The sequence below is a fragment of the Pseudochaenichthys georgianus genome, chromosome 5 (assembly GCF_902827115.2).
Source record: "Pseudochaenichthys georgianus chromosome 5, fPseGeo1.2, whole genome shotgun sequence".
NCBI classification, from domain to species: Eukaryota; Metazoa; Chordata; class Actinopteri; order Perciformes; family Channichthyidae; genus Pseudochaenichthys; species Pseudochaenichthys georgianus.
In genome coordinates, this window is record NC_047507.1 from 40095521 (window position 1) to 40383878 (window position 288358).

The 288358-nt window shown below is 42.6% G+C and overlaps 1 protein-coding gene and 1 long non-coding RNA gene across 2 annotated transcripts; both read right to left on the reverse strand.

The window, feature by feature from the left end:
* Window positions 1–36842: 36842 nt before the first annotated feature.
* On the reverse strand, window positions 36843–37705 carry LOC117447341 (uncharacterized). The gene is made up of 3 exons (XR_004552217.1): window positions 37619–37705; window positions 37323–37476; window positions 36843–36910 (listed from the first exon to the last, which is right to left on the reverse strand). It is a non-coding gene; the product is annotated as an uncharacterized lncRNA (long non-coding RNA).
* A 42152-nt stretch (window positions 37706–79857) lies between these two features.
* Window positions 79858–221299, reverse strand: raly (RALY heterogeneous nuclear ribonucleoprotein). Its single transcript, XM_034082245.2, has 8 exons — window positions 221044–221299; window positions 195841–195913; window positions 194201–194248; window positions 176880–177043; window positions 159711–159830; window positions 145405–145574; window positions 103203–103247; window positions 79858–80018 (listed from the first exon to the last, which is right to left on the reverse strand). The coding sequence occupies exons 1-7, from the start codon at window positions 221297–221299 to the stop codon at window positions 103206–103208; spliced, it is 873 nt and encodes a 290-aa protein (XP_033938136.2). The 3' UTR covers window positions 79858–80018; window positions 103203–103205.
* Between the last annotated feature and the right edge of the window lie 67059 nt (window positions 221300–288358).

A 288358-nucleotide genomic window follows, 5' to 3' on the forward strand; every position in this document is an offset into this window, starting at 1 on the left:
TATTTTGTTCACATTATATATGCTTCCGTTAGGCAATATTATAAGGAATCATTCTGTAAACTTTCATTGTTATGCGGATGATACTCAACTATATTTATCAATCAAGCCTGATGAAATTAATCATCTAAATAAAATGCAAGACTGCCTTAACCCTCTGAGACCCACATAGGACATTTCTGTTTTTGTATATTTTTGTGTTTTGCCTAATAAATTGTCATTTCTTTGCAGTAAAATCAAGTTTTACACATCCCAGAAATCAACACAACCTCAGCTAATGATATGTGTCACTCATTAGAGACTTATATACACTATAATAGGGGATATTTGCCCATAAATAAAAAATAAATAAAAAACGGAGCTTGAATGTTTTACTTATTTCATTAAAAATAACTGCTAACCATAACATTGAAAGAAACATTCAACACAGAAAATTGCACACATTTATTATCATTGTATCATAACTGATTAGAAGATTCTAACGTATTCTGTTCAATAGTTATGCCCATTCTTTTGGGCAGTGTCCATGGGCGTTTTTTTGCGAAGAATTGTCATTTTCTGTCCTGCCAATTTTGAATAGTACACATGATATATCATGTCCTCAATCACACATGGCATGCTGAGCAGATTCGTCTGAATTTTCATCAACATTGTCCCCTTGAAAAATCTGCTCCAAAGCCTCAGCTGTAGTAAACGTCTTTGCCGTCCTTGTTTACTTTCAAAACACTAAAAGAACGTATTCCAACTTTTATTTTGTTTTCGCGCGTGGAATTATACCGGCTCTCATTTCAGTAAACATAACATCAGAACAGACAGGCAACCCTCTGAATCAGACTCCGATTGGCTGTGACTGCATCCACTCAGAGTGTCCGATTCAGAAACGTGACTCTTTCACTCTTTACGTCAGAAACAAAGATGGTGGATGAGAATAGATCTATAAATGATGAGCGATGCGCCAGAATCAAGGTGAGACCATCCGCAGCATATACAACTTTATGCATTCATTTCACCGAAATAAGTAAACGCCTCTCAATGAAAAACCGAATAGAGTTGTTTAGTGCCGTTTCTGTAGTTGAAGAGGAAAAACACGGCATGTCTCTGGCTGAAACAGCTGAGAAGTTATGACGCTTTGAACACAACGTGATCTTTGGGATCGTATACGGCCCCGTGGGTCTCAGAGGGTTAAGGACTTAAAAACGTGGATAACCTTAAACTTTTTGATGTTAAACACGACCAAAACTGAAGTTATTGTACTTGGCCCGAAGAATCTACGAAACAAATTATCTAAAGATATACTAACTATGGATGGCATTAATTTGGCCTCCAGTGAGACTGTAAGGAATCTTGGTGTTATATTTGATCAGGATTTATCCTTTAACGCCCACATAAAATCAATTTCAAGGACCGCCTACTTCCATCTACGTAACATTGCAAAAATCAGGCATATCTTGCCTCAAAACGATGCAGAGAAACTAGTCCATGCATTTGTTACTTCTAGACTGGATTATTGTAACTCTTTATTATCAGGGAGTACCAAGAAGTCAGTCAAGTCGCTTCAGCTGATTCAAAATGCTGCGGCTCGTGTACTAACCAGAGTTAGGAAAAGGGACCACATTACTCCTGTTCTGGCTGCCTTACACTGGCTCCCTATAGAACACAGGATAGAATTTAAAATTCTTCTTCTCGCCTACAAAGCCCTTAATGGGCAGGCGCCATCTTACCTTAAAGAACTCATTATACCCTACTGTCCTACTAGGGCATTGCGTTCCAAGAATGCAGGGTTGTTGGTTGTTCCTAGAATCTCTAAAAGTACAATGGGAGCCAGAGCCTTTTCTTATCAAGCTCCACATTTGTGGAATCAGCTTCCAGTTTGTGTTCGGGCGGCAGACACCCTATCCATTTTTAAGAGTGCGCTTAAGACCTTCCTTTTTGATAAAGCTTATAGTTAGGGCTGATTAGATTCAGCCCCTAGTTTTGCTGATATAGGCTTAGTTTGTCGGGGGACATCTTACTTCTTCCTTCTCTCTGTCTATACCTGTGTACTCTCATGTTCCGATTAACCCAGCTTCCCCACATTTCTTTCTTTTTGGTGTCTATATACGCTGGGATCCGGAGTCATGGATGATCCTGCGGTCCTGTGTCCTGGATCGCGAGCGCTGGATCTTGAGTCGTGGCTGTGGTCCTGGATCATCGGTCCTGGATGGATATCCTCGTGGATTCATCTTCCTATTATACACACATGCATTTCCAAACATTTGGACTACCTATGTTGCAAATGTATTATCTTTTCAATTTACACACGGCATCTATTGCACGTCTGTCCGTCCTGGAAGAGGGATCCCTCCTCTGTTGCTCTCCCTGAGGTTTCTCCCCTTTTTCCCTTTAAACTGGGTTTTTTTCGGAAGTTTTTCCTTGTACGATGTGAGGGTCTAAGGACAGAGGGTGTCGTATTGTCATACTGATATTCTGTACACACTGTGAAGACCACTGAGACAAATGTAACATTTGTGATATTGGGCTATATAAATAAACATTGATTGATTGATTGATTAGCTGGAGTACAGTAATGCATGAATATCATAACCTGGATTGATGCGAGCCAAGTGAGCAAACCCGAGAATATGAATGAAGTGCAGAATGCACGCAGAAAAGACGTACACTTAGTTAAATGCTGAGACATGACCCACGATATAGTATAGCTTAATAGCAGTTAAGTGCGCCAAGATGAGTCATAGATGCTGATAAACTGATTGAGTAATTGTCTTCCATCATCTGAGTGAGGAGGAAGGGGAGAGCAGATTTAAAGGGGTTAGCAGGTGCGATGATTGGCTAGCCGGGGCGTAATGCCCCTGATCACTTATTGAGATAACGTGTGACACCCGATGATGTTGTCTTCCTGATTGAACTTACGCTGAGCTACATTTCAATCAGGAGAGACGTGATGTATGAGTACATGTTTAGTACCGGGACACATGATATGCGGGAATAGTGATTGACGTATTACGACAAGTAACTGTAATGTTGTTTTGGCGATTAGGCCCCGGGTTTGCAGGATGATCATTCAGGAGGGAAATAACCGCTCTGATGAACCCCCAAAAGAAGTGAAGTATGAAGTACGGAGCTGTGAGCAATCCTTACCTTGCGGCTGGCTGCGGAGATCTATGGATGAAAAGAGAGATTAACATGGGGACATGATGAGCGCCGGAATCGCTTCCGGGCTGCGGGGTTAGACATGCGCCCCCGCAGTGTTAAACCTAAGCGCGGACCTGTGTCCGCAACCTGCACCCGCAGGGTTAAACCTAAGCGCGGACCTGTGTCCGCAACCTGCGCCCGCAGGGTTAAACCTAAGCGCGGACCTGTGTCCGCAACCTGCACCCGCAGGGTTAAACCTAAGCGCGGACCTGTGTCCGCAACCTGCACCCGCAGGGTTAAACCTAAGCGCGGACCTGTGTCCGCAACCTGCACCCGCAGGGTTAAACCTAAGCGCGGACCTGAGTCCGCAACCTGCACCCGCAGGGTTAAACCTAAGCGCGGACCTGTGTCCGCAATAGTGTTAATTTCGTCAGCTATTTTTTTATTTAGTTTTAGTCTTAGTCGTGTGTTAAATTTCCTTTTTAGTTTTAGTCATATTTAGTCACCTTCATCCTGTTTTTATTTAGTCAAGTTTTAGTCGACTAAAAGTCTGAGCATTTTAGTCTTATTTTAGTCGACTAAAACAGTAAACATTTTAGTCAAGATTTAGTCGACTAAAAGTCTGAGCATTTTAGTCTTATTTTAGTCAAAGAAAACTGTTGAGTCTTTTTTAGTCATCAGATTATATAGAACATTTCAGTCAAACTAGTCTAGCCAAAACCAATAATTTGCCATTTTAGTATATAAATAAATAAGATTATCTTGTCCTTATTTGATGAAAAACACAGGTTGAATGATTAAGAAATAAGCTTTGCAGAGAGTATCTGCTCAGGTTTGTGGTGTTTTTACCAGCTGTGTTATGGCCACATTGCTTCCCTTCTGATAAAAGCATTCGCTTTTTTTATCCGCCTCATTGTAGCGAAAATGGGCCCAAATATCACATTTTTTCTTTCTCCCAAGCAGTGGTGGCTTTAGACTTTTTCGTTGTCAGTCATTTTGACGGACAGGATTGTAACATTTCCGTCATAATCCATTATTACCCATCGAGTGCACAATTTATCACTCACTCGCGCTGACGGGGGGGTATTCGTTTAACGCGACCACTGCTCCCTTCCCTGTTGTTGCCATTTTATTTTCTGTTAAATAAGGTTAGTTACACCATGAGTTAGACCCGAGTCTTCCTGACAGTTCATATTGTGCCGCTGCCCGGTGTAATTCAAATGTACCACCGCGCGCAGCACAGAAACAGCTGCTGCTCTGCCGCAGCACCGGAAATGGAACTGCTGGGAGAAAAACTGACTATCAGAGATTTAACGTTATCTTTGATAATATTTCGTCTCCTCATTTTTCGTCAACGAAATTAAAGAGAGATTTTGTCATAGTTTTTATTTAGTAAACTACATTTTCGTCTCGTCACTTTTCGTCAACGGCATGATGATTTCGTTAGTTATTGTTTACTGCCGTCGGTGCCGTCTCGTCATCGTCTCGTTTTCGTCATGGAAAAAAAGGTTGTTGACGAACATATTTCGTCATAGTTTTAGTCAACGAAATTAACACTAGTCCGCAACCTGCGCCCGCAGGGTTAAACCTAAGCGCGGATCTGTGTCCGCAACCTCTACCCGCAGGGTTAAACCTAAGCGCGGACCTGTGTCCGCAACCTGCACCCGCAGGATTAAACCTAAGCGCGGACCTGTGTCCGCAACCTGCACCCGCAGGGTTAAACGTGACGCGGACCCACATCCGCAACCTGCACTTGCAGGATTAGCATACGCAGAACCGGAGTCACAGCCTGACAGATACGGAACCGTAGACACGTATACATGCTGACGTGTTACCACACCAGTTATAGGTATATTTACCATATTTATTGTTTGAGGGACCTTTGGATAGCCAGCACGGCACTGATGTCCGGGCGGATGTAGGATGTGAAGGCAGAGGAGGACCATCGTCCGAGTTGTTGCAGGGATGAGGATGAGACGCCTTGATTAGCAGCGGAGGTAGCTGCGCCTATCCTGAACGAATGCCCCGAGAATAATTGGGGCGATAAGCCGGATCTAATGAGAACTTGCTTTAAGTAATGATTGAACTGGCGTTGAGTTAAGGGAATATCCCCTGAAATAAGAAATAGTGGTGAGAGAGGATTAATGAAAGGTCTAAGATGCAGAATTTGATCATGGATTTATAAGGGCAGAACGGGGAATCGTTGCGAGCTGCGATGACGGAGCAAGCGCCTCCGCATTTGGAGTGCTTAATGCTTAAACTAAAATGCTAGCGTGGAAGGATAGGTCGTGTTTTTTTTAGCAATATACATGACATATAGCCTATTATAGATGTCTCCGGTACCGATAAAAGACCAATATGTTGGAGCTTAACGGCGCGTAAAACACACGTGATGACATCACCAATGAATCGACGACTGAATACGTTGGCAACTAATTTGGTAATCAATTTTGATCGATTAAGTCGATTAGTTGTTGCACCCCTACTGCCGAGGAGATGTTGTTGTAGCAGATTCAGCCGTTGGTGCACCGAGAAACGGAACTTTTTTTTTGGGGAAGAAAAAAGAGAACAATACGATCATTTAGTCAATAATCATTAAATTAATATTGGGAGTGAATTCCTAATTTATTTAGTATATGGTCGTGTCATAACCAGGATAATGTGCAGCGACTTGTCATTGAGGAGAAGAAGCCCTACGAAACACCATTCATTTCAGGTAATATTGTGTTGAAGCTTGAAACTGCGTTAGTTACTGAGCATTGTAATGGGTAGTAATTACCCGAACTGCATTAGTAATGCATTACGTTCTTCGTACGCAAGTAATACGTTACTGAAACTCCATACTGTAACACGTTACACCCAACACTGCCTGGAACTCACCTTAACCCTGAACTAAAGGTAGAAATGCATAGTGTTGAATTTCCTGTCGGCTCCCAGACCGTAGTCGTGGAAACGGGGGGGGGGGGGGTTGACTCTCTGTCGTCTCCCAGCAGAAGCAACACGCTTCGGGTTCAATAACCCATTTTATCGGAAAGACTGGAGAGAGGCGAGCTCTTCTTGGGAGGTCGTTGCATTTATTTAGCTCTGTTTCGCGAGATAGATTCGCAAGATCACAGACCTTCCTTTTTCTGCTGCCTTGTTTACTTCTAGAAAACATGTATCCCGCTCGCTCGCTCTACCATACCCACGCACACATGCACGCCTCACGCCTCACGCCCCTCTCTTAAAAGGTAGTGATCTCGTTCTTCATGACCCAAATGTCATAACAATATAACGAAACATCTCGTGAATTTGTTGCAACTGCCTTTTGCCAGCGCTACCCTGACGCCTGTTTTAGAGGTGAGGCGCGGGAGGAAGTAACTTCAATGGGATGTAGCTTAACCCCTGCCTGCCTGCAGGAGGGGTTGTGGTTGAAGCCAGAACGGGTAAAGCTTCGCCTGCGATGAGGACCGTTCCGCGTGAAGCCGCAAGCGCCACATTTGAGCCAGTGATGCCCTCTCGAGAGACTGAAGGCGTGCGTCAATTGTTTGCGTGAAGAAGCCCATTTCCATTAAGCCCGGAGGAACTTCCGTGGAGCCCGATTTCCTTGTCTTTTCCTCCCGCGTCCAGGTTTGCGGGGCGGCCGGCTGGACCCGCTAGCCGACTGGGGAACGCCGTCTGTAGCTTAATCCGCAAGACTGCGGAGCTGATGAATAATGCCTGGAGCTGGGACGAATCCCTGCTGCTGCTTGCGCGTTGACACCTGGAAGACAGCTGATAGAAAAGGGGAGAGCATATATAGAGGGATTAACAGGTGCGATAATTAGGCTTGTAAATGGAGGGAAGTGATATGTTGGCTAAGGAGTGCCGCTCCCTGTCAATCAGTGGAGGGAGCGAGTATTGCCATGACGAGTGATAGGTCTTCCTGCCTGAACTTGCGCTGAGCTTCATTTCTCACTAGAGGTTTCTCAATACTCTAATTTCCCCTCCTCAACTCCTCGGTCCTCCGGCAGTGACGCGGAAATGAATTTCAGCGCGACCATGTTGAAGGACATCTAATTTCTCTAAATGCACATCGAGGATCGAGTGTCGAGCGTCGAGGAGGCTCTCTGGTGGAGCTCTAACCGAGGAGACACTGATGGTTCCTCCACGGCTCCTCCGCGGACGCATTTCCGGGAACGGTGGAGGCCTTACGCACGGCCGGACTTATCTCAGCCAATGACAGCTCTGCATGCATCCCCTGGATATTATTTTATTAACTGCTTTCATCGCGACGCGATGTTTCCAGAGAGAACAGCTGTGAGGTCCGTGCAGAAAGCAGAGCAGTGTGTGAAATATATATCACTCAGTATAACAGGCCTACATTACTTTCTGTATTTGTATGCTGTAGTTTAGTAGATATCTACAAACAAAGAGTCGATATTTTTCTAAGACCATTTAGTGCTTCACATAATAAAATACAGCAACAACGGCTGTAGCCTGATTATGCTTTGGAGCTGTAGGTGTGTGTGGTAGAGTGTGTAGGTGTGTGTGTGGTACAGTTAGGGCTGGGCGATTTGGCCTAAAAATAAAATCTCGATTTTTTTTTTTCTAACTAATGGACAATTTTCGATTTAAACCTCGATTTTTTCTGTTTTTTTCTAAACAAACCAGACCAAGGCAACATTTAAATACATATTTTCTTTATTAACAAAATACAAATAAATGAGATTACCAAGTAGTCTAGGCCTATGTGAACAAATCAGTTGTTCAAGAATAAAAACAATAAAATAAAAACAGCACCACGGCACTTGGCTGTCATTAATGTGCAAAGATTTTTTTTAAATCAAACTGAAAAAAAAATCTCTTGTAGGCCATCCCTGAAAAAACTTGTAAAATGAAATACAACAAATAATAAATAATGATAATGAAATGAATAATACAAAAATACCCTCAAACAAAATAACATCCCTTTAACTTTCTAGGAAGTTGTCTTTCTACAGACCTTACACAGAACAGTTGTTTGTTCTATGTATGACGCTTGTACCCGAACCACTTCCATACAACTGAAGTAGCACCTTTTTTAGGAATGAGTTCTTCATCTGTGTTCATGGACATTTTTATGGTACATCTGTCGGTGAAGCGGTGAATGTGATTGTAGTAGGCTATGTGACTACCCGCTCTGCACATGCGCACAGTGTTATAAATTAAAATCAATGTTTTTGATGGCATAAAGTACCTTAAACATACCGTCAGTTTAAATGCTGTTTTATACTGAAAAACCAGAAGTTCTCGTGCGCAGTTGTTAAGCTTTTATTCTGAAAATCCTTCATCTCCGGTTAGCATTTAGCATGTGGCTAACATACTATAGAGGTGAATTTAGTAGCGATATGACACGGAGTGTTGCACACCGAAACCTACTGATTTCAACACGACAACTACTGTATAGACGTCGAGATATTATTATTGCTGAATATTAAATGGAGGTACAGTTTATTTGAATACGTTTGTTTACAGATGTGGGTAGCATGAGACAACAACCGGAACTACCAGAAATGAAACCAGCCGTGAAGTTGTTCCTGTCTTGAGTATTGATTTCAGCTTTCAAAACCATATTAAATGAAAAGTCATGAAAGACATAAGGAGGAGAAAAGGCGTGTTTATTTATATATGTAATGTACAATGTCTGAGTCCTCTGTTATGCTCAACAACGAACAACGAACACAGCATAACAACAGCAGATCGGGCAGAGTTGCAGATCGAGTAGTCACAGGCAATGTGGCTGAGTTTTGTGCGCATTCTGGAAAGTGAGAGAGTAAGCTACTACGGAGTCCCTTAAAGCAAAACAAATCTGCGGAGTCTAGAAATGTTTTAAAATCGCGATCTTTTGGTTCAGCCATTTCACAAACCGTAGGAAAGTAAAAATGCAAATTAATCGTGAAAACCGAAAAAATTGCCCAGCCCTAGGTACAGTGTGTAGGTGGTACAGTGTGTAGGTGTGTGTGTGTGGTACAGTGTGTAGGAGTGTGTGTTGTACAGTGCGTGGATGCGGCGGACAGACGGGGTCTCCGTTGGTTTGGTGTCCTCTGCTTACTTGTAAATACAACTTTTGGCCCATAATTTAAAGTCCGGCCGTGCATCACGACTCTTTGAAACATCTCTGTTCCCGGAAATGAATCCACGAAGGAGCCGTGGAGGACCGTGGAGGACCCATCAGTGTATCCTCGGTTAGAGCTCCTCCAGAGAGCCTCCTCGACGCTCGATCCTCGGTCCTCGATGTGCATTTAGAGAAATGAGATGTCCTTCAACATGGCGCGCTGAAATTCATTTCCGGGTCACTACCGGATTTACAGATTTGTTTAGGAGACATGGTGGTAACTACTACCTCATATTTTACCTGATTGACCCTAATTACGGACTCATCTGGCGGGGGAGTGGAGTCTGGGTGGTCAATGGAATCACATAAGATTAAAATAATGGCAACAGTCACAGTATTAAAACCCAAGTTATCAAGAATGCTGTGGACCAAGGGGTCATTCAATGTACATACAGTAGGGGGACAAATGGACTACTATTCCCCATAGTAGTAGCGACCAACAGGTTATCAGGAAATTCAGGGCTCCTTCAGACCTTTTTTATTCTCTGAAATGTTCTGTTCTCTGTGTCAGCCTTACATGAGGTCATCAAAATGTAAAAAAAAAATCCCTTAAATATGGGTTAATAAAAGGTCCCTCAAAAAATGGGTTAATAAAAGGTCCCTCAAAAAATGGGATATAAGAACAAACTCCACACCGGCTATATCCACCTGTTTCAGCGGAGAGTGGAGTCCCCTGTGCCGTCCTGGCTTGCCGTGTCTTTGTCCCCCCGATCCGCTGACGGCGGCTTCTGGGCTGCCTGCTAGAGAGATGTCTTCCTTCTCCTCCGGCTCGCTGATGGCGGCTTCCGGGTCGATGCTGGATAGATGTCTTCCCGATCCTCCTTCTCCGGCCCGATGATGATGCCTCCCGGGTCGACTGCTGGATGGATGTCCTCCCGATCCTCCTTCTCCGGCCCGATGATAATGCCTCCCGGGTCGACTGCTGGATGGATGTCCTCCCGATCCTCCTTCTCCGGCCCGCTGATGATGCCTCCCGGGTCGACTGCCTTGACGAGAGCCAGGTCTGTCCTGATGTCGTCTAGGGTCCTCGCAGGTGTTTTACCGACCGCACACTGGCTCCAGTGGTACCAGTTGTCCCCCTTTCCTTCTAGGCGGACGGCATGGGATGTCCTCTGGGTCACTCGGTAGGGGCCGGAAAACCTGGGGTTGAGCCACTTAGGCCTGATGACTTTCAGCCAGACGAACTCTGCTGTGTTGGCCTCGTGCTTCTCGGGTCCCCCTTTGGCGTCCGTAACCTGTGTGGAGAAACCTGATACCAAGCCCCTAAGTTGCCGGTAGTATGATTTTGAACACATGACCTCTACTTCCTTTCCTACGCTCAAGGCTCCTGGGCCCGGGAATTGGTGGCCATGTGTCAGCTCAAATGGGGAGAAACCTGTCCCTCTGTTAATGGAGCTTCTGATTGACATGAGGGCTAGAGGCAAGGCCTCCAGCCAGTTCATGCCTGTCTCCTCACATGCTTTGCTGAGTTTCTGTTTGATGTTCTGGTTCATTCTTTCTACCTTTCCCTGTGACTGTGGATGGTAGACTGCTCCAAAACTGTGTCTTAGTCCTAAGGACTGTTCTACTGTGCGTAGGTCATGGTTCTTGAAATGGCTGCCATTGTCTGACCTCACTTTCCTAGGAAACCCATGTAGTGGAATGTAATGTGTGACTAGGAATTTTATCACTGAGTCTGCATCCTCTCTCCTGCATGGCACAGCTTCTGGCCAACCTGTGTATGCATCTACCACAACTAGTAAGTACCTGAAACCTCTTACTTTGTCAATCATGTCAGTGTAGTCAATGATGATTTCTTCTCCTGCCATCTTAGGTAAAGGGAACTTTCCCTGGTGTGGTTTTACTGTGGCTCTGATGTTATGGGTTAGGCAAATTACACATTATTCTAGGTAATTAGCTATCATGTCAGGTAGGTAAGGGTGCCACCAGTGAGTCAGGTGTCTGCTCATCTGAGTTTTACTGCAATGTGTTGGGCCGTGTGCTTCTTTAAGCATTGATCTTATCCATCCTGGGGGTATCACTGGTCTCCCATCTGGGGAGTACCATGTCCCATCTTTGTTGGTAGCTCCTCTGTCTAACCATACTGTTTTATCCTGAGGAGACCCTGCTGCTTGAGCTTCTTTGAGAGTATCATCTGTTACTGCAGGCAGTAAGTCAGCAGATTTTGAGACCAGCATTTGAAACTGGGGTGTATACCCTGCTTTGGCTTTAGCTGCTTTGTCTGCTGCATTGTTACCCCAAGACAAATAGTTGTCTGCCGTGCTGTGACCTTTACACTTGAGTAAAGCTAGCTTGTTTGGCAACATTACTGCTTCTGCAAGCCTTTTGATGTCTTTCTCATGTTTGATGGGGGTATTAGTGGATGTTACAAATCCTGCTCCCATCCACTGGCGCATTTCCACATGTATGACACCATGAACATATGCTGAGTCAGTATAGATGTTTACATCTTTTCCTTTTGATAGCTCTAATGCTGCAATGACTCCCACCACTTCTGCCAACTGTGCTGAGAATTTCCCTGTTACTTTTCCTGCTGCTCTTTCCTCAAACTGTCCCTCCGCTGTTTGACCCACCACTGCGTAGGCTGCTTGGAGCCCGTTGGTGGGGTGTCTGAAACAACAGCCGTCTGTGAACAGGTTTTCTGCATGTGGCATAGGCTCGTCTCTGAGATATATTCTTATCTTCACATCCTGGATGATTCTTTCCTCACACCTATGGGGTTCTCCGCTGCCAATGGTGTCTGCGCTGTTAACTCCTTCATGTGTGTAGGTGATGTGTGCTTGTGTCAGAGTTTTCTCTAACCTGGTCTGTCTTGTGGAAGTCATTGTGAATGCACTTGAGTTCACAAAAGAGACAATGATATGTGTTGTCAGTACTGTCAATGGGTGTCTCATCACAATGTGTGAAATCTTGTTTAAGATACGTGCTGTACCTGCTGCATGTCTCGTGCATGGAGGTTCTCTGTTCTCCACTCTGTCCAGGGTGATACTAATGTACATCAGTATTGACCTACATCCCCCCTTTTTCTGAAACAAAATACCATTTACTGTGTTTTCTCTTTCAGAAACATCAAGGAAAAATGGTAATGCATAGGATGCAGAGGTGAGAGCCGTGACCTGGGACATGGATTGTTTGAGAGAAATGAACGCAGCTTCTGCAGCTTGTGTCCAGTTCAGTGTGGCAGTGAGATTGCACATGCCTTTCTCATTGATCAGTGTTCTGAGTTCAGCTGTTCTTGGGTTATACTCTGGGATGTAGTGTCTGCTGTAGCCTGTGAGACCCAGAAAAGATAGCATGTTTTTGACTGTCTTGGGTTTGGGGTGATGTAATATGCTTTCTTGATGTGCTGCTGACATGCCTGTACCTGCTGGAGAGATAACTCTGCCCAAAAATGTCACCTCTTTACGGGTGAATTGTAGCTTTTTCTTTGAGACCTTGAACCCTGTTGCGTGGAGGCGAACCAGTAGGTTCCTGGTGGCCTCCAGACAGGAGACTGCGGAGGGTGCAGCAATGAGAAGGTCATCTACATACTGGATCAACACCACCCCCTCTGGCAATGGAACGCCATCTAGCTGTTCCCTGAGTATTTTGTTAAATATTCCTGGAGACAAACTGAAGCCTTGGGGTAGTCTTGTGTACTGTAGTTTCCCCCCCCCCCCCATTGTAAATGAAAAAATAGGTCTCATACTCTCTGCTAGAGGTATGCAGAAGAAAGCGTTGGCCAGGTCAACACAAGTGAACTATGTATGTTCAGGTGAGATATTACAGATAGCTGTGTATGGGTTAGGCACTGGTACCAGCGCTGTAGTGGTGATAGCATTAATGGTCCTCAGATCATGAGCCATTCTGTACTCCCCGCTAGGTTTTGCTACCGGGAGTATTGGAGTGTTCCACTCGCTTTGTGAGGGTTCCAACACCCCCGCTCTCTTTAGTCCCTCAACTGCCTTGCTGATACCCCCTTTGGCCTGTGGTTTAACAGGATACTGTGATAGATTTATAGGTATAGAGCTGCTCACCTCAAATGTTATTGGTGCAGCCTTTGAGCAGAAACCTACGTCATGAGAGTCAGGTGACCACAGGTCAGGCGGGAGGTCACGCAACATGTCATCAGTGAATGAATGGTCAGTCTTCTCTCTACCATGATGTCTATCCACTTCGTGTCTCTCCATGAAGATGCATTCTTGAGTGCACATTTTTAGAGCATAAGCTTTGTGTGAAGGAGAGTATGTGAGTGCTGCTATTTGTGTTGGTTCCCAATCCTCTACTTCTAGCAGTGTTTTGACCATAGGACCAAGTTCCTTAGCTTCATAGCCCTTCCTGATAGCTAATGCAATGTGTGGTGTAGCTTCAGCTGACATACGGTACCAATAGAGTTGTTCATCAGTGAGTTCAACAGATGCAGCAACCCCCGCTTGTGCCGCAAATAAATTGGTTGTGGTTACGTCCCAAATGGACAGAGCCACCTCTTTGTCATATGCATATGCATAACTTTGGTCGTATTTTCTATCATAATTTAGCGTCAGATGGGGAGGGTCTGGAGGGGAACCATAAGGCCTGAGGAGTTTAATCCACGGCTTCCATTGTTGAAAAATGGAAAATAGTCTTGGTGTGTTGTCTTGGGGCCGGTCGAGCAACCCCCAGTATATAGTGGCATACTGAGTTGCATCTGCTTCTGTGGATTGGCCCAACAACATCTGAGAACCTGACTTTATGGTGGATATTGAACAATTGAGGCGAGTGCCGTCTGGAAACGATATTATCAGTCCATCGGGGGAACAGAGCATGGAGGCATTAGCTTTGATAAGAACATCCCGTCCCATGTGGTTAGCCGGACTTTGGGGTGCCAGAATGTACTGATGGAAAAATATCTGGCCTGCTATTTTGGTGGTTAATGGCGTAGAGAGCGGTACTTGCTCTATTTCTCCCGAAAACCCTATGACTGAGACTGTATTCCTTGAAATGGACGTGTTGAACACGGGGGAGTTGATAGTTGAATATCTAGCTCCTGAATCAACAAGGAATGGTAGCTTCGAGTTTTTTACAGTCATGTCCATGTAAGGATCCGCCAGGCCCATACATTCTGGGTTCCCTGGGCGACCTCATTGTGGTGGGTAATAGTCTTGTTCGTACTGCACAAACTGGCCATAGGGGGCGGCCATCGCATTGGGTGCAACGTGACCCTGGACTTGGTGTTGGGCCTGTGGGGCTGCCTCATGGGGTTTCTGGAAATACTGCATGTCTGCTGTGTACCCTTGTCCATGCCCTCTCTGTCCCCCTTGTCCCCGCCCTCTCTGTGGTGGGGGCCCCTGTGGGCATCGCCTGTACCAGTGGTCGGCCTGTCCACAGGTGAAGCACACCTGCTGTTGATATTGGTTCTCTCCTGGAGCTGTTCCAAACCCTCCTCTACCTCTAGCTCTGCCTCTGAACCCACCCCTCTGTTGCTGAAAACCATTATTGTAGCCATATTGGGGCTGGTTATAGGACGGACCTTGGTTGGGAAAACCCCCTTTTGGGTTTTGCGGCCCCGGTGCCTGCTCTGCTGGCGCCACGGGATGAACAATCAGCTGTTTGGCACTCTTTTTCTCATTTTGAACTGTTTTACGGGCTATTTCTAGCTGAGTACGGAGTAGTTGCACTCTCAACTCTTCCTCCTCGGTTTTATTCTTCGTGAGTTGTTTGTTAAATTTGCCTAAATGATGGGCCAAGTGACGCTCCCATGTCTGCGTGTTTAGGTGATCTGCCTCTGGGTTGTCCTCCATGAGAGCTTTAATCTCGGCAGGTACAGCTGCCAGTATCGCTTTACGGAACATCTGCACATTTTGGTCATTATTGTCTGGACTATAGTCAGTAGCTACTGTGTATTGTTGGCGTGACCTGAGCAACATGGTTGCTGCGGCCTCTCCAGGTATGAATGTGAAGGACAGTGAACCGTAACCTCCTCCTGTCTGTGGGAAATGTTCTCTCATTGCCTTGCTAAGCAAGCTGTGGATGTTGTTGGAAGAGATGGGCTTGTCATCGCTCATTCTTCCTGTACCTGATCTTCCCTCAACTCTCTCTACCTCATAGCTGGAAGTCTGTTGTGCTAATATCCTCCTGAAATCTCCAAGGCAGATTGTTTGTCCTACTGACATATCCGCAAACTTTCTCATCCACTGTCTCCCTCCCTCAGTAGGTAGCGGCATTTTGTCAACTAGTGCATGTATGTCTCCTAGTTTGAATGGGTGATAAGTGATATTCCCGCTGGGGAGAACCACTAAAGGGGCTTGTAATACTGGGGCCAAAAAGGCATGAGATGTGGGGTTGTCCGAGGTGTGATGGGATCTTAACCTCCCCCGGGGGAGTCCAATAACCTGTACATCAGTCAATTCAGTGATTGTTCCTTCCAGAGATATGCTCTTAATATTTGTCCTCTTTTTTCTGCAGTTGTCCTATTTCTGTTCTGCTCGCCCTTGCTGAGCAGTGTCCTGATAGCTATCTCCATACCCTGTGTGCTCTGCTTCAGAGTAAAACTTATCACTATCATCTCCAGATGCTCCTCCCCTTCTTTTTGGTTTATAGCGGGTATGGGCTTCTCTACTTCTAAAAGGATCGTCACCTGATTTTTCTCCCTCCGAGGAGCTGTCCTCTGCTCTGTCTTGACTGTCTCCCTCTACTTGTCTTCTACCTCCATTTCCCTTCTGACTCTGTCGTTCCTTTTCAAGTTCCAGTAATTCTTCCGCCCCCTGGTGATAGCCCCTCTCTCTCTCTTGACTGCCCCCACTCCCCTCGTCTCTCTTATCACTTCTTCTCCCCTCTTCCTTTCTTATCTTCTCATACTGCCTTCTGTCATAGTCTAATCGTACTCTATCCTCTCTCTCCCTCTCCTCTTGGCGTTCTACAATGGCGAGTAATTCTGCCTCTGTGGGGCTGCCTTCGCTTCTTTTAATAGAGCTACTCCTTAAAGGGGTCAGTGAAACATTTCCCATGCTTGTAAAGTTACCCCCCTTATCACTTGCTTGTTCTTGGTCTGATCCATAGCACCCTTTTGTTAGTGGCATCTGTAGATTAGACATGGGGGGTGTGTCTGGGACAGGGGGAGAGTAAGGGGGAGGTTGTTTAAGTGGATTAAATAAATCCGGGTAAATGAGGGGGGAACTGAAGGGGAGAACTGGATCCTCTATAGGTCCTGTCTGAGACCTCTCTTCTGAGCCAGCCTTTTGTACAGTGCACATGTCATTTACAGCACTGCTGAGAGTTTGCCTCCCCATGTCTTCCCTGTTTGAGGCAGAGGTTTCCTCTTTATTCATACTCCCATAAGCCCTGACACCTTCTGCAATAAAGTGAAGTATGTCTTCCTGTGTAGGTGGTTGTGCTGGCACGTGCGTCCCTATACTGTCATGAGGGAACAGGAGAGGTCTAAGGTTACTAGAGCGTTGAAACTCCTCTCTCTGGGTCGGGGTTTGGACCGCGACCAGGACTGGGGGAGTTTTGGCTGTGAAGGGGATAACAGCTACTCCGTTCATGGCGAGTGCTGCATTATGACAAAGCCTCCGTATTTTATCTACCTCCTCCTTCTCTTTGTTTAGTTTCACCCGGCCTAATAATCCGTGCTTTTGTTGGTTTAGGTCACCAAGTTTTTTTACAAGCTGTCGTTCATAAACATTTAGAGCTGAGCTTAAATTTCCTAGAGCGTCATCTCCTCCCACTCTGTCTTCTTCTATCATTTTTTTATGGAGGAAACCAAGGTCGGCACAAGGCTTCTTCTTGTCTCCCTGTTTGAGTCCACTGAGAATCAATCTCTCAGTCTGTCCCCATTGCTCTCGGAAACTTCCGGGAATTGGGACGTGTAAATCATTTTTTTTAAACTGTCCCTCCATGGTGATTGTATCTTATTTATCTGACTAGGTTGCTATGTGTTCAGTGGTATTTATTAATATAATGGACAATACTTGTTGTTACTCCTAACGTAGTTAATGTATTTATTTAACTGCCCTGCCCTTAATCCAAATGTGTAACTATTTTGAGTGTAAAAACTGAAGTATTACACCTCCATTTCGAATGATATATATTAATATATATATATTATATTAACCAAGAAGTACTAACAGAAGCACTTATGATACTAACAACGGACTGGCTTATCGAAAGGCAGTTGAGTAGCACTTGAAATGTTTTGGCTCTATTAACCCAGATATATTTTAATGATCCTGTTTTGTTTTTTTTGATTGTATTTTCCTAGTCTAACGCACTTATTGTGAGTCGCTTCGGATAAAGGCGCCAGTCAAATGTAATGTAATAATGCAAGAAATACTACAAAACACGTCCACCAGATGGCGGCACCTCACCAGTTCCACCTCACTTGAGGGGAAAGATGCTTCTGAGAGCAACCAGCTTAAACTTTGCGTATTTATCTGACTTTTCTCCCTTATCTATTAGTAATTATTCACAGAAAATTATTCCCCATACAGTCTATCCAGCTTTTTTTGGTGCGATGTTTATTTCAACAGATAATGCGACCTTAGAACGTGCTTCGACACGGCTTTTCAGCGATGTGGCATTCTCATGGAGCCGAAACCCAGGTCAACAGAATCCTTTATCGTCACGTTTAGCCTTCTAGATTAACCCCACAGAACAAGAGAACGAGATTCCGTTTGTTTCAAAATGGGTTTTTGAAATTTGCGTATCTCCTCTTGGATTTTGTACTTATAATGCACTTGCAGCTTCCTATGAGACTGGACAGCATTATTCTGTTTTGTCCTGGATGGAATCTTTCTTAGGAAACCACTGAACTTCCCCGATGGGTTAGCCGTTTTGGTTTCTGAGAAAACCCACGGGGCCTTTCACCTTCGTCTTACACTCCTCATCGCTTCACGTGTAGCTAACGAGTCAGTCGTAGGATTCTGAAAAATCCACGAGGTTCCTAACCGTTGCTTTATTAATTTTATTAGTTAGTTACCTATCTATGCTAAAATATTCATTGCATTATTTTAGCGTGAAGACTATGACACTGAGAAATATTCCTGACAACTCTAAAAATTGGAATATATCCAAATCACAGATTTTGAGTGTAACGGGTATCCGTGCTTACCTGGTATTTTGTATAGAGCTCTGTTTTTAGTTGTCAGAAAGTATTTCGAGGTGTCAACCTGGACAGCTTCGTCCGCTGGCTGCTGATGTGACTCCCTCTGAACTCCCACTCGCTCACGTCGGGATCACCACTTGTTGTGAGAAAGAGGTTTTTACAACCCAACTCGTCTCCGCGTGTCGTTTTGGCGAGTCCTGCTTAAAATCATAACAGGGAGGAAATCAGAAGACACCAGGATACCAGTTAAACAATAATCTGTTTTAATTATACAAGGTAATAATGCAATACAATATAATACATTACCATACAATATAAAGATCATATAAGTAACGTAAGGAGTACTCCTGCCCTGATTCACGCGCTGTGATCCTTCTGTCTGGGCAGCGCGAGAAGAGAGAGAGAACAAAAGGATGAACAGGCTCTCATACCAACACAAACAGGAAGGGGTGGAGTTAAATTGTCGTTTTTTCCGGTCATCTCATTGGGAGATACCAAAGACGCTGTCTCACAGTGAATCGGCGCGTGCCAGCAGAGAACCAAACAGTTTCAGTTTGAAGCAAAACACATTCTTATTATGTAGCTTATCACACAATAGTCCATATGTTTTTCCTTTATGAAAGCCATATTTGTTGGGAATTTATCAGTCATCATCTCATGACCCCCTCAGGACCAGCTAACCAACAGAGCTTAAGTGTCCTCATACCCCCCCAGGCCCTCTCTGAACTTCCATCCACCCGAAGTCAGCTTACTCAGAATCAGAAGGACCATTGTCTCTCTTAACTGTGTGACTCAATTCTCAAAGCCTGCAGGATGCGCATCATTAATTTAAGAAGAATTTAACCATTATATCTGGGGAAAATGTCCCTTGCAATTTGCAAAGCCTATCAATGGTTTAACCAAGAAAAACACTCAAAACAGAACTCACAAGTAATTCTGCATCTTCCCTCTTCAAAAATAGCCTAAAAACACCCTTTTGATAAAAGGGTAAAAGTGAAAGAAAAAGACTATTGCGCTAATCTACTTTTAAGAAAAAGGGAACATTGTTTCAGGAATCTATAAAAAAAAAACCTCTATATTTAAGAGGAAAAATGTACTTTTTGTTCCTTCAACTATTAACACACAGGAATGTATAAACCCACACATATATTAGGGAATCATGATGCAATATATCTCCTATATGTGGGTGACATTAAAATGAATATACCAAAAATATGCTGCATCACTTCTTCTGCATAATACCTTACATCAATTTCCACACTTCTTAAATTGTTTGTTTATGTCCCTCACTTCCGTTTCGCTTCTCATGCACTGATTCGCTAGCTGAACAGCCAATCAGAGTGATTGCTTGGTCCGACTGTTCGGCCATGCATCGGGTCAGGCAGTCCAAATAAGGCTTGTCACGGCCGACGGTGTGGGACACACCAAATTGAGTTTGGGCGACAGGACACGCTTTGTCTTCCGACTAACGGAAACGGAAGAACTGTGTGCAGTGTTTTGCAAAAAGTGCCAAGTTGAATTGCAGATTGGGTGCAGAGCTGAAAATGTGTTTAGAGTTTTGGAGATTTGAGCTGAGGTTTTTCTCTTTGAGTGTGAGTTTAAATAATTATGCTTGATGTGAGATTTTTGTGTGTTTAGCAACTGAAAAAGATAATATCTACAAACCCCTCACACAACAGGATCATTTGGGTAGATTATCTGTTCAGATTCAATTAGACGGGCAGAATGTTTTAATAAAAAGGACATTCACCATATGAAAAAGGTGAATATCCTGAAAAAGAGAGTTCATGAGGAGCTAATTGTTGCACCCCAAAGTTTATTCTTTCCAGATATACCATCAAGTTTCAAGCCACCACAAGATCAGATATGTACCTTTTAATCCATCAAAGTTTGAATTTGTATCAAACAGTTTTGAACATAATGTACAACACAGCTTGCAATAGTCAGACCATGACTGGGACATCTCTGTCATGTTTAGGTTATCCGTTATGAGCTGTCATGAAGGTGGAATGAGCCGCACAATGGCTGTGAAGGTGCAAACAGTTACAAAGGCTGAGTGGGCAACAGATGTTCTCAAGTTCAAAAGCATAACTGTGGCTTGAGAAAATAGAGCTGTAAAGGTATTATCACAAATACAAAAGGCTTTTTTATTCTATAGGCAAGGCAAGGCAAGTTTATTTATATAGCACTTTTCAACGCAAGGCAATTCAAAGTGCTTTACAAAAAATGAAAGACATTAAGCATTAAAAAAGAAAAGCTAATAAAATAAACATTAAAAGGAAAAATACATGGATAAAAGTTACAGTGCAGTCTAAGATATGAATAGTTCAATTAAAAGCAGCGACAAAGAGAAAAGTCTTCAGTCTGGATTTAAAAGTAGTCAGAGTTGCAGCGGACCTGCAGGTTTCTGGGAGTTTGTTCCAGATATTTGGAGCATAATAACTGAACGCTGCTTTACCATGTTTAGTTCTGACTCTGGGGACAGAAAGCTGACCAGTCCCTGAAGACCTGAGAGATCTGGATGCTTCATCATTTAGCAGGAGGTCAGTAATGTATTTTGGGCCTAAACCATTCAGTGCTTTATAAACCAGCAGCAGTATTTTGAAATCTATTCTTTGACACACAGGAAGCCAGTGTAAAGACTTCAGAACAGGAGTGATGTGATCCACTTTCTTAGTGTTAGTGAGGACTCGAGCAGCGGCGTTCTGAATCAGCTGCAGCTTTCTAATAGATTTTGTAGTGTGACCTGTGAAGACACCATTGCAGTAGTCCAGTCTACTGAAGATAAAGGCATGGGCAAGTTTTTCCAAATCCTGCTGTGACATTAGTCTTTTAATCCTAGATATGTTCTTTAGGTGATAGTAGGCTGATTTAGTAACTGTTTTAATGTGACTGTTGAAACTCAGGTCAGAGTCCATGACTACACCTAGATTTCTGACTTTATCTGTTGGTTTGAACATTGCAGACTGAAGCTCAGCGCTAACATTTAAACGTTCTGCCTTGGCTATACTATATTGTATAGAGATCCAGAGAGGGACACGTGAAGTCAAGGGCAAAACCAACCACCCAAATGACTAAAATACCATTTTAACCCCAACACTGCCTGTGAGGCTCCTCAGCACTGCCCTCCTTTGCGAACCACCACAATTACATGACTCTTCTTCAGAAACCTCAGCTTTACATGCAATACACTGTTCTATACATTTGATTTGTGCATTTTACAAATAACTATCATTTTGTGTCGATTTTCGAAGGACAGTTTCCTTTGAACTACCCTCATTAACACTACTACCGAAAGTTTTTTTATCTTATCTGCATTTTACACTTATATTGTACATATTGTACATATATTTTTTGTTATTATAATTTAGTTATAGTTTAGTTTTCCTATAGAGCTACTTTTTATATACCTTGGTCTATCGTAGAGTCTATTCTATTTTATTCTAGTGCGCATGTGCTCTCCACAGATATAAAAATGAATATTCAAAAAAGTATTCCCTGGTGTTTTCCTATGGAGTAAGGGCAACAAAGTGTTTTTCTGGCCACAACTGATATAACATGTACCGGATTTCTTTCCACGGATTGATATGACTGCATGTAGTCCTCTGGTCAAAGCATCCTTAGCAACTGTCTTCTGTATAGACGTAACAGACAGCAGCAATTTACCAAATTGACCATCGGAATCGAGTTTGGAACAAAGCAGTCTTACAACCCGGTTTAAGATTCAATCGAATCGTTGTCTTTAAAGATCTCCTATCATGCTATTTTTAGGCATATATTATGGGAATCAGATATATGAACAATATATAAAAGAAACATGTCTATGATGTTTTTTGCTAAAAATACCAAACAGATCATGCATTTTAGACATCCCTCATATCCTTCTATTTCAGGCCTGTTAGAGAAGTGGTGATTCTGTGACTGTAGCTTCTGGCCCCGCCCCCTTTTGAGCACCAGGCACACTGTGAGTTCTGTGACGAGCTGTCTGCACTGCTCAGATACAGCTAAAAAATGACTGATGTGATTAAACACCATATCATGTTCCAAAGCACTTCAAGGTTTATTTCTGAAACAGTATGGAGTTCAAATACTTTTTCTCTTGCGGGTTTAATACAAGGTGAGTTCCTTTTTTTATTTCCTGCTTTTTTACACATACTCTCTCCAGTACAGCAATAGCTCTGAGTGTTAGCGATGCTTGCTAATGTAAACAAAGACCATATTAGGTCCAAAACACGTCGCATATTGTTTCTGATAGCAACGTTTCTGATAGGGCCGTGGGTGTAAAGTCAGCCCACATTTCCGATATTACGTCATATCGGACGCAAATCTGGATCAGCTCCATTGTACCCCAGTTTTTAGAGATTTGGGTACGGAGGAAAAGAGAGAGGGTTTTAATTTCTGACACTTTGTGAGTTCCCTGACACATATTTATGTATAAAAGACATCAAAAAGGGAATTTTGCATTATAGGACACTTTAAGTTGAGCCAATAAATGTCCTAGAAATTAAACAAAAAAAACAAAGTTTTTTGGCAATATCCAGTATAATTTATGGAACAAACCAAGACTATCCATGAGAATATATGATAAACTGTGACAAGAACGGTATCTTTCTCTCCAAGCTTATCTTGATTGAACCGCTGGATTAAAACATGTTTTTCTTTTAGCCTATTTACCTCGTTAACGTAAATAATACTCATTACATTGACACATGCATTATTTATGATTACAATAATGGTTGTTGCTAATGTATTAGCGACCCCCACAGATGTATGATTTCACTGCTTTCATAGGAGCTCAGACCCCTCCTTATGGGAGCTCAGCTCCCATTGGCTCCCACATAACTTGAACCTTGGTGTTAAGGTTACGATCTAATTACAAGTGCTTCACATTTTCAAAATCAGCTAAGGAATGTCTAAAAAGCTCAGAGAAAGCAACATTTGAGTCGATACATTAAGTACTTCAAAAGCCTGAATGTTTGCTGGTGTTAAGGTTGATTGCCAAAAGGCAGTGTGTTTAAAAGCTCTCACATGAATAAACACTTTTTATTCTCATGTGGCCCTGAGATTTTTATGGAAACGTTACAAAAGTAGATGGTATCCAGCAGTAGTCCCACAGGAGCATATCAGAGATTTATATTGTCTGCTGCTGCTGATGGAAAGCAACATGTGTCCTCATGATGATGATGAATCTCACTCATACAACGTTTCAGATACAACATTGCTGTCATCTAAACAATAAAAGTTGTGCTGTAATGTTTTGTCTGCTGAAATGAATTGGAGGAGGATCTGCCCAGCGCCTACCTGCCAGAAAACAATGCCACACATAACATAACATAACTTAGGTTGCATATTTGCTCTCAAATGAACACCTTCCAGCAGTTGCATGTGAAAGCAGACATTAAATATCAGAATCTGCTCATACATTATTCAGCACACAAAAGGTCAAACATTCAGATGGAGTAAACACATTTTTGAGGGGAGTAGGGCTTTAAGTATGGCAAGCAAAACATCTGCAAGCAAACTTCAGCATTGCGCAGAGTGATCTGTTGATGACGGACTAGTACTCCATCCAATACATCCACCCCAGCAGCTCTCTCCACAGCATATTCCTTCTCCCATACACCCAGACCCACTGGCAGAGGAGGTGGCACTGGTCTCCTGCTCTCTCCCAAATGGAGCTTTTCCCTCTTCGAGCTACCTAACTTCACTCCTTCCACCTTTGAATTCCATGCCGTCACAGTAACCCATCCTATACAATTAACCATTGTTGTTCTCTACCGTCCACCAGGCGCCTTGGGGGACTTCTTAGAGGAATTGGATAATCTCCTATCACACATCCCTGAAACTGGCCCTCCCGCTGTACTTCTCGGAGACTTCAACCTCCAGACGGGGAAGATAGACGAATTAACATCTCTGTTAACCGCCTTTGCTTTCTCACTGTCTCCGTCCCCACCAACTCATAAAGCTGGCAATGTCCTTGATCTCATATTCTCAAGGAACTGCACTACTTCTAACCTCTCTGTAAACCCGCTCCACACATCCGATCACTTCTTCATTTCATTCTCTCTACCCCTTTCCAAACATAAAAAACTAATCTCTTCTCATCCTGCACCTGTCCGCCGTAACCTCCGTTCCCTCTCCCCCTCTACCTTTGCCTCATCGGTGCTCTCAGCCCTCCCTTCCTCTGACTCGTTCCAACTCCTGCCTCCAAACTCTGCTGCGGAAACTCTCCTCTCTACTCTCTCATCCTCTCTGGACTCTCTCCGTCCTCTCACATCTCGGCAGGCTCTCAGTCCCCTCCTGCTCCCTGGCTAAATTATGCACTGCGTGCTAATCCCCTCCCAAAGCCCCTTCCCCCTCCTCCCTTCTGCCAAGCGACTTTGTTAACCACTTTGAAAAAAAGGTTGATGATATTCGCTCTTCTTTTTCTGACTCACCTCTACTCACCGCTGGGTCACCAGACCTCCTTCTCCCCTCTCTCTCCAAGTGAGGTTCTTACCCTCATTACCTCTGCCCGCCCTACCACCTGTCCTCTGGACCCTATCCCCTCAAACCTCCTTCAGACTATTGCTCCTGATATTCTACCATTTCTCACCCATTTCATCAACACTTCTCTAACTTCTGGTCACTTTCCAAACTGTCTCAAGGAGGCAAGAGTAAACCCTCTCCTAAAGAAACCCATTCTCAACCCGTCAGATGTTATAAACTACAGGCCTGTCTCTCTCCTCCCGTTCCTGTCTAAAACACTTGAACGCGCTGTCTTTAGACAACTCTCCTGTTATCTCCATCAGAACAACCTTCTGGATCCGCACCAGTCTGGTTTCAAGGCAGGTCACTCCACAGAAACTGCCCTCCTTGCTGTCATTGAGGAACTGCACACTGCTAAAGCAGACTCCCTATCCCCTGTCATCATCCTTTTGGACCTGTCTGCTGCATTCGACACAGTGAATCATCAGATCCTCCTTCGCACTATCCAAGAACTTGGAGTTTCAGGCTCTGCACTTTCCCTCCTCACCTCATACCTCAAAGACCGTACCTACAGGGTAACTTGGAGAGGGTCGGAGTCCGACCCTTGTCAATTAACTACAGGGGTCCTTCAGGGCTCAGTTCTTGGTCCCCTCCTCTTCTCCCTGTACACAAACTCGCTCGGATCAGTCATTAGCCCGCATGGTTTTTCATACCACTGCTACGCTGACGACACCCAATTAATTATGTCCTTTCCCCGCTCAGAGACCCAGGTCGTCGCACGCATCTCTGCTTGTCTAGCTGACATCTCTCAGTGGATGTCTGATCATCACCTCAAATTCAACCTTGACAAGACTGAACTGCTTTTCCTTCTCTTGACCTAACAATCAACATTGGCACCTCTGTTGTTTCCCCGACTCAGACTGCAAGGAATCTGGGTGTGATCCTAGATAACAACCTGTCCTTCACTGCAAACATCGCTGCTACAACCCGCTGCTGCAGTTACACGCTTTACAACATCAGGAGGGTGCGTCCCCAGCTGACCCAGAAAGCCACGCAGGTTCTGGTCCAGGCTCTCGTCATCTCACGCCTAGACTACTGCAACTCCCTCCTGGCTGGTCTACCTGCATGTGCCATCCGACCTCTGCAGCTCATCCAGAATGCAGCGGCTCGCCTGGTCTTCAACATTCCTAAATTCTCCCACACCACGCCGCTCCTCCGCTGCCTTCACTGGCTTCCGATAACTGCTAGAATCCACTTCAAGACAATGGTACTTGCGTACCATGCTGTGAATGGATCTGGCCCTTCCTACATCCAGGACATGGTTAAACCGTACACCCCAGCACGTGCACTCCGCTCTGCATCAACCAAACGGCTCGCTGCACCATCGCTGCGAAGGGGACCCAAGTTCCCATCAGCAAAAACACGCGGGTTTGCTATCCTGGCTCCAAAATGGTGGAATGAGCTCCCCATTGACATCAGGACAGCAGATAGCTTACACATCTTCCGGCGCAGACTGAAAACTCATCTCTTTCGACTCCACTTCAAGCAATAGAACTATTAACAAAGCACTTATATACTAATAAAGGGCTGGCTTATCTAAAGCCAGTTGAGTCGCACTTGAAATGTTTTTGCTCTATGAAGCCTGATGTACTTATATGATTCTGTTTTCTTCAAGTTTGTATTTTGTTGGTCGAACGCACTTATTGTAAGTCGCTTTGGATAAAAGCGTCAGCTAAATGCAATGTAATGTAGTACTTTATAACTCACTTTGTGGGGATTAAGGTCAGAGCCAAGCTAACCTTTCTCAGTCAACTCCAGCTGCATTACAGTCTCTTCTTGTCTCTCCCACCACCACCTAATCCACTTTACTTACTTCAATCAGGAGAGACATGATGTATGGAATACATATTTATTATCGGTCACATTATATCAATGAAACATAATGATGACAGTTCATCACAAGTGAATGAAATGTTGTTTTGGCGATTAGGCCCAGGTTTTTGTAGGATATCAATCGGGAAGGGAAGAACCGTTTCCGATGAACCCCCCTGGGTCTAGACACTGGTGGTGGTGATAAGTGGTTAGGTCCGGTTGGAAGGGAGAAGGTTAAGCTTGGTCCTGAGTTCAATCAATCGATCAATCAATGTTTAGTCATATAGCCCAATATCACGAATGTTACATTTGTCTCAGTGGTCTTCACAGTGTGTACAGAATATCAGTATGACAATACGACACCCTCTGTCCTTAGACCCTCACATCGTACAAGGAAAAACTTCCGAAGAAAACCCAGTTTAAGGGAAAAATGGGAGAAACCTCAGGGAGAGCAACAGAGGAGGGATCCCTCTCCCGGGACGGACAGACGTGCAATATATGCCGTGTGTAAATTGAAAAGATAATACATTTGCAACATAGGTAGTCCGAATGTTTGGAAATGCATGTGTGTGCATGCATGGAGTTGAAAGCAGGAGGCGAAGGGGTGGAGGAGGGTTGCGCGTTGACACCTGGAAGACAGCTGATAGAACAGGGGAGAGCATATATCGAGGGATTAACAGGTGCGATCATTAGGCTTGTAAATGGAGGGGCGTGATAGGTTAGCTGAGGAGTGGCGCTCCCTGTCATTTAAATGCAGGGAGCAAGTATTGCCATGACGAGCAATACGGAGTGTTAGGTCTTCCTGTCTGAACTTGCGCTAAGCTTCATTTAAATCAGGAGAGACATGATGTATGGAATACATATTTATTATCGGTCACATTATATCAATGAAACATAATGATGACAGTTCATCACAAATGAATGAAATGTTGTTTTGGCGATTAGGCCCAGGTTTTTGTAGGATATCAATCGGGAAGGGAAGAACCGTTTCCGATTAACCCCCAAAAGAATGAAGTATGAAGTACTGAATGTGAATAATCTTACCTTGTGGGATGCAGCGGAAATCTATGGATGGAAAGGAGAGGTTAATACATGTGAGGATTTAAGCGACTGATGCCTCCCGGGCATCCTTCCTGGACGTACAGGGCTTCCTGGACGTACGGGGCATCCTGGACGTACAGGGCGTCCCGGACGTACGGGGCGTCCCGGACGTACGGGGCGTCCCGGACGTACGGGGCATCCCGGAGGGGGCATCCTGGCCGTACAGGGCGTCCCGGACGTACGGGGCATCCCGGGTGAGCGGGGACTACCCGGACGCACCGAGCGACCCGACCAGCACCCCGGGGCGCCCGGAACGTGCGAGGCTTCCCGAACCTTTTCTCTTGCGGGGCAACCTGCTTTAGCAGGGACACGTTATACAGACCCGAAGGTTTTACAGCCTGGACACACAGGTTTAGATATGCAGAAATAAACATGAGCCGCGGGGCGACATACGTGCTGACATGCTAAGAACCACCACCAGTTATATGCATACGTACCAATTTGTTAAGGTTTGGAGAGACCTTTGGATAGCCAGCACGGCATTGAGGTCGGGGCGAATGTAGGATGAGAAAGCGGAGGAGGACCACCGTCCGAGTTGTTGCAGGGATGAGGATGAGACACCTTGATTAGCAGCGGAAGTAGCTGCGCCTATTCTAAAGGAGTGCCCCGTGTATAGAAGAGGTGATAACCCGGATTTAATGAGGACTTGTTTTAAATAGACATTGAACTGTCGTTGCGTTAAAGGAACATTTCCTGAGATAAGGAATAATGGTGAGAGAGGATTAGAGGTAGGTCTAAGCCGTAGGAACTTGATCATGGCCTTATAAGGGCAGAACTGGGAGTCGATGCGGGCGGCGATGACGGAGCAGGCGCCGCCGCATTTGGAGTGTTAAAGATATAAACTAAAGTGGCTAGCGTGAAAGGATATGTCAGAAAGCTGACGTCTCGATTGGAATCGAAAGTAAGGGAAGCTGTGGTAAATTCGCCTGGTCTGAGAAAGGCATAAAAAGCTAGGAGAAATAGAGCATCGAGTAGTGCATCGATATAAGGGGAGAATAACCCACTTCTAAGTTTGGAGAGCATGAGGCGTAAAGTGGAGAGTGTAATAGGGCGTCTCCGGTCTAAGACGGGGGAAAAGTTTTAATGAGACCTTTTGAGGATGAGTTTGACTGACTGGTTTGCGAACAGGCTGGGAAAGCCGGGATCGGAACGCGAACGTTAAACTGAACTCCTGCTAAGAGGCCCCGGATGTATTGGGGTTTGAGGTGGCGATTAGTGGCGCAGTAGCACATGAAGGCACACACGGTGGAGATGAGAACAGGTTTAAGTGTGATGCCTACGGAAAAGCAAAACGTCGCAAACGTTCTCCAAGCGAATCATAAGTTTTGAGGGTGGACGCGCTAAGCCCTTCCTCATAAACCTGCTGATTCGAGGTGCCTTTCTAGGGGGCTTCTATTTAAGAGAGAGAGAGGAGATGCAGGGGAGGAATCCTGACGGGTTGAGAGCTGGCTCCTGGGCAGAGGTTCCGGAACGTCTTGTGGGCTGACTGCGGTGATCTATGGATGAAATGAGAGATTAACATGTGGATTAAACAATCGGCCGGAATCACTGCCGGGCTTACTGTACATCATAAGATGCTGACCCGAAGGTCGACGGCCGGAATCAGCGCCGGACTTATGAGAACACTACCATTAAACAACGGCCGGAATCGCTGCCGGGCTTACTGTTCTCTGCTGGGCTTACTGTACATCATAAGATGCTTGACCCGAGAGCCACCGGCCGGAATCAGGCCGGGCTTACGTACTACCACTAAACAACGGCCGGAATCGCTGCCGGGCTTACTGTACATCATAGGATGCTGACTCGGAGGTCGACGGCCGGAATCAGCGCCGGGTTTACGTGAACACTACCACTAAACCTTGCCGACACGATGGTCGATGACCTGCGATGCAGGGTTAAACATGCACAGATGAACACTACCACTAAATGTATAGATACCAGGAAAGAGAGATCTTGGATGGCCGTCTGGTTGTTGTAGGGATGAGGAATAATTACCTTGATTGCGGCAGGGTTGCTGCACCTATCCTGGACGAAGCCCTGAAATGCTATTAAGACACCACCACCAGTTATATGCATGTTTACCATAGGTAAACTGAGGGATCTAGGATTGCCGGCACGAGTCGATGTCCGGGGGAAGAGGGAGATGTAGACAATGTAATGCAGCTGTTAGCTTGAGTACAATGATACATGAATGTTATACCCTGGCTTATCGTAAGCCATGTGAGCATGAACCAATATAAATGAGACAATATGTGCAGCATGAAATGATGTATGCTTAGTGAACACTGAAACATGACCCATGATATGGGACTAGCTTAATTAGCAGTTTAATTACGCCACGGTGAGACATAGATGCACTTGATTGGGTGATTAGACTGTCTTCTATCATCTTACGTGAACTTCTCTTTCTCCCTGAAGAAACTCCCCAAAAACCCCACGGATGGGCAGCATCCGTGAATAAAAACGAAGACTCATTGAGTGTCTGAGTGAGTAGATATGGCCGCTGCTAATGTGTGGCGTTAATGGGGGTAGGGGGGGGTTTGAAAGATTATTTTCCATGTGGTTCCTGGCGCGAGGTACTGGCAAAGCTGCGGTTGCGCCTGGGGCATACAGACCTCGGATGAGCGTCCTTGCAGGACTGCAGATGTGGAGGAATGTACGATATGGGTGGTAGCAGACGTTTTCGTTAAAGTTATGACAAATCTTCTCGTCTTGCCTATGGTGCACCTGACGGCTTTGACTATTATTCCCGGAAAACAGCATGGGAAAGACTCTAGCCCAACAAAATAAAACACTCAGTTACCTCTATCGTTAACCCATGTTTGTATAATTTAGTGAACTCTGTGTGTTGCTGCCAGCATACATGACACCTGACGTGGAAATGTTACTCGTGGAAGGGGCTACAGAGCTGCTAGACAGTCGAAAACGGTGCATTCCTCTGTCTGAATGTGCTGCACTTTGATAAATGTTTAGACAAAAGCTAAACTCTTATTGCACTTTTGGCAACGAGCATTCTCCACGTCGAGACGGGTAAAGTTTAACCACACCTCGGAGCACGTTCTCTCCGCCACCTCCGCAGAGTGCTCCGCTGCATGTAGCAGCTGCGTGTGTGTAAACTGCCCCGCCCCCTCGCACGCAGACCGGGAGAGAGATCTCGTCTGATCGAAAATACATCATAGACGTATTTGTTTGTCTTTTGCATATTAGAAATGAGTTGGCGCCATTCATTTCAGGTAACGCTGTGTTGAAGCTTGAAACTGCGTTAGTTACTGAGCATTGTAATGGGTAGTAATTACCCGACTGCATTAGTAATGCAAGTAATACGTTACTGAAACTCCATACTGTAACATGTTACACCCAACACTGCCTGGAACTCAACTTACCCCTCTTGCCAGCGCTACTCTGACGCCTATTTTAGAGTGAGGCGCAGGAGGAAGTAGCTTCAATGGGATGTAGCTTGAGCCCTGCCTGCCTGCAGGAAGGGTTGTGGTTTGAAGCCAGAATGGGTAAAGCTTCGCATGCGATGAGGACCCGTTTCGCGTGAAGCCGGAAGCGCCGCATTTGAGCGGCCCTGAAGCCAGTGATACCCTCTTGAGAGACTGAAGGCGTACGTCAATTGTTTGGGTGAAGTAGCCCGTTTCCATTAAGCCGGAGGAACTTCCGTGGAGCCCGATTTCCTTGTCTTTTCCTCCCGCGTCCGGGTTTGCGGGGCGGCCGGCTGGAACCACTAGCCGACTGGGGAACGCCGCCTGTAGCTTAATCCGCCAGACTGCGGAGCTGATGAATAATGCCTGGAGCTGGGACGAAGCCCTGCTGCTGCTTGCGCGTTGACACCTGGAAGACAGCTGATATAACAGGGGAGAGCATATATAGAAGGATTAACAGGTGCGATCATTAGGCTTGTAAATGGAGGGGCGTGATAGGTTAGCTGAGGAGTGGCGCTCCCTGTCATTTAGATGCAGGGAGCAAGTATTGCCATGACGAGCAATACGGAGTGTTAGGTCTTCCTGTCTGAACTTGCGCTAAGCTTCATTTCTCCCCTCAACTTATTCCTTATTCATAAATATGACTTATTCCAGTCATAAAACCCCACATGTTATTCATTCAAAACTCAATATAAATTCTACAATTTTAAAATGACTGGGTTAAAAACAACCCAATCTGGGTAGTTTCCCAACCCAGCGCTGGTTAAATATTGGACAGAACACACGCTGGGTTAATTTAACCCAACAAATTGGGTTTGGTTATATAAGTTATATTACCAACCTAATTTGTTGGGTTATATAATATTACCCAACAAATTGGGTTGGTTATATAACCCAATGAAGGGTTCACATTGACTACACTGCTGGGTTTAGTTGTTAATGTATAATTAATTATGAATTATTACCAATTATAATGGGTTGTTCCCTTTTATAATTGACATGTCATTGGCACAACTGATAGTCATCAATTTAACTAAATTATCACATTATCACAATTGTGTGATACATCTTGTTGGCATTTACTCACCTCTGATCCTTCGGTTGTTTTCTTGATCAAATATATTCTCACACCAATGTAACAATAATGATTTATTAAAATTCAAATCACAGAATCAAAACACATAAAAAAATAAAATTCCCAGTTCCTCACACAAGGGTTATTGATACTAGGAGAGATGTGGAACAAGAGGGAGAGGAGAGAGAAAGGAAGAGATGGGTGGGGGGGGTGCAGGCCAGTCTAGTTGCAAGCATGTATTTGCGTTTTCAGGAACTTCACTGCTGGGGAAACAGTTCCCTCGAGTTCATAAACAACATCCTGGAAAAATTGCCAAGTAGGCAAACACTGATTTGTATAGTTTATGTCAAAGACATAAAAACTCTTGAAACAGGTATCCACAGCTGCGAGAGCCGTCTCAGTCTCAATAGCCTTGCCTGAGATCACAACAAAGGCTTGAGAGCACAGCATCCCATCCTGAAGCAGTAGCACGAACGGGCACGACCTGGACGATTTGGTTTGCTCCAAATACTCCACCATGTTAGTTCCGACCTATGATGAGAAAGAAAAGAAAAAAGATAGGTATTTCTACCGGTGCAGAGAAATTGTCATCAGCTCTCTACTGAAGCTCTTTCAACCCCCTCCCACCCCATCAGCTGATTGAAGAAAGAAGCGTGACAGCCCTAAATTCAATGGCGTGGTCTTAAACAATTTATTCTGGGTGCGTGGCCAGTCTACTTATGTGTGGTCTGTGGTTTATACATCCCACGTCGATATGGAGTAACAACTTACACCGAGTTACAACTTGTAAGAATAGTGCTTCATGAAATGAGTATTCTGACAAATGTTAAGCTGTGTCACTCATTCCACGAATACAATCTTTACAAGTTGCCCCTTGTTGTAAAGAGGAATCAGGCTTTCCAACAGTGTAAAAGAATAATTGGAGTCATTTCACTATGAATTTATATTTGAATTTCTGTTAAAAGGTAAATAACTTACAGGCTTAACATCAATGAAGAATCTCTTTGATTCTTCCACACTGGCGCGGACCAATTTTCTGCCCTGTTTATAAACAGGCTGAGGGAGCATGACAGGCAGCAGCATCAGGGCTACTTCTCCCCTGGCATCTGTAGGAGGACAATTATGGGTGTCAATATTAAGTTAAAGTTAAAGCCTTTTATTGTCACTATACACAAAGTATAACGAGATGCAGAGTGCAACTCTGTCCCGGTGTGCAAAAAATATACAAACAAATACATAACACCAAAAAACACAGCAATAGGACATACAATCATACGGGGGAATAAATAGTTAAAAATATTGACATAAAAAAAAATAGTATATAAAGTGCATTAAAAGTGTGTGTATGTGTGAGAATGGTTACAGTTATTATTATGTGTGGTGGTTGAGCAGCCTGACGGCCCAGGGGTAGAAACTGTTTTTGAGTCTGTTTGTCCGTGACTTGAAGCTCCTGTATCTCCTCCCAGAAGGCAGGAGAGAGAACAGTCTGTGACCTGGGTGAGAGCTGTCCTTTATCATTGTGTTAGCTCTGCTGAGGCAGCGGGAGGTGGAGATGTGTTCCAGAGAGGGCAGGGGGCAGCCGATGGTTTTCTCTGCCATCCTGATCACTCTCTGCAGGGCTTTCTTGTCCGCAGCTGAGCATCCTGCATACCACCCCGAGATGGAGTATGACAGCACGCTCTCGATGGTCGCCCGGTAGAAGGACACCAGCAGCTTCTTGTTAAGTCGGTTTCTCCGAAGCACCCTCAGGAAGTGTAGTCGCTGCTGGGCCTTCTTAACTGCTGCAGTGGTGTGTGCTGTCCAGCTGAGGCTCTCCGAGATGTGAACCCCCAGGAACTTAAAGGTGGAGACCCTCTCCACTCTCTCTCCATTGAGGTGAAGGGGGGGCGTGTTCTGGACGGTGCTTTCTGAAGTCTATGATGATTTCTTTTGTTTTACTTGTGTTCAGATACAGATTGTTTGCTGAACACCACACAGACAGCTTCAGGATCTCGTCTCTGTATGTCGACTCGTCGTCTCCCTTATGTATTTGGCGGACCACAGTGGTGTCATCTGCAAATTTGATAATGGAGTTGGAGGGGTGAATGGGAGAGCAGTCGTGTGTGTAGAGAGTGTAGAGTAGAGGGCTCAGCACGCAGCCCTGCGGGGAGCCAGTGCTGAGGGTGCGGGTGGAGGAGCAAAAAGGGCCTATTTTCACTGTCTGAGGACGGTCTGTAAGGAAATTATAAATCCAAGCGCATAAAATGGAGGGGAAACCTAGGCTTGACAGTTTTTCCACTAGTATGTCAGGTATGATGGTAGTATGTCAGGTATGATGGTGTTAAAAGCTGAGCTAAAATCGACAAACAGCATCCTAATATAGTTGCCTGGGCCTTCTAGGTGGCTCACAGCTGTGTGAAGGACCGTGGCGATGGCATCATCCGTGGATCTGTTGGCTCTATAGGCGAACTGATGAGGGTCGAGGTAGGGTGGGAGGCTGGCTTTGATGTAGTCGGCTATTAGTCTTTCGAAACATTTCATCACCGCCGATGTTAGGGCTATGGGCCTGTAGTCGTTGAGCTCTCTGACTGGTGTCTTTTTGGGGACAGGAATGATGGTAGCCGTCTTCAGACAGGATGGAATGCAAGCTTGTGACAGGGACAGGTTGAATATCCTGGTCAGGACCCCTGAAAGCTGGTCAGCACAAGCTTTGAGTACTTTTCCGAGTACTCCATCGGGTCCTGCGGCTTTTCCAGGATTCACAGACTTCAGCGTCTGCTTCACCTGATGTTCTTTGAGAGTGAGAGGTGGTATGGAGCTGGTAGTTTGCAGGGACAGAGGCAGAATAGAAAAGTGGGGGGGTCTGCTAGCCTCAAAGCGGGCAAAGAAGTGGTTTAGTTCCTCTGCAAGGTGGGCGTCAGCTCTAGTAGTGCCAGATGTTTTGCCCTTGTAGTTGGTTAGCTGTTGAAGGCCCTGCCAAACACACCGTGTGTTGTTATGAGCGAGATTCTCCTCCACTTTTCCCTTGTAGTCCTCCTTTGCAGCCTTGATGCCTCTCCTCAGATTCGCCCTTGCCAAGCTGTACTGGGCTGCATCCCCCGACGTGAAGGCTGTGTCACGGGAACTCAGGAGAGACCGCACCGCTCTTGTCATCCATGGTTTTTGGTTAGGGTAGCCCCGAATGCGTTTTTCCACAGTTACAATGTCTGTGCAGAACTTGATGTAGGATAAGACAGCCTCTGTGTGTTCCTCCAAGTCTGTCTGTTCAAATATGTCCCATGCTGTGTGTTCGAAGCAGTCTTGCAGTTGTGAGAGTGCCCCCTCGGGCCAGGTTCTGATATATTTGACCACCGGCTTGGACAATATAGACTTGAATAGTCGTATAATACAATAAAATAAAGTTCCACATCAATCAAATCACCAAAAAAAATGTCTTTCTTGTTTGAGTGTTTTGTTAGTTAAGTTCTTATGTATAGTGCATTTGAGTATCCAGAAAAGCATGATATAAAAACAAACTCCTTATTATTATTAGTAAGGGATTCTTTACATTTGCTAAGTTTGTTATAAAATAACTATCTTACCCAGATTGATCTGTTCCTCTGGCAATGCGAGTTTCCCTTCGCGTTTCGCCAGACGAATGATCTTGTCAGCGTAAAGAGGAACCCACGTTTCGAAGAGTTTAGGTGCAGGCTCTGCGAAGCGGATCGAAAAATCTTGTGCAATCTAAAAGATGGAAACAAATTGAGAAACATGGTCATTTAGACAATATGACAATACACTCACTATTCCTAGTGCATAGTAAAAAAGTACATTTTCCTGACCATAAAGTGATGACGTTTTAAAGACAGGACAAATAAAGATATTGACATAATTCTGGCAAGTTGACAAGACCTATGATGGCTGAGCTCCAATACTTAAAGAAGCAAGGTTAATAAAAGCATGACCAAGATTTAGCCTGTAGGAATCCAAACTCACGAGTAGTGACAATGCATAACAGAATGTGCACACACTACTGTATGTGCACAAGAATTATATGCACCAACTCTACTACTTCTGAAAAGAAGTGGGCTTTATACAGCATGTCCTGTGTATACTATTGGATTAACCCATTTAGACCTGAGGCCGATTCTAAAAATGCCTTCTAAATCCTGACCTAAGTTTTCTGAAAAACTTCAAATATTTATTCAAAAATTACAAGAAATGTATGTTGCTATATACTGTACATAGCAACAGGAACGCCAAAAGCGGTTCCTGTCCTGAAAGGTATAGTCATTCCTCAGGTCCCCAAAAACATGGTCCAGGTGATTTTCTTTCAAAATAAGCAATATATTTCATTTTGTGTCGCTCTGTCCTAATTCTCCAATAAGCAATGAGTAGTTTCCATTCTCACAAAATGGCTAAACGCGTCTCCTCCTGGAGGAGAGCCTGGCTTCTATTTACCAAACTGCTCTAGCAAACAGGCGCCAGGCTACATATATTTGAGTTTTGACATACCATGCCTGGAGTAGTAAGACGAGGGAACATGGCCAGGACTTCGGGAATGGACTTCGAGTGCTCGGCCCGTATCCATCCTGCCCTGTACTGGCAGCTGTCCCGCATATATGCCTCCACCTGGGAGAGGGGCTGCGAGTTATTCTTCAACCATTCTGCAAACTGCACAGCTCGCTCTTCGGATATGGTGGCTGCTGTAAAATACAAAAGATCACATTGTTGTCAAATATAAATATTACACCAAACCATGCGACCCCGGTGATCTCTCAATGTGCTATACACTATTTTCTTATGTCACTGATATGACAGGGTTCCATAGGTTTGAAGTGATGCCTACGTGTGCCAACTTCCTGGTATATAAAAGTAGCGAAATCCTCTGAGACAACATTGATGCAGCAATTGAGGCAGTTTCACAGAAAAACTAAATTAATGGAATAACAGCTCTAAAGCCAGAGCAGAATTCTGCACTGAGATTTAAGATGCAGCATTACAGGCTGCATAACAAATATGACGCCATAGAGAATACTTTGTTGCAGAGCTGTCTGTCAGATTACAAATACCACTCTAAACCAGAGGCAAATCTGGTACAGATTTTCATTGCATTACCTGGTATGACTATCCTGCTGGGCACAGTGTCTTGTTCCCTCTGTGGCCTGGGCCCGCGCGAGCTCCTCCTCAACTGCTTCCTGATATTACGGAGTCTTTCTTCTAGGAACCCGGTTGCTGGGTGGTGGGATCGCCCCTTGGCATACCATGTTCCCTGACAAGATATTAAAATAATCCCCATATAAACCCATGAGCATAAAATGTCGACTTGACCCTGTGCATATACATTCAATTTAAAAAAAGAATCAATCTTTTTTTTAGATAGTATTTAGTTTTACTTCACAAAAAGTACTCACAAAACCACTGCCACTGTCATCGTTTAAGCAGGGGAATGCATGAATCAAGGCGGAAGCCAGGGCAATTTTCATCACCGCGGTAGGTCTGAAAATGGCCAACATGTACAGATACAATCATTAGACAATAAAACAGTCGTCATACTGTAAAAACACTCTAAATGTCAACAAGACAAGTAATAGTATTTGAGAACATTGTGGTCTTAGGCCAGGAGCCAATCTCCTGTATCGACCTATATAAAGTATATAAATATAGTTTTTTTATATAAAAAAATATAGAAGACTATATAGACCAAAAAGATCCTGCATTTTAGCAATGCCTCATTTCGCTCTATTTGCTCTTTCCAGTGCTGTTTTTGCAGGGGGCTGATTCTGTGAGCTGCAGCTGACCACGCCCCCCTGCAGGAGAGGGGAGCATGCTTTGAGATCAGCTGCCTCCGTGTTTTATTCTTATAGAAGTAAGAAGAGAAGTAACGGGGCAGAAACCCTCCTTTTTACGCAGCGGTCCAGACATAGTTCCTTTGACATTAGGGCAGGGATATCTAGATACTTTCCAAGCTTTGACATAATGAATTGTGCTACTTTTAAAGCAAGCAACGATGTTTTCAAATCTGTAATCAAAGAGGTCCTCAAAAACACTAAAGAAGCAGTTCCTGCCGTTGCTACGTTAGTTCAAACAGTAACAACGGACTACTTTTCTTAGCGGAATTTAAATATAAAACTATTTTTTAAATCAATAAAATCATTTTCTAAATCCATAAAAGCATTTCAATTAATATTGGGAGTCATGTCGTTACTTTGTTGAGAATGTGGCCATGTGTGATAAGAGGGATAATGTGCACATTGCATAATGTGCCTTCAAGCCGATCTAGATCCCTCCGCAAAAAAAACTAAAAACCGGCTCGTTTGTCCCGTGCAGTTATTATTATCCCTCAATCGAGTTCGCTATTCAGCTCGCAAACGTTAGCTTAAACAAACGTAACATACAACGTTAGCCTAATCTAAAATGCTCTACTACGGCGTACCTTTCATGTGGCTCGTCAGCGCAGACTCTCGCATCGTTATGTTTGCAAACTTTGCAGGAGGCGACTCGTGGGCTTGACCCTCGTCTTAGCCATGGCTTTGTCTCCTGCTAGCCAACGCTCGTTGAAACTGAACCTCCTGGCACACAGTCATCTATCTCTCATCAGAATGCCCAGGTCACACGTAACACAAAGACCTGCAGGTCGCGCGCATAGCGCGGGAAGGTGCAGCGAGCTGTTTTATGTAGAAGCGAAGCAATTCTTTTCTTTTAATCTAAAAAGCGAACTATTCAGTCAGACAGCAATTTATTGTAAAAGTAAAGCATTTATATTTTCAAGCACTTTATCTCAATTTCAAGCACCATTCCCAAAATTCAAGCACTTTCCCAACCTTGAAAACACCACGTCAAATTTCAAGCATTTTCAAGGATTTCAAGCACCTGTACGAACCCTGCATAACACAGTACCCATAAAATGAAGGCATGGAGATGACTTATAAATTAGCTTACCTCTGAACCTTTCTATCTGCCCTGGAAGCTGCCACTCAATCAACTTTGAGGTCACAAAATCGTCCATCTATTGTTCGTATCAACCTGAAACACAAACAGAGCCCATTAAGAAAAACACATACAATAACATGAAATAAGATTCAGTAGTCCAAACGTCTTTTCACTGTTTTAACATAACGGTTAGGCCTAACGTTAACGTTACCAAAGTTTTAGTCGGCGGTTAAACGGGTGCTGTGGAAAGCCTGGTGAGCTAGCTAAGTGAGGCCTGCTAGCATGCAGAGGCTAGCTGATTCACCACCGCGCTTTCCTCTCCATAACACTCACTTGTGTGATATTGCATTAAAAGCCACATTGACGAGATAACTAACGTTGTCCTCCTAGCTACAATACATGACACATTTCTCGAGTCATTTCGAGTAACAACAACATAGTGTGTTTGCTACATAGCTAGCCAGCTAACGTGTTAGCTTGCTACTTTGATGCAATGTACACAACAGTGCTCCACGAACTTACATCTTAACAACAATATGACGCTTTATATAATAATATCAAGTCAACTACATGGTAAAACAATGTATATGTAATGTATGTAACAAACCTTGCTTTGAGTCTCCTCTCTTCACTTCAGTGGGACCGTCCGACCTAAACTGTCGTGTTGGAGCGGGAGAGTAGTGGGAGGTGCTTGGTTTCGCGGGTTGTGCAATGCGCATGCGCATGCCCGCACGTCAACCCAATGTGTTGGGTATTCCAAAACAAACCAACACAACTTCATAGAAATTGCAACCCAACAGCTAATAACTCCATACCCAACAGAAATAACCTAGCGAATTGGGTTCTCAGAATACCCATTTCCTTCAAAATAACCCAATTAAATTAACCAACAGGCTCAACCTAGTGGTTGGGTTGACAAAACAACCCAACATTTTTAAGAGTGTAGAGCAGGTGTCGGCAACAGGCGGACCGGATCCGGACACCGACCTATACGGACCCTGACCTATAATCAATACATTAATAGGAGATTTCAATTTTGACGGGGCGATTCTATTTTAACCGCTGCCGACAGGGTGAGTGAGTGAGATGATACAGGGAGAGAAACACAGAAGAGACGAGAGCGAGGCAGAGAGAAGCGGAGAGGAAAGTGAGTGAAGAGAATAATTAGCGATACAGGGAGAGAAGCGGAGAGGAGAGTGAACAGGTGTGTTAGCGGCAGACAGGGAGAGACAAATAATTACACATGGCGCTCTCCAAGAAGAGGAAAGTGGACAGTGAGAACAGAGCTTTTAACCCTGAGTGGACTCATTCATGTTCATCCTGCCCACTGGGAGCACAGAGCCAGTGTGTCTCATTTGCCACTATGAGACAAAACACAAAGTGTTTGACCAAACATTCCCTCACAAGTCAGAACTGAGGTCACTAAAAATAAGCACTCTCAGAGCCCAATATGATCAGTCCACCAAGATCAAAATTAATACTAAATATCGTTCCAGCGCAGGCTAACCGAGGCTAACCAATGAGCACCTGCATGTGTATGAGAATGGCCCTGACACCATTTCAGCCCAGATTTACAAACTCCTGGCAGGACAAGCTCAAGCTCAATTATCACACTGAATTATTTCACTAGCAGGAACCACGCCACAACAGTGTGATGTTTGTAAGTTTATTGAAGTAACATGTGAATGATATGAGGGGGGTGAAGAGATGATCTGGGAGGACGAGCTGTGGTCCGTGCAGTGGGAGACTCAGAGTGGGGGTTCCGTCTCCGGCATGATCTGCGTGGGCTGATTACGGGCCCCCAAAAGAGTCGGATTAAAGCAGCTGACTTAAGCGTGTGCGTGTCTGAGATCATTAAGATTGTTGCGGATGTAAGCGTGATGACGAGCGGCCGAGGGCCTAGATGGTTGGATAAGAGATGCCCGGTCTAGCTGCTGTGGACGCTGCGCCAATGCGGAAGGAATGGCTCGAATAATATTCTGAGCATATCCCCAAAGTAAGCAACGCGTTGTGGAAGTGTTTCTGGAACCAGAAACGTGTGGCCGTTTTCCCTGTTTCGGTGAGAAAGAGTGGGTGTTGAGGCGTTGCGTATGCATCGTACCTTGCGCTGAGGTATTTGGTTAGTGGCTCGTATGGCTGGGATACGAGTTCAGGCGGAAGATGTGGATGGGGAAAGAAATTCCCAGCTGATCCGTTTTATTCCGGAGTGTGAATATGAGAGTTGTTTGCCGTGGAGGGCAGCTGCCGTTTCGTGCATCTGTCTGCCTGTAAGTAGTTTGACAAGAGGAGAGTGATGCGCTGTACTTTCTCTGAGGATAGAGAAGCCCGGAAAGACAGGGTGATGCCTAGAAACTCAATGGAGGTTGTAGGCCCTGAGGTTTTCTCCTCAGACAGAGGAATGCCAAGGTCTGCAAAATATTTGTATGAGTGTGCTCAGCCCGTGGCAGGGGGGTGAGGATGTTGGAGTGACCGTGAGAAAGAAGTCGAGAAGATGAGCACATGGGGGAGTCTGTGGTTGTTTGGGGACTATCGAATGGCCTATCATGAATCCTTCTTTGACTTCTTTGGCCAGTAAGGTGTCAAAGGTGTGAGGTTCTGTTAAAGCGGACTGAAGGTTGTGGCAGATGTGAGATGTGTCGGGCAGTATTGCTATGCCTGGGTGGAAACCATGGGTGAAGCCATTGGTGAGAAAGTAAACAGACTATCTGGATGATTCGCTGAGGCGGTAGCTAAGTTGCTTATCTTGACGGGTGTGCTGAGTTGCCGTGCTAGTCAATCTGCTGATGTAGTTGGGTTGTGGGGGCAGGTGCTCCTAGCATGAGCGCCGCCGCAGAAAGAGCAGATGTGCATGAGGCGGCAGCTAGAAAAAGAGCAGCCTAGGTCATTGAAATTGTTGCACACCATCCTGCCTCCCTGCGGGTGATAGACGGTTAAAGTCTGAGGTGTTGCGTGATGGAGAGGAAAGTGAGTGAGGTGTTTGAGATGGTGGAGAACTGACTAAGCATGCTCAGGCCGGGTGGGGGGGGGCTCCGCATAATTGGCAAGGGAGGGATGCGCGTGCTGCGAAGATGCGGCAGTAACGCTCGGAGTCAGGAGCACCCCGGTATGTTCCCTGGTTGAACGGCTTGATGCGGCCGGCGGCTTGGCTAGCAAAGTTTATTTTATTATTTGTATTAGAGAGAGACCGGAGCGTCTACTCGCGGCGAGGGTCAGAGAGAGAGAGAGATCGGAGCGTCTGCTCACTGTAAGGGTCGGAGAGCGAGAGACCGGAGCATCTGCTCACTGCGAGGGTCAGAGAGCGAGAGACCGGAGCATCTGCTCACTGTAAGGGTCGGAGAGCGAGAGACCGGAGCATCTGCTCACTACGAGGGTCAGAGAGAGAGAGACCGGAGCGTCTGCTCACTGCGAGGGTCAGAGAGAGAGAGACTGGAGCGTCTGCTCACTGCGAGGGTCGAGAGAGGGAGACCGGAGCATCTGCTCACTGCAAAGTTCAGAGAGAGAGAGACCGGAGCGTCTGCTCACTGCGAGGGTCGAGAGAGGGAGACCGGAGCGTCTGCTCACTGCGAGGGTCAGAGAGGGAGAGACCAGAGCGTCTGCTCACTGCGAGGGTCAGAGAGGGAGAGACCAGAGCGTCTGCTCGCTGTGGGGGTCAAAGAGAGAGACCGGGGCGTCTGCTCACGGTGAGGGTCAGAGAGAGAGACCGGGGCGTCTGCTCGCTGCGAGGGTCAGAGAGAGAGAGACCGGAGCGTCTGCTCGCTGCGAGGGTCAGAGAGAGAGAGACCGGGGCGTCTGCTCGCTGCGAGGGTCAGAGAGAGAGAGACCGGAGCGTCTGCTCGCTGTGGGGGTCAGAGAGAGAGAGACCGGGGCGTCTGCTCGCTGCGGGGGTCAGAGAGAGAGACCGGGGCGTCTGCTCGCTGCGAGGGTCAGAGAGAGGGAGACCGGAGCGTCTGCTCGCTGCGAGGGTCAGAGAGAGAGAGACCGGAGCGTCTGCTCACTGCGAGGGTCAGAGAGAGAGAGAGACCGGAGCGTCTGCTCACTGCGAGGGTCAGAGAGAGAGAGGCCGGAGCGTCTGCTCACTGCAAGGGTCAGAGAGAGAGAGAGAGAGAGAGACCGGAGCGTCTGCTCACTGCAAAGTTCAGAGAGAGAGAGAGACCGGAGCGTCTGCTCACTGCGAGGGTCAGAGAGGGAGAGACCAGAGTGTCTGCTCGCTGTGGGGGTCAGAGAGAGAGACCGGAGCGTCTGCTCACTGCGAGGGTCAGAGAGAGAGACCGGAGCGTCTGCTCGCTGTGGGGGTCGAGAGAGAGAGAGAGACCGGAGCGTCTGCTCGCTGCGAGGGTCAGAGAGAGAGAGACCGGAGCGTCTGCTCGCTGTGGGGGTCGAGAGAGAGAGAGACCGGAGCGTCTGCTCGCTGCAAGGGTCAGAGAGAGGGAGACCGGAGCGTCTGCTCGCTGTGGGGGTCAGAGAGAGAGAGACCGGAGCGTCTGCTCGCTGCGAGGGTCAGAGAGAGGGAGACCGGAGCGTCTGCTCACTGGGTGAGGCGCTGTTGCTACGGGGTTAGCTGCTAGAGAAGGAAGGTAAGCAGAAGCTGCGTTGCTGTGGACTGCTGAAGGTAGGAAAGAAGAAGAAGAAGGGATGGAGGGATGAAGGGATGTATGTGCAAGGGGATTTTCGTGAAGCCTGTGAGTAGACACAGAGGGCAATACGACCTGGCCCCCACCATGGGGTGCTGGTGAGTCGGGCTGTGTCCGAGGAGGAGGACGGAGGCCTGTGACGTCACGACCCGTGGTACTCGCGTGCCGCGCGGTGGTTGGCTCTGGAGCAGGAAGAGCTGTGTGTGTCGTTGTTCTTGCTGTTGTGCTGCTGTAGGCTTTGTAGAGGTTGAACAGTCTAGCCTTGTTGTCATTTCGGTGAAAGTGGATGCCACTGCTAATGAGGCAGGCTGCCGTTGGTGGGGAGATTGGAGCTGGCTGTGCCTGTTGTGGCCCCGGTTGTTTGCCCTCGCTGGCGGAGTAGACGAAGCCTGGGACCTGTCTGGAGTTGGAGGTGTCTCGTTGGGGGAGCTTGAGTGGGAGCGGTGGCGGCTGGTGTGTGGGACACTGATTGCAGAGCGCACGCGGCTCCGTTCGGATGCTTGGCTTAGATCCAACTGCTGAAACGTGGATGGCGGGTAGCCGATGTCGAAGAGATCTTCGTCTGACTCCGGTGAGTTGATCAGCAGTTCGGAATCCATGGTAAGTTGAATGTTCTCGTGGTAGCGTTTAGCTTGTTTGAACCGTGACGACGCGCGGCGTGAATCACGGTCTGGCTGTCAGTCGTTGAAAGGATGGAGACAAGCAGTGGTCGGAAGTTTTGCCGGATATAAATAGGGGTGGCCGTGGTTCGAGGCGGAGTTTTAGGCGTGGCCATGCTCCTGAACCTATGTTAACAATTTAACTTTATTATTGATTATTGTAACTCTTTATTATCAGGGAATACCAAGAAGTCAGTCAAGTCGCTTCAGCTGATTCAAAATGCTGCGGCTCGTGTACTAACCAGAGTTAGGAAAAGGGACCACATTACTCCTGTTCTGGCTGCCTTACACTGGCTCCCTATAGAACACAGGATAGAATTTAAAATTCTTCTTCTCGCCTACAAAGCCCTTAATGGGCAGGCGCCATCTTACCTTAAAGAACTCATTATACCCTACTGTCCTACTAGGGCATTGCGTTCCAAGAATGCAGGGTTGTTGGTTGTTCCTAGAGTCTCTAAAGGTACAATGGGAGCCAGAGCCTTTTCTTATCAAGCTCCACATTTGTGGAATCAGCTTCCAGTTTGTGTTCAGGCGGCAGACACTCTATCCGTTTTTAAGAGTGCGCTTAAGACCTTCCTTTTTGATAAAGCTTATAGTTAGGGCTGATTAGATTCAGCCCCTAGTTTTGCTGATATAGGCTTAGTTTGTCCAACCCGGTATCACGGCAAGACATGAACATGTGACGATGTACCATGCTGGGAGACGTGAAGATGTCACGATTTCAAACGTGACAGTTACACGGTATTGTTAACCCATGTTAACCAGTGGAGAAATAACCGGAAATACCAACCAAATGCTACTCCGACGTAATGATTTATTTTGTAATAGTCACACTCGATTACGCCGATTTTCTTGTTGCCCCAGCTGGTCGACACCTCTTTTAGCAGAAACAAAGGCTACATTAATGTATTAAATCGATGTTAATCCGTGTGTGTGAATGTGGAATTAACGGGCGTGACGTTGTGCGATTGAGTTGCCAGGCAACAGCTTCGGTTCATGTTAATTTACAAACTCTTCAACTACAACCGTAGTTATATTTAAAAACATGTTAGAAGGCCTCACGAAATACTTTAATGCAAATTAAAATGTAAATGTGAAGGAATGTGTGAGTATAACAAAATACATCGGTCATAAACGAAACCGGAAACAGACGTAGGCAAGATCCTCAGCTCGATGATTGGATGGTTTAGCCGCAATGCATGCTGGGATTTGGTGTTTATGTGATGTGAAATCTGAAAACGTTTTTTAAAAATACAATAATACTTTATTCCGAGTGTGCTTGCTTTTCTCTTTGAAAGTCATCACATAACGGCATTGTAATACACGGTTCGGCTGCATTAAATATTACATATCTGCCGTAATTCTCTATTTATAGAGCCCTGCTGAGAAGACTTCTAGACAAACAGGAGAACTGCCGCCAAAACTGAAGATGTGACGTGGATCATAAATATATAAGCAATTAAACAACATCTTACATTTCTTTTCACACAATACCTCTCCTTGCAGTATCAACACTAATTCGGCTGACTTTTATATTTGATCCAATTGGTAGATAGGCTGTATTTACACCATAAAGGTGCACAGCTGATATAAAGGGACACCTAGTGGTTAAAGCATGTTATTATTTTATTATTAGATATTAATAGGATCCCTATAAAGTATATTCATTATTCGTTATTCTCTACTAATAGTTCATTAAAGACTGTATATAATGACTAGTTTGCACATCCCTTTCAAGATTTTCTAAGCTAAGGTTTATTGACATATCATATTATACACAACTACTGTATGCAATGAATGAAGAACTTGGGTCGCAGGTTCCTCAACAGTGCATTACAAGACATCTATCAATATGTGTGTGTTCTCCACCATTAAACTGTCATTCTGCACATTTCTTATACTTTCTACATACATCTTATAAGAGTATAATACATATGTATAATATCAGTTTAATAATAAACAAATAAGTGCTGAAACATAGTTAACATTGCAGGAAAGCAATATATTAGACGTTAAGTACTTTGTCAGGCTTAATATTAATCTGTAGATACAAATGCCACTGTGTGTGCTGTGTGCTCTGCATGTGTGACCATTAAAGAATCAGAATACCTTTATTAGTTCCACAGAGGGGAAATGTGCAGCGTTACAGCAGGAAAGAGCCACAGACAGCTTGGTGTTGCATATCTTACATGCGTTAAAAAAGTACTAAGTTATAATATAATAAACAATATGCTAAAAAAAAGATAAAAAGTTACATAATTTTCAAAAATACAGATAAAAAACAAAACGGCATATTTATATTGATTTAGTGGCCAGGTATAAATGACACAGTTATTAATGGCATATATATATTGCACATATAGCACATATTGCACAAAGTTGGTTTGTATTTAGCAGCAAGGGGTGTTATAGTCTGTGTTGTTGTGTGTGTAGGAGGGTCTACTAGGGGCAGTGCTGGTTGTAAAGTCTGACCGCTGCAGGAAGGAAGGACCTGCGGTTTCAAGAGGGTTTCATCCCTCCATATTCTTCTTGAAGCTTTTTTCTTATTCAAAAGAAGACCTTAACCTAAAGTACTCTTTAATGTTTAAATTAAGCCTTATTAGTTTGTCTGTTTTGCACATCCTCCTATTAATATCTAATAATAAAATAAGACAATTCAATAACGTGCTTTAACCACCAGGTGTCCCTTTTTATCAGCTGTGCACCTTTATGCTGTAAATACAGCCTATCTACCAATTGGATCAAATATAAAAGTCAGCCGAATTAGTGTTGATACTGCATGGAGACGTATTGTGTGAAAAGAAATGTAAGATGTTGTTTAATTGCTTATATATTTATGATCCACGTCACATCTTCAGTTTTGGCGGCAGTTCTCCTGTTTGTCTAGAAGTCTTCTCAGCAGGGCTCTATAAATAGAGAATTACGGCAGATATGTAATATTTAATGCAGCCGAACTGTGTATTACAATGCCGTTATGTGATGACTTTCAAAGAGAAAAGCAAGCACACTCGGAATAAAGTATTATTGTATTTTTAAAAAACGTTTTCAGATTTCACATCACATAAACACCAAATCCCAGCATGCATTAATTTGCGGCTAAACCATCCAATCATCGAGCTGAGGATCTTGCCTACGTCTGTTTCCGGTTTCGTTTATGACCGATGTATTTTGTTATACACACACATTCCTTCACATTTACATTTTAATTTGCATTAAAGTATTTCGTGAGGCCTTCTAACATGTTTTTAAATATAACTACGGTTGTAGTTGAAGAGTTTGTAAATTAACATGAACCGAAGCTGTTGCCTGGCAACTCAATCGCACAACGTCACGTCCGTTAATTCCACATTCACACACACACGGATTAACATCGATTTAATACATTAATGTAGCCTTTGTTTCTGCTAAAAGAGGTGTCGACCAGCTGGGGCAACAATAAAATCGGCGTAATCGAGTGTGACTATTACAAAAATAAATCATTACGTCGGAGTAGCATTTGGTTGGTATTTCCGGTTATTTCTCCACTGGTTAACATGGGTTAACAATACTGTGTAACTGTCACATTTGAAATCGTGACATCTTCACGTCTCCCAGCATGGTACATCGTCACATGTTCACGTCTTGCCGTGATACCGGGTTGAGTTTGTCGGGGGACATCTTACTTCTTCCTTCTCTCGGGCCAAACCTGTATACTCTCATGTTCCGATTAACCCAGCTTCCCCACATTTCTTTCTTTTTGGTGTCTATATACGCCGGGATCCGGAGTCATGGATGATCCTGCGGTCCTGTGTCCTGGATCGCGAGTCGTGGCTGTGGTCCTGGATCATCGGTCCTGGATGGATATCCTCGTGGATTCATCTTCCTATTATACACACATGCATTTCCAAACATTTGGACTACCTATGTTGCAAATGTATTATCTTTTCAATTTACACACGGCATCTATTGCACGTCTGTCCGTCCTGGGAGAGGGATCCCTCCTCTGTTGCTCTCCCTGAGGTTTCTCCCATTTTTCCCTTTAAACTGTGGGTTTTCTCCGGAAGTGTTTCCTTGTACGATGTGAGGGTCTAAGGACAGAGGGTGTCGTATTGTCATACTGATATTCTGTACACACTGTGAAGACCACTGAGACAAATGTAACATTTGTGATATTGGGCTATATAAATAAACATTGATTGATTGATTGAACCTCATAAAAAAGTGAGTGAGGGACTGCAATATAAGAGGGAAAGAGAAAGAGAAACTTTCAACTTTCAAACTGTTCAATTGTTATGATGTGTAAAGACTGATATTGTTCTATAATCGGCTGAAACTGTTAAGTCATGATGTGAAACGGTTAACAAAGAAAAAGGGAAACTCACTTTATTTTATTTATCTAAAATTAAGAACTTTTAAGATGCACATATTTTCAAAAGCTATTTTATTTATTTTCTCTATTTTATTTTAATGCAGCCCGAGATATACAGTATTTACTGTATATCTGTATAGTTCAATGTTCATTGACAATACATATTGTTGTTTATGAATTGTACTTTCTTTATTTGATTGGCAGTCAGTTGTTGATTACATGCAGATGTTGATAAAGCTCCAGGCTACTTCACTATATATCACACTAATTCATAAAGCAAGTTAGACATTTTGAAGTTCCGGACCTTTGCATGGGGAGATTTTCTCTAACTGGACCTCGTTGAATTTTAGTTCAATACCCCTGCTCTAGTGTATAGGTGATCGTTTAAAAGACAATCAACGCTGCAGTGATAACACAGCCTTAAAGATAATGAGCATGTTCTTAATTGTAAATAAAACCTGTTTATGTCCCTACATTTTTCTCTGCTTTCCCCATCTTCTCACTCCATGTTGGGTTTCCAAATGTATGATGAGAGAAATTAAGTAAGAATAAGAATCTAACATAGCAAATAACTTATGATGTGATTATCAGCCGAGATTACATCACGTGAACCATGTTAAAACCAATAAAAAGGAGTTTTTTAAGTTCTTTACTTTTGTGAAGACATGTCAACGATGTACAGATGTAGCGCTTCGTTTCAGACGCCTACCCGGGCGGGTCCGTGATCGGCACGGGGTGGGCCCCTGCTGAAAAGGAAAACCCCCCCGCAGGACTTGAAACGCCCCCTTGATAAATACATTTAATTATAATGAAACCAGCAGCAATGGATCATGGATCCACCAGGGGGAGCCGTGAAAAGCTGCCACACTGGAACTCATGTGAAATAAACAGCTGATCTACAGGGATCTGATATAGCGGATATTTGTTAAGATCCATATATGTCACGGATAGGATCACATTCTGTGCTTAAGTAAGAGACATGTAATCATTTACTAAACATCACCATGTTTTTATTTAACAAAATAATGTTTAATTCACGTTGGCGTAATTTACGCCGCGTAAATTTGTTCGCTATGTTTTTAGATCAGGAAATGCATCCAGGGTCAAACAAACGATGTTCGATCGTGATCCTCGCGATCATTTAATGTATCATATTTCGCGAGTTGAAATGAATGCACTACATTTAATCCACGTGAGTTTACAACAACGACAATAATCGCTTTGTTTTTATATCACATCCGACGCAGCGGCTCTCTACCGATCATCCTAATCCCACGGGCAAACAATAATATGTACAGTGTTCATAGTTTACTGTATTATTAGTGTCTAATATTACTGCTATAATAATCACACATTGAGTTGTTGAAATCAGACCGTCGTTTTTTTTAAACGCTCTGAATGAAACGGCAGCTCTCAGGTGATCAGCTGTGTGTTTACACAATAAAATATGCATAGTAATTTAATACCTTCCAACACACATTGTAAGAACAGTTCTGTTTCATATGAGTGTTGAGAGCCGTATCCACAAATCTACTAATTGTGCCCTCAGTGCACCAGATTGATGCATTTAACTTCAATTTAAATAAAAACATCTTCTGTTGTAACAACAATAACATTATAAATAGTAACATAGCATGGTATTGCACATTTACTGTAGCTTTGAGTGTTACTGGCCTGAGATTTTTTTATTACATGAATGAAGGTGACTGAGGCTTTTTAATATAGACTTTTCAGTGTCCCACATTTTGCACAGAACTGTCCCACATTAGGAAAACAGATTGTCTGAGACAACTTGTTTAATATCTGCATGTTCTCTTTTGGTTTGATTAGGACACATCCTGGGGATTTCAGAATGTTACTGGATTTTGATTTATTGTATCGGCTTCATGTCGCAATATATTCCCGAAGTCTGAAATGCAAAAATGTTCCACATTAGGGCAATTCACCCTGCATTTAATCATTTTGTTTATTTTTAACGAAATAAATGTGGTTTAATCCATCATGAAATTAATGTAGGCTATTTACTTAGTACATATCTGACATTAACGATTAACACACTGTTCATACTGCTCACAGGCTGATATCTAGTGTATTCATACCCCTCACTGTTTATTCATCATTCAATTCATTATATATTTTATTCTGTAGATTGTGAACATTACTTTTCACTTTACTGCTTGTTGCTCCTGGTTAGAAGCTAAACTGCATTTCGTTGTCTCAGTACCTGTAATCTGTGCAATAACAATAAAGTTGAATCTAATCTTGAGCAGGAACTAATGTAGGCTATTTACTTAGTACATATCTGACATTAACGATTAAACACGTTTGTGCATTCTTTATGAATGCAAACCGAGTCATTTCGTTTATTTTTAACGAAATAAATGTGATTTAATCCACATAATTTACTGTGTTAATTGTTTAATTAGTATTGTTTAACTTGAATGTTCTTCACTTTTTAAATGCCTCTGTGATGTGCTGCTACCCATTTCCCCTCGGGGACTAATAAACGAATACTATGACATTAACGATTAAACACATTTGTGCATTCTTTATGAATGCAAACCGAGTCAAGCCGACTCTAATAAACGAATACTATATATTGAACGTCTATTGAATGGCCTTTGTATGTATACAGTACAGTATAGCCCAACCATTTACACCTTCCTTTTTTCCCGTCAAGAGTTTGAATTGGAGAAAGGTAATCGGTGGTGCTTTTATAGCCTATTGCATAATAACTGTGTGATTTATATTGCTTTTCAAATGCATATGACCACCCATTTACACGGCTCTTCCCGTCAAGAATATGAATAGAACTTAGTTAGATCACTTTACATTTCTGCGAATGAATTTTTAATCACACACGTCTCCCCATCCCGAAAATAAAAAGAGGAAACAATTTTCAAGTTCAGTTTTCACCATTTTATTTAAAATAACTGACATACAGTAACAGACACATGCTGTAGGCCTATCTGCTGCGGAAACCAGGACGAGCGATTTCGGGATCTGTTTTTCTGGGGCTCCTCAGTCTCTCATTTACCCGGCTCCTGATCTTATGCCACTGGTCAATGTTCAGATTTGGGAACCGATTGGAAACATAAGACTCAATCTGTTGCTTCACATTGAGGGGAAGAGGCATTTTCCCATTGGTCCCAGTCCAGTTGGTTATTTTCACCATTCTCCTATATGTTACAAATGGCGTTATGGCCATGAACATATTAGCAGCATAGATCTCAGGGCGATGCTGTCCCTTAAAAAAGCTGTCCTGGTAAAAACTTTCCTCTCGTTCTGAGGAAACAGCCCTGGTGGGTTCATCAGGAGTGACCGCCGATACTGAGACAACGAAATGCAGTTTAGCTTCTAACCAGGAGCAACAAGCAGTAAAGTGAAAAGTAATGTTCACAATCTACAGAATAAAATATATAATTAATTGAATGATGAATAAACAGTGAGGGGTATGAATACACTAGATATCAGCCTGTGAGCAGTATGAACAGTGTGTATGAATATGCTAAGATATATAAAGTATGAAAACGGTAGGACCATACCGTTCTCCAGCCCCAACCCCCCCATGTTTCATATGTATGTTGGGGACCCTTTGTTTAAAACTAATTGGCCATCGGAATGTGTGGAGTCACATTCCACAGCTCTCCCCCCTCCTGTGATCCCCCGCACACAGAGAGAGAAATATCAAACATTTAATAAAAGTGAAAAACAATGAACAAGACTTAACGTATTCATCATAATTAATTATATTTATTTCGTTTGGATGTAGGTGATCTTCTACTATATGAACATTTTGGACCCAAAATCACAACATATATGTAAAAACAGATTTTGAAAATGATTTTATTTTTCACAACACAAACATACACAACGAAACCATTTAAAAGCTGGAAATATATACATGGGATGTGACTATGATAATGTGAAAGTTTGATTGAGGTAGCATGGGATTTCATTCTGATAAGGCAAAAGTGTTATTATAAATATAATACAAATATATATATATATATATATATATATATATATATATATATATACACATTATGTACAAAAATCTGTTTTTTCTGTCTTTAGTCAAAAAACAAGCTTAAAGCTTGACTCACGTTCAGAGTTATCTTCATCATAGTTGAGTCTTCAAAACTCTAAATATATCTAACTATATCTACATTTTCAATGTTTGTTTGTCACTTTACTTCAATCGCAGTCTCCCGCAGCCTCTCTTCGTCTCCCGCAGCCTGTCTTCGTATATCTTCGTCTCTCTCCATTTCCCGCCGTCTCTCTTCGGTTCCCGCCGTCCCTCTTCGTCTCTTTTCGTCTCGTTTCGTATCACTCCGTTTACCTGATTACCTCACCCCTTCCTGGTAAATACATCCTGTTGAGCAGAATCTACAGTTTCCAGTATTTTCCGTTTCGTAAAATGATAAAATACGGCGAAAATATTAAAATATGTGCTTCCATTATTCATACTTCTGAAATATATCTGTATTAACTTTATATCATCGTATGTCCGTGTTTATTGGGTATTTTTGCATGAAACAAAGACTGGCATATAGTTTCGAGCCAGTACTTTCGACAGAAATACACATATACATCCTGTTGAGCAGGATCTACAGTTTCCAGTATTTTCCGTTTCGTAAAATGATCAAATATGGCGAAGATATTCAAATATGTGCTTCCATATTTCATACTTTTGAAATGTATTAACTTTATATCACCGTATCTCCGTGTTTACTGGGTCTTTTTGCATGAATCAAAGACTGGGATATACAGTAGTTTCAAGCCAGCACTTTCGACAGAAACACACGGCAATGTTGTCCGGACTGTTGTTTTATGCGGCACCGGCTTGAACAGGTCATGTGATCTGATCACGCCGGCGTGACGGTCGACTCCAAAGGGTTAATATTAAATACATATAAGTATTTTTACAACTTGTATTTAGAAATACTCTGTTGTAATTATTGATGCATACATGTGTTCATCCATTTAATGTGGCATCTGCTATAATGGGGTTAATGTATGATATTACTTAATAATACAATACATTATAATATATGATATGATAATTACATTTTAGTTTTATTCATTTCTTATTTCATAGTTTCTCATTATTATTATTATTATTATTTTGTATCGCTCATCTTATTTTTGATTTTATTAATCTGTGTGAATCTGTGCTGTCCTGTTTTTCACTCTCACCCTGTTGCTGTTTGAACTACTGAATTTCCCCACGGGATTAATAAAGGTCCATCTTATCTTATCTTAATGTATAAGTTGATTTACTTCAATCTACTGTACAATATTACAGGAAATATACTGCATAAAGCAAACTATATACTTTATTTGATCTAAAATATTGATGTTTCTACAACACCCATTGTGTATTTTGTGAATGAAGCGCCATCTCACGGTTAAATCCTGTAATTGAACAAATGGGGAAATTGGGCAATGCCCTCTAGCAATTTGGCAACACCCCCAGCCCCTGGCATCCGCTGGGCTTTTGACTGGGACACACCCTTTTGAGTCTGATCTGGAGTGCTACATCTGTACTGCATTACTACAATACAGTTCATAGCACTCAAAGCAAGCACTTGTTGTTGTGTCCAGAACGTCTGAAATGTTTCTTATAAAGCTTCTATTTACTTTAAGCCTTTCTGTATGGCTTCATATAACCTGTCAACAGCAATCTGAACCATTTTGCAAAGAGAAGACAACCACTTTTCTTTGTTTGTTTGTTTACCTGAACTTAACTACTTGAGAGGGGAAATTCTCTGTAGACACTGGTTTATATGTTTTCACATCTATGTTCATCTGAGCTGCTGTGCATTTAATTATAGACTTTGGTTGTGCTATTAAATAGAGCTAATTGGAAATGTAGTAGAAAAATGGTCTAGGTCCTCTACAATTTCTACCAAATGACGTACTTATGGGCTAATTGCACAAGATGGCGTCTATCAACTTCCGGCGGCTGGGTGTGCGGTTGCAAACTTCCGGTCTACAGTAGAGTGGTAGAGCGATAGATAGCGTATAGAAATTATATAGGCACTATTTTACACTCGATGTCTCCAAGACCTACCGAAGGTTAACATCAGTGATGTACATCATCTGGTACAAGCGGCAGGCTCAGCCCCGAGGAGCAAAAGAGAAAAGGGGTTAAAGATGTAGCTACATATCCAGCTACGTCGACAATTATGAAGGTAAGTGACCAACAAAGCTGTTTGGCTAACTTTGACAACTTGACAGTCTTGATACAGTGTAAAGTGTTTTAATGATGTACTATTACGTTTTTTTGGATAACATGAATGATATCCAATTCCCCACAGTTTCAAACAAAGATCTACCTTCAGGGAGAGTGAGCGTCAGGGCTAGCTGTTACAGGTCCATGAGAAAGCATGAAAAGCCTCACGATCTCAGAGTAGGGAGGAAAATAAAAAGTGTTAGTTGGTTCAAAGCCTCAATCAGGTTCATGTTCTGGGGTTTTGATGTGGCTCGAGTAGGTAACCTGTGATTTAGGATTCAAATAAGCCCAGCTAGCTGACGTGTTGCAACAGATTATCAATCAATCAATCAATGTTTATTTATATAGCCCAATATCACAAATGTTACATTTGTCTCAGTGGTCTTCACAGTGTGTACAGAATATCAGTATGACAATACGACACCCTCTGTCCTTAGACCCTCACATCGTACAAGGAAAAACTTCCGGAGAAAACCCACAGTTTAAAGGGAAAAATGGGAGAAACCTCAGGGAGAGCAACAGAGGAGGGATCCCTCTCCCAGGACGGACAGACGTGCAATAGATGCCGTGTGTAAATTGAAAAGATAATATATTTGCAACATAGGTAGTCCAAATGTTTGGAAATGCATGTGTGTATAATAGGAAGATGAATCCACGAGGATATCCATCCAGGACCTATGATCCAGGACCACAGCCACGACTCAAGATCCAGCGCTCGCGATCCAGGACACAGGACCGCAGGATCATCCATGACTCCGGATCCCAGCGTATATAGACACCAAAAAGAAAGACATTTGGGGAAGCTGGGTTAATCGGAACATGAGTGTACACGGGTATAGACAGAGAGAAGGAAGAAGTAAGATGTCCCCCGACAAACTAAGCCTATATCAGCAAAACTAGGGGCTGAATCTAATCAGCCCTAACTATAAGCTTTATCAAAAAGGAAGGTCTTAAGCGCACTCTTAAAAACGGATAGGGTGTCTGCCGCCCGAACACAAACTGGAAGCTGATTCCACAAATGTGGAGCTTGATAAGAAAAGGCTCTGGCTCCCATTGTACTTTTAAAGATTCTAGGAACAACCAACAACCCTGCATTCTTGGAACGCAATGCCCTAGTAGGACAGTAGGGTATAATGAGTTCTTTAAGGTAAGATGGCGCCTGCCCATTAAGGGCTTTGTAGGCGAGAAGAAGAATTTTAAATTCTATCCTGTGTTCTATAGGGAGCCAGTGTAAGGCAGCCAGAACAGGAGTAATGTGGTCCCTTTTCCTAACTCTGGTTAGTACACGAGCCGCAGCATTTTGAATCAGCTGAAGCGACTTGATTGACTTCTTAGTACTCCCTGATAATAGAGAGTTACAATAATCCAGCCTAGAAGTAACAAATGCATGGACTAGTTTCTCTGCATCGTTTTGAGGCAAGATATGCCTGATTTTTGCAATGTTACGTAGATGGAAGTAGGCGGTCCTTGAAATTGATTTTATGTGGGCGTTAAAGGATAAATCCTGATCAAATATAACACCAAGATTCCTTACAGTCTCACTGGAGGCCAAATTAATGCCATCCATAGTTAGTATGTCTTTAGATAATTTGTTTCGTAGATTCTTCGGGCCAAGTACAATAACTTCAGTTTTGGTCGTGTTTAACATCAAAAAGTTTAAGGTCATCCACGTTTTTAAGTCCTTAAGGCAGTCTTGAATTTTATTTAGATGATTAATTTCATCAGGCTTGATTGATAAATATAGTTGAGTATCATCCGCATAACAATGAAAGTTTACAGAATGATTCCTTATAATATTGCCTAACGGAAGCATATATAATGTGAACAAAATAGGTCCGAGCACTGAGCCCTGTGGCACTCCATGGCTAACTTTGGTTTGCGTGGAAGATTCATCGTTAACACGTACAAACTGAGAGCGTTCAGATAGATAGGACCTAAACCAGCCTAAAGCAGTTCCCTGTATGCCAACTAAGTGCTCTAGTCTTTGCAATAGGATATCATGGTCGATAGTATCAAATGCAGCACTAAGATCGAGCAAAACAAGAATAGAGACAAGTCCCTTGTCTGAGGCTATTAGAATATCATTTGTGACTTTAACCAGAGCTGTCTCTGTGCTATGATGTGTTCTAAAGCCAGACTGAAAATCTTCAAATAAATCATTGTTTTTTAAGTAATCACACAACTGTTTTGCGACCGCTTTCTCAAGAATTTTTGAGAGGATCGGAAGATTAGAAATAGGTCTATAGTTGGCTAAAACCTCTGGATCGAGGTTGTGCTTTTTAAGAAGCGGTTGTATCACTGCTACTTTGAATGATTGTGGAACATAGCCTGATAATAAAGACATATTCATAATATTTAATAAAGAAGTGCTAATTAATGGAAAAACTTCCTTCAACAGCTTAGTTGGAATTGGGTCTAACATGCACGTGGATGGTTTAGAAGAGAGAATCATTGAATGTAATTGTTCAAGGTTAATGGCTGAAAAGCATTCTAGTTTACAATCTAGTGTAATATTAGAACTTACGATTCCGGGAGCTGTTGATAACACTATACTGGTCGAAGGCAAGAGGTCATTAATTTTGTTTCTAAGAGTAACAATTTTATCGTTAACAAAACACATAAAATCATTACTACTGAGTGCTATGGGAATAGAAGGCTCAATCGAGCTGTGGCTCTCTGTCAGCCTGGCTACAGTGCTGAAAAGAAATCTTGCATTATTCTTATTCTCATCTATTAATGAAGAGTAGTAGGCTGCTCTCGCTTTACGCAGTGCTTTCTTATATTCATTGAGAGTAATATGCCAAATTAAACGAGATTCTTCAAGTTTAGTGGAACGCCATATCCTTTCAAGTTGTCTAGACTTTTGCTTTATTTTGCGGGTTTCGGCATTATGCCATGGAGCTAATCTATGTTGTTTTATTTTCTTCTTTTTCAAAGGAGCAACAGAGTCTAATTTTATTCGCAGCGCATCTATAGCACTATCAACAACATGATCAATTTGGGGTGGTGTACATTTTGTATAAGTTTCCTCCCCTACATGCAGACATGCTATCGAGTTAAGTATTGGTTGAATCTCTTCCTTAAATGTGGCTATAGCACTAACAGATAGGTTTCTGCTGCAAGAGCTTTTGACTAATGCTTTGTAGTCTAGTAACAGTACTTCAAAAGTTACTAAGAAATGGTCGGATAAAGCAGGATTATGCGGTTCGACTAATAGTTGCTCAATTTCAATACCATAAGTCAGAACAAGGTCGAGAGTGTGATTATAACAGTGGGTTGGTTTATTTAGATTACATAGTGACAATACATTTGCTCACATCAACTGGTAGCTAGCTGTGTGTGTGTAGCATGAAGGGGCTACAGATTTATTTTCGTTTTGTAACCCTCTCGTGTAAAATGATAAATACATTAGCTAAACCCAAACTTAGCTTTCATCAAAGATTCTTAATGAGAGGTTGAAAACCGTCTCTGCTTTCATGGAAACCCCAGAAACTGGTTGTGACGGCTGCTGTTCTTTACTGAATGGTTAGTATAATCCATGTAGGGTCCAGTTATTTGTATGGGCCAGTGTTAGGTAAGTGCTGGTTTTGTACCCTACATCTATGTTAAGCTGTTCAACGTTCTACTAACACTATTTTATGTAGTTATAATGTAAGATAATACATTGAGAGAGCTGAGACAGGCTCTACAAGCGTATCTGTTTGAATGTCCTTACATTACAGTATTCCAAACAGCAGAACTTCTGTGTATGTGATGTGACTGACAACCTGCCATGGTTTAGCCTTTTCCCACACCTACTACTTGCCTGATCAGCCTGCTCTCAGCTTTCTCTTTTGTCTGTGTTGTATTGAAGCAGTGTCCTAAATGTAAAATGACTGACATTTTGTTTTAAGAACTGTTCACCTGTGGAGATTGCAGTGGCAAAGTGTTCCTGTGTAGCTGGAACAGCACTCTGCAACCACAGACCGCACACTACTTCTTCATTAGTACCGAAACATAGTATGTTATAACTGCTTTTTGCAATGAAATACACAATTGGTTTGGGAGCAAGAAATCTTTTAATCGTTGTTGCCCAGGCTTGCCGAAATGAATGGAAACTTATCTCCCGATTATAACATTGTGTAACTTGCTGCTGTTAAATACCGTCAAACTATGTGCAATATGTGCTTTATGTGCAATATATACTTTATATACATATGCCATCTTTAATAACTGTAATATATATACCGGGCTGCTAAATCCTAAGAACTGCTACAGGATTTGATTTGTCGATTTGATTTGTTTTTTATCTGTATTTTTGAAAATTATGTAACTTTTTATCTTTTTTTTTTAGCATATTGTTTATTATATTATAACTTAGTACTTTTTTAGCATATTGTTTATTATATTATAACTTAGTACTTTTTAACGCATGTAAGATATTCAACACTAAACTGTCTGTGGCTCTTTCCTGCTTCAACGCTGCAAATGTCCCCTCTAATAAAGGTATTCTGATTCTGATAACAGGACGAATTTGTACAAAGGGGCACACAGCAATCTCGTGCCGACTTTCTTACATGCTGGAAGGCCAATCGCTTTTCTTTACCCCGAAATCTGCTCATTCTTGCTCTCGATGTGACATAAACTGTCAAACTGTCAAAACTCGGTACTCAAACCGGAAGTACTCAGCCGCACACCCAGCCGCCGGAAGTTGATAGACGCCATCTTGTGCACAGAGCCTATTTCCAGGCAATTTCTAGGAAATTATAAAGAAAAAATTCAGAATTTATGCACACAAAAAAAAGAAGCTTCCTGTCTGAATTGACTCGATTATTTTTAGTTGACTGAGGCACCGTCCACACAGAGACGATTTCAGTTGTATCCGCTACAGTTCTCTATCGTTTAGACCAGTGGTATTCAACTAAAATTCAACGAGGTCCAGTTAGAGAAAATCTCCCCATGCAAAGGTCCGGAACTTCAAAATGTCTAACTTGCTTTATGAATTAGTGTGATATATAGTGAAGTAGCCTGGAGCTTTATCAACGTCTGCATGTAATCAACAACTGACTGCCAATCAAATAAAGAAAGTACAATTCATAAACAACAATGTGTATTGTCAATGAACATTGAACTATACAGATATACAGTAAATACTGTGGATATGTGTAATGTTTCTTTCGGGCTGCATTTAAAAATAAAATAGAGAAAATAAATAAAATAGCTTTTGAAAATATGTGCATCTTAAAAGTGCTTAATTTTAGATAAATAAAATGTAGCAGCAGCTTGAGTTTCTCTTTTTTTCTTTGAAAACATTTTCACATCATGACTTAGTTTCAGATGATGATAGAACAATATCAGTCTTTACACATCATAACAATTGAACAGTTTTAAAGTTTCTCTTTCTTTCCCTCTTATATTGCCAGTGGAGTTTCTATATGTACAAAAGTGGTGGGGCACAAAAAACTTAGATGTCTATATATAAGCTTCTGCAGAGAGGTTCATGGCTGGCGAGGCACTGGCACTGACTCTTCAGGTTTACAAATATTATATTTTGACCTAAATCAAAATATAATATTATTTTCAAAAGCCTCTTTAGTCTGATGCTTCAATTCATTTTAAACAGACAGTTCAACAGAAAGATACCCACAAAATGTAATTTTATCATTTAAATATTGAATTGTTCTCTCTTAGTAAGATCCCATTTTCAATAAAATTGTGGTCTTACCTTGACTTGAAGATGAAGTCCATTTGCCTATCCTTCTGCACTAAAATCTCTATTACTTTTTTGTAAAAGTCCTCCTTATCTTCTTGTAGTTTCAAAAGTCTATCATAAATCTAAATGATGGATTTATGATTAGAAAATTATAAAAGTAGGGTAGACATGTGGATATTATCCGGCTGAACAAAACGTACATTTATCTAACAGGTACGTTTCCCACAGATCTTATTTGGAGCTATTTTCTAAAATCCTATGGAGAAATCTCATTGTTTTTTTGTGGAGGGAAGCCACAAACCCTACTCAAGTGCCGTTGGAGGTTCCACTGGGGATTCTGCCAACCCTATGTCCTGTCCCGTCGGGGGTCCCGCCGACTGCTCTTCTGCCGGGGGTCCTGCCAACCCTATGTCTTGTGCTGTCGGAGGCCCCGCCGACTGCTCTTCTGCCGGGGGTCCTGCCAACCCTATGTCCTGTGCCATCGGAGGTCCCGCCGACTGCTCTCCTGCCGGGGGTCCTGCACCCTATGTCCTGTCCCGTTGGGGGTCCCGCCGACTACTCTTCTGCCGGGGGGCCTGCCAACCCTATGTCCTATCCCGTTGGGGGTCCCGCCGACTGCTCTTCTCCCGGGGGTCCTGCCAACCCCGATGTCTTCACGGCTGGACTGTTAGCACACTGCTATCTGAAGTCTGCTGCTCTGAGCATGTCAGTTGGAGTGATGACATCATCGTGTTCCATGACACAGGTGTTTCTATTTGAGCTAACGAGGTGTCCAGAGATCACAGGTTTCCATTGTTCTGAATGAGAGATAAACCTCTTACATGTGAACGTTTTGTGGAAGAATCGTAACATATCTGTGAAATTTCAAAACGTGAAGCATGTCAAGGAAGTTGAGTATCTGAAGTGTAATTCTTGTGTACTTTCGGGTTAATAATGTGGCCTTTTTGGCAGTTTAACTAAAAGTGTGCGGCTGCTGCTGTGAGGAAATATCAGTCTGAAATTACAATGGGCTTTAATGGAGGAATGTTGAATGTTTTTGTCACTTCATGCCCCGAAGAGGCATTTTGTTTAATTGTTTTGCTTAATTATTTGTAATTTTTCAAGCTACGAGATGTTTTCCTACATTTGTCATGACAAATTATGTCTCAGGAATGTAGGGTTTGGGAATTATGGCAGTTTTACAATAATATATGAAGTCAAATGTCAAGATTTTCTACCCTCTAGCTGTGACATCACGCGTTAAAATCTGAAGAAAACCTCTAAAACAAGGTCTGAACAATGTTTAATATCTCTAAAAGTAAGAATCAGATTTAAAAGTTTTACACGAATAATGTCAGAAGGATGTGTAACATTTTAAAGTTGGAATGAGGTTTCTGAGTGAAAGTATGAATGAAAAGTTAGCAGTTGAAGTCGCATGAAGATTTGTTGAAGTCTGAAGAGTTTCTCCATTGACTTCAATGTTATAAATGTGATGTATTATGGGATGTATCTCTGGAATTATGAAAGTTATGAATGAGAAAAGTAATAGCCATCTATTCCCGACTGAGCTGAACCTTTGATGTTTGAACGGAGTTTCTGCGATGTTCAATGCGGGAGGAGAAGAGGGCCAAAATAAGTCGGTGGAATAATAAACTTTTCGTGCGTAGAATTACAGATAGTTGGAATGCTGTTAACAGCATTCCCACTAAAATATGCAGTGGTGTTTATTTGTAAATCATTTAGTATAATCACACAAATTCTGTGTTTTATATTTAATAATTCTGTGCTCTTTATTTATTGAATGTTCAATATCTGACAAGGTCGGAGATGAAAAACTTGGGTCACAGGTTCCTCAACAGTGCATTACAAGACATCTATCAATATGTGTGTATACCTCCACCATTAAACTGTCATATTCTGCACATTTCTTATTTTATCTACACACATCTTATAAGAGTATAATTAATACGTATAATATCTGTTAAAATAAGTGCTTCAACATAGTTAACATTGCAGGAAAGTTGACTGTCAAGTCCCAAAACTAATTATGCAATATATTAGACGTTGATATTAGTAGTACTTTGTCAGGCTTAATATTTATCTGTAGATACCCCCAAAGCTTTTTTCTTATTCAAAAGAAGACCTTAACCTACAGTATTCTTTAATGTTTAAATAATGCCTAATTAGTTTGTCTGTTTTGCACCTCCTCCTGTTAATATCTGTAGACGTCCTGCACTAAACTGTTTTATTGTAGAGATAGTATCTTCTTGATATTTTCTATTCTATATTTATATCATTGACCTTCTACTATGAAAAGTATGTACTTGTATATCTTCATCAAATATAACGTACACTGTAAAAACAGAAATGTACTGTATTATATTACAGACCTTTCTTGTTTTTCTATATTACGTGTAAATACCATAAAAATAGAGTAAATTACATTTATTTAAAATAAATAAAGGTTTTATTCTGTAAATTGGTTTGATGAGAAATTATCGTTTTTTTTACATGATAATTCCATTGTTTAATTGTCTTGAATGTTAAATTACATTGAATTCTATGTAAAACACATAAAATACACATCATTTTACTGCATGTAAAATGAAGGCAACTTTCTTTTTTTTGTTGCAGTAAAACCTTAAATTTAATGTAACAAAATGTAAAAAATAACTGTATTCTGTACTGTTGTAGAATAAAAATAAATCTTATTAAAAAACATCTCTAAAATGTTAAATAAATGTATGCATCTTCACAAAAAATGTAATATATTGCTGAAATACCCAAAAATGATTTTGTGTAAATAAAGTAGCTTTCATAGTATACTAAAACAGTTAACTGTAAAAAAGAAAGTGTCAAATAAAAAAAACGTAAAATGTATATAAAAATCTACAGCACCTTAAATGGAATCCAGCCATAGATGAGAGTAACAAATGCGTCACTTCCAGGCAAAAATAACGGCTCTGCCCACTTTTGGGGGAAAACAACGCTGTCAGTTGAACGGCGGTCAATACAAATTCTGAAGTTTTTGCCAATCCGATCAGAAATTTAAGAAAACCGGAGATTTTTGGATCTTCAAAGAGCCCGATTACAATGGCCAGACAGGCAAACTATTACATTAAATCATTGGAAAACGACAATCGGGCTGGTTAAATTAAAAGCTGGTTAAATTAAAAGCAGCAGGCGGGGCTGTTATTTCGCCAGCTATTACTCTCACGAGCGAGGCGGAAAATAATTATTTTATGATGCCACAAAGCTGCTGTGTCGTGTATTGCACCTCAAACATAAAAAAACCCCCGGAGTTACGTTTTTCTGTACTTCCTCTAAGAAAAAGGGACAGTAAAAGAAGAGCTCTGTGGCTTCAGGCTATTCACAGAGAGGACGAAAATCACAATCAATGGGACCCGGCCAGTCAATACGTGTACGTCTGTGGTAAACACTTCATCACAGGTAAATGATGATGCTAACGAGGCTAATATCAATCATTGAAGTAAATAGATGTAATGTTAAAAGTTTAAGAAGTGGAAGTAGATGCTGCATTGAAATGTAAAAAGCGGACAAACCAAGGAAATCAGCCTGCTGCCTGTACACACAGGGTGACATTAGAGAACAGCTAATTTGGCTCAGACTGAAGCAAACTTATCAATTCATGTAAAAGTTAAAATTGGTGAATATTGAGCGAAATGGGGGGGGGGCGGGTTATTATCAAAACAGTCATTATGGTAATTATTTTATGATCTACATATTTTATAGGCGCAGTGAACTTAACCAAAAAACTGTCAAGTTTGTCTCTGTATTTGGCTAACACCTACCTTCATGGTTTAAGGATACCATGTGAATGACGGCGAGCATCCAGATTATGTTCCATCCATATTCCCACAACGACCATCGTCAGAAGGCTCAAAGAGGCTAAAGCGATACCAAAGGAGAGATGCTGTTTCTCAGCATGAGGTCCTGCCAGCAAAAAGGCAGCGAATAAAGCCACCAACAGAGGCTTCTCCTACTGAAACCCCTGAAGATTTTGATACAGCTTATCCTGAAGCCCCTTTCACTGAGGATTCACTTCCTCAGCCCTCTGATGATTATGAACTGAGTGACACGCCAGTATTACATAGGCAGCAGGTTTCCATTGCCATAGAGGTTGCCAATCTCAGGAGAGAAAGAGATGAGGCAAGAAAAGAACTCCAGCACTGGTCTAAGGAGCGTTTGTCTGTTCATGCTATTAAAGGAAATGACAGTGCATGCAGGGCCATGACTGGGCTCAGCTGGTCAGTTTTTGACTGTCTTCACCGATATTTAGTTCAGTTCAACAAATCATCACCAAAAAGTTTTAGATTGTCTACCCAGGACCAGCTCTTCCTTTGCTTGCTCAAGCTACGCCAAAATCCATCCATCGATTGCTTTGCTGAGCAAAATACTACACAAACCAGAACCCACCGTCCGCCACATATTCCAACGTTGGCTGAATCTTTTGTTTCCGCATTCACTGGCCTGACAGGGAGTGCATCACCCAAACCATACCACCAGTGATGAAGGCCAACTTTCCGCGCCTCACATCAATTATAGATTGCTTCGAGATCAGAATTGAACATCCAAAAGCCCTGAAAGCCAGGTAAAGGTGCCAATATTTATGGTTTAGCTAGGTAGCTTTGACAGTGTTCGTACACAGGTCTGAATAAGTAATACGAATGAGTTTGATAATTTACAGGTCTTGTTTTTTAAATGTATGCTCAGATAGAGTGATGCTCATTGTACCCAGCCGCTGCATGCATCATATCAAATATTAAGGTCCATTAAAGGTTTGAAATCTTAAACTTGAAAATGAGTCCTGTTCATCTAACCGTGTTTTTGTTTCTTCTTTTCAACAGGGCAAAATCATACTCTAATTATAAGAAGTGAACTACGGTCAAATATTTCATAGTGTGTAGTCCTGCAGGAAACATCACCTTCTTGTCCAAAGGTTGGGGAGGAAGAGCATCAGATGTCAAGATAGTTAGGGAATCTGGCTTTATTTCACCCCTCTACCACCATCCTGGGGACCAGGTAATGTTTCATCTTACATAAAGTGCACATATTCTACACTAACAGTTCATCACATGCATTTTTTTGGTAATCATTATGGACAAGTGTTGTTATTTACTGTTTGACATTTACATGTATTCCGTTACAACCCAACCCTGCACACACACACACACACACACACACACACACACACACACACACACACACACACACACACACACACACACACACACACACACACACACACACACACACACACACACACACACACACACACACACACACACACACACACACACACACACACACACACACACACACACACACACACAGTAGTGGACATTTTTATTATATCCTTATATGCTTAAACCACATGCTTCTCATTTCCTGAGATGTGCTGTTTTCTTCCATCTACTCTACTTGGGTTTATTCCCAGGTGCTTCAAGGCCACAGAGCTGCTTTGGCTACTGGGAGACTCACACACAGTCACACAAGAACTTCCCTACTCTGAGAACCGTTATGCTATCTACAACTCAAGGACAGAAGATGTCTAATAACAATGTGACCGTGTGAAGACAGATTTCTAACTTTCCCACTCCTTTTCTATATAAGCTTTGCTACCACATTGTATGGTGCACACTCACGCAGACTATTCTATGCTCTGTGAGACCTGTGTCTATTTTATATTGTATCTTATGTATTTGAAGCTTCAAATAAATAACTAGAAAGACGGTTCTGTCTGATTCACCATTTATTTGTTTTGATCACTTTGACTTGTACTCTCCACAGTGTTGGGTCCTAGTTAGTTTACATATTAAAAGTTGTTTCATTTAAGGTCTGTACTGTAATTCTTCAAAAAAATGAATCATTAAATGTTGTGTTTAGATTGTACTTCTATAGGTTTAACATTACATACACATTTTTAAACATTACATCTAAACAAACACTGCAAGCTAAAGTTTTAAATGATTTAATCTGTTTTAGCACTTGCTTCCAAAATAAAACTTATTTTACAACCTTGAGCAAGTGTTAACACTTTATTGAAGGTGTTTGGTCTTCTGTGAAATAACAGGGTTTCTCTGTTGAGTTTTTGGTGCGTCACTTTATTGAAGGTGTTTGACCGTAATAATTGAGGGAAAACCTGTAAAATAATAGTTTTTACATGCTTAACTCTAAATTATGTCTGTAATAAATAAGGGACGAAATCTGTAAAATAACAGTGTTTCTCTGTAAAGGAAATTAATTATATTTACTGTGAATTTACGGTTTTTTCCCATTATTGTAATTAGGGTATTTCACTGTAATTTGACGGTAAGTTTTTGGAAGCACCAGCTGCCAGACTTTTACCGTTTTTTTACGTTGTTTTTTTTTACAGTGAAACAAAAACGTGCTTTAACCACTAGGCCAGGGGTGGCCAACCAGTCAGAGGTTAAGAGCCACATTTGTTCTATGTTACTGCAAAGAGCCACATCAAACAGTTTTTTGTTTTCTGGAGACAAGATTTCAACTTTCATTCATTTTTGTGGCATTGGGATATATATTTTTTAAATCCTCTGGAGCAGAGAGAGGAGCTGTGTATTATTGTTATTGATTAATGCATCAGTGTTTCTTAGGGTCAAAAACACTGAACTCACAACTTAAAATGAAAGCGTTTAGTTTATTTAATAAAAGAGCACATTCAATGTGTTCAATGTGAAAAGTGACAGTAGTTATAGATTATTTGCAATTTGGTGCTATATATTTTAAAAACAAAATTATATATATTTTTAACACCTTGAATTTCAGGGGGGGGCGCGGGGCTCCGTTGGCGGGGCGCAGCGCCCCTCCAAGACAATGGTAGGGGAAACACTGGATAGTGTTTAATCAACGATAGGTTTTCCCCCCCTCAAAGGTGATTGGTTCACTGCATTGCAGGTATTACTGTGATTGGCTCTTGGGCCACATCAAAATTAGACGCGCTGTCATCCTCTCATACTGACACCTGACACACATACACACGTAGGGAGAGCCGGGACGAAAGTAACACGGGACGAAAGTAACACGGGACGAAAGTAACGGAGCGATTTTATCCGATCCCAAATAACTTTGAACGGCCAAATTACGTCAGAATTATCAGCATTCAATACTTAACAGACCTACTAAATATCAGGTTTAACTGTCAGGAGTAGCTAGTGTTGTCACGATACCAACGTTTTGGTTTCGATACCAAGTCAAGAATTGCGATTCCGATTCTTTTTCGATACTTTTCTTAAAAAAAGGGAAACAGTCTTAAATGTAATTATTGTGCTTTATTTCACACCAGAACCATAACACAAACTTTTAAACAATGAGAACAATAAATAAAATAAATGACAAGAATTCGTATTAAATAAAATTAATACATGTCTGACAGACAGGCCTCGTGGTGTCCGTAGGCTTGCCCTCACTGTCAGAGATATAGCTCAAATACTTCCAAATTTCGCTTCTGGCGTCTTTTCTGTCAACAAGCCGAGGCGCAGCGGCAGTTGTACTCCCACTTGCAGCTTCTCGTTTTCTCACATGCTCTGGCAGCTAGCGCGTGCACAAGAGAGGGGAGGCACTTAGAGCGTGCTTTAGAGGGGAGGGACTGCAGGCACGGCTGCAGTGCAGGGAGTGGAAGCAGAGCGCTGAACACACACGGCTCTTATTAAACGGCGCTTTCTCACCGGAGTACTTTCCCCCGTCATTCTTAAAGTACCGATACTAATGAAACGGAGGAATCGTAACGTTTTTAACGGCAGGGTATCGCGGTACCTTTCAAGTATCGGTACACCGTGCAACACTAGTCAGGAGTCAGTGTCTCTCCCCCAAACTCACACATAGGCAGAGTTGGGTGTAACGCGTTACTTTGTAACGCGTTACTGTAATAATATTACTTTGTCGGTAACGGAGTAGTGTAACTGTGGAAATTGATGTGAGATATTGTACCAAAGAACTGTGATACATGTAAAAGGGCAGAAAGTCTTGTTGCACTTTCCAGACATTAAAAGAGGTCTGTTGAGTTCCCTGGTAATTATCAAATAGTAGCAGTTAAGTGAATACTGTTCAAGCAATACCTGTGTTTGTGTTTTATACTGATTTCTCTGTTTTGATCCTTTCATAAATGTGAGGACTAAAATGGCGAGAGACAAAGGGCTGTAAAAAATGAGTTTTATTGCAGTGGGGGAGGTCGAGGTATGCAGCACAGGGTGTGTGGTGTGGGGAGAGGAAATTCTGTTTGAGATCTCTGGCAGGCCAGGTTTTAAGGAAATCTATGTATCTTGAATAAGTATGTGTGAGTTTATACATTCCTGTGTGTTAATAGTTGAAGGAACAAAAGGTACATTTTTCCTCTCCAATATAGAGAGGTTTTTTTTATAGATTTCTGAAACAATGTTCCCTTTTTTGTTAGAAATAGATGAGCACAATAGTTTTTTCTTTGACTTTTTACCTGTTTATCAAAAGAGTGTTTTAAGCTATTTGTGAAGAAGGAAGATGCAGAATTAAGGGTGATTTCTGTTTGGAGTGTAAAGATTATCCCTGATAATGTTTTCTGGGTTAAACCATCGATAAGTTTTACAAATGGGGAGGGACATTTTCCTTGAGTTTTAATGGGGTGCCTTCCCAACACCTGTGGCTTTCAAAGCTGCCAGACGCTGATTTCCCTGTGAGATAGCGTTTTGGTATCTCCCCAATGAAACGCCACCCCTTCTTTACACTAGGGAAATGTTTTTCTGGTGGTTAGTCCTCTCTTCATGCGTTGTCAAGACGAATAGGATGTCCGCAGGGCGTGAATAAGGGCGGGAGTACTCCACACATTGCTTATATGATTATTTGAATTGTATAAGTAATGTATTATATTATATCGTATTGCATTATACTACTTTGTTTAATTAAAACGGATTATTGTTTAACTGGTATCCTGGTTTCTTCTAATTCCTTCCCTGTTATGATTTCAAGCAGGACTCGTCAAAACAACACGCGGTGAGGAATTGGGTTGTAAAAAACCCTACCTCGCAACAAGTGGTGACCCGACGTTAGCGAGTGGGAGTTCACAGGGAGTCACATCAGGAGCCAGCGGACGAAGCAGTCCAGGGGGGCACTTCGAAATACTTCTGACAACTAAAAACAGAGCTCTATACAAAAACACAGGTAAGCACGGATACCCGTTACACTCGAAATCTGTGATTTGGATATATTCAAATTTTTTAGAGTTGTCAGGAATATTTCTCAGTGTCATAGACCTAGATGATTAAATAATGCAATGCATATATTAGTATAGGTAGGTAACGACGGTCTACTAATCTCATAAGATAGTGTACTGCTACATTAACATAGATAAGTAACGACGGACTATAATTGTGGTATAATTATGCAGTACATATAGAATAAAGTAGGTAACTTTGGACTACTATGATGATAAAGCAAAGGCGGAGAACCTTAAGAATGCTACACGTGAAGCGACGAGAAATGTAAGGTTAAGGTGCAAGGCCCCGTTGATTTTAGGGAAATCAAGTCGGCAATTTCAGTCGGTGCGAGCCAAGTGGATTTCCTGAAAAGATATCCATCCAGGGCGAAACTGAATAATACTTCTTCAGCCTCATAGGACGCTGGAGTGTATTATATGTAATTAAATACCAAGAGGAGATACGCAAATTTCAAAAAGCCATTTTGAAACGAACGGAATCTCGTTCTCTTGTTCTGTGGGGTTATTAATCTAAGAAGCTAAACGTGACGATAAAGGATTCTGTTGACCTGGGTTTCGGCTCCATGAGGATGTCACATAGCTGAAAAGCCGTGTCGAAGCGCATTCTAAGGTCGCATTATCTGTTGAAATAAACATCGCACCAAAAAAGCTCGATAGACTGTACGGGGAATAATTTTATGTGAATAACTACTAATAAATAAGGGAGAAAAGACCAGATAAATACGCATAGTTTAAGCTGGTTGCTCTCAGAAGCATCTTTCCCCTCAAGTGAGGTGGAACTGGTGAGGTGCCGCCATCTGGTGGAGGTACTTTGTAGTACTTCTTGCATTAGTACATTCCAGTTGACCAGGCGCCTTTAATCCGAAGCGACTCACAATAAGTGCGTTAGACTAGGAAAATAAAAAATAAGAACACAGGATAATTGAAATATATATCTGGGTTAATAGAGCCAAAACATTTCAAGTACTACTCAACTGCCTTTCGGTAAGCTAGTCCGTTAATAGCATTATAAGTGCTTCTGGTAGTACTTCTTGATTAATATAATATAATATATATATATATAAATATACATCATTCAAAGTGGGGGTGTAATACTGCAGTTTTTTACACTCAAAATAGTTACACATTTGAATTAAGGGCAGGACAGTTAAATAAATACATTAACTGCGTTAGGAGTAACGACGAGTATTGTCCAATATATTAATAAATAACACTGAACACATAGCAACCTAGTCAGATAAATAAGATATAATCACCATGGAGGGACAGTTTGAAAATAAAGATTTACACGTCCCAATTCCCGGAAGTTTCCGAGAGCAATGGAGACAGACTGAGAGATTGATTCTCAGTGGACTCAAACGGGGAGACAAGAAAAAGGCTTGTGCCGACCTCGGGTTCCTCCATAAAAAAAAAAATGATAGAAGAAGACAGAGTGGGAGGAGATGAAGCTCTAGGAAATTTAAGCTCAGCTCTAAATGTTTATGAACGACAACTTGTAAAAAAACTGGGGGACCTAAACCAAAAAAAAAGCACGGATTAGTAAACCGGAGGAAACTAAACAAAGATAAGGGAGAAAAGTCAGATAAAGGATTGCGAAGTCAAGCTGGCTGGAGGCGTGGGTTTGAGAAAGCCCCCACTTCACAGCTTTCCTCTGAAAAAGGAGGGAATAACATTGAAGATTAATAGATCAATGTGTCGTAGATATTTAAATAAATAAGAAACATTGCATTGTGAATTTCGTGGTATTTGTCATTTACTGAGAAGTTTACTTATATTTCAAAGGCATTGATTGCATACAGTAACGTTGAGGGAAAGTAATAATACTGTTTGCTGAGTATATGAAGCAGGTTAAAGTTTGATTCAAATTGAACATAATAGTGGATTATTCCACCTAGTGTTTTTATAATATCATTAGTAGACATTAATTGTGTTTGTAAGTTTATGAAGAAAGAGTAGAAAGTAAACGGGAGGTTGTTAAGAGAAGTAGATGTTTTGAAGAGTTCAGAGAGAGTAAAACTTGTTTCTAAATAATGTCATATTGTTTTGTGAGTAAACATGAAATAAAAATATATTTACTAGATATAACAACAACATGCTTAACTAGGTTGACAGAAAACTGCTATTAACCAGTTTCAGCAGCTACTGTCATATCTGTGTTCTACAGAGAACATATGTTGCATTTACAATTCAGATTAAGGAAGTCCACAATTGATACCATTAAAGACCTTTTGTGGTTTCAAATTAAAGAAGATTTTAAAAATGAAGTAAGCAGGACTTCAACTAGACAAAAGAGATTTTACAATGTGGTTTTACTACTGTTAATGGAGTAAAGAATCTGGGTAGACTACTGCCATTGATTTGTTTTAACATTCACATGTTTCAGCATTCCTGACCATATAGACACTCAGCCGTTTTATTTTGTAACCCTTTGGGGGAGAGATTTAAATTGAGTTTATCTCCAGTTGCTGGTTTTATTGTGATTTACAGCGGCACTGGAAAGTTGTGCGCCACCTTTGGGTTGTACTCTGAATCAGTGTGTTGGTGAAGAGTTGCTCACTACAGAAACAGAAGAACTGTGCAAAGAACGCATCTGAGGAGGGTTTGACATTTTGCGTGTAAATCGTTGTCAAGGCAATAGTGGTGGGAAGAAAAACAGCAGTTTTGGGGGATTCCTGCTGTGCAGAGGACAAGTGTGTCTGCTGAATGTAGCACATTGATCCAGAGGTGCCTTCCCCCTCAGGACATCCCAGTGCAAGAGTTTCATTGATCCTATTGACTACAGCTGCAGAGGACAACGCATTACTGACTGTTCACAATGTGACAAGATCTTGAGACAGGCTGGTCTCAGGCGGTTCAGACTCTGAGGAAAATATGCGATGATTTGACAGCATAGCTGTGCAAGAGTTTTCCAGAGGGTGGTGTACAACAATAACATTAGTGTTTGAGAGGGGAGGCTGATTGTTTAAACGATGGTCTGGAATGCTGAAAAGATTAAAGTTTAATATTCTTGGTTGACAAACAAGACATCTGATTATTAGGTCACACATAATAATTTAGACATATAAACTAACTATGAGTAAAGGGATGAATGGAGTTCATATCCTAGGGAGGGTTAGTTAGGTTGCGAATACTTCGCAGGGTATTTGCTAATGTATTTTGAAGAACAAATAACAAGGACACAAGTCCAATTTTGTTTTGTTTTTAGATTAAATTGTCCGTTACCAAAACTGTTCACCTTGTGTCTAGATTTGGACTTTGAGGGTAAGGGAGTATTTAGGCTTATTTTTATACATCTGACATTTTAAAATATGTTGGCTGTTCACCAGATAGACATTGGTTAAGAACTTTTCTGAAGATTGAATATTTGTTCCATTTCTACATATTCCTATTTAAAAAGTAATTTTAGAGTAAAGAGGGCTGATGCTGAAATGGGAAATAATGTGGGGCCTTCAATCACCCATTAGAAGGGTGCATATTATTGACGACCAATAGGGAGGAGGGGTCACTCGACCCACCCAGCAGTGGTTTTTAAATCTTACTTGCAGCTTCACAGGAAGCGCACAGCACCAGATTATGAGTTTAGAGGACTAGCGGCACCACCTCCTAATGGACATTCATTTAGTTAGTAATTAACCGACATTTAGAGATGTTAAAAAGTAAAAACATACCTACCATGAGGGATGATTCCTAAGTTCAGCTACAAACCATTGATGAAATTACTTCTGTTTTTAGGTCCTTGATAAGGGAAGGAGTGATTGTTACATGTTCAGGACACCCAGGGTTCCACGCACTGTTAAAGAGGGTAACATTGTTCTTTAAGTGCACCAGAATTGAAGATAAATTAATAGAATGAGTTATGGAATACATAGCAGAGCTTTACAGATCCTGATAATGTTTTGACACAAGATAATAGTGATGTACACAAGTTTCTGAATTACATCTATTAGACGTGTTGATATTGATTAGGTGTTAATGAACTGCAGTAGTAGTACAATAAGGAAGTGACATTTTTTGGCTAACACTTTTCAGGGAATTTGGGAAAACAGAGATATCTTGAACATTATAGTTGTAATTGTGAATTAATAAATGATGGCGCTCCATATATACAGATTTCTATAGACGGAGGATGCTGGCCTGTGCTGGAACATCTCTGCAGGGCACGACACATGGCCAAAAAGACTGAGACCAACTGACCTTTGACCCTGACAGACAGGGTAACTTGGGAAGGCACTCTCAATGACTGACTCTGAGGTGTACCTGACCAAAACCTGACTTTACAACCTGACAATGTGAGTGTGAGTGAGTGTATGTCTGCACCTGATCAGTGCAACTGCATGATTTAAAACGATGACTAATCAAGCATGTTTTGGACTAACACATTATTTTTGTGTGATAATAATGTGTGAAATGAGAGGTTTCCTAACATTGCACAAAAGGGGAAACCGTTTCTAACCTACTTGATATTTCACTCCCACAGGAGGTGGCGGTTTGCAGAATGTGAAACTCAAACTATGACATTTGGAATTCTGTTTCTTTTAGGACTGAATGATGGAGAGAAACACTCTCAAGTGTTTACTGTGGGAAATGATGGATGTACATTTGGAAAAATGTTTGGTATTGTCTTATAATCCATTATGACCTGAAGGTTTTCTTCCCATGCAGGATTTTGTTTACACATGAGAAAATGTGTAAAAAAGGGGGAGTGTAAACTTCACAATGTACATTTTTTTTATTTAGGGACTGAAAGGAACCGGCTGCCCAACTCCATGGTTCAATCTGACCATTGATTGACAGTTTTAGAATTGACCTGCTCCATATTTGGGGATAACACACTGTTTGATGAATGTTGACATGTCTCTAGTATTGATTGAGTTATAGCAGGTAACACAGGTAGAGAATCAGTGGCCAAGGGGCTGCCAGAGAGATGTAAGTCCAGAATGAAATACTGGAGAGGCTGACCGGTGAGTAATGTGTCAACTAATGTTTCAACAGGTATTAAAGTAACTGAGGTTTGAAATGTAGAAAGAACATATTTACAGTTAAGCTAAAACATAGTAATGTAATGAGACACAATGTAATTTGGACAACATCATGTAACTAGTCTGGTAAAGAAGTAAAAGCCATAGACTTTATTGTTTAGGTCATTATGGGGATATACATTTCATCTACATTTAGAAAGACATTTGATGACAGTTGGTGGGAATTCTGTATTCATTTTTTCAGTGGGATAATATCTAAGCACTGACGGGTAGAAGCAGTATCACCAGGAAGCCATTCACTTTGTTAGTATTGTGATTTTGGTTGTTTTTGAATCCATAAGATTAGTGTGTTTCTTTACCAGAAACATTAACAGTTCAAATCATATTTTTAGATTTTTAATGGGATCTCAGGGATTTCATTTAAAAATAAATACAGATGCTTGTCAGAAATTCAGAGCTATTGAAATATGTTATTTTAATTTACCTAAAGATGTTGGGGTTCTTATTTAGTGGGCACAGTCCAAGATTCTGAAGCAGCACAATTAATTTAGAAAACCTGTGCACACACGTCTGTTGTTTTAAGATACCCCACCAACAGGCTCCAAGTTGCCACGCACTGGTGGGTTAAACAGCCGAGGGCCCCAGAGCCCGGAGCGTAGGCTTGAGGGATTTGTATCAGATTTCTCCACACAGGTTGCTGACGCCGAAAGGGGGACCCGAGACGCAGGAGGCTGACTGTCAACCCCAGGCTCTCCGGCCCCGACCGAGTGACCCAGAGGACATCCCATGCCGTCCGCCTACAAGGAAAGGGGGACAACTGGTACCACACTGGAGCCAGTGTGCGGCGGGGAAAACACCTGCGAGGACCCTAGACGACATCAGGACAGATCTGGCTCTCGTCATGGAGGTCGACTCGGATGCTGTCATCAGCGGACTGGAGGAGAAGGATCGGGAGGACATCCATCCAGCAGTCGTCCCAGGAGGCATCATCATCGGACCGGAGAAGGAAGATCGAAAGGAAATCTATTCAGCATCGACTCGGAAGCCGCCATCAGCGAGCCGGAGGAGAAGGAAGACATCTCTCTAGCAGGCAGCCCAGAAGCCGCCATCAGCGGATCAGAGGGGACAAAGACACGGCAAGCCAGGACGGCACAGGGGACTCCACTCTCCGCTGAAACAGGAGTGTGTGTTAAGTGCAACAAGACGGTGTATGGAGCCAGCCAGGCCTGCCAAGCTATGGGCAGCCTCTACCATGACAGCTGCTTCACCTGCAGCGCCTGTAGTCGAAGGCTGAGAGGGAAGGCGTTCTACTATGACGCAGGAAGGGTTTTCTGTGAAGAGGACTTTCTGTACTCTGGGTTCCAGCAGTCTGCAGACAAGTGCAACGCAGGTGGACATCTGATCATGGACATGCAGGCCTGCAGGCCCTGGGGAAGTTGTACCGCCCCGGTTGCTTCCGCTGCGTCATCTGCAACGAGAGCCTGGACGGAGTGCCCTTCATTGTGGACACTGAGAATAAAATCTACTGTCTGAAAGACTACCACAGGGTCCTGGCGCCTAAATGTGCTGCGTGTAACCAGCCCATCCTGCCCTCAGAGGGGTCTGATGAAACCATTCGAGTTATATCCATGGACAAAGACTAACCTGTGGGTGTTGTTGTGTGCCGTGCATCCGCTCATTATGTGTCAGACTAATCACTTCCACCATTGAGGGAAAAGCTGCTTCTCCCCCTCCTGACACTGTTGGCCTGTGTCTCGGAGGACGAGTATGGAGACTCAGCAGACAAGGACGCAGTTTTTTGACATTTTTTGGTCTCCCTCTCATTCTGCCATAAGAAATTGCTATGAAGGGCTGTTTCTAAATGTTTAAAGGGCTCTAAATATAATGTTGAGAGATGAACACAGTGGAGAGGAGCGACAATAGTTATGGTTCAAGTGCCTTGTATAAGTTGCACTCTTTTTTTAAGAGTGCAAAAGAGGGAATTGTGGAAATTGATGTGAGATATTGTACCAAAGAACTGTGATACATGTAAAAGGGCAGAAAGTCTTGTTGCACTTTCCAGACATTAAAAGAGGTCTGTTGAGTTCCCTGGTAATTATCAAATAGTAGCAGTTAAGTGAATACTGTTCAAGCAATACCTGTGTTTGTGTTTTATACTGATTTCTCTGTTTTGATCCTTTCATAAATGTGAGGACTAAAATGGCGAGAGACAAAGGGCTGTAAAAAATGAGTTTTATTGCAGTGGGGGAGGTCGAGGTATGCAGCACAGGGTGTGTGGTGTGGGGAGAGGAAATTCTGTTTGAGATCTCTGGCAGGCCAGGTTTTAAGGAAATCTATGTATCTTGAATAAGTATGTGTGAGTTTATACATTCCTGTGTGTTAATAGTTGAAGGAACAAAAGGTACATTTTTCCTCTCCAATATAGAGAGGTTTTTTTTATAGATTTCTGAAACAATGTTCCCTTTTTTGTTAGAAATAGATGAGCACAATAGTTTTTTCTTTGACTTTTTACCTGTTTATCAAAAGAGTGTTTTAAGCTATTTGTGAAGAAGGAAGATGCAGAATTAAGGGTGATTTCTGTTTGGAGTGTAAAGATTATCCCTGATAATGTTTTCTGGGTTAAACCATCGATAAGTTTTACAAATGGGGAGGGACATTTTCCTTGAGTTTTAATGGGGTGCCTTCCCAACACCTGTGGCTTTCAAAGCTGCCAGACGCTGATTTCCCTGTGAGATAGCGTTTTGGTATCTCCCCAATGAAACGCCACCCCTTCTTTACACTAGGGAAATGTTTTTCTGGTGGTTAGTCCTCTCTTCATGCGTTGTCAAGACGAATAGGATGTCCGCAGGGCGTGAATAAGGGCGGGAGTACTCCACACATTGCTTATATGATTATTTGAATTGTATAAGTAATGTATTATATTATATCGTATTGCATTATACTACTTTGTTTAATTAAAACGGATTATTGTTTAACTGGTATCCTGGTTTCTTCTAATTCCTTCCCTGTTATGATTTCAAGCAGGACTCGTCAAAACAACACGCGGTGAGGAGTTGGGTTGTAAAAACCCCCACCTCGCAACAGTAACGCACTACTTTTATAATCCAGTAATCACACTACAGTTACTAACATTGCCCCGACACGCGTTACTTCGTTACTTTCTAAAAATCAGTCATAATCAAACCTCAACAAACACCTGCAAAGAACACATGCTAGGTGAAGCTAACGCACATAGCTGTTGTTTATTTATATCACACACACGTAGTTCTTCTTCTTCTCTGTTTTCCGGTTGTTGCTTGTTTTGAATGACGAATACACACTACCGCTGCCTGCTGGTAAGGAGAGTTATTGCCACTCACGCATGCGCAGTACGTACGTGCTCGGCTGATGTCTTTGCGTAAAGTAACGAATTACTTTATGTAGATAGTAACGAAGTAGTGTAATATATTACTTTTTTTTAAAGTAATATGTAATATATTACTTTTTTTTAGTAACGACCCCATCTCTGCACATAGGCTATACAATTCGATATGAACTGAAGAGCCGCATGGAACTAGGCAAAGAGCCACCCCTGCACTAGGCGGTTAAAGCACTCAGTGTTAACACAAGGAAATATACTGCTGTTTCCAGTCTAGTTTATGATGGACGTATTTTTTTATCCACACATTTTTTTTTTTTTTATTTGTAACACCAAACCGACAGAAAATATGGTCTTAACATGACCCAGTGGTCTATTTAATGAAAATAATATTATCAAACATAATATTAAAATGAACTCTTATTTTGAAAATACAGCTTCCTGTGTTCGAATGAGCTGCTCCTTACCCTCGGTCCTGACGGACTCCAAAAGTCCGACATTATACAATCAAACAAATAAACAAACACAAGGAGAATTGTGTCTTATTGTTGAGTAAATAACAGTGTGGTTTAGAAAAGAATACAAAATTAGAAGGAAAAAACGATGAAACGATACAGATTTCAGTATTCTGAGCCCCTACTCTCCCCCTAACTGACGGCAACAAAAGTCCGACATCATTCAATTAAAATAGTGAAGTAAAAACAATAAGTGTGGTTTGATATTGAGTTAGAAAAAGGTTTATAACGCTGTGCGAATGGATCTGCGGAGAGCATTTCTCCGCGATCCCAACTCGTCTATTACCAACGTTCAGGGAGCTATGCAAGTCAATGGGACTCCCTGATAATTGAAACTCGACGGTTAAGGGCCCCCCTTGCGTTGGAAAGTGACGACAGGGACCCTGACATAACGTCAACATAGGCCGAGTTGGGAGTGAGAATGTGTTACGGAAGTACAGCGCCACTTACAGGCCCGGCATATGTACTACAGCGTCTCCAGCGTTTTCGTGTGGACGGACACATTTCTTGAGCCGATTCAGTGTGGACGGAAGACTTTTTGTCTCCGTTTCGTCTCCGTGTGGACTGGGCCTCAGTCTCAACTTGCAAACAACATTGGAAACATATTGTGAAATCCGACCCTACAGTGCATTGTCGGCTTTTTTATGGATATGTTTTTTATTTTAATTTGAAAAGAATTTGCACCACCAAGGTTCCCAAACAACCAGTTTTTCTCAGTATGTTGCACGATCATTCCTTTAAATCAGCAGATGTTCTGATGAGCTCCAGCTTTCCAAACGTGTCTGCTGTCAACTGCAGAGATCTTCTTCTTCTCTGTGTGTGTGTGTGTGTGTGTGTGTGTGTGTGTGTGTGTGTGTGTGTGTGTGTGTGTGTGTGTGTGTGTGTGTGTGTGTGTGTGTGTGTGTGTGTGTGTGTGTGTGTGTGTGTGTGTGTGTGTGTGTGTGTAACCCGTTGCCTCAAACTGTTTTGACAGCAGCCTGCTGTTTTACTATCTCCCTGCAGCTCTGACACAGAGTTGAGTCTGTCTCCATCACTGTGTTTTTTCTTCTATGTGTGTGTTACTGTGTGTGACTCATCAGTTTATGATGTGTTTTGGCAGTACCCCACTGTTTAAGTGTTTTCCTGTGGCTCTGACAAAGTGTCAAGCCTGTCTTTCTACTGTGTGTTTTATGGTTGTGTGTGTGAGTGTGTGTGTCCGGATCCCTCCTGTGTCTGTCTCTCTCTCCGTGTGTCTTTTCCTCCACAGTCCAACCTCACTGAAACACAAAAAAACAAAAAACTGTTACCATCGATAATCCACGATTATATCAAGATTACAGAGACAGATCTGAACAGTACATTGGAAAAGCATGGAGCTTTGTGAGGCTACACATAGATAAATGCTAATGTTGGAATGGTAACTTTCTCAACAGGATGATGTAGAAGGCATAATGTGTCTGGTCAACTGCTTTAAGTGGTCATATGTAATACTAATCCATGTCATTACAATCCATCTTGCTCTCTGGAAAAAATATATTTTCCTTAAATGCTGAACTACCCCTTTAATATGTAATACCAACAGAGGAGTATAAAGAGAGAGGGCAAATTGGGACATTCTGGAGGTTTCTGGAAAGCTTGAAAAAGCACTGCTGAAACTTTTTCAAATAATTGAATTTATGATGTACAGATTGACTGTTGTTCTCCTGGACATGATGAAGTGCGGAAACATCAGACGAGTAAATCAGCCAGCTGGGTTCATAATGTTTGAATCAGTTTCTGAAACGTTGACTCACTTATTTCTCAAGAGAGGATTGTTCAAAGGCAAAATAAAAAAATCCAATCCAATTTTAGACCCACAGCTTCAAATAAAACCATGCTACTTTTTCAAATAATATTTTTAGAGAACAACACATGGACTAACAACAAAGTTGTAGAATTGCCCAACAAGAAACTAACGGAGTTGTTGTTAAAGTAAAATGAGTTTGTTTTGTCACAAAGATAATTAACTTGTGGTAGAATAAAACACGTTACTTTACTTTAAGTACTTTTCACGGGAAATACTAATGTTGTTTATAAATCATTCTGAATGCAGGACCTTTACTTGTAACTTGTGCTTTTACACTGTGGAACACATGATCCCAGCAGAGTCTTCCCCTCTGTCTTTGACAGAGCTGCTGATCTAAAAAAGAAGAGCCTCTTTCTGACATTTATTATGACAACTCGAGGGACTATAGTTTATTTTACTCTGCTCATCAGAGTGGTAGAGCGCAAATGCTCAACATGCACAGTGATATCTATGACATTTAGACAAGGAAAAATGCAGTGCATCATTCAAGATCAAAAGGCTGCCCTCATGCATCGATTTAATCGTTGCAGCAAAAACACATAAATAAATAAAAACCTGACCTCAACCCCACATGCTTACTGCCTCTTCCAGCTTCTGTCCTCAGGGAGGCAGTACATATCATTCCACCAATGGGTTTATTTCACAATGACTCTAATCACTAATCCCAGACCCCTGAAACTATGCATTGTTACTTGGACGTGTAATAGTCCTTCCTTCCTGTGAAATATAGTTTATTATCTGAAATGTTTCACTTGTGTATAATGCTAGGGTTAAGCTTAGTAACGTCTATTAGGGTCAGCGTCAGGGGCGGACTGGCCATCTGTGTGTTCTGGAGAATCACAGAGCGGCCGGCTCGGTTCGCTGACGGCTGGCACCGCCCTTTATTTTTTATGTTTTTAAACGGCATAATTTAAGTTGCGCTGACAGGCGACAGAGGTCCACAGTTTCCCCGCAGCGGTTGGAGGTCCCACCGTCACCTGTCTCGCCGGTGGTCCTGCCAACTCCTTGTCCTCTTCCGTGGGGGATCCTGCCGACATCTGTCCCGCCGGGGGTCCTGCCTACTCCTTGCCCTGTTGCGTTGGTGGTCCAATCGATACCAGCCCTTGCTCCATCCGGGGTCCCATTGACACCAGCCCATGTCATGTCAAGGATCCCGTCTACGCCTGTCCCACCGGCTCCGGTTCCTGTCCGGCCGACACCGGGTCCTGCCCAGCCTCCGGAGCTGTCCCGTCGCCACCTTCTTGCCCGTCCCCCTGAGTTCCCAAGCCGCGGTCTTCGTCCTCAAGCCCGGCCCCCTGACTTTCCCGGCCGCGGCCCTTCGGGCCCGGCCCCCTGACTCTTCCAGCCGCTGCCTTCGCCCTCATGCTCGGCCCCCTGAGTTTGCCTGCTGTGGCCTTTGCCCCTTTATGAACTCTGTCTTGCCCCCGGGCCGTCCGACCGAGACCCCCACAATGAACTCTGCCTTGCCCCCGGGCCGTCCGCCTGAGACCTCTTCCTCAAACTCTGCCTTGCCCCCGGGCCGTCCGCCCGAGAACCCCTCAATGAACTATGCCTTTCCTGGGCTGTTGATCCAGACCCGTCCTCCGGGCCCCCTCCACCCACCCAGTTGGAAATGTTTGACTTTGTGTTGGGACGTCTGGAATCCGTCCCTTGAGGGGGGGTTATGTCAGGGTTTGAGTTTTGTCGTGTCTAGTTGTGGGGTTATTTTTGCTGTTCTGTTCACCCTGTCATGTGTTCCTCGTTTCCTTGTTTCTTGTCTGGTCCTTCTCCCTGTGTTTTCCTCCCTGTCGTTAGTCTCCCTGGTGTGTCTAATCGTCTTATTGTGTTCACCTGTTGCCCTTGTGTTTCTCCTCCCCTGCCCGGCTGTTTCTCGTCTCGTGATTACCCCTCCCTGTATTTAGTCTCTTCCTGTGTTCGGTGTCGGTTCATTGTTTGTTTTTCCCGTCTCCCTCCATGTCAGTCTTCGTCATCTTTTTTGTATTATATATTCCTTGTGCTTCCTTTGTGTTTTTGCCATCAGCTTTTAAAATAAAGCTCGCTTTTGTTTTTCTAGACCAATTTACCTTTTTTTTGTAGTCTACTTTTGGGTCCTACCTTTCCCAAACCATAACAGCCTCTTCTCTTTAACCTGTTTTCTTTTCACAAAACTGTGTCTCAGAGCTTCTTAACATTTAAAAACCTATTAATGTGTCATACCCGATTAACGGGAAGAAACTCAGCTAACTGACGATACCCTTATTACATATCGGATCTGCACAAACAAGATTATCGATTAGTAAAAAAAAAACGAGAGTCATTAAAACGATAAAAACGCTGCTGAAGGTTAATCTAATGTGTCTGTGTCACTTTGAAATTATTACTGATAATCCATCGTCATATTTATGGAAAAAACTGAGTTTTCATATATAGCTATTATGATAGCTACATGACAGCTTCCGGTTTTGGGCATTCTGGCTGTGCATCACTCATTCACCAATGGGTAATGTTTAGATGGATTTTAGGAACTTCCCCTCGATTCTATTGGCTCTAACGGTTAAACAGAGATTTCAATCATCAAAATCGACCGATGGGTTCCAGAGATATGGAAAATCCACCCAAATGACCCCAGAAGTGTTTGTTTTTTTCTAAATCTCTCTAAAAAGGTAATTTAACTGGAAACAGGGTACTTATATGTTATAGTTTGGATTCCTAAAGCTTGTAGTCTACTATCCCAACATTCAAGGGTGGTTTTCACTATAAGTAATGTTTTTTTTTGGACGTACACTATCATTTAATTATTTTTACTATGTTCAATCATAGTAGAATTTACTTTAAAATAAAAAAATTCTATATTGATTCTAACTCTTCTACATCCAACTAACGTGCCTGAGAGGAGGTTTGACCACGTCAACATCGACCTGGTTGGTCCATTACCCTCCTCTCAGGGCTTTTCCTACCTCCTCACCATGGTGGACAGGACGACCCGTTGGCCAGAGGCGGTCCCTCTCGTGTCAATATCGGTGGCTGACATAGCCCGGGCTTTCATTGCGACGTGAGTGTGTCAGTTTGGTACCCCGTCAGACATTTCCTCGGACAGAGGCTCACAGTTCACGTCCGAGCTCTGGAACACCGTGGCGAGTGGTTTGGGGGTTAAGCTTCACAGGACTACCGCTTATCACCCTCAGGCTAACGGCCTATGTGAACGGTTCCATCGCTCCATGAAGGCGGCCCTGAAGGCCAGCCTGACGGACGATAATTGGGTCGACAAGCTGCCTTGGGTGATGCTGGGCCTGAGGACCGTGCCTAAGGAGGATCTGCAGTGCTCCACGGCCGAGATGGTCTACGGTCAGCCGCTGAGGGTTCCGGGGGATTTCCTCCCCAACGCATCGGCTCCCTGGTCGACGACGGCCCAGCGGGCTTTACTGCAGGACGCCGCTGAGGCCTTTGCTCCGATCCCCACTGCTCGGCACGGAACTCAGGTGTCCCGGGTTCCCGTGGAGCTCCGGTCGGCGGGGCATGTGTTCATCCGACACGACACGCACAGAGGCCCCCTGCAGCCCCCTGCAGCCCCCTGCAGCCCCCTTACGATGGGCCTTTCCGGTTCTTGGAACACGGGGACAAGCACTTGGTGGTCGACCTGGGTGGCAGAACCGAGCAAGTCTCGGTGGACCGGGTGAAGGCTGCTCACCTGGACTTGGACCAGCCGGTGGTGCTGGCTCGACCTCCGCGACGGGGCCGCCCCCGGCCTCGACCCCTGTCACAGAATTGGGGCATGCGGTTCCGGTCCCATCTCTTCCAGCGGCCGCCCCTTCAGCGGTCGCCTCCCCGGCTCCCGTTCTTCGGTGTGGTCGGCTTGTCGTTCCTCCCCGCCGCACAGACTTTGTGTATGAGTGAATTCTGGGGGGGCTTGTGTGGTGACAGTTACGGGACATAATTCACTGAGTCGTATGGTTCCATAACAGTCTCTCTAAACAATCCATGAATTGTTAATTGCATTAGTCTGTGAAACAGTCTGTGGTTCTACTCAAACATGTCAACGCTGCAGACTCATACTTGCTGGTGTCCATACATGCAGGGTAGCTGAAAGTAGTATGACTGTAGTGGTGCTCCATTTCTGCTTCAGCATGTCTCTCACTAGTTGTCACAGGCGTGGTATGGATCTGCAGTGGCATATTTGTCACCACTGTCCTCATCAGGCTCTTGCGGTTGTAGGCTCTTTTTCTGTTTACCTTTGTCTTCTTTATGTACATCTGGCTGTGTCTCAAAAGGTAGGTGGTCACATGACATGAGAAGGTTTCGATACAGGACCCTAGATCGCCCCTTACCCTTTTCTGATCTCAATGCATACATTGGTAAATCAGACTCAATTTGTCTCACTACTATGTGAATTGTGTCTTCCCAATAGTCACAGAGTTTTCCTGGGTCTCTTGGCATTAGATTTGTAATCAAAACTCGCTCACCAGGCTGTAGCACTGTACTCCTCACTTTTGTGTTATAGTGTTTTTTACTTCTGTCAGCCTGAGCATTTTCGTTTGCAATGGCATATGCTTCCTCCATTCGTTGTTTCCATGTTTCCACGTAGTCACGATGGTTACTGAAGTCTGACTGTGTGTAATCCAAAGAGCATATCAACTGGAAGTCTGCACTCTAAAAACAACAAAGAAAATCAACGCAATAGTTTGCATCAATGTTTATTGAGTTTAGACAACTTCTAATGAAATTGTCTTAAAGCAACAAAGTTATTTGAGTTAGGGGAGAAGGCTTTTCCTCTACAATCAGGTGTTTTTAATTACCACTTACTTAATAATTGGAGCATAAACAAGTTTTGAAGTTGATTACTCAAAAGATTAAGTTGCTCCAACTTGTTTTACCACATGATTTAAATGTAATTTTAAGTTGTATGTACTTAATTACCATCATTGTGAACACACGTTTTTAAGTTGACAACCATTTATAAATGAAGTTGCTCCAAATATATTGTTTTCAATAGTTTTTTTTCTTAGCTTTTTCATGTTTTTGCCTTTTTAAAGAAAGAAATTAATTGATTCCACAACAAAAATATTAGGCAATTCACTTTTTATTTTGAACTGCAGTTGTTTATTTCAACACATGATGTTTCAATCAGGAGAGAATTCATTTAGTTTGAACATTCACACATGCCATATGATAAGGTGCATGAACACCTGAAATCACAGCTGACTGCAGGAGAGAGGAGAACCATGTTATAGTTTGGCTGCAGCACGTTGATTGGCTGCTGGAGAATGAGGTGAAATGTAATAGGTTAAAGAGAACGCCTGTGATGAGCTGATGCAGCTGCGGAGTGATTGTATACACACCCAGTCTTCCTGGAAGAACTTGCGCTGAGCTTCATTTCAATCTTGAAAAAAAAGATGAATAACACAAATTTAAATTGCCCCACAAATAATAAATAAACGCATTAGCCATATTACCATGGGACATGGGGACACAGCTAATACATGCTGCCATCCCATCGAGGTTAGAGGCCTTTGCATATTTCAAACCGGTGCTAAATATGTAACATCTGTAAAGTTGTTGTAAAACTACAGAAACAAACTCTCAATGGCCACCAGTCTGCAGATCACACACATCCATTTGATACTTGTAAGTATCTGAGCAAAAATAAGTTAGATTTATTAAATCTCTGTTGAAATTGTATTTACTATTTTTTATAGTACAAATTATTTAGATGTACTAATTAACTGGGGGAAATTGATTTAGATCTACTGACTATCTGGCTGAAAATGATTTGGATTTACTAGATAAAATAAGGTATAACTACTCCTATTTTAGCATATTGGTTCTTAATTCAACACAATTACAGTGCCAATATTATCTACCTTAACATAAATGAGTTGTTTAAATACAAGTGTTAATTGATGAAAAATTACTTTAAGTCTATTCAATACTATTAATTGTCACTTTGTTACCACAATAATTATATGTCTTATCTACTCAATATTCTGCATTCTTAGTGCCAGTTTACTAAAGTACAGTCATCACATGACGATGCATATAACGTACAGGTAAACATTTATTTAAACAGTTTTTTGCAACTTTACATAAAAATACCGTATATAATCTAAAATAAGAATTTAAATACTACTATGCATATTAAAATCTCTTATTCACATCCTGAATTACAATGGAACTAAAGGTACAATAAATGTTGCTTGTGCAAATACTGATTTGAAAACACGATGGCACTTCCAGGAGCCCAGTAAGGCCATAGACAAACCATGCAGTATCCTTCAAAAGGGCGTCCTTAAATAAACAGGAAGAAACTTCTCAAACATGTAACAAAACGCCGAAGGTAACCATGTGCCATTTTTGATGGAGACATAACCATTGTTCTCAAGCAAGAAGCTTATTTGTCAGGCTGTTCAACTTTGGGGACAGCCTTGAACAGTCCAGTTCCAGAAAGAGTTTCTGGAAGGCTTCGAACGTGTAGTTTAGCTGCTTGGGATAGGCAAGATTGACTGCATATGCAATCCCAATGAGCATGCAGCAAGCCCTTGGAATGGTCCCCTGAGAAGTCAGCACTCGGATGCCCTCTACAACAATGCCGATGTCATGGGAACCCTCTGAAGCATTTGTCTTGATGCTGTTGATCGCCATCCCTTGAACAGCAAGGTCCTGTGATGCGCTGTCTGCATCCTGAAATTACAAAAACATTGTATATGTCAGAATGTTCCACCAAAGGACAAGGTGATAACAATTAATATATAATAATTTACCACATTTCTTACAACTTACGGGATAAGAAAACTTGAAATGAATGCTCCCTAATTACATCAGTGTTTTAGAAAAATAGAACATAAGGCATTTTGCAATAGCATATTTTTATCCCAGCTAAGTTAAGAATTAGGTGATTATTTCACCAACAATTTAATTACAACATAAATTATAGTCTGAATTGAGTCAAATGTTTTTAAATTTAAATAAATAACACCTGTGTATTGATGAATATCTTATTTTACATTTTCTAGCAAAAGCTTGCCACCGGTCAACCAATCTTGATGATTCACTGTAAGACCATTTCTGAAGATGGCAGTCAATTACAGCAACTGGATCAATCCTGCTTGTTTCTGGGAAAAATATTTATCATTTTATTTTATGATTAGACCTTGCCAAGACATACCAGGAGAGAAGAGAGAGATGAGGGAGATACACTTACATCATACTCTTTTAAGAGCTGATCAGTACCTTCCCCAAGGTAAATCATCAGACAGCGAATGACAACCTCTCTTGTGATGTTGATGTTGGGATTGCTTGGAGTCTGAAATAAAAAATAAACATGGTTTAATTTGAATGAAACACATCCTATCACCCAGTGCTTTATTACAGAAAATGTTGCCTTATCTGCGAGTGTCTCAGTCTGTTACTTTAAAAATAAACATTACCTTATTTTATTGCTCATTACTTATACTATAACGGCCCGTCCACACTACAGCTTCAAAAAAAGCTTGGAGCTGGGCGTGTCTGAAGCTCGACCAACAACCAATCACAAGCAGCGGTTTGATTGGCTAGAGCTTGTACTGGCATATGATTTGATTGGCTGACGCTTCAAAAGTTGAACATTGCTCAACTTTTGCAGCCTGAAACGCCAGGAAAGCTCCGCTCTGCTTCCCACAATGCAGTTCGGCGAAAAAGTGTTGTCACCCCATTCAAAGTGAATGGGCAGACACGTTGGAAACCGTTTTTGAAGCTGTCGAAGCTGTAGTGTGGACGGGGCCGTAAGAGTTTGATTTAAAAAAAAAAAAACAGAAACCCATCAGTAAATGACAAATGTCAGTTAAGCTGTTGGCATACAATCTAACAAGTTTAAGTACACCAGACATATCTTTTCAATAATCATTCAGTGTTAAAAGCAACCCCAACCAACCAATGCTGTAAATAACATATATATATATATATATTACAAATAGTTACAATGCTGTAATTTTGGTAATTAGAGACAATGTACACTCAGTGGCTACTGAAAATACATGCACCTGTTCAATATGATGAAATTCAATTGTTATATATTGTGTAATTGTTTTGACACCCTCAGTGTTTAAGTATATTTTTTAACATTGAGGTCTATTCTATTGAAAATATTGTCCTGGACAAGCCTATTTTCAGAGGCATTTCAAATGTTCTGACGCCCGCTCGAATATAAATATGAAGTACTAAGAATGAGAAACACCCTTCAATATAATTGTGTCAAGTAGACTTTTAGCCTGACCTCGAGTAAAAATCTAATTGAATGCACACATTTCTGAAGATGTTAACTTAACATTAACATTATATACCTGAGTAAGTATTGATCTTAATAAAGCTGAAAACTATTTTACTTCTTTTGTGAGAATTACAGCCTTGCATTACTTCCTTTTGTCATGATAATAATATTCATTGAAGGGTAGGCCTACCTGGATAAGGACAGCTTTCAACTTCAACCCCATGGTTCCTCCCTTGGAGTGGAACAGTTTCAGAAGGCCAGGAGTATATTGATCCAGTTTGGACATGAACTTCGATTCCAGGTGCACCATCGTGATTCTGTGAAACTCATCCTGGATCTGAAAGACAGATAATGAAACCAGAATTTATTTTAATATTACAATTTAACCTCTGAGAAATAATGTATAAGTAGTTCTATGTTTGCTGCTAAACTCAAATTAAGGTTTGCACAACAGGTTTTGAAAATCAATGATGATCAAAAGCTCGAGTAAATGTGCTTTTTAACAAACAAAAGTCGATAGAAATACTGTAATAACCACATTTTGTATTGCAAAACAAATGTCTGTATAGGCCGTTGCTGTGAGTGTGGACGGTCGGAGCACACACGGCGTTAGCTTAGCTTACTCCATTAAGAAACACGCATTTTAAAAAGGTGTTTGGCCTGCCGTCTTGTTGCAGACTTGTCAAAGCATTAATTCATGGTTTTTACTAACCGGTATCAGTATGTTGTTACTTCGGCATCATTTTGAAACGTGTATTACAATTAAATCACGGTAAAATATGTTCATTTTGTTGTAATTGTAGCCCCCTTGCCAGCGATTCTCTCACTAGTTTAGCATATTCCGCCTGTTTGCTGGCCCGCTTGTTGGCCCCGATAGAACCAAGATTTTGTCGGGCCAGAAAAAAGGAGAAAAAGTACCCCCCGGGCCGGAACTAGCCATAGTGTTAACGCAACCAAAAACGGCCCAGCACGACACGGTGTTGCCGTTTAACTGGTTACACCGGGGAACTCGTTACGTTACGTTAACGGTAGGAATGGGGCGTGTACTTTGAGGAGCCATTGTCGAATAACCAGGAAATACACATTTCGATCGCTTCTTTTGTTGTTTACATTTATCTTTTGGCTCCATAGGAACACTTTGATGCACATTCAGTACCAGTGTGTGAGGTTGTGGTTGCGAAGCCGATATCCGGACGCGTACAGCGAGGACTGCAACATGACAATGAGGTGACTGGGGATGTCTGTTCAAAACATTGCAAACGTGAATAAATCATTTCAAATATGTATTTGTCTCCGACTTTCATTTGTGCATCGTTGTTAATGTGATGTTTAGTAGCTTTGATAGCTGTCCATACCTCCAGACAGCCTAACAGTAAGACACAAGTTGTTTACTCACAGCCCGAATGCAGCATCGACATCCGTGGCCAGCTGCGTCCTCTCCGATTAACTTGTGACAGGACTTCTTTAGCTATTCTCCAGCGAGCAAGGTTTTTATTAAATACCTCCATCCCTCTCATCACAACAAGACTCTACACTGTGCAGAAAAAAAACAACTTAAATGAAAATAACCTTGCTGGATAGCTTAGAATGAAACAAACAAACTAGCTTCCATGGCTGATACTGATGTCACAGTAACGGCTAAACGACAAGTCCAGCGGGGCACAAGTTGAACCCATATAATGAAATTGTTATTTTATATATATATATATATATTTATATACAGGGTTGGGAGGGTTACTTTGTAAATGTCAGTTACTGATTACTGAATACATGGCTCTGAAAGTAATCCGAATACAGTTACGTGTCATAAAAAAAGTGACATAATCAGATTACTTTTAGATTACTTTCTTTTTCCTTCACAGATGGGTATGTTTTGGTGACACAGGAGACACAAAAAGAAAAGGAAACTGAACGTGTTTTTACTGTTCTAATGGCTTATCAAGAGCACACTGAAACATAACATCTGAAAAGATGTAACAACATAATACACTTTTTGGGGATGCAGCTTGGGATGTGAGGAGTGAGGGACACGGCTTTGAACGGGCGTGTCGCCTTCTGTCCTGCCAGTGTTGGCAGGACATGAATTAAAATGTCTTACTCGGACTTCATTTTAAGGACATTTCGGCCAGGGGTGTAGAGCTATATTTGTTTAAGCACCGGATTGGCAAAACAGGAGAGTGTGTGCACCAGTCTGCCTTGATCTATGAATTCATGTCCGTGACTCTCACGGTGTCTGCTGCCCACAGCTGTTTTATAGAAGAAGAACCTACTTCACTTCATGACATCTCTGCAGCACCAGGAGGCAGCGGGAGGGTTAACTCATCCGCTGGGAAGAGGAGCGTGCAGCCTTCACTGTGTTTACCTTCAGAATCATTAGAAAGACTAAAGAGCGACTGCAGGCAGGCTGATGTGTTTTAACCACACACACCTCCACACACACACACACACACACACACACACACACACACACACACACACACACACACACACACCACACACACACACACACACACACACACACACACACACCACACACACACACACACACACACACACACACACACACACACACACACACACATCACACACACACACACACACACACACACACACACACACACACACACACACACACACACACACACACACACACACACACACACACACACACACACACACACACACACACACACACACACACACACACAGCCGATCTTTCTCTGTCTGTCTATCTCTATAGTATCTCTATCTATGTCTCTGTCTCGCTATCTATCTCAATCTATAATCACAAACCAAGAAAGTTGTCACACTTCCGCCGGTTTATATAGCCTAGACAATGTAGGATAGACATACATATAAATATATATATATAAAATAACAATTTCATTATATGGGTTCAACTTGTGCCCCGCTGGACTTGTCGTTTAGCCGTTACTGTGACATCAGTATCAGCCATGGAAGCTAGTTTGTTTGTTTCATTCTAAGCTATCCAGCAAGGTTATTTTCATTTAAGTTGTTTTTTTTCTGCACAGTGTAGAGTCTTGTTGTGATGAGAGGGATGGAGGTATTTAATAAAAACCTTGCTCGCTGGAGAATAGCTAAAGAAGTCCTGTCACAAGTTAATCGGAGAGGACACAGCTGGCCACGGATCTCGATGCTGCATTCGGGCTGTGAGTAAACAACTTGTGTCTTACTGTTAGGCTGTCTGGAGGTATGGACAGCTATCAAAGCTACTAAACATCACATTAACAAGGATGTACAAATGAAAGTCGGATATAAATACATATTTGAAATGATTTATTCACGTTTGCAATGTTTTGAACAGACATCCCCAGTCACCTCATTGTCATGTTGCAGTCCTCGCTGTACGCGTTCGGATATCGGCATCGCAACCACAACCTCACACACTGGTACTGAATGTGCATCAAAGTGTTCCTATGGAGCCAAATATACCAAAAGATAAATGTAAACAACAGAAGAAGCGATCGAAATGTGTATTTCCTGGTTATTCGACAATGGCTCCTCAAAGTACACGCCCCATTCCTACCGTTAACGTAACGTAACGAGTTCCCCGGTGTAACCAGTTAAACGGCAACACCGGCACGCTTAAACTGCGCAGAAGGAACTGCGCCATAACTGTTAGCGCCGGTATGCCATTTTAGTGACTGAATCCCTAATGCTAACGTTAGCTACATTTGAAAAGTTGGTTTAGCCTATATGCTACTTAGCAATGCACACGAAAATAGTGCCTCAGTGAATTTGGTATAACAGTTAACACAAACATTATTGTCACATAGTACCGACCTTTTTTCTCCTTGCAATGCTTTTAGTCGAGACAAAGACAACACAGACTGACTGAATCCCTAATGCTAACGTTAGCTACATTTGAAAAGTTAGTTTAGCCATGCACATCCAGTAAAGTTGGCATGTTTGGTAACTTAGAGTAACACAACACGATGTTCAACTGCAACAGCAACGTAATTTAAAAAATGTGTGTTAATTAACAACAATAAAGCAGGTCTTACCTTTGGTAAACTGGCAGTCTCGAAGTGAAGTGTGGCAGACGCACGATGAACATGACCATGTGCCGCAAAATGCCTGGGTGGAAGTGTAAAGGCAGTGGAACTGACAACCTCCCAATGAGTAAAATGTATCAATATTTTTCATTTTTGACGCTACTAAAAATATAGCCTACCATTCATTTCTACTCAGTAATCCACAGCTGATTTTATTGAGGCAAAACTAAGTAAAGTGCAATTAATAAATAATTCAAAATTGTTTGAATTTAGCTTAATGTGATTCCAAACGACACAAAGTCATTTATATTGTGTATAATTTACTTGGTATTATTTATTTAATATTAATTGACCCCAATCCCAGTTTTTACAGTGTACAACTTCAAAGGGTTGTGTTGTCATAATATTTGTCAGGGGAGCTCTTGTTTCATGGCATGGCTTTTTCTGCATGATACAGGTGCAAGCTTTAGACACATAGTGCTCAATGTCAGACTGCATATATAATAATAATAATAATAATAATAAATTATACTTGTATAGCGCTTTTCTAGAAACTCAAAGAGGCTTCGACAGAAAAGAAAAAAAACACAAAAGAAAAACAAAGAAAAATACAAAAAGAGATAAACAAAACAGAACATAGGGGGGGTGGTCAGTGGTTGAATGCAGTGTTGAACTGGTGGGTTTTGAGTGATGTTTTGAATGCGGTGAGGGAGGAAGAATCTCTGATGGATTGTGGTAGTGAGTTCCAGAGGGTGGGTGCAGCAACGGAGAAGGCTGGAGAAGAAACGGTTGCGGACCAGAGATAATGTACGTTCAACTCCTTGATGTCCCATGTTATTGTGCAACCCTTCAAGCACTTTTTCTTTGATTTTTTCTGGTAGGACTAACTGTCTGCAGTGGTCATGTACAGCATGCCATCATTGTCTATTGTCAATTTGTCCCACTCTCTGAAAAGGCATTTTGTTTTTGGGTTAAATGCTTTTAACTCCCTGTGTGACTCCAACACAGGCCTGATGACTGGATCACATTGTTGTGCCTCTCTTATTTTATCTCTTGGTATGGGGCTGATTGATGCATTGGCTGTGTCGTCTTCAACTGAAACTGACATGGATACGGCTGAGAGTGACCAGGTTGCAGAGGACTCTTTCTGTACCTCAACTGCTTGTATTGTGGCCGCGATAGTGGCAGTTCCACAGAACATTTACTTATCAGTGACTCAACATCCAGCGGCATCCTTGATAAAGCATCAACATCACCATTCGCCTTTCCTGGCCTGTACTTTATTGTGAAGAGGAAATCGGCCAGCCCGCATTTAATTTTGCAGTGGACAGGATGTAGGTAAGGGGGTTGTTGTCGCTGTACACAGTGAAGGTGGGAGCATAGTACAAATAATCGCGGAACTTTTCAGTGATTGCCCATTTCAGAGCTAGAAATTCTAGTATGCCTGCATGAAAGTGGAAAGTGGTTATTCTCAGCTGCTGTTAATGTGAGAGAGCCATAAGCAATAACCCTAAGCTTGCCGTCTTGTTTTTGATACAGTACTGCTCCCAAGCCTTGGTAGGATGCATCAGTGTGTAAAGTGAATGGCTCTGTGAAATCAGGGAAACCCGAAACTGGTGGGTGGAGCAAACAGTCAATCAGTTGTTTAAGTGCCTGTTGGTGCTCTTCAGTCCACGAGATTGGGTTTTCACATTCTTTGGTTTTCAGGGACTCCATGTGGATCTGCTTTCAATAGGTCATACAAACAGCTGGCTTTTCTGGAGAAATCTTTGATGTACTGTCTATAGTAGGTGAGTAGACCAAGCATTTTCCTGAGCTGTTCCACGTTCTGTGGTCTGATGTCTTTCAGTCCTCGAACAGCTTCAGAATCAGCTGGATCAACTTTGCTGCCCTCTGAAGAGACTATCCTGCCTAAATAACAAACCTCCTGCATAAAAAGATCACACTTACTTGGGTTGAGTTTGATGCCATACTCTGAGGCGCTGCAACAATCTTCGTGTGTTCTTTAAATGATTTTCAAAGTTTGTACTGAAGACTAGTGTGTCGTCCAGATAGGGAATGCAAATGTCCCGGAGCCCTTCCAAACAATCCTCCATACAACGATGGAAGGCTGCAGTAGCATTCATGAGGCCAAAAGGCATGCATATCCACTCCAGTTGTCTGCTTTTCTCAGAGATAAATCCCTGGTGATAAGCTTTTCCTTGGTCTAGGAGCGAGAACCAGTAATTACCACCTAAGCCGTCCATGATGTCCTGGACACGAGGGATAGGCTGGCAGTCTGGATGAGTCTTCTTGTTCAGGTCTCTGTAGTCTATACACAACCTCAGGGTGCCGTCTTTTTTCCTTACACACACGACAGATGAAGAATATGAAGAGGTTGACTTTATGACCCAGCCCTGTGCGATTAGCAGAGGTGTGGACTCGAGTCAGACTCGAGTCACCAATTTGATGACTTTGGACTCGACTTGACAAAATCACAAAACACTTGCGACTCGACTTGGACTTGAACACCAATGACTCGGGACTTGACTTGGACTTGAGCCTTATGACTTGAGGTGACATGATAATTTAATTCAGAGGTATCCAACACGCCGATCGCGAGCTGCCGTTAGAAGAGCAGACTCCCGTCGGGGAGAGCAGAATCTCCAGCCGCTCCTACTCTTGCGGAGAATCCTTGCAGGCAGGGGCGGGTCTTTATTTAGCTGGGCCACCATGCGGCCAATCATATGCGAGGACACACTAGGTTCATACCATTATGTGAAAGAAGGGTGGGGGGCATAGCAGGTGTAGTGGTACAGGCCAGCTGCACAGAGCGACGGGGAGAAGGATTTAAATGCAAGCGCGTCGGAAAAAGTCAAGAAATGAGCGAAAACGGAAAAAAGAAGCAGCATCTGGCTGCTTTTCAATGATATTGGAGAAAGCAAAGCTGAGTGCAGGATTTATAAAAAAGAAAATAACCTTCAGAGCAGGGTTTTTTTTTTGGTAACCACTCAGGATGTATTGTCAGAGGTGGGAGAAGTTCAGATCTTGTACTTGAGTAAAAGTACCAGAGTGTAGGAATACTCGGTTACAATAAAAAGTCCTGCATTCAAAATGTTACTCAAGTAAAAGTACAAAAGTATTAGCATCAAAATATAGTTAAAGTACCACCTGCAGAGGGATCTAGATGCAGGTGTTCTTTTCCCCATAGAGCCCGCCTCGCTGCACATTATCCCTTGCATAAAGATAGATTGTGGGTCCCTCATAACATGTTGTACACAGTGGAAATAAACATTCTGGTCACCTCAACATCAGGGATCGTATCCATTAAACTCCTTCTGAATCAAACCGTCACGGTAGCATTACCTTACTGATCCCTCTTCAAATAGAAAAAAACACGTTAATTTACCAGCAGAGAGAAAATTGATTATTAAAATATGAATGTGACTAATAAAGAGCGGTTTGATTATTCTGTTGATCGATGTCATTACATTTGGTGAAAAGCACATAATGACTTGTTTAAGACTCGTTTTGTCAAAGTTTAGGACTTGAACTTGCCCATCCTGACTTGAGACTTGCAAAACAATGACTTGGTCCCACCTCTGGCGATTAGATCATGGATGTAGGTCTTCATCTCTTGGTACAGTGGTCGTGGCACTGACGTGTATGTGCGTTTGACAGGTTCAGAGTCTTTGAGAGAGATGTTCATTTGCAATCTTTCAATGCAACCAATATCATTGTCTGAGGTTGAAAAGGAATGACACTCTTCCCTTAGCATCTGTCTGACTACTTTTCTTGGCTCTTCATTCAGCTGACCTAAATCAACTGGTGGATCACATTGCTCTTGACCATTACAAGGGGTTTGAATACTGGTGTGATTCACTGTGACTGGTGTTGTAGTTTTTTCAAAAATCTGGGCAGGTAACACTGTCATAATTGTCTGTACTGAGCCAACTTCAGTGCGCCCTGGCAAAACATTGTCATGGTCCGTTAGGTTAGAAACATCAATGATGATGACTGGAAAAACACATTTCTTGACTCTGACTAGTGTGTCAAATAACTCAAGTCCATCTGGCCACTGGGGGTTGATGTCATGTCATCTTCAAAGGGCTGGGAAGACAAAGACGACAATCAATCTGAATGCTGCTGTGCTTTGGTACTGCAATATTCTCTTTCTTAGTTTTTACTGCATACTCATTGGTCTGCTCTGCACTAACAGCCTGTATAAAAGCTCTCACCTTGTTTCTTTTGAGACTTGGGAAGGCTGTACTGCACTGTACCGTTTAGTCTTTTCACTCTTTTCCACCACTGGCTCAGATAATGAAAAACAACAAAATAAGTTACCATAGCGGATGACACCCACATTTACGTAACAATTTCACCAGGAGACTATGCTCCAATTCAAACACTGAGTAAGTGCATTGAACAAATCAATGACTGGATGTGTCAGAACTTTCTCCAATTAAACAAAGATAAAACTGAAGTAATGGTTTTTGGAGCAAAGTCACAACGTATAAAAGTTAGCGCTGAGCTTCAGTCTGCAATGTTCAAACCAACAGATAAAGTCAGAAATCTAGGTGTAGTCATGGACTCTGACCTGAGTTTCAACAGTCACATTAAAACAGTTACTAAATCAGCCTACTATCACCTAAAGAACATATCTAGGATTAAAAGACTAATGTCACAGCAGGATTTGGAAAAACTTGTCCATGCCTTTATCTTCAGTAGACTCGACTACTGCAATGGTGTCTTCACATGTCTCACTAAAAACTCTATTAGAAAGCTGTAGCTGATTCAGAACGCCGCTGCTCGAGTCCTCACTAACACTAAGAAAGTGGATCACATCACTCCAGTTCTGAAGTCTTTACACTGGCTTCCTGTGTGTCAAAGAATAGATTTCCAAATACTGCTGCTGGTTTATAAAGCACTGAATGGTTCAGGCCCAGAATACATTACTGACCTCCTGCTAAATTATGAACCATCCAGGTCTCTCAGGTCTTCAGGGACTGGTCAGCTTTCTGTCCCCAGAGTCAGAACTAAACATGGAGAAGCAGCGTTCAGTTATTATGCTCCAAATATCTGGAACAAACTCCCAGAAACCTGCAGGTCCGCTGCAACTCTGACTACTTTTAAATCCAGGCTGAAGACTTTTCTTTTTGTCGCTGCTTTTAATTGAACTATTCATATCTTAAACTGCACTGTAACTTTTATTATCTTTGCTTTTAAATGTCATTTTATATCATTGCTTTTAAATGAGTGTTTCTAGATATCATTTTATAATAGTTTTCTTAATGCTCTTAATGTCTTTCATTTTTGTAAAACACTTTGAATTGCCTTGTGCTGAAAGGTGCTATATAAAGAAACTTGCCTTGCCTTGATCAAAGGGAGAAAGCTGTACAGGTATGGATTTATTATTTATTCAAATCAGTCTGAAGTTAAATTGGATTTTAAACAATAGAAAATAAATAATGCTGACTTTATAACTACATCAAGTGGCAACAAATGTGATATACATTACATTTTTGAGAATTGTACGAAAATCAGAATAACCTGTTGACAAAGTGTCTACTTCAGTGCTTCACATCAGTCATGGAGAAAAATTACTCTACAATAGTAACCCTGCCTATGGGAATACCAGACTATGTTGAGGAACTTATGATTGAGATAAAGAGACAACGTGAGGTGTCAGGAGACTTCAGACATAGTCCAAAGATTAGGTCGGACATTTTTGGATCTTTGGCGTCACAAATCATCAAATGTAAAGCCTATCCCTCAAGTGATGAATTTGATTCAGTAGCTGTAGTACTAGCGAAGGGAGCAAGGTTCTGTTCCTGGTTTTTTTGTGTGAAAGATGCAAAAACGACAAACCACCACACAGGGGCGTAGTTAGGACCTTGAAACATTTGGGGCTAGCCCAGCCGAGAATTGTTTTTTCTGTGGGTGCTTGGAACATAGTGCTAAGCTTTAAACTGTGCAAAGACATATCAATATAGCCTTAATAGCCAGATGTCACTCTTCTATGTGTATAGAGTGTGTTTTAGGCGTAAAGTGGTCCATTCTTACTTAGCAGCGTTCATTTGGAATTGTCACAGTTAGCTACATAATAATGCTTGTGGAATACCGTGAAACACATTGTATTTTAGTACATGAAACATGATATATATCTAACATCTGTGTATGTTTAATCCTGTATTGTGAGGTATAACATGTGTAAAATGTGTATAACTTTATAGTAAAGATATTCTGTTCCATCTGCCAGTATGCAAATAGCGTGAAGTCTTGAGCTTTTTATAAGTGCAGGAACACACCTATGACCCGCACATGCACGGTTGTGGCACGAACACCAAAACAGAAACATATGGACATAGGTTGCTATCAAGTGTGCACATGTATTTAGAATCCTATCCATGTGACCCTTTTGTTTTAGTAGGGGGTGGACCTATCATCCTCTAGGTCTAGGGGGGTCCAGAGGCATACTCCCCTGGGAAGATTTTTTTTTAAATGTTGAAGTTAAATGCATCAATCTGGTGCACTTTGAGAGCTACATTTGGGACTAGATCTATTGATACATCTCTCAATAACACCCATGTGAAGCAGAACTGTAAACAGATTTACTTTTTCTTTATGCATATTTTACAGATCACTCCCCTTTTAAACTGTATTCTTGTTTTACTGCCATATAGTATTTCATACCTGTTTTTCATTTATGCTCTTATTGTTTTATAACTATAATGATCATATGAAGGTGTGCATCGGAAATAATCTTTTACATAAGTCGTGACCAAACCGTTTGAGACCCACTGAGATAACTTAGACTAAAGTGAACTATCTAAACACTCAGAGAGTCCTTTAGCTCACCTCTCAGTCTGAGAGGAGAGCTCTCCTCCAGCTTGTTGTGGAACCAACAGCTCCTTATGTCCGTTAGTGCGGCTAGCTAACCAGATGCTAACAACATGGTCCCTGCTGGCACCAGTGCGCTCTCTCTCTCTCTGGTGTCTTGCCTCTGTTGCATTCACTGAACACGGGAAATTACAATCCTGCCATCCTCTCTAGTGTCATGATGAGGTTCAGGTAAAGCACGGTTAATGTATTATATTATTGAGTGAGAATTGTCCGGGGCTGGCCCAGGCCAGGCGATGCCACTCCTTATGTGTACTGCAATTTCTGAAGTGCTGGAGTGGCGTTCCGGTGCGTTCCGGCAGCACTACACCCCTGGCTTTCATGCATGATCGGAATGACAGATGCATAGATCCTGGACTATTTTTTCAATTATTGTTAAAAAAATTGAGATCCGGGGCTTTTCAAAAAACCTCCGGGGCTGTAGCCCCGAATGCCCAGGTCTAACGACGCCACTGCTACCACACCTAGCTGCGAAACATGTTCAGAGCTAAATGTCATTATTGCAAGTGTAAACCGAGTTATTCACGAAGATCTCAAAATGAAGTGGAGAAACAGCACATCCCATCCCAGCGGCTGCAGGTTTATCATTGTTCCTGCCTTCACATGCTGCAGTGATTTCATGAAATGAAGGAGCTTTTTTATACTCTAAAGCAGCTGTAGGAAGCAAATACTACACCCACATTCAGTCATATATTAATGGAGACTGGTTAACTCACGATCTTGCTATGTTGTGTGTTAATTGAGAGTGGTTAAGTTACATTTGAAACCAGCCTCAACTGTGTGCATTGTGATGTCTCGAAAGGATAAGGATCTTCAACTGGAGGAATGGGTGGGGTGAATGAAATGAATTCCAACTTAATCTCGGTATTTCAGTCTTCCCACAACCATAACAAACTTTGATCACACTTATAAACAAAACAGAAGGATTAATGTATCTGAGGACTCTTGCTGACTTCTATATAAAGTAAGTCAAAACAGTCCTTCTCTATGTGCACCTCAACCATTGTCTCTTCATTTGTGATGACAGCCCAGCTGATCACCACTTGATCAAATGTTAGCCGCTTTAACAGCTGCAGAGAGTTTTTACAGAGTTTTTGTTTAGAAACATGTTTGCTGTTCTACTACTAAGAAAACATTGTTGTGGTCTTGGCTGGGTCAGAGTCCAGGGCCACTGTTACAGATGTTTTCCAAAATGTTAACTTAGGTGTGGTTGCAAAATATTGGCAGAGAAAATAAATGAGCTTGAGTTTCATTTATTATACTTTTTTCATTTTGAGAGGTGCATCAAGTTCATCAGCTGTAATCAAATCTATGTTTATGGAGGGACTTGGTCTGCTGTACAGAAACGCAGAGGCCAAGTTTTTCTTCATTTCCAAAGCAATCTTTGTTTCGCTTAGATGATCAGATACAGAGATGATCTGATAGCGTTCATAAACAGAGCCTCATTTCCTTACCAAGGTCTCCTGCTTAGACTGCTGCCCCTATGTCTCTAAAAAATGAAATAATACTTGACAGCAAACTAATCTAAGGTTATCTTTGTTTTCATGAAAAGCAATAAAACATGCATCTTCAAAACTCAATACTAGTAATAAGATCACCAAAAATGAATACCTAAGAAATGTGGAGTTAATTTAAATCCAACAAGCTATCATTTTGTTCCTGAACCTATGGACAACAATTGGCAACACATGTGAATCACAATTAAAATGACACGATGTATGTAGAGAAACACAGAGAAGAAAAGCCGTCGTTCTTCTGAACTCCATTCTTGTTCAGTGTTTTACGTATCGTAGATTCGTCAACAGAGATGTTAGCATGTGCCAGAGATTTCTTTAAGTCTCTCGCTGACACTCTAGGACTCTTCTTCACCTCATTGAGCATTCTGCGCTGTGCTCTTGCAGTCGTCTTTACAGGACGGCCACTCCTAGGGAGAGTAGCAACAGTGCTGAACTTTCTCCATGTATAGACAACTTGTCTTACCGTGGACTGATGAACATCAAGGCTTTCAGAGATACTTCTGGAACCCTTTCCAGCTTTATGCAAGTCAACAGTTCTTAATGGTAGGTCTTCTGAGAGCTCTTCTGAGCGAGGCATGGTTCACATCTGGCAATGCTTCTTAAGAATAGCAAATTCAAAACTGGTGTGTATTTTTTATAGGGCAGGGCAGCTTTAACCAACACCTCCAATCTCGTCTCATTGATGGACTCCAGGTTGGCTGACTCCTGACTCCTGACTCCAATTAGCTCTTGAAGAAGTCTTTAGCCGAGGGGTTCACGTACTCGTTCCACCCTGCACTGTGTATGTTTACATGGTGTGTTCAATAAAAACATGAAAACATATAATTGTTTGTGTGGTATTAGTTTAAGCAGACTGTGTTTGTCTATTGTCGTGACTTAGATGAAGATCAGAACACATTTTATGACCAACTTATTCAGAAAGCCAGGTCATTCCAAAGGGTTCACACTTCTTGCAACTGTATATGACTGTGCGTGCATGCGTTTGTACGCATATACTTATAGCCTATGTATGTATTTATATGTGCGTGTTTATGTGTGCGAGTGTGTGTGTTTCCATAACTTCTTTCCTCAGCGTGCACAAATTGCAGACTTCCTTCCAATTTTGTGAAGCGGTCCCACATTGTTCCAATTCATAACCTGTTAATCATCAATTCTGACTCGTTTACTTTTTGGACCGAAATTCAAATAAGGTGAAACATCTCAGGCTCATGCACTCTCATTTGGTTAGGATCAGCAAAGAAAATATTGTGTCCGAATATTTACTTTTGAAATAATACAGTTAAGGGCTCACTAAAGTTTGGTAACTATATGATGTGATGAAACTAGTAAGGAGAAGCAGGAAATGAGCAGAAACCAAAAAACACATTTTTGATGTGTCGTAATGTTTGACATTGGGCATGGCCTCCAATGGAGATGCTCAGACTGATCAAAGTGTTCCTTATAAAGAAGCCTATAAGTAAATCAATGGTTAAATATAGTTTAAAATAAGTATCTCTGTTTGATCTGCTGCTTTATGGAAGCTTCAAAATATTGAACATTTCGAATATAAAAATGTTAGTTTGATATTTCTCCATTCTTGAAGTGGAGGAAGATTTTGGCCCCCGTCAAAGCACCAGACAGAGTTCAAGACATGATGAGGCCTGCAGCCCCTCATCATTCCAAATGGGTTTGATATAATTGTCAAAAGAAAATCTCTGCTTTGCGCTCCACGAGACCTCTGGTGCCAGATAAATCCACCGTAAGGTTGTTACTAGAGGACCTCAAAGAGTCCGCAGTGCTGGAGCTTTCTTTATTGGTCAATAAACTGCAAAAGGAGATTTAAAATTGCAACTTCATAATGTTCAAGTATTATATTTTTGGCACCAGAGATGAAAAAAAATCCTACTAAAATGTGTCAGGAACAAAACTGCGATGTGTCTAAAAGAGAGACAGACGGACTGGTCTATGTGTTTAAAAGCTACGTATACGATATAAGACACACTCACCTCTCATGGGTGAATGGAGTGCATCTCTGATAGGCGACTGATCTCCTGAACAAAACAGAAGAAAGGACAAATTCAGAACACACAAATACTCTAAGTATCAGAATATTCTGTCAATCTGGCCTCAAATCGTGCATGCAAAGTTTTTGCTCACATAAGGGCAACAGGTGAAGGCTACATTCTGTCCATCCAGATTTAAAGAAAGGAATCCCCTGTAGGTTGTTTGTTGTTATTGCAAATATCTCATGAGTCAAACCAAGGCTATCGGTTGGCAACTAGAGCAGAGTCCAATAAAACATTTCCAGTAATAAATAAATAAAATGTGACATTAAATACATCGGAAGAGAAATTATTAAGATGAGTAGATATGAGAAAATAAGCAGTTCAATTTCTAAAGCATTATTTGACATACTTTGCCCCACAAATAATCCATCATGTAAGTTTGGACACTCCTGATGTAAACGGTTGCAGGTGACTCTATGACCTGATATGAACAACATATTGCCGGTTATATATTTTAAAGAAACTAAATCAGGAGATGAATGATCATGTTTGTATTCCTCCCTGTGCAGCTGCTCCAGGACTTATCCTCTATAGTTTTTGAAGGAAAACACACTGCCATTTAATGCTTGGAAATTTAAAGATTTGATGATTACATCGAACGGTACATCCCTGTGATTAATTTAAAATTACTTGAATCTACTTTAAGTAATTTAAAGGCAGAACGACTAGGCTTTGTAGTTGCTGTTTGTAAAGACAACTTTTAAAGTTAGGGTCAGTAAGGGTCACAGCACGGGTCACCACAAGAGGGTAATGCAAGCCCCACTCTGTTATGAACCGAGATACAGGACGCAGGACCCAAAAGCAGGATTCGGAGACAGATGTCCAAAAATAGAATGTTCTTTAATCACAAATTAAATCGTACTTTCACAAAAAATAGAAAGTAGATAAAAAGCCAAAACAAAGTTGTACAGCAACACAAAAACTCACTTGACAAAAGGTCTAAATCCCAAGGTAGGTATCAGGAGTCAAAAGGCCTGGGTGCTCACGACATGAAACATAACGAACTGACAAAGGAACAGAGAAACACCAGGGCTATATATATATATATATATATATATATATATATATATATATAGGTGAGGGGGATGGGCACAGGTGAAAACAATCAGGGCAGGGCCAAGCAATCTCACTGGCGGGAAACACACAAAGACAGGAACTGTGGGATCTGAAATGACAGGAAAGATTACTTTCAAAATAAAAACATAACTAAACCTAACATATCTGTCGAGTCACAACATTACCCCCCCCCTCTAGGGACGTCTCCTGACGGCCCAGGCAGATTAGGATGTTGCCTGTCGAAATCCCTGATCAACTCCTGATCCACAACGTAGCGAGACGGGATCCACATCCTATTCTCTGCTCCATAGCCTTTCCAGTCAACGAGGAACTGCCAGTAACAAAGTCCATGGATATGTCAGACCAGGGCCGTTGGGGAATGGGCAACGGCTGCAGCAACCCAGCCCGAGGCATGGAAGAGGTTTTGCTGCAAGCACAAACAGGACAGGCATTCACATATTCACCAACATCTTTAGCCATGGACGGCTACCAGAAACGCTGCTTAAGTGCGAACATGGTTCCTCTAATCCCAGGATGACAAGTGAGCAAGGACGTGTGAGCCCAGTGAATGATCTTGGAGCGTAAGGGCACTGTAACAAACAGCCTATTAGGCGGACACTCACTAGGTGCTGGACTCTCAACATTTGCTTGCTGCACCTCTTTTTCTATCTGCCAAGTTACCGCTCCTACCACACGGTTCAGTGGTAGGATGGGTTCTGGTTCCTTGGCAGCAGGCTCAGGGTCAAACAGACGGGACAAGGCATCTGGCTTGGTGTTCTGGGAGCCAGGTCTAAATGACAAGGTAAAATCAAAACGACTGAAAAAAAGTGTCCATCTAGCCTGGCGTGAATTCAGTCTCTTAGCCTTTTTCATGTATTCGAGGTTCTTATGGTCTGTCCATACCAGGAACGGCTGAGCGGCCCCCTCTAGCCAATGTCTCCACTCCTCCAAGGCTTGTTTCACTGCCAGTAGTTCACGATTTCCCACGTCGTAGTTCCTTTCCGCTGAGGACAACTTACGGGAGAGAAAAGCACAGGGATGGAGCTTATTATCCTTTGCAGCCCGCTGAGAGAGAACTGCCCCCACACCGAGGTTAGAGGCATCCACCTCTACCACAAACTGTCGAAGTGGATCTGGGATGGTGAGGATGGGAGCAGAGGTGAACATCTCCTTTAGAGCTTGAAAAGCATTAGCAGCTTTGGAGTTCCATTCAAACGGGACATGAGGAGAGGTAAGTACATGTAGCGGGGAAGCAATAGAACTGAAATTTCTGATGAAACGTCTATAAAAATTTGCAAACCCCAGAAACTGCTGTAGTTTTTTCCTGTTGACAGGAACTGGCCACTCGGCCACGGCACTGACCTTGGCAGGGTCCATCTTTAGTTGACCGGGGGCAATGATGAAACCTAGGAACGATGTGGTTTGGACATGGAACTCGCACTTCTCTGCTTTAACATAAAGTTGGTTCTGTAGCAGGCGGTCGAGGACTTGACGGACATGCTGCTGGTGGGTTATGTTGTCAGGAGAAAAAATCAAAATGTCATCAAGATATACAAACACAAACTTATTCAGGAAATCCCCCAACACCTCATTTATGAGGGCCTGAAATACTGCCGGTGCGTTTGTCAAGCCAAAAGGCATCACTAGGTACTCATAGTGTCCACTAGGTGTGTTAAATCCAGTCTTCCATTCGTCCCCCTCCCTGATTCTCACCAAATGATAAGCATTCCTTAAATCCAGTTTGGTGAAAATGTTGGCGTCTTGCAAAAGTTCAAAGGCGGAGGAGATGAGTGGGAGAGGGTACCTGTTTTTGATGGTGATTGCGTTCAGAGGGCTGTAGTCTATACAGGGCCGGAGTGATCCATCTTTTTTGTCTACGAAAAAGAAGCCCGCTCCCGCCGGTGACGAGGAAGGGCGAATGAGTCCGGCCTGCAAGGAGGTCTCAATATAATTGTTCATGGCCTCCCTTTCGGGTCCGGAAAGAGAGTAGAGGCGACCCTTTGGAATTGGGGAGCCAGGTACCAAGTTTATTGCACAGTCATTAGGCCTATGTGGTGGCAGGGCAGTGGCTCGGGCTTTACTAAAAACCTCCTTTAGGTCCCAATAGCAACTGGGCACCTTGGACTTGTCAGGGAAATCTTGCTCCTGTACTTGGATAGCCTCAGTCATTTCTGTACATGCAATCCTTCTTGCATGGGGAGTGTTGTCATCAGTCTTATTGTCTCTCAAACAGAAATGCTTGCAGTCCTCTCCCCATCCCTTAACTCTCCCAGATCTCCAGTCTATGTGTGGGTTGTGCTTGACTAACCACGGGTAACCAAGAATAAGTGGATGCTGAGCAGAGTCAAATAAATGGAAAGTCATGTGTTCAGTATGTGTTGCATTTACGGTTACTTCAATGGGCATAGTACAGTGGGTAACGGTAAACAATAACCGACCATCCAGAGCAGAGGCCTTTAACGGTTGCGTCAAAGGAATTACCCCACAGTTCCACTTCTTGGCCAACCCCCAATCCATTAAACTTTCATCCGCACCAGAGTCTATGAGAACATCCTGAGTTAAAACATGTCTGTCTATTTTTACTTGTACCTGTGTCAAGGTACGAGGAGGGAATCCAGATGACAGTCGGCTCACCAGGGTCCTCCTCGTCCCTGATGAGCCCGATCTTTTGCTGTACATGAAGCCAGGAGGTGCCCCTGCTCCCCACAGTAAAAACACCTGCCCTCCTGAATGCGCCAAAGACGTTCTTCCGGAGTCAACTTAGCCCGACCCAACTGCATGGGCTCCTCTGAGACACTAGGGAGCACTCTTCTCTCAGGAGGAGTATCGGTAGGAGGTCTCCAGGCGGGACGATGGCTTGGTGTGTCCGCTTGGTGTCGAGGCAGACGTGCCACACTCTTGAACCTTTCTTTTTGTCTTTCGGCCAGTCTATTGTCTATTCGAACTGCCAGTGCAATGACAGAATCCAAGTCTTCTGGGAGGTCCAAAGGTATTAACTGGTCTTTAATGGACTCCGAAAGACCAGACAAAAAGGCGTCGAGCAGTGCTGCAGAATTCCAGCCACTATCTGCTGCAAGGGTCCTGAACTCAATGGCATAGTCCGATACTCTGCGCTGACTCTGCTTAATCTGCATCAGTGCTCTGGCTGCCTCCCTTCCAGGAGCCGTGCGATTAAACACCTTGTTGAGAGTGTCTGTAAATACATCCAGCGAATTACAGGTAGATGAATCTCTCGCCCATTCGGACGTAGCCCAGGCCGCTGCTCTCCCCGTTAAGTGGCTCACCATGAAGGCCACTTTGGAGTGATCAGTGGGGAATGCAGCAGGGTTATATTTATAATGGAGATCACAATGAACAATGAAAGGGCGGCAGTCACCGGAATCTCCGGAGAATCGCTCTGGAGATGCCAGACGAGGCGGTGGAGCATGGAGTGGCACATGGTCAGCTGGAACAATAGGTGTGTGAGCAACAGCAGGGTGCTGAGGGGATGAACCAGCTTCCAGGTGAGCGAGGACACGGTGCAGCTGTTCGGCAAGGTGATTCACCTGAGTATTGACTGAGGCTTGAAAGTTTTCCTGACGGCCGGTCAGTTCCCTCACCCCCAGGTTGATGGCGCCCAGCTGCTCCTCATGCTGGTGTAGTCTTGTTCCTTGAGCTCGCAGAGCTATCTTCACTGTCTCTGAATCCGCTGGGTCCATATTTTGGTCAGTTCGTACTGTTATGAACCGAGATACAGGACGCAGGACCCAAAAGCAGGATTCGGAGACAGATGTCCAAGAATAGAATGTTCTTTAAATCACAAATTAAATCGTACTTTCACAAAAAATAGAAAGTAGATAAAAAGCCAAAACAAAGTTGTACAGCAACACAAAAACTCACTTGACAAAAGGTCTAAATCCCAAGGTAGGTATCAGGAGTCAAAAGGCCTGGGTGCTCACGACATGAAACATAACGAACTGACAAAGGAACAGAGAAACACCAGGGCTATATATAGGTGAGGGGGATGGGCACAGGTGAAAACAATCAGGGCAGGGCCAAGCAATCTCACTGGCGGGAAACACACAAAGACAGGAACTGTGGGATCTGAAATGACAGGAAAGATTACTTTCAAAATAAAAACATAACTAAACCTAACATATCTGTCGAGTCACAACATTACCCCCCCCTCTAGGGACGTCTCCTGACGGCCCAGGCAGATTAGGATGTTGCCTGTCGAAATCCCTGATCAACTCCTGATCCACAACGTAGCGAGACGGGATCCACATCCTATTCTCTGCTCCATAGCCTTTCCAGTCAACGAGGAACTGCCTGCCACGTCCCCTTCTCCGGACTGCCAGCAGTTTCTTTACTGTATAAACAAGGCCACCATCAACCATTCTGGGGGGTGGCGGAGGTTTAGTTGCGGGCACCAAACTGCTTTCCTTGACAGGCTTGATCTTCCCAACGTGGAATGTAGGGTGGACCCCTACACACTCTCACTGTTGTTCTGGAATGATCTTTGTACGTCAATGTTTTGCTGCGCTGTATACGTTTTTTACCAGCTCTGTGTCCACCAGTTTCACAGCTTACTCATGGATGCTATAGCATACATGAGAGCAGTGCAACGTAGCTGTAAATAGACTTAACGGACTGTAGTTATATATATTTTTAAGGTCTTGACGACCCCTCAAAGCGCTTTACATACTCCGAGTCAATCACAACTTGCTCAGGATTAAGCAGGGGCAGACTTGGAATAAAAATCAGCCCGGGACTCTCGACCGGCCCACATAGGTACTGCTATTAAATTGTCAACGGGGGCGGGGGATGCTAGTGACTTATCCGACCGCCCCACCTCGGTACTGCTAGTAAATTGTCAACGCTAGTGACTTATCCGATCGGCCCACATCGTCTGACTGGCCCACTTCGGTACCGGACCATCGGGATTCGTCCTGAACGTCCCGATGGCCAGTCCGCCACTGGGATTAAGTATCTTGCCCAAGGATACATCGACATGTTGACTGCACAGGCTGGGATCGAACCCACAACCTTCTGGTTGAAAGACGATGCACTCCAAAATTACGGCTCCACCACCTTTCCCGTGAAAACAAGCGATTGGTGGAAACAGTTGAAAAGCTGCTGATTCGTGTATTGCACGTCAAACAAGAACAAATATTGAAAGTTACGATGTTCTTTACTTTCACTTAGGAAAAAGGATGTTAAAAGAAACGATCTATTGCATCAGGACACCAACACAGAGAACGAAACACATAAACAATGGGACCCGGTCGGTTGATACTTGTACCAGTGGAAGCTGGTGCATTTTTCTCCAGGAGGGGCTCTACCAAAATGTAAGCAAAGTTATACGCAAACTCAAAACATATGTCATTACAACGCAGGGCTAGCTCAAAGGCACACAGCACTTGATACAGTCTATTTGTTTAGTGCCTGTTTTTGTCAACCTCCTTATTATGCTTACAGATCCCTATCCTGTAGCCCTCATTGGACAGCTGTGTTTACTTTCCTAAACATGGCTAGTCGCATAGCATCATCCATGTGGACTCCAGTTTGTTCATGCTTTTTAGTTTTTTCTGATATGTGCTTTAAGTCACTCACATCTGTCTGGATCCATGCTGGGTCTGGTCCATAGACGGGTCTGATCCTGACGTTTGAAAAAGGAGGCAGGGGAAGCTAAATATAGCACTGGTGTTGGTAGTTAGCCCCCAGCCTTCTTGCTAAAGCAGCTCCTTGAAGAAGAGCACGTATACTGCCTTCCTTAATTCCTTCCTATGTCAGGCTGAACCGGTCCGAGCTCTTTTACTTTCCCTCCAGTGTCCTCCTCTCAAAAGATGTTTCTTTAAGTGATTAAACATCATGTTCCTTCTCCATATTCACTATCTAGTCTCCGTCTAACTATCTCATTCAAACGTCAATCACTCACTCTGGCGCTCATGCTGCCCCCTAGTTGTTGTATTGAAGATGTGCGGACTAAAACAATTGTTCTATATCGTATAAGGCTTCGCCCTCTAAGGCTATCGCTATTGGGTAATCCCCACTGCACGTGTGCAGCACTGACAGACTTATTCCACGCCCACCTATGACGTGGGCCCCACCTCCAGGCTCACTTCCGTATAAATAGGAAGTAAACCCTACAATCCACTCCTACTTTTCTTCAGCACTCCGTTGCAGAAGCATTGACAGGCAAAACAAGTTCTTTTAAGAGCTACTTACTAAAAGAGCAAACATTCCTGGTTCCCCTGTGCCCATCCTCCCTCTCCTCCGGACGGGGGAAACAGGGTGGGGGCCCAGTGTCAACCCGACATATGAGCTACGACCGGAGCTCACGGTGTGAGTTTTGCCGGGGATTAGAGCACGCAAACGCGGCTCTCACTCCCCAGGTGTCATGCACTCATTGTGTCCGTCTCCCTCGGGCCCACAGGCAGTGGAGAGCGGACGCTCTCGCTGCTGCGGCCGAGGATGATTGGCTAGTCCAGGAGTTTTACTCTGTGGACCAAGCCCTTTATTTATTGGATCCGAGTGGCGGGCAGCAGTCAGGCGACTCCTTCCCCTCCATTCACGGATCACCATGTGGTTCCTCCGCCCGTCTCCCTCTCCTCCGGCGGGGGAGACGGGGCGGGGGCCCGGGGTCAGCCCGGTAGCCGAGCCTAGGTTCGGCTACCGGGCTGAGGACGGGTCCCTCTATCCGCCATCACGGCTCTGCCGTCGATAGGCGGTATTCTCCAGGAACTCCCGGAGATCATCGGAAAGGCAGCCGCCTAATGAGATCTCCCCGTTCCCCCGGTTCAGGAGAGCTCTCCTCCGGATGACATAAAGCTGCATAAGCGGCTGCCTCACAGCCTGTCGGTTGTTAGGCAGCAAAGCTTATGGCTCAAACCAGCTGTCTTTAAAACCTGTCGGTTAATTAGACAGCCCGGGTTTGTTTCCTATGTCACAGATGTGCCTCCTACACACACCTCCGCTCATTCCTCAAGCAGGTTTGAGCGTGAACCTCAATGTCTGTTTTACGAGTTTTCTCCTAAACGGCGACATGAGGAGAGCCGCTGTGTAATACAGGGTGTGGAGGTGCATAAGCCAGCTGTTTGTTACCTGTACGGTTAACAGACAGCGGGGCTCGCCGTTTGAGCCGGCTGTAACCAGTTGGTTAGCGCGGCAGCGGGGCTCGCGGCACAAGCCAGCTGTAATTAACCAGTCGGTTACTTAACAGCAGGGCCTGGCGGTTAAACCTGATGCTCCTAACCTGTCGGTTATAGGCAGCACGGTTTTTCCTCTGTCCCAGATGTGCCTACTACACACCGTAATGAGCCCAGGGCTGTTATTACGCACTGTGTGAATAGCACTGCACACACCTCCGCTCATTCCTCAGCAGGTTTGAGCGTGAACGCGCCTCAATGTCCAGTTTACGAGCCTTCTCCTAAACAGAGACAGGATGAGAGCCGGTGTGAGATGCAGCGTGTGGAGGGCCCCTCGCAGCCTTTTCGGTCCGGGCCCCTCTTGGGTTGCTTCACGGGCAAGTTCATGAGGAGCTAATTGTTGCACCCCAAAGTTTATTCTTTCCAGATATACCATCAAGTTTCAAGCCACCACAAGATCAGATATGTACCTTTTAATCCATCAAAGTTTGAATTTGTATCAAACAGTTTTGAACATAATGTACAACACAGCTTGCAATAGTCAGACCATGACTGGGACATCTCTGTCATGTTTAGGTTATCCGTTATGAGCTGTCATGAAGGTGGAATGAGCCGCACAATGGCTGTGAAGGTGCAAACAGTTACAAAGGCTGAGTGGGCAACAGATGTTCTCAAGTTCAAAAGCATAACTGTGGCTTGAGAAAATAGAGCTGTAAAGGTATTATCACAAATACAAAAGGCTTTTTTATTCTATACTATATTGTATAGAGATCCAGAGAGGGACACGTGAAGTCAAGGGCAAAACCAACCGCCCAAATGACTAAAATACCATTTTAACCCCAACACTGCCTGTGAGGCTCCTCAGCACTGCCCTCCTTTGCGAACCACCACAATTACATGACTCTTCTTCAGAAACCTCAGCTTTACATGCAATACACTGTTCTATACATTTGATTTGTGAATTTTACAAATAACTATCATTTTGTGTCGATTTTCGAAGGACAGTTTCCTTTGAACTACCCTCATTAACACTACTACCAAAAGTTTTTTTATCTTATCTGCATTTTACACTTATATTGTACATATTGTACATATATTTGTTGTTATTATAATTTAGTTATAGTTTAGTTTTCCTATAGAGCTAGATATACCTTGGTCTATCGTAGAGTCTATTCTATTTTATTCTAGTGCGCATGTGCTCTCCACAGATATAAAAATGAATATTCAAAAAAGTATTCCCTGGTGTTTTCCTGTGGAGTAAGGGCAACAAAGTGTTTTTCTGGCCACAGCTGATATAACATGTACCGGATTTCTTTCCACGGATTGATATGACTGCATGTAGTCCTCTGGTCAAAGCATCCTTAGCAACTGTCTTCTGTATAGACGTAACAGACAGCAGCAATTTACCAAATTGACCATCGGAATCGAGTTTGGAACAACGCAGTCTTACAACCCGGTTTAAGATTCAATCGAATCGTTGTCTTTAAAGATCTCCTATCATGCTATTTTTAGGCATATATTATGGGAATCAGATATATGAACAATATATAAAAGAAACATGTCTATGATGTTTTTTGCACAAAATACCAAACAGATCATGCATTTTAGACATCCCTCATATCCTTCTATTTCAGGCCTGTTAGAGAAGTGGTGATTCTGTGACTGTAGCTTCTGGCCCCGCCCCCTTTTGAGCACCAGGCACACTGTGAGTTCTGTGACGAGCTGTCTGCACTGCTCAGATACAGCTAAAAAATGACGTGATTAAACACCATATCATGTTCCAAAGCACTTCAAGGTTTATTTCTGAAACAGTATGGAGTTCAAATACTTTTTCTCTTGCGGGTTTAATACAAGGTGAGTTCCTTTTTTTATTTCCTGCTTTTTTACACATACTCTCTCCAGTACAGCAATAGCTCTGAGTGTTAGCGATGCTTGCTAATGTAAACAAAGACCATATTAGGTCCAAAACACGTCGCATATTGTTTCTGATAGCAACGTTTCTGATAGGGCCGTGGGTGTAAAGTCAGCCCACATTTCCGATATTACGTCATATCGGACGCAAATCTGGACCAGCTCCATTGTACCCCAGTTTTTAGAGATTTGGGTACGGAGGAAAGGAGAGAGGGTTTTAATTTCTGACACTTTGTGAGTTCCCTGACACATATTTATGTATAAAAGACATCAAAAAGGGAATTTTGCATTATAGGACACTTTAAGTTGAGCCAATAAATGTCCTAGAAATTAAACAAAAAAAACAAAGTTTTTTGGCAATATCCAGTATAATTTATGGAACAAACCAAAACTATCCATGAGAATATATGATAAACTGTGACAAGAACGGTATCTTTCTCTCCAAGCTTATCTTGATTGAACTGCTGGATTAAAACATGTTTTTCTTTTAGCCTATTTACCTCGTTAACGTAAATAATACTCATTACATTGACACATGCATTATTTATGATTACAATAATGGTTGTTGCTAATGTATTAGCGACCCCCACAGATGTATGATTTCACTGCTTTCATAGGAGCTCAAACCCCTCCTTATGGGAGCTCAGCTCCCATTGGCTCCCACATAACTTGAACCTTGGTGTTAAGGTTACGATCTAATTACAAGTGCTTCACATTTTCAAAATCAGCTAAGGAATGTCTAAAAAGCTCAGAGAAAGCAACATTTGAGTCGATACATTAAGTACTTCAAAAGCCTGAATGTTTGCTGGTGTTAAGGTTGATTGCCAAAAGGCAGTGTGTTTAAAAGCTCTCACATGAATACACACTTTTTATTCTCATGTGGCCCTGAGATTTTTATGGAAACGTTACAAAAGTAGATGGTATCCAGCAGTAGTCCCACAGGAGCAAATGAGAGATTTATATTGTCTGCTGCTGCTGATGGAAAGCAACATGTGTCCTCATGATGATGATGAATCTCACTCATACAACGTTTCAGATACAACATTGCTGTCATCTAAACAATAAAAGTTGTGCTGTAATGTTTTGTCTGCTGAAATGAATTGGAGGAGGATCTGCCCAGCGCCTACCTGCCAGAAAACAATGCCACACATAACATAAAATAACTTAGGTTGAATATTGGCTCTCAAATGAACACCTTCCAGCAGTTGCATGTGAAAGCAGACATTAAATATCAGAATCTGCTCATACATTATTCAGCACACAAAAGGTCAAACATTCAGATGGAGTAAACACATTTTTGAGGGGAGTAGGGCTTTAAGTATGGCAAGCAAAACATCTGCAAGCAAACTTCAGCATTGCGCAGTGTGCTGTTGATGACGGACTAGTACTTTATAACTCACTTTGTGGGGATTAAGGTCTTTCTCAGTCAACTCCAGCTGCATTGCAGTTTCTTCTTGTCTCTCCCACCACCACCTAATCCACTTTACTTATTTCTCCCCTTAACTTATTTCCTTATTTTGTGCCAAACACACCTTTATTGATAGGTTTTGGTTCAGTTCTCTCATACCCCTTTCCCACCAAACTGTGGGAAAGGGGTATGAGAGAACTGAACCAGTTCGGAGCTAGTGCCTGATTGCAAACCACTTCTTCCTGCTTATGCCACAACAGCAAACAGTCGCTAATGTCAGATAAGCTTCGGTGGTTATGCTAACATAACCCATCCAATACCAGATACATTTTAATAACGCATTATGATGGTAAACGGTGTCACTTCAGACCAGAGTCCTGCATCGGGTCGGGTACCCGCAAAAAAGGTGATTCGCGGGTGGTATTTTTTCAAACGCTTTTTTCCGGGTTCGGTTCTGGGTAAAACAAAGATGACGAGGGTCAGGTCGCGGGTATTGCATAATAAATATATTAAAATAATAATAAATTAGTTTAATATTTAAAATCCTCAGACCTCTCCCCCGCGGGACCGCGCATAATCATAACCTCTGCAGCGCGCATCAATCTGCTGCTGTGCCGGATCATTTGGCTCGGCTCACCAAGAAGAGCCGGCTCTTTCGGCTCCCAAACGGCTCTTCAGTTTACCACATATTATACCTTTTAATTAAATCAAATGTAGCCCTGTTTTGACTAATGATTTATATGTGTACACATATATCACTTAAATTATGCAATACATCCTTTGTACTGAAGTATTCAAAAGTAAAAATTACATGTTTAATATAAATGATTTGCTGTGGCCAATTGTTTTCATTGCATTTACAGACCCGTGTAACTCTCTGATACCACCCAATGAATGCATTGACTTGCTTGTAGAACCACGCTACACAAAACAGATGGCAACACCTATAAAAACTATTTAAAAAAGGGGCCTATATAAAGTATATAAATAGTTTTTTTTTCAAAATACCAAAAACATCCTGCATTTTAGCCATGCCTCATTTCGCTCTTTCCAGCGCTGTTTTTGCAGGGGGCTGATTCTGTGAGCTGCAGCTGACCCCGCCCCCCTGCAGGAGAGGGGAGCTGCTTTGAGATCAGCTGCTGGGCTGTCAGAAGAAGGGGAGAAAAAGAGATCTCCGTCCTCTGTGTTTTATTCTTATAGAAGTAAGAAGAGAAGTAATGGGGCAGAAACCCTCCTTTTTACGCAGCGGTCCAGACATAGACATCAAACGGCGACACATATTCAGTGTGCAGTTCCTTTGGCATTAGGGCAGGGATATCTAGATACTTTCCAAGGTTTGACATAATGAATTGTGCTACTTTTAAAGCAAGCGACGATGTTTTCAAATCTGTAATCAAAAAGCTCCTCAAAAACACTATCGAAGCAGTTCCTGCCGTTGTTACGTTAGTTCAAACAGTAACAACGGACTACTTTTCTTAGCGGATGCATGTCAATTTAAATCAATACATACAACTATTTTTTAAATCAATAAAATCATTTTCTAAATCCATAAAAGCATTTAAATTAATATTGGGAGTCATGTCGTTACTTTGTTGAGAATGTGGCCATGTGTAATAAGCGGAATAATGTGCACATTGCATAATGTGCCTTCATGCCGATCTAGATCCCTCCGCAAAAACAAAACAAAAAACGGCTAATTCGCGGGCGAGAGCCGGCTCCCGTCGTTCACTTAAAAGAGCCGGCTCTTTGAGCCGGCTCGTTCGCGACCGACACATCACTACTGTGCGCGCCACATTCGAAATGGCTGAGGTGAAGCTCTCTAGCGGAGAATACAGCATTTTCAATAACACTTCCTCAAGAGCGAAATCCAACGTCTGGGAGGCTTTTGGTGTCATCTAGATGGAGAAAATAACCAACATCCCACGCTTTTTGAGACAAATATGCAACTGCGTGTGTTAATAATTGCACGTTTTCACTGCTCATATATAGGCTATGCGGGTTCGGGTCGGGTCGCGGATCTTGTGCCGACGGGTCGGGTCGGGTTGCGGAACTAATTGGCAATATGTGCGGGTAGCGGGGCAGGTTCGGTATTGCACGTCGCGGGTGCGGGGCGGGAGCGAGTCTTGAAAATCAGACCCGTGCAGGACTCTGCTTCAGACTGCCACATTGCCGTGAGTTAACGGTAGACTAAGCTCCGGTGGCGGGCAGCATATAACTCCAGCCAGCCTGTCCTCCTCCAAAAAACGACCAAATAGGTCGAGCAGCTTATTACGACCTATAGTCACGTTTTAAAGTTTAGCACCTCTAGTGGTCGCGTAAGAAACAACAATTTGCGGCAATTGCAAACTCTCCGGAGGGTCGTAATCCTGTAACATGTAATCCTCTCTGGAAAATCCTAAATTGTATAATAGTTTGGCCATTAAAATGCTTTTTGATTAGATTTCTAGCGAGAAGTGTATATTGTACTTTTAGAATCCAGATCCAGTGGATGTGTAGGATCTATAGTTTGATAGATATTACGAAGATTATTTGAGGTCTCGCCAGGAGAACGTGTATACATTACGTCTTTCCCCTATTCATTTCTATTGACGGTAGCGTACATGTAAAGTTCAATCAGGAGAGACGTGATGTATGAAATACATGTGTATTACCGGGACACATGATATGAGGGAATAGTGATTGACGGATTACAACAAGTGAATGAAATGATGTTTGGCGATTAGGCCCCGGTTTGCAGGATGATCATTCAGGAGGGGAAAACCGCTCCGATGAACCCCCAAAGAAGTGAAGTATGAAGTACTGAGATGTGAAGCATTTCTTCCCTATGGGCTGACTGCGGAGATCTGTGGATGAAATGAGAGATTAACGCGGGAACATGATGAGAATGCCGGAATCGCTGCTGGGCCTACGTGAACGCCAGCCATGGGTTAACGCCTGGCGTAGCCGGGTTAAACATAGCGCAGACCCGCTGGCCGCAACCTGCACCGGTCGTATGAGTTGGAGGACTTGTTGCCCCAGCAGTTGGCAAATGCCGCTGAACCGCATCGGTAAACAATGAACCACTTCACTCTGGAGCAGAGTTTAAGAGTTTGATGCTATTTCTGCTGTATCAAGGAGTTTGTGGTGCAGAACCATTTATGATAAATTATTACATCACGGTCTGTTCCCCGATCTTTTTTTCTGATCTGAACAGATACATCCGATGTTTATTTGTATTTTTGTAATTGTATCTGTATTTTTCTTATTGTCAACAAATCCCACGAATGTGTTAACTTTATGAAGCTTAGCGCAAGTTCAGACAGGAAGACCTAACACTCCGTATTGCTCGTCATGGCAATACTTGCTCCCTGCATCTAAATGACAGGGAGCGCCACTCCTCAGCCAACCTATCACGCCCCTCCATTTACAAGCCTAATTATCGCACCTGTTAATCCCTCTATATATGCTCTCCCCTGTTCTATCAGCTGTCTTCCAGGTGTCAACGCGCAACCCTCCTCCACCCCTTCGCCTCCTGCTTTCAACTCCATGCATGCACACACATGCATTTCCAAACATTTGGACTACCTATGTTGTATATGTATTATCTTTTCAATTTACACACGGCATCTATTGCACGTCTGTCCGTCCTGGGAGAGGGATCCCTCCTCTGTTGCTCTCCCTGAGGTTTCTCCCATTTTTCCCTTAAACTGGGTTTTCTTCGGAAGTGTTTCCTTGTACGATGTGAGGGTCTAAGGACAGAGGGTGTCGTATTGTCATACTGATATTCTGTACAAACTGTGAAGACCACTGAGACAAATGTAACATCTGTGATATTGGGCTATATGAATAAACATTGATTGATCGATTGATTGAACTCAGGACCAAGCTTAACCTTCTCCCTTCCAACCGGACCTAACCACTTATCACCACCACCAGTGTCTAGACCCAGGGGGGTTCATCGGAAACGGTTCTTCCCTTCCCGATTGATATCCTACAAAACCTGGGCCTAATCGCCAAAACACCATTTCATTCACTTGTTATAAACTGTCATCATTATGTTTCATTTATATAATGTGACCGATAATAAATATGTATTCCATACATCACGTCTCTCCTGATTGAAATATTATAATTGCAGGAAAGGTATGAGAAACAGGATCCAGCTCTCTACATGATCCGCTTTGCAATTCTGAAGGACAAATAAAGGAGTCTGCCAGCAATTTTGTTTTGTATTTATTATTGTGACTAAAAGTCATGGTAACAAGCTGCTGAATATTAAATATTCTTGAAAAGATGGACATGCCATCGTCTCCTAGAGATTGGCAGGCTCTTACTGCAGTGCATTCTGGGCTGGGAAGATTTACTGCTGTCAGTGTCTGACAGATGTATTAAAACACCAGGAAAATTCTGTTTTTTGTTGGGGAAGTTTATTTGAAACTTGATAATAAAAATATCTGTGATTAATTGTTTAGCGCTGTCAAGCAAAAATGCATTTCTGTTCCTGCGGGGTTAAATAGGGAAGTGAGATGAGATGAGGAGACGACATTTTAAAGAACTTAAAAGAGCCACAAAAAAAACATAAACAGATTTGAATCTTGAAGAGATAAACAATTCCAGGAATATTTCACATTATGATCTGTGATCATGAAAGTGTGCAGACAACAGTCATAAGTTCCAACCTTTTTATTCGGAGAATTTACATGTGTGGTAAAGGCCTCTGGCACGGCCGCACAGTATGCGCAAGTCATTAAAAATAACAGCAAAGCCTATTTAACATCAGCATGTAGAAATCAGACTGGAACAATAAGGGAAAACAGATAATTGGTGAGGAGAAACAGGAGGGATGGAGGAAGAGAAGTAAAAAGAGGAGAGAGAAAGTCTACATCTTCCTTCAAAGGTTAACAACACTTCAGATTGGTTTTTAGAGAAGAAAGCAAATGTATCTGAACTTGTGGGAAGTAAAGTCAATGAGTATCATCATCATCATCATCATCATCATCATCATCATCATCATCATCATCATCATCTGACATATCTTGGTGGAGAAAGTGTACAATTTCCACTTTTTATTGGAGGATGAAGTTCACATGTACCTAAACTGATGTCTAAAGAAATGTTGTAAACTTGCTGTGATGGCTGATTATTTATGGGATTATAACAAGTATATACAAGGATGTGTAATTTACATTACAGCCTATGTAAAGGTGAACTTCAACTGTCTTCTCCTTGAACGGCGGTAAACGTATTCCCCTTTGGAAAACACACTTGCTTACTTCCGTGCTTTTGAGTAAAGTCAGTTTAATTTAGTTACTTTAAAGTGATTACATTACAGCAACTGCTAAGATTAAACATAGGCCAAGATTCTTCCCGTCACAAAGGGAAGGGTAGAACAGGAAATATAGTGGTAAGAGTCAAAGGGAGAAGAAGTACAAGAGGATAGTACGCACAACATTGATCAAGACCCTTGTAAATCTTTCTGTATTGTTTGTTTAACTGTGCAGTCTTGACTGGTTTAAAGTGGGCGGGACTACATTTGAAAAAGGCAATCATTTAATCATGCTGTGAGAGTTGTGACATGGAGAGAAGAGAGAATGGGAGGGATGAAACCCTCTTTAATGGTCACACATGCAGAGCACACGGCACACACAGTGACATTTGGCCTCTGCATTTAACCCATCCTAGTACCAGGAGTCTAGCACTAGGAGCAGTGGGCAGCTATTGTACAGCGCACGGGGAACAAAGGGGAAGGGGGGTTTCCGGTGCCTTGCTCAAGGGCACCACGGCAGGGCAGGAGGTGGACTGGGACCTCTCCAAGTAGAAGTCCACACTCCATATTTAGGTCTGGTCGGGGACTTGAACCGGCGACCCTACGGCTCACAGTTCAAGCCCCTATTGACTGAGCCACTGCCGGAATGTATGCCCAGTGATTAACTCATAATAACTGTCATGGTTATTTCCTAAATTATTACATCGACTAATGCACATTTAGTTATAAGTATTTGTTTTAAGGGTTTTGAGCATGGATGGTAACTTGATTACACATAAAGAAGTACCCATGTTTCCAGGTTGTTTGCTCCTAAACTGTGCACTGCTCTTCAGCAGATAATTTGCAATTCTCATTTAACAAAGCACCAATGAGGACAGTAAAAAGGTTCAAAGCCCATCTAAAATATAGTTGATAATAACGCGTGCCTCACAAAATCTTGTGTGAGTTTTGCTTGACTGCCAATATTCTTTGTCATTTTGGGATTTTATGTTCAGATGGTTGAATGGCAGTAGCCTAGGGTTAGGGTTTGGGTTATTGTGAATCAGTTGCATGTTAACCTACTTTTTAATAATAATAAAAAATCATTATTTTGTTTCACTACATGCTATAAAACTGTTATAGTTCAATTTCTTTAAGGGCTTTATGTGGATCAAATGGTATGTGAGAAGGTGGGACACTCCTGCTCTAATTGATCATTCATAAAGCAGAAGTATTTTTGACAGTAACTTCTATACTATAGGGAGTTGTAGTATTTTTAACTAAAAGGTGCAAAAGAGAGAGAGAGATCTTCACTGCGCATATTAATGCAGCCAACAAGGCTAAATGTCTCATTTCGTGAAAACAATTAATTTCACAACTTTTTATATTAACAACAACTAAGAATATAACTATCGAGAAAATTATAATTGGCTTATTCACATTGGCTTTTTCGTGAGGTTGTCTTAACAGCAACAGATGTATTATATAGCCTCGCTCAATTTGCCAGCTCAATATAACTTGTAAACCCAACTTTTTTTAGACAGGTTCAGTGGATGGTCTCATAATGAAGTCATCACGTAAAACAATAGGGGTTATGAAAGCCCGGTTCATCTGAGCTGCTAATTGTCAGTTTGATGTTTTTAATGTTAAGTTTTTTATTTAATCAAGTCATAAAACCCCACATGTTATTCATTCAAAACTCAATATAAACTCTAGAGCAGGGGTAGGCAACAGGCGGACCGGATCCGGACGCCGATCTATACGGACCCTGACCTATAATCAATACATTAATAGGAGATTTCAATTTTGGGAAATTCTCTGTAGACACTGGTTTATATGTTTTCACATTTATGTTCATCTGAGCTGCTGTGCATGACTTATATACTTTGGTTGTGCTATTAAATAGAGCTAATTGGAAATGTAGTAGAAAAATGGTCTAGGTCCTCTACAATTTCTACCAAATGACGTACTTATGGGCTAGTTGCACAAGATGGCGTCTATCAACTTCCGGCGGCTGGGTGTGCGGTTGTAAACTTCCGGTCTACAGTAGAGCAGTAGAAGGAAGAGCGATAGATAGCGTATAGATAGCGAGAGAGATAGCGTATAGATATTATATAGGCACTATTTTACACTCGATGTCTCCAAGACCTACCGAAGGTTAACATCAGTGATGTACATCGGCTGGTACAAGCGGCAGGCTCAGCCCCGAGGAGCAAAAGAGAAAAGGAGTTAAAGATGTAGCCACATATCCAGCTACGTCGACAATTATGAAGGTAAGTGACCAACAAAGCTGTAGTTAGTGGCTAACTTTGACAACTTGACAGTCTTGATACAGTGTAAAGTGTTTTAATGATGTACTATTACGTTTTTTTGGATAACATGAATGATATCCAATTCCCCACAGTTTCAAACAAAGATCTACCTTCAGGGAGAGTGAGCGTCAGGGCTAGCTGTTACAGGTCCATGAGAAAGCATGAAAAGCCTCACGATCTCAGAGTAGGGAGGAAAATAAAAAGTGTTAGTTGGTTCAAAGCCTCAATCAGGTTCATGTTCTGGGGTTTTGATGTGGCTCGAGTAGGTAACCTGTGATTTAGGATTCAAATAAGCCCAGCTAGCTGACGTGTTGCAACAGATTACATAGTGACAATACATTTGCTCACATCAACTGGTAGCTAGCTGTGTGTGTGTAGCATGAAGGGGCTACAGATTTATTTTCGTTTTGTAACCCTCCCGTGTAAAATGATATTAGCTAAACCCAAACTTAGCTTTCATCAAAGATTCTTAATGAGAGGTTGAAAACCGTCTCTGCTTTCATGGAAACCCCAGAAACTGGTTGTGACGGCTGCTGTTCTTTACTGAATGGTTAGTATAATCCATGTAGGGTCCAGTTATTTGTATGGGCCAGTGTTAGGTAAGTGCTGGTTTTGTACCCTACATCTATGTTAAGCTGTTCAACGTTCTACTAACACTATTTTATGTAGTTATAATGTAAGATAATACATTGAGAGAGCTGAGACAGGCTCTACAAGCGTATCTGTTTGAATGTCCTTACATTACAGTATTCCAAACAGCAGAACTTCTGTGTATGTGATGTGACTGACAACCTGCCATGGTTTAGCCTTTTCCCACACCTACTACTTGCCTGATCAGCCTGCTCTCAGCTTTCTCTTTTGTCTGTGTTGTATTGAAGCAGTGTCCTAAATGTAAAATGACTGACATTTTGTTTTAAGAACTGTTCACCTGTGGAGATTGCAGTGGCAAAGTGTTCCTGTGTAGCTGGAACAGCACTCTGCAACCACAGACCGCACACTACTTCTTCATTAGTACCTAAACATAGTATGTTATAACTGCTTTTTGCAATGAAATACACAATTGGTTTGGGAGCAAGAAATCTTTTAATCGTTGTTGCCCAGGCTTGCTGAAATGAATGGAAACTTATCTCCCGATTATAACATTGTGTAACTTGCTGCTGTTAAATACCGTCAAACTATGTGCAATATGTGCTTTATGTGCAATATATACTTTATATATATGCCATCTTTAATAACTGTAATTATTGGGAAATCTTATGTTGTGCGATGTTTGCGCCGGAGCCGCTTCATCCAGAAACAGCACTCCGTTTAGAGAGTTCACACGGAGTCAAGGAATACAGTCTTTGGACTTTAATTAGCTTGAACGCTTCTTACAACAGCTATAGCAGTATTGAATCATGATTGCATCATTTATTCTTCACTGACGCACATGGTAAACAAACCGCTCGAGGACCCGCAGCTGCCCACTCCAGCTGTCCCCAAATGTGCCCGACCAAAAAACACAAACGATACAACGCAGACTAAAGAAAACAAGGGGAATTTACAACAGCCGCCCCCAGAGTAGCATAACTATTATGTAAAACAGAATACATTCCCTAAGGTGTAGCGGAAGTCCCTGGATCAGCATCGTCGTCCGATAAAGCGGGTAGCTGCACAAGGCGTGCCACGGGTCGCAGGTACGTCCTGTCCCCGACTTGAACCTCAGCCGACCGGATGCATCCATCAGCACTGGCCTTCAGCTTGACGACCTTCCCCACTGGCCAGTGGGCACGTGGCAGCTGAGGATCAACTATCATCACGACAGTACCTTGAAGAAGACCATCAGTGTGCTGCCGCCACTTCTGGCGGACTTGAAGGGATGGCAAGTAGCTTCTGATGAACTGCACCCAGAAGTGGTCAACCATCATTTGACAATGACGCCACCGCCTCTTGCTGAGGGTGTCGGTAGCGTATGATACTTGTTGAAGGGAGGCATCCCGCCGCCCCATCAGCAACATGCTTGGCGTCACATGATCTGGATCTGCGAGGTCTGATGACACATAGCCTAAGGGTTTGGCATTTAAGATACCTTCCACCTCAACTAACAAGGTAAGGAGGACTTCTCCCTGGAGAGACTGAGTGCCGATCACCACTTGTAGAGCCTTCTTGACTGATTGTATCTCGCGCTCCCACGCACCACCAAAGTGGGGAGATGCTGGAGGGTTAAAGCGAAACTTGATTTTTTTCTTGGCAAGTTCCTCTTGCAGTTGGGGCATCATTCCAGCAAACGCCTCCTCAAGCTCCCTAGCTGCTACCCGGAAGTGTGTCCCCTGATCTGAGAGAATCTCGAAGGGGGTGCTGCGCCGAGCGATGAATCGCCTCAAGGCCAAGAGGAAAGCATCTGCATCGATGCTATTAAGCAGATCTAGGTGGACACAGCGAGTGGTGAGACATTTAAAGATGACTCCCCACCATTTTTCACTGTGCCGCCCTACATTGACGGTATACGGCCCAAAACAGTCGACCCCAGTAGAGAAGAATGGAGGCTTGAGGAGCCGCAGACGGGCAGAAGGCAAGTCGGACATAATCGGTATCACTGGCTTCCCTTTCCACTTCCTGCATCCAGTGCAAGTCCTCTGATGATGCTTGACAGCCTGACTTCCACGCAGAACCCAGTACTGGCGCCTAGTCTCAGCAAAGACCCTGTCGGGCCCTGGATGGAGCAAGCGCTCGTCCATGTCCTTAATGAGGAGTTTTGTGACTACATGACAATGGGGTGAATTTCCATATCACAGGAAGTCTCCAGGTGGCGAAATCTTCCACCGACGCGGATCAGACCCATTGCAGGATCAATATCCGGAGAAAGCATACTGAGCTTACTGCCAGGTTTTACTGGTTTTCCAGCCTTAAGACACTCAATCTCCTCTTGGAAGCATTCTGCTTGGCTGCGCTGCAACAGGAGGCTTTCAGCGTCACGCAGGTCAGACTGAGGCAAGGAAAGGTCAGTTGCCGTCCGTGAAGTAACTGCTTGGTGGCCTCGACCAAGTCTGTCCATGTGTCAAACTGTGTGACATCTGGTGTTGGAGGTACTGAACTGGTTCGTGTTAGGCGGCAGAAGGTAGCTTGTTTGTGCCCGTCAGTATCTTCGGGTTCTGTGGGGGCAGGAAGTGACGGCCATTGGTCAGACAGGCCACGTAGGAATATTGGACCTTGAATCCACCGATTTGGTGCCGCCAGCTCAGCTACAGTCTTGCCACGGGTGAGGTCATCTGCTGCTGCCTTGACAGATGTGAAGTAGCATGAAGTCATCTGAGATGTTAGCCCATCTGGACCCTGAAGTGCCCAGCCGAGTGCTGTATTCATGGCTGTGGGTCCACCTTTGGGGCCAACCCTGACTGGCTCCGTTGCTGTGATCAAGTGGGTGCAATCCGAGCCAATTAGCAGTAACGGCTGAACTTTACTAAAGTTCTTCAGTGGAAGCCCCTTCAGGTGGCGATAACGCTTCTGGAGTGCGGTCACAGGGTAGGACTGCTCTGATAAGACTATCTGACCCGCTGTAAAGGCACTCGTATTGAGATGCTGCTTAAGAGGCTGTGTCAGAGAGGCCACATGGAAGTCAACAGACCCACCAGTGAGGCTGGCCACATCTTGGCGGATGGTCTGCAGAAAGAGAGACTCAGCTTCCCCTTTGAGTCCCAGGTGTTGAACTGCAGCTGGCAGTATCATCGTTCGTTCAGCCCCATTGTCCAGGATCGCGTAGGTGTCAAGGGACTTGTGCCCATGGCTGATGATGACTGGCACCACCTTGAGGTAGACCTTCCCTCCTTGCTTGGAGTTGGAGAGCACAGTACAATTCTTTGGCGTGATGAGGTACGTTTTTGTATTTCCCATAATAAGAAGTTGCCAGTATTAAACTGTGTACATCTCTGGATGTCACGATCTGTCTGTGTTGTGTTTTGTCTTGTCTTTTTCTGTCTTTGGTTTCATGTTTTATTTTGAAGAGTCTTCACCCGATGTCTTGCCTGCTCCAGTACAGGCCCCAGTAGCCATGGTACCGTGCTCCAGTACCATCCCACACAGCCATGGTTCCGTGTTCCGGTTCCGTGCCCAGAAGCCATGGTTCCTGCTCCAGTACCGGCCCACACAGCCATGGTTCCGGCTCCAGAACCGGCCCATACAGCCATGGTTCCGGCCCCAGCAGTCATGGTTCCAGCCCCAGTTCTGGCCCCAGCAGCCATGGTTCCAGCCTTAGTCCTGGCCCCAGCAGCCAGGGTTCTGGCTCCAGAACCGGCCCACAAAGCCATGGATCTGTGCACCAGTACCGGCCCACACAGCCATGCTTCCGTGCTCCATTACCTGGCTTACACAGCCAGGGTCCATGCTTCTGTTCCGTGCCCAACAGCCATGGTTCCAGCTCCAGAACCGGTCACAGCAGCCATGATTTCGGCTCCAGTACTGGCTCTCCGGCCGACGCCAGCTCCCTGTGTCCTGTCGGCGTACCGGCCGACTCCAGCTCCTCGTCTCCTGTTGGCTCTCCGGCCAACGCCAGCTCCCCGTGTCCTGTCGGTGTACCGGCCGTCGCCAGCTCCCCGTGTCCTGTCGGCATTCCGGCCGACTCCAGCCCCCCGTGTTCTGTCGGCGAACCGACCGTCTCAAGTCTCAAGTTCCTTCTCGAGTCCCTTCTCGAGTCCCCTCTCTAGTCCCCTCTCTAGTTCCATGTCGAGTCCCTTCTCTAGTCCCTACTCAAGTGCCATTGGAGGTTCCGCTGGGGGTTCTCCCAACCCTAGGTCCTGTCCCGTTGGGGGTCCCGTCCACTGCTCTTCTGCCGGGGGTCCTGCCAACCCTATGTCCTGTCCCGTCGGGGGTCCTGCCAACCCTATGTCCTGTGCCGTCGGAGGTCCCGTCGACTACTCTCCTGCCAGGGGTCCTGCACCCTATGTCCTGTCCCTTTGGGGGTCCCGCCGACTGCTCTTCTCCCGGGGGTCCTGCCAACCCCGATGTCTTCACGGCTGGACTGTTAGCACACTACTATCTGAAGTCTGCTGCAAAGAACCGTAACAGATATCTGTGAAATTTCAAAACGTGAAGCATGTCAAGGAAGTTGAGTATCTGAAGTGTAATTTTTGTGTACTTTCGGGTTAATAATATGGCCTTTTTGGCAGTTTAACTAAAAGTGTGCGGCTGCTATCGTGAGGAAATATCTGCCTGAAATTACAATGGGCTTTAATGGAGGAATGTTGAATGTTTTTGTCACTTCATGCCCTGAAGAGGCATTTTGTTTAATTGTTTTGCTTAATTATTTGTCATTTTTCAAGCTACGAGAAGTTTTCCTACGTTTGTCATGAAAAATGATGTCCCAGGAATGTAGGGTTTGGGAATTATGGCAGTTTTAAAATAATATATGAAGGCAAATGTCAAGATGTTCTACCCTCTAGCTGTGACATCACGCACTCTAGTTAATGTTAAAATCTGAAGAAAACCTCTAAAACAAGGTCTGAACAATGTTTAATATCTCTAAAAGTAAGAATCAGATTTAAAAGTTGTTTTACACGAATAATGTCAGAAAGATTTGTAACATTTTAAAGTTGGAATGAGGTTTCTGAGTGAAAGTATAAATGAACAGTTAGCAGTTGAAGTCGCATGAAGATTTGTTGAAGTCTGAAGAGTTTCTCCATTGACTTCAATGTTAAAAATGTGATGTATTATGGGATGTATCTCTGGAATTATGAAAGTTATGAATGAGAAAAGTAATAGCCATTGATTCCCGACTGAGCTGAACCTTTGATGTTTGAACAGAGTTTCTGCGATGTTCAATGCGGGAGAAGAAGAGGGCCAAAATAAGTCGGCGTAATAATAAACTTTTCGTGCGTAGAAGAACAGATAGATATTTTAGTGGGAACAGCATTCCCACTAAAATATGCAGTGGTGTTTATTTGTAAATCATTTAGTATAATCACACACATTCTGTGTTCTTTATTTATTGAATGTTCAATACCTGACAAGGTCGGAGATGAAAAACTTGGGTCACAGGTTCCTCAACAGTGCATTACAAGACATCTATCAATATGTGTGCATACCTCCACCATTAAACTGTCATATTCTGCACATTTCTTATTTTATCTACACACATCTTATAAGAGTATAATTAATATGTATAATATCAGTTAAAATAAGTGCTTCAACATAGTTAACATTGCAGGAAAGTTGACTGTCAAGTCCCAAAACAAATTATGCAATATATTAGACCTTAAGTACTTTGTCAGGCTTAATATTTATCTGTAGATACCCCCAAAGCTTATTCAAAAGAAGACCTTAACCTAAAGTATTCATTAATGTTTAAATAAAGCCTAATTAGTTTGTCTGTTTTGCACCTCCTCCTGTTAATATCTTTGGACGTCCTGCACTACTGTTTTATTGTAGAGATCACTTACAGTATCTTCTTGATATTTTCTATTCTATATTTATATCATTGACCTTCTACTTTCCCCCTATGAAAAGTATGTACTTTTATGTTTTCATCAAATATAACGTATCAACAAAAACATTCAGTAACATGCTTTAACCGCTAGGCGGTTAAAGCACTCAGGTTTACAGTGTTAACACAAGAAAATATACTGCTGTTTCCAGTCTAGTTTATGATGGACGTATTTTTTTATCCACACATTTTTTTCTTTTTTATTTGTAACACCAAACCGACAGAAAATATGGTCTTAACATGACCCAGTGGTCTATTTAATGAAAATAATATTATCAAACATAATATTAAAATGAACTCTTATTTTGAAAATACAGCTTCCTGTGTTCGAATGAGCTGCTCCGACCCTCGGTCCTGACGGACTCCAAAAGTCCGACATTATACAATCAAACAAATAAACAAACACAAGGAGAATTGTGTCTTATTGTTGAGTAAATAACAGTGTGGTTTAGAAAAGAATACAAAATTAGAAGGAAAAAACGATGAAACGATACAGATTTCAGTATTCTTAGCCCCTACTCTCCCCCTAACTGATGGCAACAAAAGTCCGACATCATTCAATTAAAATAGTGAAGTAAAAACAATAAGTGTGGTTTGATATTGAGTTAGAAAAAGGTTTATAACGCTGTGCGAATGGATCTGCGGAGAGCATTTCTCCGCGATCCCAACTCGTCTATTACCAACGTTCAGGGAGCTATGCAAGTCAATGGGACTCCCTGATAATTGAAACTCGACGGTTAAGGGCCCCCCTTGCGTTGGAAAGTGACGACAGGGACCCTGACATAACGTCAACATAGGCCGAGTTGGGAGTGAGAATGTGTTGCGGAAGTACAGCGACGACAGGGACCCTGACATAACGTCAACATAGGCCGAGTTGGGAGTGAGAATGTGTTGCGGAAGTACAGCGCCACTTACAGGCCCGGCATATGTACTACAGCGTCTCCAGCGTTTTCGTGTGGACGGACACATTTCTTGAGCCGATTCCGTGTGGACGGAAGACTTTATGTCTCCGTTTCGTCTCCGTGTGGACTGGGCCTCAGTCTCAACTTGCAAACAACATTGGAAACATATTGTGAAATCCGACCCTACAGTGCATTGTCGGCTTTTTTATGGATATGTTTTTTATTTTAATTTGAAAAGAATTTGCACCACCAAGGTTCCCAAACAACCAGTTTTTCTCAGTATGTTGCACGATCATTCCTTTAAATCAGCAGATGTTCTGATGAGCTCCAGCTTTCCAAACGTGTCTGCTGTCAACTGCAGAGATCTTCTTCTCTCTCTGTGTGTGTGTGTGTGTGTGTGTGTGTGTGTGTGTGTGTGTGTGTGTGTGTGTGTGTGTGTGTGTGTGTGTGTGTGTGTGTGTGTGTGTGTGTGTGTGTGTGTGTGTGTGTGTGTGTGTGTGTGTGTGTGTGTGTGTGTGTGTGTGTGTGTAACCCGTTGCCTCAAACTGTTTTGACAGCAGCCTGCTGTTTTACTATCTCCCTGCAGCTCTGACACAGAGTTGAGTCTGTCTCCATCACTGTGTGTTTTTTCTTCTATGTGTGTGTTACTGTGTGTGACTCATCAGTTTATGATGTGTTTTGGCAGTACCCCACTGTCTAAGTGTTTTCCTGTGGCTCTGTGTCAAGCCTGTCTTTCTACTGTGTGTTTTACGGTTGTGTGTGTGAGTGTGTGTGTCCGGATCCCTCCTGTGTCTGTCTCTCTCTCCGTGTGTCTTTTCCTCCACAGTCCAACCTCACTGAAACACAAAAAAACAAAAACTGTTACCGTCGATAATCCACGATTATATCAAGATTACAGAGACAGATCTGAACAGTACATTGGAAAAGCATGGAGCTTTGTGAGGCTACACATAGATAAATGCTAATGTTGGAATGGTAACTTTCTCAACAGGATGATGTAGAAGGCATAATGTGTCTGGTCAACTGCTTTAAGTGGTCATATGTAATACTAATCCATGTCATTACAATCCATCTTGCTCTCTGGAAAAAATATATTTTCCTTAAATGCTGAACTACCCCTTTAATATGTAATACCAACAGAGGAGTATAAAGAGAGAGGGCAAATTGGGACATTCTGGAGGTTTCTGGAAAGCTTGAAAAAGCACTGCTGAAACTTTTTCAAATAATTGAATTTATGATGTACAGATTGACTGTTGTTCTCCTGGACATGATGAAGTGCGGAAACATCAGACGAGTAAATCAGCCAGCTGGGTTCATAATGTTTGAATCAGTTTCTGAAACGTTGACTCACTTATTTCTCAAGAGAGGATTGTTCAAAGGCAAAATAAAAAAATCCAATCCAATTTTAGACCCACAGCTTCAAATAAAACCATGCTACTTTTTCAAATAATATTTTTAGAGAACAACACATGGACTAACAACAAAGTTGTAGAATTGCCCAACAAGAAACTAACGGAGTTGTTGTTAAAGTAAAATGAGTTTGTTTTGTCACAAAGATAATTAACTTGTGGTAGAATAAAACACGTTACTTTACTTTAAGTACTTTTCACGGGAAATACTAATGTTGTTTATAAATCATTCTGAATGCAGGACCTTTACTTGTAACTTGTGCTTTTACACTGTGGAACACATGATCCCAGCAGAGTCTTCCCCTCTGTCTTTGACAGAGCTGCTGATCTAAAAAAGAAGAGCCTCTTTCTGACATTTATTATGACAACTCGAGGGACTATAGTTTATTTTACTCTGCTCATCAGAGTGGTAGAGCGCAAATGCTCAACATGCACAGTGATATCTATGACATTTAGACAAGGAAAAATGCAGTGCATCATTCAAGATCAAAAGGCTGCCCTCATGCATCGATTTAATCGTTGCAGCAAAAACACATAAATAAATAAAAATCTGACCTCAACCCCACATGCTTACTGCCTCTTCCAGCTTCTGTCCTCAGGGAGGCAGTACATATCATTCCACCAATGGGTTTATTTCACAATGACTCTAATCACTAATCCCAGACCCCTGAAACTATGCATTGTTACTTGGACGTGTAATAGTCCTTCCTTCCTGTGAAATATAGTTTATTATCTGAAATGTTTCACTTGTGTATAATACTGTTAAGCTTAGTAACGTCTATTAGGGTCAGCGTCAGGGGCGGACTGGCCATCTGTGTGTTCTGGAGAATCACAGAGCGGCCGGCTCGGTTCGCTGACGGCTGGCACCGCCCTTTATTTTGTATGCTTTTAAACGGCATAATTTAAGTTGTGCTGACAGGCGACAGAGGTCCACAGTTTCCCCGCAGCGGTTGGAGGTCCCACCGTCACCTGTCTCGCCGGGGGTCCTGCCAACTCCTTGTCCTCTTCCGTGGGGGATCCTGCTGACACCTGTCCCGCCGGGGGTCTTGCCTACTCCTTGCCCTGTTGCGTTGGTGGTCCAATCGATATCAGCCTGTGAAGTTGACAATTGAGCGGCCCGACCAAGCAAGGAGGCAGAGGCATAACGTCCAAATACAACCTGGGGGGTATACTGCGAAGCAGGATTTTCGCTTAGCCGGCTAAATTCAGGGGAAACTCCGGCTTTCCGGTCCTACGAAGCTGGTTCTCTTTTTAGCAGGCTAGATCTCCATGGTAATATATGCTAAGCAGCTAACCTGGTCGGGACCTGGGGCCTATACTACGAACCTGGTTCAACCTAACCTGGATATGTTTGAGTTAGCCGGTTGGCCTAATCCAAAACATACGTGCTCTCGCTAAACTGTCCTACGACGCTGGTTATCAAGTGGATCGCTCAAGCCAGCCGTGTCCTATCTAGTTAGGTGCGCGTTCACATGAAAGGGGTGGTATCTGGAGCATTCGACCAATTACAAACATGGAGAAGCGCACTGACAGCGCAGCGTCATACTTCCTGAATGAAAAGTGAACTTTAATACTAGTCAAAAATGAAGAAGTTAAACTTTAAACATCCATTACTTAAACACTTTATCCAGGATAAAAGCCACAGAGCTGCACCTGCAAGGTGAATACAGCTGGACAAAGAAAAAGTGTTTGAATGCGTACATTAACAGGTTTATGATATCACTGCGCGTCTAAAACACGATCTGACTTTAATTGCATTTGTCTCGAGTGTTTCATCAACTTATGTGTTGCTTAAAATAATACTTCTGCATACAGTATGTGACACTGAGTGTTGCACGGCCAGATACGGCTCAGCTGACTCAGATCAGGAGATATGATACATTATGAAGTGATATGCCGCGGACTGTACTTAATGTACTCTGATCCGGTTACTTATGTTGTGGCCGATATATAAGTAAGCTTTCTTAACGCTAATGTTATAATAGTCAGATTGCTCTGAAGATGGAGGTGATATTCTATTAATGTTCACGTTCACACAGTCGGTGACTTTTGCCGGCCGTCTTTCCTGCGACGGCAGTTTTTCTGTATTTCCTTTCTCCTGTAATATGACTTGATCGCTTTAAACTCCGCACACTGAGCTCTGATTGGTCAGCAGGCGGTGCTTTCACTGAGTTGAGCTCTTAGCCTGCAACCTAACCTGGTCCCGACCAGGTTAGCTGCTTAGCATATATTACCATGGAGATCTAGCCTGCTAAAAAGAGAACCAGCTTCGGATGACCGGAAAGCCGGAGTTTTCCCTGAATTTAGCCGGCTAAGCGAAAATCCTGCTTCGCAGTATACCCCCCAGGATAGGTTGCAGGCTAAGAGCTCAACTCAGTGAAAGCACCGCCTGCTGACCAATCAGAGCTCAGTGTGCGGAGTTTAAAGCGATCAAGTCATATTACAGGAGAAAGGAAATACAGAAAAACTGCCGTCGCAGGAAAGACGGCCGGCAAAAATCACCGACTGTGTGAACGTGAACATGAATAGAATATCACCTCCATCTTCAGAGCAATCTGACTATTATAACATTAGCGTTAAGAAAGCACTTAAATATCGGCCACAACATAAGTAACCGGATCAGAGTACATTAAGTACAGTCCGCGGCATATCACTTCATAATGTATCATATATCTCCTTATCTGAGTCAGCTGAGCCGTATCTGGCCGTGCAACACTCACAGCGTCACATACTGTATGCAGAAGTATTATTTTAAGCAACACATTAAGTTGAGGAAACACTGGAGACAAATGCAATTAAAGTCAGATCGTGTTTTAGACGCGCAGTGATATCATAAACCTGTTAATGTACGCATTCAAACACTTTTTCTTTTCCCAGCTGTGTTCACCTTGCAGGTGCAGCTATGTGGCTTTTATCCTGGATAAAGTGTTTAAGTCATGGATGTTTAAAGTTTAACTTCTTCATATTTGACTAGTATTAAAGTTCACTTTTCATTCAGGAAGTATGACGCTGCGCTGTCAGTGCGCTTCTCCATGTTTGTGATTGGTCGAATGCTCCAGATACCACCCCTTTCATGTGAACGCGCACCTAACTAGATAGGACACGGCTGGCTTGAGCGATCCACTTGATAACCAGCGTCGTAGTACAGTTTAGCGAGAGCGCGTATGTTTTGGATTAGGCCAACCGGCTAACTCAAACATATCCAGGTTAGGTTGAACCAGCTTCGTAGTATAGGCCCCTGGTGTGGGCATTTATTAACTCATGAACACATGACACACAGCCTCAATCCTGCTGAACATGTGCACACTGCCACCAACCACAGGGATCTCCCACACACTACCAGCATCAAAACAGACAGGGCAACAGGGACTAAATACACACACTAATCAGCAATTAGACACAGGTGGGGGGGGGGGGGGAGACAACACAGGGCACCAGGTGCACACAATCAACAGCCACAGACATGGGGAAAGGGAACACTTTTGACATAAAACTATGGAGCTAGTTCAGTGTCATAAGTTTTGATCATTCAAAAAAATACAATTTATTTGAAAGTCCAAGTTTTCACCCTGAACTTTGAAAAATACAGTGTTGTATTCAAAACAAAAAAAAGTATTTTAAATAATTTTTCAGGTTGAATATTATTTTGATTCAGTTCAGCAATTTTTTTGAATAAAATATTTATTTTCATATTTCACTTTTATACATATTTTGATATTTGAATATTTGTTTTTTTCAGTTTCAGATTACATTTTTTCAGTTTCAAATCTTTTTTTTTCGCTTTCAGATTTATTTTTTTCGCCTTCAGATCGTTTTTCACTTTCAGATCTTTTTTTTTTTGCTTTCAGACTTTTGACCCTGATATTGCTTCGGGGGGCGGGGCTTACCAAAGAGTAGTTTGGTACCCTGAGTGACAGCCCTCCCTCTGTCATGATGCCTTCATGGATGTTAGGTAGCTACACACTTTCTATATATGATACTCCCATGATTGGTGGTAAACAAAACTGATACCAGCGTCAAAGTTCCGTTAAGCGAGCTGTTGAGCATCGTAGTTGGCAAAAATTGCGGTCCACCTGCTGGCTCCATGGCTGGCACCAGCGCACAGGTAAGAAATATTAACTTTTTTCCATTCATGGTCTTAGATGTTATCCAAGAGCATGATTATAATATTATAGCGACATACATAAAAGGAAGGCAGGCCTTTTGAGGTGGGGAATGAATGTGGCAACGCGGGAAACTAACCATGGCATTGAGGCTACTCATGTAGGCTATGCTATTAGCTATATTCAGTAGGGCTGTGCAATTAATCGTATTTTAATCGCGATTACGATTTTGGCTTGCAACGATTACGAAAACAACGTAATCAAAATAAAACGATTATTATTTTTATTTAAAAAAAAAAAGAAGGAATTATTATTTTATTTTTTTATTGTTTTTTCAGTTGAATTATACTTACTGTTCAGGTTAATCAACTCTTAAAAACATACGGTTCACTTTTTTATTTCAATAAATGGATGTTTTGATTCATGATTTAATACATGGTTCAATACAGCTAAATAAATGTCTCGGCCGTAGGACCCAGATGGTCTTGTAACATCAACATTGGCCAAAAGTCCTGCCATATCCTGCTCACTGGGGGGACTTTCAACAGGTGGGAGAATCACTCCAGGACTGGTCTCATCTGGCTCACTGGCAGTGTTGAAATCAAGATCTGCATCCTCCATTTCCTTGATAAAAATTAAATATCAGTCATGGATTTTATGGGACCAAGAATAACTTTAAGCACCACAAACACTAGAGAATGTAAAGAATAAAAACAAAACACTTTTTTGCCTTTTCAACTGTACACCTATCAAAAGAGGTGATTTTGAGGTCTTACAAAATGCATTTCAAGTGCAGTCCCATGCTTTGCATTTTACATTAGTAAGCAAGTTTTATGCAATTTTATAGAAAAATATCTATCTTTCATTTATTTGATGTTAGTGATTAGGGCTGTGCAATTTAATCGATCTTGCGATATATATCGATATTTAACTTTCCGAGAAAGTATCGATATTTCAGCCGCGGGTATCGATACATTAAGTCTGATAACTGTGTTCGTTATCCTCGCGTCCAGGAGAGAAGCTTTAAAAAGGAGACTAATTGAGTCTCTGAGAATGTTCAAATGTATACTTTAATTAATAAACAGCGCGGTAATGTTACAAGCAGAAGATGGTTCAGTCAGAAAAACAGCTGTGTTCTGGCTCTCGTGAGCGAAGGGAAGAGAGCGAGCTCCACCTTTCCAGCTGTTAAATAATCTCTGCTGGCTCCTCCCTGTGGGCCGGTTGGTGCTGCTGGGGATCGGCCCTGCACGTCTCCAATGTTGGTTGTTGCGCATTACAGAGGATTCAGACATTGCACATTACATATATAACTAAACACGCCTTTTCTCCTCCTTATCTCTTTCATGACTTTTCATTTAATACATTTTAAACGCTGTAATCAATACTCCAAAAATACCTCACGGCTGGTATCATTTCCGGTAGTTCCGAATGTTGTCTCATGCTACCCACGTCTGTAAACAAACGTATTCAAATAAACTGTACCTTCATTTAATATTCAGCAATAATAATATCTCGACGTCTATAGTTGTAGTGTTGAAATCAGTAGGTTTCGGTGTGCAACACTCCGTGTCATATCGCTACTAAATTCACCTCTATAGGAAATTGTATATTAGCCACATGCTAAATGCTAACCGGAGATGAAGGATTTTCAGAATAAAAGCTCAACAACTGGTTGTGCACAAGAACTTCTGGTTTTTCAGTATAAAACAGCATTTAAACTGATGGTATGTTTATGGTACTTCATGCCATCAAAACATTGATTTTAATTTCTAACAAATCCCATTCAAATCCCCCGTGTTCCGCCACCTGCTGCACCTTTTAATTCTCCATTGTGATACTGCACTTTACAGCTAGAGTTTGCACTGTTTCAATAAATGAAACAAATTTTCTCACCACATCTTTTGATTCATTTTGTCCAGCATTTGCAAACTGTAGACTCTCTGTCAGAGCCATATATTGTATAATCGATGCTTTCAGTTTTCAGTTGAATTAATTCAATCCAAGTCAATGGAACACTCACAAGATGTCACCAAAATCCCACTGTCCCTTTAAAATCTTTCAGAAAATGATATAAGTGTATCGAATTATATCGAATCGTATCGTTGGCTGAATATCGTGATGTATATCGTATCGTTGGCTGAATATCGTGTATCGTATCGTGAGATTAGTGTATCGCCACAGCCCTACTAGTGATTGTAAATTCTATTGAAACATGACAAATATAATTTTTTCCTAGCCCAAAGGTTCAATACTAATGTAATGAACAGCGAACATACAGTGGCAATGCCAATTTCTTTCATAATATAAGTTTAATGGAGTTCCTTTAATTTTGTTAAGCTGTTTTAAGCACAATACTTTGGTCTAATATATTTTAGTTGAAATAGTTTGAGAACACTGGCCAAAATGATGTTGATACAATTTTGCTTGAAATAAACATGTAATGAGTACCTCTGCAAGGGCTGGAACATCAATAGGATTATGGAGGAGTCCCATTGTCCACAGTTGGTGTGGGGACACATTTCGCTCTGTCCTAAGAGGGTGATTATCCCAACCCATCCTGAAGACATTGAGATCCCTCTGAATACGCGGTAGAAATACATGCTGGGCACAGAACATGTGGATGCTATCAGACGGATCTAGAACACCCTCATCCTCGAGGCTGTGAAGAACCTCGTAGTGCACGTTTGAAACAGCCATCCAAACATCTCGCCACAAACGTTCGATTCTGTTAAAATAAAAATCATCAAATTGGACAAAGCACAGTATATTCACAAAGTATGGCTTTGTGTTTGTCATTGTTTGACATTACTTCAAAGAATGTACCTTTGATTGTGCACACTTTTCCCTGACATGAAGCTTCCCCTTCTACAGCCCCTTATAGTGAACATGCATCGCGCTATGCCAACATTTTCCACTCCTTGGTCGGCTCTTACTCTTAAAAAGATGAATCACACGCATGAAATAAAACATTACAAAAAGTTATGACATGGCATTTTTAAGATTTCTTAATGTAGAAGAAAATAGGCAAGTTATTTTTATTATTGTTTTTTAAAGACAGGTCAAAAATGAATATGTAATGGTATAATGGAAATAATCCTAAACATGGTTTGTTTGGAGAGACAGAAGGTGACTTAGTCATCAAGTATTCTATACGATATATTTTATTATCAATAGGGCTTTGGACAGATTGAGGTTGGTTTCAGTCAGATTTATTTCGAGAGTCGTAGTTACTTCCTGACTCGGTCGTGAATAATTCTCGGGTCATTTCAGTGATCAAAACATTGATCACTGTAAGTGTTATACAAACCATTATGCATCTTTTAATGACAGATAAGGCCCACATTACTAAAGAGTACAACAGGGAGCCACACCTAATGTTGGCCTTACCTTAATGGAAAGCCATACTTTTGCACACCCTCCAAGAAGAAGTCAAGTGAAGTCGATGCTTTATTATTAGTGGCAGCACCCAGGTACATGATCTGCAGCAGAGAAAATTATTAAGCAGAATAAATAAAAGCAGATCTCTAAATGTGTTTAAAAACCAACACCAGACATTCTTGCTACAAGGTTTAAGATGGATACAAACTAAAAATATAGATATTTTGAAAGGAACTGTAAATCATGCATCAGGTTTAGTTATTAACCAATAACTGTCATTATCTGACTTATAAATAATCGGTATTTGTGAAAACAAAATTACCTTCCGTGAGAAGCCATCAATCCCTCCAAAAATAACAAGACCATATCTTTGAAAAACAACACAAAATCACTTTTAGTGTCTGTTATCTATTATGCAAACAACTGTGACAGGGCATTTTAAAACATAACTTTTTTCATTTGTACTCTATTATCCTTTATTGTAAATAGCATCTAAACATCAAATGTGTGGCGTACCTGATGAGTTTATGATTTGTGTCGATGTGTACCAAGTGCAGAGGACCCTGAACAGAATATGTCCTTCTTGCAACACACCCCATCCTTGCCATTCTTGTGAGTACACCCACAGAATCAACACGATGCATTGATGAAGACACTCTCTTCCATTGCACACGGTGACCCATGGCCTTCAGGATTCCTTTCATCATTCGATATCCTACATGTGGTGTCCTGGCCTTAACTGACCGAACCAAATTGTCTAGTTCATCATCAGTTAGGGTACTGTAGGACTGTTTTATGGAAAGACCATTTTCATGCATGCGCCTTTTGACTGTCTTCTCAGATACACCCAGAAGTGTTGCTATGGCCGACACTGGTAGGGACAAGTCTTCTATTAAGCCTTGTAGTTGCTGAGGACAGACAACATATTTTGGTCGTCCCATTTCTCCTTGCATTACTGGCACCTGATGAGGGGTCTGATTAGAGATGTCTTCAATATTGACAAGCCTTGACAGCTCAGTCAAAGCATTGATAACATCCTGTGGCATATCAACCTGGCCTGATAGCGACCTAAAAAGAGCCATCTCCTGGTCCACTGCAAACTGCAAATAGTCAACATCTAAGGGCAGTCTTTGTGTGATCTGGGAAATTCTAGTCAGTAGTCTCTGAAGAAAGTCCCTTTTCAGTTGCTCCTAGAATTGACAAACATCAATTTACCATATTGCACTGGATTAGTTCATGTTCAAATAATAAACAGCATGAAAACTATCGTTAAGGACATGTGCAAAGAAAATGACTGCAACAATTATGCTTTGTAAACAAACTCTATAAATAGGTGATAAAATCAAAACATAATGTAAGTTATTACCAATCATTTAAAGAGAGGTGCTGTGTGAGCACGGTTATTAAAGTGTGTGCTGCTGCAGCCACAGATGAATTACGGTCGCCACTCTGGCAAAAACAGATTGAGAAACACGTGAGCTGGACTCTATCAACATAAGAGAAATTCACTTGCACTGACTATAGCTAATAGCATAGCCTACATGAGTAGCCTCAATGCCATGGTTAGTTTCCCGCGTTGCCACATTCATTCCCCACCTCAAAAGGCCTGCCTTCCTTTTATGTATGTCGCTATAATATTATAATCATGCTCTTGGATAACATCTAAGACCATGAATGGAAAAAAGTTAATATTTCTTACCTGTGCGCTGGTGCCAGCCATGGAGCCAGCAGGTGGACCTGACACCATCACAAAAGCCAAGCCAATACTATGCTGCGTTCAAGGAGCTACGTGGAAGTGGGGAAGGACAACGCTTCATTGCGGATACGTAATTTCACATTCTAGCACAGTTTATTGCTCTTATACCGCAATTTTTGCTAACTACGATGCTCAACAGCTCGCTTAACGGAACTTTGACGCTAGTATCAGTTTTGTTTACCACCAATCATGGGAGTATCATGTATAGAAAGTGTGTAGTTGTATTTCTTGCGCTACCTAACACCCATGAAGGCATCATGACAGAGGGAGGGCTGTCACTCAGAGTACCAAATTACTCTTTGGTAAGCCCCGCCCCCCGAAGCAATATCAGGGTCAAAAGTCTGAAAGCGAAAAAAAAAGATCTGAAAGTGAAAAACGATCTGAAGGCGAAAAAAATCAATCTGAAAGCGAAAAAAAAAGATTTGAAACTGAAAAAAATTAATCTGAAACTGAAAAAAACATATATTCAAATATCAAAATATGTATAAAAGTGAAATATGAAAATAAACCTTTTTTAAAAAAAAAATTGCTGAACTGAATCAAAATAATATTCAACCTGAAAAATTATTTCAAATACTTTTTTTTGTTTTGAATACAACACTGTATTTTTCAAAGTTCAGGATGAAAACTTGGACTTTCAAATAAATTGTATTTTTTTGAATGATCAAAACTTATGACCCTGAAATAGCTCCATATAAAACCAGCAAACAGAGACAGACAAACTAAAACACATACAGATGCACACGCTACCTACATTTCGCCACCAACAAAGCTACACAATCCGTAACGGAGGCCAAGATCTATGGCCCAGAGATCACCTCCGTTACATTCCCTTACCCCTCTCCCCCGGAAGCACAGTGTCTTGAAAACCTTGGCTTCCCAATTTCCTCGGGTGCACTGATAAAGCGGTTAACTCAGACAATCTTTTGGCTGAAGTTAAGGCAAGTAGCAATGCTGTCTTCCATGACAGTGCTTTCAGGGAGTTGAGCTCCAGAGGCTCAAATGGTCTTGTGACCAGAGCCTCGAGCACTAGCGACAAGTCCCACTGCGGGGCAGAGGCGCGCACTACTGGGCGCAGCCTCTTGACCCCCCGCAAAAACCGTGACATCAGCGGCTGGGCAAAAACTGACCTGCTGCCAAATTCCTCATGGCAGGACGAGATGGTTGCTGCATACACCTTCACTGTGGAATGAGCAAGCCCTCTGTTCACCAACAACTGTAAGTACGACAAAATAGATCCCAATTTAGAAGATAGGGGCTCTATTTTTCGCTCCTCACACCATCGCCAGAATCCCAGCCACTTTGGCCTGTAGCAGGCTGCGGTGGATCCCGCTCTAGCTGCCTGGATAGACTGAATCACACTATCAAAGCCCCAACCTGACAGTCACCATTGATGGCACCCCTGTGTCCCCCTCCACCCAGGCACGCAACCTTGGCGTTATATTTGACCCCACCCTCTCCCTCGAGCCCCACATCCGTCAAGTTGTAAAAACCTCATTTTTCCACCTCCGCAATATTGCCAAACTGCGTCCCTCTCTCACCCGCCCTGCAGCTGAGCGACTCATTCACGCCTTCATCTCCTCCCGCCTTGACTATTGCAACTCACTCCTCTACGGCCTCAGCACTACATCCCTCAACAGACTCCAGCGTGTCCAGAACGCAGCCGCCAGACTCCTCACCCACACCAAATCATGGCATCACATCACCCCGGTCCTCAAAGAACTCCACTGGCTCTCCGTTTCACACCGCATCCACTACAAACTCCTGGTCCTCACTTACAAAGCCCTCCACCATCTGCCCCCCCCCCTACCTCACTGACCTCCTCATCCTCTACCAACCACCCCGGTCCCTCAGATCCACCTCAGCCGGTTTGCTTTCCATCCCCAAGGCCAAACTCCGGAGCTTCGGGGACAGAGCCTTCTCTGTGGCAGCCCCAAAGCTCTAGAACTCACTCCCCCAAGACCTCCGTGAGTCTGAGTCCCTCACCCTGTTCCAGTCCCGCCTCAAAACCCACCTCTTCAACTCTGTATCCATAAGCCCCACCCCCCCTCGCAATCAACTTCCTCCTGACTGCTTTTCTGTTTTGTTTTGTTTCTTTTTGGCTTTGTCTTTGTTTTTGTTTTGTTTGTCTACCCTCCCTCCCAAATGTAAAGCGTCTTTGGGTTCAAGAAAAGCGCTATAGAGATAAAATATATTATTATTATTATCAGACAATCTCTCCCGTCTCAGCCTCTCCCCCTCAGGAGCCAAGCCTGGAGAGGGTGGCCCAGCATGGGTAAAGCCCCGATTGCACTTGCCTCCTGGGAGATCACCCCCCAAACTTGGGGTAGCGCCCAGGGCTGGCCCACCTTTATCTGTGTCATCTCTGAGTACCACGGCGCCCCTGCGTGATCTGGCGCTACTGGGATGATTGACAGACGTTCTCGCCTCAGGAGAATGAGACGTAACGGTGGAAAGGCATTAAGCAGCTTCTTTGGCCATGGCTCGTGTGCAAACGCGTCCACCACCAAAGGAGGGTCGTCGCTCAGAGCCATGGAGAACCACAGTGTGCAGTGAGTGTTGCGCCGGATGGCGAACAGATCCACCTCTGCTGTCCCAAACTGGGCCCAGATCCGCTTCACCATGGGTCCACTCGTCTGGCAGGGGTCCGCCCCTGGACATGAGGTTGGCCCCCCTGTTCTCCAGACCCGAAATGTGGAGGACTCTCAGAGATAACATCACCTCTGCACCCCATAACGTAGGGTTACATATGGTAACCCATGGTATATTAGCACAGCGGAGCCCTCTACTGGACTCTATGGGTACTCCCCCATATCCTATCTATGCACGCATTATTTCACTGAGACTTCCCTACCCGTAGCCGGCCCCTGGGCGGGCCTACCTGAATGCGAGCGCATCTACCGCATAGAAGGCGACCTCGCCCGCTCACTGCTATCCCTTTACTTTATCTTCAGCTGAGCAGCATAGGGCAGCAGTGCTCCATAAGTAGAGGGCTCCGCTCTGCTAATATACATGGGTTACCATACATAACCCTACGTTATATCTCTCACAGGCTCCCTCTACTGGACTCTATGGGTACAGGGGGCGGAGCCCGGCGTATACCCACTCTGCTGTCCCGCGAGAGTACCGCTCCATCCCCCTGTTTCTGACCGGCTTTCCATTGCGGGGCAGAGGCGTGCACCACTGGGAAAAACAAGACAGAATCCGTCGGGCTCCTCCTCCGGTCCGCACTCCGGTGCCACCGCAGCGGAGGGGTACCGGGTGGGGAGCTCCATCCTCCAGGAGTTGACTGGCGGCGGGAGGAAGCGTCTCGGCAGGGAGAGGGGAATTCTCCGGCCAGGACGCGAGGGTAAATCCTGCCTCCTCCTTTTCCTTTTGATTGTGATCAATTGTGATCAAAGATCCTTTTGTTGTGACATCATATTTTTCCAATAAAAGTGATACATTGTATTCCATTTTGACTGTCTCTGCTTTCCACACAGCCACGTAATGTTGTCAGTACAGTTTCCCCACTCGCTGCCCAGGTTGTAACTCCACTAAAGGAGGCAGCTAGTGCGCATGCAGCGCGTGCTCCGCCATGATGTTTTCACCGAACAGTGAAAAACATCAAGTGGAGTCTTCACACCTACCTGCCATAATGTCCCTGTACCCACATAGCGCGGTTTATCACTCTCACCCGCACATGCACACTAGCTAATGGTAACATTTTATTTTGATCACTCATCAAAGATAGCAGAAAACATGCATTATGTACTATGGAGGGGACTCTGATAGAGGACTCACAAAGTACACAGTAAAAGTACTTACTTTTATTTCTGGTAGCAGTCAACTAGTACAGAGTCCAACAGGGTCCGTTTTATTAAGAACTTGTGGTAAAAAATATTTGTATCACTCATTGAATATAGCAGGAAAGAAAATGAAGAGCAGCTGATTTGAAAAGACAAACTCGAGAGACGGCTGAGTGACCGCAGTGCAGAATCGCTGTATAGTTTAAATCTCCTTAGTTACAACGTTGCCCATTTTACCCATAGGCTTATTATATTTACAGCCCTAATAACATTAATTTTCTGGGCTTAATATGTGTCTTGGCTGTTTTCGTTGTGATCGCTAAATTCACCTTATAATATTATCACTATAACACTGACTCAGATCGCTGGATCGCGAGAAACACCACGCAGCATCCTCATCTGTTTGTCATTACTGGTGTCATTTTCTGGTTGCTAACGCCATTGTAACACAGAATCACTGATGTTCCGCTGTAACGGTGGTGGACTCATCAGAACAGAGTGGGCGAGCTGACCAATCAGAGCACAGTGGGCTCATAGGGAGCCGTTTAGGACAGAGAGTGAATACACATACTATACAGAGATGCTGTATGAGAAACCAATGTCATTTTGGAACATTGAACAATGTAAATATATTCTAGTAGATTTAGATTGCGCTGCCAAATTGAATTTATTGAAATCTCCAATATCAACGTAAGAGCTTGTGCCTCTTCGGGGGGTGCTAACACTTAACCATACACTTTATCGTTTACTTTCTCCGTCTTTATATGTAGATATGACTTTTCTCCGTTAATCTCCGTCACGTTGTTTCCATAGCAACAACAACTTCCTGTCAACAGCGCTAACTCTCCTTCAAAATAAAAGCATGTCCATACAAAATAGGAAGCCAAGCCAAATTACACTTAAGACATATACAACTGCAACGAAAGTAACAAACACAATGCAATATCCTTTTCAATTTCAAAGAACACAAATTGGGTTATAGACATTAACAAAGAACTATAACACAACAATACTGTAGAATAAAAAAAATGAATGCCGTGAATAAACCGCAATACACGCGGGCCGAATATTCGCTGCTGATTACTACCGAATATCCAGAGCCAAACAGAATTGTATTCGGTACAGCTCTAACACACACACACACACACACACACACACACACACACACACACACACACACACACACACACACACACACACACACACACACACACACACACACACACACACACACACACACACACACACACACACACACACACACACACACACACACACACACACACACACACACACACACACACACAGGTGTACCTGCATGTGGTTGTGAGTGTTGTTCTGCGTGTGCTCTCCCTCCTCTTCCTCCTCCTCCTCCTCCTCAGCCTCACTGTTCTGCCTGTGCTCCTCTCCTTCCTCCAGCTCTGAGCTTGACTCTTCTTCCTGCCACGCCTCCTCGCTCGTACACTCCTCGGCCTTCCTCAGCTCTGCACCGGCACATACACAAAGCCACAACGACGAAACATTAGAAAAAGGGGGACAGTACAACGTTATATGGACACTTTAGAGTCAGCCATTGGAACAATTTGGACCTATCATCAAGTTCTATCGAAAGGAGATTCATTGTTTCCTCTCTAATTTCATTTAGCAATAAAGTATACTTAATGTTTGATAAAGAGAGACTGATTGGCGGTATTGATTGCAAAATGTGATCCAGGAGAAACACACTGTTGCGGTGTTCCAGTATTAAAACTACATTTTTGCTCTGGTTTTCAATAACAACTTGTATTTCGCACATCGAACCCGTGAGAGTTTACAAAAAGTAATTTTTTATAACTAAACTAAGAAATAAAGCAGCGGAAACTGGACTATCAGATCCTCCATATTAACATAGATAATCTAAACTAAGGATAACTGAGTGCTGGACACAGAGTTGTAGAGAGAGATTTTCTTCTCCTCCTCTTTTTATACTGGTGATTAGTGGAGAGCAGGAAAACCTGAGCAGAGCAGTTTAGGGGCACCTGCAGTTTGGAGAGAGAGAACAAAAAGGGGTAGCATGTAACATTCGAAAAATGAAACAGAGATTTTTTCGACCTAAAATATTAAAACCGCTTACTTTAAGGCCTTTTTTTTGCAAGTGTGCTCAAAATAGTGGCCGTTTCTCAATGTCGAGTGCATCGAGTGGCGCTGAATGCTGGGCTTAACATGCATTTAAACCAGGGGTGGGGAACCTCCGGCCCCCGGGCCGTATACGGCCCGCGAGACCATTTGGTATGGATCTCGAGGTAATTTATAAACAAATGCAAAAAAGAAAAAAATTAAAGAAATCGCGAGTGCCTGTTTTTCCTGGCAACGGTCATGGTCCTTGAACACAACACGAGCCTACCGTGTCATCATGTGGTATATGTTTCGTCTGACAGGGGTGCAGTTCTGACGGAGGGCACCAGAACGCCACTCCGGGACTTAAAAAAATTGCAGTGGCTGTGTCTTTAGTTGTAAGCCAAGTGGTGATCTGTTCATCTGTCATTCTGATCATACAGTCAATAACTTTGTTGTTATTAGCATCTGGTTAGCTAGCTATGCTAACGAATATAAGAAGCTTTTTCTCCAACCAGTGAGGTAAAGGCACATCTTTATATGATCATTATAGTTATCAAAAAACAAGAGAATAAAGTAAACGGGTATAAAATACTATATGACAGTAAAGTAAGTTGTTAATAATAAACAAGAATACAGTCACAAAATGTTTTATTTTAATTTCTCACCCAGTGCAATAGACTGGATGAGCTCCTATCTGTCAGACAGAGTTCAGTGTGTAAGGGTAAGTGGCGAGACATCACCACCCCTGAGGAATGAACTGGGTGTACCCCAGGGATCTATCCTGGGCCCAATACTATTCAGCCTTTATATAAATGACTTGCCCTCAGTGTGCACTGGATGTGAGGTGCAAATGTACGCTGATGACAGTGTCATTTATGTCCATGCAAAAACCAAGGCCCAAGCTGCGGCCAAATTAAATGATGCAATGGTTCATGTAAATCAATGGCTTACTGACTCACAGCTATATCTGAATGTTAAGAAGACAGTCTGTATGTTTTTTTAGCAAGACCAACACTGTATCACACTGTGAACCCAAGGTCTATGTGTCTGGGGAGGTCATTCAAACAGTTACACATTTCAAATATCTAGGCATTATCCTTGACACTACTTTATCCTTCAAAAAACAAGTGAGAAAGGTAACGCAAATAACTAAATACAATCTAGCAAATTTTAGATATATAAGGAACTGTTTGACAACACCTGTCTATATGACTGCCATGATCCTTCCCCACCTAACATACTGTATGACCAGCTGGACCCAGGCGAATAGCACAACATTAAGGCCTATCCTGTCACTTTACAAGCAAGCTCTCAAAGTTTTTGACAAAAAAGCAAAGCTATACCACCATTGCAAAATCCTGGACAAACATAACCTGCTCAGCTGGGAAAATATATTAAAACACACTGATGCATGTCTCATTTTTAAAATTCTAAACGGCAAGGCACCCCCACCACTCTGCACTTTTATACAACAGAAAAATTCAAACAGCAGAACCACAAGGTCTGCCCTAAGAGGGGACTGTGCAGTCCCTCTTAGGTCCAGTTCCTTTGGCAAACACTGTTTCTCTGTGAGGGCACCTACACTCTGGAACACGATACCAATACAGATCAGGAATAACACCTCTTATCATACATGTAACCACAATCATAAGAACTGGCTTTTAAACAATCAAAAATGTGAACACTTTTAACTGAATCAAGGTATGATGATATTTCATCTGTTTGCATGTTTGTTTGTTCCTCTCTATTGTTGTACTACTGTTCCTATTTATTGTTGTACTGCTATTTATTTATTGTTGTACTGCTATTTATTTATTGGTGTACTGATGTTGTCTGCTGTACTCTATTTAATTATGTTTTTATTTTCTAGTCTTGTTGTGGTCAGTTAACATCTTGCCAAGGACAACAGTTGAAAATGATCCTGCTGGCTAATACTGGCTCATTTACAGCAATGTGAATTAATGTGCACTGTCCTTTAAATAAAATAAACAAACAAACAAACAAACAAGTTTGAAAGGGGAGTGATTTGTAAAATATCCATAAAGAAAAAGTAAATCTGCTTACAGTTCTGTTTCATATGGGTGTTGAGAGATGTTTCCATAGATCTCTTCATTTTGCTCTCAAAGTGCACCAGATTGATGCTTTTAACTTCAATATTTAAAAAAAAATCTTCCTGGACCGCCCTAGAGGAGGTTAGGTCATAAATCTTAAATGACTTAAATCATGTCCACATGGATAGGAAACTAAATACATTTGCACACATCTTGTGTCCATATCTTTCTGTTTGGTGGTCATGCCACAACCGTGCACGTGAATGCATTCACGAGTCATGGCAAGATATCTGGACTAAGAGGTTGCTTTTTCTTTGCACAGCATGAAAGAAAGGCCAAATGAATGGGCTGTGATTTTTAAGTAGAGGTCAATAATGTGTACGGCCCTCGGAGGATGTTGAAAAAATTGAAATGGCCCTTGAGAGGAAAAAGGTTCCCCACCCCTGATTTAAACAGTCCTTCGGCGCCACTCGATTACGTAATATACTTGAAATAATGGCTCTGCAGCAGGTTTACTCGACATTGAGAAACGGCCAGTGTGTCATCAGTACTTTATTTACCCATTCTTTCTTTTTAACACAATGCAGTAGAGTCTGTGGTACCCGAAACAATGAGGAGATCAGCCAATGTCATCAAACAACACACGTTAAGCAATTGGCGCTTCAGCAAGGAAAAATTGTCGCATGGGCACAATGGCATGTCATATTAATGGTTTGGAACAATTTCTGTTTTAGTGCTGCAACCCAGAGACCTGGAACCTGGCTAAAAAAGTTATCCGTACATTTCTAAACCTTCATCCCTGGCACAAGTTTAATCTCAGTGAAATGATTTAACACTGAACAGTTCTTCCTTCTTTTCATGTCAGTCTTTTTTCACTGGCTCTGTTCTGTAGATTAGTATATTTTTTTATTTGTGAGTGTTTTTCGTTGCCAGTTAGTTAGTATTGTCAACACATGCAGTGATCTTTTTTGTCCTATTTGAGTGTGTCAAGACTGCTGTTATAATGTTATTAAATGTATTTTATTAGGACCTTTAACGGCCTTGTGGAAGAAGTTTGCAAAATGTTGTTGAGGATGTTTGGAGGCCTTTAGGTCCACCACGTCCTAACACTGTGCAGTAATCTGAAGCCTTGCTCTTAACAGTGGTCTGAAACACAGACTGACAGCAGATGTGAGAAATATTTCTTGGCCTCCTTTGTGCGCATGCTGCTATAATCTATTTCTTCCTGTTATTTTACCTAAAATGTGATCCACTCAACAGCAGAAACAGATGTCAGGTGATAATTGCCCTCAACTGCATGCTGGTCCATCAGGATTTTACCATTTTGAGTGATTTAATTTTTTTTATTTTTTCAGCTTTGCTTTGGGGAAGTGTTTTCTTTGTTTGCTGTGATTGTAACTGCTCACATAAGGGCTAAATATGGCTTGCAATTTAAAACAACATGACTCTTTATTGATTCTTCCAGAACAGGGGTTCCCAACCTTTTTCCCCAAGAGCACCCCCAAATGACTCCTGTTGGAAGTCCCCCCCCCCACACACACACACATTCAAGTTTAAAAGTCTCTACTAACTACAACTACTGTCACAAACTGGATGAATGTGAAGTATTTTGTTAAAGGAGGATGAAAGCGTAATTAAGGAGCACTATTGGAGTGACTTTGATGGTTATTGGACTCAGGATAATTTATTTGGATTCCCGCTGTATGAAGAAATTAAAGGCGCAAGTGGAAACAATTCACAAAGGGATTAAACTGTTTAAAACACATGCTCAAAGTAAGCCGGATTTTGCCGATGTGTTTATGTGGATTCAAAAGTTGTAAATATCTACAAAATGGAGGAGACCGATCTGATCGGAGCAACTGACAAATAATCCAACTGAAACCGGCATGGACAATGACTATGTTTTTAAAATTGCGCTTATCCAGACAAGCCCGGTTTGGAAACGTTACGGGCAGAAGAAACATTTCTATAGAAAGAATTATACATTTCTGTCTTTTTATGCCTTTAATAGCTACTAACTTGAATTTTTATTAAAATTAATTAATCAATTATTTTGTATATGTTATTGTAATGTAGAGACAAGGCTTTTAGTGACAATCATGTATTGCCTTACAATTATATGTAAAAATAAATAAATTAAAAAAAAAAAGTCTAAAGATGATATTTGGCCTCAAATCATCTGAGGCCTGGCGCCCCCCCCCCTGCGATCTTTGGCGCCCCCCCCCCCCCCAGGTTGGGAACCACTGTTCCAGAAGGTTGTTTTTGGCCTGGTCTGTCGGCCCGTCTATCAATAGGAAAATGGAAACACATTTTTTAATGAAACTTCATAAAAGGTCAAGGAAGAATCCATTAGTTAAATAGATTTTTGGGCAGTTCCAAATCACTGCATTGGTCAGGATGCCACATGGGCGCCTCCCTAGAGAAGGGTTACACAGACCCAGGACCAGGTGGAGGGATTATACCTCCCTGCTGGCCTGGGCGCCTCTTCCAGTCAGAGCTGGTTGATGTGGCCATGGAAAGGCTAGTTTGGGGCCCTCTGCTGGAACTGCCTCCTCCGGGACCCAACTCCGGATACAGATGTAGCACCTCATTTCGGACGCCCCTACCCATGTGGGCCCGTGATCGGCACGGGGTGGGCTCTCGCTGAAAGGAAAACCCCCCGCATGACTTGATATGCCCCCTTCATAAATAAATTAAATTATAATTAAACCAGATGCAATGGATCATGGATCCACCAGGGGGAGCAGTGAGTAAAAAGCTGCCACACTGGAACTCATGTGAAATAAACAGCTGATAGATCTACAGGTATAGCGGATCTTTGTTAAGATCCATATGTCATGGATAGGATCATATTCTGTGCTAAATAAGAAACATGTAATCATTTACAAAACATCACCATGTTTTTATTTAACAAAATAATGTTGTTTAATCCACGTTGGTGTACTACAACTACAAAACCATCGGTTTGTTTTTTCATCAGGAAATCCAGGCCGGCTCAAACAAACGATGTTTAATCATCATCCTCACGATCATTTAATGTATCATATGTTCGCCGAAATGACATGAAAGCACCAACAAATATGAATTTGCCGTAGTCAACTTCATTAAAACTTTATTAACGTGCCTAAACTCAGTAATTCACTAAAAATAGGTTTATTTTTAATGGAGCCTCGTCATATCCCGACGGGCAAACAATAATATGTACAGTGTTAATAGTTTACTGTATTATTAGTGTTTAATATTACTGCTATAACAATCACACATTGAGTTCATTGTTATGCAATGTTAAAATCAGACCGTTGTTTTTTAAATAGTCTGAATGAAAACGGCAGCTCTCAGGTGAACTCATATGAAATAAATAGCTGATTCCTCACACACACAGTAGTCTGTTGTGTCTATGCACAAAATAGTGAGAAACATGCCTCTGGTTAATAATTAAATAATTTATTTTCTCCATAAAAGCTGGTGGGTTGAAAAAGCAATACAGGACGTGAAAAGAACTATATTGTAGAATACAGAAGAATTTTGATGCCGTGGCTTTATCTGCAAACTGAAAGTATACTTACATTTATGGCCCGGGACACACATATTTATTTAGATGTGTTTTAAACAAGTTGAAATAAAAGGCTGGAGTGTTTCTTGCTCTGCCAGGTAGGCTACAACAAGTGGGATTTATCTGTTATTACTATATTGTAGCATATTGTTTTTTATTCCCACTGTCACGGATATAATCATATTCTGCATTGACAAGAATATTTACTATAATATTATACTATTGTTAATAGTTTACTGTATTATTACTGCTATAACAATCACACATTGAGTTCATTGTTGTGCAATGATAAAATTAGACCGTTGTTTTTTTAAATAGTCTGAATGAAACTCTGCAGCTCTCAGGTGATCAGCTGATCAGCGGGGGCTGCGTGTGACTCTCTTTGTTTACACACCTAATGGCCACTCAGCCACAGCTCTCCCCCCTGTGATCTCCCACCCCCCTGTATTCTCTCTTCTCCAGCACTAAAGTTTAACTGTAGGTTTGTGTTTGCATATTTATGCTGTCGCAGTTCCTGTTGTTTCTATCGTGCATTGCCGGTATGAAAGGGTCTGTGCCGGGAATATCAAACATTTAATAAAAGTGAAAAACAATGAACAAGACTATGACGAAATATGTTCGTCAACAACCTTTTTTTCCATGACGAAAACGAGACGATGACGAGACGGCACTGACGGCAGTAAACAATAACTGCAACAAAATCATCATGCAATATCGTTGACGAAAAGTGACGAGACGAAAATGTAGTTTACTAAATAAAAACAATGCCAAAATCTGTCTTCACTTTCGTTGACGAAAAATGAGGAGACGAAATATTATCAAAGATAACGTTACATTTCTGATAGTCAGTTTTTCTCCCAGCAGTTCCATTTCCGGTGCTGCGGCAGGGCAGCAGCTGTGTGTCTGTGGTGCGCGCGGCGGTACATTTGAATTACACCGGGCAGCGGCACACTGTGAACTGTCAGGAAAACTCGGGTCTAACTCATGGTCTAACTAACCTTATTCAACATAAAATAAAATGGCAACAACAGGGCTTGGGAGCAGTGGTCGCACTCGTATTAACCAAATACCTCCCCGTCAGCACGAGTGAGTGATAAATTGTGTACTCGACGGGTAATAATGGATTATGACAGAAATGTTACAATCCTGTCCGTCAAAATGACTGACAATGAAAAAGTCTAAAGCCACCACTGCTTGGGAGAAAGAAACGATGTGATATTTGGGCCCATTTTCGCTACAATGAGGCGGAGAAAACAAGCGAATGCGTTGTTTCATCAGAAGGGAAGCAATGTGGCCATAACACAGCTGGTAAAAACACCACAAACCTGACCAGATACTCTCTGCAAAGCTTCTCAATCATTCAACCTGTGTTTTTCATCAAATAAGGACAAGATATAATCTTATTTATTTATACATGCTAAAATGACAAATTATTGGTTTTGGCTAGACTAGTTTGACTGAAATGTTCTATATAATCTGATGACTAAAAAAGACTCAACCGTTTTCATTGACAAAAAGTAGACTAAAATAATTAGTTTTCTTTGACTAAAATATGACTAAAATGCTCAGACTTTTAGTCGACTAAATCTTGACTAAATAAAAACAGGATGAAGGTGACTACATATGACTAAAACTAAAAAGGAAATTTAACAAAGGACTAAGACTAAAACTAAATAAAAAAATAGCTGACGAAATGAACACTACTGTAAAGGCAGAGGGGTGTCTCTAGTTCCCCCTCGACACATACTGATCATTTTTTTTGTCCATGTCTGATTGACTTAGAGCAGGCATCCTCAAACTACGGTCTCCGGTCCGGATCCGGACCGAACCACCACTGTCTCCGGACTCTGAGCAAATTATACTTTTCATATTTATTATCTCTCTGTATTATATGTGAGACATCGCCACAACGCATTCGCAACGAGTCAAAATTATCCGCTATGTCCACTGCAAACAGCGCTCTGCATGTCTGACTGTTCCACTGTGTTCCACCTGTGTGTGTCAACGAATGTCCAATCACATTCAGTAGCAAGTCAGCGTTTTTCAGTTTCAGCTGTAGCTAGTAAAGCTGGAAAAATGGCATGTTCAAAGATGACCAATAAAAGAAAAGTCGACAGTGAAAACCGGCAATTCAAAGATGAGTGGACTGAAAAATATGCGTTCATCCTCCCTCCAGCGAGCACCAAACCAATGTGCCTAATATGCCAAGAAACGGTAGCTCTTGTGAAGAGTGGCAATTTGAAACGGCATTATGAAACGAAACACGATTATTTTGAAGCGACCTTCCCTCAGAATTCAGCGGTAAGAACCACAAAAATAAATGGGATGAAATCCTCATATCAAGCTGCAAGCAGGATTCTTGTAACATCTATGTCACAACGAGAAAAGGCAACTGAGACCTCACTCAGAGTGGCATGGGTGTTGGCTAAACACAAGAAGCCATTCTCTGATGCAGAAATAATTAAAGAATGCATGACTGAAGTGATTGAGACCTTGTTTGAAGGCAAACAAAAAGAGGAAATAACAGCTAAAATCAAGCAAATCCCCCTCTCAGATTCCACAGCAACCAGAAGAACGGAAATACTGGCTGGTGATTTGATTCATCAGCTTTGTGATGGAATCAAACATGCACAGTGCATTTCCTTAGCTGTGGATGAGTCCACTGACACCACTGACAATGCTCAGTTGCTGGTGTTTGTGCGATTTTATGATGAGACAAAGGGGGAGTTTGTTGAAGATGTGTTGGGCCTGACAGACCTCAGTGGACACACAAGGGGGCAAGACATTTATAACGCAATCATGGGAATGCTGAATGAAAGAGGGATAGATCTAAAGAAAGTGGTGTCAATTGCTACTGATGGAGCTCCAGCCATGATGGGGAGAGAGAGAGGACTGGTTCAGCGCCTGAAAGATCACCACCCTGACCTGATCTCATACCACTGCATAATCCACCAGTCTGTCCTTTGTGCAAATCTTGGAGAAGTGTACTCTGAAATCATGGCAACAGTGATGAGACTCATAAACTTTTTGAGAGCATCATCTTCACTGCAGCATCGCTTGCTGCGCACATTCCTGACAGAGGTCAATGCCACTTTTGATGATTTGCTCCTGCACAACAACATCAGATGGCTGAGCAAAGGCAAGGTCCTGGAGCGTTTTTGGGCCATTAGGAAAGAGCTGCAAGTGTTTCTGTCAGAGCAAAAGAGTGTGAAAGCAAAACAGTTCATGGAATTCATGCAAAATGAAGAGAAGATGGAAGCTGTTGCATTTTTGGCTGATATAACATCTCATCTCAATAACCTAAATCTCAAGCTACAGGGCAAGAACAACACAGTGTGTGAGCTGATGTCAGCAGTGCGTGCTTTCCAGAGGAAACTGGAGGTTTTCAAAAGTGACCTACAGGTAAGCCTTTTTAATATTTTCTACCACACACATTTCCTGGATTCCAATGAACACCTTTATCATACCCTTTTAAGCAGTGCTCCTTATATAATTTTCTTATTTATTTTTGTTTTTTTTGTTATGTTTTCCTACAGGAGGGACTGCTCCACTTCCCCACACTTTTGGAACAGACCAAAGGAGAAAATCGTCCTCAGAATCATGTTCATTCCTGGAGAAGCTGATTGAAAACTTCAAAATTCGCTTTGATGACTTCAGATTAGGAAAACAAGTCCTACTGTTCATTGAAAACCCATTCCTGGTCAGAAATGTCAGAGAGTTCTCTGCAGAAGCACAACAAATCTTCCCATGGGCCAGTGCTGCTTCTCTGCAAAGTGAGTTGATTGACCTCCAGGAAAACCTTGCACTGAAAGAGGCTGACTGTGACACTCCCACCTTCTGGACAAAGATGGTCACTGCAGCTAATTTCCCTCTCCTGCATAAGAGGGCACTTCACATTCTCACAATGTTTGGCTCAACCTACAGGTGTGAGTCTGCATTCTCAACAATGAACATGGTGAAGAACAAGTACCGCAGCCGACTCACCAATGAACACTTGCATCAGTGTGTCCGCCTGGCCATCACGCCTTTTGTGCCAAAGTTCAAAGTCTTGGCAACAGACCAAAGGTGCCACTTCTCTCATTAAGCAACAGTGTTTGACACAATGTACAATAGTTCTGGACTTATTTCGACTTTGATTTTTGGGATGGTTTGATTCACTTCGAGGCTTTTTGTTTTTGCAACCTCGTGTTCAGAATCTTTTTGCAATTAAAAGTTTGAATGACCATATTAAACGGACCTTTGTCTTATTGAACATTTTCTTTCTGGACCTTTAAGATTTCTATTTGAGTACCCCTGACTTAGAGCTTTCGCGACTGCAAACATTTTTAAACAAACATTGACCATGTTCACCACCCCCCACCCCCAGACAGTTCCCTTAAATCAACGCAGGAATGTGACTCTCTTTGTTCACATTGGAATGTGACAAAACTCTCCCATCCCCCCTCTGTTCTCCAGCAGTGGTCTGAAAGGGTCTCTGGAAATATCATACATTTAATTAAAGTTTTAAAAACAGTGACAGGGTCCAAACTCAGAGGTGGATGAAGTATTCAGATTATTTACCTAGGTAAAAATACGTATTAGAAGTAAATGTCCTGCATTCAAAACGGTCAATTGCCCAAGTGAAAAGTATTATCATCTGAAAGTAAAATGAATCATTATGTTATTAGTATTAAATACATATAAGTATTTTTACAACTTGTATTTAGAAATACTCTGTTGCAATTATTGATGCATAAATGTGTTCATCCATTCAATGTGGCATCTGCTATAATGGGGTTAATGTATGATATTACTTAATAATACAATACATTATATAATATATGATATTCATTTCTTATTTCATAGTTTCTCATTATTATTTTTATTTTTATCGCTGATCTTATTTTTGATTTTATTAATCTGTGTGAGTCTGTGCTGTCCTGTTTTTCACTCTCACCCGGTCGCTGTTTGAACAACTGAATTTCCCCACAGGGATTAATAAAGGTCCATCTTATCTTATCTTATCTTAATGTATAAGTTGATTTAGTTCGATCTACTGTACTGTGTAAAAACACCACAACAATATTACAAAATATATACTGCATATTAAAGCAAACTATTGTAAAGGTAAAAGTATGACCATAAAAAATAAAGAAGTGTAAACATTTACATTATTATTATGATTATTTAATATATAAAGTCTATATATTATTGAATTACAATAAAGATAATAAGATTAGATATACTTTATTTGATCTAAAATAGTGATGTTTTTTCGTTATAGTAGCTATAAAACTATAACAAATAAGTGATTAAATGCTACAGTATTCAGCAAACACAACTGCAGAGCTGCAAACATTGCAAACAACCTAAGGTCTACAACACCCAGTTGTCTTTGTGTATTTGTGAATGATGCGCCATCTCATGGTTAAATCCTGAAATTGAACAAATGGGGACATTTGGCAACGCCCTCTTAGGAAATAGTGGGAGGACTTTAATCTCCCAGCCACTGGAATCCGCTGGGTTTTTGGTTGGTCCTATCTGGAGTGCGTAAATATGTAAAGTGTACATATGTAAAGTGTATATGTAAAGCTAAGTTGTGTGTTGTCTGGTTGTGCCTTCGCTGCCGTGGGTTCTAGTCGCAGAGTGATGATACCTATACCATTGGTCTACCTATAACAGGTCTCCCTTGGAAAAGAGATCAATGATCTCAATGGGATTTTATCTGTATAAATAAAGGTTTGAAATGAAATAAATTGGAATCTGTGGAATCTCAGCTTTCATATGATATCTTGTTTGTGCAGATCCGATGAAGTATAAAATATCGCTACCGTGAGTTATGATCTAAGTGCGTTACCCTTTCGCTTAGTGCTAATTCAGAAGCTTGGCGTTAGACTTGTGTTTTGTTTAGGTAAAAATGGTTCGTCAGTTAGCTGAGTTTATTCCCGTTAAGTGGGTCTGACACATTAATAGGTTGTTAAATGTTAAGAAGCCCTGAGACACAGTTTCGTGAACATTTTGTGAAAAGCCCCCGCCGGCGGGGGCGATGGGGTTTAACAGGTTAAGGGACCCAAGGCCGCTTAACATGGTGTGAACAAACAAACAAGTTGAGAACATAACACTTCAACTATGAGAGACAGAATGGGGGGAAAGAATCCAGGAAATCACATTGTAGGATTTTTAATGAATTAATTGGTAAATTCCTCGGTAAAATAAGTATTTGGTCACCTACAAACAAACAAGATTTCTGGCTCTCACAGACCTGTAACTTCTTCTTTAAGAGCCTCCTCTGTCCTCCACTCGTTAACTGTATTAATTGCACCTGTTTGAACTTGTTATCAGTATAAAAGACACCTGTCCACAACCTCAAACAGTCACACTCCAAACTCCACTATGGCCAAGACCAAAGAGCTGTCAAAGGACACCAGAAACAAAATTGTAGACCTGCACCAGGCTGGGAAGACTGAATCTGCAATAGGTAAGCAGCTTGGTGTGAAGAAATGAACTGTGGGAGCAATTATTAGAAAATGGAAGACATACAAGACCACTGATAATCTCCCTCGATCTGGGGCTCCACGCAAGATCTCACCCCGTGGGGTCAAAATTATCACTAGAACGGTGAGCAAAAATCCCAGAACCACACGGGGGGACCTAGTCAATGACCTGCAGAGAGCTGGGACCAAAGTAACAAAGGCTACCATCAGTAACACACTACGCCGCCAGGGACTCAAATCCTGCAGTGCCAGACGTGTCCCCCTGCTTAAGCCAGTACATGTCCAGGCCCGTCTGAAGTTTGCTAGAGAGCATTTAGATGATCCAGAAGAGGATTGGGAGAATGTCATATGGTCAGATGAAACCAAAATATAACTTTTTGGTAAAAACTCAACTAGACGTGTTTGGAGGAAAAATAATGCTGAGTTGCATCCAAAGAACACCATACCTACTGTGAAACATGCGGGTGGAAACATCATGCTTTGGGGCTGTTTTTCTGCAAAGGGACCAGGTCGACTGATCCGTGTAAAGGAAAGAATGAATGGGGCCATGTATCGTGAGATTTTGAGTGACAACCTTCTTCCATCAGCAAGGGCATTGAAGATGAAACGTGGCTGGGTCTTTCAGCATGACAATGATCCCAAACACACCGCCCGTGCAACGAAGGAGTGGCTTCGTAAGAAGCATTTCAAGGTCCTGGAGTGGCCTAGCCAGTCTCCAGATCTCAACCCCATAGAAAATCTTTGGAGGGAGTTGAAAGTCCGTGTTGCCCAGCGACAGCCCCAAAACATCACTGCTCTAGAGGAGATCAGCATGGAGAAATGGGCCAACATACCAGCAACAGTGTGTGAAAACCTTATGAAGACTTACAGAAAACGTTTGACCTCTGTCATTGCCAACAAACGGTATATAACAAAGTATTGAGATTAACTTTTGTTATTGACCAAATACTTATTTTCCACCATAATTTGCAAATAAATTCTTTAAAAATCAGACAATGTGATTTTCTGGATTATTTTTTCTCATTCTGTCTCTCATAGTTGAGGTATACCTAGGATGAAAATTACAGGCCTCTCTCCTCTTTTTAAGTGGGAGAACTTGCACAATTGGTGGCTGACTGATTTTTTTGTAATAAATATAGAAAGAATGTTTGAGAATATATCAACTATTATTTTAAGAGCAGCCACATATTATGTAGCTGTTTGTCATAACTTGTAACATGCAGAAATTAGGCTGCTAAGCAAGAGAAAACTTCTGTAACTTAGTAACTTATTAGTTAAGAGAAGTTAGATTCATAGGTGAATTGGAGTTCTGAGCATACTTGTAATCACATTTGGCGTATAACATAATCAGGGAATATTCTTTACAACACACAACAGCCCCACTAAAATCGCATTATTTGTGTGTGTGTGTGTGTGTGTGTGTGTGTGTGTGTGTGTGTGTGTCACCTGTGGCGGTGATGTGTGTGTCTTCTGTGATCTGCTCCAGTCTGCCCAGCAGAGCCTCGATGTTTCCTTTAATCTGAGTCAGCTCTGACTTGATCGCCTGAAGCTCTGCACCTCTCCCTGCTGACAGAGAGACAGAGAGAGCACATTCAGACAAGATTCATGAGAAGAGGATACATTACTATGACCATTCTCCATAGACAACGGCTGCATATTTATACATTTGCATTATATCTTTATGTTCACTTATTCTATATTGTTTTGCTTTTCACCTAAGAGGCATTTGTGTCTCTTCATATGAATTGAAGTAACGCATATGGCATCAGATCAAAGCAAAGGACAGTTTTTCTGAGTTCTGTAAATAGAGAAGGTCATCATCTGCATACAAGTTAACCTGAGTTCCAAAATGAGAATTGATTTGTTCACCCAATGGATAAATCATGATTCATATAAATATGTGCAAGTCTCAATCATGTGCCTAGAAAGACCTTGTGTGTGTGAGGAGACGCACAGGCGGCTGGTTTCCCTTGCCTCACAATCCAATCAATTTAGTGTTACAGTGACGCGTCCCAAAACAGTAAGCTGCGCTCGGTTTCCCTCTACAAAAAAGCAATGGGATTTCTCCATAGGATTTTGGAAAATAGCTCGAAATAAGGTCAGTGGAAAACGAACCTGTTTGATAAATGCACGTTTTGTTCAGTCAGATAATATCCACATGTCTACCCTACTTTTATTATTTTCGAATCATAAATCTAATCGCCAGAAGATAGATAGCGCCACTGCACCACTCTCACCGCCGTCCACACATCATTATGTCACACACATTGGTTACACACATTGGTGTCATCCTAGATGGAGAAAATAACCAACATCCCACGCTTTTTGAGATAAATATGCAACTGCCTGTGTTAATAATTCCACGTTTTCACTGCTCATATATGTGGGTTCGGGTCGGGTTGCGGATCTTGTGCCGTCGGGTCGGGTCGGGTTGCGGAACTAATTGGCAATATGTGCGGGTAGCGGGGCGGGTTCGGTATTGCACGTCGCGGGTGCGGGGCGGGAGCGGGTCTTCAAAATCAGTCCCGTGCAGGACTCTGGTGTAGACTAGAGTGCTGACGGAGAGCACCGGAACGCCGCTCCAGCTCTTCAAATATTGCAGTACCTATAAGGAGCCGTACACATGCCGCAGTGTTTGCGTGGCTATGTCTTTAGTTGTAAGCACAGTGGCGATCTGTTGTTATTAGCATCTGGTTAGCTAGCTATGCTAACGAATTTAAAGAGCTTTTCTACAACCAGGTGGAAGAGAGCTCTCTCCTGAGAGGCTCAAATAACCTCAGCTCAGTGAGGTTAAAGAGCCTGTGACAGCATCCCAACAACTGTTGTGCAATGAAATATTGGGCTACTAGTAATCTCGAACCGTCAGTTTAAAAAAGAAAAAGCGATACCGTTCCGTTAAATATCAATAATTTCGAACATCGCGGGGAAATTCCATCGACTCATTTTGAAGTTTTGGGGGAAGCCGGAAGTGACGTCAATGCGGGAACGCTTCGAGAGCCAAACACGGACAAAGTGTGTTGTCATGCGTAGAAATGGTGAATTACTGAGATTAGGCACGTTAATAACGTTTTAATGAAGTTGACTACAGTATATTCATATTTGTCAGTGCTTTCATGTCAATTCGGCGAACATAAACATAAATGATCGTGGTGAAGATGATGATTACATTAGGATTAAAAATCGGGAGTGAGAGCTGCTGAATGTCCTCCCGTCAGATGTGATATAAAAACAAATCGATTATTTTTGTAGTTGTAAACTCAAGTGGATGAAACTACATTTATTAGTGCTTTCATGTCAATTCGGCGAACATATGAACACATTAAATGATCGTTTGTTTGAGCCGGTCTGCATTTCCTGATGAGAAAACAAACCGATGCTTTTTGTAGTTGTAGTACACCAACAACATGGATTAAACGTGTGGTTTTTTTACCACAATGTTGGGGAAATTAATGGATAAAATGCACGGATTATTATTATTATTCCCACTCCGATCGGGACACTAGGTCCACCGTTTCCCCGCAGCGAGGCTCCCCCCATTGACAGTTTACGTGGGCTGGGTGCAGTGGCGGACTGTGGGTGCAGTGGCGGACTGTGGGTGCAGTGGCGGACTGTGGGTGCAGTGGCGGACTGGCCATCGGGACGAATCCCGATGGGCCGGTACCGAAGTAGGCCGGTCGGATAAGTAACTAGCACATCCCCCATAGGCGGCGCGTGAGGCTCAGGTTTGAGAAGGCTAAATAACTTATTTTACCTGACGCTGCCCGCCTCCGGCGTCTATAGAAAAGAGATCAACTCAGTGTGCGGAGTTTAAATCTCTCAAGTCATATTACAGGATAAAGGAAATACAGTTTAAACTGCCGTATGCAGAGAAGACGCCAACGTGTCGCACTTATCATTCATATTACATCATCAATCAGATCATCGATCATATAATATCATAATATATCATATATTTCCTTATCTGAGTCAGCTTCTCCAGCCTCATCTGGCCGTGCAACACTCACAGTGTCACAGACTGTATGCAGAAGTATTATTTTAAGCAACACATTATGTTGACGAAACACTCGAGACAAATGTAATTAAAGTCAGATCCACTCGTGTCTTAGACGTGAAACCCTGGCTTGATTTACCGAGTTGATAACCAGCGTCGTAGGACCGCTTAGCGAGATCTCGTTTGTTAGTTTGTTGTTGTTAGTTTGTTTGTTACTCAAACATATCCAGGGTCTGTTGAACTGGCTTCGTAGTACAGGGCACAGGTGGCTAGCAGCGCTAAGGTCAAAGACACAGACATTATACATTATATTTGTATTTTACCAGGATGCAGTGACACAAATATTTACATATTTACATTTACTATCTACAGCACCCGCCGCCCCTGACATCCCCCACTCCCCCCGTTGACAATTTACTAGCGGTACCGAAGTGGGCCGGTCGAGAGTCCCGGGATGATTTTTAGTCCCATTCCACCACTGGCTACATGACCGTATGATCGCCCATATTGACGCACCTCATTCCTAAACTTCTAACAGATACAACATAAACCGATCCTTCAGCCTCATATGAGCTCTCAGACACGTTCAAAATTAAACTGTCATCGCTCTCTGAGCTTGCTGCTGTGTGCACCATCGTGCGTTTACATGCAGAAGCTGGGATCCTGAACGGTGCAGCTGGAGCGCTGTGCCCGCAATGACGTCACGCATCATTTGGCGGGACTTGAAGAATCCGCGAGAAAATTGTCAACATTGAAGGGCAGATTAATGGTTATCAAAGTACAAATATCCAAAATCAGTTCAGTAACGGTTTTCAAGGGGACAATATTTACTCAAATTGATGGGTTTGGATGATGGGGGAAAACCGTGTCACAGGCTCTTTAAGGCACACCTTGATATGATCATTATAGTTATTAATGAGACATTAGAGACTACATGAAAAACAGGTATAAAATAATATATGACAGTAACAAAAAGTTGTTAAAAATAACAAGAATAGATTTTAAAAGGGGAGTGATTTGTAAAATATCCAAAAAGAAGAATCTGCTTACAGGTCTGTTTCATATGGGTGTTGAGATGTATCCATAGATCTCCTAATGTTGCTCTCAAAGTGCACCAGATTGATGCTTTTAACTTCAATATTTAAAAAAAAAAAAAAAATCTTCCCAGGGGAGCATGCCTCCGGACCCCCCTAGAGGAGGTTAGGTCCACCCCAAGCGGCAAACTCTGAGGAAGAGTCGGGACGCTAATACGGAAGTGTCTCAAACTGCAGTTCATCTAGTGGCCAGTAGGAGCAGTCTGCAGAAGGGAGCAATTTCCATAGACCCCCATGTTAAAATGCCCAACTTTACAGCAGAAATAAACATGTTTACATCGCGGTTCAAAAAACCATATTCTCTGTATTGTTAGATCCCGCCTTCATGAATATGGATTGGGGGGGTGAATTTTTTCTCAACTCATCTGTTTAATTAATATTAAGCCTTAAAGCTTTTGCATAAATTAGGGCGTGGTCACTTTGATGGACATGTACACGCCTCACTGTCAGCTAACAGCAACTTGTCCACTCTAGGCGCTAGGCTAGGCTACGCTAGGCTACAACCATAGAGGCTACAACGTACGTTAGTTGTAGTTACTGTACTTGACCCTTTAGCTGTGTTCGTGGTGATTGTGCCTTTTAGGGAATATTGTTACAAATACCAGACAATTAAAATGTTGTGCTGTGCGCTTGAATGTACTAACAGAACTTCCAAGAAGTCTAAAATGATAATATTATACATGTTAACCCCGTTCGCAGGTGTTTGTGTGCTTGGTAGCTTAGCTGGCTACTTATTAGCCAGCTAAGGACGTAACCCTTTATATATACATATACATTTTAGTTTATGATTCAGCCTTGGGTAAGACTTTTATAGTCTATGGCTATGACGCCCATAATGCTAAACGGGAGCAAATGTTAATAGGGGACCCAATTATCCCAGTGGTGGCCGCCGGAGCTAACAGAGCCGCAGGGGGCTAGCTCCAGCCGGCGTCCCGGAGCTAGCCCACTGCGGCTCCGTTAGGTCCGGGCGGTGGAGTTCGTCTTTTCTTAACGTGTGAATGACAAGCATTAAGAATAACAAAATATAGCTAATTCTCTTGCAGATTGTCTCATTTGATTATGAATGTAACGTTTATATAGGGGAACTACACTGTTAGCAGTAACTTGGTATGCATGTATTTCATGTTAGCTTAGCTTCTTAGCCTGAGCTAGCTCTGTTTACTTCCAGTTCGGAGGCAGAAGGTCCCGCCTCGGCTCCGCCTCTTTGCCCTTATTTGGAGCAGGTGGGATTAGACTCTGCAACTCTGCAGAATCCTATGGGTGACGTCACGGACACTACGTCCATTTATATATACAGTCTATGGTCCACCCCCACTTAAATCACGTTCACAAGGATAGGATACAAGATGTGTGCAAAAATACATTTGCACACATCTTGTGTCCATATCTTTCTGTTTTGGTGGTCATGCCACAACCGTGCACATGCATGCGCGAGTCATGGTAAGATATCTGGATTAAGAGGTTGCTTTTTCTTTTACATTACATTACATTGCATTTAGCTGACACTTTTATCCAAAGTGACTTACAATAAGTACATTCGACCAGGAAGACACAACCATATAAGTACATCAGGTTTCATAGAGCCAAACATTTCAAGTGCTACTCAACTGGCTATAGATAAGCCAGTCCTTTATTAGTATATAAGTGCTCTGTTAGCAGTTCTTTGTTAGTAATTCTATCGCTCGAAGTGGAGTCGAAAGAGATGAGTTTTCAGTCTGCGCCGGAAGATGTGCAGGCTTTCTGCTGTCCTGATATTAATGGGGAGCTCATTCCACCATTTTGGAGCCATGATAGCAAACCCAAGTGTTTTTGCTGATGGGAACTTGGGTCCCCCTCGCAGCGAGGATGCAGCGAGTCGTTTGGCTGATGCAGAGCTTAGTGCACACGCTGGGGTGTACAGTTTAACCATGTCCTGGATGTAGGAAGGGCCAGATCCATTCACAGCATGGTACGCAAGTACCAGTGTCTTGAAGTGGATTCTAGCAGTTACCGGAAGCCAGTGAAGTGAGCGGAGGAGCGGAGTGGTGTGGGAAAATGTTGGAAGGTTGAAGACCAGACGAGCCGCTGCATTCTGGATGAGCTGCAGAGGTCGGATGGCACATGCAGGTAGACCAGCCAGGAGGGAGTTGCAGTAGTCTAGGCGTGAGATGACGAGAGCCTGGACCAGAACCTGCGTGGCTTTCTGGGTCAGCTGGGGACGTATCCTCCTGATAGTGTAAAGCGTGTATCTGCAGCAGCGGGTTGTAGCAGCGATGTTTGCAGTGAAGGACAGGTTGTTATCTAGGATCACACCCAGATTCCTTGCAGTCTGAGTCGGGGAAACAACAGAGGTGCCGATGTTGATTGTCAGGTCAAGAGTGGGACAATCTTTTCCCGGAAGGAAAAGCAGTTCAGTCTTGTCAAGGTTGAGCTTGAGGTGATGAGCAGACATCCACTGAGAGATGTCAGCTAGACAAGCAGAGATGCGTGCGACGACCTGGGTCTCTGAGCGGGGAAAGGACAGAATTAATTGGGTGTCGTCAGCGTAGCAGTGGTATGAAAAACCATGCGGGCTAATGACTGATCCGAGCGAGTTTGTGTACAGGGAGAAGAGGAGGGGACCAAGAACAGAGCCCTGAGGGACCCCTGTAGTTAATTGACAAGGGTCAGACTCGGACCCTCTCCAAGTTACCCTGTAGGTACGGTCTTTGAGGTATGAGGTGATGAGGGAAAGTGCAGAGCCTGAAACTCCAAGTTCTTGGAGAGTGCGAAGGAGGATCTGATGGTTCACTGTGTCGAATGCAGCAGACAGGTCCAACAGGATGATGACAGAGGAGAGGGAGGCTGCTTTGGCAGCGTGCAGTTCCTCAGTGACAGCAATGAGAGCAGTTTCTGTGGAGTGACCTGCCTTGAAACCAGACTGGTGCGGATCCAGAAGGTTGTTCTGATGGAGATAACAGGAGAGTTGTTTAAAGACAGCATGTTCAAGTGATTTAGACAGGAACGGGAGGAGAGAGACAGGCCTGTAGTTTATAACATCAGACGGGTTGAGAGTGGGTTTCTTTAGGAGAGGGTTTACTCTTGCCTCCTTAAGACTATTTGGAAAGTGACCAGAAGTTAGAGAAGTGTTGATGAAATGGGTGAGAAACGGTAGAATATCAGGAGCGATAGTCTGAAGGAGGTTTGAGGGGATAGGGTCCAGAGGACAGGTGGTAGGGCGGGCAAAGGTAATGAGGGTGAGAACCTCACTTGGCGAGAGAGGGGAAAAGGAGGTCAGTGTGTGGGTGAAAGGAGGGTCTGGTGACCCAGCGGTGAGTAGAGGTGAGTCAGAAATAGAAGAGCGAATATCATCAACCTTTTTTTCAAAGTCGCTTGACAGAAGGGAGGAGGGGCTTTGGGGGGGTCCAAGACGGTGGAGAAGATGGAAAATAGTTGTTTGGGATTGGAATAGGAAGATTGTATCTTATCTTGAAAGAAAGTGCTTTTTGCCTGAGAGATCGAAGCAGAGAAAGAGGAGAGGAGAGCCTGATAGGTTAGGAGGTCGTCATGGTGTTTGGATTTCCACCGTTTCCGCTCTGCTGCCCTAAGGATGGTTCTATTAGCACGCAGTGCGTCATTTAGCCAGGGAGCAGGAGGGGACTGACGAGCCTGCCGAGATGTGAGAGGACAGAGAGAGTCCAGAGAGGATGAGAGAGTAGAGAGGAGAGTTTCTGCAGCAGAGTTTGGAGGCAGGAGTTTGAACGAGTCAGAGGAAGGGAGGGCTGAGAGCACCGAGGAGGCAAAGGTAGAGGGGGAGAGGGAACGAAGGTTACGGCGGACAGGTGCAGGATGAGAAGAGATTAGTTTGTTATGTTTGGAAAGGGGTAGAGAGAATGAAATGAAGAAGTGATCGGATGTGCACAACATGAAAGAAAGGCCAAATTAATGGGCTGTGATTTTAGTATTTTTAAGCAGAGGTTGAGTTCAATCATTTGTACGGCCCTCGGAGGATGTTGTCAAGATTGAAAGGAAAAAGGTTCCCCACCCCTGCTGCAAATAATAATAAAAACCCTTGATTTATAACTTAACATCTCTGTCTCCTATTGATCTGAGTATATTATAAAGAATAGCCAGTTAATTGAAACATTATAGCACAGGCCTTTGTCAGATGGTATATTACGCTGTTTTTTTCTGCTTCGAATAGTTCTCTCTCTTTTCACCATACCTGTGTTTGCATCACTGACGATAGGTTAGGACGTGTCACGTCGGCCGGATGTCGCCAATTACATTATAGGAGCGACGTACCCCCCCTTTTTTTTTTTAGATGTACGGAGGAAAAGAGAGAGGGTTTTGTTTTCTGACACTTTGTGATTTCCCTGACACACCCTGGACACATATTTATGTATAAAAGACATCAAAAAGAGCATTTTGCATAATAGGTCCCCTTTAAGGGATGCTTTACAGCAGAACATGGTCAGGAACTCCAGAGTTAATAAAAACAGCTCTCTTTGTCTATTCTCAGAGCTGTCAATGCACATTAGCAGAGGGACTATACCTACAGAGGACCAATAAAGTTTAATTGAAAATGTATGAAGTAATGTTGTTTTAACACTGGAGTCATTTCATTTACATTGCATTTACCTAGAAGTGAAAGGCTGGATTAGAGCTGTGCAATTAATCGTATTGTAATCTCCATTACGATTTTGCGTCGCAACGATTACCAAAACAACGTAATCGAAATAAAACGATTATTTTGCAACAAGTCCTCCAACTCATACGACCAAATGGGTCGATTGTTTAAGCCCTTATTACGACCAAATATGTCGTTTGTTCAAGCGCTTAATACGACCTATAATTACGTTTGAAAATTGTCGGCCTCGAGTGCTCCCGTTGAATGCAAACGTTACAGAGGGTTGTTTATTCACAAGTAACCCTCTCTGTAAAATCCTAAATTGTAGGATAGTTTGGCCATTAAAACGCTTTATGATTAGATTTCTAGCGAGAAGTATATATTGTACTTTTAGAATCCACGTCCAGTCGTTATGTAGGATCTATAGTTTGATAGATATTACGAAGATGATTTGAGGTTTCATCAGGAGAACGTGTATATGTGGCAAGCTTCCATGTAAAGTTACGGGTTGAAAACAGTATTTCCGGTCTCGCCGTTTTCATAATAAAACCAATGATCAAATGATTTAACAGTGATATCTGCACTACTCATCCACTAAAAAAACATCAGTTTATCCTAGTTAATTATACGACATTAATTGGTTTAAATTGTGTACAATGCTTTTGTGTTTTTCCCATAGGTTTTTCTCTTTCGATTCTGAGAGACACATTTCTTTTTTCAGAGGTTTTGATAGGCTAAAATCACGCCGCAATGCACGTCGGGATATGGTGTTTATGTGATATGAAATCGGAAAACATTAAAAAAAATAATAATAATACTTTATTCCGAGTGTTCTTGCTTTTCTCTTTGAAAGTCATCACATAACCACGGGCGGTGGTGGCGAAGTCGATTGGGACTTGGCTTGGCAACTGGAAGGTCACCAGTTCAAGTCCCGGCAAGACCAAGTGCTACCGAGGTGTCCCTGAGCAAGGCACCGTTCCCCACACTGCTCCCCGGGCGCCGTTCAAAATGGCAGCACACTGTTCCTAACACTACGATGGGTCAAATGCAGAGAAACAATTTCCCCACGGGGATTAATAAAGTATATCAAATCAACATAACGGCATTGTAATACACGGTTCAGCTGCATTAAATATTACATATCTGCCCTAGATATGTATTTATAGAGCCCTGATCAGAAGACCTTTTGACAAACTGGAAGAGATGCCGCCAAAACTGAATACGTGACGTGGACCATAAATATATCAACAATTAAACAACATCTTCCATTTCTTTTCACACAATACGTCTCCTTGCAGTATCAACACTAATTCGGCTGACTTTTATATTTGATCCAATTAGTAGATAGTCTGTATTTACACCATAACGGTGCACAGCTGATAGAAAGGGACTTTTTTGTAGTTTTTAAAGATATTACTGATTTTCTGAACTACCTTTCCAACTCCTCATGCAGGTTCAGTACAATGCATACGCTTCACGTCGAGAGACTAAAACTGTATTTTCCTTTACCGTTCTGTTTTAAACTCACAATAAAGTGAATAGTCATATTGTACGATATTATTATGTTTTATTAACTAGACCACTGGTCTAAACCGCACCTCCTAGTGGTTAAAGCACGTTATTGAATGTAGTTGTTGAATAAGTTATATTTATTTAGTTATTGATGAAAACATTTAAATATTAAGAGTAGCCTACATACAAAATAGGGGTCAATGATAGAAATATAGAATGGAAAATATCTAGAAGATACTGTAGTGATCTCTACAATAAAACAGTTTAGTGCAGGACGTCCAAAGATATTAACAGGAGGATGTGCAAAACAGACAAACTGATAAGGCTGAATTTTACTCAGGTGTAACTAAAGTCTGATTTAAGGGTTGTTTATATTTCACATCATTAATCAGAATCTGCAAAGTAACAAAAATAAATGTAGTAGAGTAAAAATACCAGGTTAACCTCTGAATTGTAGTGGAGTAGAACAAAGTAGTACATGCTGCTGTAATAAAAACATTTCCCAACTTGGGATCAATAAAGTATCTTATCTTAAGATGATCGATGGCTACTGCCATATTTGCTAAATGTGCATCTGAACCTTGACAAGTGCATGTTTCAGGCTTATCAATTAACAACAGGAGGGGTCACAGACATAAGACCAGCTGTCATGTGGTATTAATGCTGCCCATTATGGACACAAGCAATTTTCACCCATGTATTAATTTTATGTTTTAAATTTGATAACACCAATGTGTTTCGTGTCCCCTAAACCTCCAGGGATGTATACAGTTTAATACTGGCAACTTCTAATTGTGGGAAATACGAAAACGTCTTTTAAAACTACATTTCCCAGTAGAGACGTGCCATAGAACATGTTGCGAAACACACAATAGCCAGCAAGTGTAATTCTGGGGGGGAGGGCCGGGCTGGACCCGTCCAAGTCCAGTTTTGGATAGTCTGGCGTGGTTCCATTCCATTTCAAAGAGCTTTGACGCTCAGCGTAACCTTGTCGCACTGCCACTCCAATATCCAATCACAGAGCTTGAGGGCTAATCACGGGGTTTGTAAAGCAAGGCGGATGTTGTAGTCCCAAACGATAGCTGGGGATTCTGGGTAGTGTAGTGTCTTCGGAAACTCTGTAGTGTCTAAACTCCGAAAAAACAATTTGTTTCTCCGAATCGAAGGTTAAAAACACAATTTAAACCAATCAATATTGTGTAATTAACAAGGATACACTGATGTTTTTTAGTGGATGAGTAATGGAGATATCACTGCGTAATCATTTGACAGTGTGGGGAATACTTTTTTTATTATGAAAACTTCGAGACCGGAAATACTGTTTTCACCCACGCTAACTTTACATGGAAGTTGCCCCATATACAGTACACGTTCTCCTGGCGAGACCTCAAATCATCTTCGTATATCTATCAAACTGTAGATCCTACACATCCACTGGACGTGGATTATAAAAGTACAATATACACTTCTCGCTAGAAATCTAATAAAAAAGCATTTTAATGGCCAAACTATTCCACAATTTAGGATTTTCCAGAGAGGGTTATTTGTGAATAAACGACCCTCCGGAGCGTTTGCAATCGACAGGAGCATGTTTTTTTTTCATACGACCACTAGAGGGGCTACACTTTAAAACGTGTCTCTGGGTCGTATTTAGCTGCTGAACAATCGACCTATATGGTCGTTTTTTGTAGGAGGACAGGCTGTTATTTAGCTAGGTGCGCTTTCGCCCCTCCCTAAAAGCCCTCTCAGCCAGGTTGTGAGTAACAATAGTTGTGCGAGTTCAGCGCGAGCAAAGATGGCAGAACAAGAGCACCTCGTGAACAAGAAAGGTAAAACGAATTCTGCTGTTTGGAAATACTTTGGGTTTCAGGAGTCCGACGTGGAACAAAAAAAAGTACAGTGTAGCAGGGGCGGACTGGCTATCTGTGTGTTCTGGAGAATCACAGACGGCTGGCCTGGCCCGCTTTTTTTAAACGTCATCATTTCAGTTGCGCTGACAGGCGACAGAGGTCCACAGTTTCCCCGCAGCGAGGCTCCCCCCGCCCCCCGTTGACAGTTCACAAGCGTGCCCCCTCGACTTCATCCACCACATCACAGTCATCAATTAAGGACGCGCTTTACAGTGCAACGGCCTACTCAACCAGCTCTCAAAGACCTTGGTTGGTTATTGGCTAATGGTTACACAAGCCAAACAATTGTTATGACATCATAAAGTGGCCAAAATCTGATCAGCTCATTTTCAGACAGGTTTTTATAGAAATGGATCAGGACAAAAAGAGAGAGAATCTTTGTTCCTGAAACTTTCAGAGTCTCTTTACACAGAGGGGACACATGTATGCTGATGTAGAAGAGACAGGAAAAAGTGGATTTTGCATAATATGGAACCTTTAAGCTCCATGCATTGCTAACTACTCAGTGTTCAGACCTCCACCTTTTATACCCTGGCAGGAATAAAAAGAAGTGCAGTTAGCAGCTGACGGGGCGTCAACATCTTCCTTCAGATCCACAGTATGAGCATGATGTGGTATGAATGTTTAATGAGCAGAACACCAACAACGAATGATAACAGATGCCTGAACCCTATCTGAGATGTAAAACAAAGACTTGAAAGATAGATGAAGGGGACATTCAGGTCAGAAGGGCGGAGCTAGTCAGCATGGCAGGAGGAAAGAAGAAACAACAAAGAAAAGGAAGAGGGACGCAGACAGAGAGACACAAGGTTGAAGTTTGGTAGTGGTTTATATCACAATATTATACAATTATAAAATAATACATTTGGGCTATTTTCCTCTTTATTAAATTCGCTTTCTTTGCCAGTGATTGAATAATTCAGTTTTGGACAGTAAAGGCCTTAAAATGTCATTGTGAAACTTGGACTTACTTTTCCTGATTTGTATGAATATGGTGTCTTGGAATCCAATGGAAGCTAACTAGTAATATGCATGACATGATAACAACTAGGGATGCACGATATTGGTTTTTTGAAACCGATACCGATAACTTCCTGCTTCTCAAGACCGATGCCAACAAAAAAATACGCCACTAATTATTTTAACGCATGTGTATTTTTTTTCCTTGGCCGCCCCGTAGTTTCAGAGCGCATCGAGTTTAAAATACAATCTACAAGCTGATGCTGACAGCCCCGCTCCTGCCGCCCGCGTGTGGCAGACCACACTTCCACGCTCACCGGCAGGCACCGACTGGCCATCGGGAGGACCGGGAGGGTGAGTGTATGTGTAGCCCGAGCGAGAGAGAGAGAGACCTTACGTGTATTGTTTTTGTTAGCATCTGGTGCTAGCTAGCTGCGCTAACGGATATAAGGAGCTGTTTAAATGAAAACAGAGGAGCGACATTTCGCCACAACTGCGCCGAGCACTTGACTTTATGCAGGAAGCCAGACAGTGGGACATTGTACGAAAAGTCAGCACACTCAGCACGGATACATGAACATGATTGCAGCTTCCAGGCAGCTCCGGTTCGAGCATATGCCTTGAGTTGCACATAGCTCCAACGCGCGCGCGCACACACACACACACACACACACTTTGTATTGTATTATTGTCTTCGTACGCTTTTAACACACCATCGTAGCGATGGCGATGTTTCAGGTGACTGATCAGGTTCGAAGTATTAGGGAGCGCTGGATTTGTGAAGAACTCCCCTCTTCCTAAACCACTAATACCACAGTACTGGCAAAACGGGAGGAGCCGAGTGAAAAACAAGCGCCCCTCATCCCAATCCACCCACACCGCAGTATTTTTTTCTTTTTTTTTACCCAAAAAATATATTGTATATTATCGGGGCTATTAATACTGGTATCGGGTTTATCGGGATGACGTCATAATTCCTAATATCGGACCGATAATTATCTGGCCGATAATTATCGTGCATCCCTAATAACAACGTAATCTTTTTTTCAGGGTTCTTACACCTTTTCCAAAGTCAAATTCAAGCACTTTTCAAGCATTTTCAAGGTGCATTTTCCAGCTTTTCAAGCATCTTACAGCTGTTGTAAATTACATATTTATATACACATACTCAAATGATTATTTCCCTACCTCACATTAAATCAGATGTTCTTTATGCTCTAAACAACCAAATGTGTGTTTCGTGATAGCCTTCTACACGAGGATGAAAAATTCAAGAAAAGAAAACTAAGTTTAATATTTCAAAATTAGTGATATGTACGTAGACCAGGCCTCCCATATAACCTGGCTGAGCCAGTATAAAACAATCAGCCAAATAACTTTTCAATACATTATTGATTACTATTTTTGAGGTACTTTTAGGTTGGCAGTAAACATAAGTCAGAGGTAAATGGTGTACTTTTACTCCACTACATGTATTAATACCTTTAGTTACGATGAATGATGTGAAATATAATCAAGTGTTAAATCAGACTTTAGTTCCACCTGGAGTAAATCCACAAGCTACCCTGCAGTCTACAAAGTCATTCAAACTAGCTGCACCTTTACCAGCTTTGAGAACACTTTAATGATCAATCATTATAAAACATATCATATATATTATTCTGAAATGGACCAATCTGCACAATCACTACTTTTACTGTCGCTACTTTCACTATATTTTGATGAGAATACTTTTCTACTTTCACTTGAGGAACATTTTGAATGCAGGACTTTTACTGTGACAGAGTATTCCTACACTCTGGTACTTCTACTTTTACTAAGTACAAGATCTGGGTACTTATAATTTCACTTCAAGATCTGAGTACTTGTACTTTTACTCAAGTACAATATCTGAGTACTTAGTCCACCTCTGGTAGTGTATTAGTCTGAATTGTAGCCACAAAATCACGCAGAGCTGCGTGATTGTCCCTCTTCGAGGGGGAGGGGGAAGCGTCATCAGTCGAGGAGGACGAGGACGAGGATTTCCAGGAGGGAGAGGCCGAGAGAGCATTCTCAGATGAGTACTAACCTTTCCCCATACCTCCACCTTCCACCCTGTGTCTGTAGGGTCTTTGTTGATTCTTCTTTAATTCTTTTTTTTCCTTTTTTTTTTTCTCTCTCCTAGAATTTTCTTAGACGTCAGGAGCCGTCCATTAAGGGGGGGTTCTGTCACAGTCTGCTTTCTCACTCACCTATTTTCTGCATTAACATTCCTTAGTCACCTGGTAGTCACACCCTGTCTCTCTGTTACACCCATCAGCTCCATTAGTATTTAGGCCCACTTCACTTTCACCTCAGTGCCAGATCGTACTTTGCAGCATGCCAGTCTTTCCCGCATTACCCTTCAGATTGCTCTCCCGGTTTCGACCCTGCCTGTCCCTGACCAGCCTGCCTCGCCTGCTTCCTGACCCGTTCTGTACCTGCGACTCCCATCCTGCTTTCTCCTGGAACCCTCGCCTGTCCCCGACCACTATCTGCCGTTACCGACTATCCCTGGTTTCCCGTGTTCTGCATTTTGGCCCTCAGCTCGTTTGTGACAACTACACTCTTTTGGCAGTGTTGTGGTGCTGAGAGATGGGAGTCGGAGGCGGGGTATCAAAGGTACAAGCTTGACTTTTATTTAGCATCTGAAAACCATTGTACACAACTTCATTCCCGGGAAGCGAAGACCGGTGGAAACAGGAAGTCCGGTTCACTAAAATGTCCGTGCAGAACAATACCCCAACCCATAGATCCGTGGGTGAATAATGTCAATCACCACCGTGTACACATTAACAACAACTCCACTATTTTGGCAGTGTAACAATTAAACAAGAACTACACTCGGCAGTAACAATTAGATAAATAATAAACTGTCAGACTGACACTGAAGACAAACAAACTATTTTCAGCAATCAATCTGTTTAGTTGACTCTGGGTGACATGTAGCGATTTAAAAAAAATCGTTTTTTGGCTGTTTAGATGGTGCTCCATCTGGGTCACTGCCGGTGGTTGAGACGGTGGGGGGTTTTATAGCCTCATGTAGCTACATTAGTTAGGTGCTTCAGGAGATTGGCATTGCTGTTATTCGATGTGGACAATGCTTTTTGTCCTGCACACAGTTTACATTTGACCATAATATTTTGTGCGTCCTTTATCCCCACAAATTGAAAATAGTGGTTATATCTCCAAGTTGTAAATGCGCTGCTGCTCTCCCTGATACTTGCAACTGCCATAGTGTGTGTGTGTGTGTGTGTGTGTGTGTGTGTGTGTGTGTGTGTGTGTGTGTGTGTGTGTGTGTGTGTGTGTGTGTGTGTGTGTGTGTGTGTGTGTGTGTGTGTGTGTGTGTGTGTGTGTGTGTGTGTGTGTGTGTGTGTGTGTGTGTGTGTGTGTGTGTGTGTGTGTGTGTGTGTGTGTGTGTAAGTGTGTAAGTGTGTGTGTAAGTGTTTGTGTCTCTGTGTATTTTCCCCATAAGGCAAGACCCGCCCAACTCTGTCTCTGATTGGCTTACCCTGACATGTTACCCCGCGTTAACCAATCATCACTCCTCTCTGGTTACTTTCACTTTTCCATGGTACTGTGAGAGGACATCGCTGTATTCGCCTGTAAACTACATACAACTATAACGGCGTTACTGAATGGGAATAGGTAACTAGTAACGTTATTAGTAACCGCAAAAGGTAGTTGCGTTACAGTAATGCGTTAGTTTGTAACACGTTAGTCCCAACACTGGTAAACACACACCTCAGACTGTTTAAAAAAAAAAACGGTTTGATTTTAACAACTCAATGTGTGATTGTTATAGCAGTAATATTAGACACTAATAATACAGTAAACTATTAACACTGTACATATTATTGTTTGCCCGTGGGATTAGGATGATTGGTAGTGAGAGCCGTGCTGCATTTTCCTCCGGTCGCATGTGATATAAAAACAAAGCGATTATTTTTGTTGTTGTAAACTCACGTGGATTAAACTACATGTATTAGTGCATTCATTTCAATTCGCGAACATATAATACATTAAATGATCGTGAGGATGATGATTGAAAATCGTTTGTTTGAGCCGGGCTGCAATTCCTGATGAAAAAACATAGCGATGGTTTTGTACTTACACCTACGTGAATTAAACAACATTATTTTGTTAAATAAAAACATGGTGATGTTTTGTAAATTATTACATGTCTCTTATTTAGCACAGAATATGATCCTATCCGTGACATATGGATCTTAACAAATATCCGATCAGATACCTGTAGATCTATCAGCTGTTTATTTCACATGAGTTCCAGTGTGGCAGCTTTTCATGGCTCCCCCTGGTGGATCCATGATCCATTGCAGCTGGTTTCATTAAAATTACATTTATTTATCAAGGGGGCATATCAAGTCCTACGGAAGGGTTTTCCTTTTCAGCAGGGGCCCACCCCGTGCAGATCACGGACCCGCACGGGTAGGCGTCTGAAATGAAGCGCTACATCTGTAGTTCTTGTTTTTCAAAAGTTAGCCAGTGATTTAACTTCCACAGACAAACAGGAAAACTTACATTTCTGTTTGTTGCCGTTGCTGGTGGGGAGGACTCCAGCGTTACGCGCCAGCAGTTTGACCGGCAGGGATTTGACCCGTCGTACCAGAGGCATCGCAACTCGAGGGCGTTTCACAGGCACCACCCGAGGGACTGGAGACACCCGGCCATTGTACTCAAACAACCTGGAGGGTGAGAGAAGAGAGAGAGGATGAGAGTGAGGACAGAAAGAAGGCGGATATGATTGAAAAGGAAGAAAGCAACAGGAAAATGGAGATGAGGACAAACATTTATGAGTCAGAAAAATAAAGGCAGGGTCGAAATAAAAAGAGGAGCAGGGGAAGAGAGATGGAGAAGGAAAAAAAAGCCTCCTTTATACCTCGTCCAGAGATCACTATCACTATCTTTATTTATAATTAATCGAACTAATCTATATTATTTTTCTGTACACTCTATACTAATGCCATAATTGTTGGCAAAAAAAACAATCACGTTGTTTAGTTCTCGTAGGAACAGGTACAACCCTCTAACATCAGGCATTAATCAAACATTTGAAAGCTATTTCGATTTCATCATTGGAAATAGTAAAATGTGTTTCTAAAGATGTATTAGTTTACACTGTGTTCAAAGCTTGGCACCACAAGCTTACAAATGATTTTACTTTCTTCCAATTGCAAGTAGCTCCTGTATTTCCATTTAGTTTTTCACTATGTGCATAAACAAGCTTTCAGGCTAATAGATCTTAGTCTGCATCATGGCCTTTTTATGTACACTAAATGTAAGAGCTCTGTTTTGTTAATAACCTTCATTAGAAATGTTAATTGTCTTATGCCATTTAAAATACACATTCTTAAGTTGACTGCTCATATTTTAGGTTTAGGTGGTTATGGGCTTCAGAGGTGGTGTTATCTCTGAGAGCCCTCCATATCCCAGGACTGGAGAACAGGGGGGCCGACCTCATGTCGAGGGGCGGCTCCCTGCCAGGCGAATGGACGCTTCACCCGGAGGTGGTGAAGCAGATCTGGGCCCAGTTTGGGAGAGCGGAAGTGGATCTGTTCGCCAGCCGGCGCAACAACCACTGTGCCCTGTGGTTCTCCATGGCCCTGAGTGACAACCCGCCCTTGGGGGTGGACGCGTTTGCACACAAGCCATGGCCAAGGAAGCTGCTATACACCTTTCCACTGCTGCGTCTCATTCTCCCTCTCCTGGAGAGAGTCAGTCATCCTAGTGGCTCCGGACTGCGTCGGGGCGCCGTGGTACTCAGAGATGACACAGATGAAGGTGTGCTAGCCCTGGGCGGTTCCCCAGTTCTGGGGGGGGATGTCTCAAGAGGCAGGTGCAATCGGGGCGTTACCCACTCTCGGCCAACCTCTCCAGGCTTGGCTCCTGAGAGGGACAGGCTGAGACAGGGTGGATTGTCTGACAGTGTTATTCAGTCTATCCAGGCAGCTCCAGCTGGATCCACCACAGCCTGTTACAGGCCAAAGTGGCTAGGATTCCAGCGATGGTGTGAGGAGCGGAGAATAGAGCCCCTATCTTGTGAGTTAGGCTCTATTTTATCCTTCTTACAGTTACTGGTGGACAGAGGGCTTGCGCATTCAACAGTGAAAGTGTATGCAGCAGCCATCTCGTCCTGCCATGAGGGATTTGGCGGCAGGTCAGCCTTTAGTCAACCACTGATGTCGCGGTTTTTACAGGGGGTCAGGAGGCTGCGCCCAGTAGTGCACGCCTCCACCCCGCAGTGGGACCTGTCCATGGTGCTCGAGGCTCAGACCGAACCCCTCCTTTGTGCCTAAGAGCCGAAGGAGTGCGTTCAGGTTTAGGGCTATTCAGTTAGGGGGTTTTAGTCTCCCCCCCCCATGGTGGGAACAGGGAAGCTAAACTGCACCTCCTCTGCCCGGTGCGTGCGCTAGCATGTTATGTGGAGCGCACGGCTGCCCTTAGACGCACCGAACAGCTGTTTGTGTGCTTCGGGGGCGGGGTGATCGGGAAAGCTCTGTCCAAGAAAAGCCTGGCATGCTGGCTCTGCTGGCCACATGCCTACGGACAGGCAGGGAGAGCCTGCCCCACGGGGGCTCGTGCGCACTCCACACAGGCTGTGGCTGTGTCGACAATCTTATTAAACGGTGTGAGTGTGGAGGATATATGCACAGCGGCATCTTTGTCGACGCCAGGCCCCTTCATAAGGTTTTATCTCTTGGACATGTCTGGCTCTTTCTCCTTGTCTGTGCTTGCTGGGGCAACACAGGATTTGTAGGGGAGGGGGGGGGGGGGGGGTTGTGGGTCAGTTGACATCCCGTTACGGGGCGGAGGCTTCCCCACATTTTTAGTCCTCTCACACTCTGCATGGGGTTAGTGCTTGAGTGTGAGACATGGGCTCTGGCGCTCTCCCTGTTATCCTTAGGGATTCAGGGAGGCAGGCGTGTAGTAAGCCCATTAGGGGCCGAGGGGGCTCTCCCCATCCGTCTATGGGCGGGGGGGGGGGTCCCCAGGCACTGTTTTTTGAGCACACTTTCTGCGCGGTAAGCGCAGCAGGGTTTCCCACGGGTACCCGATGGGTGACCCGCAAAAAAGGTGATTCGCGGGTGGTATTTTTTCAAACGCTTTTTTCCGGGTTCGGTTCTGGGTAAAACAAAGATGATGCGGGTCGGGTCGCAGGTATTGCATAATAAATATATTAAAATAATAATAAATTAGTTTAATGTTTAAAATCCTCAGACCTCTCCCCCGCGGGACCGCGCATAATCATAACCTCTGCAGCGCATCAATCTGCTGCTGTGCGCGCCACATTCAAAATGGTTGAGGTGAAGCTCTCTAGCGGAGAATACAGCATTTTCAATAACACTTCCTCAAGAGCGAAATCCAACGTCTGGGAGGCTTTTGGTGTCATCCTAGATGGAGAAAATAACCAACATCCCATGCTTTTTCAGACAAATATGCAACTGTGTGTTAATAATTGCACGTTTTCAGTGCTCATATGCGGGTTTGGGTCGGGTTGCAGATCTTGTGCCGACGGGTCGGGTCGGGTTGCGGAACTAATTGGCAATATGTGCGGGTAGTGGGGCGGGTTCGGTATTGTAAGTCGCGGGAGTGGGTCTTGAAAATCAGACCCGTGCAGGACTACATCGGGGCTCCACCCACTGTACCCATAGAGTCCAGTAGAGGGCGGAGCCTGTGAGTGATATAACGTTGGGTTACGTATTGTAACCCTTGTTATATTAGCACAGGCGGAGCCCTCTACTCAGAGCACTGTCTGTCCTATTCCGCTCGCTGAAGAGAGGTGTAGGATGATGGGCAGGAGGCGAGGCCTCCTTATATACGGTGTGATGCGCGCGCATTCAGGTAGGCCCGCCCTAGGCCGGGTACGTCTATAGTAGTCTCAGTGGGGGAATGCACAAAGGATAAGGTAGTACCCATAGAGTCCAGTAGAGGGCTCCGTCTGTGCTAATATAACAAGTGTGACGACCCCTCCACACCACGTGGGGTGCCGTCTGGTTGTGTGTGTGTTTTGTGTGTGATTGCAGGTTCCAGCTGCAGCTGTCTGATGAGGCGCACCTGGTGAAACAGGATATAGGAGGAGCCCAGCCGGTTACGTGGCACTAGGCTTGTTTGAGACAAGCAAGACCTGCGCAGTTGCGATCAACGTCTTGCTAGTGCGTTGCATGATGGTTAGTCATTTTGTCCGACTTGCTCTGGAGGCTCGCCCACATGAGACTTTGAAATCTCGCGGGACACAGACGCCCGCAGCCTTGAGAGCGAGGCGAGGCGAGTTGGCGCAGTTGCTCTCCACGAGCTGCGGAAGCGAAATGCTTGATGGGAAACGGCTCGCTGGTATCTCGAGCTGAGCGCTCATTGGTGGTTTTTACCACGTGCTGCTGATGAAACTCTCCAATTGGCTGGCAAAAGTTTGTTGTTGTTTTGTGTCAGTTTTACGTCGCCACATCCATTCCCATTTTTCATCATTGTTCCACAATGTTTATCATCATGAAATTAATATCTATACATTTTATACTATACTGCTTACCGTTTTCATACTTTATATATCTTAACATATTCATACACACGGTTCATAATGCTCACAGGCTGATATCTAGTGTATTCATCATACCCCACTGTTTATTCATCATTCAATTCATTCTATATGTTATTCTGTAGATTGTGTACATTACTTTCCACTTCACTGCTTGTTGCACCTGGTTAGAAGCTAAACTGCATTTCGTTGTCTCAGTACCTGTAATATGTGCAATAACAATAAAGTTTCTCTATAAGTTAAACCAAATCATTAAAATAAAATCTAATGTAATGTAATGATTTGGTTTAACCTTATTTATTGAATACATCATTTAAAATGGCAAGATTAAATCAAATTACATCCATGTTGTACACATCATAAAGCTTAAAGTGACAGCTAAAGAATTAACACAGTAGCAGGTCTGTTCAATTCATGCTCATGAAGCTTCATGTGTGCGGATCTGATGGACTGATCATTTGTAGCCTGTCCACCTATCAGTTTTGCAAACATTAAGAGGGAGGAGCATTTCTAATTATGGAACCCAGTCACTGGTGTGGTTCCTCATCATGACTGAATTAACAACCCTATATAAAGCAATGGAGATCACCTTTGTCTACAGTGGGTAAAATGGAATTTGTGGTGCTTACACTGCGTGATGGACAGGGAGACATCACTGTAAGAGTCTCACAAGACATTTCCCAAAGACTACAAAATGGTGAGTAAACAACTAAATTGCATTCCAACAATCTGGATATGATTTTAAATGATGTAAATTATTTTTCAGATAACAGTTTAGCAGCTGCACTTATGCAGCAAGCAAGGGCTGCAACAAATGTACAAGGTAATCTATCATTTAAATCAAAAATGGTATTGTCTTTTAATGCAAATCAAACAAATGACATATTCATGTTTATTGTAAACAAATATTTAATTTTCTCTCAATCAGTCCCTTTAGATCATGTCATTCTCCATACAATACATGTGGGATTTCTATTGCATCCACTTCATCTGCAACGAAAAACGCCAACGCAATTTCCGCCATTGCAAACCCAGCCAGTCAAGCCGACTCCGAGTCCGAGCTGTCCGACTTAAGACGAGCATTTTGACACCTCCCCCGGCTGTGATCGGCTACTCTCGTCTACTTTCGAGGCGAGCCGCAATGTGTCTCAAACAAGCCTACTCTCTCTGCGCCAGCTTCAGGGACTTGTTTCTGGTGTCCATTTAGTGTTGTGTTTAAACTAATAAACTATATATTCTTACCTCTCGTCTCGCCTCCTTGTTTTATGTTACAGCCCATGAGCCGGGTTGTAACACAAGGGTTACAATACGTAACCCAACGTTTCTACTTTTGACAGATATCTAGGTTTAATGGCCAGTACTTTAGGTCATCTGGCGTGAATAGCATATGTAAGATTACATGTTGAAGAAAAGAGTCGGTACTTTGAGAATTTCTCTTTGCTGAAATTGACTGAAGCTTTGTGTCTAGATTAGATAATTTTGTGTACAAAATCCAGCAGTTTATTCATCAATCTAGTGGTCCAGCAAACTATTAATGCCATTCAGACTCTCAAAAAACATTACAAAGAAGCTTTTTGGAAATAAAATAAAATGCCTGACTAATAAGAACAAGCCTGCTTTTGGAACTGCAGTCTGTTAACAAAACATAAACTACTGTGGATTTAAAAACAATAATTTACTATTGTTTATATTTCCTAAAGTCATATTAATGCTTTGAATCAGTATTGTATTAAAGATGTCATCTACAAAACAGAGTATAATCATATGTAACTTTCATTTTGTCATGAACATTGCTGTTTAGTGGCTTATAGAAGATAATATGGACATTATTCAGGATGTCTGAATTCTAATTGATTCAAATATCAAGTACTACAGGCCATCTTATGATGGGATGGCAGTAGCCGCAACGCATAAGGGGCCAGGTGCATCTAGTGGGTGAGCCAATGGACCCAAGCCAACTCCCCCACAGGGGTGTAAGTGGATGGGCCAATAGCCCTTTTTTGCCCTTTTCAGAGACCACGCCCATCTTTTAAAATCAACTTTTGATCTCGAATACAAATCTGAGTGCACCTTGCATGATTAATTATATTCAGTCACGCACAAAGACACGCTCCCTTCGTCAAAACACAGACATTATCAAACTCGACCTTCATTTTGACCACAACGACATACCTGTTCAATTTCATCACACAGACACACTCACAAGGTTTAAACAATACCAGCATATCCAAATAAGGGTTTCCTCAAGGGTCTGAGCAATTCTACAATATGTACTCCAAACTTTTCTATTTCCAAACACAGTGCATCTCCCACTTCTCCCACATCCAAGCTGTGTGTGGTAAGGGGCCTGCATGCAGTAATGATAGAGTCTTGCACGATAACTACTGTACCACTCTTTAGAAATAATTTAGTCACAAAAAATCCAGTCAATAGATTGGGTGCAGCTACACTTTGACACATAAACATCTAAGCAGACCATTACATTGAATATTCAACTGATACAAATCAGACCAGAATGACGTAGGTCAGATTGTATTTAACTTTGTAATATATGGTTACAGTATGTATGCAAATCAAATTTGGTATTGAGAAAATGCTCCCAGTTTGGTGCTCATTTTGAAAGCAAGTGCAAAGCCAAAAGAACAATGTAATGATGACTGGACATCCTGCAAAGAGGACAGGAACTATGTCACAAGTTGTCTTAATCACAATTATACAGATTAATTGATATAAATATTGTAAATTGTGCAACATGTCTACTCAGGAATTACCTTGCATGTTTCCCAGTTCAAGCCTATGTGACCTATAGAGAGGCGAAGTCCCTCCCTTTTCGGGGGACCTCCATGGGACCTTATTTCGGAAAAAGTATGTATTGAAGTCAATGGCGAGAGAAAGATTATCTTTCGATCCCGTTTAAATTGTGCCACGAATTACACATATGATGTTTGTTAATTCATAAGATAATTTTGCAAGTCAAAAAAATTAAAATGTGTCGTAAAACGTAAAAAAAGTAACACTTTTTTAGTGTGAAACCGCTCAATGACCTACATCTCCCGTCTCGCACCACACACCAAGACGGCCGTCACGTTGGCACATTTCACTTCTTTCTTTCAGAATGAGGCGAAAAGTATTAAAAGAGGTGAAAATCACTACAAGTCTGGGCATATTCGAGAGCTGTACATAACACAAGGGGAGTTAGTCGGTTCCGTAAGAGCCAGCATGCGGGACCGGGATTCTGGATTTGTAGTCTTTCTAGTTGCGTATTTTTCATAGTCTTATATTTCAACAGTTTTACGACAAACTGTGACTTTTTTCACATGGAAATTATTTATTAAGATTGACAAACATCAATTCATGGCACAATTCAAACGGGATCGAAAGATACGTTTTCTCTCTCCATTGACTTCAATACATACTTTTTGCAAATAAGGTCCCATGGACCGGAAGTAGATGGGCGTGACTTCGCCTATCTATTCAGTATTTGGGCCTCTGTTTTGTTTGAAGGACACAAAAGGAGCTCATTCAAGTGCCAGTAAAACGTATGATTAGTTGTGAGTTAACTCGGGTCATGAAGGTTGATAACATTTTGGGAGGCCTGAATGGAATATGTTGATTTAATTAAACAATTCTGACAACACTGACCTCCCATTGGCTTTACTCCATCAAGTCTATGGGATATGTTCCAGTGCAGTCGGTGTTTGAACCATTGTTCTCAACCTTTGTTTTAAATCACCACAAATAAGATGTCCAGGTGGCAATGTTCTTTACTCCCTTACCCTAGCAGGCATATGCTGAGGAATAAAAGGTAAATTATATTGTGTAATATGACAGGAATAATCGAAAATGAAAAGAAAGACACTGCTAGAGAGATGAAAGAGGTTTATAAAAGAATGGGGGGAAATAAATAAAGAGGGAAAGTAGGACAATTCAACTTATTGTGAAGGTGCATGTTTACCACATTCTTATGCTAAGAGTTGAAGGGGAAGGAGTGAGACTGCGAAATCACAGTGATGGGTGTATATCAATTCTGAAGTCTGTGAACCAGCTGTTCAGCATGTTTCAACATCTGTTAAGATAGATGCTTGTCCAGTAAAGCTCAGACAAACTCTGGAATAGGGGATGGATGGAAAGAGATTAGCTAAATCAGTTTGTGGGCAAGAGATCACTTTGTTAAAAGCAGTAGCATTTGTTTCTTTGTAGAATGTTTGTGCTCACCCTAAATAATGGGATGAGGAGCTCAGACATCTGGAATGAGGGTTGTATTCTCTAGTAATGAAAAGAGCAAGTTAAGGTGGTGGTAAGATTAAGTTAAATGCCCTCCCTGTAGTGTAGAGTATTCCAGGCACGTCAAACTAGGAGAAGACCTCAAAGTAGCATCAGAATGTGATAGAGAATATACATCCCATCTGGACCGGGACCACCTTGGAATTCTCAAGGAGATAGGGAGAGGGGCAGTAGCGTAGGCAGAAATGTACTTTAGGGTGGGCCTGTAAAAAATAGGGTGGGCCAGATTTCAGAACAACAATCTCCGCCGGTACCAGTGGCAGATTACTTTTAGAATACTTTTGGAATACTTTCTTTTTCCATAACAGATGGGTATGTTTTGGTGAACAGGAGACACGTATTTTACTGTTCTAATGGCTTATCAAGAACTCAAACACAACATCTTGGTGTCATTCTGGACAGCTCTCTCATCTGCACCCACATAAAAAACATCACCCGGACTGCATTCTTTGTACTGTCTTAAAACCTTTCCTTAGAATATGTTATGAATTGTAAGGTGTCCTTGGGTGCTTTGAAAGGCACCCCTAAATAGAGTGAATTATCATTATTATTTATTATTATTATCTGAAACGATGTAATAACTTTTAAAACTTTTTCCAGTCACTTGCCCCATGCATTCAGCAGCAGCAGGCAACTTTGATTTTATCCCGTTATAAATGTCATCATTTTGACAATAAAGAAATGCTACATAAACGTTATCTTGCACATTTTATCTAACCATCTCCGTTTCTAACTTTCGATATATTTTAAAAGAGATCTCTCTCTCTCATCTGCGTGTGGGGGCGGGGCCTCACAGACGCTGCATCTCTCTATCGCTCACAGACATGCTGCAGCGCTTTGCAGTGTGCACAGTTCTGCCGGTAATGAATATTACATTTTGTTCCACCAATAATTCCAATAAGTATTCCAAAATGTATTCACTTCAGGTTTACGAAAGTAACTGTAATCAGATTACTCGTTTTTCAAATGTAACGCCAGCTGAATACACTTGATTTTTGTATTCTGATTACGTAACGCCGTTACATGTAGGCTATTCCGTTACAACCCAACCCTGTGTATATCTCTCCGGACTGTCCACCAGCAGATGAAAAACACCCACCTCTTCCAAGGGACGAGGGAACCGTGCGGCAGAGTTTCCGTTAACATTTATTTTCTTCTGACAGCCCAGCAGCAGGAGAGGTGGGGAGAGGGAGGCGGGGCTATTTCATCGTTATCAGAAAATGATCGTATAGATCGCTGCTAGATGAGGGCAGTGGGGGCTCTTCTTGGAGTCTGGCTTTTTTAAAAGTTCATTAGTGAACTTTGAGCCATCATTTATTTTGCAGGCAGCTCTCTGCCTCTCTCACGTTATTATGGTGCGCGCCGGAACCAACAATCAGTTTTTACCGTAAATGAGTTCGGTTCAGAGGATAAAGCACATACAACATTAATTAAACTCAATATTTGTTCACTTGAATTTCACTTTGAATTCTTGGATATTCTCAATGGGTGAATACACTTTTTCATAATAATAATAAAATAATTTAAAAAATATTAAAATGACACCGAAGCTTTCTCAGGGTGGGCCAATGAGTAAACTGGGTGGGCCTGGGCCCACCCTGGCCCTATGGTGGCTACGCCACTGGAGAGGGGTCATCATTATGACTACGAATCAGACTGGGAAGATCAAATAAAATGGACGGATTGAGCATAGAACCAATTGAACACGTACAGTGCAATGCAATCCTTACTTTACAGTATATAATTGGACCTTTTAACATAAGACTTGGATAAAGTCGTCAAATTTACTATTTGTTGTCAAAGAATAGAAGTGGTCACCCCTATGGGATGCTTTTGGTCTTGGTCTGTTGTTTATGGTCTGGTCATGGCTCTTTAGTTTTAATGAAAGGAAACCTTAATACTACAGCATGTAATCATTTTAAAGACAATAATAGGCTCCCAACCTTGTGGCAACAGTTTGGGTAAGCCCTCTAAAGCTTTCTTTGGCTCTGAATAACTTGACTGGCCTGCAGAGAGCCCTGGCCTCAACTCCATCTAACACTTTAGGGATGAACTGAAACGCAGACTGGGAGCCAGACTAAATCACTCACCATCAGTGTCAACTCAATTATCTTATCGCTGAATGGAGGCATCATTCTGCGGCCAGGTTCCATCTTCTTATCTAAAGCCTTCCCAGAAGAGAGGCTATTGTACGGAAGATAAATACCTATGGTTTTGTGATGGTATGTTGGATTTCAAATGTCCACATGCATTTGGCCTAATATCCCTGATTCTCTGTCAGGCCTGGTTTGGAACTCTCTTCCCTTTTTTCTTTACCTTGTTAAGAGGGCATTTGCTTTTGCAGTTAGATTGAGGTAACATGTCTCTAGTAGTTAAGATCATAATAATAATAATAATAATAATCCTTATTTATTATAGCGCTTTATCAATGACTCTCAAAGCGCTTTACAAATACACATTACACATACATGTAATGGTCATCTACTGTGGACAATACCCACAGGAGCAAATTCAGGTGAAGTGTCTTGCCCAAGGACACAACGGCCTGACGCAGTGGGGCGGGAGCGGGTTTCGAACTGGAGTTCCCCAACGCCCCCTTGATCTGATGATCAAACGCACAGACCACTGCGCCACCCGTCCTTATCATCCCACTGTTTGGCCATGGGCTACTTCTACTACTCCTTGTTTTGTGCACAGGTTTCATTGTTGTCTTGATGCAAATTGGGGGATGTCTTAAAATAGGCAATACACACTGAACTCCAAGTACACAACTTCCCTATAGATGCACAGACGTAACATCAATCCTTCTGCACAAAGTTACAATTAGGGGATTGTTTTGATTTAAGACCTCAAAATATGCTTTCATAACTTGGTGTGGTATGTCTGCTTTCTTAGCATCTGGCAACATTTACCAATGCAAGAACTGTCAGATTGTGACAGTTGCTATATTATGTGGTTACATATTTCCAAACAAGATTCAATGCAATTCAAAGAGCAGGCGTCTAACACTGCGTGCAGAGATCCTTATTATACACACATGCATTTCCAAACATCTGGACTACCTATGTTGCAAATGTATTATCTCTTCAATTTACACACGGCATCTATTGCACGTCTGTCCGTCCTGGGAGAGGGATCCCTCCTCTGTTGCTCTCCCTGAGGTTTCTCCCATTTTTCCCTTTAAACTGTGGGTTTCCTTCGGAAGTGTTTCCTTGTACGATGTGAGGGTCTAAGGACAGAGGGTCTAAGGACATAGGGTGTCGTATTGTCATACTGATATTCTGTACACACTGTGAAGACCACTGAAACATTTGTGATATTGGGCTATCTAAATAAACATTCATTGATTGAATTATTTACTGGTTTAAAGATCCTTGCTAAACTGTGACAATGCCAGGATTATAGAATCTGTTTACACCAAATGCCTACTCTGCCAAAATTGAAAGAGTTCACCTTCTACTTAGCATTAATGTGCTCAGTAAGTTTTATACAACTCTGTCCTTTAACTGATGCAGAATAGAGCGGCAAGTTGGATTAGACCTGGGCTGTTGCTATCATGGAGCCACCACTATGGTTTCTATATATTTGTGCACAAGCAGGAAGTGTGAAGGAGTCATCCTCTGGGAGCTGTGAATATTCACAAAAAGGGTTCTTCCCTACCAGGAGACCTGTTGGGACATCTGGGATGAAATCTTGTGATGGGCAAGGTTTCTTAAATCGGGTCAGCAAGAATTCTGGGATACTGGTATTGTTTTTACACACTTATTATACATTTTACCAAAAAACGCACTTTACTCATACACTATATACTGAAACTATATATATATGCTACATCTTGATGTGTATTTTGAGTCAGCTACTAGCTTTTTTACTTTCCGGTTCTCGGTTGTATAATCATTTTGTTTCTGAAATGTGAAGCTTTCACCTATCAAAGTTCAAATACCAAAGGTTGCTATATGCTGTTAATAGTTCTGGTACAATGTTGGGCTGGTTTGAGTTAGTGAGGTACATAAATTAAATGTACTTCTCATCTACAAGTCTTACCAATGCTAAATGATACATTGGCCTTTTGCTGGAGGGACAATAGGGCAACTGATGGGGTGACAGATCTAAAAACACATCATGGAAGGTCTTCTATGGTTTTAGAAAAGTAAAGCATAAGACCAAGAGAGGTACCAACCTTAAGAGCAACTACTTTTGGTTGCTGAAAATAATGTTAGACTGTACATATCCTAACCCTTTCAGCCATGCTTGAATTGCCCACAACTCCTAATACTTCATCCTGCATTGATACTTTCATTGCATTTTTCCATCAAAGCCAGAATGCCATTGCAGATGGCCAGGACATGAAAAGCCACTCTAAAGTATGCCCTTTATCTGCTTAATATCATATTCAAATGAAAGCAGTCCAATACAAGTTTTAATTGTGCTTAGCATCCTAGGACTAGCAAGTCTCATGTATTCAGAGGACACGTGGTGTGCTCAACAACTCCCGTGAGACTCAAACTCTGATCTCTTTGTTCTGACTGTGCACCATCAAACTTTACTGGATGCTGATGTATAATTCAGACTTTAACCAGTTATGCCCCAAGCCACACACAGCTCTTACTCTCCCAGGGAGATGGAGAAAGCTTGATTACCCTTCTTTACTGCATTAGACTCACACAGACGAGGCTTGATGCATTTTGACAATAGTCAAAAGAGGCTTTGATATAGTTGGTTTTCTCTCAAAGGATGACAGACTTTTGTGAAAGACAAAACCTCTGCACAAATGTTTCAAAACCTCTGCATAAAAGGACACTGAATAACCCCAGATTGTTTTCTATTTTTATTCTCAGGGCAAATATCCCAACCTGAGATCTAAGACATTGGTTTAACACCTGGGATCATCTGAAAAAACCTTTCGTGATTCATCTCAGCTGTACGTCTCTTCTCTCGGCCCTGCTCAGTGTACACTGTACATGACCGGGTCCAGGTATTTGCTTGAAGTAAGGGGCAAGGACCAGAGATGCAGTTTTGGTTTTCACGCTAACTACTTTGTTGTCTTTGAGGAGGAATGCGTGTGGCGCAGTGGGATAGTGCGTTGGTGTTTGGATCAGGGGGGCACAGGTTCAAACCCCACTGCAGTCAGCATGTCGTTGTGTCCCTGAGACACTACCCCAAATTGGTCCTGTGGGGATTGTCCACAGTACTGAGTATGTAAGTCACTTTGGATAAAAGTGTCAAACAAGTAACATGTAATGATACCACACGGTGACATGAATGCAGAGATCAGAGTAAATGTTTTAAATGTGGTTCCCACATTCAGGCTCTATCGAGATGCAGGTACAGAGAGAAAATAATTCCACCATCGGGCAAATAATATCCTGGTTGAAAGACTTTGTGAGCCTACTTATAAATCATATCATTATGATGTCACACACACTGATGTAACCCTAATGTTGTGTTGCTATCACATCTCAGATCTGTCAAATGTTGCCATTATAAACTTAAGCTTTTATATCTAACCCTAACCCGGAAGAGTGGTGCGAATGAGTCCTTAAACCTTGAAATGATTTAGCATTTTAGCCTTGCAGTCAATGGTGTGTGGTTAGATGCCTGAAATAAGGTCTGTGGTTAACACACACATGAAATACATCACTCTTTGTGACTAAACGTCATAACGCCGAACATTAGCCACTTGAGAGATGCGCAGCCATGCAACCGTGATGTTGTTTTATTTAAAAGCACTTCATTCACTTTTTATTTCTGTCGATTTAATTTATGCTTAAAAATATCCCAAAGTGGTGTTAATATGCAAAGATTAACCAAACATGGTAAGTGTCATAAACGTTTGTTTGCCCCAGAGCCAAGGGCGCCGGAAGCGGGGGGGCCAGGGGGCCATTGGCCCCCCCACTTTACAGCCCTGCCCCATATTTTCGCAGCAGTGGATGCCGCGGAACACTGTACACATCCCGTTTCAATAATTCCCCTCTACTCTAAAGTCGCATCTAAAACGCGATCTGATCTAGCTGTGTATATTTTGTCATTTGTTATTGTTATATTCAATCTCAGTAGCTACAGGCATGTTTGAAGCTTGTAAAGGGAAGATGACAGCTCTCACTCGCCACTCTGCTCTTCCACAGCGCCGCTCCCCCTCCCTCAGCTGAAATTATGAATGTAATGCATATCAAATCATACATAACACGGCAGGGACCGTTACAGTTTGTTTTCATCTGATTTCAAATAAACAAACTCTTGGCTTTCAGAATATTAAACTTGTTTCGGCAAATTCAGATGATAAATACAACATTGAAGCTAGAGGCTGCCCTATTGACAGCTAAGCTGCCATCTCCTTGGATCTGGAGACATGACGGAGCCACCGAGAGAGCAGACCAATCACTCACCCTTTAAACTGATGTCAGAGCCAAGAGCAGAGCTACTTTGGCTGACAAGAACTTCAGGGGAACCTGATCTAAAGGTTCAAAAGGAGCTTTACTTAGTGCGCGCAGCACTACAGCCAAGTCCCATTGAGGCGCTAAAGCGCGTGATGTACTCCTCGTAGGAAACGTTTTGTCAGTGGGTGACTAAACACCGTGCTGATCCCAAAACCTCCATGGCATGAAGAAATGGCAGCCGCATACGTTTTTATTGTGCTATAGGCCAAATTCCTGTCCAGCAACAGCTGGAGGAATGATAGCACCTGAGGCAGGGGACACGCAACGGGGTCCACACCTTTCCCTACACACCAACGCTGGAACGCTGTCCATGTGGCTGTGTAAGACGCCCTGGTGGACGCGGCTCAAGATCCCTGAATAGTACTCACAACATCTTGAGAGAGGCCGAGCCCCTCTAAGTGTTCCCGTTCAGGGGCCATGCCCACAAACGTTGGCCTAATACTGGGTGACTATATACTGGGTAATACTGATTGCTCCCTCCACCTGGGAGAGAGCATCCCCCCGCCACGGAATTTCCCACGGTCTCCCTGACAGTATCCTCTGTATGCAGGGAAACCAGGACGCTCCCGTGCACTCCGGGGCTATTAAGACCGCTATCAGTCGCTCCTCCTGCTCTCGGTCCAGGAACCGAGGGAAGAGAGGGACTGGTGGGAAAGCGTATAGTAACACCCTGGGCCAAGGTCTGTGTGCGAACGCGTCCACCCCCAGAGGGGGGTGATCCTGCCTTCTCAGGGAGAACCAGAGAGCACACTGCGCGTTCCCGCGTGCAGCGAACAGATCTACCTCCGCTCTCCCGAACCTGCTCCACACTTGGGAGACCAGCTCGGGGTGGAGGCTCCAGTCCCCTTGTCGAGGACCTCCTCTGGACATGTCTGCCCCTCTGTTCAGCTCGCCGGGAATATATACTGCTCTGATCGAGAGTATGTGTGTGCGCCCAGCACAACAGCCGTCTGGCTGTGTTCAGCAGCTGCTCTGATCGCACACCTCCCTGACGATTTATGTAGGCTGCCGCCGTCTTGTTGTCTGTTCGAATCAACACATGATGATTCCACAGCAACGGGGCGAAGTGCTGGATTACTCTCCATATGGCGAGTAATTCCAGCGTGTTTATATGAAGGGACATGTGCGGCGGCCACTGTCCCCCCACTGCCTGCGACCTGCATGTTCCCCCCCACCCCGAGAGCGATGCGTCCGTAAACACCGAGGTGTGTGACGTCACTCTGCCAAGGGGAACTCCACGGACAGGACGTGGGGATTTTTCCAGTAGGTCAGATCTAAACCTACGGATAGAGGAACGCACACCATGCGTCTCCTCTGACGCACGGGGTCGATGCGCAGGTGAATAAACCACCTCTGAAGTCTCCTCATGTGAAGGAGACCCAGGGGAATCACCACGTGACCAGCTGACATCATGCCCAACAGCTGCATCACCGAAAGAGCTGTCACCACCCAGGCTTGACAGGTGAGATACGAGATGTACCGTCTGTAAAGCAGCTTCCTCTCTGGAGCGAGCCAGCAACAGCAGGTCGTCCAGATAAAATAACACTCATCTCTCCTCTGCGTAGCGGCTCCAGCGCCGTCTCTACACACTTTGAAAAAGTGTGTGGAGCCAGGGAATATCCGAACGGCAGTCGATTCAGCCTGCTCATCCATCCGTCCATTAAACATAGCCGCCCGCCTCCACTCTGAGCATCGTTCTGAGTGCGGGCGTATCTGTTTTTGTTGTGCTGTGGTAGTCATGGTGACAAGCCATGCCAGAGCCCTCACCGCCGTTGCTTGTGAAGCAACCCAAGGGGGGCCCCGCCATAAAGGGCTGTGCAGGGGTCTCCACATGCTGCATCACACACCGACTCTCATCCTGTCTCTGTTTAGAAAAAAGCTCATAAACAGGACCCTGAGGCGGATTTATGCTCCAACTCGCGGAGGTGTGTGCAGTGCTTTTCACCACACACACACACACACACCCTGGCGACCGGACATATTCTTCATAAAACGAATCAATTTAAATAAAACGAGGCCACGCTTTATTAACTTGTGCGCACAAGTTAATAAAGTGTGCGCACGAGAAGGTACAAAACAGACTTTTTAAGACTTTTTATATTGATAATTATTGTCAACTGAGTTGGATTTGTCGTAATTGTTGTGTTAATGTCTTTAATATGTAATCTTTAATACCAGTGTGATTCCTCCTTTTTGAAGTTAATGTTTTGCAAGTGAATGAATGTTTCACTTTGTACAAACTCTTGGATACACACAACAAGGTTCATCCGCTAATCTGTTATTCATCCTACAGCAATCATATTTTGGATTTACCTTGTGTTTGTCCAATAAACCTACACTATTTTTCTTGTTCTACTTATTTTTAAGAATTTCTATCATCAAAGCCATCATGTTTGGTTATTGTTAAAAACATGCTTGACATTTCCCCTGGTTAAAACGAAGAGTGCTTTAACATCTTACTTAGGTTAGCATGTTTAACCTTTTCTGATATCACTAGAGCCAAGAGGCTATGTGTTCCCTGACCACTGTCCTGCTGGCTCTAAAAGGCAGACAAATCCTGGAGGAACCACAAATACTTTCCTCTCTCTTACCTGTCATAGAAGTGTTCTCTGTAGAAATCATAGTCAAACTCATAGCCACTGGGGAGGAAGCACAATAGCACAAAATACATGTCATACAATACTTTTCATATCATGAGCATGAAACCACCATATGTGAACAACAAGGTTTTGGGGTTTCCATGTAGCTTATAGGAATCAAAACTAAAATTGCACAGAAAAAGCAATAATTATAACCTCTGTGGGAGAGACAAAGAAACCACCAAATACTTCATCTCACCCCAAAAGACGTACATATGACAAAGAGAAAACAGAGCATGACAACCCAAACTGAACTGTTGAAAATGATGTGTAGCATGTTTAATTTGTGCTGACATATCTTACAATTGTTATTGAGTACACATGAAGGGTAAGCATAGTGATGTCTGAGGTTCCTTCTGTAAACGATGTAAAATACAAAAAACTGCCCTACACTGAAATTGCATATCACAATTTTGTTTCACAATTGAAAGTTTGTTGTGATGTGTAAGTGATTGTCCATAGTGACAATGCTGAAGGAATTATAGATCAACTCTGATTTTACAGATTTAGAGAGGCCACCTTTAGTTTATCCTTTTGATTTTATAACTGCAACTTTTCGAGCTCTGATAAACCCACTGTACACCACCTGACCAGAAATAAAAAGTAGTCAGACAAAGTTATGAGACAGTTCAACACAAAGCCACTAAAGAGCTGGTGGGACCAGAACACGACTGAAAGGGGAGTGAAACATTGAGGGCCCATTATTCCAAAATCCCAATAATCAAAAAAACATCCCGCTTGGGTTAGAGCGGGCTTATAAGACACACAAACAGTATATTGCCAATGCACATAAAGATTGTGAAATACATAATGCTCTTGATTTAATGGGACTTCTGGTTTAAACTATGCCCACTTCCAGTCTAGTGTCTGTTAGAAATGCAGGGATGGATATTTCTTTGTGTGCAGATAATGACACCTCTACTCTCAGCTTCCTTTTTTCATCCTTCTGCCCCCCCCCCACACATTAATGCAGCGTTGAAATGTGATTTAATGAATTCATTAAAACACATTATAGTGTTAAAGGAACAATCAGACTCTAGAAATAGACTTGTGAGGTCTTAATAGTCCTGTAAAAGTGGGTGAGTGGCTGAGATTGTATTGTATTGTATTACCATGACATGAATACTTGTGTATGCTACCTTTTGCATATCGTGTATTTTGTTTTTGCTATGTTTGTAAAATGTAAACTTCTTAAATGTTTGTGAGGGACTGCGGATGGAAATTAGCTGAAAGTTAAATCTGGCACTGTTACGCTTGGCACATTTTAATATTTTAAGTGTTCAGCATTGTCCCTGCCGAATAAACAATTAAACAAATAAGATGTTAAACAGAAGCCTGAGACTCCTTCTAAATAAACACAGAGCTCGGCCTCCAGCTTCCTCAGGGTGCTGTTATGCAGTGTAGCTGTTTTAAAGCCTTGGCCTTTTCAATTACAGTTTCTAGATCTCAGTCCCACATGAGCACCTGCATTTGTTTTTGTTGGTAAACACAGGTGTGGGTATTACAGTCTCTTTTTGGATTTCTGATACCAGTCCTGGCCCTTCAGAAAACCTGTGCCTGCTGCAAAAAGTGCAAAGTAACACTTTGAGTACCTGTAGAGAGAAGCTGCTGATCGCTTTAGGATTGTGGGTCTGCTCGGCTTTGGTTCTCCAGCCATATTGACATCTGAAACAAAGAACAGAGAATCAGAATCAGAAATGTATTTGTCCCACAGTGGGGAAATACATCACAGCAAAGGGAGAGTGGAGGGAAAAAAAATTAACGAGTAGACAAACGTATTGATTAAAGAGACAAGCACATGTTAATAAAATCAAATGAGTACATTTGCATTATAACAAAAATAAGTAGCACTCATATCATTATTATTGATTTTTTTCTTTGCATTTGTCATGAGGGAAATGAACTAAAACCCAATTCGTTATCCATTAAATTAAGGAGACATTAATATAATCAGATCTCAATAAATGAGTAAAGTACCTGTTGAAGCACCCCCCCCCCAACAAATAACTGTGTAAAAACATAAATGACGACAAGATAACAGCTTATTATGGGAAACATATCTCAGGATCTTGAGAATGTGTCACATTGTAACCTCCACTAGAGGGAGCCGTTGAGCCACTATCCACCCTCCCTTTGTCAGCTGTTCTCTCAACTGGGCAACTCCCGTGGGCCAATATTAGCCTGTGAGTTTGCCATGTATAATTAATAAGAGGGAAAGTAAGGAATCAGATTTTTCTTGCTGTGCTGTTCGAGACTTTCCTCCTTTATTTGGGGTGATGAAACAAAACTCATGCATCTAAACCAGAAGGAATATATTACAAGTACATGTATTGAATTATAAACAAAGCTGTGGTTGCAATTAAATATGGGAATGGACCCCTTTTTCTTGTTGCTGCTGCACAGTGGGCAAAATAAAATAGGAGAGATGAGGAATCTCTTATTAGTATTAGATGTTAATATGTTGCACTGTTTTAATAAGATGAGAAAAAGGTTGCAATCTATATTACAGTCATTTAGGGTGATTCAATCTAATGTTTTATTTATTTTAAATATATGCCTTTAAGACCTTACCAAGAAGAGTCAGTGCTGTGATGCAGTGGCGGCCGGCCCATAGGGGTGCTAGGGGCGCCGCCCACCTCTTCTCAGATTCTAGATTGTCATAAAAAAACCTTTACATTTAATTAATTTTGATACATTTTCTTTTTTAATGAAGAAGGTACATATTATATAGTTGGTGTCAGTTAAATGTATAATCTACGATAAAATATTCATAAATAATTGTTTTACGATATCTAAAGTTACTGATAAGTCACGTGTTTCCTGCTTGGGGCGCAGAAATCTTTGCCCATTGACTCTCGTTATAAGTGGTGCATGCGCAGTCCGTACCTCTTCAATGCAACAGATAGGAGCAGCTTGGGGCACACCAAGCTGTGCCCAAAGCAGCGGTTGACACCACCAACAACTAGGGGGCAGCAGGAGCGCCAGAGTGAGTGATTGCCATTTGAATGAGAGAGAGTTAGACGGAGTGTAAACAAAACTAGATAGCGAATATGGAGAAGGAAAATAATGTTTAAAGAAACATCCTTTGAGAGGAGGACACTGGAGGGAAAGCTGAAAGTAAAAGAGCTCGGACCGGATCAGCCTGACATAGGCAGGAGTTAAGGACAGAGGAAGGCAGTATGACAGTATACCTGCTCTTTTTCAAGGAGCTGGTTTAGCAAGAAGGCTGGGGGCTAACTACCAACACCAGTGCTATATTTAGCTTCCCTTGCCTCCCTTTCCAAACGTCAGGATCAGACCCGTCTATGGACCAGACCCAGCATGGATCCAGACAGATGTGAGTGACTTAAAGCACATATCAGAAAAAACTAAAAAGCATGAACAAACTGGAGTCCACATGGATGATGCTATGCGACTAGCCATGTTTAGGAAAGTAAACACAGCTGTCCAATGAGGGCTACAGGATAGGGATCTGTAAGCATAATAAGGAGGTTGACAAAAACAGGCACTAAACAAATAGACTGTATCAAGTGTTGTGTGCCTTTGAGCTAGCCCTGCGTTGTAATGACATATGTTTTGGGTTTGTGTATAAGTTTTCTTACATTTTGGTAGAGCCCCTCGTGGAGAAAAATGCACCAGCTTCCACTGTGATGTGGTTGCATTTCTTACTGTAGCCGCGTACTTTTCCCCCGTACTTTTCCCGTTTAGTTCCGTTCGTACCCCTTATGTCGCGTTCACACCAAAAAGAGTACTTCGTGCCGGGAACGTTTACCCCCATTTTTAGTGCCTGCTAGAGAGGTGGTACGAAAAAAGTACCAACAAAGTACCAATTTCTATTGGGTGGGGGAATTGCAAACTACGCCCCGTAAAACTCTGAATATTTTTTGAAGCCACCTTTGTATTTGCTGGCAATAGCTTTATTAGCATTAGCCCCGCACACCAACGGAGAGAGAATACCTTATGGCAACACTAAAGAAAACATGGGAGCGGTGGAGAGGCGTTCGGGTGATTTACTCGGAAGGCTTCAGTCGAAGCTGCTGGGAGTCCCAGCATCTTCGACTGAAGCCAGTCCCCAACTCCGGGGACTTCGGGTGGCAGTATACGCCGTGAAGTGGTTTGCGGCCTGCCAGTAAACCCAAAGCAGAAGAAGAAGAAGTTACGTCAGCGGCTCGGCAACAGAGACACGCAGTGTATGAGTGAGTAAACAATGCTATTTATAAATGTAACAGTGTAAATAATTATCTTGTGTTTATTGTTAAATTTCTACTTAACTTGCGATTGTAACCATAGTTTTACTGTATTTTATTTTGAAAATCCGCAGCGGAAGTTTGTCGTACTAAATGCGGTGTATTTTGCATATCTCTCAGTAGCAAACGATCTTGCTGTCAGTAAATTGCGGCTCTGTTCGCACGGACATTAACTCCATAATAAATGTAGTCTACGTTTCATATGATCTATCAGCATTTACCGTTTACATCGCATATGAACAAAATGCTTGTAGAATCTGTAGTTGTTTTGTATTGTCGATTTAATGTGTGAACGAGCGATAGAGAAGTTCACACAAAGTTGTTATTATTAGGCTGTAATTTTCAATATACTGTTGGAGTGGTAAACAGGCTTATTATTTTATTTAGGATATTTGGGGAGTTAGGTGGTCCGCGAGTGTTTTATTATTAGCTAAGTGGTCCGCGGTCTGAAAAAGTTTGAGAAACACTGGTCTATGACTATCCTGGACAAAGATATAGGGGGGGGGTTACAAATCCGGCAGGAGAAATACCTGCTCTGCTGAACATGTTAGGAAGAGAACAGTGCAGATCTTCCCTATTGACACCAGGATTAACCTAGTCTAAAATAAGGAACATTAATAGTGTGATATAGGCACAGATATAAGATTAATAATACACTTTATTTTAGGGCACCTTTCAAAGCATTCAATGTCACCTTAAAATACAATAAAAAATAAAATATGAGTGGCATTACAATACAAACATGTGTTGAGTAGGAAACCACAGAGGAAAATTACAATTCAAAGGAGCAATTAAAGCGAGTGAAGCCAGTTTGAACACATTATCTTTTAGGCTTGCTTGAAAATAACACAGTGTCTGACATATGTTATATCATTACTGTTATATCATTGCTTACTATTTGTGGTTAACAGAGAATGTTTTAACCTGTTAAGCCCAAGCCTGTTTTTCAGGTCTCAGGCTCGAAAATGACATTCCCAGACAACCCAGTCTCGTGGCATTTCGTGTTCACCAACACGATTTCCCCCTTTTTTTCGTGTTGCACAGCACGATTTTAAAAGCAATGTATTTCTACTGGTAATGTGTTTCGTGCCTGCAGCACGTCTTTTTCTCCGGTCGGGTCGTGGAATACCGGAAGCTGTGTGGTTCATAAAAACATGTTCTTACTCAATATCAAGCCACAATTATTGCTTTTATCTTAAATCGTATAATGTCGGACTTTTGTTGCCGTCTGTGAGGAAAATAAATGGGGCTCAGAGCCTCAGGATACTGAAATCTGTATTTTTGAAATCTTTTTTTCCTTCTAATTTGTTATTCCTTTCAAAATAACACACTGTTATTTACTCACCAATAACACACAATTATCCTTGCTTTTATTTATTGGTTTAATTACGTCAGGAACTGAATTTCAAAATAAGATTAACCGGAAACAGACGTAGGCATTTCGAGCGATTACCCAAGATCCTCAGCTATGGTTTAAGCTAGCTGATTGGATGTTTTAGCTGCAATGCATGCTGGGATTTGGTGTTTATATTATATGAAATCCGGAAAACATTTTAAAAGAATAAAATAATACTTAATTCCGAGTGCTCTTGCTTTTCTCTTTGAAAGTCATCACATAACGGCATTGTAATACACGGTTTGGCTGCATTACATATTACAGATCTGCCGTAGTTCTTTATTTAGAGAGCCCTGATGAGAAGACCTTTGGAAAAACTGAAGAAATGCCGCAGAAACTGAATACTTGACGTGGATCATAAATATATCAACAATTAAACAACATCTTCAATTTATCTTCACACAATACGTCTCTTTGCAGTATCAACACTAATTCGGCTGACTTTTACATTTAATCTAATTCATAGATAGGTTATATTTACACCATAACGGTGCACAGTTGATATAAAAGGACTGTAGTTTTTAAAGATATTACTGATTTTCTTTGAATGTAAGAATTTAAATACTGAGTCTGAAATAGTATAGCAATATGCTGTAAAATTATGTGAAAGCATGAATAAAACTACACATCTTCAGATGTTGTACATACATAAGTGTCCTACACTAATTGTCATGGAACACAGATAAGAATGTATTAGCGTATTAGTGGTGCACGATCGGTCCGATATTAGGAATTATGACGTCATCCCGATAAACCCGATAAAAGTATTAATAGCCCCGATAATATACAATATATTTTGTGGGTGGATTGGGATGAGGGGCGCTTGTTTTTCACTCGGCTCCTCCCGTTTTGCCAGTACTGTGGTATTAGTGGTTTAGGAAGAGGGGAGTTTTTCACAAATCCAGCGCTCCCTAACTCATGCCTGGCTGTGACGTAAATGGTGTGCGGCCGTGAAGCCAGGACAGTAAACAAACATGTCGTCGGTAGTATGGAACTATTTCAAAGTTTTAGAGTTAGATAGTTCGCTTACTATTTGTATTAACAAATGCAATGCAGAAGTTCCACGAGGAGGGAAAAAGGCAACGAGCTACAATACTTCCAACCTGATCAGTCGCCTGAAACATCGCCATGGCTACGATGGTGTGTTAACAGCGTAGGAAGACGCCTGCGCTGCTAAACTAGCGGCGATTCCAAAGCCAGCTGCAAAGGCACCGGGACTTTTACCTATCGACGAGGCTTTTGAAAAAGGCAAGAACTTTATTTGGGAAAATAACTTTGAAGAGTCAACATTGTTCTTGGCTTTGTTTTGTTCATAGTAGTAATGCTCATGTCATTTGCTCACTACTAGTCTTTTTTTTACCACCAGGAGTGCACAAACTACAGGTACATTTAATATATATATATTAGTGCTGTCAAAATTATCGCGTTAACGGCGGTAATTAATTTTTTGAATTAATTGCGTTAAAATATTTAACGCATTTAACGCATGTGCAGAATGGCCCGCCCCATACGTGCCACCAGTGGCAGCGCCAGGGTATGGCTGGGGTAGGCTACACCCATACCAAGAAATGGCTTAGCCCCACCATGAAAAATGATGTTAAAGTAAGCAAAATAAAGTCTGCCAACTCGCGCGGAGTAAATTGCACAGACAGCAGTTAGTAAGATTGATTTCAGTAGCCACGGTTTTGAAAACTTTTGTCATGTAGTGATCGTCTTCTCAATAGAACATCTTTGATAACGGCGTGGTGTTGTTGCAGGAAGTCCCGACGCAGAATACTTTTGCTGTAGTACAGGGCAGAGCCATATACTAGTAATAATATGGCTCTGGTACAGGGGTGCACATAACTGGTACGCAGGTTATGTGCGTAATCTGAAATGCGTACCGTAACTTGTGTCACAAAGCGCATTTGCGTACCGACGTACTTGTGAAGCTTTTCCAGAAGGCGGTTAGATCACCGGACGACAGAGTCGGTCTCCGTGTGCACAGACGGGGCTGCTGTTAACGTCGGTCTGTACAACGGAACTGTGCCAAAACTACGCCAACCGGCTGCGGAGGGAGACTCCCCCCTTCACTGGAGAACTGCGCTAAAACAGCTGATCACAACGTTCACACTCTGTGGTCACGAAGTACTCCACTAGCGCCCCCCTTCTGTCGACCTTCCTGAAGTACTCCCCCGTCGGTTCCCCTCCTCGGTCCTCCGCTCGCATCTATTGGCGGGACTAACGGAGCGTCCACACTACAGCTCCAAAAATAGCTTGGAGCTGGGCGTGTCTGGAGCTTGGGGATTTTATTCAAGCAACACGACCAACAACCAATCACATGAATCTCCCGCCCCCGACATACAAAGCAAAAACCCCCGGGGATTTTATGCGAGCAATAAATATATAAACTCCCCAAACAGGCGAAAACCTACCAGTTTCCCCCACTGTCTCTGCCACCTCCCTCCATGCCTGGTTCCTTCGGTTTGTATCCCGGTAGGTGAAGAGGGTCTGGTCATACAAAACCGGGTGATTTGCTACGGCGATAGTTAGTTTCTCCTCCGACTTTTTTTGAAATATAGAAATGGACGGCGGGATATCTCTCCCAGCTTAGACGCGGTTTGATTGGCTACGGCTTCAGCTGTCAGATTTTGGGAAACGGGATTTGATTGGCTGGCGCTGGCTACTCCGGCGTCTCAGGCGACAGAAGTTGAACAATGTTCAACTTCTGTCGCCTGAGACGGACCGCTCTGCTACCCACAATTCAGTTCGGCGAAAGAGCGCGGCTACGTGACGTCACCCCATTGAAAGTGAATGGGCAGATTGGAGCAGATTGGAGCTTTCGACACTGTCGACGCTGTAGTGTAGACGGGCCGTAAGTCTTGAGGAGGGGAGTCGAGGAGGGGAAATTTAAGAATTGAGAAGCCTCTTAATGCAATAAGCATGTAATGGGAGCACTAGCTGCAGAATCCCCATCCATCCTTCGTTCTAAGCCCGAAACGTGGCATTATCAGTAAGTCAAGTTACTAATTATTATCTTAGCTACAAGTGTTTGATATTATTTGTGGTAATATATTTTTGTAGTAAGGATAATTATTATTTTTGTAAGAACTTGTTGCTGTGTTATAGTGTGTTACGTAATGCTGTGTAATGTTGCATTGCATATTTACCTGCGATAACCTGTTCTTTTAAAAAGTACATTTATTCTGTAAATGTTAAGAACATATCATTGTTTTATGTGTACTTATGGAGAAATGTATTTTGTTTCAGTTTCACTTACCATTAAAATCCCTGCCAAATACAACACCTGCCTGTTACTTGGAGGAATGATGCTGAGGAGAGTTTAGCTGGCTGTTAAGTTTCAATATCCACACGTTGAAAACGAGAACAGTACAGTGAAATGATACCTACATTACAGAAGAACTGGATCTAGATGTGGATTTATGTGTGTATGATGCTGCATATCCCAGGTCATACAGCCCAGACACATACTGCTTTCAACAAGTTATTGTAATTCAACATCATGGAGGATAAGTTGAAATCAACATCGGACAAGGAAAGTCTTAAAACACGTTCTCATGTATCCCACAGTAGTAAATCTGCCCGCCTTGCTAAATCCTCACGCTCTTCAACAGCAACAAGTGTTAGCATGGCAGCTACTAAGGCACGTGTGGAAGCTAATGCAGCTTAGGCTAGGACAGCCTTTTCACAACGAGAAATGGAAATACAAATTGAGAAAGCTCGTATCGAAGCGGAATTGGATGCTCTTCAGCATGAGAAAGAAGCAGAGTCAGCACTCGCTAAAGCACTGGTCATGGAAGCTGCTGCTGCTGAGTTAGGCTCCCGAAGTAGTGTAGAAGAGATAGAGTCCTTGACTTCTCAGATAAGTTCACATCAGAAAGTCAGTGAATATATAGCTCAACACACAACTATATATGTGAACCCAACAGTCAAGCATGAGTCTGACTGACGTCGTCTAGAGCAGTGGTTCTCAACTAAAAAAAAAAAACTTGAAACGGGACCCGTTTTTTTTTTTTTTGGGAGGGAAAAAGTCAAACTTTTATTTTGAAGGGCCGATTTTCGAACGCTGTGCATGCAGTAGGCGTTGGACTGGAAGTACCGGAGACCATGAACGGTTTTGAAAACTTATGTCACGTAGTGATCATCTTCTCAATAAAACATCTTTGCTGATGTTTTTCCAAGTCTTCTGGCCTTTGATCAGGCCTTAATTCACACAGACTATCTCCTCTTTGCTCTTCTCTCTGTGAGGAGCAGCAAGCTGTCAGAACAAAGTGAAAAACAAACAATGGCATAAAATATTATTAATATGTCGGGTAGTAATAGATTTATTTATTTTCTTCTCAGAGTGTACCAGAATGGGTAGTTTATATGTTAGTATTTTAAAAAATCTCCTGGGGGAGAATCTCCCCAGACCCCCCTTCTGAGGTTGGGTTTTCAGCATGTGGGCCTTTTTATGTTATATAGTTCAGCTTTGATTCCATCATCTCATTACACCTTATTTAAAAGCATACTTTAGTTCTGTGAAGGGATATAAGGGATATATACACTGTACTTCACTTTAATTAATAATGTATGCTGAAAAGAGTATATTGTACTGCACGATTTTTGGTTGAATAGATTTGAGTGGTTCAAAATGTCTTGACTAAGGAAAAAGTGGGTCCCGAGGCCTGACCAGTTGAGAACCACTGGTCTAGAGCAACAGTCTGACCCACGTCAACAGGGACTACAGTCTGACTCACGTCTTCTAGAGCAGTGGTTCCCAAACGGTGTGCCACGGAACACTGGTGTGCCACGGAACACTGGTGTGCCACGGAACACTGGTGTGCCGTGAGGCAAGTCCGTGTGTGCCGTGGGGTTTTGTGACAACTACACGAAAATAATTATTTTTTAATTTACTATATATATATATATTAATGCTGTCAAAATTATCGCGTTAACGGTGGTAATTAATTTTTTGAATTAATTGCGTTAAAATATTTAACGCATTTAACGCATGTGCAGAATGGCCCGCCCCATACATCCCACCAGTGGCTGGGGTAGGCTACACCTATAACAACAAATGCCTTAGCCCCACCATGAAAAATGATGTTAAAGTAAGCAAAATAAAGTCCGTCAACTCGTGCGGAGTAAATTGCACAGACAGCGAGATTGATTTCAGTAGCCACTTGTCTGGAAATACCGAAGACCAGAAACGGTTTTGAAAACTTTTGTCACGTAGTGATCGTCTTTTCAATAGAACATCTTTAATAATGTCTTCTGGCCAATCAGAATCAAGATAACGGCGTGGTGTTGTTGCAGGAAGACCTGACGGAGAATAATTTTGCTGTAGTACACCGGTGCACATAACTAACTGGTATGCAAGTTATGTGCGTAATCTGAAATGCGTACCATCACTTGTGTCACAAAGCGCATTTGCGTACCGACGTACTTGTGAAGCTTTTCCAGAAGGCGGTTAGATCACCGGACGACAGAGTCGGTCTCCGTGTGCACAGACAGGGTAGCCGCCCCCCCCGTCGACTTTCCTGAAGTACTCCCCCGTTGATAGAAATCAACACGTAATGAATTAAGACCCCACGGTTTGATGATTGATAGGTGTGTGGGCTATCTTTCATTTTGACACACAGACATTTTTTATAATAAACATAGATACTGTATGTTAAATGGATATATCCGCCTTCTTTCATTTATCTTTCCATTCCCACAACAATATACATAAAGAAATGGCATATTTTGGACATAGTTCGAATGGTGATTAATCATAATTAATTGTTAAGCTGTGATTAATCTGATTAAAATGTTTAATCGTTTGACAGCCCTAATATATATATATATCAGACAGGAATGTGACGGTGAGGTGCAAACTGTGTCCAGGCCAGAAGCTGTTATCCACTGCTCTAAACACCACGTTTAACCTCAACAAACACCTGCAAAGAACACATGCTAAGTAGGGCTGTGCATCTTCACTGGTCTCACAATTCGATTCAATTCGATATCACGATGCATCACGATTCATACCAATGCGTTGCATCCTCACTTTTCTATATTACTGCACATGGCTTATTTTTCATCAATGCATACATGCAGTAAATACATATGAACTCTCTTTTTATTATTTAGAAAGTGCTTCAGAAATCAATAACATAAATGTCTTGACATTAATTTATAAACCAAAATAAATGAATTGTATAGGTCTAGCCTCCCTATATCTGTGTGTGAAGTTGTTCCATCCTCAAAAACAAAAAGCTAATGCTTCTGCAGTCTAGCTGCAGCTTCTAGCAACGGTCTTCTGTTAAAGAAAGGACACTGAATGTCCTGAATGTGGCATCACACACAGGACTTGAGTCTGAACTGAAGGATAAAGATAAGGCAAAAAGTAACTGTGAATATAAGATATAGTAAATCCTGTTATAGGAAACGCTAAAAACATTGAGCTGTCTGAGTGGAAAAATAACGTGTTAAAGTTTACTGCTGGCCGGCTACATCCTGTTATCTTCAAGGACGGTATGTGGGGCCCTGAGCCACACCAGGTGCAACTGTCTTGTGAGAAAACCAGTTAAAACAGGTCATTAGGAAAAGGGAGTATGGCCCTGGCCTGACCTTAGCTAAAACTGTGTGTGGCTGGGCAGAAAAGGCAGATTGCAGCACAGAGAGCACCAAAGGTGGGGGCTTCACAGCAAATACTATAAAGAACAAGATATATTCAGAATTCGGGACTCACTTCAACTGGGATCTCACACTGACGAGCCTGTCACGGTGGGAACTCAAGAAGGAGTCCAAAGCGCTTTGTGGTATAGTATGGATTGATATATTTTTGTTGAACTGTGTAATAAAGTGCTTATTTGTAGAAACAATTCATTGGAGTGCAAAGTCTAGTTTTTGTACAGCTAACAGAGAATAGTGTCGAAGGACACAATTCCTTTCCCCTCAGAACTAAGAAAGGTCATCGGCAGATCCGGACGGCGACCCCGCTCTGGCCATATCCAAACGATCTGCGCGGAGGACGGACCTGGTCCGGTAAACTCCAACCTCAAAAACAAAAAGCTAATGCTTCTGCAGTCTAGCTGCAGCTTCTAGCAACGGTCTTCTGTTAAAGGACACTGAATGTCCTGAATGTGGCATCACACACAGGACTTGAGTCTGAACACAGCAGACAACAGGAGTATTTACAACAGCATATACAAACAAAAATACTGCATGTGGGTGCACACTTACATCCTCTGTCTTACTGTTACATAAATCCGATGAATTTATGAGATTAAATTAGCTTAATTATATCTCAGTGATTAAGTGAATAATAAAGTTTCTATCGGGTCACTATCAGCCTGTCAGTCATTATTTTCAGGGAGGGGGCGGGGTTTGGAGGAACGGAGAGGAGACGGTGATCGCGGAAGCTTTTTTCCTCCTGCCTTCACAAACTTTACACACGTATATATCGTCTGAAAATTGATAGAGGACATTCATACTTTGCAATCCAAGACTTAATTAAATCCACCAAAAACCTGACATGATTGTAACGCGATTATTTTTGAAAAACATATCCCTGGCTGTGCCGCAGCGACACGGAGTGATTCAGAGCGGGTCCTTCTGCTGTTGGTTCTGGACTGGTGGTGTTGTGTTGGTGGATAAAGCAGACTGCTCCGTGTTTGGTGTTGCTGTGCTGCTGTGCCGCTGTCACGTATGTTCCCTGATCTCTGCGTCACCGACCGATTTGATATTAAAGTGACAGAAAAAAAAAACGTTATAGTAAAGCCGCGGCCGGAAAATCAGGAAGCAACGTTACTACGCCATAACCGATTATCTTCCGTCACTGCATCGATACCGAATCGTCCATATCATAGAAACGATTATTTTCAACACCCCTAATGCTAAGGTGAAGCTACCGCACACGCTATTTGTTGTTTGTTTATATCACGTAGTCTGTTCTTCTTCTCTGTCTTCCAGTTGTTGCCTGTTTTGAATGACAAATACACACTACCGCCGCCTGCTGGTAAGGAAAGTTATTGCCACTCACGCATGCGCAGTGCGTACGTGCTCGGCGAGTAAAGTAACGAGTTACTTTACGTAGATAGTGTGGACATTGATGTGAGATATTGTACCGAAGAAGTGTGTTACATTTGAAATGGCAGAAAGTCTTGTTGCAATTTCCAGATATTAAAAGAGGTCCCTTTGAGTTTCTCTGGTAATTATCAATAGTAGCAGTTAAGTGAATACTGTTCAAACAATACCTGTGTTTGTGTTTTATAAGTGATTTCTCGGTTTTATCCTTTCATAAATGTGAGGACTAAAATGGCTGGTTGGAGTAAACAGGGTTTTATTGCCTTGTGGGGGAGGTGGAGATATGCAGGACATGGTGGAAGAGGGGGGGAAGAGTATAGTGTGGGTTTATACATTCCTGTGTGTTAATAGTTGAAGGAACAAAAAGTACATTTTTCCTCTACCATATAGAGAGGTTTTTTATAGATTCCTGAAACAATGTTCCCTTTTTCTTAAAAGTAGATTAGCGCAATAGTCTTTTTCTTTGACTTTTTACCTGTTTATCAAAAGAGTGTTTTAAGTTATTTGTGAAGAAGGAAGATGCAGAATTAATGGTGATTTCTGTTTTGAGTGAAAAGATTATCCCAGAGTGTTTTTCTGGGTTAAACCATCGATAGGCTTTGCAAATTGGGAGGGACATTTTCCCTGATTTTAATGATGTGCATCCTGCAGGCCTTCTCAACACCTGTGGCTTTCATAGCTGCCCGCGCTGATTCCCTGTGAGACAGCGTGTTGGTATCTCCCAAATGAAACTCCACCCCTTTCTGTTGGTTTTGGGACGTGCAACTTGTTGCTTCTTTCTCTCTTCTCGCGCGGCTCGGACCGGGAGGTCGGGGCAGCCCGTGAACCAGGCCAGGAGTAGGCATACTCCTGACATTACGCATATGATATGGCTTTGTATGGTAATGTATTATATGGTATTGCATTATTACCTTTCATGATTAAAACATATTTTTGTTTAACCCTCGTCCTGGTTGTTTTGAGTGTTCCTTCTTTTAAAGCAAGCTCATTAGGAACGGCGTGGAGAAAAGTAGTCCCAAGTCCTTCAAAATTGTGACAACATCATGACGTAGAGACGTAAGGACGTTCCGACGTGGTGACGTCATGAGTGTTTTTTGAGGAAGCACTGGCAGCCAGCGGACGGAGGGAGGCGCCTGGAATAATATTTGACAACTATGGATCCAACTGAAAGGTAAAACGGACGCCTGTTTCTATCGAAGGTCTGTAATTGGCTCAAGCTACATTTTAGAGTTGTCAAAGATATTTCCAGGTGTCATTTACGGTAAAGAGTGCAATGCATATTTTAGCATAGGTAGGTAACGAAGGACTACTAATATTGCATCGGTAGGTAACAAAGGACTACGGTAAATGATGCAATGCATATATTAGCATAGGTAGGTAACGACGGACTACTAATATTGATAAAGCAACGGTTAGGAACCTCGGGGATAAGCTACACGTGAAGCGACGAGAAATGTAAGACGAAGGTGCAAGGCCCCGTTGGTTTTTCAGAAATCAAGTCGGCAATTTCCGTCGGGGAAGTCCAGTGGGTTTCTTAAAAAAAGATATCCATCCAGGGCGAAACTGAATAATACTTCTTCAGCTTCATAGGAAGCTGGAGTGTATTATATGTTATAAATCCAAGGGAGAGATACGCAAATTTCAAAAAGTCATTTTGAAACGAACGGGATCTCGTTCTCTTGTTCTGTGGGGTTATTAATCTAAGAAGCTAAACGTGACGATAAAGGATTCTGTTGACCTGGGTTTCGGCTCCATGAGGATGTCACATAGCTGAAAAGCCGTGTCGAAGCGCATTCTAAGGTCGCATTATCTGTTGAAATAAACATCGCACCAAAAAAGCTCGATAGACTGTACGGGGAGTAATTTTCTGTGAATAATTACTAATAAGATAAGGGAGAAAAGTCAGATAAAGACATGCGAAGTCAGGCTGGAGGCGTGGGTTCGAGAAAGCCCCCACGTCACAGCTTTTCTCTGAAAAAGGAGGGAATAACATTGAAGATTAATAGATCAATGTGTCGTAGATATTTAAATAAATAAGAAACATTGCATTGTGAATTTCGTGGTATTTGTCATTTACTGAGAAGTTTACTTATATTTCAGAGGCATTTATTGCATACAGTAACGTTGAGGGAAAGTAATAATACTGTTTGCTGAGTATATGAAGCAAGTTTACTTGTTTGATTCAAATTGAACATAATAGTGGATTATTCCGCCTAGAGTTTGAGGAAGCACTGGCAGCCAGCGGACGGAGGGAGGCGCCTGGAATAATATTTGACAACTATGGATCCAACTGAAAGGTAAAACGGACGCCTGTTTCTATCGAAGGTCTGTAATTGGCTCAAGCTAAATTTTAGAGTTGTCAAAGATATTTCCAGGTGTCATTTACGGTAAAGAGTGCAATGCATATTTTAGCATAGGTAGGTAACGAAGGACTACTAATATTGCATCGGTAGGTAACAAAGGACTACGGTAAATGATGCAATGCATATATTAGCATAGGTAGGTAACGACGGACTACTAATATTGATAAAGCAACGGTTAGGAACCTCGGGGATAAGCTACACGTGAAGCGACGAGAAATGTAAGACGAAGGTGCAAGGCCCCGTTGGTTTTTCAGAAATCAAGTCGGCAATTTCCGTCGGGGAAGTCCAGTGGGTTTTCCCTGATTTTAATGATGTGCATCCTGCAGGCCTTCTCAACACCTGTGGCTTTCATAGCTGCCCGCGCTGATTCCCTGTGAGACAGCGTGTTGGTATCTTCCAAATGAAACTCCACCCCTTTCTGTTGGTTTTGGGACGTGCAACTTGTTGCTTCGTTCTCTCTTCTCGCGCGGCTCGGACCGGGAGGTCGGGGCAGCCCGTGAACCAGGCCAGGAGTAGGCATACTCCTGACATTACGCATATGATATGGCTTTGTATGGTAATGTATTATATGGTATTGCATTATTACCTTTCATGATTAAAACAGATTTTTGTTTAACCCTCGTCCTGGTTGTTTTGAGTGTTCCTTCTTTTAAAGCAAGCTCATTAGGAACGGCGTGGAGAAAAGTAGTCCCAACTCCTTCAATAGTAACGAAGTAGTGTAATGTAATATATTACTTTTTTTTAAAAGTAATATGTAATATATTAAAAAAAATGAGTAACGACCCCATCTCTGGAGTTGGCGTTCTCTACTCTGATTTACATGAAGAACAACAGGAGGTCACTGCTCTCTGTTGAACAGGACTTGCGAGTGGCCCTCTCCTCAGTGCCACCAAGGATTAAAAAATTCTGCGCGCCCCGACAGGCACATGTATCTCACTAATTTGTAAGTCGGCAACATATTTACAATAGCACATGTTTCAATGCTGATTGCTGAAATGTTACATTTATAATTTGTAGTTCAGGTTCTCTGTGCTGAATTTCTGCTGAGTTTCCTTTGCCTCATTTTTAATGTTGTGACCTGTCTGGTTTAAATGAGTGTGTTGCTGCTTTGATGAAGCCTAATTTGATAAAGTTTCAAATTAATTTCTGAAATATTTCGTTAATAAATATTTCATGAGTAATATAGTTGTCTTTGTCACATTTTATTTGGCATTAGTAAATAATTATGCACATTTACAGATATTTTACATGATATGAGTGATAACACGTGGTATAAGGGCTATTTTGCACAATAGGTGTGCCTTGAGATTTGTACTTGTCCTTTGGTGTGCATTGGGCACAAAAGGTTTGGGTTAGGTTGTGTTCATAACACACAAGGGGACGGGTAATAACCGGAAAAGCATGACATGTCACCTTTAAAAACATATCATTGTTTTATGTGTACTTATGGAGAAATGTATTTTGTTTCAGTTTCACACTTCTTACCATTAAAATCCCTGCCAAATACAACACCTACCTGTTACTTGGAGGAATGATGCTGAGGAGAGTTTAGCCGGCTGTTAAGTTTCAATATCCACATGTTGAAAACGAGAACAGTACACTAATAATACAAAGTTATTATGGCTGTGTGTACCTTGTGTGCACCGCCTAGTGGTTAAAGCACATGTGTTTTTTCTCGTTTTAATGCCATTGAACACGTCTTTTGATCAGATTGACAGCTACGGTGAGACGATCTCCCGTAAAAGCTCCGTAAAGGTACGTGTTGTGATGTCTGTGTTTGCTTGCCCTGTCAAGAGTTCGGATAACTCAGTGATGATATATATACCTAATTAATCTGTGGAATCTCGTATGTGCAGCTACGATAAGTAATAAGGGTATATTGAGTTCTGTGCCAAGTGCGTTAGCATTTTTCTCTCAGGGGTCATTTAGATGCTTCTTATGAGACTTGTGTTTTGTTTTGGTAAAAATGGTTTGTATAGTCAGTTAGCTGAGATTATTCCCGTTAATCTGGTATAACACATTAATAGGTTCTTAAATATTAAGATCCCCTGAGACACAGTGTCGTGGAAAAAAAACATGACTCAGGGTGCATCTGAGATTAGAGAGGGTAAAGTGCTATTTTTTTTTGCTAAGTGGGGAGTGGACCTAACACCCTCTAGGGGGGTCCGGGGGCATGCTCCCCCAGGAAGATTTTTTTTTTTTTAATTATTGAAGTTAAAAGCATCAATCTGGTGCACTTTGAGAGCAAAATTAAGATCTATAGGATATATGTGCTCTTTGCTTGATTCATGCCTTCCCAGTCCCTTATCACGTAGCCTATAAGAGCATGGCGCCAGTTGTTGTAGCCAGTTGTGGTGAAGGCATCTGACTTACTTGAACCGAAATGTCTACATGCAAAGCAGAAGATGGCATATTTTTTACATGAATATTCCAGTCAATCTCTGTTTTGAAACCATGAGCTGCAAAATGAGCACCTTACCCCACTGTAAAGGCGAGTTGGGTACTTTTTTAAATATACCTGGGCAGGCTCTGTTTTGCCGAGGTCCTCTGGCACTTGCGGGCCGCCGAGGGGTGGCGGTGTTTGGGGCAACGAAGACAGCTGCGGCTGCTCCGCCTCCGTGGGCGAGGCGGGCAAAGCCAGCGAGTCGGACGTTAGTGTCCAAGACAGTGGCCGCGGGTAATGTAATGTCCCCATGATCTGAAATGTTATTACCTGCAGTAGATGCAGTGTTACTGCTGCTGGCGATAAAGGCTGGTTGTTTTAACCATTTTCTGATGTCCATCATTGACTGCTGTGTAAGCACTTTGCAGATGACGAACGTGCAGGGGCACAGTCACGCGCGCGGCGCACCTGACATAATAATGTTACTTACCGTTTACATTTATGTAATAAATGCAGCAGACAATGTTATTTAACCACAATTACGATTTATTGTATTTCAACTATATTCTTATTATTAATATTATTACTTCTATTATTATTATTATTGTTATTATATATGTACTATTTTTCACTTTTCTTTTTTCAAATGAGGGTGCATAACGACTCAAATGAAGGTGCAATGCACCCTTATGCACCCCCGTAGAACCAGGCCAGAAGGTGCAGCTAGTTTGAATGACTGTTTACTGCAGGGTAGCTTGTGAATTTACTCCAGGTGGAACTAAAGTCTGACTACTTAACACTTGATTATGTTTCACATCATTAATACCTCTGAACTGTAGTGGAGTAGAAGTACTAAGTAGCAAAATACTTAAATACTCCAGTAAAGTATAAGGACCTCAACATTTTACTCAAGTACAGTACAATATAATAACATAATTATATATATTTTATATATAACTGAATTAGTTTAAAGAGAGAAAACATTTGGACTAAAAGTTGACTAAAATCTAAAGATTTTTCATAGACTAAAACTGGACTAAAACTAATAACATTTTTGTCTAAAGACTAAGGCTAAATCAAAAATAGCTGCCAAAATGAACACTGTATCTGTGAATGTATAAAGAGAACTGGATAAAGCATTGGTGGGGCTCGGTTACCTCCTATGAAAATTGAGGTGCAGGAAGCCAAAATGGCCCTAACACTCAGGCAAAACTAGCGGATCATCACTAGGTCTTCCTGTGATCTTCGGCATCCATTGGCCCATTGAGCATGCACACTTTCATATTCCTTATGCCCTTCCTCTAATACGAAGGGTCATGTCTGGTCTCGGCTCAGTCAAACGAATGAAAAGGGACAATAACTCTGGATTTGGCGTTTACCACATTCGCAACTTTTATGACCTAATGATTTGAATAAAGCCTATTCAGGTGTTTGTACTGGGTAGTTAATATACCTTCACTGATTACAGTTTTTCTCAATCGCTAAACCCACTATTTAGAATCAAAATTCCTTTCATCAAACCAACAGCACAGCCATCGAAACAGTAAACCATTTCTCTACAACAGTATACCATTTATCATTGATATCACACAAAATGCAGATGCTAAGCAGTGTTTTGCAAAACAGATCACACAATTCTCTACACAAACATCAAAAATCTTTTGTGTAACTCATGTCTACAAAACAAAATAATCTTCTCACAGTGGATAACACTTACTCCTCATACATTTAGACCATAGCTACACTAATTGACACTTGATGTGCAAAATATTAACACTTGTTATCAGTCAATCACCTCATTGAAAAAGGTAACTGCATGGAATGTACTGTATACCTTACAGTAATGATGTTACTGTAAGCTGATATCATTGACTTTCCTATAGTAATTGTAATTAGTGAGAATCCTATAAAAGACCTCCCTCACTTCAGTAAGATGTTTGTGTGAACAAAATGGCTGATCGAGTAGGTAGAGGAGCTCAGAGAGGAAGAAGGAACCCTGATGTTCAGAGAGGAAGAGGGAACCCTGTTGTTCAGAGAGGAAGAGGGAACCCTGTTGTTCAGAGAGGAAGAGGGAACCCTGATGTTCAGAGAGGAAGAGGGAACCCTGATGTTCAGAGAGGAAGAGGGAACCCTGATGTTCAGCGAGGAAGAGGGAGGGCTGATGTTCACAGAGGAAGAGGGAACCCTGTTGTTCAGAGAGGAAGAGGGAACCCTGATGTTCAGAGAGGAAGAGGGAACCCTGATGTTCAGCGAGGAAGAGGGAGGGCTGATGTTCACAGAGGAAGAGGGAACCCTGATGTTCAGAAAGGAAGAGGGAACCCTGTTGTTCAGAGAGGAAGAGGGAACCCTGTTGTTCAGAGAGGAAGAGGGAACCCTGATGTTCAGAAAGGAAGAGGGAACCCTGATGTTCAGCGAGGAAGAGGGAGGGCTGATGTTCAGAGAGGAAGAGGGAGGGCTGTACGTATGCGTGGTGGAAGAGTTGAAAGGGGACCAATGCGAACAGTAGTTTCGGACAACACCCGTGCAACTATTGTGGACCACGTCATAAACCATGGCATGTCCCTCAGTGAGGCTGGCCAAAGGGTTCAGCCCAATATACGGAGATCAACAGTGGCATCCATTATTAGGATCTTCAGGCACGAAAATAGGTAAGCTACTGTAACCCTTTTTTACAGCACTTCATGCATTTCTATTTTTATGTAGGTTTCGATCACTGTTTTTATATTACAGTACATAACATTCTCAAATATTTATTGATAGAACTGAAAGAGCACCCCGCTCTGGTGGCAGAGGAAAGGCCTTTACTCCAGAACAAGAGTCTGCCATTGTTGATATGGTTGTGGCCAACAATGAAATCTGCTTAAGGGAGATTCGGGCCAGAATAATTGCAGACCAGGATGTCTTCAGTAACATTCCATCTATAAGTGCTGCAACCATTGAGCGGGTGTTAAAGAGGCACCACCTCAGAATGAAACAGATCTATAAGGTTCCTTTTGAACGCAACTCTGACCGTGTGAAGGAGTTAAGGCACCGGTATGTACAGGTAAGGACCTCAATCACAGTGATGGCTTGCCTATATTTTTAGTATGTCGGACTGCTTACAGTAATGTAAAACGGTCCTCTGTTTGTTTCATTTTCTTTAGCGAATGATGGAGCTGGAAGGCAATGCATTACCACATGTTTTTGTATATGTGGATGAAGCAGGCTTCAACCTCTCCAAAGTGAGGAGACGTGGGAGGAACTTATTGGGCAAAGAGCAACAGTCTTTGTTCCAGGCCAAAGGGGAGGAAACATAACATTGTGTGCGGCTCCCTGTAATGGGAGCATATAACACGCAACGTGTCCTTGCCTTCCTGGATGTCCTGTATGACCGACTTGTGCCACCAGAAGAGAGGGATCGAGTGAGGTCGGTTCACGTGGTCATATGGGACAATGTGGCATTCCACCACTCTCGTGACGTGAGGGCATGGTTTGAGGCTCATCCACACATGGCCATGGAGTTCCTCCCTCCATACTCCCCATTTCTAAACCCCATTGAGGAGTTCTTCTCTGCCTGGAGATGGAAGGTTTGTGACCATCATCCTCATGACAGAATGCCCCTTTTGGACGCAATGAATGCTGGCTGTCGGGACATCTCTGCGGAATCCTGTCAAGGGTGGTGTCGACACGCAAGGAGATATTTCCCACGCTGCCCGCAAGGGAAGACATACGCTGTGACGTAGATGAGGCTATGTGGCCAGACAGAGGCCAAAGAGCAGATCAGTAAAGCTATATAGATCTCATTCTCTGCTTTACTGCTGATTTACATCATTTACCCATGTTATTTGTTTTCCAGTGTATTGCTATTCATCTTTTGTTTCTGTTACGGTGCTCTTCTGAAAATGAGACAATAAAAACAATGACATAGTTACAGTAACATACTGTTTTTCCTATATGTACGTTTGTTTCTCCCAACTTGTCAGTTTTCCGTTCAGTTTCCAATATGGATAGCTTGAGGTTTGTGTATTGATGATTGTAGTCAGTATTTAGTGTGCCACTTAGTAATGACTGTTCAAATAGTCTTCTAAGAGAGGTTTTGGAAGGGGTATTTTTAGTTTTGAGTGCCTTAGAGCACTTTGCAAGAAATGTATATTGTTATGGTAGAATGTGTTATTATGGTGACCGGAGTTAGTCAGTTATGAAAACACATTTGTCTCATTAGAGGACAATTTGTTCCGTTTCAATCGACTTATTCTTTTTTGTGACCAGTATTTTCAGTTTTGGTCATGTAAGTGCATTTTGCAAAAGATATTCAGAGTTATGGCAAGTGTGTTTCTGTTTAGATGGCTATGTTCTTGTTTTGAAGAAATGAATTTTGATTCTAAATAGTGGGTTTAGCAATTGAGAAAAACTGTAACAAATGTGTCTTTCCTGTGGTGAGTCAATGAGAACAAGTCTTCTTGGGCGCAATGACATCAAATGACTGACATGGAAGTTGTAGTACCACCATTTGGCGCACTTCCGAAGGCTTGGTCTGTACCTCTATCTGTACATGAAGTCTCCTTAAATTAATTTGATCATAAACTATTTTATCTTAATGTTATCAAATCCAGGGTTGAATGAACTCTGTAATGTTGAAACTGTAGTATTTGAAATTCCTTAAAACCTTTGACAGTGTTGGAAGATCAGAGACAGCAGAGCAAAGAGTGAGGATAATAAAGGATGGCCGGAGGCATGAGGAGGAGCTGAAAGTGATAATTATGAAGGGCCGTGTAGGCCAACATTCAAACTTACCTCGCACACACACTACTGAAAACCAGTGGCGAACCGTGTCTATCACAACTGGACCTTCTGTCGACACACACAACCCCCCTCATTTTATATAAATTGTATTACATTTTATTTATATAATTAAATCGAATTTTTGTTTGTTTTATATGAGTGTTCCAGGGTATTCTCTGAATACCTTGAAGGCCCTGACGGTTCGCCACTGCTGAAAACTATGAGGGGCCGTACAGGCCGTAATTCATACTGGTCCTCTCACGCACATACATTCTCCTTTACATATATACATGTTCACTCTTACACACGTACATTCTCCTTTTACATATATACATGTTCACTCTCACACACGTATATATATTTACGTGTGTGTTTATTTATTGTGGGTGGTGTGCATTTGAGGCAGTGATCTAAAAGCCTGACTCTAGCCAGGTGTGGAAAAGTCCAGTTGTTAGCAAGGACACACACACACACCCACCCACCCGCACATACTCATCTTCATCCAACTCAAACTGTTATTGACCTTCCCCTTTATGACCATGGAAACACAGTGCAAACACACACACACATACAGTTATTCGATGTGGACAATGCTTTCTGTCCTGCACACAGTTTACATTTGACCATAATATTTTGTGCGTCCTTTATCCCCACACATTGAAAATAGTGGTTATATCTCCAAGTTGTAAATGCGCTGCTGCGCTGCTTCTCTGTGTGTGTGTGTGTGTGTTAGCAAGTGTTTGTGTGTCTGTGTATTTTCCCCATAAGGCAAGACCCGCCCAACTCTGTCTCTGATTGGCTTACCCTGAAATGTTACCCCGCGTTAACCAATCATCACTCCTCTCTGGTTACTTTCACTTTTCCATGGTACTGTGAGAGGACATCGCTGTATTCGCCTGTAAGCTACATCCGCAGGGAGATTCGGTTCAGTTCCATCACATAATGTAACGCAGTAACGCACCCATTTAAATCACAGTAACTATAACGGCGTTACTGAATGGGAATAGGTAACTAGTAACGTTATTAGTTTACCTTTCAAAAGTAATTGCGGACAATAGCATCTCGCCTTGCACCACCACTCAGTCTCTCATTTAGAGGGAAATCCATAGGTGGGCCTAGATCATCAGCAGGTGCGAGGGGCTCTGGGGGATCATCGATGTCAGAGAGGGGGACTCTGCGATGGACAGCGATATTGTGTAGCACAATACAAGCCAGTGTTATTTGGCATGCTCCTTGGGATTCCACTCTCAGATAGTTGAGGCATGCAAAACGCCTCTTCAGTACTCCATTCAAGCGCTCAATGGCACACCTTGTTCTTCCATGAGCGTTGTTGTAGCGCATCTGTGAAGGAGTGTTGGCCGTGGAAAAAGGTGTCATCACCCATGGTAGGAGTGGGTAGGCACTGTCGGCTAATATAACTCCATCCGGCCTGTTGGTTTGGAATTCAGTTTACAACCGGCTCTCTCTGAAGACACGTGCATCGTGGACTGACCCAGGCCATCTCACAACACAGTTGGTGATGGCAAGGTCAGCATCTCCCACAAGTTGCACATTGATGCTGTGCCTCCCTTTCCTGTTGACATATTCCCACTCCCTCTGACGAGGTGCTTGAATATGTACATGGGTGCAGTCGATCACCCCAATGGTCTTGGGCATGTCTTCGAGAAGAAAAAACTTCTGCTTCACTTTGGCAATCTGGCCATCAGTGGGAAAAGTCACAAAGTGATCCAGCAGGCGAGCCAGTGCATCAGACACAGCTGTCACCACTTCACCCACTGTTGTCCTGTGGACTCCCATGCTGTCAGCTATGCCCTGATAGAATGTTCCACATGCGTAAAAGCGCAGGGCAATGAGGACCTGTTCCTCTACAGTCAGAGCATGACCCGGCAAGGTTCTGCACTGCAGTTGTGGCCTGACCAGATCAGCAATGTAGTTAATGTCATCAAGTCCAAATCGAAAACGATTGTACACTTCTTCTGTTGTGTAATGTTGGAGAGGTTAGGGGCGCTCAGTGTGGACCCTTTGGCGGTAACCTCTCCTTCCAGCATGGAAGATGTGAACAATCCCTACCATGACTGTGTTCTGACCGTTGTAGTAAGTAGGCCTACATCAGTCTCTGAATAACAACTAATTGCAAATACACACCTGGAATGAATATCCAGATTGGTTAGGGCCTGTTGTTAATTATGTAATTAATAGCAAGGCCAGACCTATACAACTAATTGCTGACCTGACCAAACCATTGAGTTGGAAAGATTGACAAAAAGGGGCCTCATTTTACATCTGCTGAGACCCATGCACTGCTGCAGGGTGTAAGGAACAATTATGACTCCATAGTTAGCTTTAACAGAGAGGGTGGAGCATCTAAAGTAAAGAGCGGAATATGGATGGAAGTTACAGACAATGTGAATGCCACAGGAAATCCTACAAATGTTGGTAGGAATCTCCCCTTCCCATCGCATACAGCCTGCAGATGGATGGGAAGAGCTTCCTATTCACGTAATCCTGGCCAGTTGGTCCGGATGGGGTCCGGATGGGGCCCTGATGCGTATGTGGCACCCGTCTATTGCACCCACACAGGAACTGAATGCCGGGCTGTTGGCCAACTGCTGGAAGCCCCGACCTCCTCCAGCTCTGGACCAGCAGGCAGCTTGATGAGGGAATGCCGGAGAGCAGCGATGTCCTCCACTCCCTGGTGGACCAGTCTGTGGACCGTGGAGAGGGGTACCTGAAAGACTTTCTACCAATCTGGCAGAAAGTGTGTTTTTAAAAAACAGTGTAGTCCCTCCACCTCTTTGGAGTTTGCGATTCATATGAAAAGCCACATGATCGGGTAAAAAATTGGCAACAGTGTTTGAGTCAGTTTGTCAGGTCTCAGAGATTGCAATAGGCGCTTTCCCACCGGAGTAATTTTCCCAGGAATAGTTCCGATAGTTCTTGGGATTTTGCGTTCACACCAAAAAGATCTGGAACTAGAACTTAGTTTGTGTGAACCTTTTCACTCCCAGATAGTTCCTGCTAGAGAGCAGGGATTTCCTGGGGGAAAAAGGTCTGTGCCTGTGTCGGCCACATTAACAATTTCTGATTGGCTGGGCGAATTGCAAACCATGCCGCGTAAAACTCCGAAATGTTTTGTGAAGCCGCCATTTTATTTGCTCACATTAGCATTATTAGCATTAGCATTAACCCAGCTCACCAACGGAGAGAGACTAACTTATGGCAACACAAAATATAACATGGGAGTGGTGGAGTGATGAGGAGGTGTCAGCGCTTCTGGCGATTTACTCAGAAGACGCTAACCAGCAGCTTCTACTGAAGCTAGTCCCCAGTCTTTTCTGTGTTAGAGTTTTACTCCCTACAGGGTGTATTTGAGGGTTTGTTACTTTGCAGACCGTTTACAACCGTTTACAAAACCTACATAACACACAAGGGGACGGGTAATAACCCGAAAAGCATATGATGGGACCTTTAATATTATGCTTCCTACTAACTTAATACAGTTATTTGAAACTTGTTGACATATTACATTTAATTAAAGTCAACATTTCCTGCTGTGTGAGTAAAGGTATAATTCCCGCAGTGTGACTCACCCAGCGTCTGTCCGGCCAGCACCCTCCCGTTCTCCCCCATCACGGCCCCCTGGGCGCGCCTCTCACTGGCGTACTGGATGAAGGCGTAGCCCTTGTGCACAGAGCAGCCCAGCACCCGTCCGTACTTTGAGAAGATGGTCTCCACGTCCGACTTCTTCACCACCGCAGTGTTCAGGTTGCCGATGAACACCCGGGAGTTGATGGACTTTGGATCTGTCTTGTTGGTCACGTTGCTGGTCTGCACCTTCAGCGACATGGCCGACAGATGGGAGGAGGAAGAGACTGACAAATGCATGGATCGTGGAGGTGGGATCTAAAGAGAACACAAGATAACTGGTGTCAGAAGAAATACAGATACTAGAGCACTTCTGCAAAATATTGGATATTTGAAACTCATAACTGTGTATAAACCAGCTGGGAAATCACAAGACAAGAAGACCTGCAGTAGATCACTTTTCATACTGAGCAAACATACTGTTCATTCAATATTCACTCACACTTCAAGACCTTAGATACAAGTCATGCTTTTCAGAGAATGTGAAATCAAAGAAGAACACAGTCATAATGTGGCACGTCTTTGAAGTAGAATAACAGCTTTGGTTAGTTTTTTCTGTGCTTTTCTGAGTTTTTCTGTGCTTTTCTGACCAACATTCACTATTTTCTGAGGGTCCAATATTTGAAAAGGCTTTACCAATATACAGTCCCATTTTCTCTCAATATAGATGTACAGCTCACAAGCAATGAAAGATAGATTGCAACAGCACATAAATGCCCCACGAGACAACAAGCCTCACTGAGGGCATGATCTGAACATCAAACCTAGCACACTGGTAAAAGGAATATTTTTTTATAAAATAATTAATGTGATATAGAATTGTAAGTAAGTGACTACTGGAACTGAATGGACAGAGTTTTAAAAGCAGATATACAGTATAATACGTCTAATAACTGCAGTCCATCTTTATTTTTTACACGTACCTCTCAGTTTCCTCCAAATGGGAATATTTCACGATGTTGGCGTCATGTAGTACACAACTGTTGCCCCTCTGAATTTCTGACTACTCAACTCATCAGTATATGAAGCACTTAATTTGAAAGGAATTCAATTATCCCTTCGCATTCAAGCAAGAGGTAATTAGAAAACATCAACAACTTGCCTCTGTTTCGATGCGTTACAGCAGACAGAGATGCTCATCTTACCCCACTCTCCTCTATATGTCTTTTATGTCAGGGATTGATTGATTGAAATACTATTTAGAGGCCTGAAGAGAAAAGTGAAAAAAAGTAAAAAAACGCATGAAAGAAACATAAAATTAAACATTCTTGAAAACTTTTCTGTTGTTGAATAACTTCTTCACTTCAACACTTGAATGCATGTGTGTTTTGCTCAAACGGACTATAAACTTTAAACTAGGGCTGTCAGTCGATTAAAATATTTAATCGAGATTAATCGCATGATTGTCCATAGTTAATCGCGATTAATCGCAAATTAATCGCACATTTTTGATCTGTTCTAAATGTACCTTAGAGGAATATTTGTAATACTCTTATCAACATATGAGTGGACAAATATGCTTTATGCTAATGTTTATTATCATTTGAACAATGACAAATATTCTCATGAATATTAAACACAACAACCTGGAACCTCTCTCATTCAATACAAATGTGTGTGTGTGTGTGTGTGTGTGTGTGTGTGTGTGTGTGTGTGTGTGTGTGTGTGTGTGTGTGTGTGTGTGTGTGTGTGTGTGTGTGTGTGTGTGTGTGTGTGTGTGTGTGTGTGTGTGTGTGTGTTGGATCGTTGGAGCTATGTGCAACTCAAGGCATATGCTCGAACGGGAGCTGCCTGGACGCTGCAATCATGTTGCACTATCCGTGCTGAGTGTGCTGACTTTTCGTGCAATGTCCCGCTGTCTGGCTTCCTGCATAAAGTCAAGTGCTCGGCGCAGTTGTGTGGATAGAGCGCTCCTCTGTTTTCATTTAAACAGCTCCTTATATCTGTTAGCGCAGCTAGCTAGCACCCGATGCTAACAACAACAATGCACGTAAGGTCTCTCCCTCGCTCGCTCGGGCCACACACACCCTCCCGGTCCTCCCGATGGCCAGTCGGTGCCTGCCGGTAAGCGTGGAAGTATGGTCTGCCACAAGCAGACCATACAGCGGGGCTGTCAGCAGCATCAGTTTGTAGATGGTATTTTAAAGTCGATGCGATCTGAAACTGGGGCGGCCGAGGAAATAAAATACACATGCGTTAAAATAATTAGTGGCGTTAATTTGTTAATTTGTTTTTTGTTAACGCGTTTTTTTTTGTTATTAACGCGTTAACTTGACAGCCCTACTTTAAACACAAGTCATGTGCTCGGAAATGCTGTTCAACCATTGGTCAGACATTAAGGGGGTACAAACGCAAATCCCGGCAATTTCTAGCGGAGCCTCCGCCATGGAGCATCGGCACTTTCGGCAGGTTATTCTCATGCTGCTGTTAGTCTGGAGATCAACAGACATATGATTATATAATCAGACAACGTCCGTTAAAAAACATTATTACATGGCTTTGTTGAATACTTGATTCTGATTGGTCAATTCAAAACACGTGACACGTTTTTAATCCAGAACAAACAGACCGCTGTCAAGGATTTATTAACCGTTGTTAAGGACGCTCACATCTGCACAAAGAAGTCCGTTTGATTTAACTGTATACAGTTTGGCTGAAACTAACTGACAAGACAAGAGCGACAAGAAAACAGTGGAGAAGTAACGGGCAGAAACCCTCCTTTTTACGCAGCGGTCCAGACATAGGTCAGACGGCGACACATATTCAGTTGCCAGTTCCTTTGGCATCAGGGCAGGGATATCTAGATACTTCCCAAGGTTTGACATCATGAAGTGTGCTACTTTTAAAGCAAGCAACGATTTTTTCAAATCTGTAATCAAAAAGCTCCTCAAAAACGCTATCGAAGCAGTTCCTGCCGTTGTTACGTTAGTTCAAACAGTAACAACGGACTATTTTTGTTAGCGGATGCATGTCAATTTAAATACATACAACTATTTTTTAAATCAATAAAATCATTTTCTAAATCCACAAAAGCATTTCAATTAATATTGGGAGTCATGTCGTTACTTTGTTGAGAATGTGGCCGTGTAATAAGCGGGATAATGCCTTCATGCCGATCTAGATCCCTCCGCTTCGCGTCGGGCTCCTGATCAGCCTGTCGGTGTTCTTTTCCCCATAATGACCGCGCTGCTGCACATTATCCATGAGAGACGTTCTGCAGAGGACGACACCGACGACAGGTGTTCTTACTTTTATGTAGCTGACGGAGAATTTTTACTTTACACGACACTGTTCAACACTTAATTCTGCTTTACTCTTTAACTAAACAACCGCGGATGTCTTGAAAGACTCTTTCGCTAAAGATTTTTGAAGATATCCGCGTTCTTGTGACACGTAAATACTGCGCTTCCTATGTTTTGGTGCGGACTGCGTTCACACCAGCAATGAACCGCTCCAGAGTTCGCAAGCTAGCGCTCCGAGACCACCTATTTTAGCGGACCAGAGTCCGGTTGTTTAGTTCACTTAAGAGGTCTCGGACTGCGTTCACTGAAGACAACAGGAGTATTTACAACAGCATATACAAACAAAAATACTGCATGTGGGTGCACACTTACATCCTCTGTCTTACTGTTACATAAATCCGATGAATTTATGAGATTAAATTAGCTTAATTATATCTCAGTGATTAAGTGAATAATAAAGTTTCTATCGGGTCACTATCAGCCTGTCAGTCATTATTTTCAGGGAGGGGGCGGGGTTTGGAGGAACGGAGAGGAGACGGTGATCGCGGAAGCTTTTTTCCTCCTGCCTTCACAAACTTTACACACGTATATATCGTCTGAAAATTGATAGAGGACATTCATACTTTGCAATCCAAGACTTAATTAAATCCACCAAAAACCTGACATGATTGTAACGCGATTATTTTTGAAAAACATATCCCTGGCTGTGCCGCAGCGACACGGAGTGATTCAGAGCGGGTCCTTCTGCTGTTGGTTCTGGACTGGTGGTGTTGTGTTGGTGGATAAAGCAGACTGCTCCGTGTTTGGTGTTGCTGTGCTGCTGTGCCGCTGTCACGTATGTTCCCTGATCTCTGCGTCACCGACCGATTTGATATTAAAGTGACAGAAAAAAAAAACGTTATAGTAAAGCCGCGGCCGGAAAATCAGGAAGCAACGTTACTACGCCATAACCGATTATCTTCCGTCACTGCATCGATACCGAATCGTCCATATCATAGAAACGATTATTTTCAACACCCCTAATGCTAAGGTGAAGCTACCGCACACGCTATTTGTTGTTTGTTTATATCACGTAGTCTGTTCTTCTTCTCTGTCTTCCAGTTGTTGCCTGTTTTGAATGACAAATACACACTACCGCCGCCTGCTGGTAAGGAAAGTTATTGCCACTCACGCATGCGCAGTGCGTACGTGCTCGGCGAGTAAAGTAACGAGTTACTTTACGTAGATAGTGTGGACATTGATGTGAGATATTGTACCGAAGAAGTGTGTTACATTTGAAATGGCAGAAAGTCTTGTTGCAATTTCCAGATATTAAAAGAGGTCCCTTTGAGTTTCTCTGGTAATTATCAATAGTAGCAGTTAAGTGAATACTGTTCAAACAATACCTGTGTTTGTGTTTATAAGTGATTTCTCGGTTTTATCCTTTCATAAATGTGAGGACTAAAATGGCTGGTTGGAGTAAACAGGGTTTTATTGCCTTGTGGGGGAGGTGGAGATATGCAGGACATGGTGGAAGAGGGGGGGAAGAGTATAGTGTGGGTTTATACATTCCTGTGTGTTAATAGTTGAAGGAACAAAAAGTACATTTTTCCTCTACCATATAGAGAGGTTTTTTATAGATTCCTGAAACAATGTTCCCTTTTTCTTAAAAGTAGATTAGCGCAATAGTCTTTTTCTTTGACTTTTTACCTGTTTATCAAAAGAGTGTTTTAAGCTATTTGTGAAGAAGGAAGATGCAGAATTAATGGTGATTTCTGTTTTGAGTGAAAAGATTATCCCAGAGTGTTTTTCTGGGTTAAACCATCGATAGGCTTTGCAAATTGGGAGGGACATTTTCCCTGATTTTAATGATGTGCATCCTGCAGGCCTTCTCAACACCTGTGGCTTTCATATGCCCGCGCTGATTCCCTGTGAGACAGCGTGTTGGTATCTCCCAAATGAAACTCCACCCCTTTCTGTTGGTTTTGGGACGTGCAACTTGTTGCTTCTCTCTCTTCTCGCGCGGCTCGGACCGGGAGGTCGGGGCAGCCCGTGAACCAGGCCAGGAGTAGGCATACTCCTGACATTACGCATATGATATGGCTTTGTATGGTAATGTATTATATGGTATTGCATTATTACCTTTCATGATTAAAACATATTTTTGTTTAACCCTCGTCCTGGTTGTTTTGAGTGTTCCTTCTTTTAAAGCAAGCTCATTAGGAACGGCGTGGAGAAAAGTAGTCCCAAGTCCTTCAAAATTGTGACAACATCATGACGTAGAGACGTAAGGACGTTCCGACGTGGTGACGTCATGAGTGTTTTTTGAGGAAGCACTGGCAGCCAGCGGACGGAGGGAGGCGCCTGGAATAATATTTGACAACTATGGATCCAACTGAAAGGTAAAACGGACGCCTGTTTCTATCGAAGGTCTGTAATTGGCTCAAGCTACATTTTAGAGTTGTCAAAGATATTTCCAGGTGTCATTTACGGTAAAGAGTGCAATGCATATTTTAGCATAGGTAGGTAACGAAGGACTACTAATATTGCATCGGTAGGTAACAAAGGACTACGGTAAATGATGCAATGCATATATTAGCATAGGTAGGTAACGACGGACTACTAATATTGATAAAGCAACGGTTAGGAACCTCGGGGATAAGCTACACGTGAAGCGACGAGAAATGTAAGACGAAGGTGCAAGGCCCCGTTGGTTTTTCAGAAATCAAGTCGGCAATTTCCGTCGGGGAAGTCCAGTGGGTTTCTTAAAAAAAGATATCCATCCAGGGCGAAACTGAATAATACTTCTTCAGCTTCATAGGAAGCTGGAGTGTATTATATGTTATAAATCCAAGGGAGAGATACGCAAATTTCAAAAAGTCATTTTGAAACGAACGGGATCTCGTTCTCTTGTTCTGTGGGGTTATTAATCTAAGAAGCTAAACGTGACGATAAAGGATTCTGTTGACCTGGGTTTCGGCTCCATGAGGATGTCACATAGCTGAAAAGCCGTGTCGAAGCGCATTCTAAGGTCGCATTATCTGTTGAAATAAACATCGCACCAAAAAAGCTCGATAGACTGTACGGGGAGTAATTTTCTGTGAATAATTACTAATAAGATAAGGGAGAAAAGTCAGATAAAGACATGCGAAGTCAGGCTGGAGGCGTGGGTTCGAGAAAGCCCCCACGTCACAGCTTTTCTCTGAAAAAGGAGGGAATAACATTGAAGATTAATAGATCAATGTGTCGTAGATATTTAAATAAATAAGAAACATTGCATTGTGAATTTCGTGGTATTTGTCATTTACTGAGAAGTTTACTTATATTTCAGAGGCATTTATTGCATACAGTAACGTTGAGGGAAAGTAATAATACTGTTTGCTGAGTATATGAAGCAAGTTTACTTGTTTGATTCAAATTGAACATAATAGTGGATTATTCCGCCTAGAGTTTGAGGAAGCACTGGCAGCCAGCGGACGGAGGGAGGCGCCTGGAATAATATTTGACAACTATGGATCCAACTGAAAGGTAAAACGGACGCCTGTTTCTATCGAAGGTCTGTAATTGGCTCAAGCTAAATTTTAGAGTTGTCAAAGATATTTCCAGGTGTCATTTACGGTAAAGAGTGCAATGCATATTTTAGCATAGGTAGGTAACGAAGGACTACTAATATTGCATCGGTAGGTAACAAAGGACTACGGTAAATGATGCAATGCATATATTAGCATAGGTAGGTAACGACGGACTACTAATATTGATAAAGCAACGGTTAGGAACCTCGGGGATAAGCTACACGTGAAGCGACGAGAAATGTAAGACGAAGGTGCAAGGCCCCGTTGGTTTTTCAGAAATCAAGTCGGCAATTTCCGTCGGGGAAGTCCAGTGGGTTTTCCCTGATTTTAATGATGTGCATCCTGCAGGCCTTCTCAACACCTGTGGCTTTCATAGCTGCCCGCGCTGATTCCCTGTGAGACAGCGTGTTGGTATCTTCCAAATGAAACTCCACCCCTTTCTGTTGGTTTTGGGACGTGCAACTTGTTGCTTCGTTCTCTCTTCTCGCGCGGCTCGGACCGGGAGGTCGGGGCAGCCCGTGAACCAGGCCAGGAGTAGGCATACTCCTGACATTACGCATATGATATGGCTTTGTATGGTAATGTATTATATGGTATTGCATTATTACCTTTCATGATTAAAACAGATTTTTGTTTAACCCTCGTCCTGGTTGTTTTGAGTGTTCCTTCTTTTAAAGCAAGCTCATTAGGAACGGCGTGGAGAAAAGTAGTCCCAACTCCTTCAATAGTAACGAAGTAGTGTAATGTAATATATTACTTTTTTTAAAAGTAATATGTAATATATTAAAAAAAATGAGTAACGACCCCATCTCTGGAGTTGGCGTTCTCTACTCTGATTTACATGAAGAACAACAGGAGGTCACTGCTCTCTGTTGAACAGGACTTGCGAGTGGCCCTCTCCTCAGTGCCACCAAGGATTAAAAAATTCTGCGCGCCCCGACAGGCACATGTATCTCACTAATTTGTAAGTCGGCAACATATTTACAATAGCACATGTTTCAATGCTGATTGCTGAAATGTTACATTTATAATTTGTAGTTCAGGTTCTCTGTGCTGAATTTCTGCTGAGTTTCCTTTGCCTCATTTTTAATGTTGTGACCTGTCTGGTTTAAATGAGTGTGTTGCTGCTTTGATGAAGCCTAATTTGATAAAGTTTCAAATTAATTTCTGAAATATTTCGTTAATAAATATTTCATGAGTAATATAGTTGTCTTTGTCACATTTTATTTGGCATTAGTAAATAATTATGCACATTTACAGATATTTTACATGATATGAGTGATAACACGTGGTATAAGGGCTATTTTGCACAATAGGTGTGCCTTGAGATTTGTACTTGTCCTTTGGTGTGCATTGGGCACAAAAGGTTTGGGTTAGGTTGTGTTCATAACACACAAGGGGACGGGTAATAACCGGAAAAGCATGACATGTCACCTTTAAAAACATATCATTGTTTTATGTGTACTTATGGAGAAATGTATTTTGTTTCAGTTTCACACTTCTTACCATTAAAATCCCTGCCAAATACAACACCTACCTGTTACTTGGAGGAATGATGCTGAGGAGAGTTTAGCCGGCTGTTAAGTTTCAATATCCACATGTTGAAAACGAGAACAGTACACTAATAATACAAAGTTATTATGGCTGTGTGTACCTTGTGTGCACCGCCTAGTGGTTAAAGCACATGTGTTTTTTCTCGTTTTAATGCCATTGAACACGTCTTTTGATCAGATTGACAGCTACGGTGTGAGACGATCTCCCGTAAAAGCTCCGTAAAGGTACGTGTTGTGATGTCTGTGTTTGCTTGCCCTGTCAAGAGTTCGGATAACTCAGTGATGATATATATACCTAATTAATCTGTGGAATCTCGTATGTGCAGCTACGATAAGTAATAAGGGTATATTGAGTTCTGTGCCAAGTGCGTTAGCATTTTTCTCTCAGGGGTCATTTAGATGCTTCTTATGAGACTTGTGTTTTGTTTTGGTAAAAATGGTTTGTATAGTCAGTTAGCTGAGATTATTCCCGTTAATCTGGTATAACACATTAATAGGTTCTTAAATATTAAGATCCCCTGAGACACAGTGTCGTGGAAAAAAAACATGACTCAGGGTGCATCTGAGATTAGAGAGGGTAAAGTGCTATTTTTTTTTGCTAAGTGGGGAGTGGACCTAACACCCTCTAGGGGGGTCCGGGGGCATGCTCCCCCAGGAAGATTTTTTTTTTTTAATTATTGAAGTTAAAAGCATCAATCTGGTGCACTTTGAGAGCAAAATTAAGATCTATAGGATATATGTGCTCTTTGCTTGATTCATGCCTTCCCAGTCCCTTATCACGTAGCCTATAAGAGCATGGCGCCAGTTGTTGTAGCCAGTTGTGGTGAAGGCATCTGACTTACTTGAACCGAAATGTCTACATGCAAAGCAGAAGATGGCATATTTTTTACATGAATATTCCAGTCAATCTCTGTTTTGAAACCATGAGCTGCAAAATGAGCACCTTACCCCACTGTAAAGGCGAGTTGGGTACTTTTTTAAATATACCTGGGCAGGCTCTGTTTTGCCGAGGTCCTCTGGCACTTGCGGGCCGCCGAGGGGTGGCGGTTTGGGGCAACGAAGACAGCTGCGGCTGCTCCGCCTCCGTGGGCGAGGCGGGCAAAGCCAGCGAGTCGGACGTTAGTGTCCAAGACAGTGGCCGCGGGTAATGTAATGTCCCCATGATCTGAAATGTTATTACCTGCAGTAGATGCAGTGTTACTGCTGCTGGCGATAAAGGCTGGTTGTTTTAACCATTTTCTGATGTCCATCATTGACTGCTGTGTAAGCACTTTGCAGATGACGAACGTGCAGGGGCACAGTCACGCGCGCGGCGCACCTGACATAATAATGTTACTTACCGTTTACATTTATGTAAATAAATGCAGCAGACAATGTTATTTAACCACAATTACGATTTATTGTATTTCAACTATATTCTTATTATTAATATTATTACTTCTATTATTATTATTATTGTTATTATATATGTACTATTTTTCACTTTTCTTTTTTCAAATGAGGGTGCATAACGACTCAAATGAAGGTGCAATGCACCCTTATGCACCCCCGTAGAACCAGGCCAGAAGGTGCAGCTAGTTTGAATGACTGTTTACTGCAGGGTAGCTTGTGAATTTACTCCAGGTGGAACTAAAGTCTGACTACTTAACACTTGATTATGTTTCACATCATTAATACCTCTGAACTGTAGTGGAGTAGAAGTACTAAGTAGCAAAATACTTAAATACTCCAGTAAAGTATAAGGACCTCAACATTTTACTCAAGTACAGTACAATATAATAACATAATTATATATATTTTATATATAACTGAATTAGTTTAAAGAGAGAAAACATTTGGACTAAAAGTTGACTAAAATCTAAAGATTTTTCATAGACTAAAACTGGACTAAAACTAATAACATTTTTGTCTAAAGACTAAGGCTAAATCAAAAATAGCTGCCAAAATGAACACTGTATCTGTGAATGTATAAAGAGAACTGGATAAAGCATTGGTGGGGCTCGGTTACCTCCTATGAAAATTGAGGTGCAGGAAGCCAAAATGGCCCTAACACTCAGGCAAAACTAGCGGATCATCACTAGGTCTTCCTGTGATCTTCGGCATCCATTGGCCCATTGAGCATGCACACTTTCATATTCCTTATGCCCTTCCTCTAATACGAAGGGTTCATGTCTGGGTTCTCGGCTCAGTCAAACGAATGAAAGGGACAATAACTCTGGATTTGGCGTTTACCATCATTCGCAACTTTTATGACCTAATGATTTGAATAAAGCCTATTCAGGTGTTTGTACTGGGTAGTTAATATACCTTCACTGATTACAGTTTTTCTCAATCGCTAAACCCACTATTTAGAATCAAAATTCCTTTCATCAAACCAACAGCACAGCCATCGAAACAGTAAACCATTTCTCTACAACAGTATACCATTTATCATTGATATCACACAAAATGCAGATGCTAAGCAGTGTTTTGCAAAACAGATCACACAATTCTCTACACAAACATCAAAAATCTTTTGTGTAACTCATGTCTACAAAACAAAATAATCTTCTCACAGTGGATAACACTTACTCCTCATACATTTAGACCATAGCTACACTAATTGACACTTGATGTGCAAAATATTAACACTTGTTATCAGTCAATCACCTCATTGAAAAAGGTAACTGCATGGAATGTACTGTATACCTTACAGTAATGATGTTACTGTAAGCTGATATCATTGACTTTCCTTACTAGTAATTGTAATTAGTGAGAATCCTATAAAAGACCTCCCTCACTTCAGTAAGATGTTTGTGTGAACAAAATGGCCTGATCGAGTAGGTAGAGGAGCTCCAGAGAGGAAGAAGGAACCCTGATGTTCAAGAGAAGAGGAAGAGGGGAACCCTGTTGTTTCAGAGAGGAAGAGGGAACCCTGTTGTTTCAGAGAGGAAGAGGGAACCCTGATGTTCAGAGAGGAAGAGGGAACCCTGATGTTCAGAGAGGAAGAGGGAACCCTGATGTTCAGCGAGGAAGAGGGAGGGCTGATGTTCACAGAGGAAGAGGGGAACCCTGGTTGTTCAGAGAGGAAGATGGGAACCCCTGATGTTCAGAGGAGGAAGAGGGAACCCTGATGTTCAGCGAGGAAGGAAGAGGAGGGTTGATTGTTCACAGAGGAAGAGGTGAACCCTGATGTTCAGAAAGGAAGAGGGAACCCTGTTGTTCGAGAGGAGGAAGAGGGAATCCCTTGTTGTTCAGAGAGGAAGAGGACCCTGATGTTCAGAAAGGAAGAGGGAAACCCTGATGTTCAGCGAGAAGAGGAAGGGCTGATGTTCAGAGAGGGAAGGAAGAGGGAGGGCTGTACGTATGCGTGGTGGAAGAGTTGAAAGGGGACCAATGCGAACAGTAGTTTCGGACAAACACCCGTGCAACTATTGTGGACCACGTCATAAACCATGGCATGTCCCTCAGTGAGGCTGGCCAAAGGGTTCAGCCCAATATACGGAGATCAACAGTGGCATCCATTATTAGATCTTCGGCACGAAAATAGGTAAGCTACTGTAACCCTTTTTTACAGCACTTCATGCATTTCTATTTTTATGTAGGTTTCGATCACTGTTTTTATATTACAGTACATAACATTCTCAAATATTTATTGATAGAACTGAAAGAGCACCCCGCTCTGGTGGCAGAGGAAAGGCCTTTACTCCAGAACAAGAGTCTGCCATTGTTGATATGGTTGTGGCCAACAATGAAATCTGCTTAAGGGAGATTCGGGCCAGAATAATTGCAGACCAGGATGTCTTCAGTAACATTCCATCTATAAGTGCTGCAACCATGAGCGGGGGTGTTAAAGATGCACCACCTCAGAATGAAACAGATCTATAAGGTTCCTTTTGAACGCAACTCTCACCGTTGTGAAGGAGTTAAGGCACCGGTATGTACAGGTAAGGACCTCAATCACAGTGATGGCTTGCCTATATTTTTAGTATGTCGGACTGCTTACAGTAATGTAAAACGGTCCTCTGTTTGTTTCATTTTCTTTAGCGAATGATGGAGCTGGAAGGCAATGCATTACCACATGTTTTTGTATATGTGGATGAAGCAGGCTTCAACCTCTCCAAAGTGCGGAGACGTGGGAGGAACTTTATTGGGCAAAGAGCAACAGTCTTTGTTCCAGGCCAAAGGGGAGGAAACATAACATTGTGTGCGGCTCCCTGTAATGGGAGCATATAACACGCAACGTGTCCTTGCCTTCCTGGATGTCCTGTATGACCGACTTGTGCCACCAGAAGAGAGGGATCGAGTGAGGTCGGTTCACGTGGTCATATGGGACAATGTGGCATTCCACCACTCTCGTGACGTGAGGGCATGGTTTGAGGCTCATCCACACATGGCCATGGAGTTCCTCCCTCCATACTCCCCATTTCTAAACCCCATTGAGGAGTTCTTCTCTGCCTGGAGATGGAAGGTTTGTGACCATCATCCTCATGACAGAATGCCCCTTTTGGACGCAATGAATGCTGGCTGTCGGGACATCTCTGCGGAATCCTGTCAAGGGTGGTGTCGACACGCAAGGAGATATTTCCCACGCTGCCTCGCAAGGGAAGACATACGCTGTGACGTAGATGAGGCTATGTGGCCAGACAGAGGCCAAAGAGCAGATCAGTAAAGCTATATAGATCTCATTCTCTGCTTTACTGCTGATTTACATCATTTACCCATGTTATTTGTTTTCCAGTGTATTGCTATTCATCTTTTGTTTCTGTTACGGTGCTCTTCTGAAAATGAGACAATAAAAACAATGACATAGTTACAGTAACATACTGTTTTTCCTATATGTACGTTTGTTTCTCCCAACTTGTCAGTTTTCCGTTCAGTTTCCAATATGGATAGCTTGAGGTTTGTGTATTGATGATTGTAGTCAGTATTTAGTGTGCCACTTAGTAATGACTGTTCAAATAGTCTTCTAAGAGAGGTTTTGGAAGGGGTATTTTTAGTTTTGAGTGCCTTAGAGCACTTTGCAAGAAATGTATATTGTTATGGTAGAATGTGTTATTATGGTGACCGGAGTTAGTCAGTTATGAAAACACATTTGTCTCATTAGAGGACAATTTGTTCCGTTTCAATCGACTTATTCTTTTTTGTGACCAGTATTTTCAGTTTTGGTCATGTAAGTGCATTTTGCAAAAGATATTCAGAGTTATGGCAAGTGTGTTTCTGTTTAGATGGCTATGTTCTTGTTTTGAAGAAATGAATTTTGATTCTAAATAGTGGGGTTTAAGCAATTGAGAAAAACTGTAACAAATGTGTCTTTCCTGTGGTGAGTCAATGAGAACAAGTCTCTTGGGCGCAATGACATCAAATGACTGACATGGAAGTTGTAGTACCACCATTTGGCGCACTTCCGAAGGCTTGGTCTGTACCTCTATCTGTACATGAAGTCTCCTTAAATTAATTTGATCATAAACTATTTTATCTTAATGTTATCAAATCCAGGGTTGAATGAACTCTGTAATGTTGAAACTGTAGTATTTGAAATTCCTTAAAACCTTTGACAGTGTTGGAAGATCAGAGACAGCAGAGCAAAGAGTGAGGATAATAAAGGATGGCCGGAGGCATGAGGAGGAGCTGAAAGTGATAATTATGAAGGGCCGTGTAGGCCAACATTCAAACTTACCTCGCACACACACTACTGAAAACCAGTGGCGAACCGTGTCTATCACAACTGGACCTTCTGTCGACACACACAACCCCCCTCATTTTATATAAATTGTATTACATTTTATTTATATAATTAAATCGAATTTTTGTTTGTTTTATATGAGTGTTCCAGGGTATTCTCTGAATACCTTGAAGGCCCTGACGGTTCGCCACTGCTGAAAACTATGAGGGGCCGTACAGGCCGTAATTCATACTGGTCCTCTCACGCACATACATTCTCCTTTTACATATATACATGTTCACTCTTACACACGTACATTCTCCTTTTACATATATACATGTTCACTCTCACACACGTATATATATTTACGTGTGTGTGTTTATTTATTGTGGGTGGTGTGTGCATTTGAGGCAGTGATCTAAAAGCCTGACTCTAGCCAGGTGTGGAAAAGTCCAGTTGTTAGCAAGGACACACACACACACCCACCCACCCGCACATACTCATCTTCATCCAACTCAAACTGTTATTGACCTTCCCCTTTATGACCATGGAAACACAGTGCAAACACACACACACATACAGTTATTCGATGTGGACAATGCTTTCTGTCCTGCACACAGTTTACATTTGACCATAATATTTTGTGCGTCCTTTATCCCCACACATTGAAAATAGTGGTTATATCTCCAAGTTGTAAATGCGCTGCTGCGCTGCTTCTCTGTGTGTGTGTGTGTGTGTTAGCAAGTGTTTGTGTGTCTGTGTATTTTCCCCATAAGGCAAGACCCGCCCAACTCTGTCTCTGATTGGCTTACCCTGAAATGTTACCCCCGCGTTAACCAATCATCACTCCTCTCTGGTTACTTTCACTTTTCCATGGTACTGTGAGAGGACATCGCTGTATTCGCCTGTAAGCTACATCCGCAGGGAGATTCGGTTCAGTTCCATCACATAATGTAACGCAGTAACGCACCCATTTAAATCACAGTAACTATAACGGCGTTACTGAATGGGAATAGGTAACTAGTAACGTTATTAGTTTACCTTTCAAAAGTAATTGCGGACAATAGCATCTCGCCTTGCACCACCACTCAGTCTCTCATTTAGAGGGAAATCCATAGTGGGCCTAGATCATCAGCAGGTGCGAGGGGCTCTGGGGGGGATCATCGATGTCAGAGAGGGGGACTCTGCGATGGACAGCGATATTGTGTAGCACAATACAAGCCAGTGTTATTTGGCATGCTCCTTGGGATTCCACTCTCAGATAGTTGAGGCATGCAAAACGCCTCTTCATTACTCCATTCAAGCGCTCAATGGCACACCTTGTTCTTCCATGAGCGTTGTTGTAGCGCATCTGTGAAGGAGTGTTGGCCGTGGAAAAAGGTGTCATCACCCATGGTAGGAGTGGGTAGGCACTGTCGGCTAATATAACTCCATCCGGCCTGTTGGTTTGGAATTCAGTTTACAACCGGCTCTCTCTGAAGACACGTGCATCGTGGACTGACCCAGGCCATCTCACAACACAGTTGGTGATGGCAAGGTCAGCATCTCCCACAAGTTGCACATTGATGCTGTGCCTCCCTTTCCTGTTGACATATTCCCACTCCCTCTGACGAGGTGCTTGAATATGTACATGGGTGCAGTCGATCACCCCAATGGTCTTGGGCATGTCTTCGAGAAGAAAAAACTTCTGCTTCACTTTGGCAATCTGGCCATCAGTGGGAAAAGTCACAAAGTGATCCAGCAGGCGAGCCAGTGCATCAGACACAGCTGTCACCACTTCACCCACTGTTGTCCTGTGGACTCCCATGCTGTCAGCTATGCCCTGATAGAATGTTCCACATGCGTAAAAGCGCAGGGCAATGAGGACCTGTTCCTCTACAGTCAGAGCATGACCCGGCAAGGTTCTGCACTGCAGTTGTGGCCTGACCAGATCAGCAATGTAGTTAATGTCATCAAGTCCAAATCGAAAACGATTGTACACTTCTTCTGTTGTGTAATGTTGGAGAGGTTAGGGGCGCTCAGTGTGGACCCTTTTGGCGGTAACCTCTCCTTCCAGCATGGAAGATGTGAACAATCCCTACCATGACTGTGTTCTGACCGTTGTAGTAAGTAGGCCTACATCAGTCTCTGAATAACAACTAATTGCAAATACACACCTGGAATGAATATCCAGATTGGTTAGGGCCTGTTGTTTAATTATGTAATTAATAGCAAGGCCAGACCTATACAACTAATTGCTGACCTGACCAAACCATTGAGTGGAAAGATTGACAAAAAGGGGCCTCATTTTACATCTGCTGAGACCCATGCACTGCTGCAGGGTGTAAGGAACAATTATGACTCCATAGTTAGCTTTAACAGAGAGGGTGGAGCATCTAAAGTAAAGAGCGGAATATGGATGGAAGTTACAGACAATGTGAATGCCACAGGAAATCCTACAAATGTTGGTAGGAATCTCCCCTTCCCATCGCATACAGCCTGCAGATGGATGGGAAGAGCTTCCTATTCACGTAATCCTGGCCAGTTGGTCCGGATGGGGTCCGGATGGGGCCCTGATGCGTATGTGGCACCCGTCTATTGCACCCACACAGGAACTGAATGCCGGGCTGTTGGCCAACTGCTGGAAGCCCCGACCTCCTCCAGCTCTGGACCAGCAGGCAGCTTGATGAGGGAATGCCGGAGAGCAGCGATGTCCTCCACTCCCTGGTGGACCAGTCTGTGGACCGTGGAGAGGGGTACCTGAAAGACTTTCTACCAATCTGGCAGAAAGTGTGTTTTTAAAAAACAGTGTAGTCCCTCCACCTCTTTGGAGTTTGCGATTCATATGAAAAGCCACATGATCGGGTAAAAAATTGGCAACAGTGTTTGAGTCAGTTTGTCAGGTCTCAGAGATTGCAATAGGCGCTTTCCCACCGGAGTAATTTTCCCAGGAATAGTTCCGATAGTTCTTGGGATTTTGCGTTCACACCAAAAAGATCTGGAACTAGAACTTAGTTTGTGTGAACCTTTTCACTCCCAGATAGTTCCTGCTAGAGAGCAGGGATTTCCTGGGGAGAAAAAGGTCTGTGGCTGTGTCGGCCACATTAACAATTTCTGATTGGCTGGGCGAATTGCAAACCATGCCGCGTAAAACTCCGAAATGTTTTGTGAAGCCGCCATTTTATTTGCTCACATTAGCATTATTAGCATTAGCATTAACCCAGCTCACCAACGGAGAGAGACTAACTTATGGCAACACAAAATATAACATGGGAGTGGTGGAGTGATGAGGAGGTGTCAGCGCTTCTGGCGATTTACTCAGAAGACGCTAACCAGCAGCTTCTACTGAAGCTAGTCCCCAGTCTTTTCTGTGTTAGAGTTTTACTCCCTACAGGGTGTATTTGAGGGTTTGTTACTTTGCAGACCGTTTACAACCGTTTACAAAACCTACATAACACACAAGGGGACGGGTAATAACCCGAAAAGCATATGATGGGACCTTTAATATTATTGCTTCCTACTAACTTAATACAGTTATTTGAAACTTGTTGACATATTACATTTAATTAAAGTCAACATTTCCTGCTGTGTGAGTAAAGGTATAATTCCCGCAGTGTGACTCACCCAGCGTCTGTCCGGCCAGCACCCTCCCGTTCTCCCCCATCACGGCCCCCTGGGCGCGCCTCTCACTGGCGTACTGGATGAAGGCGTAGCCCTTGTGCACAGAGCAGCCCAGCACCCGTCCGTACTTTGAGAAGATGGTCTCCACGTCCGACTTCTTCACCACCGCAGTGTTCAGGTTGCCGATGAACACCCGGGAGTTGATGGACTTTGGATCTGTCTTGTTGGTCACGTTGCTGGTCTGCACCTTCAGCGACATGGCCGACAGATGGGCGGAGGAAGAGACTGACAAATGCATGGATCGTGGAGGTGGGATCTAAAGAGAACACAAGATAACTGGTGTCAGAAGAAAATACAGATACTAGAGCACTTCTGCAAAATATTGGATATTTGAAACTCATAACTGTGTATAAACCAGCTGGGAAATCACAAGACAAGAAGACCTGCAGTAGATCACTTTTCATACTGAGCAAACATACTGTTCATTCAATATTCACTCACACTTCAAGACCTTAGATACAAGTCATGCTTTTCAGAGAATGTGAAATCAAAGAAGAACACAGTCATAATGTGGCACGTCTTTGAAGTAGAATAACAGCTTTGGTTAGTTTTTTCTGTGCTTTTCTGAGTTTTTCTGTGCTTTTCTGACCACAACATTCACTATTTTCTGAGGGTCCAATATTTGAAAAGGCTTTACCAATATACAGTCCCATTTTCTCTCAATATAGATGTACAGCTCACAAGCAATGAAAGATAGATTGCAACAGCACATAAATGCCCCACGAGACAACAAGCCTCACTGAGGGCATGATCTGAACATCAAACCTAGCACACTGGTAAAAGGAATATTTTTTTATAAAATAATTAATGTGATATAGAATTGTAAGTAAGTGACTACTGGAACTGAATGGACAGAGTTTTAAAAGCAGATATACAGTATAATACGTCTAATAACTGCAGTCCATCTTTATTTTTTACACGTACCTCTCAGTTTCCTCCAAATGGGAATATTTCACGATGTTGGCGTCATGTAGTACACAACTGTTGCCCCTCTGAATTTCTGACTACTCAACTCATCAGTATATGAAGCACTTAATTTGAAAGGAATTCAATTATCCCTTCGCATTCAAGCAAGAGGTAATTAGAAAACATCAACAACTTGCCTCTGTTTCGATGCGTTACAGCAGACAGAGATGCTCATCTTACCCCACTCTCCTCTATATGTCTTTTATGTCAGGGATTGATTGATTGAAATACTATTTAGAGGCCTGAAGAGAAAAGTGAAAAAAAGTAAAAAAACGCATGAAAGAAACATAAAATTAAACATTCTTGAAAACTTTTCTGTTGTTGAATAACTTCTTCACTTCAACACTTGAATGCATGTGTGTTTTGCTCAAACGGACTATAAACTTTAAACTAGGGCTGTCAGTCGATTAAAATATTTAATCGAGATTAATCGCATGATTGTCCATAGTTAATCGCGATTAATCGCAAATTAATCGCACATTTTTGATCTGTTCTAAATGTACCTTAGAGGAATATTTGTAATACTCTTATCAACATATGAGTGGACAAATATGCTTTATGCTAATGTTTATTATCATTTGAACAATGACAAATATTCTCATGAATATTAAACACAACAACCTGGAACCTCTCTCATTCAATACAAATGTGTGTGTGTGTGTGTGTGTGTGTGTGTGTGTGTGTGTGTGTGTGTGTGTGTGTGTGTGTGTGTGTGTGTGTGTGTGTGTGTGTGTGTGTGTGTGTGTGTGTGTGTGTGTGTGTGTGTGTGTGTGTGTGTTGGATCGTTGGAGCTATGTGCAACTCAAGGCATATGCTCGAACGGGAGCTGCCTGGACGCTGCAATCATGTTGCACTATCCGTGCTGAGTGTGCTGACTTTTCGTGCAATGTCCCGCTGTCTGGCTTCCTGCATAAAGTCAAGTGCTCGGCGCAGTTGTGTGGATAGAGCGCTCCTCTGTTTTCATTTAAACAGCTCCTTATATCTGTTAGCGCAGCTAGCTAGCACCCGATGCTAACAACAACAATGCACGTAAGGTCTCTCCCTCGCTCGCTCGGGCCACACACACCCTCCCGGTCCTCCCGATGGCCAGTCGGTGCCTGCCGGTAAGCGTGGAAGTATGGTCTGCCACAAGCAGACCATACAGCGGGGCTGTCAGCAGCATCAGTTTGTAGATGGTATTTTAAAGTCGATGCGATCTGAAACTACGGGGCGGCCGAGGAAATAAAATACACATGCGTTAAAATAATTAGTGGCGTTAATTTGTTAATTTGTTTTTTGTTAACGCGTTTTTTTTTGTTATTAACGCGTTAACTTGACAGCCCTACTTTAAACACAAGTCATGTGCTCGGAAATGCTGTTCAACCATTGGTCAGACATTAAGGGGGTACAAACGCAAATCCCGGCAATTTCTAGCGGAGCCTCCGCCATGGAGCATCGGCACTTTCGGCAGGTTATTCTCATGCTGCTGTTAGTCTGGAGATCAACAGACATATGATTATATAATCAGACAACGTCCGTTAAAAAACATTATTACATGGCTTTGTTGAATACTTGATTCTGATTGGTCAATTCAAAACACGTGACACGTTTTTAATCCAGAACAAACAGACCGCTGTCAAGGATTTATTAACCGTTGTTAAGGACGCTCACATCTGCACAAAGAAGTCCGTTTGATTTAACTGTATACAGTTTGGCTGAAACTAACTGACAAGACAAGAGCGACAAGAAAACAGTGGAGAAGTAACGGGCAGAAACCCTCCTTTTTACGCAGCGGTCCAGACATAGGTCAGACGGCGACACATATTCAGTTGCCAGTTCCTTTGGCATCAGGGCAGGGATATCTAGATACTTCCCAAGGTTTGACATCATGAAGTGTGCTACTTTTAAAGCAAGCAACGATTTTTTCAAATCTGTAATCAAAAAGCTCCTCAAAAACGCTATCGAAGCAGTTCCTGCCGTTGTTACGTTAGTTCAAACAGTAACAACGGACTATTTTTGTTAGCGGATGCATGTCAATTTAAATACATACAACTATTTTTTAAATCAATAAAATCATTTTCTAAATCCACAAAAGCATTTCAATTAATATTGGGAGTCATGTCGTTACTTTGTTGAGAATGTGGCCGTGTAATAAGCGGGATAATGCCTTCATGCCGATCTAGATCCCTCCGCTTCGCGTCGGGCTCCTGATCAGCCTGTCGGTGTTCTTTTCCCCATAATGACCGCGCTGCTGCACATTATCCATGAGAGACGTTCTGCAGAGGACGACACCGACGACAGGTGTTCTTACTTTTATGTAGCTGACGGAGAATTTTTACTTTACACGACACTGTTCAACACTTAATTCTGCTTTACTCTTTAACTAAACAACCGCGGATGTCTTGAAAGACTCTTTCGCTAAAGATTTTTGAAGATATCCGCGTTCTTGTGACACGTAAATACTGCGCTTCCTATGTTTTGGTGCGGACTGCGTTCACACCAGCAATGAACCGCTCCAGAGTTCGCAAGCTAGCGCTCCGAGACCACCTATTTTAGCGGACCAGAGTCCGGTTGTTTAGTTCACTTAAGAGGTCTCGGACTGCGTTCACACCGACCCAAATGAACCGCACCAAGCGGCTAAACGCACCAGGGTTCGATTCAACCGGACTATACAAGGCAGGTGTGAACGCACCCTTACTAATGTAACATTACTGGGGGCTAAAGGAACAGCTTCATCTTATTTAACTGGCCATCCTCTTTATTTAATCTCTGACGGTGATCTCCAAAAAATTTAAAAGTATAGTTTCTGGATCCTTTTCAGCTAATTTGCTAGCAGGCTGCTGTCGCAACGCAACCGAACAGCGCGTATCACGTGACGTAAATACAAAGTGCTCCGTATGCTAGACCGTCTCATTTCGTAGGCCGCTCGGTCCAGCCAACGCGGTCTCGTCGGCCGCATCCTGCGTCGACCGCGTAGGCTGCGTACCCCGAAGGATACAACCCCTGAATTGAGACACGGCCATAGTCAGGGGACGAAGCCTTGTAGTTCTTTCTTCTGCTCGGCCGACCGACACCACAGAGAGGGAGCTTTTCTCTTCCCTCTCACTGAACAATAATCTGCTTGTAAAATTACCGCGCCATTTTAATTAAAGTACCCATGTGAACCTTCTCAGAGACTCCATTGGTCTCCTTATTTTTAAAGCTTCTCTCCTGGACGCGAGGATAACGAACAAAGCTATCAATATCAAGATATCATTTCACCATATAGAAGTGATTCATGCATGTATAAATGTGTATACTGTGTGTAAGACTAGTATTGAATGCAATGTGAAACAATGTCGAAACACAAAGCAGAAGGAGGATACTTTATTCCTCCCTCAAGGGGAAATGTTTCACTCTGGGGTTATGTTTTGCACACACATGTCACTGGGTCTGTGTGTGATATCTTTGCTTTCAAACATGTATCTCAAGTAAAGTTTAAAGGTTACAAAGTCAGGTGAAAGTAACTTCCGTTGTGTTTGTGTGATTAGACGATCCATGTTCCTTTCTCCCTGACCCTCCAGGTGAAATCTGATTGCTCAAACTCTAATGAATGAAATTGAGCGTGGCCCAAGGGAACTGTGTGTGCGTTTGTTCCAGAGGTCCACATTCAGTGGGCAACAGAAAAATGTTGATCCAGCAAATCCAATTTGTGTGTATGTGCGGGAGAGTGAGAGAGAGATAGTGAGCAAAGGTTTGAGTTAATGTTACCCTATTCCAGTGGTGTAGTGGGCATTGGACGCGGGGGTACGCCGTACCCCCACTTATTTGGATCATGATCTTTTTTTTAATAGTCTAATACATATAAAATCATTGCCAGTGTTATCAGTTGCAAGTGTGTATTTGTTGTAATAATGACAAAAACATAATACATTTCACAGTAATTATAATAAAAAATAAAAACGATTTCCTTAAAAAATGATGATTCGTCAGTGACACACCCACGCCCGCCGATTTTGCGGCAGCTCTTTCCCTCAAGAACGCTAACGAAAAAGCTCTATAATGGCAGGCAAACATTTTTTACTTGACTTCTTTTCTAAAAAGAATATAAAGAGACTAGCAGCACCGAAGCTACAAGTGAAGCTGCTACTATAGCACTACATCATCAGAAGAGCCGCCTAAAGATGTGGATAATGCTAGCACTAACGTTAACGTTAGCTGCGCTAGCAACGTTCCCCTGGCTAGCTCAAGCTCACCTTTCCCAGAGGTATGGACGGAGGAGATGTGGCGGAGGAAACAAGAGGCATACCCGTGGATAGACTGCAAAGTTTGTTCATCCATTTCGGATTTATCAGTTTTCAAAACGCAAGGTGTGTGTGTGAAAAGCAGCGCTGTCTGCTTATTTGCAATGTAGGCTAGGCCTAATCAGAATAATTTCAAGTCCAGATTCAATGTTGTTTGCATAAGTAGGCTATATTTTTCGTTCCGTTTATTTTTTTAATTTATTTTTTAATAAGTTAATTTCAGGACAACTTTGGGAATTTTGTTTGTTTGTTATGAGTTTTAAATAGATTTTGGAGAGAGAGAGAGAGAGAGAGCTAGCTGTCTGCTTAGTTGCAATACTGTAGCTTATGCAATGTAGGCCTATAAATTGTTTATGTAACGTATGTGCCAGTGTGTCCATGGTTTGGAGACTGTGTGTGTCTGTTGAGCGCAGCGCCGTCTGCTTTTTTGCAGTACAGTAACTAAAGTAGGACTAAGCATACCGGTAGTTTCTGTGGACCTGTCTGCCCGTGTTGTGAGTGCACTGCGCGCATGCGCACTTGTGTGGCATTGTTTAGGATGACCTAATTAAAATAGCGTCCCCCCCAGTACAAAAATCCCCACGACACCACTGCCCTATTCTGTGTGTGTGTGTGTGTGTGTTTTACATGCACTCATATATACACATAAAGTTGCATGGTGGCATTTTTGAGTTTCTGCAAAAACTTCTTAATGAAACATTGCAATTACTGTAAAGTAGTACGACACACACACGCACGCACGCACGCACGCACGCACACACACGCACACACACACACACACACACACACACACACACACACACACACACACACACACACACACACACACACACACACACACACACACACACACAGCTACATTATTGTATTCATTAATAACCAGGTTTCTGCAGCTATGTTAAGAAGAAGATGGCCCCGAGGGGGAAATTCAGTTTCCACTCTGTCATACATGCACATGCGTTTTATACATTTATTAGTTACAAAACTGTTTCCTTGAATAAATCTCTCAGTTCTGTATATTTAGAGGTCTGTACATTAGCATAGGAGGTGATACAAGAGAGTTTCAGAGACACTTCCGGCCCGTCCACACTACAGCTTCAAAAACGGTTTCCAACGCGTCTGCCCATCCACTTTGAATGGGGTGACGTCACGTTGCCTCGCTTTTCGCCAAACTGAATTGTGGGTAGCATAGCGGTCCGTCTCTGGCGTCAGAAGTTGAACATTGTTCAGTAGCCAGCGCCAGCCAATCAAATCATATGCCAGTACAAGCTCTAGCCAATCAAACCGCTGCTTGTGTGTCAGGGGCGGGAGATTCATGTGATTGGTTGTTGGTCGAGCTTCAGACGCGCCCAGCTCCAAGCTTTTTTTGAAGCTGTAGTGTGGACGGGCCGTTCCTCTTCATCTCTGCACTAACACATTGTGAAATGTTAAAGCCCAATGATCTCATGCTCTTTAAGCAAATAAGCTATAAAAGCTTTTCCCTTCCGGGCTCTATGGCTAGATGATACATGCATACATTAGCATTAAAGAGGATAACGCTTGTAAGCTCACTGAATAAATCCACAGGTCTACTTTGTGGTTTTTAGTTTAAATGGAAGCTTTTAAACTCAAATGAACTTCATATCATAGTCATATTTTTAATTTTAGTTACCATCAAGCCTTCTATTTTTCTAGAAAATCTCATTTGTAAATCACATTTAAAGACTACCTTATTTGAGTCTGAAATGAAATATTGTAGACTAAGTAAATCAAAAGAAGTTTAAAATAAAATATATTATAAGATTTGTGATTCCTGGTATCAGCTAATTATTTCCAAAAAATATATTGCATTACAAATTGGAAATGATATCTCTGTTTTTATGTTGTATCTATTAATGTATACATTAAATGTATTCAATATATGTGTACAACTGTTTTTAATTGTACCAATGTATTCAATACTAGCAATTAAACTCCTAAATTGTAAAATTGTATTTTTAATGAATTATGTACACTCCAGGCTGTGTATCCAACAGGGTTTTCGACTTGTTTATTTTCTGGTTTCTGTGAGAGAATGTGACATAACCTGATGCCCTGAGTGGAAGCAAAACCAAAGCACATGCTGCTGAGGTGCCCTTGAGCAAACCACCAAACCCAGCTGACCTTGTGCTCTTAGCAGCACAAATCAATACAAATCTACCAAAATCCCACTTCAGATGTTTATTCCCGACTGTACATGTGTGTACGATTAGCATCAGATAAGCTCTCCGGGTTCAACGATTCACACCCTGTGTCTGTCGTGAAGGTAAGGTAAGGTAGGTTCTTTGAAACGGGAGTTTATTTCTTGGAGTTTTCTTGTAGCCTCCCCTCTTCAGTTACGCCATGAGAACTACAACAACGAATAACACGTATACATAGCCAAACATATTATCATATTGTGCTATACATATATGAATGAAAATAGGACACATGAAAACATAAAACAAATACCTCGTTGGCCGCTTGTCGTGAAAGGAGATTAATCTTTAAAGTTCCTTTTCCGTATAACCTTGTCAAATTATAACTTTGTCACATACTTCAGCAGAGCTTCAAACAAAGACGTCAACCCACGTTGAGTTGTCCAGTGTATCAACAAAACACGCAGTACCAGTACATGAACAAACATTAGTTCCTAGGCACAGGAAACAACAAACACTTACGCATATTGGTTTAACATACAAAACAAACTGTATTAAATCATGCCATATTTAACGATTATAATATTACATGAAATAAATAATTTATTTATTGAATTTAAGGCAACTTTGTTACGTCATTTACAATGTCTACCTCCTGCTAGAAGAGAACTAGAGTCTTCATAGGCCGAGCTGAAAACTCAAACGATCCTTATTTCCTGCGATTCTAATTAAACCCAACATTACACACACACTGCAGAAAATCATCCCGGCAGCCTCTCTGTGATTATTTGTCTGCAGAAATAGCAATTAAACCAACACCATAGGGGACGGTGATTTACAGATTATACATTCACTCTTCAGGCGCTGGGAACTATGATTCCAACACACATCAAGACAGAACTAACATGACAAAGCAACATTAAAACAAGGATTTATTAGTATGTCAAAATAATTATATTCTGACAATTGGTCATTATTTATAGAATTTTAAACTTCATTATCTTGAGGTAAAAGTTTTTGTTAAATATTTGTTGAAATTGGGTTTCCATATTCAGTGAGATATTACAAGAACAGTTATTTTTAATTAATGCACTATTAACCATTCCATTTTGTGTCAATTAAACAAAGCAAACACAAACTATGCAATTCATCTAATGTTTGCAACCCGGTGTCACGGCAAGACGTGAACATGTGACGATTTACCACGCTGGGAGACGTGAAGATGTTATCCCTTCAGTGTTGTACATTACAAAATGTGTTTTTCTTAGTTATTTCCTTGTTTAGGAATGGGGAAATATAAAATAAAAATAAATGTTTCTTCATGTAATTTTTTTATTTAAGATCGTATGTTGCCCTCACTACATTTGCTTCAGAGAATGCACAATACATTGTGTAACATGAACTGTACCTATACTTAATGAGGACAACATATGATCTTAAATTAAAAATGACATGAAGAAAAATTATATTTCCCCATTCCTAAACAATGAACTAAGAAAAAAAGAAACACATTTTGTTGTCAGTTGCCTAGCAACATGTTCACGTAATGTACAACACTTGAAAGCCAGTTATTATCATACATGTAGATGTGCCGCAAATATGACCAATACCAAATTAATTTGCAGGAAGTAAAGTTAACGTTAATAGTACCATTAAAATACAAAAAAGTCGTAAATAAAGCTAGTGAAGTAGGCTACATTTACATACCTGCCAACCCTACCGATTTGGGCGGTAGTCTTCCGCTTTTGACATGTTTCTACCGCCTACCGATTTAGCTGGCTTTCCCTACCGATTTTCAATCTTCCCAAATTATTAAAAATAAAAATGCCCCTTGGCACTCCATAGACACTGGACTCGACTTTTAGCGGACACCGTTTGCAGCGTGTCTGTGATCCCATCATACAAACAGTCCTCTGTGTTTCTGAAAGAGAAACAACGTGCAGAGGAAGGGCAGTGTTACCCCCGGGGCTGATGGGTAATCACTCCCAAATGAGTTTAAGGGAACAAAGACGAGGCATTTGAGTCCTGCAGGGTTTCCACGTTAATATCAGTGTCTCGAAAACACATGTTGGCGACTGGAAGACATCCAGTGTTTGGTCTTTTCCTGAAGCATCCTTCACCTACTGTACAGTGTTGCAACTGAAAGAGGACCACAAACACAACAAATATAATAAAATGTAGAGATTTTGGGATATTTATCTCCCATTCTTTTACTTTTCGGACCAAAAAGTTAAAGACCAAACATGTACTTAATGTCTCCGTTTAGCAAAGTACAACAATCAGAAAGCCTGTAGACTATTTATATCACAGTTTATTAGTAAAAACATGCAGGAAATTACTTTTTATGGCCGTATTTTCTGATTTATGGAGCGATACAAAGAGATATCCTTCTGTGAAAACCTTTGATTCTAATATGTCAACAACATGAGAATATGAACCTGGCTTTATCCAGTGTTCGAACAAGAGTTCTGGCTTTCCTACATTCTGACACATCCTTCATCTACACACCAGTGGGCCAAAAAGTCGGGCCCCACCAACACAAATAGTCACGTAATGGGCTAAACTGTCTCAACTGAAAGAGGACCAGAAACACATTACAAATATAATAAAATGTGGAGACTTTGGGATATTTATCTCCCATTCTTTTACTTTTCGGACATTTTACAGACAGGACATGTCTTTGATGTCACTGTTTACCAAACTACCACTTTTTGTGAAAAATGCATACAATTACGCAATATATGTTAAATACATGGTGTATACAAGTAATTACTGGGGTTCCATTTCTTTTGATTACCTGATTTGGGCGTGCACATTTGCCGCGCGCAAACCTACCTCTTTTGGATTTGGAAAGGTTGGCATGTATGCATTTAATAAAGCCGTGGAGGGAGTTTATAAACCTGGTTAAAGAGTCTACGGGACGCTCTAATAAGTAAAGCGAACGTGCCAGCAAGACGACGACACTTCACCTGGCCTCCTATTGGTTGAGGGATTTTGAAATGGTTTTTCTACAGAAAAAATCCAAGCGCAGAGCTGAAATCTGAGAGCAGTCATTTGACGAGAGCACAGAAGCAGCCTGAGTGCGAGGAGAAGGTTTTAAACTGGAAAACAGGAAATATGTGCAAGCAGCAATATATCTGAGTGCAAGCGTACAGTTTGAGCAGAAGCAGAGCAAATCTAAGCGCAAGGACAGGGTTTGACTGAAAGAAATACAAAATCTGAACGTGAAATCAATAAATTATGCTCTCAAATTGAAAGAACACTCTCTTGAATAACCTCTGTGGAAGCTATTCAGTATTTTTCACATTTATTTAATGTATTTATTTGTTATTTTTTGTTTTGTAGAATTAATTAATTTACAGCCATATTATTTAAGTTAAGTTGTGTTCCAGCTAAAATGTTTTTATTTTGAAGGTGATGGGTCAATTTGGGCACACAGCTGGGTTTATTTAAGGGCACAGCAGCAGTCAGTGGGCACCAGGAAGGTCTATGGTTTTTTACCAGTATCAGGGCTGAGTTCAGCAAACATTTCAACACCTTTTGCTGTATTGATCTTGCCAAGGTGAAGCTAATAAATACCACAAAAACGTTGATGCCTTGTCTGGACAATGGACTCATTACCAACTCATGATCTGCGTAAGATCCACTATACCTGGTGCCTCAGTGGCCTTTTGAAGTTTTATTGTTGTTGACAAATAGCCACTACAACCTCCACAACACGGGAAATACTGTTTTCACGCCGGGTATTTCTGCACTGGTGGGCCATGTTAACAATACCGTGTAACTGTCACGTTTGAAGGGACGAAATCGTAACATCTTCACGTCTCCCAGCGTGGTAAATCGTCTTGCTGTGATACCGGGTTGAATATTTATTAGTAGCCTATATATAATCCTCAGGGTTCATACACTTTTTCACCAATGATTTTCAATGACTTTTCCATGACCTTTATCAAATTTTCCATGACCAAAAAAAAATGACCACTGAAAATGGTTTATTTGAACATGGAACAGGAAAATAAGGTCTGCACATGAAACATGTTGTACCTATCTAAAACAAATCAAATAGTAGGCTTACTAGCTTCTAAACGCTGAAGCAACTGTAATCAGGGATGCAAACTCATCAGGTATGATAAAAGGTGACAAGGATCCGAGCCCCCCCACCCCACGGAATATCGGCTTTAAAATGAGGAATAACAGAGGATTTTAGCAGTCAGAACAACTAAAGCAGCAGTGTTAATGATAACAGAAACGCTAAAGAGTCACATCTAATAGAAATATACAAAAGCATTTATTTTAATTGTGTAGCAGTCAGTTTATAATTTTGGCTGTTGAGCATTTTGAAAATGTATTTTCATGCCTCTGTGCAAGGCTTAGTCTTTCTATCTTTATAGCCACTGGTGTAAAGTAACTAAGTTCATAAACTCAACAAGTACTATACGTGGGTACAATTTTGAGATACTTTATTTGAGTATTTCAATGTTTTGCTACCTTGTACTTCTACTCCTCTACAATTCAGAGGAAAACGTGTACTTCTACTCCACTACATATATTTAATACCTTTAGTTACTTTACAGATGTGGATGAATGATGTGAAATATAATCAAGTGTTAAATCAGACTTTAGTTCCACCTGGAGTAAATCCACAAGCTACCCTGCAGAATACAAAGTCATTCAAACTAGCTGCACCTTCACCAGCTTTGAGAACACTTTCATGATCAATCATTATAAAACATATCATATATATATATTATTCTGAAATGGACCAATCTGCACAATCACTACTTTTACTGTCGCTACTTTAACTATATTTTGATGAGAATACTTTTCTACTTTTACTTGAGGAACATTTTGAATGCAGGACTTTTACTGTGATAGAGTATTCCTACACTCTGGTACTTCTACTTTTACTCAAGTACAAGACCTGAGTACTTCTACTTTTACTCAAGAACAAGATCTGAGTACTTCTACTTTTATTAAGTACAAGATCTTAGTACTTCTACTTTTACTCAAGTACAAGATCTGAGTATTTCTACTTTTATTAAGTACAATATCTGAGTACTTCTACTTTTATTAAGTACAAGATCTGAGTACTTCTACTTTTACTCTAGTAGAATATCTATACTTCTACCACCTCTGTTTATAGCCTATGAAAACAACTATTAGAAAACGAAGGCTAAAGCTAACGTTAGCAGATAGTGACAATATATGCTAGCTTGCTAGCTAGCTCAACGATTCTTTAAATTATATTGTGACAGAAAAACTTTTCAGTTCACATCACGCTCTGCCGCTCTGCTCTGAACACCTGAACGGCCCGTTCTAACAGCACCAGCGGTGCAGTCTGTGCCACAGTGACTCCGCACAGTTAACGCAGGGTTGCCAACTTTGGGTACCTGGCTGGAGTGAGATTTTGATATCATGGGTTTAATTACACGTATGCGCACTAAATGACTGCTATCGTGTCAGCAGCGGGACCTTAGCATATATATATATAGGATATAGGATATATATACAATATATACAAATACACAATATTGGACACAGACTATAAAGGGCACAAAGTTTCATTCACTAATGAAAGTCAAACACATGTTTGTTTCCACTGTTTTATTGTGTGCCTGTCGCGATAAGCAATTAATTGACTTATCGTACGATAAATAAAAATGAACTCGATAAATTTCCATTTACTGTACATGAGGATGTGACTAGCAGTTCGAAAGGATGTACTTCAATTATTATTATTATATATTATCATTATGTCAGGGGTCTAAAATGGTCATACAACGGTGCCGACAATATTATCGTTTATCGCAATAATTTCCTGGAAAATGTATCCAACAAAATTAATTATCGTGAGAGGCCTAAACATGAAACACACACACACAAACAAATCTACAGACTTACTCCAAACTGCCAAACATATTAATTAACACACTCTATGTTGGCCTAGTAGAACAATAAGCAGCAGACTTTTACTTTTTTATCATTTCTACTGGATCTTAGATTTGCGCTTGCGCAATACGGGTCGGCAGTTGCCAGAGAGTATTTGTGTTGGGTAATCTATGGTAGGGCTAACCCATGCAGTGGTGGGGTGAAGTCAGTATTTGCAATGTAATTACATACACGCTCCCCCTTGACAGTGAAACGCCACGCGTGAGGTTTAGATTATTTCCCTGTCTCAATCCAAATTGAACTGTATGAAATAAAAAGGCACATTTGTCTTGTAGTAAATAAAAAGGGCGACCTGGAGCCAATCCTGCAATTTCCCCACATGTGAAAGAGTTGACATGCTGAAAGCCCAACCCCTGTAGGGGGGTCTGGGGGGATTCTCCCCCAGGAGATTTTTTGAAATACTAACATAAAATACACATTCTGGTACTCTCTTGAGAAGAAAAATAAATACATCTATTACTACACAACATATTTAAACAAATGAATGCCATTTTAGTTTTGTGTTACTTTGTTCTGAAAGCTGAACCTGCTGCTCCTCACAGAGAGAAGAGGGAAGAAGCTGTGTTAATGACTTTACATTGTGGATAAGGGTTGATAGCCCCCATTGTTCTGTGTGTCAACATGAAAGACAGCCCACACACCTATCAATCATCAAACCGTGGGGTCTTATTTCATTACGTGTTGATTTCTATCAACACGTAATGTTGTTGTATCGATGTATATAGAGATGTACTACAGCAAAAGTATTCTCCGTCGGGACTTCCTGCAACAACACCACGCCGTTATCTTGATTCTGATTGGCCAGAAGACATTATCAAAGATGTTCTATTGAGAAGACGATCACTACCGGACAAAAGTTTTCAAAACCGTTTTCGGTATTCTTGTTTTTGGCGTGAGAATAGTTTGGGCAGAGTGAGAGCGTGAGATTGAGAGTGAAAGCGTGTGTCACACGCCAGATGCATGAGAGTTGGCAAACCTGTTAACGAACGCACCGTAGATAATGTAGCTGACCTTCATCCCGGAGCAGCAGAGTTCAGCCGGCCCGACAGGCAGGAAGACTCAAGCACACAGCTCGCGCTTCATATATTAAAAAATAACACCATGCGAGTCATGATGGCACATAACAGCTCGCGACCGCAGATTATTACGGTGATTAGATAAAATGTAAATTATATTTGACGCAACTTTAGTTATATTTCCATGACTTTTCCAAAACTTTGGGAGAAATATTGTTTTCCATAACTTTTCCAGGGCCTGGAATTTGCATTTTGAATTTCCATGACTTTTCCAGGTTTTCAATGACCGTACGAACCCTGAATCCTATTTATTATTCTTACTTGTTAATTTTCTGTTAATAACCTCTATTAATAAAGTATTAAGCTGTGCCCTTTCTAAACTTATTTTTAGAGTTTTGTTTTGTTTGTTTTTTCGCTGTTGAGTTGCTGCTTTTTCCATCCACACCACTGTTGTGCAGCAAGCGCATCGTTGCCTTGTTTACACCAGGGAGAAGCTAATCTGCTAAAGCCGGCTAGCATTGTGGTCAGAACGACGGCTACTGAAATCTCTAGCAGGACAGAGGATGCAGGGTAAACTGAAGAGAAGAAGGAGGAGAGCTGGGTCCAGATTTATGGAGAGCATTTGATATTGATATAAGCTGTGTCTCCCCCCTCTCATTATGGTCAACGTAGTATCACTGGCTAATAAGGGACATGCTAATGGCATTAGCTAGGAGTCAGATGCAACATCTGGAGTGTACTTTAATGTGCTTTATAAATCATGGCTGCAGCGGGACATACTGTATCCGGCAATATTTCCATCAATGGCTTCCGGCCTGTCTGGGCCAGCAACGATTGTACCGAGTCTTCATCATGTCTTCACCATGAGCCTGATATGAGTCTTCATCATGTCTTCATCATGAGCCTGAGTCTTCATCATGTCTTCACCATGAGTCTGAGTCTTCATCATGTCTTCACCATGAGCCTGAGTCTTCATCGTGTCTTCACCGTGAGTCTGAGTCTTTATCATGTCTTCACCATGAGCCTGAGTCTTAATCATGTCTTCACCATGAGCCTGAGTCTTCATCATGTCTTCACCATGAGCCTGAGTCTTCATCATGAGCCTGAGTCTTCATCATGTCTTCACCATGAGCCTGAGTCTTCATCATGTCTTCACCATGAGCCTGAGTCTTCATCATGAGCCTGAGTCTTCATCATGTCTTCACCATGAGTCTGAGTCTTCATCATGTCTTCACCATGAGCCTGAGTCTTCATCATGTCTTCACCGTGAGTCTGAGTCTTCATCATGTCTTCACCATGAGCCTGAGTCTTCATCATGTCTTCACCATGAGCCTGAGTCTTCATCATGAGCCTGAGTCTTCATCATGTCTTCACCATGAGCCTGAGTCTTCATCATGTCTTCATCATGAGCCTGAATCTTCATCATGTCTTCACCATGAGCCTGAGTCTTCATCATGTCTTCATCGTGAGTCTGAGTCTTCATCATGTCTTCACCGTGAGCCTGAGTCTTCATCAAGTCTTCATCACGAGCCTGAGTCTTCACCATGAGCCTGAGTCTTCATCATGTCTTCATCATGAGCCTGAGTCTTCACCATGAGTCTGAGTCTTCATCATGTCTTCATCATGAGCCTGAGTCTTCACCATGAGTCTGAGTCTTTACCCCTGGGATTCATAAAATATTTTGATTTGATTTTGTATTTCCTGCATAGTGATTCAAATGTGAGCAGTCAAACTAATTACAATTAATTAATGTAATAGTTACTAACTATTACATTACATTGCATTTAGCTGACGCTTTTATCCAAAGCGACTTACAATAAGTGCATTCGACCAAGAAGACACAAACTTGAAGAAAATAATAATAATTATATAATAATAATATTATATAATAATAATCAGTGTCTGCTGACTGATCACTACCAATCCATTTGATTTGATATCGACATGTTTGACAAATGAGTGTTTATTCTGTCTTTTGAGATCAAAGACAATGTGTGTTACTTTGAATATGAAGTAAAACATCTGATACACACATTCAGTGCCATGCAAGTCACCATGAGTATCAGACAGCACACTTCTGTTTGCCTCCTGTCTCATGGTTGCATCTCTCAGTCATCTTTAAGTATTCTCATATGTAATTGATGTATTTGTTGCCTCTGTGTATACTGCCTGCTTCATAGAGCAGATCAGTGTGTAATATATTAAAGGCTCCCAGGTTCTACATCTAAAGATACAAAATTCTGATTTGTACCGGTGTTGTCATTTAAGTGAACATAGCATGTGGAGTTATTTAAATACTCTTATTCTGGATTCATGTCAGTTACAGACTCTATATCACACTCCAGAATAATCTATATTTTGGCACTGCAGGAAATGCAGCTTTGACTCAATTTGTCAAAAACGTTTACCTTGTTGCCGTTGCTGAAGAGTAATAACTGATATCTGACATCACTCTCATATATAATCCTCAGCTGCATGCAGCAAGTTGTTGCCTATTTTCTTGATAACGAAAAAAAAGGCTTCGGGGGAAATATTGGAGGAGGCTGATCGGAGGACAGCATGTTCACTATGAGAGTCTTTGATGTTAGCAATAATGTGCACATTATCCCACTTATTATGTGGCTACCTTAAAAAATAACTTAACACACAATATTGATTTAAAAATGGTCGTATTGCTTTATATTAGCTAAGATATAAAATAGTCTGTTTCACTGCGTACCAACGGCTGGAACTGTGTCAACGACAACGTTACTTAAAATGACAGCAGCACTTATCGGGGGTATTTGTAACTGTCAAAGTCTGTTCACAGTTTCTTGTTTGTTGTCCACAGCTGAGGTCAAATGTACTGGACTTTACTGATTGATATGACTGCACATAGTCCTTTGAACAGAGCGTCATCCTTAGAAACGGTCATGTTAGCAGAACACTACTATGTTAAGGACAGAAGCACAACAACCTGTTTAAGTCCCTTTCCCTTGGCTGTGTATCAGTTGTATTTAAACCATACGAAATCAATTGAACCAAATTGCCGAAGGCCACTGATTTAATTCGAAAACCAACCAAACCAATTAGGGATTAAACCAGCCAACGTTTTCAACAATTACAGTACAATTTGTTTTGCTCTAAAATATTTCTCAGACTAAATACTAATCATGTCAGTGAAGTGCTGGAAAAAGAGGAGACAGGTGCTCTCAGGGGGATTTTGAGAGCATGTGTTGGTGAGCTGATAGGGACTCTAGCTCAGCAGGCAGATGATAATGTGAAGTAGATCGTAACAAGTCGAGTTTTCAGCCTCGAAGACAAGAAGTAAGTCTTCCGTCAGTGAAGGAAGGTCCTTCAAAGTTGAGCCGGCAGGGAGGAACACTTCATAATAATAAACAGAACAGACAGGACAGCAGCAGCTCTGGGATTAGAGTTCCATTAACTGTGCTTACAACACAGGGTGGTAATGCTGTGAGAGACTGAATCATTGTGAGTCAATATTCCCACAGCCAATAACAGTGATGTGAGAGCAGCGATATTCACATACAGTGATGACCTTTAAAACCATGAGAGAGCTTCTACTCCATATCTCCAGACGTTTGCATTAAAAAGAGATTTTGCGTTCTTTCTTTTTAAGGCGGATCTTGCCAGATGGTTAAAACATAAAAAAACAAGCTTCACAAGAGTGGTAGAGATACAGAAATTAAGTTATCTAAAGCAAAAAAGCAAACAAGAAAAAGCATTCAGTGACCAAAACAATACATTTCCTTTTCACTGACATGACTCGTGCATTGACCTTCAGTTTTCTTTTGTGCCATTTTCCTGGATTTATTTGTCAATATTTACAGCGTTGCTGCGCATAGTGATAGCCCTAAACTTTAAATCTACTACCCCAGAATAAACATATGGACATGGGTTACTATTTAAAATAATGTGCAAATATATTTAGGAACCTGTCCATGTGAACATATTTTAAGTGGAGGTGGACCTCAAATCCTCTAGGATTGACGGAAGATTCTAGGCATGCTCCCCCGGTAAGGTTTTTTTTTTTGTTAAATGTTGGACTTAAATGCATCAATTTGGTGCATTTTCAGGGGAAATAAAGAGACTACATCCATATGAAACAGAACTGTATACTTTTAAATAATCATAAAATCATAAGTACATGGCCATAACCAATAACATACCATATCCAATATGAAAAAACATTGAAACTTGTTTATTTATTTGTTTTTGGTTCAGTTATAGTTGTGAGTGTGTCTGGGCTCCTGAATCAGCCTCTCTTGCCTCTCTTGTCTCCCCCCTCTCCCCTCTCCCCCTGCTCCTCTTTGAAGCAGCAGCAAAGACTAGTTTTAGCTCTCAACACGTTTTTAAAGTTTATCTTGCCTTTTTTCACCTAGTTTTTTTATTATTCATGCATATTTTACTAACCACTCCCCCTTCAAATGGAAATATGTGTTTACATAAATGGTGACCAAACCGTTTGAGACCCACAGAGAACTTAGACTAAGTTAACTATCTAAACCAGGGGTAGCCAACACGGTGCCCGCGGGCACTTAGTCGCCCGCAGGGGCAACGTGAGTCGCCCGCCGGGCATGTTCTAAAAATAGCTCGCCAAGCAAATCCAAAATGTATAAAATACACAAAACAAAAAAGGAAATGTAATTAAAAGAATCTACCCTATGCATAAACAAAACCTAAATCATAGCGAACTCTATCTACTTACTACAACTCTATAACACCCCTCCCCCACCCCCACAATGAATATCGACCAATCACGTTCTTGCTTGATTTGCGGGACCAGCGTTGCAGTCGGGAAGAAAACCAATTTGTCACCTCCCCGCTGATTTTCCTTCTGGCAGAATCTACACTACACATCAGCCCCATTGAACACAGCCTATCATGCGAGCCTATACAACACATGAGGGGCAGAGTTTTACTCTGTGTGTTGTAACTTATATATTTATTGCACTTGACGCACACACGCATGGCGTAATTTCCACTTTCCACTGGGGACATGTCCCCCGCACTTTTCGAAATCACCTTTGTGTCCCCACTTTACAAATATGTTTATTATTTTTTTTTAACGCAATCCGTCATCGCCACGGAGGAGCACATAGCCTTTGTGAGCGAGCGAGACAGAGAGAGAAAGTGAGCGAGCTAGGGAGGGAGGGAGAGACAGAGACAGAGAGCTAGGGAGAGCACACCTTTATTAAATAATTCCAATGTGTACTATAGGACAGTAAAAAAAACAGTTTAAAAGGGGAGTGGTTAGTAAAATATGCATAAAGAAAAAGAAAGAATGCTAATAGGTAACATAAGATAAGAATAAACAAGTTTAAATGATTTGTTATTGGTTGTGATCATATTCTAAAGATGTATGGATTATTGAAAATACAGCTCCCTTTCATGTGAGTGTTGAGAGCTGTATCCATCAATTCATGTTGTGCTCAAAGTGCACCAGACTGATGCATTTCACTTCAACATTTAAAAAAAAAATCTTCCATGCATGCTCATGAGGCGGTGAGGACCCCCCTAGAGGAGGTGAGATCCACCCCCAAATAAAGCAGGTTAAATTAATTAAATTGCAAACATTTTCTTTTAGTAAACACTGCAAACGGGTCCCACAGACCCAAACAGCACACAAAGGTTAAAGGTCAGCATATAATAATGTTAAAATGTGCTAAATATATACACTGCAAAAAACAAAAAAAAGAAAAGAGTAAAAGTAGCCCTTGACTTGTTTTTATTTTTTGAAAGTAGCCCTCACCCTAAAAAAGGTTGGTGACCCCTGATCTAAACACTCAGAGTCCTTTACCTCACCTGAGCTGTAGTTATCAGCCTCTCAGTCTGACAGCAGACTCTCCTCCACCTTGTTGACAGCTCATGATAGCGCTGCACGATATTGAAAAAAACTGACATTGCGATTCCCCCCCCCCTGCGATATATATTGCGTTTTTTTTAACTATATTTAACCGGATGAAGGTATTGTCCTCCTGTGCCTCGCTAATTTTTTTACCGGTGTTTTGATGGTCTGCAAACTAGCGGGGCGGGGCCTGCTGTGATCCACCAACACATGAACAAATAAGGAGTGAGAGTGACGCGTAGCCAAAACCGGAAGCTGCATACACTCTGGTGGCTACCATTAGCAGCTAACTGTTGTGCTCCGATTTGTACATAAAAATGGAATTATGGATTATAAACAATTGCTTCAAAGCCACAGATACATTATTAACCTATGGATCAACCGATTCAGCCGCGTTTTTTCTCGTTGTAATGCCATTGAACATGTCTTTTGATCAGATTGACAGCTACGGTGAGACGATCTCCCGTAAAAGCTCTGTAAAGGGTGTTATGATGTCTGTGTTTGCTTCCCCTGTCGCGAGATCGGATCGCTTAGTGATGATACTATACTTAAATAATCTGTGGAGTCTCAGCTATAATCGGATATATTGTATGTGCAGTTTAATGTGCAAGTAATAAGGGTATCTTTATTTTGAATTATGTGCTAAAGTGCGTTAGCATTTAAAAAAAGAATAAAACTGCACGTCCCTGTGGTGTGAATATCGCGCATGCGCATATCGCTGTTATCGCCATGACACGATATATCGTTCAGCCCTAGCTCATGATATCCGTTAGCACAGCTAGCTAGCACCAGATGCTAACAACAACAATACGCGTAACCGGTGCGCGCGCTTTCTCTCTCTCTCGCTCGCGCCACACATACACACCCTCCCGAGTTTGAATGACACACAGAGACCAATCAAGGCCATTAGTGTATGATCTGTATGAAAGTGGCCATGTCGGCAGGCCACATCATGTAGACAGCCAGTCACCCTCTGTGAGGTAGAGTCAGACCCACATTTGCGCAGCGTTGCGTTCACAATACATACCAAAAAAAAATCCTCAGGCCAGGTTATCGGGAAACCTCCCGGTCCTCCCGATGGCCAGTCCGGGCCTGGGCTAAGGGGCGTGACGTTTCCGACACATCTCTAAGCGGTTGCCCAATCAAAACAGAGCTGGCCAGCTAACCAATCAGAGCAGACTGGGCTCTGGTTTCAGACAGAGGGTGAAAAGAGGTGCTGCAGCAGAGGCAGTGTGAGAAAAATAAAGAGCTTTTTGAACATTAAAGCATGGAGACATATCACAGTAGAGGCACTTAATACTAATATTAAAATGAGCAGAATATGTCCTCTTTAAGTGCCCAAGCACATGTCAACTACAGAGGCTGGGGATTGAACCAATTACCTTCTTATTGTAAAACGCCCGTCGCCCATTGACCACCTGCATTACAGTCACTCTAGTCTTGTACATTGTGTTCCTGCCAGGACATTGAGTCTGTTTAAACATGACTCACTCTACAAACAGGGTCATTATGATCAGTGTGAAACGGTTCATCACAGCTACTGTACATGTATTGTTCTGTTACCCCTGCGAGATGGAGTTCATGACTTTATGAGCTGTTCATGAGCACTCATGAAACATTCATGAACAACTCATTATATGTTCACTTGTCATGTTCATGAACCAAAATTCTTAAAATGCTCATGAACCATTTTAAAGAGCAGTTCATGAAATGTTTATGAACATTGTTCATTCATATAAAGTTCCTGTTTTGCTCATGACAGACTTTTATGAGCAATTTATGAACTTTTCATGATCCAGCCAATCACAACATTATAATTAAAACCCCAAAAAGTGTGCATGAGTATTTCATGAACTTTTCATGACTATGAGCATTTCATGAATTTTGGATGATTGTGGCAAGTTCAGAATATTTTGGAATATTCATGAGCATTTATGAACTTTTGATGATCAGTGTGATGTTTTTAAAGACCTCTTGAATATTCATCTACTATTTGAGCATTTTCTTTCTTTTTTAAAACTTTTAATCTTAAAACAAAACAATAGTGAATTTGAAACTGAACATTATCTGTATTTATTTTGGTGACATTCATATCATTTTATGGTTTATCTGTACTGTTTGAGAAGCAGTACGAGTAAGTAGCGCCAAGGTGGAACCTTTGGCAGGTGAGCGGTGACATCTGGGTTACCTTAGGGGGGACACTTCCGCCCCCTCCTCAGAAGCAATCCAGACGATCAACCGGATCCTGTGTATAATTATTGCTGCTCCACTTTTCTGTTTTCTACAGGTCAGTACATAATGAAAATGATCGATGTTAACTTGTGTGAATTAGATATGATGTTGGAGATGTTTAGGAGAGTGTGTCAGAAGGTTTTGAGCATGTTTGACATAGTAACGGTATTTTAAAAATACTAAACTGTCGGCAACAATAGATGCCATTTTCGCGGGCTTCAGCCGCACCTGGGTAAATGTGACCTGAGCGAAGGCTCGCAGGCAGGTTAGCTGCTGCGCACGGGTAATATGTTTTGTTTACCTGAGTGAAGTCTTGCAGGCACATTGCCTTGTTTTTTGTTTATTAACATTGACAGTGTATTTTTGTGATCTCCATAATATGTTATATTTGGTAAAGATAGATATATTGATAGAAAGTATTATTTGATAGCGTTATGTGTTTATAGATAACAACCTGTCCTTCACTGCAAACATAGCTGCTACAACCCGCTGCTGCAGATACACGCTTTACAACATCAGGAGGATGCGTCCCCAGCTGACCCAGAAAACGACGCAGGTTCTGGTCCAGGCTCTCATCATCTCGCGCCTAAACTACTGCAACTCCCTCCTGGCTGGTCTACCTGCATGTGCCATCCGACCTGCAGCTCATCCAGAATGCAGCGGCTCGTCTGGTCTTCAACCTTCCTAAATTCTCCCACACCACGCCGCTCCTCCGCTCCCTCCACTGGCTTCCGGTAACTGCTAGAATCCACTTCAAGACAATGGTACTTGCGTACCATGCTGCGAATGGATCTGGCCCTTCCTACATCCAGGACATGGTTAATCGTACACCCCAGCACGTGCACTCCGCTCTGCATCAACCAAACGGCTCGCTGCACCCTCACTGCGAAGGGGACCCAAGTTCCCATCAGCAAAAACACGTGGGTTTGCTATCCTGGCTCCAAAATGGTGGAATGAGCTCCCCATTGACATCAGGACAGCAGATAGCTTACACACCTTCCGGCGCAGACTGAAAACTCATCTCTTTCGACTCCACTTCGAGCGATAGAACTATTAACAAAGCACTTATGGACTGGCTTACCTAAAGCCAGTTGAGTAGCACTTGAAATGTTTTTGCTCTATGAAACCTGATGTACTTATATGATTCTGTTTTCTTCAAGTTTGTATTTTGTTGGTCGAACGCACTTATTGTAAGTCGCTTTGGATAAAAGCGTCAGCTAAATGCAATGTAATGTAATAATTTATATTGACTATGTTGAATTTCTCCTTGAGATACAGTAATCGACTGTGACAGACAGATAACTTAAATGGAGAAATGTGATGTTTGTAAAGTTCAGCTATTTGAATGTAACTGTGTACTTTGAATTTTGAATAAGAAGCATTCCAGACGATCAACCGGATCCTGTGTATAATTATTGCTGCTGCACTTTTCTGTTTTCTACAGAAATCATTTATTGTTGCTGTGGTACCCAAGCTTTTGGGACCCGTAACAAAAAATGTTGTGCAGCTGAGTGTCAAGAACTGCTTCAAATAGTGATAGGATTAATTGTAGTGCTCCACCTGTATACATGTATGTTTGTTTGTTTGTTTGTTAATTTGGGTAAAGTTCCATTGTGATTGACATAATTGTTGTTTTCTATGGTTGCCAATTGACCCACAGTCAATGGTTCATGAACAGTTCATGAACAGTTCATAGCCAGCCATTGAATTGTATTCAGTGACTGGGTATTGTTCATGAACAATTCTTGAAATGTTCTTGGTTGAATATCCCTACACACTCACTGAAAACTCCATTTCATGAATTGTTCATGAACCTGCCTAAAACCATATTCCATGAATTGTTCATGAACCATTCCAGCACAGGAGTTTCATGAGTAGTTCATGAACTGCCCTAGTGCCATTTAATGTTCATGTCACTTTCATGAACAGTTCATCAACTTTGTTATGAGCTGTTTATGAGCTGTTCATGAATATGGTTCACTAATATTTCATGAACTTTTCATGACAAGTTCATGAACAGTTCACTATCATCTCACTGGGGCAGTGTCAGTTTCCAGTTATTGAGCATGTGACTGATGAAGCTGAGAAGCCAGAGCTGCAGTGTTTAGAGAGAGAGAGAGGGAGTCAATGTGTTTGGAAGAGATAACAAGACGGATCTGGACAGATGCAGTACAACAAGGAAATCATTTTCTTAAAGAAAATGAGAGAGAGAGACAGACAGAGACTAATTTAGAGTCACAGGGTAATTTGTTTTCAGTTGTTGTTATGGTGTTTCTGTGTTATGTTGAATATTTGACCTTCAACAAGACAAGCAATAACTAATTCCTCTCCTCTCTCAAACACCCACATGTTTGTTCTGGTACACTTGAAATGCTCCTCATTGAGAACACACAATATCAATGTGCTTTTGGAAAATCAAACCTGCTGTGATTGCGGTAAGCATGTTGTAACTTCCGGTTGTTGTTTTCATCTCCGGGTATCCCGTGTGCCTGTTCTGTTGCTGATAGCTTATTATCTTAACTTAATCGATCGTTTTAAAACTCTTGATCACGGCAACTGCCTGACGTTGTAATCACACGTTACTACAGTTTAAGCACTCACAACTCTCCTTCTCTTAGCGACTGTAACTCCACAGTTGCTTACACTCTTTTCGGGTTTGCTAACGGTAGCTACTTTAGCTTGATAGCTAGCCATGGCACTTTCCCCACCCTCGGGTGCTATTTCCTGCTCTACCTGTCTCATGTTTGGTTACTTCCCTACCTCCTTTACCGGTACCGATACATGTGTTAAATGTAGTATAGTTGTTAGGTTGGAAGCGGGAATCATAGCCATAGAAGCCCAGCTCCGCGTCTTAGAAAGTAACTCAGCTACAGTAAAGCCCATGTTAGCCGGTGCGGACCGGCAAAAGGTAGCTAGCGAGACACCCGCTGAGAAGCCAACTCTGGTTATTGGTAGCTCTATTATGAGACACGTGAATTTAGAGACCGACGCCTCCACAGTCACATGCATTCCGGGGGCCAGAGCGGGCGACGTTGAGGCGCATCTTAAACTGCTGGCTAAAAATAAACGTAAATACAGTAGGATTGTTATTCACGTCAGTGGTAATGATGTTCGTTTACGCCAATCAGAATGCACCAAACTTAATGTGGCGTCGGTGTGTAGTTATGCTAAAACAATGTCGGACACCGTAATCTTCTATGGTCCCCTCCCCAATCTGATCAATGATGACATGTATAGCCGCATGTCATCATTTCAGCGCTGGTTGTCTTGGTGGTGCCCAGCAAACAATGTGGGCTTCGTAAATAATTGGACAGCCTTCTGGGGAAAACCTGGTCTGATTAAGAGAGACGGCATTCATCCTACTTTGGAAGGTGCAGATCTCATTTCGGCAAACATTTCAGGGCTTTGGGGACTTAATCCATGACAAACTGGAGTTGAGACCAGGAGGCAGAGTCGCAGTCTTACACGCTTCTCTGCGCTCTCTCCTAGGCAGTCATCCATAGGAATCCCGAACCCAATAAAATACCCAATATTAACGGTGTGTGTGTCTGCCCAAGGACAATTTAAGGTAAAACCTAATAGGGGTGTCATACATAATAACCTAATAAAAGTAAATGTAACAACTACTACAGTGCAACAAAACAGGAATATTAAATGTGGTCTCTTAAACATAAGATCTCTAGCATCTAAAGCAATATTGGTAAATGATTTAATATCAGATTATAATATTGATAAATGCTGTCTCACTGAAACTTGGTTGAGACATGAAGAATATGTCAGCATAAATGAGGCCACTCCACCCAGCCATGTTAACACTCATATTGCTCGAGGCACGGGCCGAGGAGGTGGAGTTGCAGCAATCTTTGACTCAAGTTTACTTATCAATACTAAACCAAAATGAAATGATACCTCCTTTGAAAGTCTCGTTTTTAGTCTTACGCATCCGACCTGGAAAACTTTGCAGCCAATCTTATTTGTTACAGTGTACCGTGCACCAGGTCCTTGTTCAGAATTCTTATCAGAATTCTCTGAGTATTTATCAACCTTGGTTCTTAAAACAGATAAAGTAGTTATCGTAGGTGACTTTAATATTCATGTTGACGATGATAAAAATATCCTTACTGTTGCATTTAACTCTATATTAGATTATGTTGGTTTCTGTCAGAGTGTAAATAAACCAACCCACTGCTATAATCACACTCTCGACCTTGTTCTGACTTATGGTATTGAAATTAAGCAACTATTAGTCGAACCGCATAATCCTGCTTTATCCGACCATTTCTTAGTAACTTTTGAAGTACTGTTACTAGACTACAAAGCATTAGTCAAAAGCTCCTGTAGCAGAAACCTATCTGTTAGTGCTATAGCCACATTTAAGGAAGAGATTCCACTAATACTTAACTCGATAGCATGTCTGCATGTAGGGGAGGAAACTTATACAAAATGTACACCACCCCAAATTGATCATGTTGTTGATAGTGCTACAGATGTGCTGCGAATAAACTTCTCTAGACTCTGTTGCTCCTTTGAAAAAGAAGAAAATAAAACAACATAGATTAGCTCCATGGCATAATGCCGAAACCGCAAAATAAAGCAAAAGTCGAGACAACTTGAAAGGATATGGCGTTCCACTAAACTTGAACAATCTCGTTTAATTTGGCATATTACTCTCAATGAATATAAGAAAGCACTGCGTAAAGCGAGAGCAGCCTACTACTCTTCATTAATAGATGAGAATAAGAATAATGCAAGATTTATTTCAGCACTGTAGCCAGGCTGACAGAGAGCCACAGCTCGACTGAGCCTTCTATTCCCATAGCACTCAGTAGCAATGATTTTATGTGCTTTTTTAATGATAAAATTGTTACTCTTAGAAACACAATTAATGACCTCTTGCCTTTGACCAGTATAGTGTTATCAACAGCTCCCGGAAACGTAAGTTCTAATATTACACTAGAAAGTAAACTAGAATGCTTTTCAGCCATAAACCTTGAACAATTAAATTCAATGATTCTCTCTTCTAAACCATCAACGTGCATGTTAGACCCAATTCCAACTAAGCTGTTGAAGGAAGTTTTTCCATTAATTAGCACTTCTTTATTAAATATTATGAATATGTCTTTATTATCAGGCTATGTTCCACAATCATTCAAAGTAGCAGTGATAAAACCGCTTCTTAAAAAGCACAACCTCGATCCAGAGGATTTAGCTAACTATAGACCTATTTCTAATCTTCCGTTCCTCTCAAAGATTCTTGAGAAAGCGGTCGCAAAACAGTTGTGTGATTACTTAAAAAACAATGATTTATTTGAAGATTTTCAGTCTGGCTTTAGAACACATCATAGCACAGAGACAGCTCTGGTTAAAGTCACAAATGACATTCTAATAGCCTCAGACAAGGGACTATTCTTGTTTTGCTCGATCTCAGTGCAGCATTTGATACTATCGACCATGATATTCTATTGCAAAGACTAGAGCACTTAGTTGGCATACAGGGAACTGCTTTAGGCTGGTTTAGGTCCTATCTATCTGAACGCTCTCAGTTTGTACGTGTCAATGATGAATCTTCCACGCAAACCAAAGTTAGCCATGGAGTGCCACAGGGTTCAGTGCTTGGACCTATTTTGTTCACACTATATATCAGGGGTGGCCAACCAGTCAGAGGTTAAGAGCCACATTTTTTCTATGTTACTGCAAAGAGCCACATCAAACACACAGTCACTGATATTGTTTCAGTTTTTTGTTTTCTGGAGACAAGATTTCAACCACGTCACTGATGCATTTTTGTGGCATTGGGATATATATTTTTTAAATCCTCTGGAGCAGAGAGAGGCACTGTGGATTATTGTTATTGATTAATGCATCAGGGTTTCTTAGGGTCAAAAACACTAAACCCACAATTTAAGATGAAAGCATTTAGTTTATTTAATAAAAGAGCACATGTTCAATGTGAAAAGTGACAGTAGTTATAGATTATTTGCAATTTGGTGCTATATATATATATTTTTTAATTATATATAACACCTTGAATTTCAGGGGGGGGCGCGGGGCTCCGTTGGCGGGGCGCAGCGCCCCTCGAAGACAATGGTAGGGGAAACACTGGATAGTGTTTAATCAACGATAGGTTTCCCCCCCTCAAAGGTGATTGGTTCACTGCATTGCAGGTATTATTGTGATTGGCTCTTGGGCCACATCAAAATTAGACGCGCTGTCATCCTCACGATACCAACATTTTGGTTTCGATACCAAGTCAAGAATTGCGATTCCGATTCTTTTTCTTAAAAAAAGGGAAACAGTCTTAAATGTAATTGTGCTTTATTTCACACCAGAACCATAACACAAACTTTTAAACAATGAGAACAATAAATGACAAGAATTCGTATTAAAGGGAAATGGAAACACTTTTCAAACTGCTTTCCATGCGACAATATTACCATTAGGAAATGTATTTATCTAGTCTATTTCCAATGTAAACGATCGAGATACGCGAATTTACTTTTTGAAATACGTGCCTAATGACCATGGGCGCTTCCATTGCTCCGGGACTTTTCCAGTGACGTCACTGATTGGGTACGGCTTCCTGGGCCAAAGCTCAATAACAAACAACATGGCGTGCAATGCACCAGTAGTTTACATTACAAGAAAACGGTCGTCGTCAGGAGTTTATTGTATTGCCCCAGGCTGCACAAATGGATTTTATACAAAGAAGGAAGAAGTACATTTCCATAGCCTGCCACTAAAGGATGAGAAGCTGCTCAAAGTCCAGTCTGGATGCCTGGTTCAATACAAAACATTGGATTTGAAGCCAGGATCTGTTCCCACAATATTCGATTTCTCAACGTATGCAGTCGGGAACACCGACCGTCCCAGCACGTCGGCCGCGCAAGACAATGACAGTGTCAACAAACGTGAAGTTCGAGCCACCAAACGAGTTGCTTCAGCTGCCGAGAGAGAGGTACATATTGCAGCACTACCAGATTACTAGCTCACACATGTATTTACTGACACAGTGTGACCTTATTAATTAACGCAATCGCGTCCAAACTAAATGGTAGCTATTATTATGACGCACAATAGAGAATTGGGGGTGTTCTATAGCTCAACTAATTAAACTGGCATACACACGCTCATCTGTCGAAAACAGCCCTAAAAAGGCTAGTATTGCTATTGATGGATGGTATTGCAGGACCCAGAGCGCACGGAGCACAGAGCGGACAGCAGATAACGGAATTGCAGTTGTATTGCTTATAGATTATCAGAACATTTCAAAGGGGACACAGCCCCATTGGATATTAACCTATGGATTAACTACATCATCGTTTTTATCGTTGTAATGCCATTGAAGACCAGTTTAGACCAGACAATGAGGAAGGTAAGCCGTTAGCCTGGCGTATGTTAGTACCTAGCGCCACTTGTTTTGATGTACGTTTTTGTGGATAACCTCGCGAGTTTGTATCTTCCAGTGTTGAGGTGGGCACCGTTAGATTCTGTGTCTCCTTGCGATCATAAACAATGTGTTGGATGTGCGGCTAGGATAAGTAATAAGGGAGCTATCGGTGCAGTAATAGGTTAGCATTTTCGCTCGGGGCTAATTCAGAGGCTCACTGTTAGCATTGTGTTTTTTTAATTTTTTTATTCCGGATCGTATGCCACTCTATTCGACCGAATCGGTTCATAAGCATAGGCCATGGGATGCCTGGTAACTGTAGATGCTTCCACATCAATGTCATCTGCCGACGAATAGTCAAATTCATCGTTCAAAACGTCGATCTCATTGCAAAATTCCTCCATCGCTGCCATATCTGCTACGTTGTGTTGACTTTCGGTGGAGCGAAAACACAGCCAGTGACGTCACCATTTGGGACTCCCCTAATGGCGGCGGCCTGGTCCCGGAATTCCCCACCCGGCCGGCGGATAATTAATTTTCTTTTGGTGAGTAATATCATATACAATAAATATTACGATCAATATCCATTGTAAAATGAATAAACTACCGGAATATTATAACTGTAATTGGTGTTTCCTTTCCCCTTTAAATCAAATTAATAAATTTCTCACAGACAGGCCTCGTGGTGTCCGTAGGCTTGCCCTCACTGTCAGAGATATAGCTAAAATACATCAAAATGTCGCTTCTGGCGTCTTTTTTGTCAACAAGTCGAGGCGCAGCGGCAGTTGCACTCCCACTTGCAGCCATGCTTCTCGTTTTCTCACATGCTCTGGCAGCTAGCGCGTGCATGAGAGAGGGGAGGGACTTAGAGCGTGCTTGAGAGGGAGGGACTGCAGGCACGGCTGCAGTGCAGGGAGTGGAAGCAGAGCGCTGAACACACGCGGCTCTTATTAAACAGCGCTTTCTCATCGGAGTACTTTCCCCCGTCATTCTTAAAGTACCGATACTAATGAAACGGAGGAATCGTAACGTTTTTAACGGCAGGGTATCGCGGTATGCCTTTCAAGTATCGGTACACCGTGCAACACTAGTCAGGAGTCAGCGTCTCTCCCCCAAACTCACACATACAATTCGATATGAACTGAAGAGCCGCATGAAACTAGGCAAAGAGCCGCATGCGGCTCGAGAGCCGCGGGTTGGCCACCCCTGCTATATATGCTTCCGTTAGGCAATATTATAAGGAATCATTCTGTAAATTGTCATTGGTATGCGGATGATCCATCCATCCATCTTTTCCCGCTTATCCGTGGTCGGGTCGTGGGGGTAGCAGTTCCAGCAGAGAGCCCCAAACTTTCTTTTCCCTGGCGACATCAACCAGCTCTGACTGGGGGATCCCAAGGCGCTCCCAGGCCAGCGAAGAGATATAATCCCATCACCTGGTCCTAGGTCTACCCCTTGGTCTCTTCCCAGCTGGACGTGCCTGGAACACCTCCCTAGGGAGGCGCCCAGGTGGCATCCTAACTAGGTGCCCGAACCACCTCAACTGGCTCCTTTTGACGCGAAGGTCGGATGATACTCAACTATATTTATCAATCAAGCCTGATGAAATTAATCATCTAAATAAAATTCAAGACTGCCTCAAGGACTTAAAAACGTGGATGACCTTAAACTTTTTGATGTTAAACACGACCAAAACTGAAGTTATATCTCTCACAGGCTCCGCCCTCTACTGGACTCTATGGGTACTCTCATACCCCGCAAGCATTCTCCCACTGAGACTTCTATAGACGTAGCCGGCCCTGGGCGGGCCTACCTGAATGCGCGCGCATCACACCGTATAAAAGGAGGCCTCGCCTCCTGACTATCATCCTTTTCTCTTCAGCAGCGGAAGTGATTCCACGAGAGACTGCAGACGTTTGAAAGAAGAAGAAAGAGTTATCATACCTCCAGGGAGCCACCACTGCTAGAGACCCGGGCCTGTCCTTCGTGCCCTGGTTGAAATAGCGGGCGCCGATCCCCACCACCTTGCTTCGAGTGGTTGGGGGACCAGGATATGGCTGAGGCGGTGCCATTCACGTTCGCCATTCCTTCCGGGTCTGGCGTCCATGGAAGTTCACCGCCCAGGGCTGTACTCTCCCTGGGTGATGATCGTGGCGGTGGATGTGTGGGCTACTCACTTATTGCGAGAGATGCCCCCGCCTCACCAGGTCAGAGCGATTATTGGGCCGCAAGGCCGAATAAGTAGCTTGGTCCACGGGCCTTGCCCCAGGCCCGGTTCCCCCAGGGACCGGTGCTCGGTGGCTTCACGTGATATAGGGTCGCCCCTACTTCATCACAGGCCGCCACCGCTGCCCGCCGTGTGATGTCCCTGGGATATCACGCCGCGTGGCACTTTCCAAAGAGGATCGTGTTGATCTCCGGGGAGCCCCCGTGTTTACGGAAGGGCTCTTTGCTCACGGGATGAGGATTAGTCGCAGCGTAGCTGCTTCTTGCCCATTCCCAGAGGAAGAAACACTGTCCTACACTCCCCGCCCCTGCTGTAAACCCCAGTATAGGGAGCCAGCAGGTGGGCGTGTGCACGTGAGTGGAATAAACCGAGTGCTGTCAAAGCACTGTGCGGGTTCAAGAGACGCTATTGCCGGCGTGCTGTTGTCAGAAAACACACCTTGCCTAGTATAATGGCTCCGATTAATGCATTTCACCGTTCCAATGGGAAATACAGCGTTAATACGTGGGCGCGCGGCCCTCGTGAGAGTGGCCGCGGTGCGTTCAGGAACCCCCGCAGGAGAACGGTGGTTTACGTTTGTAAACTCTAGTTCTGGAGGGAGGTGTGTGTGTGTGGGAAGAATGCATTCAGTAAAGACTATTGCATTTATCCCAGAGTAAGAGTCATTTCTCTCCACAATTCCACTTTCCCCCATAATGTCCGGTTCAAAGAGACGGCATTGTGAAGGCGCGCGCGGCCCCCCTCCCCCGAGGGCGGGCCACGGTGCGTTCAAAGATCTCAGTAGAGAGGTGAGACGAAGGGAGAGGTGCAGGCACGGAGATCCCGTGCCCGCGGCGCCCTCCACCTCTTAGGCCCACCCCGTGGAACCGACGTCCCGGCACTCACGGGGACGGGTTTTCCGTTTTTACGGATCTGGCTGGCGGGGGGAGAACATCTCTCCGCCGGGACGAATCCCGCCTCCTCCCTGTATAATGCACAGATCACTACGTTTTCTAATAAGAATGAGGTTGATCTGTATCCAAATCTAAGTGTATTTTGTTTCCGCAAAGGCTACACTTAGGCCTACACACAATGTTAACCGTACAAATTCCCCATTCGCTGCCCCAGCTGTAGCTCCTGTAAAGGAGGTGGCTAATGGGCGTGCGCAGAGAGGGATGAACCGCAGGGAGTGCTATCTAAAGGAGAGCGCTATGCGGGTACAGGGACATTATGGCCGGCGTATTGCTGTCAGAGAACACACTACGCCTAGAGCAAAGACTCCAATGCAGTTTACCCGTAGTGGTAAAGGCTGCATTATGGCGGAGTCCGCACTCACACAAGAGCGAGTGGCGGTGCATTCAGGGACCTTAGTAAAACACACTACGCCTATAAAGACTCCAATTAATGCTGTTTACCGTAGTGGTGAGAACAGCATTAGGGTGGATTATTTACTGAGGACCCTGAACGCACCGCCGCGCGCTCACACAAGAGCGCGTGGCGGTGCGTTCAGGGTCCTCAGTAAATAATCGGCCCTTTCTGTGTCAACCCTCCAGGGGCAAATCTTCCCTTCGCGGGGAGTTTTTGCGGTGGAACGGGTCACCAGAGAGTATCACAGCTTCATAGCTGCTGCCCCACAGCTGAGGGCCTGTCCATTAACACAATGTTCTGGGGAATGGAAACTCAGCTGTGTGCTAACAAGGTGGAGGGACAGGAGGACGCAGCGTCCCACTGTACCACATGTATATACACTGTACCACTGTATCACATGGACCACTGTCTTGTGGGTGTCCCACACTCACCTCTTTTTATGGGCATGCGAGAGGTAAATCTGTTCTCCCAGGAGGCGGCCCCACAGCTGAGGGCATGCCCTTTAACACAGTGTTATGGGGAATGGAAACTCAGCTGTGTACTATCAGGGTGGATGGACAGGACGCTGAAACGGGGCTATTCACTCCAGTTCTGCAGCGTCCCACCCCCTTTTATGGGCATGCGAGAGGTGAAGCTATCCTCTCGAGAGGGGATGAGTTTCCTCTCAGCAGAGATTCAGGCTCTGGTGCAGAAACAGGCTGTGTCTGTTGTGCACCCTCAGCGCAGGGAAGAGGGTCTTTATTCCATATACTTCCTGGTTCCCAAGAAGACAGGGGAATTCAGACCTATTCTAGATCTCCGCGGCCTGAATGGCCACATTTCCCGCAGGAAATTCTGCATGCTAACTATGAAACAGTTACTGGGGCTGGTGCAGCCAGGCGATTGGTTCACCACCATCAACCTGAAAGACGCCTACTTTCATGTAGAAATTGCTCCAAAGCACAGAAAGTATCTGCGTTTTGCCTTCCAGGGAATAGCCTACGAGTACAACAGGCTGCCGTTCGGCTATTCCCTATACCAACGCACATTCAGCAAATGTGTGGCCACAGCGCTTCAACCGCTGCACGCACACGGCATGAAAGTTTTCTTTTACATAGACGACCTCATAGTCATGGCTGGGTCACGGGAATAGGCAATGTTTTGCACAGCACAATTGATCACACACCTAACTAGATTAGGCTTCGCGATCAATTGGAAAAAGAGCACCCCCATAACTCACCAACGGGCGTTGTATTTGGGTGTGGTGCTCGATGCAGGCACGTTGCGCGCCACCCTGTCAGAGAGCAGACGTGCGTCCCTTCTTCAGGGGGTACGCAGACTGCGACAGGGGGCAACAGTGACAGCTTTTACTGTCATGCAGACGCTGGGTCTCATGGCGGCTGATCACATGAGGGTCCCGTTAGGGTTACTACATATGCGCCGCCTGCAGAGGTGGTTCTCCAGCCTGCGCTTGGATCCCAAGAGGCACAAGCGGCGGCTGGTGACCATACCCCCCTCAGTGAGGGGCAACCTCCGGTTTTGGGGGTCCCCGGATCACCTCCGGAGGGGGTCTCCACTGAGACGTGTGACCTCCTACATCACAGTGTTCACGGATGCATCCGGAACAGGATGGGGAGGGACCTGCCTGAAGAGGGCTATAGGTGGGCGCTGGGCTCTAACAGAGTCTCGACACAGCAACCTCCTAGAGCTACGGGCGGTAGTGTTAGTCCTCCGGCATTTCAGGCCCCTAATTCAGGGAGACATGTAATGGTCAGGAGCGACAACAGCACCACAGTGGCTTATATCAACAGGCAGAGCGGAGTCCGCTCCGCCGCCTTGTTGACCACAGCGGAGAGGCTGTGGTTATGGGCTTCAGAGGTGGTGTTATCTCTGAGAGCCCTCCATATCCCGGGACTGGAGAACGGAGGAGCCGACCTCATGTCGAGGGGCGGCCCCCTTCCAGGCGAGTGGGTGCTTCACCCGAAGGTGGTGAAGCAGATCTGGGCCCAGTTCGGGAGAGCGGAAGTGGATCTGTTCGCCAGCCGGCGAAACAGCCACTGTGCCCTGTGGTTCTCCGTGGCTCGGAAGCGACGACCCACCCTTGGGGGTGGACGCGTTTGCACACGAGCCATGGCCAAGGAAGCTGCTATACGCCTTTCCACCGCTGCGTCTCATTCTCCCCCTCCTGAGGAGAGTGAGGCGAGAACGTCTGTCAGTCATCCTAGTGGCTCCGGATCGCGTTGGGGCGCCGTGGTACTCAGAGATGACACAGATGAAGGTGTGCCAGCCCTGGGCGGTTCCCCAGTTCTGGGGGGCGATGTCTCAAGAGGCAGGTGCAATCGGGGCGTTACCCACTCTCGGCCGTCCTCTCCAGGCTTGGCTCCTGAGAGGGACAGGTTGAGACAGGGTGGATTGTCTGATAGTCTTATTCAGTCTATCCAGGCAGCTCCAGCTGGATCCACCACAGCCTGTTACAGGCCAAAGTGGCTAGGATTCCAGCGATGGTGTGAGGAGCGGAGAATAGAGCCCCTATTTTGTGAGTTAGGCTCTATTTTATCCTTCTTACAGTTACTGGTGGACAGAGGGCTTGCGCATTCAACAGTGAAGGTGTATGCAGCAGCCATCTCGTCCTGCCATGAGGGATTTGGCGGCAGGTCAGCCTTTAGTCAACCACTGATGTCGCGGTTTTTTACAGGGGGTCAGGAGGCTGCGCCCAGTAGTGCACGCCTCCACCCCACAGTGGGACCTGCCCCTAGTGCTCGAGGCTCTGGCCTCGGGGCCGTTTGAGCCTCTGGAGCTCTCCTCTCTGAAAGCATTGTCGTGGAAAACAGCTTTGCTTCTTGCCTTAACGTCAGCCAAAAGAGTGTCCGAGTTAACTGCTCTGTCGGTGCACCCGAGCTGTTTACAGATTCGGGGTGACCGGAGCGGCGCGACACTCAGACCGAACCCCTCCTTTGTGCCCAAGAGCCTAAGGAGTGCGTTCAGGTCAGGGGCTATTCAGTTAGGGGGTTTTAGGCTTCCCCCTCATGTGGGATCAGGAAAGCTAAACTGCACCTCCTCTGCCCGGTGCGTGCGCGAGCATGTTATGTAGAGCGCACGGCTGCCCTTGAGACGCACCGAACAGCTGTTCGTGTGCTTCGGGGGCGGGGTGATCGGGAAAGCTCTGTCCAAGAAACGCCTGGCAGGCTGGCTCTGCGAGTGCATTGCACATGCCTACGGACAGGCAGGGAGAGCCTGCCCCACGGGGGTTCGTGCACACTCCACACGGGCTGTGGCTGCGTCAACAGCCTTATTCAACGGTGTGAGTGTGGAGGATATATGCACAGCGGCGTCTTGGTCGACGCCAGGCCCCTTCATAAGGTTTTATCTCTGGGACATGTCGGGCTCTTTCTCCTCGTCTGTACTTGCGGGGGCAACACAGGACTGGTAGGGGGGAGGGGGGTTGTGGGTCAGTTGGCATCTGACCCACTCCCCGGACGTAACGCACCTTCGCTGTTCTCGGGCCTTCGGAGGGTCCCGGGAGGGGCGGGGTGGCGCACTGGGCCCTTACAGGGCTGGAGGGCTGCTCTCCTCCTGCCGAGAGCAGGAGGGGGGGAGCCCTCCACACTTTAGTCCACACACTCGACACGGGGTCAGTGTTTGAGTGTGGGGCAGGGGCTCTGGCGCTCTCCCTGTTATCCTTAGGGATTCAGGGAGGCAGGCGTGTAGTTAGCCTTTTCGGGGCCGAGGGGGCTCTCCCCATCCAGGGTGGGGGGGTCCCCCGGCACTGTTTTTTGAGCACACTTTTTGCGAGGTAAGCGCAGCAGGGTGTGCTCTGTCAGCCACAGCCCAGATTTCTCCTCGGTTACAACCGGGTTAAAGGAGAAGGTGGGGCAGCAGCTGCTGACCATAATAGCCGGTCAGGGGCAGTAGGGTGGAATATTGTTAGACGACAGTGCGCGTATACATCGCGGCTCCACCCACTGTACCCATAGAGTCCAGTAGAGGGCGGAGCCTGTGAGAGATATAACGTCGGGTTACGTAGTGTAACCCTTGTTATATTAGCACAGGCGGTGTGATGCGCGCGCATTCAGGTAGGCCCGCCCAGGGCCGGCTACGTCTATAGAAGTCTCAGTGGGAGAATGCTGGCGGGGTAAGAGAGTACCCATAGAGTCCAGTAGAGGGCTCCGCCTGTGCTAATATCACAAGGGTTACACTACGTAACCCGACGTTATTGTACTTGGCCCGAAGAATCTGCGAAACAAATTATCTAAAGATATACTAACTATGGATGGCATTAATTTGGCCTCCAGTGAGACTGTAAGGAATCTTGGTGTTATATTTGATCAGGATTTATCCTTTAACGCCCACATAAAATCAATTTCAAGGACCGCCTACTTCCATCTACGTAACATTTCAAAAATCAGGCATATCTTGCCTCAAAACGATGCAGAGAAACTAGTCCATAAATGTATTAATTCAAGGCTGGATTATTGTAACTCTTTATTATCAGGGTGTACCAAGAAGTCAGTCAAGTCGCTTCAGCTGATTCAAAATGCTGCAGCTCGTGTACTAACCAGAGTTAGGAAAAGGGACCACATTACTCCTGTACTGGCTGCCTTACACTGGCTCCTATAGAACACAGGATAGAATTTAAAATTCTTCTTCTCGCCTACAAAGCCCTTAATGGGCAGGCGCCATCTTACCTTAACCTAGAGTCTCTAAAAGTACAATGGGAGCCAGAGCCTTTTCTTATCAAGCACCACATTTGTGGAATCAGCTTCCAGTTTGTGTTCGGGCGGCAGACACCCTATCCGTTTTTAAGAGTGCGCTTAAGACCTTCCTTTTTTATAAAGCTTATAGTTAGGGCTGATTAGATTCAGCCCCTAGTTTTGCTGAAATAGGCTTAGTTTGTCGGGGACATCTTACTTCTTCCTTCTCTCTGTCTATACCTGTGTACTCTCATGTTCCGATTAACCCAGCTTCCCCAAATGTCTTTCTTTTTGGTGTCTATATAGGAAATATTTGATATGGAGAGATTCACACACATATTGAGGGTCCAGGAGGGGACATTTGAGTCCAAATGGGAAGAATGGGTTGAATATAAAGAAAAATGAACGACACCACAAATTGAGAGTTGGAACCAGACCATGATGTTGGATAGATAGGATAGGATAGGATAGATAGGATAGAAAGCTTCCATGTCACTGTTGTTGTTTGCTTGTTTTTGTTATTATTTGTACTTTCTTCTTTTTTCAATGGGTCTTTAATTCAATTGTATACTGAACTATATGTGGTTTTGTATGTTTATAAAAATGTCAATATAAAAAAGGTGGTTTAAAGTCAGAACTGTCCCTTAAAAACGATTCATCCAAAGCAGAATTTAACTTACCAGAACACTCTTACCGTCTCTTCTCCAGAGACTGGTAGTCCAACATTTCTTTAGCTGTTACATCTAATTTCACAATGTTAAAGGAAAAATCGAATTCAGAACCACTCCAACCACTGGTGAAAATGTGCTTTCATTTCTGGGGTCGCTTTGTTGTCTGATGGTTTATTTTCCTTAAGGCAAAGTGGGCTCCACACCAAGTACATTACAGCCTTTAATCACAAAATAACCCCTGAGAAGCTTTGAACATCACAGAGTGATGAAGCACAATTCATGTAAAAGCAGCTTGAGGATATACTTTGAAACAATAATCTTATTTAAATAACGTCATTATATCTAAGGCAATTATCTTTCAGAGCAGAGACAAAAAGTCCTCTTGAAAAACTATTTTTGCATTTTATGTTGTGGTAATTTCTCTGACACTCTTTGCAAAAATGTTTTTTCAACGAGATTTAGAATAGACTTTTAATTTCTCAACCTGCAAATAGAGATTTTTTAGATGTTCATCTTTGAATTAGATGAATGTGTTCTTTCATGTCAAATGTACCAGCCATATTTTTCATGCTGACATGAATAAGCTACTACAAAATATGTTTCTTTAACAACAACACAAATGTTGGTTTGCTCCCAACAACAATTTTTCCTTTCTGTTTGAAAATGTGGCAATGAGTTATTTTTTCAGAACATAAGTGTAGACCAAGAAACCATCCCTCAGACCGACATTAGGGATGCTCCGATCGATCGGTCACCGATCGAGATCGGCCGATCTCACGAGAGCCGATCGCATGGCGTAAAATACATGACACTTTTCTCTATGTGCGGCAAAACAAGCTCGACAAAATGGCTTCACCGGTCTGGCATTATTTTAAAGTGTCCGAAAAAGACAGTAAAATAGCGGAATGCAACGTGTGTGAAGCAGAAATCCTGCAGCTCCGCCCGCTGTGACGGACCGGTGAGCGGAGCAACACACAGAAGAGTTAGACCTACTTAGCTATTTGATCTACCTCTGGAACAAGCTAAACTAGTTATTATAAATATATGTATTCTTCACTGTCGGGTCACTCATTACTGGATCAGTGAGCTGCATGAGATACTGACAGGCTGTCAGGAGGGAGAGGGGGGAGAGAGAGAGAGGGAGAGAGGAAAAGAGAGCACTTCCGCTCATCTCTCCCGTGTTATTCTCCAAAGTGAATGTAAACTTGAATAATGTTCATCATTTGAATGTAATAATTAAGTTGATTGTTGTTTGTGGAAGCTCCAGTGAATGAGCCCCATTAACTGAGTTTTAAACATCACTTTAAATGGAAGATTTAAAGTGATGTTTAAATCTTCCATTTTGGCCCCGCCCACTTGATCGGATCGGCGATCGGTATCGGCCGATACTAATTCCGGCGATCGGCCCCGAAATTGGCGATCGGAGCATCCCTAACCGACATGTTGGGACCGGTTCCATTCAAACTTGAAGACAAGCCACAAAAACGATGCTCGAAAACATTCTCAGTGGCGTTCTCAAAGAAAGATCAAATTAAAACTTTGAAGGCCCGACCTGATGCTGGACCACATTTACTCCCCAGAAAGGAGTTAGAAGAAGTGCTTTTGCATTGTTCAGCCCATCTATAGATTATTGTCCCTTTTTCTTGTGAATGACAGAACATGAGTCACTTTTGTTTTCTTGCAATAATAATAAACAGCTACACTTCATGAAGAAGGACTTCAAAAGCAGATTGGATCAATAGTAAACACGTCTGAAAGCAGACAAGGATGTAAAAGGGAAACAGGGATCATCCAATTCTAGTTTGGACTCTCCAAATCAACCCAGCGTTAAAGCAGTCTACAGTGAGTGCGCAGGGACAGAAGCATTTATAAAGCTACATTCACCAGAATCAGTTGAATGGGTCACAAGGGTAAAATCAATTTATGCTGTGAGTTCAAGTTTGCTCATCTTTGGCATTCAAATTAGTCTGGACCATGCTAAACTTGGAGAAAATAAAGAGCTAATAAGTCCAAAATAGTTGAAGCAATGACATTAGCTTTTCAGCCCCATTATATCTTACTTAGCAACATTCTGCTAAATTAGAAACAACACCAAACAAAGCTTTCCTTTGTATCTCTCTTGCTAGTAATGGAACGAACCAAAACCAAAGGTAAAGATTAAAATGCATAATAGTCAGATTCACTATAGCTAGACTCTAGCTATAGTGAATCTGACTATTATGCCTTTGAATCTGAGGCTAGAGCTAGAGCCACTGAAATCTATTCAACAAAAAATCGTGCTGTAATATAAGATTTTCAGCATACATTATCAATTAAAGTGAAGTACAGTGCATATATCCCATATATCCCTTCACAGAACTAAAGTATGCTTTTAAATAAGGTTTAATAAGATGATGGAATCAAAGCTGAACTGTATAACATAAAAAGGCACACATGCTGAAAGCCCAACCCCAGAAGGGGGGTCTTGGGGGATTCTCCCCCTGAAGATTTTTAGAAAAACTACGTATTCTGGTACACTCTGAGAAGAAACTACCCGACATATTAATAATATTTAATGCCATTGTTTGTAATTATGTTTTTAATCATTATTTTATATATATATTTAAATATATTTTTTTCTTCACTCACTCATTTGCGACCCACTTAAACTGGTCCGTGACCCACCAGTTGAGAACCACTGAGCTAGAGCATAGTTTGGCAATGGAAATCCTTAGTGCCAGGCTCCACCAACAATGGAGCATAATTATACCTTAAACATAAAATTGTGCAAGAGAAAACCAAAATACAATTGAAATAGTACAAGTTAATGGTAAAATAAATAACCTATATACATGCTGTACAATGGAATATCACATTACATTTAATTTAGCGAACGCTTTATCCCACGTGACTTACAATAGGTGCATTCAACCATTTTGAACCCAATTTAAAAGCAATAGTCCTGCAGGTGCATTAGCCATCTACTGTATAAGCCAAACCAGATAAAGTGCTACTGCATTAGCTTCAATTAAGCCAAAGTGCTACGTAGAGAACAGAGATTTTATTTATAATTTTTTTTTATTGGCCAAGGCCCAGTAGAAACAGGTGGGTTTTCAGTTTGTGGGAAAATATATGTAGACTTCCTGCTGTCCTGACATCAATGGAGAGCTCCTACCATCATTTAGCAGCCAGGATAACAAACAGGTGTGTTTTAGTTTAGGGCTACCTCAGTCCCACTCACAGTAGGGGAGTAGCGAGGGAGTGGTGTTTACCTGGGCCTGGATTAAATATAATAATATATAGATGAAGCGGCATCACATCTTTGTTGAGGCCAATTGAGACAAAATCACTTACAGACCTAATTTCCCGTGCATTATTGAGGATTCTGACAACAGCAGGGTTCTATCGCTGATACACACAACGACACACACTGTTAGCTTCATCCCTGTTGACTTCTCCATTCCCACTCAACATTAGCTCTCCGTTGCCTCCACAGGTTGCCTATAAATCATTGCCATGCAGGCCAACAGGCAGTAATAGAGACAGATAGTCTCTCTTAAGAGTGCATTAATGAACTGTTGTTCCTGGAACAGCCGATGGACAGATCGATACCGCATTGTTTTCTGCTCCACAATCATGGCACGCCCGAGATCAGTTCATTATCAGTCGGTAGGCAATTAATAACAGGGCAATTTACGGCACAGACGATTAATTAAATAACGATTTCATAGATCCTAAAGAATGGTTGTTTCTGCCTCTATTCAGTTGACTGGAGGAGAGCTGGCTCTGCTTTAACTTCCCTCTAGAGGCTGTGACTGTCTGCATATTGCTGTAGTTATTCTCCCATTTCTGCTTTCTTTGAAGCAAACGTTTATAAATGGTAAATGGACTGTACTTATATAGCGCTTTATCCAGTCTTTAAGACCCCTCAAAGCGCTTTACATACTACATGTCGTTCACCCATTCATTCAGAGCAGTGTATATTACTCTAGGAACTAACACGCATACACATTCACACACCGTTGGCCATCGGGAGCAACTCAGGGTTAAGTATCTTGCCCAAGGATACATCGACATGTTGACTGCATGGGCTGGGATCGAACCCACAACCTTCTGGTGGAAAGACGACCGCAGTCCCTCACAGCCACAGTCGCCCTACATAAAAATAAATAAATCTACCATATTTGAAGATGGTGCAAGATATTTGAAGTCTCCCTAAAAAAATGTTAAACCCAGATACTAGACTATAGGGCCGATAGTCTAAAATATGTGTTTAATGGTTTTTTAAATATCAATGGGGATAAATTATTAAAAACATACTTATTTAATGGTTATGAACACGCATTTATGTATCTCATTGCCTACCAACCCACAACATGTGAAATAAGACAAACACAGTTAGTTTTTCATGTGCTGCGTCAGTGAGATTCAACAAGCCTGTTAACATCAAAGTAAGTACCTTCAAAATACAATCCTAATACAAAAGAAAATAGAAAAATGTTTCAGAGGAAATCCAAAATACACGTTTTTTGAAAACTTTCCAAAAAGGGTAATTTTCCTTTGAAAAATGACATTTTGTGAAGATTTTGTAATTGTTGTAATATGAGAATGAAAGAATGGAATTTAAAGTCAGTACGATATATAGACTTTTACAAAATGTATACCTTACAAAAAGTTATCTTGTAGAAAATGAGGCTTGTAAAACACTGCAATCATTTAACTTTTTTACACATTACTTGAGGTTTTCAGTAGGGGATTACACAACATAATCAATTATAAACAGTTTGCTAGTTTTTTTTAACCTGTTAAGCCCTGAGCCTGTTTTCCAGGTCTCAGGCTCGAAAATGACATTCCCAGAACAAATGACCATATCTTCCCTTCTAAAAAGGGGGAAATTAATAATCTTTGTTCTCAAAGCAAGGTTACACCTGTGAGTTGGATGTAGACGTGTCAGAATCAATATAGATGTTTTTATAGATGCGTTAAAAAAAATTAACGCCACTAATTATTTTAACGCGATTAACGCATTTGTATTTTTTTTCCTCGGCCGCATCGAGTTTAGAATACCATCGACAAGCTGATGCTGACAGCCTCGCTCCTGCCGCCCGCTTGTGGCAGACCACACTTCCACGCTCACCGGCAGGCACCGACTGGCCATCGGGAGGACCGGGAGGGTGTGTGTATGTGTGGCCCGAGCGAGTGAGAGAGAGACCTTACGTGCATTGTTGTTGTTAGCATCTGGTGCTAGCTAGCTGCGCTAACGGATATAAGGAGCTGTTTAAATGAAAACAGAGAAGCGCTCTATCCACACAACTGCGCCGAGCACTTGACTTTATGCAGGAAGCCAGACAGCGGGACATTGTACGAAAAGTCAGCACACTCAGCACGGATAGTGCGCAACATGATTGCAGCTTCCAGGCAGCTCCCGTTCGAGCATATGCCTTGAGTTGCATATAGCTCCAACGATCCATCACACACACACACACACACACACACACACACACACACACACACACACACACACACACACACACACACACACACACACACACACACACACACACACACACACACACATTGATAAGAGTATTACAAACTTGAAAATATTCCTCTAAGGTACATTTAGAACAGATCAAAAATGTGCGATTAATTTGAGATTAATCGCGATTAACTATGGACAATCATGCGATTAATCGCGATTAAATATTTTTAATCGACTGACAGCCCTAGTTTTTATGTAAATTCAGATTGAACACAGTAAAAAAAATTAAGGCGAAACACGGCAGGCAAAAACATCGTTTTTCAAGTAGGCCTAATGGTCAATTTTGAGATGTTGTGCTATTTTAATTCTATAACATGTTTTCTTTCAGGCTTTTGGAAGGAAAACGTACAAAATACACATTTAAGTGTTTATTTTACTATAGTTTGTCTATTTGCGTCTGTAGATTTCTCCTAAATTCACCAAAAGTTAGCATTCTAACGTAACATAAAGTACCGCGACCGCTGTGTGCACCATGTCAACAGAGATATCGTTGGAAAGCTGTGTCTCTCCTGCACAATCTCATCGGATCCAAATATAGTTCAGTCAGACAACTCACGTGTTCCTTTAACATGTTTATTAGAAGCAGCATATAGTTGAGTTTGGCGACTAGGCTCGGGCATCATCACTCCATAGATATACATAGCACGATGAGTGATGATTAAATAACTAACCCCCGAGCCTACAGGTGGAAGCTGGGGTGGTGGTGGGGCAGGCAAGCAGCAGCGACGTAGCTGCAGCAATAGCAGCAGCAAGCAATGCATGGAGAGAGATCTGGCAGGTTAAATAGAGCGGCATATTAAGGAGACTCTGTTTGGTTGGTTGTAGAGCGGCAAGGGGGCGTTATGTAGGAATGCAGCATAAGTGCTCGAGTTGACTGCCTGAACTAGCTCGCAGGCTTCGCCCCATTTCAGTCAGACAACTCACGTGTTCCTTTAACATGTTTATTAGAAGCAGCATATAGTTGAGTTTGGCGACTAGGCTCGGGCATCATCACTCCATAGATATACATAGCACGATGAGTGATGATTAAATAACTAACCCCCAAAACTGCGTGGAGATTAGATACTATCCCCCAAAACTGCGTAGCCCGAGCCTGACGCTGGTGATGTGAGACTGATAAGTAGAGGGCCTGGCGAGCTGCCATGTGGCCATTCCCCTAAGCACAGCGGCTTTAAGGGGAATATACTACTAAGTGAGACTGCTATGTGTAGGCCTGAGGAATAGCCCAGAGCCGATTCTTCCCTGAGCACAGCGGCTTTGAGAGGAATATACTACCTATATATGCTACCTAATGAAACTGCTATGTGAAGGCCCGGGAACAGCCCGAAAAGCCATCCCCATTAAGCACCGCGGCTTTAAGGGGAATATACTAGTGACTGCTATGTGAAGGCCCGGGAACAGCCCGAAAAGCCATCCCCCTTAAGCACCGCGGCTTTGAGGGGAATATACTACCGAGTGACTGCTATGTGAAGGCCCGGGGAACAGCCCGAAAAGCCATCCCCCTTAAGCACCGCGGCTTTGAGGGGAATATACTACCGAGTGACTGCTATGTGAAGGCCCGGGGAACAGCCCGAAAAGCCATCCCCCTTAAGCACCGCGGCTTTGAGGGGAATATACTACCTAGCGAGACTGCTATGTGTAGGCCTGGAAGTGACCAGTGCCGACCCCCCCCCCCCCCCCAGCACCGCGGCTTTGAGGGGAATATACTACCCATCAAGACTGCCGTGTCTAGGTCTTTGAGGCAGCGACAATGAGCTTTCCCCCCCAAGCATGCAGCGATGAGGGGAATATACTATAATGAAATAAATATAATCTAACCCAGCAACCACCTGATATGCAATAACAGGATTCTACAGATATACATCTTTGAACGTTACTCATCATCGAGTAGTGCAAGAGCTCATGGTTGTTTGTGCTGCAAGGATCTCATTCATGTGAGGCATGATATAGCGCTGGTGGGCAGAAGATGCCCGACGGCCCAGGATACTCAGGGTTGAGGTAGGCAGATATAGAGCTGCGGTTGTGGCTGTGCAGATTCTTAAACAGTGGGAATAGCGATCTGGGGGCAGGTCGCAGCTTAGGCAGAGATCACGCAGCTTGGAGGAGAACCCTCGTCGTTGGGTTTGCAGCCATCGAATACACATGGGTGCCGACGCATGTGTCAGAGGGCAATGATGCGAGAAGTTCAGCATGGAAGATAAAGGACAAAGAAAACAGTGTTAGTTTTAGCAATGATTATTCGGGGTTCCTTGACTCCCCAATCAGATATGTCAGACATTGAATGTTTCAAAAAGTGTGTATATTTGATCTCCAAAATTAATTCAGTATGGGAGAGATTATGCTGAGGATTAAAAGGTGAGAGGTCTGTGTATATTCACCACCTGAGAAACCAATAGAAAGCTGTAACAACTGCATCTGACGTTTATCAATGTATAGTGAAACCCCTTTGCCTGAACTTAGACATTAACCTTTGCACGGGTGCAAAGTTAAGAGGCAGTCTTTATCATTGCGTGGAGGACGTGCCTTCTGAAGGCCCTTGAGGAGCAAATTAATGAACTCTAGCGTTGCTTAATACTTAGCACTTGAAGATTGCAGGATTCGAATGAAAATACAATTAATGCATGAACAACTATTATATATATTGTATAAGTACACAGAGGAGGTTGGGACAGAAGAAGATAAAGTACCAAGCTGAATTGTATGCTCTGAATCATGCTCTTGGTTGGAGGCAGAATATGGGAAATCCTTGAGGGCTTGACGTGTAGATCCGTCAGTCGTTTGGTTGAACGAGGGCATGGCAAGCTGGTGGGGCAAACCACTCATTGTGAAATCCCCCGAACCAGCAGAAGGCGCAGCATCTGTAAGTAACTAGAGAGGATCTGAGGACACCGCAAGGTCATTATAAAAGAATGAACATAACCTTCTACTCATCGCAGAGGGGCTAGACCAAAGATCTGAGCAATAGCCATCTCTAAGATTGCATTCATGCTGAATAGTCCGCGTCTTTACACCAGACGCAAGTGTATTACATCGTTTCATTTGCAGAAGGTTGGGTTTGCGTTCACCCAGGCAACCTCAAACAGACTATGAACTGTAAACTAAAGTCATTGTACGGAGATGCTTTTTCAACAATTGGCGGAACATTAAGCGGATAAAATGCAGATCCCAGCCATTCCCACAGTAGCCTGCATCATGGAGCATTGGCAGGTTATTTTCATACTGCTGTTAATCTGGAGAGCACATCAACAGACTCTGCGGCCGGCGCATAGGATTATAAATCAGACAACGTGCATTAAAAACATTATAACACATAATGAGACGTTGCAGTGAGGAGGTTTCACCGATGACAGGTGGCTCTGATGAGATTGTACCACTGCCTTTTCTCTGTACACAGGGGACCAGTGAGGTAAGCAGTCACCAGAAGGAATGCATGACCCTAAAGGTTACTGTATGTTCACAGCATAGATAGCAAAACAAGCGATGACGCGCAAATAGTTGTTTCCCATGTTTTGATGCGGACTACGTCACACCAGCAATGAACCTCTCCAGAGTTTACTAGCGAGCGACCCGAGACCACCTCTTTTAGGCGGAGCAGAGGTATCGGACTGCTTCCACACCAATCCAACGAACCGCATCAAGGGGTTAACGCTACAGGGACCGATTCAATAGTACTAACCAAGCAGGTGTGAACGTGACCTAAGACTATGGTGCCGGCCCTTAAGGTCATCACGTCATTGGAGGCAGTCGCAATTTCTACAGGCTCGCACTACCTGTTAGCATCTGGCATCTGTTAGCATCTAGCTCTACTGCTTACAAACTTTTAGCCATCCCTGCTTATACAAGTAGTAGTTTTAGTTGTCTGCGATCTGCCGAGGTCGGCTGTACTGAGGTGTTTTCCCTTCGGAGACGTCGCGAAGAGACGGAGCGGCTCCACCTGTTGCTGCCTGCGATCTGCGATCTACGGAGGCCTGCTCCCACCTGTAGAATACGGCTGTACTGGAGAGGTTTTTACCCCGGAGTGGATCCACGCTTCGGGCTTGGCCTGCTTCCACCGGGCGTGTGCTGCTGTACGCAGGAGGATTTTACCACCGCAGAGGCCTGCTTTCACCTGTCCTGGTTCTGCTGTTGCAGAGGCCTGCTTTCACCTGTCCTGGTTCTGCTGTCGCAGAGCCTGCTTTCACCCCGGGGATACCACGGAGGGACCGGAGCGCTTCCACGCTGCTGTTTTCGCCTGTCCTTTGCTGCTGTGCTGATTTTGCTCCAGGAACATCGCGGATACTGTGTGCTGGTCTGGGAGAATGGCCCATATCGGGATTCTGCTGTGCCTGTTAACTGTTTTGGACTATGAGAATATCTCTAGTCATTCTGAGAAGACTACTGGACTCAGGTCTGTTCTGCCACCTGCAGTGGGCATCCCCTGCAAAGGTTTGGATGTGTTGCTCAAACAATTACCGGTTGCCTTGTCACAGACAATCTGCTCGACAAAATATGTTTGTCTTTTTTGTTTTCCTGCGATGATGGTTCTTCAGGACTGCTTCTTAAGCTCAAATCACACTCTCGCAGACTTTCCCGGTGTTTCTAAATGAGATGACAATGTATATGTGTCGTAGAGAATCCAGCATAATGCTTCTGGTGTCAAAGAAACGTGGGCTACTATGGCAACCAAATGCACATTTGATTGTAAAACCTTAAAATATATATGCCACAGAAGGCATATGGGATGTCTGCTTTCCCTGCCATGTCATCTACAGAGCAAAGAAACGGGAACAATGTTAGTAGTTAATACTCTTAACAGAATAATTGTGAGGAACTAATGGCTCAATAAAGAAACGTTGCTAGAATAATTCCTCCTAGCACTAGGCTAGGGGCCTGTCGTGTTTTTAAACGTTTAATTAGCAGCACGTGTAATACTCCTGGCTCCTTCAGTGCAAACTTCAGTCTTGAGTGCAGGTTTCAACAGACATGGGTCCCTGGGAGCCAGCATAACCTGCTAAGAAACCTTGATTTAAGCCTGTGATAAGGTAATTTGACGAACATCTTTGATTAGGAAGAGCTTGGAAACGATTTGCAGCATGAAGCCTCCTGAGGCACACCCAGCGAGGGGCAGATATTGCAGGTAGCGCTTAATTCCTGTGAGGAAAAACTCTTCTTTGGTAGGTGATTAAATGTATATGGCCGCTTGGTAGAGAATGATTCATGGTATTCATAGAAAAGACACTGTAGGAGATTGAAGTCTAAAATGATGGTCAAAAATGTATCGAGCTTCCCTTCATATTCACGTGATGGAAATTATTAATTTATTTCCGTTTTTAATTTCATTGATTTATAGTAGTATAAATACTTATACACATACAACTT

Coding starts and splice junctions, on each gene's coding strand:
- raly (XM_034082245.2), bottom strand. CDS start 221,299: ATGTCGCTGAAGGTGCAGACCAGCAACGTGACCAACAAGACAGATCCA. Junction 194,249..195,840: donor TCAGCAGCTTCTCTCTACAG/GTACTCAAAGTG, acceptor CTTCCTCCCCAG/TGGCTATGAGTTTGACTATG. Junction 103,248..145,404: donor ACACTCACAACCACATGCAG/GTACACCTGTGT, acceptor TGTTTTGTTCAG/GAGATCAGTCGCCTATCAGA.